Source organism: Thunnus maccoyii, chromosome 12 (assembly GCF_910596095.1).
Source record: "Thunnus maccoyii chromosome 12, fThuMac1.1, whole genome shotgun sequence".
Taxonomy (NCBI): Eukaryota; Metazoa; Chordata; class Actinopteri; order Scombriformes; family Scombridae; genus Thunnus; species Thunnus maccoyii.
The window spans coordinates 22,579,007-22,832,881 of NC_056544.1; the positions used below are offsets into that span (position 1 = coordinate 22,579,007).

General features: G+C 39.7%; 7 protein-coding genes and 1 long non-coding RNA gene across 26 annotated transcripts; 4 read left to right on the forward strand and 4 right to left on the reverse strand.

Annotated features, from left to right (window-relative positions):
• Window positions 1-1,105: 1,105 nt before the first annotated feature.
• Window positions 1,106-14,217, reverse strand: LOC121909044 (activin receptor type-2B-like). Its single transcript, XM_042429408.1, has 11 exons — window positions 13,648-14,217; window positions 11,277-11,484; window positions 8,634-8,749; window positions 7,610-7,761; window positions 7,191-7,334; window positions 6,933-7,076; window positions 6,007-6,155; window positions 5,703-5,817; window positions 5,130-5,268; window positions 4,728-4,858; window positions 1,106-4,453 (listed from the first exon to the last, which is right to left on the reverse strand). The coding sequence occupies exons 1-11, from the start codon at window positions 13,697-13,699 to the stop codon at window positions 4,259-4,261; spliced, it is 1,545 nt and encodes a 514-aa protein (XP_042285342.1). The 5' UTR covers window positions 13,700-14,217; the 3' UTR covers window positions 1,106-4,258.
• Window positions 13,939-22,548, forward strand: ly97.3 (lymphocyte antigen 97, tandem duplicate 3). 3 transcript variants are annotated; one of them, XM_042429411.1, is made up of 4 exons: window positions 13,939-14,018; window positions 21,435-21,504; window positions 21,914-22,036; window positions 22,319-22,548. In XM_042429411.1, the coding sequence occupies exons 2-4, from the start codon at window positions 21,456-21,458 to the stop codon at window positions 22,423-22,425; spliced, it is 279 nt and encodes a 92-aa protein (XP_042285345.1). In that variant the 5' UTR covers window positions 13,939-14,018; window positions 21,435-21,455; the 3' UTR covers window positions 22,426-22,548. The 3 variants fall into 3 exon arrangements, with proteins under 3 accessions (XP_042285345.1, XP_042285344.1, XP_042285346.1); XM_042429410.1 differs by having other exon boundaries at window positions 13,971-14,055; XM_042429412.1 differs by lacking the exon at window positions 13,939-14,018 and adding an exon at window positions 21,006-21,093.
• On the reverse strand, window positions 16,728-19,485 carry LOC121909045 (gamma-crystallin N-A-like). Its single transcript, XM_042429409.1, has 4 exons — window positions 19,349-19,485; window positions 18,827-19,075; window positions 18,237-18,382; window positions 16,728-16,995 (listed from the first exon to the last, which is right to left on the reverse strand). Exons 1-4 carry the CDS (start codon window positions 19,367-19,369, stop codon window positions 16,860-16,862), a joined length of 552 nt encoding a protein of 183 aa, XP_042285343.1. The 5' UTR covers window positions 19,370-19,485; the 3' UTR covers window positions 16,728-16,859.
• Window positions 22,549-23,241: 693 nt separating the features above from the next.
• rheb (Ras homolog, mTORC1 binding) lies at window positions 23,242-29,977 on the reverse strand. The gene is made up of 8 exons (XM_042429942.1): window positions 29,677-29,977; window positions 28,673-28,744; window positions 27,103-27,170; window positions 26,839-26,921; window positions 26,690-26,746; window positions 26,539-26,586; window positions 26,003-26,084; window positions 23,242-24,155 (listed from the first exon to the last, which is right to left on the reverse strand). The coding sequence occupies exons 1-8, from the start codon at window positions 29,726-29,728 to the stop codon at window positions 24,063-24,065; spliced, it is 555 nt and encodes a 184-aa protein (XP_042285876.1). The 5' UTR covers window positions 29,729-29,977; the 3' UTR covers window positions 23,242-24,062.
• Window positions 29,978-41,128: 11,151 nt separating this feature from the next.
• On the forward strand, window positions 41,129-42,028 carry LOC121909322 (leucine-rich repeat-containing protein 30-like). Its single transcript, XM_042429825.1, has one exon. It carries the CDS (start codon window positions 41,129-41,131, stop codon window positions 42,026-42,028), a length of 900 nt encoding a protein of 299 aa, XP_042285759.1.
• A 5,293-nt stretch (window positions 42,029-47,321) lies between these two features.
• On the forward strand, window positions 47,322-217,787 carry LOC121908234 (receptor-type tyrosine-protein phosphatase mu-like). 16 transcript variants are annotated; one of them, XR_006099195.1, is made up of 39 exons: window positions 47,323-47,779; window positions 89,434-89,556; window positions 103,093-103,367; window positions 106,944-107,022; window positions 108,891-109,006; window positions 110,509-110,683; window positions 118,356-118,649; window positions 133,140-133,448; window positions 135,036-135,145; window positions 139,403-139,604; window positions 140,432-140,534; window positions 151,859-152,132; window positions 155,479-155,515; window positions 156,616-156,690; window positions 158,233-158,368; window positions 159,770-159,799; window positions 168,300-168,517; window positions 171,255-171,335; window positions 172,010-172,036; window positions 174,931-175,124; window positions 179,382-179,469; window positions 180,485-180,561; window positions 184,943-184,979; window positions 192,797-192,894; window positions 195,259-195,375; window positions 197,209-197,363; window positions 198,106-198,241; window positions 200,240-200,389; window positions 200,787-200,960; window positions 202,230-202,361; window positions 204,357-204,482; window positions 206,170-206,333; window positions 206,628-206,763; window positions 207,648-207,813; window positions 208,617-208,659; window positions 210,218-210,309; window positions 213,306-213,411; window positions 215,739-216,252; window positions 216,688-217,787. XR_006099195.1 is itself a non-coding variant. In XM_042428095.1 (34 exons), the coding sequence occupies exons 1-34, from the start codon at window positions 47,707-47,709 to the stop codon at window positions 207,699-207,701; spliced, it is 4,569 nt and encodes a 1,522-aa protein (XP_042284029.1). In that variant the 5' UTR covers window positions 47,322-47,706; the 3' UTR covers window positions 207,702-208,586. The 16 variants fall into 16 exon arrangements, 9 of the variants coding, with proteins under 9 accessions (XP_042284029.1, XP_042284028.1, XP_042284030.1 ...); XR_006099196.1 differs by lacking the exon at window positions 215,739-216,252 and having other exon boundaries at window positions 208,612-208,659; XR_006099194.1 differs by lacking the exon at window positions 215,739-216,252.
• Window positions 200,862-206,217, reverse strand: LOC121908236. Its single transcript, XR_006099201.1, has 3 exons — window positions 206,139-206,217; window positions 201,275-201,357; window positions 200,862-200,951 (listed from the first exon to the last, which is right to left on the reverse strand). It is a non-coding gene; the product is annotated as an uncharacterized LOC121908236 (long non-coding RNA).
• Window positions 217,788-237,555: 19,768 nt separating the features above from the next.
• Window positions 237,556-242,531, forward strand: LOC121908485 (transmembrane protein 200C). 2 transcript variants are annotated; one of them, XM_042428534.1, is made up of 2 exons: window positions 237,556-237,673; window positions 240,190-242,531. In XM_042428534.1, exon 2 carries the CDS (start codon window positions 240,223-240,225, stop codon window positions 241,774-241,776), a length of 1,554 nt encoding a protein of 517 aa, XP_042284468.1. In that variant the 5' UTR covers window positions 237,556-237,673; window positions 240,190-240,222; the 3' UTR covers window positions 241,777-242,531. The 2 variants fall into 2 exon arrangements, with proteins under 2 accessions (XP_042284468.1, XP_042284469.1); XM_042428535.1 differs by lacking the exon at window positions 237,556-237,673 and adding an exon at window positions 237,778-237,829.
• The last annotated feature ends 11,344 nt before the right edge of the window (window positions 242,532-253,875 follow it).

The window sequence follows — 253,875 nt, forward strand, 5'->3', positions numbered from 1 at the left end:
AAAGACCAAGTAACTGCTCCAATCGAACCAATTTTGTTTTAAATGAAACCGATTAGACGATGATGAAACTGATGAAACTGGATTGCTCAAATGACCCCTGAAAGTGCTAGATAATTTACAGTATACCATAACAATATACCGGTACCTTTCCTTTGGGGATTTCTTTGAGAACTCTGGATATGAGTCGGTTTGTTTTTTGATAGAAACCAGTATGGTAAAGAAAACAAGGTTACACCTCACCCCATTTGCAACACTTCCCATGGTTTTAAAATATATAGTAGTGCCCATGTTGCTATGTTGTGATGTTTTTGGAGCAAAGGGTATGAGGTACTCAGTCATATCAAATAATTGCTAGACCAACTGATTTGCTTGTTCATATCTGGCCAAATGATGGTTATCCTCTCAAGTCTGGCTCATTTAGTTTTGGGCATTGTCCCAGACAAATAAAATGATCAACTGAACCAAACTGGTGGTACCACTGCTGCCATCTAGTGTACAAACGTAACCAAGCAACACTCATACTCCAAACCCTAGCAGAGGTTAGGTTGAGGATGTTGCACATCTGTGGTGTTAAGTATTCAGATCCCTTACTTAAGTAAAACTACTCCATTACAGGTAAGTAATGCATTCAAGATCTCACATGTGTAAAAGAATAAGGTATTATCAGTACTTGCAGTATCAAAAGTAAAAGCTTCTCAGTATATTATAATTTTTTACTGACGCATTCACATACATACTGCTTTTTATTCAGTAGTTATTGGAGATTACACTACTTGAGATCATATGTATTGTATGTAAAGTCTGAATCAGAAAAATAACTCTTAACTATAGTAAATAAATGTAGTAAAGTATAAATGACAATATTTACCTCTCAAATGTTATGAAGTACAAGTAACATGAACTGGAAATACTCACAAAACACAAGTGCTTTTTCAGAAATTACAAATTATAAATAGTACAGTCTATATTTTGCATTTCTAATGTAATCATGTAGTTTCCCACATCAAATTTTGTGTTTTCATCTAATTAATGCCTCATCTAACTATGAAGTGTGTGTGCAAACCCTGTAAAGTAAATGTGAATAAAAAACAAATAATTCAATGTACATGGTTAATCAGTGTTTGTCTTTATTTTAATATACAAAAAGATGGATGTATTCTCATCTAGTTTATATTTCTAAGCATTTCAACGCACAGATAAAGTTACCATTCGTACTGTTTAGTGAAACCAATCAACACAGACCGCACATTCACACACATACACACAGTTCACATAAACAGGGAAGGTCACACGATTCAGTCAAACATCCATTCACACTATGAGAAATGAACAATATGTTGACTGTAAAATTTAAAAAAAAAAAAAAAAAAAAAAGGATTTTGCTTTCACAGGATTCACACATGAAAAGGAAGAAACCCTTTACATTTGTCAAGTAAATATATACACGATAATTGATACGTTGTTTTTTTTTGCTTTTTTTCCTTTTTTTTTTTTTGAAGATGAGACTGACTCCATGTTAGTGTTACTAACGAGGTACTGCATGAGGTAACTGGTTTTTCTGTTCAGAAGAGCTGGGTGTAAGACAGCATTTGGAGGTAACAAGCAATCACCGTAGATTTTCTTGTGATCGTTGTTTTCTGGCACAATACGTGAAAGCACCTGGGTCACGTTCAGCTCCCACATAATAATTCAACCCACAGCTTTTTTTTTTGTGTTTTTTTCCTATCAGGAGGCTTTAACATGTGTCCTCATCAGAACATGATCCAGGTGTGATGAGATGTACTTTTATTGATACGCAGAAGAAAACTGCTAAGTCACAGCTGAGTTTAATGAGTTGACTTGAACTATGATATTCAAATGACTATTGCTGTATAATAAATATTGCTGGACCCTTGGACCACGCACATGCCACTGTTTACATAACTCCTAATAGGGCTGCATTATCAATCATGTGGTTATAAACACATCAATGATTTCCAAACACTAAAAACATTGTTCTGTATTGATTGATGGGTTTTTTTCTTTTTTTTTTTTTTTTATATACGTCCTTCACCAAAACTGCACAGACGCAAGCGTTACAGACCACTGTTAAAAGCACCATCTTTTCCACAGCACTAATCAAAGCACAACAGATGAGCCTGTGTGTTGTCCGACGTGGCTAAACTATCACTGAACAGGTCTGAACATCACATCAGCGGGTTAATATTGAGGTAATACTGTTCAAACTGGCATTTTGAGCGAGTGGCCGGTCACAGAAGCCACCCGCCAACAAACCATTAGGGATATTTTTTTTTTTTGTTGGTTTTTTTTTTGTTGTTTTTCTTTTTGTTTGCTTGCTTTTGATGGTATACACACTAAGCTTTCTAATGCAAGTGCTACCTACACAACTTCTGATCCAGAGGAACTGATACCATTATTCACAGAAATCAGTAACACAACCCTCCTATGTTGAAAACTCTGAAAATATATATATAATCACAGGGCTAGTTGTCAAAATGACTTTTAAATATGTAGAGGTGGAATTGGAAATCCTTTTCTGTTTCTGTGAAATGAGAACAGTAATGCCCTGCTTTCTTATTAAAAAAAAAAAAGAAAACAAAAAAAAACAGATCAGTGTTCGGCAACTGTGTGTACAGGTCTATTTACAAGAATCTGCCTCTCTTCTTTTAGATTTGTACAGCATTAACACTGTGGTCAGGCTCTATTTAAAAAAAAAAAAAAATCTCCACAGACAAGAGACCCAACCAGCAATAAAATATCTCAACTACTAAAACACAATAAAATACATAACACAACTTGATATACATGTAGAAAAAGCCTGAGGTACTTGTCAGAATATCTGAGGTCAGTCTGGAGGAGTAAGCAGCTGAGGGCTTACCCAGTCAAAGAAAAAGACAAAAAAAAAAAACAGAATATTAGCCTCACATAATATCATGGATAGTTATCACATGTTAGCGTTATATTAACAAAGAATACATGTACATCTACAAATCCTTGAGTATCCTGGAATAGTCACAGCAGCATAACGGACATTCAATGTATGGTATTCATGTTATGATACACTATGGCATTGCATTTGAGACAAAGGCAACCATTTGAGCTCTCCTTGCATGACGTACAGTGACTGAGGTATCTGGGGACTGGTGTCCGACTGAGTCTATTGAACAAACACCCATGAAAATTAAAAACAGACATGTTGCTTACTCAAGTATGGCCCACGCAAGGATAAACCCCGACTACCTGTCCATGGTTCTTACTTATAACACGCTCTCTATCCATCTCATATCATTTAGTCTTCAAACTCTCTCTCACACACACACACACACACGAACACACATACGCTCGCACAACACACAGTTTAAAATCAAGAATGTGTAACATTGCAACTCCAGACAGCATCCGTCAATGCCCCTGGCACTGGCAAAGGAGTAACTCTGAATTTCTACAATTAAAAAAAGAATCCAGGAATATGTCCATGATAGCGAGCTGGATAGCTTGGCTCTCAACTTAGAGAAAATGTTCCAAAGAAGCCTACTGGATACCTGAGAGGTAGTTCCCCAGGGACAAGACGCTTGTCCCAAATCTTCAAGAAGTCCAAATGTCTAATACAACTGCTCAGCTCCCATTTAGCTCCCTCCCTTACGATAAAACAGCTGTGCTCCGATCGGGTTTTGATCTTTTTTTTTTTTTTTTTTTTTCATTCTGAGGCATTCACAGGTTTAAAATAAGGGAGCGCACTCGAGTTTAAAAATTCCGAGAAGCTTCGACCCCTGAGGAAGATGAATATATTTCGTCTAACAGTCTCAAAACGGTTCCTCCTAGGTGTGCAGCACGTCGTCCGAGGTTTGGAGCAAAGGTTCATTTCATTTGGCCGCAGACGATCATGACCAGACAGGAAAAACAACAAAGAGAACAACTCATGAGGTAATAAAAAATAGACTAACACAAAAGAAATACATGAGGTAATGACGACATTTAAGATTTGACACATGGGTGTTATCAGACGTGCCCATCGCACAGCTTATTACTACTTCAAAACTACAGCAGATGGATGTGTTAGTAAGATCCGACTTAACACCGAAAACATTAAAACAGGAAAAAAAAAAAATACCAGTATTGGGATAAAATAGCAGCTGCATTCAATTTGCTAGTGTTTTTTTTTTTTTTTTTATGTTTTTAAATATTCACGGAGATCCGCTGAGTTTGGATTTGAAAAAATAAAAAGTCAGGAGCCTGGGTGAAGGATGGTGTCACCCGTTCAGGTACTGGACTCTTTGGGAGGTAGGTCCTCGTTGGTGAGAGACGTCACAATGGAGACGGGGCTGTCTGAGGTAGTGCTGCTGATCGTCCTGGCTATCTGGCCGATGCGCTCCTCGACGCAGCCGGCGGACAGGCGCGCCTCTGCGTCGTGGTCCCAGCATTCCTCAATGGTCTCGCACATCTGGCTCAAACCCTGCAGCCACAAACGCGACATTAGAGGAGTTAATAGATGAATATTTTTAAATGAACAGGCGTGATTACTGAACCCAAACAGTTAAGAAAAAGTTCTTTCATAAAGACATAAATCTCTCAGTGAACGCTAATCAAGTTTCAGAAAGAGGAAAAACATAACTGATTCAGAGAACCATGACCTCAGATAATCGAGCTTTATTGCCTGGAAAAAAGGATGTATGACATCCTGGCTTTGCAGCTGAAAATGCGGGAGCAATTCTTCCACTCTTACTCACAGGATGTTTGAGCCAGCAGTCCTTGATGACGGGACGCATCTTCTTGTGCACGACCACATCCTGCAGATCCTCCAGGGAGGGATGCTGGCCTATTTCATCCTCAAACGGCAGCATATACTCGCCAACTGTACCTGAAGAGAGGCAATAAGGCCACAGGATGAAAAGCACATTACACACACACAGACCGGGGGAAAAATAGCACAGTATTGAAAAGTCAGCAAAATGAAAACCGGTTTTCTTTTTTTTGAAAGAGTAACTTTAACCACATTACACCTTTAACCTTCATCAGATAGCTTTCCCAGGCAAAACGAAAACTAATCCTTTGTTTACTGGATCAGCCTGAAGCAGGGTGACCTTTCACCTGTGGGCGAAGAAGCAGCATTCCTGCACTGTTTGACTCACCGTCGTTCTCTGAGCAGCGAGACACCAGCTCCCACAGCACCAAGCCCATGGCGTACATGTCTATCCTCAGGAAGGAGTCTCTCTGGAAGTTGATGGCTCCCTCCAGCACCTCTGGAGCCATGTAACGCCTCGTACCCACCTGGCAGGACAAGGGAAATGAGTCTTTATGAGCGTGTGCAAGGATGTGGTTTTTGAGGGCTACTGATGCTATCGAGCTAATATGATGTACAGATGGTAAAATTATTAGCTGAGCCAAATAAAGCAAAGCAAAATAATGCTTTTGTATTTAACAGGATCCTGATTGGCTGCCGGTTTTGCTTAAAGCAGCAGTGTCCAAACCTTTTTTAAACCACTCTGCTGCCTGAATTAACAGTTTTGAGTTCTTTTCAATCTCTCAATAGGAAATTCACAGCATTAATATTCTCTTTTTTCCAAGTTAATATTTACTAGAGAACCTGCATATTGTATATTAAGCTTATGTGAATGTTTCATCAAAACCCAGGTGACAGTAGGACTTGTATCATAGAGCGAATGAAGAAACTGTAGAAACACAAAAATGAAGGGATTGTATACCTGGCCATGAGTATCTCCTGGAGGTTTTCCTGGTTCAAACCGTACAGCGAGTCCAAAGTCTCCAATGACTGCAGCCAGATCATCTCGTAGCATAACATTCTTACTCTTGAAGTCCCTGGGAATTTAATTTCGGGACAATAATCGCAATGTTGTAATTATGTTGTATGTACTTCAAGGGCAAATTTTTCCTAAATCAAGCATAACCAGGAGAAGGCAGTACTAATCAAAGGCTTGAGCTAAAAAATCAGGTGCAATTATGTTTTCAGCGTTTGGAGCCAGGAGCCATGTATGCTTTTCCCCCTACCTGTGCGCTATGGTGGGTTTGGGCCCCTCTCCCTTGTAGCTCGGAATGTCCTCATGGAGGTAAGCCAAGCCGCGGGACATGGTCTCTGCTATGTGACACAGCTCGCTCCAGGTCACAGTGTTACCCTTCAGGTGGTCTGTCAATGATCCCTGCACACATGCGAAACACACGGAAGAGTCAGGATCGAGGGTTAAAGATGGAACTCTAATTAATGTCACTTGGTGTGGAAGAAGATGTGTGTAGATTATTTCACTTTATCTGCTACTCCAGATATTAAACTATTACAATAAAGCTTAAAATATCATTTAAAAGTACCAACACAAATTAAAACATTGAAACTAAAAGAGATGCTGTATACACTCATGGCAACTGTTAGCATCATGTCTATGGATAAAGGTGATACCAGTCATTATACAAACATAATGCTACGTTGTGGTTAAGGCAGTTACTGTTTAATCCTGTGTTGATATAATAATACCACTGTTGACAAGACCAATGAACAGGATGTTCTGGTAGCCTAAAGGTCAGAAAAAAGGTATCATTTTACTTCATTATTGCTGATATTTTTGATACTAGCGGTATTTGACATCAAATGCCTGTAATAATTTTACACTACACAATTTGTGTAAATCTAAGCAGCTCTAAGATCACCCTTACATATACTTGGAGCTGCAGTCCTGCCATAAGTAATAAAGCTCTGCCTTTAATAAAAACAGTAATGCTCTTTTGTTGAGGTAAATAAAGGCCCCTGCCAATATTGGAAAATATCCAGCAGTGCTGGTCAACATAGAAGCCCTATATCCAACATGAATGTGCTATATGTGGGTATATATATATATATATATATATATATATATATATCTTTGTGTGTGTATGTGTGGGTGGGTGTGTGTATATATAATATATATGGGAAGATGTGTGCTCACCCTTTCGTGAAACTCTGTGATAAGCCACAGCTCTGTCTCCAGGTTGGTTCCGTGCTTCTCTGCTCCGATGTAACGCAAAATGTTCTCATGTCGCATCCCGGGAGTCAGGAATATGTCCCGCTCATTTTGCCATGACTGCTTATCCTGTAAACACAAAATCCACATAGTTAAGTTTAGGTTATGATGATTTATACAAGAACTTTTAAACAGCAAAAGGACAAGATAAAAAAATTGTGCCTTGAATAGATGATGACACACCTGAACAGGGAAGATCTTTACAGCAACATATTCACTCATCAACTGAGCTTTCCAAACACAACCAAAGCGCCCCCTGGCTTTGATTTCCAGCAGCTGCAGAGGTTTCTGACCCACCAAGGGAGATGGAGGAGCTGGTCCGGGATCCTGAATAACAAAACAAGTAAAACCAGTTACTCCTGTTCTGCTGCTGAATTTATATCAAAAGATTTTCCCGCCTCTTCTACAAAACATTACAAGAACAGAAGACCTGTATAATGAGCATTAGCGGCAACAGCCAGCATGAGTGACAAACAGTCTGGAAACTCAAACTTTGTCGGCAGAAAAAAAAAACAAATGGAGGAAAAAAAAATGTTTGCAGTGCCTCAGCTGTCATAGACTACCACTTTAAGTGTGTCAGACTGAAGTATGGCCTGTCTCACCTCGCTCAGATCTACATGGCCGTAGGGAGGTTTGCGGTGGCGGTACATCCACAAGGCCAGGACAAGGGCCAGGGACAGCACGCAGAGAGGCAGCAGGGAGTACACCAGCACATTGAGCAGGGACGGCACTCGGGGTGGAGGCCGGATTTTCACTGTCAAGGAGGAACAGAGTAATTACGGCATGTCAGCTTTATGACATGTAGGTTATTATCAGCATCCCTCACGGACTGTGAGACCTGTTTTTAAAAGAGCAGGGTAACATTTTATCTAGACTGTCCAATCTTCTTCCTCAACTGGCAAATTAGTCTCTGCACGGTCTGTAGAAATGCAACAAATAGGTTGTTGGAAATCTACTAGTTAGCTGGGATGCAGCACTGGACAAATAAGGATACTGAATTCTGCAATTCTATTAGTTTTTTGCTGTAAATGTTTCTTTGTCTATTTGATGTTATATTGTTTTATGACTCAGTATGTTTCCTGATTTGTTGAGATGAAGGGGAGGACTTTGTATAAGGCCTTTGGGCTTCCTTCCTCTCCTGCACAATTTAATATAACTTTTTACTGTGTAATATTTTTATTGTATCCTTTGTGCAAATAAAATCTAATCTGATCCAAAAAGCAAATGAACATGGTGTACTTTTACATTCAGCAAACAGGGAATTGCAAAATTCAATATCAGCTTTGTCTCAATTCACTGTATTTAAGAATGTGTTCATGCTATTAATTTCAGTCTCACGTGTTGATCGCACTTTCAGGAAAACTACAATGTCAATTAGCTAAATATTTTAAAAATTTTTGACGGTGGTTCTAATCCACACAGATATAGAAGACATCATTTAGCAATATTCATGAAAAACTGCCATGTATGTATAAAATACATGTGTTTTGAACATAACAGGATACACATGGGGTTTTTTTTTTTTACTACTAGATGCATAGCTAAGCTTCAATCCCACTAATCTGAGGGGAAAAGCAAAGACCTATTTTCTGCTTGTGCTATATGTAGGATGCATTTGCCACTCACCTCGGCTGCCATTGCCAATCATGTCAGGAAGGTGGGTGAATCGTTCATTGCAGTAGTTGCCCTCGCAGCAGCAGAAGAAGACCTGAGGGTTTTCCTCCATGGAGACACACTCTTGCCTAAAGCGACAGACGACACACCTACATTATTGCTCAGAAAACCAAACGCTGAAACCAGATACATGTCGAAACTATTTTAACAACCGTTAATGCAATGTTTTGAGATACAGACTTCAATTTGAGTGTCTGGGTCCTGTTTTTTTGTGCTGTACATAAACTCTCTACGGACAAAGTTACATTTGTTCTGTTTATTGCCTGGAATCTGGCTTTAACCTGTGCGCTCCTCCGTGTTGGTTACTACTAACGGCGCCACTGTATGAGCAGACAAAGTTTACATTGTTAACTTGAGTGAGCAAAATCTTGTTTTACCGAGAACATATCTTATTAATCTTAATTATCAACCTAAGGGACGCTAAAAACGCTTATCCCAAACTCATAGGAATCACAAGGTTTCTAACCCTGTATGCACATAACTGCAGATATCTGCTCTTTAACAGCACTTTTAATCTTTGTCGTCTTTCACTTTTCACTCACATGAAACTGATCAGAATATTTTTTTTTTTCCCAGGTCCCGCTGCACTGTCTCTACAGTTATAATTACAGCCAACAGCACTTCAGTTCAAAGCAATTTCCCTTGAAACTGTCAACAAATTTGTAGCTGCATCAAAACCTGCAATTTGCGTGCATCCCATTCCAGCAACGCCTTTCAAAAAAAAAAAAAAAAACTGCTTTTGGTTTAAGATATTCAGTTGCTGATTATCATTAATGTGCTAATTTGTCACTCAAAATAGCAGTTATTAATTACTCTTCAAGAAACACAAACTTGTTCCCGAAATTCTCAAAAATCTGCTCAGAAATACCTTGAAGTCTAACACATGAAAAGGCCACAAATCAATGCAGAAATGAACTACTTTAATGGCAGCTAATGGTAAACCCTTTATACACAAAGAACGTGTCATGTAGGAGCAATTATTACAGTTCTCTTTTCTGTGCCTTGCCTTGGTGAGCCACCAGAGATCTCCGGCTCTTGTTTGAAATGCTGCGGCAGGAATATTAAAAAACTAGAAAAGTTTCATCACGCCACACAACTCTGCGCTGGCTCCTGATAAAAGGCTTGTTTAAAATTCTCCCCGTGACTTACAAAATCCTGAGTGGCCCGGTGCCACCGTATCTCTCTGCCATCGTCGGTGCTGTGGACACTGAGCTGTACTCTGCACCGTCGGGGCGGGCTATCTGGTTATTTCTACAGAGAGAATACACGGGAGAGCTGCTGGTTGTGGAGCGTTCGCCCGACATAAATCCCTACTTTTAGAAAGAAGTTCTCAATAGAGAAGCCTGGTCCCGGTATTCTCAAAACAAGATCATGAACTTCATTTTCACATTACTTCACTCTACCTCAGCCTGTACACCTGGCCTTACAGTCTGAATTATGTAACACATTCAATAATTTAGACTTGATATGCAGTGTGTGTGTATAGGTGGTTGCATGTGTGCTCACAGTAAGCTACATACCTTCAGGTATACATTTGATTTTGTATATTTTAATCCATATCCTTGTATATTAAGCTTCATATGCAGTGTTTGCCATCTGTATGTACTTTATTTTTACATGTGTTTGCTTTAGAGCTGCAACAATCAGTCGATCAACAGTAAATTTATCTGCGACAATTCTGATAATTATCTTTTTTTAAAGAAATAATCTGATTCCAGCTTCTCAACTGTGATTTTTTTTAATGTTTCTTTAGTCTTTCATGACAGTAAACTTAATGTCTTTGGGTTGTGGACTGTAGGTTCAGCTTTGAGAAACGCTGATCGACATTTTTCACCATTTTCTGACATTTTACAGACCAAATGACTGATCAATTAATCTAGAAAACAATAGGTGGCTTAACCAATAAGGAAAATAATCATTAGTTGCAGAGCTAGTTTGCTTGTGGTGTGAATGTCGGTCTGCTTTTCGTCACTCACCCTTTATGTTACTTGTTTGAACTGTGTTGAGATTTACTGATAAAAGGTACTGTAAATGAACAAAAATCAATCAATAATGAAGAGAGACCACAGCTAATCTGGTGATATACAGCCTCCTGAATCTCTTTATTTGACGTCATGTTTGCCAGGTTTAGACCTTTTCGGGGCCGCGACTATCAATTTTCAGTGGTGATTAATCTGTTGCTTCGACTGTAAAATGTTCCCAGAGCACAAGATGAAATCTTTTAATTGCATGTTTTCTCCAACCAACAGGTCAAAACCCAAAAGATACTTAATTTAGAATAATATTTAAAAAAAATTGAAAAGGGGCAAATCCTCATATTTGTGATGCTGGAGCTTGCAAACTTTTGCCATGATTTCAGCAATGTATTAATTATTGTGTGTCAAATAATTGATTAATCGTCTCATCTTTTCAACACCTTTTATTTCTGTCCCTGAGAACGCCCCGGGTCAGATAAATGAAGATATATTGAACCACGTGTGGGTAACAGAGGCAGATTTCTCTGTTCTCTCGCTGCCACTCACTCTGGGCATGAGCCAGATACCTAAATTATAAATGTCAACGCACGGTGGCGATGACCTCGCTCCGTGACCTGACCTGTCATAGCAGTTGAAGTCGTCCAGCCAGCAGCCTTTCTTCACCAGCTTGATAGTCCCTGAGGAGTTGAGCCAGGAGGCATAACAGTGCAGTCGCTTGTCCTTCTCCCCCTCACAGCGCTCGAAGCCGCTCTGGTTGGTCCTCTCCGTTCGCCAGTTATCATTGTAGTACACACACTCCCGGGTCTCTGCTTCGCCCAGACTGTACCCTGAGATGGACAGAAGGCCTCAGTCAGCTCACATTGTAATGAATCGAAACTCAACAGTGGAAGCGCAAGACATATGGTGCAGGAGCCGTTCGTTGCCACTAAGAAACCTCTCAGAGAAGAGCCTCTATCAGCACTTTGGCATACAGCCAAATTTGGGATCCCTCTGTAGTAAAAAAAAAAAAAAAAAAAGGGAGTTCCTCTGGGCTGAGAAATTGTTGCTGAATAGTAGTTCAGCATAATCCCGTTCACTAAAAGATCTTTTCAGACAGTAACAACTAAAAAAAAAAAGGAGGAAAAATGACAGGATTTAATTAGCTTTAGAGAAACAATGATATGCCCCTGCTGTTGTATAGAAACACACCAGCATGCTACTTCTACAGATAAGGACTCCTGGATCCTTCTGAAGTATGACACATCTGGAAAGACAGATAAGACCTTCTTCTTTAAAAGGGTTTTTACTGTCATTTAGGAGGAAGAATTTTCCCCTAACCCAGCCGAAACGTAACAATGGCTGTCAATCTCCCCCCAATGTTGCTGAATTTGCGTTTATTCTTCCTCTTTAATGATTTAATGTTGGGACTCAACGCACGCAACATGTAGAAGACGTGTTTTTGATGAAACAATGAAGCAGATAACAGGCCAGTAAATGTCATTCACGTTACGGCTCGGACATTCATGCTTAATCTTTGTTCACAGAAAAAAATAGTGCCTGTCTCTTTAAATCCCTGCCTATAGGAGGCTGCCCATCCCCCCAGTGTTACCCCCACCAAGCCATTAGACACACACACACACACACACACACACACACAGGGGGAGAGAGAGAGAGAGAGAGAGAGAGAGAGAGAGGCACACATACATACATTTAGCTGTCCAGCAGCATACAATGGACTTCATTATAGCATACAGGGATGCATGCAATGACCAAACATCATGCTCATTATTAAGTATGAAGGGAAGGAAGGTAGTAAGGAAAAACACACACATACATACATACACACACACACACACACACACACACACAGCGGTGATGCTCAATGCTCCATTGAGCAGAGATGGCATTTCTGATATCTGTGGTCACATGATCCGGGAGGACTTTTACTACAAGATCATTCCCCAACCCCCCTCCCTCTGTCACTTACTGAGGCTTACACCACAACAACATGAATTCTGGAGAAGCAGCTTACTATACACTCCCAAGCTCTAATCTATAAAGCATAAAGGCATTAGCCCATTGCTATTTGGCACACAAGAGTCAGCTGTGCTTCAATGAAATTTTTATTACAAATCGAGGAATAACTTAAAAAAAAAAAAATTTGGTGATGGGGAGAAGTGGGTGTCATTGTTGTCATAATAACTCTTTGTAGAATACCTAGCTAGGGAGAGAAGGATATCCATGTGTGGGACATACAATAAATCTCCCATATGAGTTGCATTATAAAAAAAAAAAAACACTAAACAAAAGAAAAACAACCCTCATGCTCAATTTCACGTGGTAGCAAGTCACAGTGTGTAACAGTAACCTCAATTCAGGGTAAAGACCTGGCTTCAGACGAGCAGACAGCTGCTGTCTGTTCAAATCAAACACCATTGATTTATGAAAATCAGTACAGAGGAGTGTTTTTTTCTCTCTCTCTCTGTCTCTCTTTTCTTTTCTTCCAAAGGCTCTTGTTGAGGCTGTAACCACAAACAAGAGTCCAGACCTGAGATGTAGCCTATAAGGTTTCAGGATGTTGATGCAGCTGCTGCCTTCTATTCCTGCCTCTGTGAAGAAAGGCGAGGGGAACGCAACAGTTTTACATTTGGATATTAATCATTTTTTTTCGGCATGAAATACTACATGGTTAATAAAAGTGTTTAAAATATTTGAATTTTTTAAATAAGTCAAAGCTGTTGCTGTGCTAATTATCGAGTGTTTAAAACAGGTACAAACAGAGAAAAGGCGATTTATAGGTATAAAATCTCCACAGTAGCACTCACTGCCAAAAAAAAAAAAAAAAAAGTTGAAACAACTAACAAACATAAACTCGTTCGCGAGTCCAAATTTCAAACGCAGAAAATTAACACCTAAAATATATACATATATATATATGTGTGTGTGTCTGCTTCGGGATGAACGATTCGCTATAACTGTTGCAATTTCAGAGAGCAACAATAGCAGCTTACCTGCGCATAAAGTTCCCAGAAGAAGTGAACAAGTCAGCCATGAAAAAGACATGTTCCGTTTGAAATACAGGACAGAGATTCCCCCCTCTTTCCGTCGCGAACATTAAAACTCAGGTTGTCCAAAAATATCAGTCCAGGATCAAAACGACCACAGGCCTCCCGGTCCCTCCAGCAGCCTAACCACCACCACCACAACGCGTGTCAATAGCCGCGACGCTGCAACAATGTTGCAAGAGAAGATAGGAGCGATTAATTAACTGCCGGGCTGTTAGTCCGTTAATAGGTGCAGCATTTCGCATCGGAAGCGGATCCAAAAAGCGAATGGGAAGCTGTTAAACCATCCGAGACGAAAGCCCAGCGCTCTTTTTAAGGTTATTCACTTGGATAGTAGCACCGCTGCGTCGGGAGGTCGGTTGGGGTTTACATGCATGTTACTGATCTGTGTCCAAAATGGCTTCTAAATGGGGAATGGGCTGCAAACAGGGAAACCCGGATGTGTAAACACAAAGAGGGGAATTCAGGCAGCCAGCGAGTGACCTTAACGCGACACCGTAGATACACGCCTGAAACGACTTTATTTTTGCTCGTCGTCGACAATTATTACGTTATTTTACTCGTTTAAACCCCAACAGGGGGGATATGTGGTGTTGGCGAAAGATGTGTGATTCCCACGTTGATAATTATCCCGGTTGCAGCTGATAGTACAACACTTGCACTTTCTGTGATCAGAGTTGCTGTTTTACAGTCTACTTTTCGGTTCTTATCCGTTTTCCCTGGGTTTAAATGACAGTTTAACGTAATTCTTTTTCATTTTATTTGATATTGCAGTGCAGTATTTTTACCTCTTTTTAAAAAATAACGCGCATCGGTATCGAAATCTTGCAGTATGTCACTGCAAAATCTTACCCCATACGAAGTATAAGCTGACATACAGCCTATATTTTAATGTGATTTACTGTATTGGTATAAATATTTATTACAGCTCTGTAATAAATGCCTTGATACAGTACGGCGTAGTCTGTCAGTGTGATACATATATATCCCTGATAGCCGCACAAGCAGTAAGAAAAAATCAGTTTTTTTCTTTCTCTATCCGAATGATCTTTTATGCATAAGTGGCCGTGCTAAAAATAGCTGACCTAATTTGAAGTAACAGGATTCGATAAATGCTATTTAAAATTTATTCGTTCTAATTACTCATTTCACCACCGCACAGTGTTAAATATAAAATATAACTCACACAGCAAAAACCAAAATAGAGCCAAACCACATGCCACATAATGCATTTTATTCTTATCACAAAACAGGAACTACAAGTGTATGACAATAATCTTTCCCAAATTTCCAAACATCCTTTTAGAAGCTGGTGGTATTTCTGTGGATAATTGCCAAATCATCTGAGACGTTATATAAATAATTGGGTGCTTTGTGTCAAAAATATAAAGGCTGATCAGGCTGACTACTCATCAAGTCTCCGAGCCAACAGACAATTACTTTTAGAAGTATTTCCCTCAAAAGAGTTAAGGTTCAAGTTCTTTTCCACTGACTAATTGGGTATGCTTCTCTTTTGTAATCTCCCCAGTTAAGAAGAAATGTTCACCTCCATTAGAGCAACCAATCTAGGAGTATGTGATAGAATAATACAGAATACAGAACATCACTACACATAGTTTTCTACATAGCATTTAAGACACACTCTTTCAAAACGGACATCCTTTGTGTAAAATAATCAATCCCATCATCTCAAAAAAAAAAAAAAAAATCAGCAATGACATTGTTAAAAAACCATTAAGCCTTGCTGGCAGGTTCCTCTCCCTTTCTCTTCTTTGACATCCAGACTAATGACATGTTGGTGACACTGAGCCAATTCGTGCTGCAAATGGCTTAGGAATAAGGTTAGCTATAGGTAATCGCCCTTAAACTAGTGCCGTCGAGTGTAACTCAAGACAAAGCATTTCCTCATTAAGCTATCCTATATTGACCCTGTAACTCAATAGAGGCCACGAGTGAAACCTTGTAAAGCTAGATGTTCTGTTGTCATGACAGTTGGAAGAGAAAGCACATGAGTGCTCATTAAAGGTTCACCAGCCACAACCACGGTGTGACATAGAGAAATGGGAACATGAGGGGGGATGATGCAGTGGTACATAAAAAACATGAAACTATGAGCTAATAGTGTATTTGTAAAAAGGATTTCACCACTTATTCATTGGTCATAGCATGAATAGGTAATGCATATGTTGCATTTATAATATAATGAAAAGCTAGATATAAGCTTGTTGGACAAACTTTAGGTGGATAAAAACTAAATGGAGAATTTTGGAGAAACATTAATGTGGATTATTTAAAATGTGATTTCCTGTTTTGGTGTTTTTCTTTGTTTTTATGTACGTATATCAAAATCCAAAACATCCTGATCCAGATATTTTGTATGTGCGCGTTTGTGTCACTGCTGTTGCAAAAGCCCAAGTCAATTTGAAAACCCTGAGGTGAGCGTCTCGACTTCACAGTAAAATAGATAAATGACACTAGGTGGTAGCAGAGCTCCCCGGGGCAGGTGCAGATACTGCTTCTACCTGTGCAATATCTCTCTTTCACTTTTGATTTATGCACTGTATGTGTGGGGAAGACACAGAGTCTCTATTGTTCACTGCTGACTGCCACTTGTAAGAGGGAAGTGTGTGTTGAAAGGTAGTATTTTGATTACTGGGCTGCGAGTTTGTTCATGTAAAACTATTTAATTTCCCTCCTGGATAAATAAAATGGCCATCATCATCTATCAATCTGTGTTCAGTGGTATCCAGAATATTTCATGTTACTTGGTAATGGACCCATTAGTATGAGGAAAAGCACGGCACTTAAAGGTTTTGTAGTTATGGTGTATAATAGAAAGCAATTACCTGAATCATAGCCTCTGGCCATTTCTACAATGGAATGTGATGGTTAAGTTGGATGTTTCACACTGAGTGAGCATAAAAGGAGGGAAAAAAAAAATGGAAATAAGATTGAAGATAGTGTCGGATCACTACTTTATTTCAGGCTTTGAATGAATCAGTACAAAAATAAAACAACAAGCAATGTCAAACATTTTCTTCAGCTTTTATTATTTTACAGCCCCACAAAGTCAGCATGAGATTACTAGACAGAGTGGTGGCGCGTTTTTCCTCAGCAGATGATCTCATTCCTTCAGTCACATTGCCAACCGACATGGTTTAGAAGTAGTTTGCCACCCTGCGAACAGACTGGATGTTGGGGTTCTCCGCCTGCCACTCCATGTGGGTGCTGTAGTTTCCTCTCTCCACGACGTACATGCGGCCACGGTAGTTAGGCTCCTCATACAACACCCAGCTGTGTATTCAAAAAAAAATTGAAAAATACATGAAATAAGAATATAAATATGCAATATCTGGTATTTACCATACAGATAGTTTTGGTTTTATTTGCCCAATTTTGTTTATGATGCTTAAAGCTTTGATTTTTAATAGCCAAGAATTAAAGTCTACTTTAAGTCCCCCCATATAGCCTTTATAGCAGTATATAAACAGTTAATAAATGGTTTATAACACATTATAATGTAGTTGTTCTGTAAGCAGATATAAGCTTTTATGAATATATTTGCCAAAAACTATTACTCCTCATGTGGGCAATTATTAGTGGTGGTTGGTGTTAAAACAGATAATGAATGAAAATATAGATGTAGATGTAATGATATAAAATATGTCTTCATAGGAGAAGTTATATTTGCTGATAAGTACTGCTGATTAATAAGCATTTATACATTTACTTACCGTATCTGCTTATAAGAGCATAATAATTTTATATCATGTTATACTACATTTATTAAATGTTTGTATTCTGCTTATAAATGCTAAATAGTGGGACTTAAAGCACTTAAAGTATAACTGAATTCATCATAAATAATGTCAAGGTTATCCTGGATAATACACAGGTCCCACTGGCAACAGTTTTCATTGGAACTATTTATTGCTGAAGAAATAGTTCCTATCAAAACTGTTGTTTAAAACTCTGAGATCTGTGAATCATCCAGAGTAACAAGAACACTGTTTCTGGAAAGGGATGCTAGTGTTAAAGCCTTTTTAACTTAGTTTTTCAGTGGAGGAGGTTTAACATGCTTGGTTCGAGTCCAATTGGGGACCTTTTTTTTTTTTTTTTTTTTTTTTTTTTTGGCATGTCATCCCCATCCTCTCGCCCTCCATTTGCTGCCAGCTTGTGACTTTCCTATCTAATAATGACAAAAGTTAATAATGGAAAACAAAATTCCATTCATCTCTTTTGTATTGGGATGGTGGCCAAAATGTCACAAGATGGATATGTCAGCTACTTGCCAAATAAAACCAAAACTATCCCTTATGGTTAAATACCACAAGAGGCAAATGAGAAAATGTGCTTTTTTGTAATTGGGCTGAACTAACCCTTTAACAATTTAGATAGGGTCACACAAGTGATCAATTATACATAAATACAGTCTATCAATGAAGTACAATAAACTATAATAGTCTTAAAGTCTTATGTTCTCTACACTGGTTAAATCAAATGTTAACTATCCCTTGCAGAGATGTTGTGCGTACCCTCCGTCTCCATAAACCTTGATGGAGTTAACAACATTCTTGGTCAGGCCTCGTGCCTGCAGGAATGGACAGTCGTCGCACAGCTCCACACACTGTCCGGAAAAGTTGTCTCCCTCGAACAGCTCCATCCTGTAGTGCTCTCCATGCTGGGGAGGATAATGACATGCCGGCTCGATGAGTCATAGCAACAATGTTCGCCTTCACCTCGCTGCAAAGCACACCAAAGCCTTCTCCTATATGTGACAAGGACTTTATGTGCGCTCAAACACTTGTACCTATAGAATTCTAAAGGTTAAATGTATATGTAGGGGACGACATGTATAGCCCACAGTCTACGTCTGAAGTGCAATGAATGTGTGGTTTTTCTTTCAGCTGTCAGTGTCAATGATGTGAAAACCTGCAAGCTGCTAACATGCGTCTGTGCTACAAGTGCTCCTTTATTAGAAACCTCAGTAGTCCAAATGATTCTCACTTTGATTAGTCTGAAAAACAGATGAGGCCGCACATATGCCAGTCCTGTCTGGCTTTGTTTTTTTTACCAATCAAATATTTGTCTGTCCCTGGGGTCTCACACACACACACACACTTACCATCCTGATTGGCCTGCAGGAGCCCATGTGATCATTATGGGCATTCCAGCGCTGGAATTCAGGGTACTCTCCATGCTCCAGAATGTACTGTTGGCCCTTGAAGTCTGGGTGGTCAAAGCAGACGAAGGCCCCGCTCTCCACACGGATAGAGTTGACCCTGTTCATGAAGCCACGGTCCTGGAAGTTGTCACAGTCGCTGCAGATCTCCAGTTTCCTCCCGGTGAAACATTTCCCCTCATAGAACACAATCTATTTTGCCAAAACAGTGAAGATTACATTTTTTTTTTTCTCCTAACAGATACTTGTACAGAAAGCGCACTTTCGTGGGGGGATAACAGATAGTTAGAAAGATATCATGCAAAAAGTGCCGTTCAACACTGTTAAAAGTAATATCTGAGGTTTGCACCAGTCAGCTACATTGATGTCTTTGTGATGCCTTTGCATTGACATGTTGTTGGTGAACAACTGCGTAGGTTTGGGAGGGCTGTACTGCTGCATCGCACTCCTTGCTGTGGTACTCACCTTTCCTGAGTACTGAGACATTTTCCACTGTTAGCTGTTCCAAACTAGTCACACAGTATAAGAGTGGAAAAATTTGGCCACCCAGATATATATGGCGGACAGAGAGCGTGGTGGTATCGCGAGGCCGAGGCAACAAAAGCACAACAATGGGGGGTTTAGACATTTTGCCACATGGACAGTTTCCCTTACATGTGCCAGTGCTGATATTGGAGTTTGGCTCTGGAGGGCGGAACAATAGAGTGAGAGAGATTTTGCTTTGATTGGGCTTTGAGAGTGATGTCGCACTGGGTCGCGGTTGCAGAGTAATATTTGGGTTGCGTCCAGGCGAGGAGGAAAACAAACAGAGGGAAGGTTAAAGCAGAGGTGAAAGGACATGAATGAGCAAGTGAGAACAAGATGTCTGGTTGGATGAGTAACTGGGAAAATGTAGAAATAATGAGGTGTGGTCCCGTGTCTGAGTTCTGATGGCATCGGGGTGAGCGGAGCAGCTCAGATTCCTCACTCCAAACAGATTTCCCTCCAGCTTTTATGTTAGGAACCTCTCTGTTGTTGTTTCTCTGCTGTTGATCCAGAGAGGATCCCTGGATCAGTTTAGACCTTGACCCATGAAAATCCGGGTGGAGACTCTCAGCCACGACATCAAAGACCACCAGTTTTTAAGGTTAAGCAGGCGGGGCAGGATACAAAACAGATAAAACCTGTTTTCCATGACAGCAGATCCCTCTCTCTCCATTTACAGTAGAGATAAAACACAAAATGTGGAATGATTTATTGCACTTGAGTGGAATTTTAGAGATTAGTGAGTAGATTTGGACTAAAGCAAACATTAATAGCCATGAGTAGTGTAAAACATTTGTCTGAGGTGTGTAGATTCAAAAATCACGTGGACTTTTATGTAAGCTTATGTCAGTCCATTTGTTCACCAGTTGGCCTGTTTGAGGTTTCTGGTTTCATCACTGTTTTTTTTTTTCTTTCTGACAGACTAGTTGCAGCTAATACACCAAAAAAAACACACCAAAAGTAATCTATGCGTGTGTAGGAGACAGATGGATTCTTAACATTTTTATTGTACAGCATTTACTGCTGTTTTTAGGAAACTATTCTTGTATTGGAGCAGTGCTCTCAATGTATTCTGAATATCTGTGATATTTCTGCTGCACTAAAGAAAATCTTTTGTGGAGCATCTCTTTGTACGACAGTTGGCTGCAGTGTTTCATTCTCTTCCATTAGATTTATGTCAAGTGCTGGTTCAAGTCAATTCAGACTTTATGCTTTATACTGAGTCCATTGAGCTCTAGTGCTGATGCTTGATAAAGAGCACTGAGCCAAAGGTATTACACATCATATGGGTCAGACTCATGCACCTAAAGCAAACATACTGTACCTTTGACTAATATCCTCTTGTCCTCTTAAGGTATAAATCCCACTAATACAAATCTTTATCTATGAGTCCGTGACAAATGCATACATTTATATTTGCAAAAGTCTCATATATTATATACAGTAGTTGACAAAGGGTGGGCACCTCTTGCATAATTCAGGAATCTGAGCATTGGGAAACTGTTAACTCCTGAACACAGTGTACCCAGGGCAAGTAGAGGTGCTAAGCATATAGACTTAACAGCGATAGACCATTTAAATGGATGTTACCATGACAGGACAAAGTATGAACGGGTATAAAAAGAGGGAGAGTCGATGAATACATCTCAGTTATTGACCAAATTCGAGACAGACAAACCAGCAAGGTATGTACACATAAAAAGAGCTTTTCTGGGGGGGATGAATATATTCTCTTATTTGCATTCTCCTTTTTTGTGTATTTAACTTTTTCAATGCTTTTTTGAAACATGTTTAATAAAAATCAATGTTAGCTGTAAATTTTTGCCATTGAATGTCAATATCACCGTGCATGCAGCCTGATACACATGTTTTGTTTATCCAGAATGTCTATAACACTATAGATAGATCAGATAATCACCTCTACAAAAAAAGACTGTAGAAAGAGTTATGTCTCACACTGATTCACACTGAATGCTGATAGTACTGCACATATTGTATCATCAAATCTGTGCTTTATCTCTCGTAGGCTGCTGCACTGAACAGAACAATGAAGTTGTTGGTCTTGGCTTTAAGCGTCGCCCTGCTGTTTACAGCTGGTGAGTCTGTCACTGATTCTCCACTGAATAAACACTACCTCTGCTGCTGTGCAACAGGGAGGTCTGCTTTCACCTTTATTAGTCTTCACTGCACAGGAGCACAGTCTCTGTAGACCTGTCAAAATCTCAAAGGCATTTTTTTTTTCACTTTGCAACAGATAGTAGGAGTCATAAAGATGAAAGTAATTATGCAAAAAAAACAAATGACTTACTTGTGAAGGAAAAACATTATCCTACGTGGCTCCATGCACATCTTTAACATCCAAGTAGACTGAATTAATCCTTATGAATAACTTGCAAATACTAATTACCCCACATTAGATTCTTACAGAGAACAAATCAACCATATTAGGAAAGAATTACAGACACAATGACTGAATGAATGTTATCTTGCTCTCTCTGTTCTCAGGTGAAGCTCTGAACTGTCACCGATGTGTCTCCAAAAAGGCTGGAGGAACCTGTGAGCTCAGTGTGGAGACTTGTCAACCAGAGAAGGACGGCTGTGCTGCTGCCAAGTTCCTCAGAGCACCACGTGAGTTTCTCACCATACTCAAGTATTCAACTATTCTTTCATTACAACAGGGATGTAAGAATAGGTTTGCATTTTTTTTTAAAAATGACTGAATGTCTACAATCCAATACAACACAATTAAGTATATCATCCTTGCTAATCATAGTAAAGTTGATTCAAGTAAAGTATTATAACATTTTACATGGAAAGTCAACTGCTTTGTGAATTGTGTGACTTACTTACTGCACATAATAAAAGCAAGTTTTTGTTAAAAGCCGACTTTTTCCTTTTTTACTTTCCTAGATGGCCAATACCAGAAATGCATGGCTCTGTCAGACTGTGAGATGTTGAAGATGAATGCATACATTGACATCAAGTGCTGTAGTGATGACATGTGCAACACCTTTTAAAATTCAAAAAAGAATATTATGTGTAAAAGGAAAAAAAAGTGTGCTAGGGTACCTTTGAGCAAGGCACTTAAACCAAATGACTGTGATTGCATGTATTAATTTGAAGCAGCTACTTTTCACTCTGTAACCCCAAATAAAAAAGTTTGAACAAGAGCGTGTCCCTGTTCATATTTTTATGTCTGGAAATCTTTGGAGTTTGTTTCTTTCAAGTGTAACAGCCACATCAAATCAATAACAGTCTGCCACTGTCATACTAAAGAAAGCAGGAATCACAGGATTCATGTTTAGATGTAGAAAAAGAGACTTATCCACACTTTCATTCCCAGCAGGTTGTTTTATTGTAACAGTACTTTCTCAAAGTCACCTTAAAAAGTCTCTCAGGTTGTTTCAGCTCATTTACAACACTGCTGCTCCCAGCAAAGATGGAAGAAAACTGGGCATACTGAATCACACCAATTCTTAGGTGTCTCCACTGGCTTTCAGTGGTTTTAAATAGCTTGCCCACAAATCTCTTGTTAGTACAGCACGGGAGCAAAACACAGCTCTGGTTGTCTTTCGCAATATGAACCCTGTTCACTCGGGTATTCGTTTGCAGTCTGCTAACTGTTCCAAAGTCAAAAGAAAACACAGAGAAGCAGTATTTAGTTATTATGCAACAAAAAGCTGGAACACACAAGATTCGAGTTAAACTTTTATGCTCTGTATTGCTTTCCACTGTAATCATTAAATCATTATCCTCCCTGCACATGAATCTTGAACCCTCTTCAGTTTATTGTTTCCTCTTAAACTTGAGCTTCTGCTGTATTTATTACTATCTTTTTATCACTTCAAAAAAAAAAAAACAACAAAACAAAACACATTATCAGCGTAATAATCCACACTCAAGCCTGCTTTACATAACCACTTTTTGCTTTAATGATTACAATCAAAAACATTTGTACAACATTTTCAACATTAGAAAATGGATGCAGATTTTTGGCTGACAGTAACTGCTATGAAAACAAACTGAGGGACAGAGATGTGGGTACTGCGTGTGGAGACGAAGTAGAAAAAGAGTTATATATTGGAGGGACCAAACAGCTGGTGATGTATCAGAAGAAACGTCGGTGTTTACTTATCCATTTTCGGAGCATACGCATGGCAGACATGACATTTCTCTTATCTCGTGTTATTTAAACAGAGAATTGCTCATTGCCTATATGGGAGCTGCATAATGGGAAGCGAAGATGCATCAAGCCACTACTATCTCTGGGCCTTAGTCACGGTTGTCGTCATTACCGAGCACAGGAAAAAAAAAACATTTTTTCTGATACACCTAAATGATGTTCTGTGTTTTGCATCAGTGCTGTGGACAGAGATGGAAGAGGGGTGGATTGTGGGAAATATAAGACGAGGAAACCACCACTCATCCTTTTTTTTTTTTTTTTAAATCAAACACACAAAGAAAAACAAGGATGACAAAAGGGAATTGGAAATACTGATAAATAACAGTGGAATCAGAGCCATAAATAGACAGTATTGGATATTTAGGACCCGGGGGGGGGGGGTGGAGTCAGCTGAGGTGGAGGAGAACTGGCAGCTAGCCTTCAAGTAACGGGATATCCCAGTGCAGTGTCCTGTGTGTTGATTGGGCGGCTCTACATCATGGAGCAGGACGTTTTTCCTGGCTGCACGCCGCCGTCCATCTTCTCTGCCTCCAGGATCATCCTCCGGAAAACCTCCACGGCTGTCTGAGAGTGAGAGAGCGAGACACACACGAACACACACACACACACACACACACGCAGGACGCTGTCACATGCTTCACTCACACACATTTGATCCGGTGGAGCCTCACTCGCTTTAAGCGCCGCACAGAGATGGCGTTGTTTTTATAGGCATTTAAACACTGTCAAGCAATATTGTTTGCTAACTCGATTTGAAGCAGATAAATAGACTTCCTGAATATAAAACTTAAGATACGGCGCAAAATACATCCAACAGAAAACAGTTTGTTGTTTACTTTGAGCTTATGTTGGATGAAAATGATGAAAATCAAAAGAATAGTAAATTAAACATGCTGTATCTTTGATGCTGTGCTGGATACATTTTCTGAACTTAACTTTTCAGCCACTTGGGGGCAGCGAAACGAGCTGTAAACACAACATTGACATACTGTACTATCCGGTTATAAAATTGATAGGGATTATTTGTTAGCAAACAGTAGCTTATTTACACATCAAGCAGGAAGAGAGTAACATTAGCATGTTTGTGTCCACCTGATGAAGTTTATTTTTCACTCTCCTTTTAGTTGGTTTGTGTTAGTTTTGTTCTCCACCAAATCTCTTTAGTTGCTAAATATTCTACTATGTTCACCAGCTAGTCGCTAACTTTGTCTTTGTACTGTTTGGTGCTGGGCAGCTAGCTGTTTTTTGAGCTTTTTTTTTTTTTTTTTTTTTTTTTGCTGAAAACAGCTGTCTGCTGAGGCTAGAGACAATGCTTGTGAGTGGTGAGAGTGAACCAAACAGTACAGTTGCGGGCTGTAAAGCAAAACAATGAGTTACAAAAAAATGCTAAAATGCTTTGTATTGCTGAAGGGAAACACAGAGTCGGGTAATAATTCTCTATGGGTTCATCACCATGAGCAACACCTTTCACATTACACAGTCATTTGACCCATTGTTAAGATAAAAAACATTCAGTACAGCAGCTTTAAATTTATAGCCCTAAATATTTCAGTCTGGTTGTAGCTCCAGATACATTTTAATAGCACAAGTTCTATAATGTCACTTGAAATTACGTGCTTATCAACCTCTGGGGACAGCAAAATTGCCTTGAGCAGCTATAGTATATTGTCAGATACTTACAGGAGGGAGAGAAACTTGTGTCTGTTTACTACACATCCATCAAACTGTTTTCTTTAATATATGTGTGTGCGCACTTTCAATCAAGGCAGTAATGGAATGCAAATTGATGGAACGGATAATGCTTATAAGAGGCTGTTGATAAGGCGGGTTTGATGTGATAAAAAGCATAAGAGAGCACTCTAGCACTTAAGTGCAACATTTCCATAGAGTTGGTGGACTTGAAAGAGACAGATGTTTAAAAAAAATGGTCAAAATGTACTCAGCAGAGGCTGTGATATCCTGAACTTTAGTCACTTGTATAGGTAAAGCTCCAAAAACACTAGATCCTACACTTCCCATAATGCAACTTGACAGTCTCTTTGTCAGACCCTCCTGCCTGGTAAACAAGTTATTACAAGTTTGTAGTCTTAAATCTCAAGCCAAGATAACCCTGATAGTATCGCCAAAGTTATTTATCTCAGACTCTGGAGGAAGACTGAAACTGTTTTCACAGGCTGACAACTCCCTGTGACGAGTAAACTAATCTGAATGTGTAAAATTGCCTTAGATCCCCTTTAAGGATTAAAACTTTAAATGAGACTGAGCCCTTTCAGTTATCTATTGTAGCATTCATTAAATATATAAAGATTAAAATGATATTTGATTGGGTATTCTTTGGAAACAGAGGTATAAATAGGTCTTGACAACAACCAAATCTAAAACCAAGTACTACCTGGTAAATATGATCTTACCTGGTTCTCTTTAGCTGAGGACTCCATGAAGGCAGCATTCCAGGATTCAGCTAATGCTTTTCCCTCTTCGCAACTGATTACTCTGAAAACAACAACAAAAACAGGAATAGCAGGCAAAGCCAGTCAGCGAGGATAAAACAATATTTCAGAGTACGGCTGCAGTGTCGATTCTAACCAACCCACATTGTTCAATTCCTAAGAAATTTGCTCTTATAAACGTTTCCATTGACTTGGTGCAAAGTAATGTGTAATCGCAGGGCTACACAAACACACAGAGTCATGTTTAAACAGACTAGTTTGGTGCAAACAGCTTCTGTCTTTATTTGGGACACCTGTTTAACAAATATTAACATCTGTTTTGTATTTGTGTTTGTGTTTGATATGTAGTGGAGTTTTACATTTCTGCCAACAGGAGCCTGCAAAATGATGATGAATTACACAGAAATGATGATTAAAACTGCTAAGTGCCTTGACCCATGTATACCTACAGCATATATTAAACCTAATGTACAATTTGAGTGTGCTTTCAGACATACCGCTCCATATGTAGGTCGTTCTTGTTACCGACGAGCATAATTGGTACTCTGCATTGGAGGGAAAGAAAACGGCACATTGTCATTCATGCATGATATATTTCATACTTCTTGGAATGCCTTGGACAGCAAAATAAGAAGGAGCAGTACTCACTGAACTTTCCCCACCATGTCCAACAGTTTTTCATGGATAACTTGTACAACTTCAAAGCTGAGGAAGAAATGAGGGGAAAGTTTCTTCTTTAGCATTCATGAACTGTAAGCAGTCCAACTCATTACACAGGACAGAAAAGGGAGGTATACCTTTTATTAGATGTAACTGAATAGACCAGAATGTAACCGTTGATATCTATGGAGTAAGTCTGTGGGAAGATAGAGTACTCATCCTGGAAAGACGGAGATTTGGAGGAAATTGGTATGAAATGTTACATGTTTGAAGCAGAATAAATATCAAACTATGAAATAACATTATCATATAACATATAACAGCACATATTTACATAAAAATACATAACCTGCTGACAGGCTGATAAAAAGTGCTATCATTCAGTTGGCACTGAGTCATACCTGTCCTGCTGTGTCTACCAGCTGAAGATGGTACTCTTGTCCATTTATTGTGATCATTTTAGTAAACGCTGCAGTTAAAAGAAAGGACAAATTGGAAATTAACTGCTGGAAATGACGAATTAAACACTTTAACAGACGGAGCGAGAAGTTTCTTTTTTAGATCAACATAAAAAATACACATAAATAATTGAGTACTATACAGCCTCCATCACTCAGTGTTCAGTCTGCAGATCTCAAGACATACAGCACAAGACACAACCCAGTTATGGATCCATTTCTGGTTGCACAGGACCACCGAGTTCATTCAGTACATGGATGTCAATATCTGCCTGGAGATGGGTCATATTATCTACAACGGTTGCTGAGGGATTGCGCTGCCTGCAGCATCTCGCTGATAACGCTGACACTTTGCTTTATGTTAACCATCCAGAGATTATTTATAGATACAGACCACACATTCGAGAAATGCAGGATGGTATATGAGCAAACATGTCGGGGAAAAGAGAAACAGCCTACAGGCAAAGTTTAAATCTCTGGAGTGTCTGGGAATATGTGTGTTTAGAATGTTCTCTTGTTCTGCAAAATGTACAGTCAAAGTGCATTCAAGCGAGGCAACGAAATAAGCCGGTGATGTCCAGGCTTACAGAAATGAAGGGTCAGTAGGGTTTCATTCCAACCAAAACAGTACACCAGCTAATTTCTGAAACATTCCTTAAAAAGAAAGTTTCTCCCTTTCTGGTGGAAAGTGCTGAAATCAGTTGGTGTAGTGTTTGGACATGTTGGCTTGGAAGAAACACTGCACCCTGCTGGGTAACAATTTAGTCTGATCATCGATTGTCTTTCAGCAAAATCATAGATACAGTATATCTGACATAATAACATAAGGACGAGGAAGAGTAACACTTTCGATCCATCAAGTTTGACTGTGATGGACAGGTTTGAATGAGTAAAATGTGAAACATAAGCCATATAATGATATAAACTGATATCAAACATATTGATAATGATAAATCCTTATGATTATCATAATATATAACCACCTCTGATTGAAATTCCATACTTAGGTGGGTCATGTGATAAATACTACACTATCTACATGACAACTGAGCTACTAAAACAGCCGATGAAGGCATAAAGCTTTGGAAACACCAAGTAAGTGAACCTTGTGATGGCAAATAACAATCAGAACATTGATTTCAAAGATCTTAATAAAGGATTGGGCATGTACCTTTTTCTACTTTTGAAGTGTTACGGGTGTTTCTCATAATCTTAACTGAAGGTCTTTGTTGTATGTTCAGATTGTGAAGCTAAGTCAAATGTGCAATTTTGAGCAATAGGAATCAAGTTAACCTTACTTATTTATCGGTTTCCTGCATTTTTGAGCAGAGGTGCGTCACCTTGCTTGAAACAACCACCTCCGCAAACATCATAAAAAATACATACACTTTTACAAAACCTTGGAGGAGAAAAGAGCAAAGGTGCTCCGGGATCCGCACCTCAGATGAAGTTTCCTGGGGGGAAACCCTGTTTGTTTATCAAGGTATAACAGTCGATAAAATCCCCCACTTACTGTTTTCTATTGTGGGGTCATAGGAGTCAACGAACTGGCCTTCCACAAACTGAATTGTCAAAGAGGACTTTCCTGCAAAATACAAATGATTATTATGAACAGTGATTCTTCAGAGATTAGAAAAATATTAGAAATGTGGAAAGAAAATGTCAAAAGCTTCAAAAGTTTTTAATGCAGTTATCCATAACAGCTGTTCATCAATCATGTCCTGTGGCTCAGGTGTATATATTCAGTATAAAGATGACAACAAATTAAAAGGGAGCAGTGACTGATAAACATATGCACATTATAAACATCCAAAAAATTAATAATTTACAACACCTGCAACGCACAAGGCTACCAAATACACCATAAACCTCCTGAGAATATGGGAGAATAACAACAATAGTAGGTAGTAGGCTGCCATAAACACAATACAAATCTCTATGGTAATATTTGAGGAGTTTTTCGTGCTGGTATGCTGGCTGGGCCTCTACTCGTGCTATCTGTGTGTGCCATCTTGCCATCCTCAACATCCTTTTTTACCGCATACAGATTGCGCTTCTTTGGTTTGGTTAAGATCAAATAAAAACTGCCCAGTAATAATGCGCCAAATCCTTGTGGTCCTTCAGGCCTTCCCACAGCAGGAACTAGCCTAACGCCAGCGGGGTTGGGGTCAATGATGGAAACGTATCAATAAGTGCGCCAAAGATCAGACGCGTAAAAATATGGATCTTGAACATTCTATGGGAGGCCTCATGTGCTAAAAAAAAAAAAAAAAACCCTCACAAGGCCACGTCTCACCTGGTGGCGCTCATTCGCCCTCTCCGGGATGCTGCGTGACAGATCCCACTCCCTTATAAATTAAGTCTATTATAGGAGGAGTAAACCGCTCTTACAATGGATTTAAATTGATCTGAAAGGCCGCTGAAATCTAGTCCCTGCGTCGCATCCAAGGCCCTTAAGGTGTCATTCCCTCCCCCCCCATCACCACCCCCCCTGCGCGTCGTCTGATCGGAACTCACCTACGGATCTGTACCCGAGGATGGCGATTTTTCGTGATTTCGGCTGCGGCATATCTCGTTCTGGTTATCGCATCTAGTCCTCGGGGTGTACCGCAACCTCCAACCGGAATGGCATCCAAATTCAAGGAGCGCAAAGATTCGACATACAGCCTAAAGATGACAGCAGAGGTCCCTGTTCTTTGCTGAGTTTACGAGAAAATTTTACGTCCACGGCTTGAAAATAATGTTATTTCAGGTCATATGAAAAAGCATGGAGTATAGATCTACAATAACTGCGTCACTCCCCTTTGCAATGTAATGAATTAGTAATTACTGCTCCGCTCTGATTGGATAGACGCGGAGTGAAGGAGGGCGTTGATGCCTGTTGTAAAACTTTGATTGGGTGAAACAGCTGTCCGTCAAATAGCAATGACCGGGTTTTAAAATATGATTGGTTGATACACGCAATATGACGCGCTGGGTGGCCGGGTGCAATGTCATTCACATCTTTAGGGTCAGAGAGCAGGGAAGACGTCATCTTTTTTTTTTTTTCTTTTTTCTTTTTTCTCGGACACACTATAGTAATTTCTGTAATGACCTATGGAGAGAAGCAAAATAGTATAAGTCGTTGTTAAGATATTATAGGATTATCATACAGATCCCATTGTGGTCACAATAGCCATGAAAAAGCTAATGTTAGATCACCATAAACTCATTATTCAGTGCCAGTGATACCCCATTAATGCCCATAGAAACGTTATAGGCGGGACAGATGATGGGGTCAGTGAGCTATAAGCTTACTATACGTACAGCCAACATCTCTATAGACATATCAATTATAGGAGAAGTAGATTATAGTGTGTAACAGATAAAAAGCTACAATACAATGTGGTGATAGGTAAATAAGTACATACTGTACCACTGTAAGGTACATGTGTTGTAATGTTTCTTTCTACTTCTACTTTATAATATTGCAAAGTGATTTTTGTACCTTCTACGGTTACTCATCTACATTTATTTTACATCTATTGTTCATTTACAAATAAAGATTTTACATTCAAGCTGACAAAATATGAGACATGTTATCCTCAAACTCCATCTGCTGATGAGCATCATGTAATCTGGTGAAAAGCTCCAGGATACCTTTCATTCATTCATTCATTCATTCTTTCACTCAACCTTTATTTAGACTCGGAAATATATTGAGGTAGAGACTTCATTTACAATACAGCAAAGCAAATTCACAAATAACACATCCTAGGCACCAAGAAACACAGATAAGATACTTATATAACAATGATGATAAAGAAAAAAAGAAAAAGTAATGAAAACCCAAATTAGTAAAAATACTAACATATTAAAAGCTTATGAATAAATAAAGGAATTAAAATTTACAGTGAATGAGTCAGCTTAAAACAAGAGCAGTTGGAAGTGAAATAAGAGGAAATTAAAAATTTAAATTGCCCTATTAGGATAAAAATGAGATAAGCTTAAGAATGTCCTGCATGTTATTCCAGGTTGCAGGTGCACAGTGTACGGGCCTGCATTAAAAGATAACAATGAAATAATGGAAGGGGGTAAAAAACCAGTAAGAGCCTTATAAATAAATAAAACCCAGTTTTTATCACGCCTTACAGAGAGAGAGAGAGAGAGAGAGAGAGAGAGACCCAACGTTAGCACACAGCTCACAATGATGAGCATTATAATTATTGCTGGTAATAAATCTTAATGCAGAGTGATAAATCTACTAATGCTCCTTGAGCTTTATTTGTTTTCTCAAGATCTGTTTGGTCAACAACAGTTAAGTTAAAATCAGATCCAATTCAACCAGCTAGAACATCAAAATGCTGCTCGTGGAGGCCATTATGGGTAGGCTTTCTTTTACTTTTGCTGGTAAACATCTGTATTTTACCTCCAGATATGTTTTAGGAAACACTCTGCTTCGAATAATAATGTGTGTCTGATGTGGTTTTTCTATGACAAAAGTGAAATTACCTGGTTAAAAAGTCTTAAAGTAACAACTACTCCTTCACTCATGCAAAAATCTAGACTCTATGAAAATGGAAAGTGGAATAGAGTTTAACTGCTGGACACATAATGTCTCCTACTTCATTGTAAACTCCATTTTCAGTGTATGTGCACTGCAGGTTTCAAGTTTCCACATCAGTCTTGTGTAGATTGCATACTGGACGACGGTTGGCTTCCAAACTGGTTTTGATGTCGAAAGTCATGCTTGTAAGTACTTGCCCTTAAACTCTGATTTAAGGTGAGAGCAGAGAAACTGTTACCCCTTCAGCAGATGAATGTGAAAACAGTCTTCTTGCTTCAAACTCTGCACAGTGAAGCTCAAACATCCAACTGAAAAAATAAGAACACATTTTTGTTTTTAAGTACAATGTAAAAGGCAAGACTTTTACTTATAATAGACATTGGCCAGTAGATGTCCCCATAACACCATTTATATCTCACACAGACCCCACTTAGAGTACCAGATACCTATCTGTAAATGCAGAAATAACCATTATATATTCCCATATTCCCATAGAAACATCACCTTCTAATAACTGTTTATTTCCATCTCTTGTTTGACTCAAGAACTCACGAAGCCCCGTTTCTCAAGCTGCACCATACAATCAGACATACACACCCAAACCTCCCTAAACAGCGAGACACTGTACCTCAGTGACCTCACACATAAATCAGACACACTACAACCATCACACACATCCCTGCTTATCTCAGCTAATAGTGTATTCCATTATGTTAAAATACCCATGTCTTAATATAACTGTGGCCTAAAACCAAACCGCAGGCATGCAATAATACCATAGGAAGTCAGGCCACAATTAGCGGGTTAAGCCCATAGGCAGACACTGGAATTCAAGGCAGGCGTGGTGAAGGTGGTGAGATGATGAGGCTCCTCTTTGCTCTACAAACAGCCAGAAAGCTAAAGGGTTAATATTACTTATGTGTATCAATCATTGCTTAATTTCACACAAATGATGGAGTCTGTAAAACTGCATTTTCTAGAAAGAGACATTGGGAGATATTTAAAGATTTCCACAGTTTAAATGCTACTCTAGAATATCTTGGAGCAAAACTCTTAAAAATAATTATATACTCTCTCAAAAATACCCCACGGGCCCCCAAGGGTGTGCATTTTTCCCTGCCCTGCGACCAATGAAATCCCCTGTTTCCCTGTCACGTCCTGGACCATTACTACTTAATCACAGACATGTCCAAGTCCCCGTCAGTAAGACCCAACTGTTTTGCCTCCACACACACTTCTCGGCGCTGGAGACAAGAAATCACTGTGTCAGCAATAGGCGATTTGTTCTGCATGACATTGGGTGTCAAAAAAAAAAAAAAAAAAAAAAAGCTTTTCTGGAATGGCTGAAGGGTGCTGCCTGCAATCACTGGACACACACACACAAATACACACATAAGCACATTCAAACCCATACACATGAACGCTGTCACTTTCTCTACCTATTTCAACCTCTCGCTCTCTCTCTCTCTCACACACATGCTCGCAAGAAATTATGATGACCAAGAATAGGTCACACTGGTAATACAGCCATGTTCTAGCCAGGGATTACAGTGTGCTGACATAGGCCAACAATAAATACCCCTTGCAGGAACAACAGGTGTCTGACAAGATTGTTTCACTTTAATAAAAGGCTTACACAAGCCTCAGAGAAATAATACATTAAGCTCTTTTAGACATGTTGGCCTTTTATTCCTTCATCCCTAGTGATTGGAAAATTTCTTCTTTTTTCACCCCAACAATTAATCCCACAGAATCTCGTGTGCAGCGAGACACAGATGTGATTAAGGTGACGGCGTTGTGTGTGTGACTGCTAATGTCATGAGATCGATATTCCTGTCACGGAGCATGTTGCAGGTTGAAAACTCACTTTAGATTTCCAGTCTCTAATTTCTTTAGCTATGCGAGCTAGTGGACATGCAGCTGGAGCTCGTGTTTCTGAACCCTGGGTGTGTGGCACCAGCGCCAGCCTCTTTCAACTCACTGTGAAAGCACCCCTGGCTCTGTTAGTATGCCAGCCTGTGCGCCAGTGGAGCGAGTCAGCTACATCCTCCAGCTGGGTTTGTGCCACTAACGGGCACCTGGACCCACTCGCAAAACCTCATGAAACAGAATGCATATTTAACTCAGAGGAATGCATTTGTGTGACATCTCTCACCAGCAAAGTGTGTATAGCTGCATAATGACTGGGGGGACAACCGTTGCACCTTTATTTTGCTTATCTTTGAGACTTTTATCACCCTACTGGATGCAATGTGGCCCTTTTTTAACGTGCAGATTCACACTTCAGGCTGTGCCTCAGCTGTTGGACTGTGTCCAGAGTCACACAGGCCTGAAAGACAGCCATCGTTATCCAACTCTCACAAGGTGTCATTGTAGGGATCCAATGATTACCATATCAGCACCACATGAAACATTTATGGCTTGCTGGCAGCGATGGTCTGGCAAGCATCCTAATTTCTAGAACAGAGCTTGTCAGATCCTATTGTTTCAAGTTCTGGTGGCATGCACAGAAAAATCATCATCATTGAAACTTCTGTGCTGTCACTCACCATCAAAACTTTGCGATATGAGTTTCTCCACCACACCTGACACACCCTGAAGGCCTCGCTCAAGCAGACAACTTACTACACTGACACGCACATACTCCACTTCACTGCAACATATATCCAACACATGCTTAGCAACAAGGCAGCGTATTCAAACTGGCAGTGATCCTTCCTCTCTTTTGTGCTGCTTTCCTGCTGCTGCACTGCTTATTTATAACTCTTTTAATGCAAACACTTGCTGCTCCTGCTATATAGCATTTCATAAGTAAGCTCAACTGTCATCGGGGCCTGATCATGTTGCTTCAGGATTTGCTTGTTTAGACTAAATTGCTACTTAATTTTAACTTTATTACTTTTTGAATCGCTAGGATGAGGGCAGTGATTCAGAGGTATAGAGCCAGGCTACGTTAGGATGGCTTTGCGGAGGATTAATCATGTTTGAGCCGCATCACTCTGAGAGTCCAGTTGCTGGATGTTCATCATTTCAGCTGCCAGCTTGTGTGTCGCAAATCAAGCCACGAACTGAATGTCCTGTCAGTAGTCTGGACAATGTGGTACTGTACCGACCCTCTACAAAGCCATGTCTGGGTTTACTCTCCACAGAGTGGTGATCAGGCCTTCACTTCACTAAGCTAACATTAAGTGTTTGCTACATGTGTATAGGGCCTTCACTTTGTGTTTGTTTATTTGTTTGGAGATCAGTCAGTTATCAATATCATGCTGTAACCGCTACTGGCTGTTTTATTGCTCTTCCACCGAGCTGCATGTGGGCGATGTCTTGGCGTCCTCTGGCTGCCAATTTCTGCTTTGATACTGCAACCATGTATCTATATGCAGTGTTTGCACTGTTACTAATTGTAAATTACTTTGTTGTAATAGGCTTATGTGCTTAATTTTCTGTTAGTTGTTTGGCATGTGCATTATGATGCTTTCTTGCTTTCTTGTTTTAAGCAGTGTGTTATTCTGAGCCGAGTTTGCAGCATATTTTCCCCTAGGTTGTTGCCTTAAATCTAAGGTTAAGTCTGAAACCAGTTTTTATGGTCCTAGCGGCTGCAAACCCTGCAAGATTACATCAGATGTGCTTGTCAATACAGTAATAATAGATATTTTTGGCCACTTGGGGGCAGTGGAATGCCCAATTTTATTTTATTCCATTGTTTATTTAACAGAAACAACACACCATACATTTATTTCACCAAATATAGTCAAAAGCAAATTTTCATCTTTAGTCCCTGGGCTAAATGGTGCTCGGCAGGTAGCATTTATCCGAGCAATGAAGAAAACCAAAACAAGAGCTGAAAGACAGTAAAACACACTGTAGCGTTGAGGGGAACTGCAGAGTCTGGTGATAATTCTCTCAATTTTGTTACTATGAGCTGTGTCTTTCACATAGTCATTTGAAATAGTAGCCAGTAGTGCAACTTCATTGTTATTTAAAAGTTCTATTTCTCCTGCATGTTTAATTAGTTTAGTTTTTGTGGTGGATGTGTTTTATTTCATTTAATTTGGAGTTTAGACTTATCCATTTAAATTCTCCAGATATTATATTTCTGGTGATGGTTGGAGGTGCTTTGTTGTGAAATGGCCACAAGGCGGCTGCTGTCAGGCCCTCACATAAAGATTTCTCTGTATTTTCTTTGTGGTCCAAGGTGGCTAGTAGGAATAGTAGCCACATGGTGGCTGTTGTCCGGCCTACACACAGTAGATGCCAAACACATTAGCTTGGATCAGGCTTTAATGCAACTTTGGACAACTTTATTATTGTTACTTCAGAGTCTCTGCAGAGCTTTCAGCTAGTGACAAGGTCAGAGCTTGGACTCAAAATCAATCTAATTTACATCCCAAAGCATTGACAGCATATCTCATCATGATTACTCTACAGCTGTGCTATAACTACCGGTACGCACACTGTACAACTGTTTTTGTTTAGCACTCAGTTGCCTGTAGCAGTGGCAATGCAGGCAGGTGAGACCCAGATAGGCTGCTCAGTGGTACTTCATCACCCTGCTTGTTGTTGTCACAGCCACAATTGGTTTGTACTCCCATCTGCTGTATCAGCAAAGTCAGAACTGATTTGGTCACTTTGGAGCCCAGTTAGCTTTGCTCACTGCACTTCCCTGTTGATTCCGACCATCATTACAAATGGTATCTTTATACGGTGGAGTTAACCCGGATAGTGCTTTCCCCTGGGTGTCTTTATTATCTATTCATCATGTTGTCCCAGTTTATCTCAAGATGAATCTGGCTGCTTCTGTACAGATCTAACTACAGATACCTGGCGTGTGGCCTGGGGAGAGAGATTAGGAGATTACAAGATACTCAGGAGAGGTGTTTCACTTAGAGTTGATAAGGAGGTGGAAAAAATGTTCTAAGAAGATGTAGAATGGTTATGAATTTGTGTTTGTGCTCTTTTAGGACAGATTTGTCATCAAAGTAGACTTGAATATGCTAAAGCCGCCTTGATATAATTTCCATGGTGACAATTTGCACAACCACCCGCAGGCGACCTCACTGTGTCCAATCTGGTAAATAAATGAACATTCGAAACATTGAAATGAAATGTTCTTGGCCTGGTTTTCAGCCTCCAAGCAGACTTGTTGGACACTCCCTCAAATTTCCTCCCCGCTAATTTGCATTGCTGAGTAGATCCTTTGTGTCACCTGGAGGTTTGGGCAGAGCAGCGTTGCAGCCAATTTCCAGATGGCAATTCAAATGTGTGACATATCCCCAATTTTTGACAAAAATGTGCAGCCACTTCCACAGACTCCATTAACTGGGGGAGATGCGGACGCATGCACAAATGGAAAGTGGAAAGTGTCCAGTGGTGTGAATATTCACATCTGCACCTGCTGAATAATACACGATTATCAGCTCAGGTGGCTCGCCATCCACCCCTGTTCACATGCTCTCCCCCATTTCATGGTGCTAATTTTGTCTGGAATACTCAAAAGGCTTGCAAAATGCATATTTCTTGTCTTTCAGACCCGATCTTGTCTTGTATTCTGTCTAAAGAGGGAAGGTATTTTTCAGTAGAAGTGTTGGCTTCAGGGGCTAATGTGTCTGCACTATAGACTCTAAAGAGCCTCAGGTCTTGGCAGGTACTCCTTACATTTCAAGACAGAGACATCTACGGTAGATTCTGTGGCAGCAAGGCCATATATCATCTGTCATCGCCAGGAGCCTCCACAGTAATGAACAAGTAATAATGGTATATATCTTGAATTTGAGTCTCTAAAGGTAGCTCATCCAGAGTCATTATTGCGCCACATAACCAGATGAGCTGTCTCAAATGAGATCATTTTTGTCACCCTGAGGACTGGAGGGTGTAACTGTTCTCAGAGTGAATAACTCATCCTCATTTGGTGCTAATGGGACTCTGTATTAAGGTGTTGTGCGAATGCAAGAGGAATGGTGAATCCCATTTTCTTGTCATTTAAATCTCAAGCTGTTTTCACTCATCTGTTCCTCTGATATAAAGGAAGATTTGTTTAGAAAAAAACACACATGGGATAAAAAAAGGAGCATTTAATGAAGATTCATGCCTCGCAAGAGTATGACGAAGTGTTAGGCAATGGTGTGTTATGGAGAGGTATGTCATGATGACATCTCTCACAGAGTGAACATTATTCTCTCTGTACATTCATCCACCTACCTATCTAGCTTCTATCCCACCCCCTCCCTCCATCTGTCCCTCCACCTGAGCTTTTACCAGGTATTTCAGTGCTACAGTTAACCCATAATGAGGGATATGCATATGAAGCCAAGGTTTTTCTGCATATTTGACAGCATGTGTTCCGAGCCTCGTGTTGCCACTCCGGGGATGTGTTTGCACATAGGGGGGAGAACGCTCTGACGGTTACAGCTGAGGTGTCATTTTTCATGTAAATAGAGGATGGCAGGATATAGCAATCCTGCTGTTTGTGAAATTAACCGTGGCACACATATACACAGACCAGCAGCACAGATCCCCTCCTAAAAACTGAAGGCTGTATAAAGACTTTGTGATGAAGTGTTTCCTACAAGCACACACAAGAAACGTACCAGTCAGCCAGAAACCAGTTTCTATACCAAGTTATATGATATGAAGGTATTAACATTTACTAAAAAATTGTCTGGATGATACATGCTGCACAAGCAGCTGCCTGAATGGGCATGTACCCCAACAGCCTGATCTCCAGTGTCCAATTCAGCAAACACATGATTCAACTTGTCATTCATAAGTGCTGATCTAGCCATGCTCAGAGCAGAGCCGAGTCCCCAGAGTTGGAAATCACTGCTAACTGTCATCCAAGTACTTTGATTACTGGACTGGGAGAAGAATGATGACTAAGGCCTCTCTAAGTCCTGGTCAGACTCTGTAAGGCTGTCTAGGAATGTGGATCAAGTCCAAGGTCCCATTTACACCCCTAACAGTTTTATAAAGTGTTCACGGCTCATGATTGTAGACTTCTCATGTTGCAAATATCATGTTAATCACCTGAATGACAACACTGAGAAAGTCAATTAAATATGAATGAAAGTAGCATTTATTTTGAAACATAAAGAGCATTTTCTGACTTTATTTGACAAAGTGACAATGTTACTAATATGTTGTTTGACACATATCAGAGGGCATTATTTGGATGAATTAAAAATATCTCTGACAGAGTAGCTCAGTGTACATGCTGTACTGTACATGCTGTACATTGAGCACTTATCGCATGTCTGTCTGTCCTGGAAGAGGAATCCCTTGACTGCAGCTCTTCCTGTGGTTTCAAAGTATTTTTTGCACAGTTTTTCTCATCCTGTTTGATGATCTAAGGATAGAAGATGTTGAAAGCTACAGTATATACACTGTAAAACCCTTTGGGACAACATTGTGATTTGGAGCTTGAAGGATAGGTTCACAATTTTTCAAGTCGGTCTTAAAACAACAGTCAGGTGCCCATATGAACATTGAAACAGGTTTTTCTCACTGCAATCATTCCACCTGTTCATACTGACTATTAGAGCGTCCCCTCCAAATGTGCTTACAATGTAAGTGATGGGGGCAAAATTCCGCCTTCGTTTTGATCAATAATTTAACTAAAAGTTTATCTGAGGATAATATGAGGCTTCATCCTTCTGAGTTACTCAAATAAGGTGGATATCTTCCACAGTTACAGCCTTTTTAGTAAAAAAAATCCCTCCCCGTGTCTTGACAGACAGTGTTTTCATGTTCAGCTACAGTGGGAGAATTGTAACAGAGGGGATCTGGCACTAAAAAGACAGTAACTTTGAAAGATATCTACTTGAATTGACTAATTTGGACAGGTGAAGAACTTCAAATACATTTTTGAATACATTTTTATACAGAAGGAGGACTGTGGATTTTGTTCCCTATCACTTACATTGGGCACCTGAATATCGTTTTAGGACAGACTTGAAAAATTGTGAACCCATCGTTTAAAAGACTTGATGTGACTTGGCTGTGTTTAGCACTGTTGCCTCACAGCAAGAGGAAGGTGAGTCTGAACCAGACCTAACCAACATGGAGAGAACAAGTAAACTCCACCTTTCTATGTAGAGTTTGTATGTTCTCTCCATGTCTGCGTGGCTTTCCCCTGGGTGCTCCAGTTTCATACAAGCAGGTTAAGTGAAACTGAATCTCTAAATTGCCTGTAGGTGCAAATGTGTTTATAACCAAGGCTTAGCAATCCAAAACAGGAAAAGCAAATATGTAGAGTGGATTGATGGATTACAGACATGCTCAAAAATAAATTTTAGTTCAAGGTTGTTTTTTCCTCTAAGTCATTATCACAAGAATCACACTTAAAAGTGAAAAAATATTGTTGAAAGTAAGCGGAACAAAAGCTTTCAGTGAAGAACTCTAGAAAGACACTTAAAGAACTCTTTAGGGAAAAAGCATAAGAACTTTTTTACCTCAGTGTGTAAGTTGCTGGGGGGAAAGACAAAATGTTAAATGTAAATGCACTTCAGTATATTCTCTTACATAAAGAGAGTTTCACCCCTTGAGGCCAGATGAGTAAGATTTTGAACAACTGTAGAGTTTTCTAGGAACATACTGGAATGTTCCATGTCCTTTTGCACTTGAGATTAAACCAGCACATGCCTGTGCATAAGGTTTCGCTAATGCCTCTAAGATCTGTTACTTTTTTGAGAGATGATTCAGTGTTTTCACGGCTGCCAGCTTTGGTGCCATATTTAAGTTGAGACAAAAGAACACGCACAAAGGCACAGGGGCTAGTGTGAGAAAGAAAAAAAAAGCGTGAAGAGATTATGGTCAGCGAGAGGTATTATGTTAAATATCTAAATGATTTTAAATGCAAAATATAATACATATACAAAAGATAGCAGGTGAACATATCAACAAAATAAACATGGTTACGTGTCAAGTGGTACAGCATGTGTGTGCAGCAGTGCATTTCTGTGTGTTAAGCTATGAGATCATGGCAGTGACCTAAACTGATTGAGCTCAAACAGCATCCTAGCCCCACTCCTGCCCCCCTTATAGTGGGTGGGGAGCAGGGTGCTATCTGTGGACTTGAAAAGTGACAGGACCAGCTGGGGAATGAAATCCAGTAAGACAGGCAGTTGGTCTGGGAGACGCGGATCACGAGCCCCCCATATTGCTCTGTTACAGCACCCTGCAACTCAGCTTGGTGAGAAAGACCAGCCAGGATTCAGTGCTACTGCTGCCAAACATCAGGAGTTCTACAACAACCAGACATCACAGAGCCACTGGAACATGTTCTGTATGGCTCGTTCAAGAACCCTGGAGATCAATCAGCAGCCATTATCTTTAGCAATCCCCTCAATGCTCTAAGTGTTGGTGATTCAGATAATCACATGCTGACATCGTGTTATAGGCAATAGAAACAACAGTACTGTGAGGACAATGGGTGGGAAGCAATCTCACAGTTTCTCTAACAAGGAGCTGAATGAGGTGAGTGTGAGTCAAAGGAGGAGGAGTGCTGTTAGAGACGACCAGCCCAGCCTGTCATCGGCTGCTGAGAGGATCCGCAGACACGCCACGGTGCACTTTGGCTACAGCACGCTGAGCCTCGCCATGCGGGGGCTGGGTGAGACCCCCGCAGAGCTGTGGGAGCTCCGAGAGGTGCAGAAGCTAAACTTGTCCATGAATTGCCTGTGCTCCCTGCCCCCTACCCTGAGTGCTCTGGACAATCTGGTGATCCTGAACCTGTGGGGCAACAACCTGTCTAGCCTCCCGCCTGAGATCGGCCTCCTGAAGAAGCTACGTGTGCTCTTTGCCTGTCGCAACCGCCTGAGCGAGGTCCCTGAGGAGCTGGGCTCCTGCACCTGCTTGGAGGTGCTCAGTCTGGCCAACAACCAGATCACAGGCCTCCCTGGTAGCTTGGCAGCCATGCACAATCTGACCAAACTCAACCTTAGTCACAACCGCATCTCTCACATCCCCACCTGTGTTTACAGCATGAAGGGCCTGGTGTTCCTCCACCTTGCTTGCAACCGTCTGGAGACCATTGCGGACCAGATCCAGGACTTAGTTAACTTGAAGATCCTCATCGTGGAGGGAAACAGTATCCACACACTGCCTAAGACTCTATGCTTTTTGGAGTCTTTAGAACTCCTCAATGTTGACTTCAATGACCTGCAAAATGTGCCGATGGAACTGTATCTGCTGAGCAGGCTCGGGAGGTTGGCCTGCCATCCCCTGGATAAAGGACTTCATATTATCAATAACCCCCTCCTCAAGCCTATTCAGGAGGTGCTGCAAGGGGGGCTCAGTGCCCTCTACAACTACCTCAAACCCACGTGAGGGACTACTATTGTGTGTGTGTCTGCGTGTGTCTAAAAGTGTGTCGTAATGTGATGTTGGCACAAAATCTGACCCCTGGCACATGGTAGTCATGCTCCTCTCTTACAACACACTGCCTGACTATAGATACTATCACTCAAGACAAATGACCATTACTCACTAATATTATGGGAAATCTTCTGGCAGACAAATAGATTTTTTCTGCTTTTTGATTTTTGAAACATTTGGTTACAAATAAACAACTAGAAACTGCTGTGTCACGTGTAAACATTTGTTAAAGGGTCACGACAAGTTGCTCGGCTAATGCAAAAATTCACAGGTCCACATTTGGAGGCTGATTACTGGCCAGTTGAACTTGTTTGGCCTGTGGTAGTGAGAGGGGCACGGGGTAAGTTCAGGCTGCAGATCACCGCTCTCTTTGTTGTACACAGGTCATGAGGATCGGGTGTGTAAAGTCAGTGGAAAGAACAGTAGAGGGGGGGGCTTAAGTTCTGCAAAATAAACAAAACAAAACACAACAGGGACTTAGTCTCTGATTAAATGTTGTTCCACTCCATCAGATGGGAGTGGTGCTGCTGGATGGCAGCTCCTCTGAGGTTGTTGGAAAGCAGACATTGACAGCAGTGACAGAAAAAAACTTAGATGATATAAAAAATGTCTTGTCATGTGTGGAAAAGTATGGGACACATTATTCAATTCAAACTACTGTATTACTTTAATGAAATAGTTGTAAGAGCCTTATAACTATTGTTATCTGTCTAATGTTTTGCAGTTGTAGCAAATGTACAAAACTGTGAAGGTGTTGCAGTATGAATATCTTTGCTAAAGACAAGTTTATAAAATGCCATAACAAAACTGTGCTGTATGATCCAGCATCATGTAGCATAGAAAATATGTTTACACAGTGGCCAGTCTTGCTCTGATATCCTCTAGCACATATAAAACCAGTCTAAGAATAAACATGTAATAACTCAATATTATCGTTTTTTATCATATTGGACTGAGATGAGTGAGATGTTATAACTGTATAAAATTATATTCTTGAATTGCTGGAAATTCTACTCAAAAACTAAAAAAAAGTGTGATTTAATTGGTGATTTTTCTTAATGCAAAAAAGTAATACTTTATAGATATTAAGATTATTGTTTTATGTGAGTTTTTGAATCCATTTACCATATTGTAATATACTGCATAAAGCTATCAGAAATGTTATTTTGTTAATATGTGATATTGCTTTCAATCATATCACACAGCCCTATTGTCAAGTGACCACTGTGGTCTTGTGACCATTTGAATCTGGTTTTCTTTCTGAATCTGGTTCTCAGTTAATGATCAAGATTCAACAACTGTAAGGCCAACGCATTATGTTAGTATATTAACCCGCTCATCAGCACTTCTCTGTAGTCATTTCTATACATAAGAGGATTTATTCTGAATGATTAGTGATCCCTATTGTTCTGTTTTTCCACTATAAGACTTGATTAGTCACATCACTGGACAGTGGCTATGTGGACACACAAATACTTCTCTAACTACCCCGACAACTACTAAGGCTTTGTTATGTGATGGGTGAATGTGTGCTTGATAGTGTAAATGTATGTGTACAGCTAATTTCTGTTGATATGCCGCCAGGTTCCTCCTGTAAATAAAACTGAATTTGTGTCAACTTGGCTGCTCAGATATTAATGAGGTATACATGTATGTCACCACCTTTAAGAAGGTCATACACATTATTTACCAGTCACAGTGACAATAAGTGGAGCTACAGAAAAGAGAGAAAAGTGACCTCTGTTGGTATGAACTTGTTATTACATCACTCAGTGTATACTGAGCTACTTCACTCACCATCTCTGTGTATGTGTGTGTGTGTCTCTTGCTCACACACATACACACAACCCATGCATTCATGATAAATGAACCCCTCCTGAATAAGTCTTTGTCCTAGATAGATCATGGGACATGTTGTCAAATAAAGCACCTATAAAGATATTGCATCAGTTTGAGTCAGATGACCTGAATTCAGGTATGTATTGTGTGGTGATGTTACTACACCAGAGACAATACAATGACTTTGTCTACTTGTGTCACTTGTTCAACATAAAATGGACATTATATACATAGAAATAGACGTTTTCCATCTGTTATTTATGTTAAAACTTGGTTGTAACTCAATAACTAGAGTGATGAAATAGTCTCTTGTGTACAGTTCAGAAAAACACACATTAACCAATGTAGCATTTAACTGAACTGATCATATGCTGCCTGAAAATCAAGCTCATTGCAGTGAAAGGCATTCACTCACTCCGAGGTCAGCTGTACACTGGGGATCACACATGACTGCAGTTAGCAGGCTTTGTGGGATTTGCGTACCCTATTTAATTGCTGTGCGCTCAGATAACTTTTCTTTATAATGACACACTGCGCGAGATATAACAACTGGGTGAGCACAGATTGGCACCCGTGTTCTTCATTCAAAAGGTATTTTGCCTTCATAAGTCGAAGCTTAGAAAACAGTTTAGCATCACTAGCAGCCAGTGACTTCCCATAATGAAGGACAGCTAATCAATCTCGTATTGAGCGTTTGACAATCAAGGCACGGGATAATCACAATGGAATTAAATGACAAAATCACTGTTGTCTGGCAGCCACATGAGGGGAGGCTTAATAAGTCTTTCTTTGGAGTGCAGCTTAAGTTTGGTGATTTATTCACTCACACTGAGTCTCCTCACATAGGGTGAGGTGATTGGCATTTATTGACAAACAGCATTATACTGCCACTTATGACAATTACTATGTGCCATCATTCATATTTGTAACTGATTTGAAATGTCCCTGCAGGGAGAAATATGAAGGAGAATAGATTTGCTGCAGGCCAACAGGTTCTTCCATGGCTGGTGGCAGCTCTCCATGATCAAATTACCTATTCAATAGCTCAGAGTGTTGTTCAGAAATCTGCAACAGTGAGTCACTGTCATAACCTTTGAGGCCTAAATATGAAATCTTTTGATCCTGGTCTGGCATCAATTTTGGAGGCACTTCCTCCCATCCAATTGGTGTAATGTCAGCTTTTCTGTGTCTTGCTTTGAGAATGTGATGAAAGTGAGCTTTTGAAAGGTTACTGGGTAAAAAAAAGTGGCAGCCTAATATACATCATTTTTAATGATGTAATTGATACATGGGCTTGTTTTTACCATCACTGCTCAGTAAGAGTAGAATATCATTATGATATATTTGTCGAACATGACTGAGCACTGTGTTTATGCAGAGCCACTGAAACACACCCCTCAATCACACTCTCGCAAACACACTCTCTGTCTCTGAGCATTTGTGAGTGCAAACAATGATGTTATCCATCTGTCAGTCCATCCAATCGGAGGAGTTTACACTCTAACCAATTCCCATGACAGCTTTGCTCAGACTTGTATTCACACATTCCTGGCAACATAACTGCTGCAGCCGAGACAATACCTAAAGACCACAAAGAGGCGTGTGGTGTTTCTATGAAATGCCTCAGCCATTGTTTGGTGTGCTTCTGTGGAAAAAACAACAAATGGAGCCATATATCCTTGGCAACACAAGGTCATTTTGAGACTAAATGTGGACTCATGTCAATCTGCCTGCATTTTAATTAGCTATGAAAACTGCTGTTACAAGTGAAATGTGTGTTTATGCATGCAAAAACAATAAGGGAATGACATTGGCTGACTTTGTCATTAGTTGCTTCTCCATCCCTCTGTTTGATATTGCTGTGAGGATATCCTGCCGTTGTTTGCACTTACCGTCTAAGATAGGACTAATTTTGAACAAATATTTGCATATATAAGAGCAGGACATCATTATTGATTCATCAAAGCTGGAAAAAAAAAAAAGTGTGATGATGCAGATCTGTTTTGCCAGGTCAACCGATGAGGCTCTCTTGAATGTCAGCCCGGGTTTTCCTTATAGGATCAATGATCAGAAAGGACACACAAGGTGAACTATGATTAAGAAGCCAGCTGGCAGATTTTAAGTTAGTAAGTTATATTAAGTTCATAAATTAAGGTGTCAAGTTGAGCATGAAAAAGGCTTATTTACTTAATTAAGTGTAGTTATTAACAAAATCACCACCTTGGCATAACCAAAACTTTAACAGGGGTCAATAAGCTACATTATTTCATTACATTGTGGGGACTGGTACACCAAGCCGACTTGTGTTAAGGTTTTCCCAAAGGATGATATTAAACACAATTCAGTAGGATACATAATATATTAGAAGGCATCATCTTCTTATGAGGTGTATGAGGATGAGGGCTAAAAAGTTTTGATTTATGTTGAGAAAAATATCCATTTAGCCAGCCCCTCTGGAGCTTTTGAGCATATCACATGATCTTCATCAGCAGATGATGAGTTTGCCCGGTTGTTATAAGGTATTGTCAAATTTCAAGAGGAAGACTTCTCGTTCATGTTGGCTAAAAAAAAAGCTGAAGTTCAAAGTTCATACCTTGGAAACAGCAGTAGAGAAAGCAATCTCAGCAGAAGGTTAATTTAGTAGCTGTTTGGGAGCTTTTGATCATAACACATGATCTTCATCAAAAGACTGAGATCCTGTGCAGTCTTAAATATGATGGCAGCTGTGAGCCTTTTCAAAAAAACATACTGTTTTATCACCTTTATCATGACCTTTCCTAATTTTATTCATATCGATTATAAACACAATTTTGGAGTGATGACATGTTTTAGAAGTCTGCTACACAAAATTATGCATTACTGCTTGGGGTCTCATTTAACATGGTTAAATACTATTGATTTTAATATATCATACAGTACTTTAAGCAGCATTTCCCTCCCAAACCCCAAATTATCCATTTGATTTTCTGTTATTTGGGTTTTATAACAGTTTATTCATAAGAGGTCTATCAGGGAGTTGGACTTCAAACATAAGTAACATCATCATAAAATAGCTACTGTATATTTTTATGTTTGTGAACGACTTTTTGGCAAACTGAAGGAATTTATATTGCTTAAGCACATCTAAGCATGAAATATGATGAGGATAATGAATAAATAAAACCGAAGCTTAAAAAAACACAACATTAAAGAGCAAATTGCGTTAATATTAGAGATCACACGCTGGTGGTCATAGGATTTATCACAAGATCAGTGACTATTGATTGATGCTTATTTACAACCTTAAATTAATGACGACTGACTGTGTTGACAGCTCACAGGTTCTTGTATAATCCAAGTTAACTGTACTACTTTACCTCAACTGCCTTCAGTCTGCACAGCTGGACCAAATAAACGCCAATAGAGTCACGGTCGGAGTCAGGAGGAGGGGACACCTCCGAGCTGTCTCCTCATTCACACAGGCGGGGCTCACACGTGCCCTCTACCGGCCAGACAGTGCGCACACAGCCGCTGCTCTCCTGGAGCTGCCGGACCACTCAATCCATGCGTAATTCAGCAATCAGGACTCACTCACATTCCTCCTCCAAGTGTGGAGCAAGCCGGCAAGGAGCAGCCGTGTCGGCGATCGTGTCCTCTCACCCTCGACAGCACGCCAAAGGGACAGAGGGCAGGTCGAAGACTTTAGATACAACACACCTAAAAGTATAGGTAGGATTCAAGTTGCAATAAAGAAAGAAGAGTTGCCAGTTAACCCCGCAGCTGGGGGTTAACGCTACGACGGCGCTGTCGACATGGATAAAGTTATCAATTGCTTGTTTGCTGCAATAACCCTGCTGTTGTCCGTCCGAGGGGAAGTTTTTAAAGGTAAGGAGGATTACCTGGAGATGTTTGCACGTACAGAACATGTATTGTTTTATGCCACAGCCGGTGGACGAAGTGCAGGGTCAAAGGCACTTAAACTCAGTTTGACCGCTATTTTTTCTGATACTTAAGCAGCAGTTTTCGCTTGTAAGCCTTTAAATTATATTTATGGTGTAATATCGAGCATATGTAACGGTGGTAAAGTATGTAAGTTATTAGAGGATGGATTTTTAAAGACAAAATAAGCTTAAAAACATACAGCATGCATTCAGGAAAAATGAATTTTGCTCACACTTCATCAGCAGTCAAATGAATGTCACAGTTTATCTCACCTTTTGGAGCTGCTGCGCGTAACGAGCAGGTGCGCTACGGGCACCGGAGCAACTCCCCTGCTGTCAATGGCACGATTCACATGACCACAAGTTTAGTGTTCAGTGTTTGTGTCTAACTTTATCTTGATAAGTTGCTGTCTAATGTGATTAACCTCAAGGGATTCACGCACCAAAGAGTCACCGTGCGCTGCTGTTTGCGCGGCGACTCCATAAGACCTAACGGTCATTAGGCTATTTCACCGCGAGCTCGGCGTGAACTTTATTTATAATGTCCCAGTGACCATGTGGACATCGGCTACAGTCACCTTAAAGTGTTGTTCCTCACCTAAAACTCCCAATGTGAATTATATTGGGTGCGCGGAGTGCTTCTCATTTCAGGTTTTAGTGTTTTTCAGTCCAAGCGCAAAAACAAACTCCACATGTCTACAAGCCTACACCTCTACAACAGCTTGTGTATAACGGGTATTCTGTAATTTCTATTTTCCTCTTAACTTCAATTTCACTGCAGCAAAAGAACGAATAGTTGATAAAACATATTTCTGTAGAACTGTTTATGTGTAGTCGGTATCCGCGTTCAAAAAGACATTTGAATGAAACCAGCTATTAAAAAGTCAATCTGTTTTACAACCTGTCATTGTTTTGGCAAATAACGGTTTCACCTGCACGCGCTCTGTCTCAAGATGTTTCTGAAAAGTGTTTGCTTTGTCATTTTAATCTTTAATCTTTTGGAGTTTTACTTCAATTTTGATGGGTTTGCTGTTGTACTGGTTGACTGATGCAAACTTTCCCATCCAGCACTTCTGTTCAAATTAATGATATTCATACATAGACAGCTTTCATTTGCAGAAGGTCTATTCAAAGCTGTGTGAGAGAAAAAGTTCTGGGATTAGCACCATATAGTGAATTGACTTATTAGAATTACTGAAATAATAGTGCAGACTTTCACTTCCAGTGTAATGGTCGTAGACTGCCCAGGGGGACTTAATATTCAGTCTAATTTAGCCCCTAAAGGGGTCATTTCTGCTGGCATTATCTTTGTGGAAAAAGGCACATTAGCCTATATTCATGCCAATCAATGTATAGATAATGGATGTCCAGTCTAAGGGTGGTCCATGCTGTCAATACAACTGGAGTTGCTTTGAAAAAGCTCATAAATATGTGGAATAGGCTGGTTTTATCTTTGAATGTTGTTGATTTGATATCCTGCATAGACGCTGAGGGAGCGGTGTGTGAGGCGAAGTTGTGGTGTTATGTGTGGTTTCAGTTATAGTTGGATGCTGTGGGGCTCAGTAGACGACTACTGATGCATTTTTCAGAGAGCCTGTTGGGGGCAGCATGGTACACATATAATATGATACCCAGATGATGAAGTTAAACTGCACAGAGTGGAGGTCTGCGGAGTCAGACACATAGATCAGAATTCAGATGCACTTTGGAAACTATTTGAGTCTGTGCTGTGATGAAATTTCAGTTTGATCACAACCTTGATTTAACTAAACAACTCTGCTGCTAAATAAATTACATTTTTATTTTATTTATGCATCCCTACTTTCTCCAAACTGCTCCTTCTCACTTCAGGGATGTTTTTACAGAGGACAGCTTGCTAAGAGCATAGTCAGAGACCTACAGAAGATGTATTAAAACATTTTTATTATAAATAAATAGTTTTTTATCTCCCAATATAAACCCCATGGGTCAATTCTAGTGACTGAGAACTCTCTTACCCTGAAGCTCAAAGTATTCCCAGTCCATTTTTGTGTGAGGTTTATCAATCTTGCCCGCTGGCAACCGTAGGACTGGGAGATTTATTGGAGTGGGCTGCACTGCAGGGCTCCCAGCGGTGCCGAAACCATCGATAAATGTGCTCCTAATTGCATGAGTGTGTGTGTAAATATGTAAACCAGGAAGAAATCAATTGGATGTGTTTTACTCTCTCTGGCTAGGTGACGGATTAGCCACACACGGATGGAGAGGTAGAGGCTAAATATGAGCAGCTCCAGACATTTGTTATGGAGAGTATGTGATATCAGCTCGTGTGATAATTAGATCACTGAGGTAACCAGAGTACCGGTCTACTTCAGTGCACTGTGACTGTGTAGCCACAATTTGATCCCAGGGAGTCAGTCTTTTGGAAGTCTTTTAATTTACGCATTAAAAAAAACAAACCGATACCACAATCAGAATCACACAGTATCAGTTTCATCTTTTCCTGTTTGAACTTGTTTATGCACCTGCATATCTTCTCCCAGTGGCATGGTGGAGATGAGCTGCACTTTTGTTTTTTGTTTTTTTTCCGTCCCTGTTGCATTCACAATGGCCCCTGGATGCTCTAGGTTAAGAGAGAAAGCAAAAAAAAAAACACTATAAATCACTTGTTGTGTATGGCCAGTGCCTCTGTTTTCTACATTATGAGGACAGCTTTTTTTTTTTCTACAAGGCCTGGCCTTTGATATCTATACTCTGTCTTTTGACCGAACACATTAAATTCCAGGGAGCTGTGCGCTTTGTTATGTTTACCACCTTTTCTAGCAGCCATAAAACCTGCCTTGTTTTCTGATAGGGGCGAGCCGTGTGTTGAGAATAATGCCCATGCTTGGAGTGTAGAGCTGTAGTTTGTCATTGCGGAGTGACTGCTGCTGATAGCGTCCTGGTTGACCGATCCTGATTGCCATCCAAGCTGTGACTAAGGAGTAAAACAACACATTGGCTGCTCGGGAAGATAAACAGCACTTCATTTGAAGTCTGGCAATAATTTAGATAGTTTTTCACTCATGAAATGTTTTTTTTTTTTTTTACCTCTCCCAGCTGACTCAGATTTAATAGAGACTTTTCCGAAAGGTGTCCTGAAGGGTGGCAGTTTCCTTTGTGTAAGCCAGTGGAGAATGAAATTAAATATGCATGTGATTTTTTTTATTTTTTTATTTTACGATGGCTTCAACCATGTTGTAGGAGAAAAAAAAAAGCTCCACAGTGATTGATGATAGTACAAAGCAGAAAGTGAGGTGTCTACATTCTTCTGTAACTTTGCTTTTCAGACACTTTTATTATGATGATAATGAAGGTGGGGGAAACACATGGACTACTGAAGCTGTTCAAACACTGTGGTACATGTGTGCCTTCCAAGAGAAGGGTCTGCTGAGTTTGTTAGCAGAGCTGTCTTAAGACTGTTCATGGCTGGTAGATAAGGCTGGGCAATAGATCAATACAATATTGATATTGTGACATGAGACTAGATATTGTCTTAGATTTTGGATATTGTAACATCGTGATATGGCAGGAGTGTTGCCTTTTCCTGGATTTAAAGGCTGCATTACAATAAAGTGATGTAATTTTCTGAACTTACCAGACTGTTCTAGCTCTTCTAGTATTTGCCCACTTTATATCCACATTACAAAACAAAAATCTCATTGTGTAAATATTTTGTGAAAGCACCAATAGTCATCCCTATAGTACTGTTGCAATATTGATATCGAGGTATATGGTCAAAAATATTGTGATATTTGATTTTGTCCATATTGCCCAGCCCTAGCCCAGTCTACATGGCTGCAGCTTTAAAAGCTAAACTTTAAGAACTTGCACATATTAAGTGCTGATATATAGACTTAGAGTATTCATCTGAAGTGACTAGACTGACAGGAATATTATCCATTTTTCACTAGGAGAGATGTCTAACATATGTCTGTGTGGAAAGATGAGATCACTGCTGGTAATACTCCTGCAAAACAGCCATCCACAGTGTTTCTTGCAAATATCCATTTTGTTTTTGGAGTTACACATTCCTTCTTTGCACAGATTACTGGCCAAACATTGACAACCTGATATCATATTATCATATATCCGGGCCATCCACATTACAAAATTAAAATGAAAAAAAAAAAGAGAAGCTATATGAAGTATCAGCAGCAAATGTCAGGATCTGGTGTCATGTCTGCGAGTGATATCAGGAAAAAATCATAATATAAGAAGAAGATATTGATATTTTCCCATTCTCATTAGACTTATTATAACAGAATAACAAAACATGTTGCATTTTGTGTAAAGGGCACACAGCTTGACACATTATTCAGCTTTGCTCCAATGGGGGAAAAATCAGCATCTGTTCTCTGGAAGCTGCCACAAGGGATTGTAGGAAATGTAGGAAATCACGAACTGAAGTAGAAGATAAGGGAGGTTGAGGCAAAGTCGACACACCAAAAAAGTAAACAACACTTCATCACAAAATAACTCCTGAGACGCCTTGAAAATCGCAGATTGATGATACATAGCAGTGCATGAGTAACCAAGCGTGGACTTTTTCATTAATTTAAGCAGCAAGTATCATAATCAAGATATAATGCACAAAAGTTTTTTTTATTTATTTATTTTTTTCAAGGATTAGTTTGATTTATTCAAATATGGTGTTACAGGTTGTTTTGTTCTCATCTTTCTAAACCTTGTTACAGTGTTTTTTTGCCACTTACTATACTTTATACTGTAAATAATACTTAACCACAGTGAAAACAAAAATCTAAAATCTAATTGAAGTGGTATTATAGGCTTAGGAAGGTGGCACATAGTGCAGCCTGTATTTGCACAGTGATATGATGTGTTGGCTCTATCCTCCAGCACACTGGATCTAAAATCAAACAATGATTATGGGGATAAAGTCCTGACTCCCAGCTTTAATATGAGGGTGTTCACATCCTCCTAAGTCAAACAGTGTGTGGGACTGGGGCCCTTTTAAAGGACCAGTGTATAAGATTTGGTGGCATCTAGCAGTGAGGTTGTAGATTGCAACCAAATATATAGACTTCCCCCCACCCTCCCCTTCCAAGCTCGTAGGAGAGCCAACATGGCCGTGAAACACGCAAAAAATGCAAAAGGTCATCTCTAGAGCCAGTGTTTGGTTTGTCTGTTCTGGGCTACTGTAGAAACATGGCAGTGCAACATGGCAGTCTCCGTGGAAGAGAGCCCGCTCCATGGATGTATTATAAGAGCTGGATACTGGACCAAAAATAATGCCCATTCAGTCCAATAAGAATTGCTCGGCTCATGCATACACCAAAAGAAGTTTCTAGCTTCCGGGATTGCTTCCACATTGTGTGGCCCATTGAATATGTGCAGTGGTGTTTCCTCCACTGGCCCCGCCTGTGAGTTCCCATTCGACCCATAGACTTTACATTGTGATGACGTCACGGATTTTAAAATCACTTTTCTCCACTTGAGGAAAGTTTTACAAATATAAACCTCCATGGATCAAAATACATAATAGAAAAAATCAACTGACCTTGTTTGCAGTTGGAGGTGTCCTGTCAACAGTTTTACAGACATCTCTTTTACAATGGTGGTCTATGGGGAAATGCTTTTTGGGCTGCAATACCACAAGTGGCCACTGGGAAAAATTGGCTGTAAGGCTGAGCAGCAGAGCCTTGTCCAGCTCTTACAATACATCCATGGCCCACTCCCTATGTAGATAATAAGGCATGCATTTTAAGGTAACGAAAACACAATTCTTATTTTCATGGGACTTCATACTAATTAAAACATACTCATGAATATTAACCCATTTCTGCCAAGTCCGTTCCGCTAGATGCCACTAAATCTTACACACTGGTCCTTTAATACATATGACTTCAATTTTAGGGCACAGAAAGTAATTGGAAAACTTAACATAAACTTAAAATTAAGTCATTATATTTAATCCTCCAAATACAAAATAAATGCAGAGGCCAAGTACTTAATTAGTTTTGCATGTAGTCATCCAGGGAACCCAAGAGTGCTCTTAAATATATGTGTATTTATCAGTAAATTATGTGAGGGGAATAATGTCTATGTCTACTGTCAGTACCAGGTGTAATCAATCAGTTTTTACTATGCCCACCCTGATGAAGACCCTGTGAGGTCGAAACCAGAATTTCAAACCAGTATGCAAGACTAAATGAAGAGTTTTGATATAATTCGCCTGAAGAGCTTATCTTTCTTTTTATTGTCATCATATTTAATATCTATTTAATTAGGTGTCAAATCTTTTCTAATCAGTGACCCCCAAACATCAGCAGACACTGGAAATCTTCACCGGTGATGCTCTGGCAGGCCTTTACTGTGGCAATCTTCATTTTTTGCTTGTATCGGAGGCTTTTTTTTTTTTTTCTTCTCTCAGATTGTTCTTCAGGAGGAGTCCACATGATCAGCTGGACTCAGTCAGATGACTGACCTTACTGTCTGGTCAAAAACATTCCACAATTGACCATAAAAGGGTTCTTGTTTACTTTGACTGTATGTTTAGGATCATTGTCCTGCTGCATCTACCTAAAATTTGGAGACTATGTATAAAAAAAACTATGATTTCTACACCGTTCACCTAAAATTGACGTGAAATTAAAGCTCAAATTAAAGCTTAAAGTTCAAATTAAGCTGAGAGCACTTTGAAGCGAAACAATGACTAACTGTGAGGTCAAAGTGCTGGAGTTCAACAAAACATGTGACCATCCAAATACTCATGGTCCACACTTTGAGTATGGAAATTGGTTAACTGTCGCCTGTCACGAGCACTTCCAAGCCATAAGAAAAGTGAGTAAACTCTTCGAACGCAAAGTCTACCAATATGGTTCATCATCTTCATATCCCTGGAGTGCCACTCCACATTCAATCATTAGCTGTTGATTTGCAAGTGATTTTATTTACATTCTTGAGAGGCAGTAATAGTTTGAAGTTCATTCTCGAGGCGGTTGATGTGGCTATGTTATCTGGGAGCTCTGCAACAGAATGATAATTGGCCTTGAGATGTGACTGTGTGAAGGATGCTGGACAAACAGAGATGCTCTAATTATACACAGCTCCTTCTTCAAATGAAGAGGATAAAAGCTAATGAATTGCACACAGGCCAGCACAGGGGCTGCCTAATGAAGAGAGTGAGAGACAGAGACGGGAGTGTTTGTAAGAGAGAAAGAGTTGAGGGGAGAGAGAAACAGAGTGTGTGTATGTGTTAGGCATGCTCGAACAATTCTGTGATCTCATCACCATGTCTAAAAAAGAAAAAAAAAATCCATGGTTGAAAAACAACAACTTACTATGCAGCGGATCATGTTTACAGAAGTCTGCATTCATTGTAGGTGGCTCAGAGAGTCCAGGCGCTCAGGAAAATTTCACTAATTAATGCTCCAAGGGTCTCAATTGTTATTAATGGTGACGAGAAGGAGGAGGGGAATGAGGGAGGAGTAGGAGAAGCAGTTTAAATCAGGACATTACGGCGTGTCCGCTCACTTTTGCACAAAATTATTAAAAAGGACTTTTAATTTTTTATTTAGCAAATGTTCACTTCTGCTATCCTGAATTAAATCTTTATCTGTGACCAATGACTGGCAGCTGCACCAACGCTTTTACCCTCAGACTGCATTGACCCCGACCCTCGCACATCTTGGAAACCTGCTGTTCAATCACCTGGTTTCTATTCAGCATTATCGCCTATAACCCAGGGGTTATTATGTGAATCGAAATTGATTCTGATAGAGCGCACTTTGATATTTGGTTCAGGTGAGCATATAGACTTGACCTGAAAGTGTGAAGCTTAATTTCAAGTCTGTCAAATAAAGCTCTCGCCTCTACTTTGACACCAGAGTCACGTAGTTGAAATTTTGAGCCACGCACAGGGCAAACTTTTTTTTCTGTAGTTTCAAGTTGCCTCCTTCATGGGACAAGTGCACCCGCTAACTTGGAGGAGACTCTGCTTCGTGCCAAAAAGCTGTCTGCGTAGGATGCCTCTGCTCACACGACTGGTGGTAGTGGTGGCAGTGGGAGGAGGGGGTGTGCTGCTACTGCTGTTTCACCTTGTCTCCTGTTATTTATTAGGATTCTGTCAAGGCTCGCACAGTAGGCAGGTGTACATCCCTCCTCCTCTCCCCATTCGGGCCTTATGAGTATAACCAGGGGCAAAATTCTCCATTACTGTCAGTCTGAATCTGTTGCCGTCACATTAGCGCACGCCATGTAGTCATTAATGCATTAGGCCTTGTTTGAGTGCCAGTTATTTGCATTGGCTTTTACACTGTCTATTGGCCCTTGTGCTAAAAGCTGCCTTGGCTGAACCTATTGACCATTTAACTGTTCAATAATGAAGCGATCCCTGAGGATGAATTAGGCCTTGGTGGTGCAGTTGAATAATGGTTATTAGGATGTGAAAAAAACAACATTAGTATCATATACATTTTTATGGCCTTTTGAGAGGCACATGTAGCAAAACTCAGCTATAATTTACCAACACTACTGTATATTTTTAATGCAGAGGTATCCCTCTAGCATACAATCTCACCACTAACAGTCGAGCACACTATTATCCACCCTTATCCTCCACTTCTTCCTCCCACAGCAGAATGTACCTGATTATACTCCTATCGGTCACACTCTGGCGCCTATTTGGAGGCTGTTATCTGTTTGCGGTGGAGACTCCTCAGGGAAGCATACAGCCGATAAGAGACTGTTGTTCTGTAAACAGCCCTCTGACCTCCTCAGGCTGGGCTTGGCTCTTTTTCAAATGGGTCTCTTTTGTATTGGCCCGAAGCTCAAACCTCCGCGTGACTGACTCCCCAGGGAGAGGTTTAATGGCATTACTGTACGCTCCGCACCACGCAGGGTGGTCACTCTGGAGCTGTCGGAGCCTGAGGGGGGGGATGTTCGTGCCTTCAGAATTAGAGGGAAGGAGGGAGAATACGATGGTGGGAACGATGTTGTAGAAAGGATGTACTGTTGTCTCTTGCTCAACATTCGGAACATGAGGATAATGATGTGAATGACCCCTTTATGCCCCTAAACTGGAAGTTGCCTATGTGAATGAAATTATGTGGTGATAAAGTGGTCAATCACCATTTTAGTTTTTAAACTATGTGGCAATCCCCCTATCAAAACATGAATTATATTCTCATTTGTGCTTGTCCCTATGAAAGTCTTTTAACTCTGAAGAGTGAAATCTGACATGAGTCAAATCCATTAATATCTCTTCTGCTGACAACTTGACTTCTTGCTTGACCGTCCACTATCAGGGACCATTGGTCAGCATCACTGATGTCAACTTGGTTTCAACTTTCCTTGTTTAATTTGCGTGCCTGAGCAAACAATGCATTGAAAATCAGTAGCTATGGGCGGTACTGCAGCGGACTGTTCACTAAATCACTTTGGTGTTAAACACTACTTCATTGAAATGGCTAGTGAGACACACAGCTGCAGGAGCTGCGTTAAAGACAGAGCAAACACAAAACAATAACTGGAAAAGATGATGCTTGGCTTGAAGCTTGACTCCCACCCTGTAATCAGAGTTTGCCACGCTAAAGAAATTACAGGGCACAGGAGTCATTAGGAGTGTGGGTGCAGCTCTGCATTGCAAACGGAAACAAAGTTGAAAACACATGTTTTTGGAATAATGCACATCTGAATAAACAAACCGGTGAAAATCTGACAAGTTGATTGTAATGATAGGATGCTGCCGGCCGGGAGGATAAATTCAGTTTGATGTGATGTCTCAGGGACTTATTGGTATCAGGGCAAAAGGAAGAGTAATTAATGTGGAAAGCCTCCAGGAGCAGTTGGTTATTCTACAGTGTTATCATCAGTCCCCCTGCCTCATTGGCATTAGACTTAAACAAGTTAGAACAGAATTAACTAGACATGTTTGTTTTATTTCGAAGGAACCATCATATTAAAGTGAAACAATCTTGCTTTGTTGGATTTTTTTTACTTTCAAAGCAGTTTGTCCATTTGTCTTTTGTGCGCTATAGCCTCAAGAGCTACAACTAAAATGTTTTGAACACAGTGTTAATATGTTTCTGTCATGTGAATATTATAACCCACTGCTGAAGCTATGGTTTGGATAAAATGCAAACATATCTTTTCCCTGTCCTACTAAGTCTTTGAGCAAGTCCCAAGGCTAACTGAGGATTTCCCTATTGCCATTCCCAGAACTAAATGGGGCATTATTCATAATAGGATCTCAGCTGAATGTAGGTAGAAGGGAGATTCATACAAAATGGCAGGGACATGAAAAAATCCAGAGAAGCTGGATTCACACCACAAACCATGTGTTTTCCTGTTAAATACTGTACACACATACATTTGTTTAACGAAACCAAAACATTTCTTTGTCTGTTTTATTTTCTGTTGGTTGTCATGGTGTTGGCAGCTGTACTACTAGTTTTAATTTGCAATTCACATCCTACAAACAGTGTAAATGGTTAAAATTAGTAACGCATCTGTTATGCATTCAGGTTGGAAGCCTGCTGGCTCCCTGTTAGCGTGTTGCTAGCTAACATACATCAAATGAAACTGAAGGGAAGCAAGAGAGCTTTTGGCTACATACCATAACTCTAAGCAAGGAATATAATAAAATGACATTTGCTGTGAATTGATATACAGTAAGTTTGGCTTGTGTTCCTGGCAATGGTAATTACCAGAGCTAATGTCATTGTTTTTGACTGGTCCATGGTTTTCAACAGTCAGTTCCTAACCGCATGAAAAGTAGTCATTGTGTGGTTGTTGCAGGAAATAGCTTTGGACATATGATTCCAACAGTATACCTAGCCATTTTGAGTCAGGCATGTCATAACTGAGGAGTTATGACTGTAGTTCACCGTCTGATCTGATGAACATGAGCTCTCCAAGATTAGTTTCAGATTTTTCATGTTTACCGCACGTTAAGACATGTTGATATTTTAAGAGCAACTAAAAGTGAGTATGTCTGACATTTCACATTTCTTTTGTCACTTGGGTATACAAATTGCTTTCCAAGGTAGCTAAAATGGTTTGGCCCCATAATGGCCCAAATCCGGCAGGCCAGAAGAAATAACTCGGCCTAAGTACAGTTGCCAGACTCTTGTCAAACCCTGTTTGAATGACGCCCCAGAATCGGCCCAAGTACACTGATCCAGGTCTGGCTGCTGAAAATGAATCAGCATTGCAAGCATAGGGCCGCAATTGCCCCAACAAAAATGGCAGACCTAGCCTATACTGGTTCGAGTCTGGGTGCCAAAACCTAACCGACACTGCCAGCATTGGGCTGCAATCACCCCAACAAAACTGCCAGAACTGGCCCATACAAATTGGCCCAACGCCGGAGGCCAGTTTTGCCAGAACTGGCCCATGTGTAAGCCAGTTGACAGCTTGTAAAAAGTAATGGCTGACCCAGTATTCTGTCAGAGCTACCCCAATATCTGCCTATGACTGACCATGTCTATTGCCAGAACTAGGAGATGTTTGATTAGTAATACAAAACCACATATATTTAATAAAAACAAGAAGGGCCTTTCCCTTTCCCAATGCAGAATTTAAGACATTTTTTTGTGTTCAGCATAACACTGAAACTCTAGTTGTAATGATTTGCTTTTGATATTTGGAGTGGACACAAATGAATCATTTTGTTGAACATTAAATTCAAAACTACCCAAATTATTGTCAGATGCACAATGTATGCTTTATTCATTAAATATCCCCTGCAGACATGATTTAGGATCTATAAAAATACTCTGTTTTGAATACTTTGTGTAATGTGTTTAATTACTCACATATTTCTTAAAATTACATTAAACAATACATTAAAATAACAGCCTTCTAGTGTCAAACTCTGCAAATACTGTGCTTCATTCTGCACAGTGAAGCTCAAACATCCAAGTGAAGTAAAAATAAGTGGGTTTTTTTCATGGCATTTCCTCCCCAACCCTGCATTACCCCATGCCTACCTCCATAATACTCATACATGCGCTACTTTTTCAGTTAAAAATGACACCATGAATATCTGCTATAAGAATTTACAAACAAGTAAACAAGTAACATAAGATAGATACACGGACAGATACAGTTGTATGCAAAAGTTTGGCCACCCCTTGACAAATTTTAGTGATTTTTTTAATTGAAAAGATGTAAGCACAGTCTCTCTAGGATATGGAAAAGACACAATATTACCAGCAAACTTTTTTCTTCAATTTATGGCATAAAAAGTAACTACTTCTTATGCTATAAATTGAAGAAAAATAAAAAATAAAAACATTGTGGCATGTGCAAAAGTTCAGGCACCCTAAGAGTTCTGAAGCCTCAGATTCTTTTTCAAGGTCTCAGACCTTAATCAGCTCGTCAGGCCTGAGGCATGTCAACAATTGTCATTAAGAAATGTCAGCTGGTGCCAATTTCAAAGCTTTACAAATATTCTTACTCTTCAAACCTTGTGCAAACACTCAGCAACCATGGATTCCTTTAAGCAGCTGTGTAAGTCTTATTGATACCCACAATGCAGGGGAAGGCTACAAGAAGAAAGCAAAGCGTTGTCAGCGTGCAGTTTCCACAGTGCCAAATGTAATTAAGAGATGGCAGTTTAGGGGAACTGTGGAGGTCAAGATGAGATCTGAAAGGCCAAGAAAACTCTGAGAGAACTGTTCATATGCTGGTCAGAAAGGCAAATCAAAACCCTCATTTGACTACAAAAAACCTGCAGGAAGACTTAGCAGACTCAGGAGTGGTAGTGCACTGTTCCACCGTGCAGCAATGCTTGCACAAACAAGATCTTCATGGAAGAGTCAGTAGAGGAAAACCTTATCTACGTCCTCATCTTAAAATCCAATCCCCCCAGACAGATGATAAATACACAGATAGACAGATAGATAAATACAGAGATAGACAAATAGATAAATACACAGACAGATAAATACACAGATAGACAGATAGATAAATATACAAAGAAAGAAAGAAATCCCCTCCTGATGTTGGGACAAATCCAAAGTCCTCATTCTGTGCAGGAATTACTTTCAAAGTTCAGCTGAAGACAACATGATAATTTATCAGTATGTGTTAGTATAAAATTCCTTCTTTGTGTGACAGTCCCTCTGCCACAGCTCAGCAAGGCAACACTTTCTGTGGAAACGCATGGAGGGAATTATGCACTAAAAGTATTAATTCTGAATATATCCACTTGTTTTGTTTAAGTCATAATGCTGAAGGAATTCCTTTAGAATCTCTTCTTCCAGTGTGGACAGAGGGAACAATCACAACAACCAATAGCTTTTTCAAGATACATAAGAACATGTCAGTATTTTTTATGACAGACTTAAAAAATGTAGGCCTATCCTTTAAAGGTAGAGTCAGTCATTCTGGAAAAAGATTGTTGATATTTGAACTAAACACCCAAACAAAAACACCCCTTCCTTCATGCTCCTTCAGAAGCTCTGCCCCCCAAATTCATGGAGGCTCATTGCCAAGGCAACGACCAAAAGAGAAATATGGTGGAATCCAGAGCGATGCGTCAGCAGTAGAGTTACTTCTGTTCCTCTCACACATTATCATGAGCGGAAAATAATTTTGTCTTATGTGAGCACAACAGTCCATCCATATGCTCCTGAGCGTCAGTAACATCACCGTGCTGGTTGGGGACTAACAGCTGCCTGCTGTTGCTCGCTGGCTGTTTGGGGCGAATAAACACAAATGATCCCGCAGTTAAAGTCGCGCGAGTAACGTGAATAAACACAGATGATCCCAGGGGCAAACTCAGTTTGGTGTAACCTCAAATTGCCGAAAACATTTAACTGTGGGATTTTCCACAACAAAGAATAGGAATTTTTACAGAAATATCTTCCACAGAAAAACTTTCACTTTCACTTAATGAGGCAGCACACTCTGCAGAAGGAGCTTTGGACAAGCGCTAGAAAGCTGAATCTCTGCCTCTATTCTAAGTCATCACACAGTTTTTCCTTTGGTTGATAAAAACATTATCACGTCAACATTAAATTTTCTGCTTACTTTAAACCAGTGGTCTTCAGTTTCCATGGTTTACAGCACTGCAGTAACACTGTGAGGGAGACAGCGGAGAGAATGCCGTTAGCATTGACAAATGCTAAGAGATGATGTTCAAAATGTTCAAAATGAGCCTCCAAAAACTATCTGACCAGCTAGCTAATGTTTCCAAGGTACTACAAGACATAATAAAGTTAGGTTAACATTGCAGATAACATTAGTCATGAGCCTGTTTAAAAGTGAGCAAGCTCAAACTAACTGGTTGGAACAGTTAGCTTAGCTACCGTATCTCTGTGTGCTAATGTTAACTCTTTACTCCGGCTTAAAACACACGTATGACAAACAGCCAATGCTAGTTAAGTTACAAGGTTAAATAATATACATTATCAGATTGAAAATCCTGTTGATTTCATTAATCACCAACTGACAATGTCAATGCTGTGCGATTAAGTTAAAATTCAAATTTCCAAGTAATTTCCTATGTAATGCATGGATGTATAAACAAATCATTTTGTGGGGGTTGTAACGCTCAAATAATTGATTGGCTGATTTACAGACGTCTCTTTCACAAAGTAAATCTATTGGAAAAAGTCTTTTGGGGCCAGTGTGCATCACATGACGGATGCAGAGGTTGTAATTACACATTTTGGCCACTATGTCAAATTGGCTTCAAAGCCTGGCACTTTTCCTGGGGGCTTGATGTGACATTGTGAAATATCACTTAAAGCCTGTAAAGTGAAAATAGTGGCCACAGTCAGTAACATTACCTCTGCATTTGTCAAACAAAAGTTCCTGCACATAAACTATGGAGGTTGGAATATGCCACCTGAATTATTTTAGACTGTTAAATTGTTTGATTATATGAATTCATTAATTAATTGCTAAATCTGGCTAATTTGAATAGATGTCTTACATTTTAAATTGATTAATTACATTTTGCTCAAAGTAAAATAAATTAAATTAAAAAAAATGTATCTTTCCATTTTTTAAAATTGAACGAACAGAACAAACCAGGTCCATGGGTCATTATGAAATCACTCAATTATAGGTTTAAAGGGAAAAAACCCTGACAAAAAATAAATTAATAAGAAGTAGAATGAGAAGAAGAAAATAGATACATAATTAACATAAAATTGACAAGAAAAAAGGTTTAAAAATATTCTCTCTTCTCAAAATAGGTTTTAAAAAGATCATTAAATTTGCCAAGTATTAATGTTTACTTTTTATGTCTTGAAAATATTAAGAATATACTAATTTAAATAAATGTTATTTTAATTTTGTTATTTTTATAATTTTTTATTTTAAATTTAAATTACAATGATTTAAATTAAAAATTAAAATCAAATTCCAGGCTTCATAATGAAATTATATTAAACGTTTCATGATTTATTATGTATCTTTGTTAGTAATCATTAATAAATGTGCCAATTCTCGGCACATTCTCGGAAATCGGCCCAAGTCCACACACCCAAAAACCTAGCCAAATCTGGCAACCATTACTGGGCCAGAGACGGCTCACCTTAGATGAGCCGCTGCCAGAACATAGCTGAGTGTGCCCACACTTAACTGGAATCGGCCCAATTCGGCTGGCTACCTGTTTGCTTTGGTAGCAGACACTGTTCTATGAATATGCATTACACACTATTCTTGCATCACATTTGTTGATGCCAAAATGAAAACAAAGATTAATCATCTCAGTGACAGATCTTATATCACCTGCTCATGTCCTTGTCACTCTCAACTTAATTAAATCATTCAATAATTAAATTATTTCTTGTATACAGTCAGAATTGGTACTGAAGCTATTTTTCTTTTAAATTAGCCTCTTAGTATGGTCACTTTACTGAACATGATATGGACGATAGTGGACTGGATGTTGCTGCATAGTTTCTTTAGAGCAAAAAGAAGGGAAAATTGAATATATAAATATATAAATGTGAGCAAAATTTGTGATTGATATATGTATGTTGATATAGGTTGTAAGAGCATCACAAAGTGCAGATCAGGATTGCAGTGGCCTGGTGAGGCAGAAGCGCACAGGCTTGGTTCAGAGGATGAATAATTCACTCCCATGAGCCCAGACTTCTTGCCGTGAGACTAATATTCAACAGCACCTATGTGTCTGAAAATCTTCTCCCCCTTCAACCCACGAAGGTTCCTTTCCCTGGAGAAAACCTCACCCTGCCATCACCCCAGCTGTGCTTTCTCCAAGCTGGGATGACAGGAATGTACAGAAGAAACGTAGTCCAGTGTACAGCAGGCTGCTGTGTGACTGGACTCAGAAATACTGAGAAAAGTTTGAACATAATTAATGGCTGGGTATCAAACCTGAATACTATATTAGTTTTGACAGAAATGCATTTGTAGCACTGCATGTTGAAAACAGCCAAGTAACAAAAGCTGGCATTTAATTTCTGGTCAGATTTGTTATCTTGTTTGCGTGTGTTTGGATCAGATAGTCCCTGATTTAAATCAACATTTTGACAATTTTACATTTTTTATTTTGGCAGCGTTCTTGTGCAGCTGCTTGTGCACACTGTTGTTGTTGGTATTGTCACAAAAAATCATGCATCAGAGTAGTATTAATACATACCCAGCCCTAAACATAATGCACATACTTCTGCTGATCAACTCCAGGTTGAGTTTTCAGATATCCCTTTTCCATTGGATTTACACTTTGCAGGCATTATATTGTTATGTTATCGTTATACGCAACAATGACATAGCTTCCATGACTTTGGTTTGAGATCAACATGCTGAATTTTCTTCTTCTTCTCTCCTCTTCTTATGATTCTACATTTCATCATTCAGCCTTCATTTCTATAATTATCTGAACAAAAGACGCTCAAGCATTGACAGATAGTCTGTGTCCAAGCATGCATGTGCGTAGGAGTTTGTGCTCATAAACAGTGTGCACGCTTGTGTTCATAGACTGTGTTTATACTGTGTGTGTGTGTGTGTGTCTCTGACGGTGGCCACTTTCCATGAGTGTGCACTTGAATGTGTGTTCTTGCGCATAGCCAGCCTTAGTTTCTTATGTCTGTGTGCCGTGTATGTGTGTGTGTGTGTGTGCTGTGTTTTACTCCCCGTCCTTGTGTGTCAGGTAGTGGACCCATCTCAGGCTTATTATCAGGGATGTGACAGAAGGCGGCAGGCAGCATCGTCGATGCCTTAATGAAACCCAGGCCCTGGCTAATTGGTGACACCGTGGCGCGAGGGAATGAGAAGCAGTAACCAGACTGGGAAGAAGGAAAGGAGAGGACAGCAGGTCCAGCCCTCACACCAGTGAATTAAGCCCGTCATGTTCATTTGTAGAACACACAGAAGGAGGGAACACCTACACTCTTCTCATCAAAATCCTGCAAATACAAAACTCCCCGCTGGTTGACCAAAGATAGCCCTGGTGACCACATTCTCCACTCAGTGAAGTTTTCCTTTTCAATCTTCTCCTTTTCATTATACTGTGTAAAGTCTTTCTCTTTTACTCTTGCTTTCAGAGAGCCAGGTTTTTCTGGGGTGAACCGTAGCCCTTTTGCTTCATACTGCATGGTTTGTGGCATCATGGATTATCATGTATTTAAAGGTCCCCTCCAGACATGATTTAAGACATCTAAAAATACTCTGCATTGACTAATAATTTGTGTGTGATATGGTTTTTCCACACAAAATATTAACTTAAAATTACAAATTGCTCATTCTCCCTTGTTGAAAAATCCAGAATCTATGATTATACAGTTATTGTTCATTTCAAAACTTTACTTGCTGAATGCAAGATGTCTCTTATATCAATGAAAAGTCCATTCTTAGTGTATGTGCAATGGAGGTTTCAAGTTTTCACATCACACTTTTGTAAATTGCATACTGGACCACAATTATCTCCAAACTAGTTGTGATGTCACAAATCATGGTTGTAGGTACACGCCTTACTCAGATTCAAGGTGAAAACTGAGAAACTTTCTACTTTCAGCTTTCTAGTGTCAAACTTTGCAGTACAAAGTTTGCACATACATATCTCTGCACAGTGAAGCTCAAACATCCAAATTAATTATAAGAAAAACAGATTTTTGAGTGGACGGTGACTACCTTTTTAGTAAATGGGACATAGGCTTGCTTTGAAGAATTGGTTCACAAAATTGGATTTATTTTCTCTGATTTTTTATTTCATGCCGGTCTCTGAGATTTCTGCTGCCAGCCCAAAACAACTGGTTGCTCAGTTTTGAAAATTTACATTAAAACAGTCAACACTAACATGGCTTTAGAGACACAATGTGTGGATCATCCCCAGGTCCTTCATAATTTATTATTCATAATTAATCTGGAATGATGTGGACAAAGCAGAAATTTCAGAGAAAGATATAACCGGGCAAATAAAACCAGTATTATCTGCACAGTTAGACACCACTGTTGGTAAGTGGGTAAATGTGTTTCTTTTCTTATTTATGTTAACTAACCCTTTAAGCATGGAGTGGATGGAAGTGCCTGAGGTTGTCGGTAGTTCTTCCTGCCTTGCCCTGGGCTGCCTATCTGACCCCTTCTGCCTCACAGAAAGCCAGTTTGGCTCCCTAATGTCCACCGGAGCTCGAGGGTTCCTTCCAGGGTGTCAGAGCTGACCTTTCTCTGTTGGTAGGAGGAGTAACGTGCAGCTGGCCTCTATCTGTCATGCCCCCAGCTGTGTTTATGCCTCAGAAATGACCACAGGGGCCTACTCCAATGTTGTATTTGAGTAATACAAATGAGGTACAGTATGAGTTGTGTGGCTCATCTGGTCTCATACTGATACTGATGGCCGCAACTTGCCGCATTTATTTCTAACACTGATCATTATCTGTTGTTGATACTTAGAATTATATAAGCCATTAAAACTTAATTTTGACGAATGACCCACTCTAACATATAGCCAGCATTTCATTAAGTTAAAGAACTGTGTAAAAAAAGTGATTGTGTTGCAGCTTAAGAAAGATTAATCCTGAGACTAAAAGGTGTTCAAATCCCTGTCTATCCTCTATCTTCACTGGTTCACATCTGAGGCTAAGCTTGTTTGTCCCAGAAGATCAGGATGAAAGATCTAGATGGGTTGACCATGTTGTTTTAGACCCTACATGACCTGATCAAACATCCTCTGTGCTCATGGGCTTACAAACATCACAACCAATCAGATTTCCTTCCACTTCACTTCTCTCCTTCTAACTCAAGTGACAGATCTAGCCCAAGTCTGTGATCTGGCTGTCCTCGACTACATGGGGAGATCAAAGAAGGCAAAAACATTTACATAAAAGATTATGTATGAGTTGTAATTAGTGCCTGCCTCGACAGTGACAACAGAAAAATATGTGATTTTGGCTGGAAGATGAAACGAAGGTGGGGTGAGATTTATAATAACCAGGTCTGAGCCAAAGTGTCACATTTTTAATTGAAGAAATCCCCAAAAGATTGTCCTTCTTTTCCAGGAGCACCTGACTCTAAAGAGATAGATTAGGATTAGTCTTATTAATTTTTGTTAATGCATTCATGCACATTCATTTTCTCCAAGATAATTACGTGTTTTACTTTGATGGCTGGCCTCCTAATTTCATATGCCCAAGTGTACCACTGCAACCCCGGCAGTGCATATCTCTTAAACACACTCCCCCACCAACTCCATCTTGTAAAAATTAGGTTATTTTCATCCTCCAAATTCTATTCAAAATCATGTGTAGTTGTCATATTACATCAAGGTCCTACATTATGATTTAGACTGAGTGATGCAAGATTATTGCTGTAGGCAAAAATGGATTTTTGCTACTCTCTGGTACAGTGGGTAACCATGTTTATTGCATGTGTAGAATTTTTCTGAAGATCTGTCAATTGGCAAAGCTGTAAGAGAAATCTTTTTAATATGTCTGTGCTACAGCATGTCATTAGAGACAATTTCCCTGCCACAAAGAGGGTCAGCAGAGGGGGTCACATTGTTTTGTGTGCTCATTGGACTATTATCTAGAATTGTGGAAGAAGCCAATTTTTGAAATTTCTTTCTAATCGTTATAAGTAGCTTGGCGAGGTGGAAGTTCATCTTGCACACTTGTAAAAGGGTACTATTTTCAGAAATTAAATAGGACGCCCACGGATGTGCGCACCTTATCTCATACTAATACACTAGCACACACACTATGGAGCAGTCACAGTGGCGAGGCATAGAGGCTTATCCTCCTGTGGGAGGAGCTGACATTTACTCTGAAAATTCACCTTTGGTTTCTGCCTCTGGATTTATGATATCACTCTTATCTAGATTCCATCACAATTTTTCATTACTGTTGTACTCTACGAGTGTGTGACTTTCTGTCATGGCTTGTAAGATTTGCCCTCGAAGAGTAAAGATTGAGTTGTCTGAATAGTTTGGTCTTGCATCGCTAATGTCTCTTAAAATATACGCAATATGTAATCATAGAGATACGCATTGACATTTTAGATGTGTGCATTAGCCCTGTGTCATGGCCTCTTGCGATGATGTTGGACTGGATGCCAGACAATCTGCTGGCTACAGTGGTGGAACATTCAAACCCTGCGCTTAATTAATGTTTCGCCCGAGTTGCTCCAATTCTGTCAATCCCTAATTCCAGGAGGGATATTATCCTTTGCCCGTTAATAAGTTTTTAAACATCTTTTCAATTTACTTGGGAATATGTAGAGATTTGCTTAACATGTTTAATATATCTACACTATTGCTCTCCCAGGAAAAAGTCAACAGCAGCTGTCTTTGCAGGCAGGATTTTCCAGGAAGATTTTCTTGAGCTGTGAAATCACATCCTCCCTCATTTGTGTTCTTGAATCAAAATACTTAAGAGCGATGTCCTTGGATGTAAGTCGTCCCTAGTTTCAGAAGATAAAGTTACAAGTTACTAGAGATTGAAAAGCAGCACATCACCTGACCTAGCTTTGGGTTCTCTTACTTCTCGGAATGAATGTCATGTAAAACAGCTCCCAGTTTGGGTCAAAAGACAGGCTGAATTCCACCCCAGTGGGCATGCATGATGTTAATGCTCCCTAATATCTGGCATCACACAGTCTGATACTCAGTATAATGAGGAAAACACTTGAAATACAGATAATTCCTCCAAACACACACGCTCTATTAGACAGGTCACATTTTATTGTTGCTCGGTGTGAGGTCCGTGCTGGCCGCACAAGTGATTTTTGGCGCCAATCAACACATAACCACACAGTCACTGGAAAAAAAAACAATGACAAATTGACCAATAAGGTTCCATAAATGATACCAGGCATAGCAAAAAGGCAGAAATAATCACATATTTTTTGTCCTCTGTATTGCTTTCACTGGTGGAGGGAATTGTGCAGTAGTAGCAAATTGCTATTCAGTCAGTAAGAGTTCTTTTAACCTCTTAAAACCCCCCAAAAATCTAAAAATCAAACTGATTTGCATACCCCAAAATCAAAGGTTTTTCTTCATCCTCTCTCCTTAGACCCTTGAGACCCTGCAGAAACTTTAGTTTGAGAAAACAATCTTTACTCAAGGTTCACTTGTTGCTTCTTAAAAAGCTTTGCAGGCTCTGATTGGTTTAAAAGTGAATGTACATACACGCCAAGGTTCAATATGATTTCAGCAGCATGTAAGTTATTTTATTTCAAGGTATAATATGTTCCAACTTTTAACCTACAATTCCAGATATATTTTGATCTGCAAATTTTCAAATCACTACCTACTGTGAGGCTTCTAGTCCTGCCTGTGATTCCAACATGCCAGAGGAAACCAGCTGTAGCCCACCTGTGTTCCTTGCATGTTTTCCTCACGCTGATGTTGCCATAGCCTGAGGACATGGTGTGGGCCTCCGGAGGCAAGGTGTCTCCGGTGCAGAGACAGATCTGCGGAGACAGGGAACACTTGGAAAGACGGATACTTCACGCTGAGCCGGCTGCCATTTAACAGCCTCACCCTACTCTGAACTGACATTTCTGTTTTACCATCCCTCGCCCAACTCATTGCCCCCACTCTGCCACTGTCATGGTAAACTTGTGTACAAGAAAAACATGGGGGATTTAGATGTGATAGTGGGAAAGGGAAGCTTATTCCCAAGCACAAACACAACCTGTAGTCTCACAGTATATATGTCTTTGAATCGTCCTTCTTTTGCAGTCAGCCAGACTTGGGATGCTGCAGAAAGTGCGATGCAGCTTTGCTCCCAAGGGAGAACGGTGAGCCTGATGAGCTCCCCGTGGCCAGGCCAGGTGCTTCTTTTGGAGTTACAGGGACAGTGCAGATCTGCGGTACCACGGGAGGGAGGATTGACATGATAACATAGCCAACCAACTCCCCGCGCCACCCGGCAGCACGACCACACAGCTTAATCCTCTCTCCACGAGGGCAGAGCTGCAACACTTGTTCCCCTCCTCTCTCAAAACAAGGGGGTTTTGTCAGTCATGTGGGGTGTTGCATCCCTCTCAGTCCCTGCCAACGGAAGCGCTATTACTGACTGCCAATGCCCCGGGGGAAAAAAAAGAATACCCAATATGCATATTATTCTAATACCAGCCGTCAGTGCCTGGAATTACTCGGCATGATAGCATAATGAATGCGGTGCCTTGTAGGTTTCTACATAAAGCTGTTTTGCCACTTGGATGAATAATTCATACTAGCCCAGAGGCAATGAATCAACCAGGCAAGAACTAAGAAAATTAGCTACCAATTAGTGTTTATTTATGGGGATAGTGTGTTTTACTCTCTATCTTAATGCCAAAAAAATATATATGCTAAGTAAAGTTTTGGCGACCCCTCTGACCTTGGGAATACAAATGAGCAGAAGGGAGGAGAGGAAAAGAGGGCTTGACTGTTGGATGAATCAGACGACCCCCATGTCTCTGCTGCCCCCCCCCCCAACCCCCTCCCACCCCCCCCACAACTCCCTCCCGTCTCAGCCGGCCTCCAGACATACAGTATCAGACTCAGCCTCTCAAAGCAGATTGATTTCATCTCTCGGCACATGATGTGTAAGGGACTTTGTTGACTGAAGGGATGTGATGTGAGGTTTTGATGCTGCCACTGGTGAGCTAAACCTCTGTCTCCTTGGAGCGTGCAGCCCCCACCTCCACCATCTCCTCCACCCCCCCGGCTGTTCCTACCCCAGCGCACTGGCAGCCAGCCCAGATACATTGGTAGTCGTTAGTTGTCACTGGAACGATGTGACACGTCTCTCTGATTCGCGGGGACTGTTGTTGAAAGTGATCGTTCCTGCCAAGGAGAAGCCCTCACCACGGATAAATGGACACTGAACAGCATGTGAACAGAGAGATAAAAATGGCAGAGAGAAAATAAACTAGTCACCCTTGAAGTCTAGCCTGGCGTCTCGACACCAGAATCTTTGGGGCTGGTGAGATTTGCAGAGGAGTTTTTCTGAGAAAGACAGATGGAGAGTTTGTACATCTTTCTTGATTTCCGTTTTTCTCTTTATTTCTTCATTCATATTAAGAAAATAAAGAAATGCCTAAAGTTGACTGCTTCACTCTCGAAGAAGTGAAAACTCTTAGCTTGTTTCTCAAGGTCAATGAGTGGAGAAGATATCTCCAGCCAATTCAATGAAAGACAAACAGACATGAGTGAAGGATGGGTTTTATAAGAATCAGACAAGCTGTTGACAGGAGGATAAAGGAGAGAAAAAAAAAACCTGCCAGAGATTCATGAGGATAACTCTCCAGCGTCTGCGCTCTCCTTTTCTTCCTTTGTAAAGCTTTGTGAAGAAATATGCTGCTGTGTATGTCTCGTCCAAAGCGCTTTTCATGAGCTCCAAATGTGGAGTTTCAGAGCTGCAATGAGTCAGACATTGTGTTGGGCAGAAGATAAGGGAGGCCAGGTGACAGACAATGTCTCAGCTTCCTCTGACTTGTGGGATGAGCGCTGTTCATGTGAGGCCAATTACTTTAGTTTTTACATGAATTACCTTAAAGGAACTGAGTTTAATGGAAAGACTCAAAAGCACTGTTTAGATGGAATGCAATTGGAAGAAGTAGGGTTTTTTATGATATGCCCTTAAATAGATAGATAGATAAATACTTTATTTATCCCCAAGGGAATATATATCATTGTATACTGGTATGTTGCACAATGCCTTACTGAATTCCAAAGCTGTTAAACATCGATTATGAATGTGTATGGAAAGATTAAGGCTACTGGCCACTGAATGTTTTCCATTCTTCCTTTGTGCTGTATTTAGGGCTGTGTTGTCTATTTAACAGGTGTGTCACTATGCTCCATAATACTCTGTAAGCTCTCAGAGACTAGCTTTGCATAGAGAGAGTCCAGTTACACGAGTAATCTGGTTTTGGTTCAACACCATTTAGCTTTATAACTTTGTTAGAATAACTTGTTTGTGCTCTATTTATAAGAGTTAAAAGTGGTTGCAACTGGCATCATTAGAGGCAGTATCATGGACGTGGTAGCTGACGTTGGCAGCTAGATACTACTACATATTTGATATTTTTATTATTAGCCACGCTGGAGGTGTGGCTCTATGAATGGCAATGTTGGTCTGACAGTCGTTCACCACGTTGGTCAAGACTCAAATATCTCAAACTCTACTAGATAGATTGCCGTGACATTTGTACAGACATTCATGATCCCTAGAGGATGAATCCTACTGACCATGGTGAGCCCCTGGCTTCTCTCTAGCTCCACCATGACGTTTAGATTTGCTTTTTTTAGTGAAATATTTTGATAACTTATGGATAATTATTAAATTATGGATTTTTTTAATAAACATGATAAATAACCCCTGACTCAGGATGTGGGGAACATTTATGTTTTGGTGTCTTGCAAAATTAATCACCTTCTCATCAGCCTCAGTCTCTACTCTGTGTTTAGCGCTAATTAGTTAGTAAATGTTAGCATGACAAGATCCTAAACTAATGTGGTGGCAATGGTAAATATTATACCTGCTTAACATTAGCACCATGTTAGCAAGCTGATATTAGCATTTAGGTCAAAGCACTGCTGGGACTAAGTACAGTCTCACAGAGCCACCAAAGTGACTGTAGTAGACTGTAGTGACACTATACTACTATACTGTATTCAACCAGCTCTTGGCAGCACCTGGATGTTTCTTGATGTCTTCACTCTAACTGATAACACTTGATGTTTATGTAGATTTATACTTTATGTACTCCATGTTATACCTTATTTTCTATTCATGTTTTATTGTAATACTGTCATTTCATATACCGTCACCTCTGCTAGATCTGTCTGCTCTTGTTCTTTCCTTCAGTTTTTCCTTTTTAAGGTTTTTTTTTCCTGAATCTGAATCAAGGATGTCGTATGCCATTTGAAAGCACAAACTTGTGATTTTAGATTATATAAATAAATCTGGCTTGATTATACTTTTGTTGTTGGTAAACTGCATTATTTGTGGACAGGACATGACAGGTTTATGGGAAAATTGTGGCAACAAGGAGACAAGGAGTTGCAGTGTATAAAAGGCTCACGTATATGGCCTAACTCAAATAAGACCTTAACGGCTCCAAGGCCCACAGCCAGGTTACTCTGTGCATGTAAGAGTAACCACTATGTTGCAGCAACCGCATCACCATGATAAATTGCTGTGGATTTCTTGAACGTGGTGATTTAAAAATGATTTTAAATTTTGACCTCTTGCAAAACGTTCCCCCTGTTTTAGCTGTTTGCTGTCAGATCTGGTCTTCCAGTTTAGCCGTAGTAAAGTTGTCAAATTATTTCAGTGTCCCTGTGTCATCTTCCATGCTATGGATGTGATTCTGTTATGAGTCACGAATTACTCTGCTATCATGTCTTCTACTGAAACTCCTGGGAGGACAGCTTTTGTCACAAGTCATTGTGGTTTGTTCCATCAGACTGATGTCTAAGTGCCTATGTTGTATTCTCAGCCAGTAATTAGCCACAGCCCTGCAACCCCAATAACGCAATTATATCTGTGTGGCTGCTACTTTCCTCCACACCCACAGCAATAATGAATGAACTACAGGTTAATGAAATGTGTGTGTGAAATGGAAGATGCCTCCTTGAAAAGTTTCACACATCTAATTCATTACGAGCCAAAGCCGGTGGCACAATCCACAAAAATGATCTAGTACTAAATTTACCGCTTACTTTGCAACTTCACACCTTAATCATTAGAAAATGAAAGTTTGTGAATGTCAAAATGAGGCACAGCTTGTTAATTTTATGCACAAGATGGAGAATACATTTATGTGCGCATCTTTTGGAAATACAGCTGAATGTTCACATTTTCCTTTTAAGGAGGAAATGCTTTGCGGGCGCCACTTATCATCATATTCAGATTTGTCGAGGAGAAGCTTTGGGAAGTTTGCCAACTCTCAATCTGTTGGATAAGTTTGTGTTTTTGTGCATTGTTTGTTTGTGTATGCATATGGTTTATCCTGAGCGCCAGAGTGTTAGTTAAAAGTTTCCAATGTTTATGCTTCACAGCATCCATGTTTGTATTCGGAATAAGTGCAGTTTTAATTGCTGGAGATGCAGATTCAGACACTTTCAAAGCCAGCAGCTCTCCTGTAGTGTGGGGTCAGCACTACAGATGGTCATAGTGTAAAATTTCTTGTCAGTTTTTCATTTAAACATCTGGATGTTGGAGGTATATCAACTGCGATGCTATCTGGCCATATTTTCTGTAATCACGCCATGTTCTCTCTCAGATTCATCTTAACATATGGTAGTGGGCTGCACGAGGTTAACTAAAAAAAGCATCTTGTTAAGTTTCAGTAGGCACGAGCGGGAAACGCTCACTTGGCTTTCCTCCAGTCTCCATCTGAGGAGTCAAAATCATTGTTAAAATAACACTACTGTGCACAGCTATGTATACAGAAATATGTGAAACCAAATATGCAAAACCATCTCTCTCTTTACTCAGGCCATCTGATGATTACCATCATTTCTATATACCTATGAAAGGTACACAGCACCATCTGTACCTTGTGTACCTTTTCACTGCTGCACACTTTGCTTTTCCTGTGTGCAACTTGCAGTATCAGAGGAATGCAAACTGACGTGGGCAACATCTAACAAATTGCATGAAATCGAATAAAAGCAAGGGACGGCTGATTTCCAGAAGAGTGACAAGTTAAAGGAAAAACTATAAATCGTCTTATTAAGCACCAGGATGCCTTCAGTCCTCCTAGGCATAGATTTTCCAAATGTCTGGAACTCTAGTGTACGAATGAACATTAAGATATTCCCACATTTTGTGTTTTCATGTTGGTAGTGGAGAGCATTATCTAACATGTCGCTCCAAAATGTGCCATAGGAGTTCTGATGACTACAGAGGTCATAGCATAGGGTGAATGCAGCTATATTGGGACACTTTTAAAAAAAAAAAAGCTATCTTGTGATCGCATTCTTGTCATCAATTTAAAAAAAAAAAAATACAACATATGATACATTTCTGAATTCCTTAAGGTGTCAACTTTCTTTATGTGAAGAAATTCCGTGTTTATGATATTTTTTACAAAGCATGGCTCACCATTTTGTTGTAGTTGACAGCAAAACTATTTTTCAGTGACATGTTTGGGAATTGGGGACATGCTTGCTTTCAACCCTAATGACATATTTCAAAGAATATTCTAAACTGATTTTCTAAACCTAAAATATATCTCCAAGGTTACTTGATATTATGTATTAGACTATCATGATGTGTTATGTTAGATTAATGGATTATTACGTCAACGGATAGGTTTAGGCCCTATAGACTAGGCTATTGATTAAGGTGTTTACATGATTAAAGAATCCAACATGTTTTCAAAAATATTTAATGTATTAAAAATATCATTTTGTAGAATTAAAACATCTTTTCATGCGCATGCATTCGCTTCCACAGCAAGGTCTCAGCACCAATTGCTTTCACTTACACTTTTCAGGGCAGGAGTACAAAGCTGTTTTCTTATGCTGTCCCACTTTACCTGAATATACCTGAATTCACCTCATTTTTAAACTCATCAAACCATTCAGTGACCATGTTCTTTGTATGGAAGGATCTGCCTTTGTTATATTTCTCCACTCATGTATTCAAGTTTTTATTTTTTTATTTAGGCTATTTTTGTCTATCTGTCTTTATGCCTATCTGTCTTTATGGCTATCTGTCTAGTAATCTAGTGTTTTCATGTTCATCTAGAAATGAAAAAAGTGCTTTGGTTAAGGCCTGTTTTGTTCTCCTTCGCATTAGCATTGAAGACGATGCCCTGTGGTCTTGGTCGATTCTTCAGTAGACCTGAAGCTAGCAGCTTTTCTGTTCCCGCTCATTCTCTCTCTCTTTCTCCCGCTCTCTCACTAATCTCACATTGCCCGGAGGTGCTTTTGTGTGTTTTGAGGTTTAGTTCAATTTGTTGATCTGTGCTGCAGTGAAATGACATCAAAGGGATCATTTCTTTCACTATTCTGGATTAGCAGCATTTGATGTAAACCTGACTGAACCTGGTGTTAGAAGATGAAGAAGGTGGCAATAGGATCTAGCTGATATAACATGAAACCTCTCTGGTTGTTAGTGCTTTTGTCATAAATGAGGCATTAAGGCATTTTAATACTTCCCTCGGTCCAAGTGTTGTTAAATATTTTATCATCTCTTATCTTTTACCTCTTTTGTCTCTATCTTTTCTGATCTTATCATGCTTAAATTCATGACAGCCACGAGCCCCGCAGCATTTGCATGCTGTCCCCTTTGATGTCCATGACATTTCTGAGACCATGTCAAAATAGCTTAAACATGGCAGTGAGTGCTGCATGTTGGGGTGTGAAAGAATGCTTTGGCAGCTCTCCTTGTTTTATGATTGATTTATCTCTTCTGGCCAAACCAATATAGGCCGAAAGGCCTGTGGGATGGTCAAGCAGATCAGACAGCTCAAAGTGATGTTTGACTGGATGAGACATTTTCCTAAAATATAAGAGTATTATGAGTATCATGACCTTTGTGGTCAATCAGATGATAACTCTTTTTAGAAAGACCTGAGGGATCAGATAGACAGATTGACAGATGTCACTGTTTTTATGAATGACTAGCCTCCAAGTACTGCAAATAAAAGTTGATAACTTTTTATTAAAACTATTCCAGCATATCACACAATGCTCAAGTTTGTTGTGAGATTCGCTTACTATTTTGGAAAATTACAGTGCACTCACTAAATTACACAAGTGACATTTCAAGCTGAGACAATATGAAGTGACTGATGACTAACATTTTATTCTACTGCTTCTTGAGCCTGAGAGTGTTCATGACGTGTTGACCAGGAGCACAGTTAGCTAGACCACATTACTGTAAATTCAGTGAATGTCATGGTCACAGAAACATGTCTATTGACTTACACTGACAAGCCAGATTGCCAGACTGCTTTTATCACTTACAGGCTTGCTGAAGTTCTTTTTAGCTTTAGATAAACGGCAGATGATTCAAAATGCAGCAGCACATGTGCTGACCAAGCCCAGAAGGAGAAAGCACTCAATATATCTATTTTTAAGTCTGATTTTAGTACTCAAGGCAACACACTTTTAAGACATTTGACACTTTAAAATAAAAACCTTAACATATGCCTTTTTAGTGTACTGTTCTTTTAGTGAATCAGACTTATTCGGCCTTTTTAACATATGTCTTTGACAAATTATTTTTGCTGATTTTGTTTGTTCTGATGAGTCATGAGTAGACATGCAAAGCGATTGAATTGGATGTGTGGGCACATATTTGAAGAGGTGTTGTTGCATTTATATATGACCTTTTTGAGAGAGCTTAGGTGTACTTGTTGATAAAGATTACTGTCTTTGAGTGGACACAGAAGATTTTACAGATATAGATGTGTATAGTCCTAGATGTGTCGGTCTATAAAATATAAGAAAAGAGTAAAAATTGTCCATCACTATTCTCAAAGCCTGAGGTAATGTCTTAAAATGTTTTGGTTTTTTGTGACCAAGACCCTGAACTAGAGATCCTCAGAATTAGAAATCTTCATACATGAGAAGCTGTAACAGCAGGATATTTTAGTTTTTCTTGAAAATTAACATTTACATAATAATAGTAATAACTTAGTAATGATTTTCTGATGATAGATTAATCAATTAATGGACTTAACTTTGACTCTGATTCTAAATATAATGGAAAAGATAAAGAATATCCATATCAATATTTTTTAAAATTTATTACTGACATTTTTTCATTATCTCTTATACAATTCAAGCCATAAAAAATAATTTAATTTGATTTTAACTTATTTATATAGAGTCACTTGTCGTAGTTAGTAAATTCTCACTTGACCTTAGATAAGCCATAAAGTAATAGTTTGTAGCTGTCCAGGATATCTAGCTAGCTAGCTGACTTTCCAAGATCATGAATGCATTGTGATGAATGAGTGAATGAAGTCACTGCCATTTTCTTCATTTGTGCCATTCACATTTGCCACTTCAAAAAACAGGTTCATTCATTTACACTGAGTCCATCAGTTTATTTTGCAACAATCTCTACATTTACATTTACTCTACTCACTGGGCCTGACTTCTGTTCATATTGGCCATTCTCCATTGTAAATCCCCTCCTCCGTCTAATCTAGAATGTGCTTGCTCTGTGACTTTATACGGAGGTTTGTCACACTGTTAATGAAAAAACCTGCAGTGTAACGAGAGATCAGAGAGGCACTAATACCTGTGATCACTCACCTGGATGGTACAGTAGCTAGACCGTAATATTCTCCAGCATGGGACACCGCAGAAGGCGGCCAAGAGTGGAGGGCCAAAATCTCCCAAAGGAGTGTCCTGCAGGAGACAGAGAACCGTCTAACACCTTAAAGGTTTCTCTACACTCTACACACTGTGATGGGTAAGGTTTTGATAGGACACTTAAATCAGAAAATAGGTCACAAGCGTCATACAATAATTGGATTTAAAAATTAATAATATTAATGAGACTCTGGGAATTCCTTTGTTTCTGTGACTTATTCATACCCCCTGACTGTCTGAATTGATAACAATCCAGCTAAAAAGTCTAATTTGTCTTACAGTATTCTGTCACTTACTGCATAGAGGTGACCTATACATGCCTTATTATTATATTAAAAGTGGGTTACCTTCAGCAAGTCATATAGAATAGATTCTTAGATTTTGATTTCACTAACTGAGAGGTGTGATGTGTTTTTCTGTTCTGTACTGTTGTGAGTAAATTGATTCTTCTTTTTTTTTTAAATAGACATTAACAGGAAAATCAGTGTGAACTAGCAGCAAAATGCCATTATTATCATATCTCCAGACCCTATTGTACTTTAAAAATTCATAATGAGGTGGTTAGATGAGAGGATCAATACCACTCTCATAACTGAACAGAAAATATGAAGCAGCAACTAGCTGGTTAGCTTAGCTTAGCATAAAGACTGGGAAGTGGGGGGAATAGCTTGCCTGGCTCTGTCTGACAGTAATAAAATCAGCCTACAGCACTTCTAAAGCTCACTATTTAACAGGATATATCTCATTTGCTTAATCCATAGAAAAACCAAAGTGTAAAAACAAGACATTGTGACTTTACAGGGGTTATGTGTTGGACTACTTCTTGGCTGGAAGCAGTGACTTCCTGGGGACTTGTCATCACATTGAGGTTGCTAGGTAACCAGTAGAGACTCCAGGAAATCACTGCACCTGGCCAAGGTGCTGGTAGGCAAATTTTGTTGCCTGCGGACAGAGCCAGGCAAGCCATTTAACTTTGATTGTAGTGCTAAGCCAAGCTAACTGGCTGCTGGCTGTAGCTTCATATTTACCATACAGATATGAGAGTGGTATCAAACTTCTTATCTAACTCTCAGCATGAAAGCAAATATCGTATTTTATTTAAAAAAATTAAACTATTACTTTAAGTGAATTGGGCATAGGCTAGGACATGATTGATCCACATTAGATACAGTTTCTTTGTCAATGTTATTATATGAATGGCACACAGTGCCACAGCTGTCCCTGTCCTCATGTTACCTTAACCACAAATGATTTCAATGTGTTCCACACAATATGTTATGCAGAGTTTAAATTTGGAAATAAGAGAGTTGGACTTGTGTCAGCAGATACCCTGAGCTGAGGTATTAGAAATGGTATTGGGAGAGAAGAAGTCAGATTTAGATTTTATTGACTCAAAACCATGCTTGCATTGTATGGAGTACAAACAACAAAGACAAAGACAAAATATACAATACCATAGTGATAATGCAATGGCACCTGGAATGAATAAAGAGCAACATAAATTACTTAAACAATGAGAATGGTACCTAATTTACCTATAACCTTTGGCTTATCCAGCTGTAATAACAGTCAGATTGGTGCATCATTAATTAGAAACAGACTGGCTGCCAATCAACTGTGATACTTGCCAGCATTTTGACACTGTGGAAATGGACTGTAATGTCAGTTGCAGAAATGGCTCTAGGCTACAGAGAAAAAATCATGTTGATAATATTGTTAGCTGCTTTATAGAGGAGAGAAATGTCATCGTAAATGCTGTTGGTGATCTGTATTGGTATAATTATCTAACGTTTGCTGTGTTCCAAATTGGACACATTTTCCTGATAGTATATACTGCAGCTGCCCTTATAAAGTATGCCAGAAGAGCATGCTGGCTTGCATACTGCAAAATGCAACTGGATGCAGTAGGACATCCTTGTATTTTTGGCATACTGCATTCGACATACTATGTATTGGGACATACTACATCTTTTTCTGGCATACTAAATTGTATGGTAGAATGGGTATTGCAACACACCCATTGTCTTAAAATGCCATGGCTGTAAGATCTGAGCTTGTAAGCACAATAAGACAAGAGCCCTACCACTTGTTTTGAGATTCACACTGACCAGTCTGCAGACTTTCCTGTTGCCAAGCACAACAAGAGCTCGGCACATGCTGTAAATTTGAAAGGGGGGCTCATATGCCTCATGCCTTCCACATTGGCTCCCCCTGACCCAGGAGGATTAAGCCTGGCCACAGGGTTTTCTTTCAGGTAGTTGATTTATGGGGCTTCGGCAGAGAAACAAGGGATCCGAATGTGTTTGAAGTGTGCAGGTGAAGACCCTAAGACGGCACTTTGAAAAAGCTCCCACTGGAATTGAAATCTCTTCAGCCACGCCTGTCAAGGCAACACTCAGATCCACACGGTAACCTTTCACCTGGGCTCGAATCCACCTTCCACCTGTGCTCTGCCCATCCACGTGTTGGTCCACTTGCCAAGTTCGAAACGACTGTGTGTGGTGAGAGATTTAATGCACTATGTGATTGACGATATGTCATGACACAAAAGCAAAGTAATGATATTTCATCAAGCTGATAATTCTGCCTGAATGCACAAGCTTTGCCTTGTGGCCTAGATTTTCTCTCCTTCTCAAGAGGGATTGATTCAACCTTTCTTCTATTCTTCTACATTTTCTAATTAGCTTTAGTGATTTCCTAATTCTTTGACATTCAACCTTGAATTATTCCCTCCTCCACACATAAAAACAAGCATTTGTTCCAGTTTTCGAAAACCAACAAAGCATGTTAATGTTCTTGTTTATTCCATGATCAAACATAATCATTCTCTCCTCTGGAGGAAATCTCCCTTTGGGCTAATTTCTGGCATTGTTACTTGCATGTTTGACAAATTAGACTCTGGGAAATTCACAGAGAACAGGGGGGAAAGCTACTGATACTGACATTAGCATTTCATCCCTCCGTTGTAACACTTTTCAGGCAGAATTCAAAGGTTTGTTGACTTAGCAGGTTTTGGGAGGATTGAAGGGGCTCAGTCTGAAGGGTCATTCGCTGTGGGATGGGGATGCTGTTTTCTATCGGAGTGAGGGTTTTAGCATTGAGCATGGCCTGGGCTCTTACTCCTTTTTCTTTTCCAGAGAGCTCCCCATCCAGGTGTGGATCTATTTTCCACCGGAAACCGGGTAGTGCTTGCTTACTGTCTTTCATTGATTGAAGCTCAGGCCAGTGGCCCATCAGACCTGGATCAAACGTGAAACCAAGCTGGAGGAAGTTTTAATTTCCATCCTTATAGTATTGGGATACAACCATGTTGTGAATCAATGGTGAGAGCTAATTCCACTGTAAACCATGAGTTGATCCTGCAGCAGTGGATATTCATCAAGCAATAGCTGGGCATTCAGACATAGTAGAATGTTTCTTTGTTTTTATTTAGGATATTTGACAAGTAAAGTCTTTACATTTTTCACAGCTTTTCCTCACCTCAGTAATCAAAAGGCATCTTCTCCTTGGTGCAGTTTTAACTTGTGTTACAAATAAACAGTGGTTTTAATGGAGCGCCTTTTATGCTCAGTCACCATATCATTTCTAGGGGCATGTTGAACACAGAAAAATGGACAGCCAAACAAGCCTATTTCACTCTGCCATTCAGTGTATCAACAGGCATTAGGCTGAATAGAAAACAGCCTTATTTTCTCTCTCTCTCTCTGGAGGGCAGAGTCACTGAGACAGACAGACTGTAGCTCACACTGTGGATAGAGACAAGAATGAGAATGCTGGGAACAATAGGAGGAGAAGCCATTGTTAACCAGCCTTGTTGCTGTCAAGTCGGAGTCAGGATGTGCCTAAGCCACATCTCTGCAAACTAAACATCCAGCACAGCAGGTTGTTGTCCTCAGTCTCCCAAAATTGATTAAATCTGATCTTAAACATTTGGGGGCTCTCTTGCTTTTGAGTGTAAATGAGCCTGTTCTCTGTGCTACATAATTTAACTTCCCTGAAAAGTTCTGGCAAGCTGTGATTCAAAGTGGACCTCCACTAAGAGAAAATTAGCATAATGTTTGGTGTTATCACTACAGGATACTTCTATGTAGACAGACCTGAAGTCCTCATTTTTATGAAAAATGACAATAAGGATCTTCCATGTCTCTGAGTTAGATGCTGTATTCATCTTAATTGGTGCCTGGCAGGTTATACAGAATGGAGATGGATTTGAAGTCATTTACTGGAAGTTCTTGACAGGCGCAGCGGAAGAGAACGTCAAGCCCTGTGCTGGCATACATAGCTTGAAAATCATCTGTCAAAATTTAGCATATCTAAGGAGAAGGCTGCCTGTCATCTTCGATGTACATCTAACCATGCACAAGGGTGGATTTGATCAGAAACTATGTTGTACTCCTGATGTAAAGCACATTCATCAAGTTGATATTTGGTTGACAAGACAAAAAAAATGCCCTGCAAAGGCAAAGAGGTTTTATAATGAGATGGTTTTGAGCTAAACATAGTGCCAAAGGGTTTCTTTAAATAATGAATTTGTGCACAGTATTTTAAAACCAAAATATTCACAGGTTCACACTTCATCAGACATAATCTTATTATAACTTAAAAATGCGATGTTCTCTTTCTGTCCCGGTTTTGTTCCGCCACACCAGATGCATTTGTCGGTTTTGTTCTGCAAAACATTGCTGACAAGTGCATGGCTCAGCCAGGCAGATTATCAGTGGAAATCTTCAGTCCAACTTCTTTATTTCCCCTCGAATCAATGTGGTGAACAGCAAGACGTGATTGATAATGATATTGAGATTGATTGTCTAAATCCCTTCCCACAGTTCAAAGTCCCCAAACAGATAGTATATATACATGCAATTCAGTGCAGAGATAGGACTTGGCAGGAGCTGCCAATAGATAAGTGAAATAGGGCCAGAGTGAAAAGGCCTATCAGTCCCTAAGGGGCTTAGCTGCAGGATTCTGAAGCTCTAAACTGGCCGTGGTAGAGGGAGATAGTCGACATTGGTTTTAAATTACCCAAGATTGCCTTGTGGTTTCAGTCTACGGGGACGCCAGCAGACAAGATGTTTGTTAAAACAAGTGCAGACATTGAGGCAGATTGGGGCGAAGAGCAGACCTGCGATTTCCTAGCCAGACAGAACAGGTTGGAAGGCTGGTAATTGCAGAATTGGCAGGGAGGCTAAGGAGGTCTTGCAGCAATGATATCTGCCACAGGGACTGAAGCAGTGGTAATGGTGGAAAAGGGCTCAGTATCCTCCCTGGGAGGACATTCTATCTGATGCCATGTAAGCTACAGTACACCACAATAACAGTACTCATTTGCTTGCATTGTAACATGGTATATGTAACTTTCTCAAAATTACTGGGTAGAAAATTACCAATAATTATGTTGTAGCTGGTAATTATCGTATAGGTGCCCTTGTGTGCAAGGTGCCATCCATGTTCAGTACCGCAAACTTCTGAGTTCATGCTCATGACTTAAAACCTGAGTGATAAAGACAGCAAACTTAGATTAGCAGCAATCATCTACAAAAATAAACCAGTTTAACAAATGCAGTCTCTCAAGCAATCAAACCCCCCCCCCCCCCCCCCCCCCCCCCCCCCCCCCCCTCCACAAAACAGGATGGAGCAACGTCAATTACAAGCTCACCAAGAAGCTGTATTTTGAACATGTTCAAAAGCACCTTACTTTTCATCTAATGCCTTGCCACAGATCTGCTTTTTCAATATTCCATTTTCACCCTCACTATCCTTCCCACACTCATTCACTGGTATTCAGAGCACCGCGTGTATAGCACTCCACTACAGTACCAAACTTTCACACACACAGCTTTTAATGCTGAAAGTTTACTTTTGTTACAGGTGCAATAACAAAAGGCCTTTTAAGTCTGACTTGAAAATCTTTAGGAGAAATTGGCTCCAGCATTGAGGGGTTGAGGTATTGATTCTGGCCTCTGGCTCAGTCCAGGAAAAGATGGATAGATTTCTTTGAAATGCACTCTGCGTGAGAATATAAAGACTATTGTGTGTTCTCACTCAGGAATAAATTGTTTCATGACATATCTAGGGCCACCTTTTTAGCTTCAAGCTGCCTGCTTCTCTTGAAAGGAGAATGTTGACAGGGTGGAGCACATTCATCTGTACTCCCAGACTAGAGAGAGGCTTTTATTGAAAGTTAAATCTCCTTCAGAGAGTTGGCAGCCTCTCGTTGGGATATCTATTTCAGCAGCTGTCGAGGCTGATTATATGGGGGTTGTGCCACACACTGGCAGCGATATAAACCACCTACAGAGAGAAGGACTATTATGATGCTATTGATTGATGCATTCATCTGCATGCATGTATACAATCGCTTGACTCAGAAACAACCCCTTTTTATTGATGGCATGCAACATGTGATTGGAATTGTTTTTGATTCACAATGGTGGAGTCACACACAAGAAAGCTTGTGATGCTGTATAATCTCTGTAGAACAAGAGGCTTTAATGTTTACCTCAGGACAGAACAGTTTCACACCAGATCAATAACAAGCTGCGGGTGTTATTGGAGAATTTCCCAATACTGAAGTCTGATACCAAGGGTCATGCAAATTGATTTATTGCTTGTTCACACCCTGTTATCCCATCTAAATGGTCAAAATAGTGCAGCTAAACCAATGAATGTGGATGATACTTACAATTCAATATTGACAATGGAAAAGCAGTATTGGTGCATGTCTTTTTGCAATTACGCCCTTCTGTTCTGTTTAGCCAGAAGCAAGAGCTTGTTCCTCCCACTGTTTTCTGATATCAGGTCCATAGCGAATCAATAGTCTAAAAGTAGTATACAAGTATAATTTATTTAAGTGTCATTATACATTGTCATTTTGGACTGTATTTGTAATCACTCTGCTAAAAGTAAAGTTTTTGTGCCAACTTTTGGCATTACATACTGCTGAAAAGTGAAATTAGTCTTCTTGGGACTGAACTGTAGGTAACCAGTGGAATAACATATTTATGATATAAGCAGTATATCTTGTTAATCTCCTATGTCTCATCTATCTGAAAATGTACTCAATTGAAACTGAATAGTGTTTTTAGTCTAATGTATTTTGTATTCAAATTAACTGAGCAACAAGAGAATCATTAATAGAACAGAACTGTTAATGATGTCTTTTGAAGGGGATGAACCCTCTCATTTTTTCTGATTTATTATTTAACACAGAGTTGACATTAAAAAAATGTAAACCTCTCAAAATTAAACAAGGAATGGGCTCTACTTAATGCGTATTCTTTTTGATGGCTTTTTTTTTTCCTCAGCATTCGAAATTCTCCATCCTCTCTCATCACCCACTGATTCAGAATACATTTCGCTCCTTGCCAATGCCATCGATTTGAATATCAAACACCAATAAAAGTCACCTCTTTGGGTTTGTTTGAGCTCCACCATGCTGTGAGAGGAAGGTGGGCGGCGAGGGGCAAAGGATCTTGGAACTATTGAGTCAAAATGGAATGAAGCCAGCCGCCGTGACGCTGCAGCCAAAGACTCGTGTAAATGTTCTCCAAGTTAAATTTTGGCAACACAGACATTTTTATTTATGTACAGAAAAAAAGTTGACTGAGCATGAAGTACATGCTCTTTTTCAGCGACGCCTTCATACTCCTAGTTTCATACAGTCAGTCCAGTGAGGTGGAGGAAAACCACAGCTTCCTACTGGTGGCCACTGAACAGCTCTAACTTAGCTGTTGGGGGTTACTGCAAGAGCTTTGCTTAAGGGCATGTTGGTGGTGATTCATTAGGGCTTCTAATTCAAGTTTGCTCACCCAGCTTCTTGGCCAGTCTTGGAAATAAGTCACCTGTTAATGCTAATCTACATTTAATCAACAGTTAACAATGCAGGTTGTACAGACTGTGTGTCTGCTATAGATGGATTTATTATAGAGTTGCCTCCAAAGAATGATGAACTAACTCTCACTCTATTTATCAAAGGCAGTTAACAGCAGTTATGTGTTGATGAGATGAACGGTGTAGGAATAATGGAAAAATTATTGTACCTTACATATATGGAGGTAAACATTTTGTTAGATGAATATAGACATTTTAGCAGGTTTTAAGACATACCAATAATTTTTCAATATTAACAGACGTTGACAAGTACAGATTCCGCATAGGTCCATGGTTATGAAAATCATGGTAGAATTTGAAATAGTAATCCTAATAGCCTCAGATAACACCTTTCAAAATACATTGCAAAAGGTTTAACAGGGCAAGATAAAAGACAAGATAAAACAACCAGTAAAGAATGTCAACACCTGATTCATCATTGGGCATAATAGTAAAAGTTGAATTAAAATGTGAAGAAAATTAAGACAAGAAAAGTAAGAAAATATGAGATCTAAAACTTGTAAATGGAAATTAAGATTCCATTACAGTTTTGGTTTTTATGGTAGTTTTACAGCAACAAATGCATGTGACATTTTGACTCGTCAAGCACAGAAAAGCACAGGTGTTACTAAAACTTTAATGAAGCATCTCAGTAGGCAAACACAGTGTGACAGTGAGCCAGTATTCACAATACCAGGATGCATAAACTGAAGCAGCTAAATGGAATTCGGCCATCATCAATTTCATTATTAACACCTGTAAATTTCCTATTGTGACTTGTCAAAATGTGTTCCCTTTACCTTGGAAGTTGGAGCTGGGAATGACTTCAGACCCGAATTGACCACATTCCAGTACAACAAGTTGGAAAACCAGTTCTAGCCAGGTTAGCCATTGTTAGCAATATCAGTTGATAACAACGCATTATGCAGTATTTTGCGTATACAAACACTGTAGCAACATGTCCACAGATGGAAGTTGGACAGTACTGTGTGTATGACTGATTTAATGAGACACAAATAAGACAGAAGTGCTAATAAACCATATATTACTACAGCTTTCACACTGTTGATGCATGGAGCAGCCATCTTGGATTTTTAGGCCAGGGTTGGTGAAGTTCTTCCAACTTTCCAAGTCGGAAATACGATTTTGGGGGCGTTCTAGTCGAAATTTCCGTCTAGGAACTTGGAAATTCCAACTTCCCAGTTCAAATGGAACGTGCCATTTTTATAAGTTGTAGCAAGCTAGCTGAAAACGACTTCAACACAGCTAGCTTGTTAGCTTCTAATTTATATGGATAAGTTAGTAAATTATAATGACTTAAGGGAGTTGAAAGGAAAATTCACTGTTGAGGTGAGAAGATTCAGTTAAAACTGGCATTACATTAGGCAATGTTTGACCACTAGTAGATAGACATAATCAAAAAACAAACTCATTATAGTGAGCTTTTAGCATATCAGTTTGTTCTGGCTAACATATTAGCAAACAGCTACATATCATGTCTAGCATAAGCTGAAACAGAGCAAGATGGACACACCTTAAGAGTCTGAACTTTTTGTGTTTCAAGTAAGTCCAATATTTTGGAATGTTTTAGACACACTTTGATGTGCTAACTCATGAGAAAAAAAACCCATCTGTCTCTCTTTGGCGTGCTACCTATTTGACTTTCTTCACTTGTTTATTCTCTCTGATGTTTTTTGCTGAGCAGGTAGCTAACATTCAGGAAGTTTAGGTAAGCTTATATATCTCATCCTAATAGGTCAGACTGGTTGCTTTGATGATTTGTTAGCCACTAGGCATTACATTTCTGGACAAGCTCTCAACCATTCCTCAGCCTTTTTACCTGTGATACTTTGGCAATCCCTCCCTTGGCTATGTCCACCCCCTCAAAAAAACAGACAAAGCAGCAAATATATCATTAGCAGCTGCCCTATGGAGGTGGATATTAATTATCCTGTGTTCTCCTCGTTTGGCCACTCATTTGCACATGTACTGTAAATGTCACCAGAGAGATAAATGGGAAAACAAAAACCCCAGCTCGTAGCCTTTATGCAGCAGAATGTCAGAGGGAGCTTGTAAGATGAGATATTGGTTTTGGCCTGGCATGGATTCTGGCTCAAAGGCCATTCCCAGCGGCAATAAAAATGTGTATGTCATCTGTGTTTAGAAACTTATTAGCAATGTGCGAGTAAACGTTTTCAGATTTACAATTTTGATTCATTTCTTGCAAGGAGAAGGGTCATATGCTGTACATCTGTTATCAAGAAAGAACCAGTGTAATTGTGTATCTGAAACAGCATAACATCATTTTATGTAGTTCTTCTCTAAGTCATCTTGGAAAACGACCTCCCACAGTGTAAAAGCCACCTTTATGTTTCACATTTTTTTACTCAGTATGAATTCTTTTTCTGCCACATATTTTTCTGACATGCCTTTTTTGTAGATTTATGAGTGGATTGAAAAGCACTTTGGGGGGAAAAAAGCTCAACTCTCACATTCTCTGCGTGGCCTTTAAGGTGCGAGGAATAAAGGAGTATTTGTATTAATCGATCACACGCCAAGCCTGGTTGAAGCCTGGCCCTAATGGTTGCTTGCTGTCATTTTGCAAGCAGCTTGTAAAAAGGATTAGAGTGACTCTGAGGAGTAAGGGCGCATGAACAGCAAAGTTCTGTGGCCGGCAAGGAAAATAAATCAATTTATCCCTGATGGTGGTGCAGTTTGGGAACATAATGCCTAACGATGATGGAGTTTGGACACTTCATACTTGTCATTGTGAAATTGGACTGCCGTGTTGCTAATGATGGTAATGTATGTTGTGCCTCGCCTACTACAGTAATCCTTCACTCGGTCTCACTTAAATGCATCTCATTGTCTGGCATATTGCATTATGAATACCGCTGGGAAAAAAGAGGGCGAATTTAATTTATATATTCATTCATTTGAGCACCAAGTTAATGGAAAAACTGTATAACCATATAAATTTCTTCCTTTTGTCACAGGCGATTGTAACTTTGAGAAGCCGCTGGCAGCATGTGGATACAGCCAAGGCAGAGACGATGACCTTGACTGGGAGCAGGCCAATACTAGAGAGAAGTCTTCATCAGATCCATGGATGCCCTCAGGTAAGGATGGCGACACTGGCTCGGTGAAGAAGAGAAATGATGATCCCATCACCATACAGAGAATACCTCATTGCAATAGCCTGGCCATTTGAATGTCTGTCTTCCATAAGAAGTGGTATTCTGCACTTAAAGATTAATTTCACATATAGGAATATTATTTTCTAAATAGGAAGAACTCATTTGTTAAAAAGGTACTCAAGCCAGTGAATGAAAACATATTAGATTAAATCATTACAAAAACACACAAACACAGTGGCTGCATTTACATGAGCTAATTACTTACAGTTCAAATGAAGCTGTCTAAAAATAAAGATTGTATTAAGTTTATTTTTTTCATGCTTCAAAAAGGGAAATTAGAAAAAAACCAAAACAGAATACAATACACCTTACTTACTTTGTAGAAGATGATTAAGAGTGTCCTTGAAAATAGTAAATATTAACAAGCTCAAAAGGGTGATCTGTATATGAAATATTCTGATTATCTTAAACATGCAATTAATTTGACAGAACATATGAATGACATGTTTTGAAATGCAGGGAAATTTATCTCAGAATGGCCAGTTCAAATGATAATTAAGGTGTTTACAAGACATTTTTCTGATTAGGCTGTGAGTCTGATTATAACTGGAATATACTATAAGATTTAATACTACTACTATAGAATATTATAATAAAGCATAAAATATAATAAAAATAATATTTACACAATCGTCTCCAAGAATTCCAACACTATTTACTTCTCTTTTATTACAAATGCGGGGTGTTCATACAACCTCTTCATTCCTCCACATGAGTATCTATCACACAGGATCTTTGGGACAATCGCATGAACTGAGACTATAGCGACATTTGATATTCAAATACATTTTAATTAAAGAAGTCTTTCTGGCAGCCGCATATTGAAATTCATTAAAATGCTTTCTCTGCATTTTAAGTCTGTCGCACACAATTTGTCTCTTTAACGTTCCATTGATTGCATATATTTGATTTGAAATGCAGAGATATCACCAACACTGAGCAGAAGGCACCTAAGGAGTTAGACTAATGGAATGACATTTTTTCATGTTATAACAAAGGTAGCGTTGCAAGCTAATGGATATTGTTTTCCTCTCCTATCTGACGACTAATCTCACAAAGGCTGCATCACGGATAGATTGCACTGGGCCCCGTCAGTGACAGAGGGGGAATTAATTAGCAGGCCCTCACTAATTTTAAGCAGCCAGTGCCCACACCTGTTTGTGTGTACATCAGGATGATGTGTGTTGAACCACCCCGGAGAAATAACCTTCTATGGAGGGGGGAAGCATCTACTTTCTCCATCGCAATTGATTAATGTCGGGACACATGGAGGCTGAGCAAAGGTTACAGCGAAATCTGGAAAAGCCTTGACCTACAAATTAACACCTCGCGCATGGTCTAAATTTAACATATCTGATTAAAATCCCATGTCTGGTTAAGAGGCGTCCCTGATTGTGCTTCCTAGTCTGAGTACACTTCAGATAGGCTTGTTTTCTACCCGTGTGTCTTGAATTGTGCGTAATTAACAGGTTGCAGCTCTTTCTCCATTTCTCAGTGTGAGCACTCAACCTGCCGCGCGAAATTGTAATCTCTCCTCTTTGACCGCATTGAAAGGGATGTGAAATGTAGTGTACTTGACGGTTGAAATTGTTTTAGGGCTACTGGAGAGGGGGTTGATGGGTAGAAATGCATTTAGGTGAAAGCCACACTAGTGGAAAAGCTATCTCACCTCTGATTGCTGTCTCACTCTCAACCTGTACTTATGAATCTTCGCAAAATGACCTTATCATACTCACAGAACAGATTGTTATCCTACCTGGTGTGCAGGGATGGAAATGGAATTGAAGTAGGGTCCAAACAGAAGGCATTACTACCTGTAACACTGTTAATATTAGTTATAGACGGATTCTGTACAACTATGGGTATTCTTAATATAATTGTGAATATATGCAATTACAACCTTTATTTATGTCCAATGCCAACAATCAGTGTCAGTGCAGGAAGTTGTGTCCTCTGTGTAGCCGGGCAGAAAGTAAAGGGTGTGAGGGTTGGGGTGGTAGATGAGTCTGTAGCACATCTGACATTTTCTAGAGTTCACATTCCGTCACAGACCTGCAGAAAACGTTCAACTTTTATTAACCGTGAACACGATTTTCCCCTAAGCTTAAGCAAGTGTTTTAGTTGCCTTACCCTATCCACAACCAAACCATAGGTCATCTGCCATGACCATAGTCCTTTCCAGCTTTAACCATACTGTAATTGTCATGCATGGATATTGTATAAAGAGACAATTGTTTAAATGTTAACACTGGACATAAGAAAACATAATCCATGATTTCGCAGAATCTGAAAAAGAGTCTAGAAGAACTTGTCAACATTAAAAGCTGGACAAGACATCAGTTCTTCAAACAGCAAAGCAAACCAAAGACCAAACTGGCCTGATTCCATCCCAGCATGTTAATAAAATAAAGCAAAATGGAAGAGGAAAATGAAATGCAACAAGGAAAACAAGCCCTCTGATCACATGAAGATGAGACGAATAGTGCCTGAAACTCTTGGTTGTTTACAACGATCCACTCCCTACCTAATTGCTACGTCTGGACAGAGAGTAGCCTTGTTTATCCCTCCCCACAGCTCTGATTGCATGCTTTGGCTTCTTTAGGGTGGCTCAGCCCAGTTTTGAGGCACTGCATGTCTGCACGTCTGCTTGGGCGCTCCATAGTGTGTTCCCTCTCCTGAGCCAACTGGAGAAACCCCCGGCAGAACTGTCACTGTCACTCGTGTAATAACCAACAATCCTCATCTATCCTGGACAATGATAATAAAACCATCTCAGCCAAGACAATACTCATTCAACCTTGGAGAATGGAGCTGGATGCACTTCTGTCAGAAGCAGACGTTGACTTGGACTATTTGAAGAGAAAATGACCATATTTGAATCAAAGACATTGTATCATGTCTTAAAAAATGATCCCTCTAGTTTCCACCCTACGCTCTGTTGCTTTAGGTTACTGTGGTGCGTTAGTCTCAGAGAAGAATGGATGAAGCTGACTTGCTGTGGAAGTTTGCAGGGTGGTGCTATGGGGGAGAGGGGGGTTGTCCAGATGCCATTAAGAAGGAAGCTGTTTTTAGTGAGCCCCAGCTGGTGCAGAGACTGCCTCCTCTCTGATGGTGTCATGGATGTTGCCAGCAGTAGGCTGCTACTCCCTGGCTCTCCCCTGAGACTCGTTCTGGGGAATAATGGCAAGAGGAGGAGGAGAAAGAAGGTCCTCTAACTGAGATTAATTAGGGTTTTTGTATTATGCTAGGCACAATAGCAAATGCAGCTCCAACTAAATGACTTATTGTTTTATTCTTAATGTCTGCTCTAAATATGTTGCAAGAGAAGAATTGAATGTTTTTGTCTCACTCTTGCACAGGGTCTTTGTTTTGATAGCACGCCCTTGGTCGATAATGACACGTAGACAATAGTGAAGGATTGGCAGAATACAGTTCTTCATAGGGCAAAAGGTGATCTTCTCTCATTCTTGTTCTTTCTTGTCAGGTTTATGATGGGTTAATGCAAATGCAGCTCGCTCTTGAACCCAGAAGGATGCCTTTCTTAGTGCGTGGCTGCTGCATATGGATAAGGCGGAACATTTTAAAAGGCAAACTGTTTACCTTTTTGACCATTTCAATCAGGAGGTAATGAATTGACACAGCCCCTCCACCTCACCTGGATAACCAGTGTTGTTTACGATGCTGCATGTGCTGTTCAAATGAAAGAGGAGAAGGATAGCCACTTAAAATATGAGAGGAGAGAACACCCACTGACTGAAGGACGTCAGAAATTTAATCAGAATTTAAATCACATCAGCAAAAGATGGGATTTGCTGTTGAGGAAGGAGGGGCGCCATGTTGTCAAAATAAGCTAATTGCTTTTGAGCCATTCACAACATTGTGTAAAAAATCACACCTTGCACAGCGTTGGCAAGGTTGTGAGGTTAAGGAGAAACCCCATTATATGATTAGGGGACGAACCAGAACAGCAAATTACGACGTCTGATCAATTCGTGAATTAATTCCTGAGGATGACAGACTGCAATTTCCAATTTTGCATGTTTGTGGGGTTAAGAAGTGTACCATGGTCTGACCAAACAGGATTTCACCCATTACTATAAACAGGATTATGACAGCACACTGCACTGTTGTGATGGAGGACATATTTGCATACTGTATCTTTTCCCATTAGTGTCCATGGTATGTACAATTATGGCTAATGATGCAGCTAGGTGGCTCACGTGAACACTCTCTGTTGTGTAATGGGTTTGTATCAGACAAATGGGCCATTATATGACCCATTTATTGCAGTGGAGCATCAATAGTGTGTGCTGCATATTAAAATGACATATTAAGCCATTAAGAATTGCTGTTGATTGACATGCAGCAACAAAGGATGCTGCCACGGAACATAATAAGGGTCAGTTGTTCCACCTGACTAAAATGACAAGACTGAAACGTGTTTTGCATAATGGATGGTTTTGGGTGAATCTGTTTGACACTGTCAAAGAGGCCTGCCAGGTCTGTCATATGGAGAGCCCAAACTTATTCAGCGTTATTTTATCAGGCCCCTTTCATGTTTCAAAGGACACAGGGAAAAGTTCTGGAAAATTGAGTGGAGGCCACGGCTGTTCACATTAACAGCCTAACCCTCACAGCGAGAGCATTTTTGATTGGTGGCAGCCAGTGAGAATAGCCCTGTCTTCATTGACATTTCCGAAGCGGCAGCCGTGCTTTTCTGCGGTAGTGACCTCTGTGAATTTTATTAGCAAATGAGACCTGGAGGGTTTGGGTTTAAAGAGCGCCCCTTCATTCTGATTTCCCCCACATAATGATTTTCACAGAGTTCAGGACCTGAATGGAGGAGAAATAATGAGCGCTAGTCATTATTGCAAATTATATCCTCTGCTCAGACCATCACTCAACTCATAATTAATCTAAATACCTTCAACCTATAGACTTTGATGATTAGGATTAGACAGTACCCTATTTCTGTGAACTAAATTATATCAGACTATATTCACATTAAGAAGACTTTCCTACCTTTTTTAAGAATAGAAAACTGAGTGAAAAAAAAGAAAATGTACAAATGTAGCCACTTAACCAGCTCAGGGTATTTTGCTACATCATGTTCACTGTCCCCACTGTGAAATGCTTTTTATTTAGCTATTTGGCTATTATGTGAGAGTGTTTTTTGAACATTCATATGTCTTTAAGGAAAATTGTAGTTACATATGACTGGTTAGTCTTTTCGCAGTAGTGTCTTCCGTAGTAGTTTTTCCTTCCTATAGTCAAACAAGAACGCAAGAGAGCAATAGAAAAGGGTTAATAGGATTCATCTGACATTTGTCTCAAGTCACCGTTCTCTGTCTACTTCTCCACCAACACTGAATCTCCACTTCATGGCAAAGACAGACAGACTTTAAATACATGAAGCTAAAATTAGGATTTGTTGTAATCCTAAAAAGCTATCATTTCTAAATTGAGTTTGATTGCTTCATGAAAACAGAAATTCATAGTGTATATCACTATGTTAGTCTTTCAACGGATTATAGTCATTACACTTTTTGCCTGTTTCCTCTGGATAATGTCAGAGGAGTTATGCTCAGAAGAATAGACTTTAATGAGCAGGACCCATTGCTTCGATAGAAATGGCCACCAAAAACATTTTATTGAAAGACATTTGGTGCTAGAAACCATCAAATGAGAATGTGTTTTATGTTGCTACATAAGTAATTCAGTTATTTAGTGATTACCAGCTTTCTATCAGCTTCTTCCCTTAGCCAAAGGAACTTTTTTTCCCCATATGGACTGACACAAGCTGTGACCAACTTCCAACTGGCTTGCCAGTGTGAGTGAGCTGACAGGGCGAAGGATTAACCTAATGGAAGCCTTCCACTGGAGTATGTCCATGGTTCTCTCTGTATGGCTCATAATACCATTAAACCACTAAGGCTGTTATTTTGGATCACTTAATGTCCAGTTGAACCTGAACATTTGTGGGTTTACACTTGGAAAGACTTTATCCTAGTAGAGGGCACTTGGTAGATCTTGTAAAACCTCACCAACACCTACCAGTTATCCAACTTACAAATCTGCAGCCATAATGGCTTTGGTTTGTTTATTGACTATTATACTTCTCAGTTTGACTTTCAATGAAAATACCACATAAATTTAATGCTTTGTAGCAGCCAATCAGAAAGTTCTGGCTGTTCTTTCATAGTCTCAAAAAGATAACTAATGACAGAAATCCACTGAAATTGTCCAATATATAATTTTGGCTGCAACCATATCTAACCATATTTTTTGACACCTTCTCATTTATGGCTTCTGACAATTAATTGTCTGATAATCAGTGGATGGTTAATGTTTTTTTGTGTAGCAGCCTTCGTTCATGGACAGGGTCCTTGTTAATAACGTCTAAAAGATTATAATTTAATGAAAGTCACAGATTTTTATTTCAGCAGTGTGCCCTTCATTTCTGAAGAACAGCAACATGAATGTATGTAGCATCTGCAGGAGGAACACTTCATCTTCTACTAATTCATTTTTCATACCAGTCTCCATGTTCTCCATGTTCAGCCATCATTGTAATGGAAGGTGAAGGTGGCCTACATTGGAATAATAATAAATCTGTTCCTCTGAATACCTTAGACAATAGCAGAGCCCTGGCCTTTACGGAGTTGCAGAGACAGGCCTTGAGTGTGCAGAGAGCTCTCTATTTTTAATTGGTCTTGAACATGCCATTGTTAAGGCACAAGAGATATAGAAAGAGGAAGAGAGCAGGAGAGAAAACACCCTTGTGCATCACTAGCACATTAGCACAGCACTAACACAGTGTCATTATAATTTGCTCTTAGTCTTGCTGGCTAATTAGCTTGTCATGGTGCAGCAGGTCCTGCAGAGTATGTGGTCATTAGGCCCAAAGAGCATAGAAACTGAATGACAATCAGTGTTCTCCTGTTATCTTCTTCACTCCTGTTAGACAGTGACAATGACAGCATTATGAGGCAGTACACTGTCACTTGAGATACTTTTACTTATGTTTATGGTGGTCAATAATGAGGGAGGGAAAGACTTTTTCCCCTTGTTGTATTTGGGTTCATTGACCTAAATCAAGACAATTGGTGGGTCTCAAATTTGGTGACAGAAATATCACAGTCTCATTGCTAGAGTTCTGTGATCTTCCTGATAATATTAGAGCACAATTACCTAGATAGAAATACAAATGTGAATATTACAGAATGTCTTCCTCTCTAACGACCACTGCATTCAACTTTATTAAATAAGAAGTTACTTCTTACACAGTGTACCTTTTGTTTTATACATTTTTCATTAACATGGTAGTAAAAATGTACAAATGCTGCTTGAGGGATCAGATATTTTCATCTCTAATTACCAACAAAGAGCACTGCTGTGCATAAATCTCCTGTGCAACACTGTCTCAATATGGCTGTTTGAAATGAATAGTAAACAGCCTGTTTTAATCATAGAGGAAAGCAGTGGTGCCAGCATCTTTGTCTTTGTAACATGAGCTACAACTGAACAATTCATCAACTGATTATTAGTGCTGGTTCGTATCACACCAAGGGTTGCTGATGCTTCAAAGGGAAAAAACAAAAATGTCCTGGGCACCTGAGCAGATGGCTGAATGTTATTAAAGAGACCTCAGAGCCCTCATACAGAGCCACCTGACTGAGGTTGGACAAACAAGTGTCTGAAAGTCGATCCTCCTCCTGCCCTTCTACATGTACCTTACACAACTTCCTGCATAGCCTCAGAAATAATTAGCTTCAACACTTGAATCAGAGACAAACTGAAAGTGAATAATACATTAAAAAAGCTCCAGGAGAACAACAGTATGTTGTTCACAGTAGTGAATCATACCAGAGTGATCATGCTGTGCTGGAAAATCCATAACATAGAAAAGCCACAATCATAAATAACTAATCACAACTTGGAAAAAGTGCCTTTTATTACAGTAAACACGGCAAGATATGATGAAGAGCCCTGTAGAGCACATTTAAACTTTAACACTTCACACCTCATACACTTCAGTGAAACCACAAAAACATACAAGTGACACCACACAAGTGCACCAGTGAAAGCCATGTACACACATGCGGTTAAAATAACTATTAATACTTAATTAATTAATTATTGACACTTGATTGGGATTTTTGGCTGATTACACTTATCTACTTATTTAAATTCTTTATTTATTTGACAAAAATATCCTAACTCAAGGTCCACTTGGGAGCTGTTTACAGCACTTTCAACAGCATCCTCCTCAGCAGATGTAGTTTTCTCAGTTGTCATGGAGATAGTTCCATAGTCCTGAAGTTCCATTCTTAGGTCACAAGGTGACAACTGAGCTATCTCCATGACAACTGAGCAAACTACATCCCTTGACCAAGACCTCGAGATGATGATGATGATGATGATGATGATAACAACAACAACAACAACAATAATAATAATGCTAAACAATAAAACACAGTTACAAAGTGCTTTACATTAAAAACGGAACACATTTAAAACACAAAGAGATTAAAACAAACAAAAAAGCCATAAAATATGAATGAATTCACTGAAAATCAATTTTAAAAAAGTGGGTTTTTAAGAGGGATTTAAAAGACAAAACAGAGTTTACAGCCCAGATCTCCTTAGGCAGATGTAGTTGAAAGCTCTGGTAAAATGTAACAAGTGGAACTTGAGTGATTTAAGATTTTTTGTTGAAATATGATTCCCAAGATAAATAATGATATTTCATGCTCAACTATGTTTTTTTTAAAATTTGCATTTCATAATTACTATAATATATTATTGAATAACATAGCCCAAATTACTATAAACAAAATCAGTCAAGTTCTCTTATATTGAACAATGACAATTGATCACAACCAAATTTAAACCTCAGTTATTATTGATATTTAGCACACTTTCTGGCCCAGTCCACATATTCTGTATTCCAGTTGTAGTCCACATGATGAACACTCAACATGCATAGGTTCACCAGCAGTATAGCATGGTTTCAGTGGTTTGTGATCATGGCTTCACTTATGTGGCAGAGTTACTACGAGTTGTTATTATTATTATTATTATACAGCCCCTCATAAGAGATGATCCTTACATGACCCAAAACATGTTAAGATCCTTTAAAACAACAACTTGCTTGTACCTGACAAACAAAGCCGGGTAGGCTGACTCTGTGTCATCACAACTCACTGCTTCTCCTCCTCCTCCTCTGCTCCCTCTCCTCCTGTTTCATTGTGTAAACATGACAGAACCCCCACTCGTTATCTGAAGCTGGAGACAGATGGAATTGGTGAGCGTTACAAGTGCAGCACAACAAGACAAGTGGGCAAGCTCGAGTCGTTGATGGAACAAATAGGGTTTTGTGAGAGGCTGCTTGGCTGACACACTCGGGGACCAAGCCTGCTGATTTGGTTGACGTTATTCACCCTTTTTAACACCATATCTGAGTGAATCACCAGATGTTAAATTTAATGACAAAGATGCACATCCACTGTGGTTCAGCTTTGCCTCACTTCTTGCCTACATGTCTCACCTCTAAGCAAAATGTTTTTTTCAATCATTAACACACTTCCAAAAAATGTATTTCAACATTAAACTGAATGTTTTTGGCTGTGTCTCAAATGCTGTTACGATTTGTGCCATCTCATTACCAAGCCAAGCTAAATAGGATGGTGACAAATAGAATGTGTTCTGCATCTCCTTGAAAGTTTGCCAATATAATAATTCTCATTGTGTTTTATTGGCAAGAGGGGAGAGAATTAGATAAACCTTTAATATTGAACTGAAGCGATAAAATCTAAATGGGGCTTGCTTGGCAAATAGATTTTTTTTTAACAATCTTTTTATTGATTCTCAAAAAGAAAAAAAACAAAAACAACTCAGTACCATACACAGAGCATTTGCATATTTGGTCCAGGAAACGATGCACAGCATTCATCAAGTCACCAGAGCACCGAAGCACTAACAATGGTGTTGTACATGAACAAAATAATCCCTCAGCTCAGTCAATTATCTGCATGCCAAACTGCACGTAATTCCTATAAGATTCAGTGGCTTCTCTCATTTTCTTTTTACGAAAAGATGATACAGTATCTCACCTTCTCTAAAGAGACAGCATCAGATATCAGATTTCCATAACTGAAGAGAAAGAGAATCATCCCCAACCAATTTCGTCATTGTAGTCTTTCCATCCAACATTAAGAGAAATTGAGCTGTTTCTTTGTGTACCTTCAGAGAATCTGGTATACTTCCTAGTAGGCGTAAAAGTGGGCTGGGGAGCAGCTGTTGTCCTATCGCTAATTTATTTACATATTGCCTTCCAGAATAATTGAATTTTTCGCTCTCCCAAAGACAAGGTAATGTAGTTCCAATAGTTTTTTTCATTTGGGACCAATTGGAGAAGCTCCTGTTGTATACTTACTGTTGAGTTAATAGGACTTGGTGTACAATCCTGTATTGTAATCGGCAATCATTCTTTGAGTGGTGGTAGGGGTAAACGCTTCACTGGGGTCATCAGCTGGACCGTTTCGCTGCTAGGTCTTTAGTATTAGCGTTATATTAGCCATATACATTGATTCTGGGAGTTTTGAATCCTCAATGGATTTATTCAGAACTCTTTATTAATGTTGCCTTTCAATACTTTAAAAATCTCAACTGGAAATCTGTCTGACCCTGGAGATTTCCCTGATTGGAGAAAGGATATACTAGCTGTATCTATCTCTAATAGAGAAATGGAGCTTTCTAATAGATTAGCTTTGTAATCCTGATATCTGTGGAATAGTTAAATTGTTTAAGAAGAGTCCTTCCTTGAGTTTATGGTCAATTTCTGAGCTATATAATTTCTCACAGAACCTTTTAAATCTAACATTAATCTGATGGTTATTCATTTAGTGTTGATTATTCTCACCCTCTATAATAATTGAAACATAAGATTTTACAGGGGTATTCCTTGTCAAGTGTGCCAACAGGTGGTTTGGTTTGTTGCCAAATCCAAACAGTCTTTGTTTAGAAAATAGAATATCCTTTTCTGCTTTTCTCAATGTCAGATTATTCAACTCTATTCTGGTTGCCTTTAGCTCAGTTAAAACATCATCTGATTTTGTTATATAATAATTTTCTTCTGTGTTATTTTCTTTTCAATGTCAATTTGTTCAGCTCTTTTTTTTTGGCTTGTATATGAAATAATCACTCCTCTCATATAAGCTTTATATGCATCCCACACAATTCTTGGGTCAATCTCATCTTTGTCATTAAATTTTAAAAATAGGTCTGTTTGTTCTTTCAAGAGTTTATAAAGTTGTTATCTAAGAATAATCGTGTATTCATCTTCCAAGAGAATGAGCGTTCAATAGGTCTAAGAGGTTGTATTAACACAGTAACAGGAGCATGGTCTGAAAGAGCAACATGGCCTGTATATCTGAACGCTCTATTAAACGGGTTAAACATCTTGATACAAATATATAGTCGATGCGTGATGCTGATAAATGAGGCTGAGACTGCAATGTGTAGCTTTTTGACATAGGATTTAAATACCTCCAAACATCCAGAAGATCAAATTCCTCAGTAATGTTTGCGACTGTGCTTGCATTTTTGGATTGGATATTTTGGGGGTAGAAATCTACTCAATATGGGACACAAACTACAATTAAAATCACTTCCTGTTATAATATTGGAGCAGTCTGTTGCAGCAAGTTGACTAAATAGTATAACAAAAAAATCCTCATTTTGGACATCAGGAGTATAAATATTTCCGAACAAAACATTTTCACCATATAACACCCCTTTAATTTAAACAACTTGGCAAATAAATTTTAACTTACTAGTGCAGAGCCCATTCAAAATGTGCCTGTTTTGAACGGGCCGGCTGCTTGGCTCCAGGTATTGCTGCTGCAATGCATAGAAAAATTAATAGCCTACAGTTGATGTGAATGAGCATATAAGCCAACAACATGAAAGAAACTAACATTCTGTTATACACAGATGTTATAAATAATAAGTCATCTAATGGTAAATAATGTATGTATTTTCTGTACCTTCAGGTCAGATTTGAGTGGATATGTTTACTCCAAAGATTTGTGCTCTGTCTGTAGTGGCGCTTCACAATCGCCACAGTCTCAGAGCATATGAGACAAGCTGGTTTTGAACTGCCCGTGGAAAGTCTTTCCTTTGTTTTATGCACGTAACTACAGTCATTGTGTATTGGGCTCTGACCGCTTCCAAAACGCGGGTGCCCTACGCTCAACCATGTACCTGAACACCTCCTGTGTCGACACAACAGTTCACTTGCTGCTGCTGATCTGCTAAATGTGCTGATCATGCTATGTTTTCTCAGAAGATTTGTGCTTTGTCTGTAGTGTGGGTAATATTATACGCTCAGTTGGTGTGGTCTGGTTAGGTGCTAATGTGAAAGGTCTCATCTACCTGCTTTCTGCAGACCCTTTTCACAACAGATATTTTGAGTTTCCAAAGCAGCACAGATGTAAGTAATAATGCTAATGATGGCTCCATTCCATTAGATGTACCAGTAAGCCATGTCAATCACTGATTATGCACAATACCAGCAACTGGAACTGGCTCGTCTAAATGGAGTGCAGCCATGGTTAATATTATTAATTCCACCTGCACTTTTCCTGTTTTGACAAGTAAAAATGTCTACAGTGAAAAGGGTCTATTAAACCTATATATATAAACCTCAGGACCTTGCCAGTAATAATCTGTAATTATAAATAAATAAGTAAAGAATCTCTCATAATTGTCTATGAGATCTCTCTGTTCTGTCAACCACCTGCCTCTAAAAACCAACAGATCAAAGTTAGTTAAGTTTCCAGAGACAAAACAGGGTGAAATACATACATAAAAATAAATACATAATATTGCAGGTCTTATTCAAGTTCTCAAGGTATTTTAGTACTCACTGAATACCACATTAGCTTTTGGCATCTTACTTTAAAGATACATCATGTGATTTTCTTATTCCCACGATACCACGTTTGGTTGGGTTAGTTTGGAGAAATTTTGTTATTTGGAGTATTATTGAAGAATAAGCTGGTGAAACAGGGCAGTTGTGTATCCTTACATCGACAGATAGCAAATTGTAATGATGCAGTGTCTGGGATTACATGGAAAACAATACCTGCTGGTGTTTTCGCATACATCATATGGCAATGATGAGAAAAAAAATGGAAAAAAACCCCCCAAAAAACTCAAATAGGTTTTCTAGTTTATTTCAACACACCTATAGTGTAGGACAATACACTGAATGATTATGGCAGGATGTTTTACTACAAATACGTACTGCTTAAACTGATGATAGGAATAAAACCTGCAGTGCCTCTATTACTCCTAGCAGGTTAAAACAAAATGCAGCAATAATTTGTTTTACCCAGAGCCTGATAAATAATCATATCAACTAACGACATAAAAATGTCCTCCATGTTGCAGGTTCAGCCTTCCTGATGGTGAACACATCGGGACGCTTTGCAGGGCAGAAGGCCTTACTGCTGACACCCCAGCTGAAGGAGAATGACACCCACTGTGTTATTTTCCACTACTATATCGGAGGCAGAGACAACAGCCACCCAGGCCACCTAAATGTCTATATCAAAGAAAACAACAGCCCCATGGGGATGCCTGTTTGGAACGTGTCAGGTCCAGCCTCTCGTTCCTGGGGACAGGTAGAGCTGGCCATCAGCACCTACTGGCCCAACTTCTACCAGGTGAGGAAATGTAGTCTGATCCTAGCTCTCTTTTGCATAATGTTTCAACAGAAAACTAGGTTGCTCATTGTAAGCAGCCTTTATTGTTCAGCCAAAGTCATTAAAGCCTGTTCACTGGGTGGAGCAAGACAAATTTATTATTTGAGAAGGCCCAAACAATCGCACAATAGCCCATTCAAAACACCTAAGATTATTGATTTCTCGTGCTACCTCAGTATCCATGGTAATCTGTTCTCTCTCCTTCCATCTGAGCCAGTTCTCTTTTTCCATTTCTGAAAACTCATTTTCACTTACCAGTGCACATGACTGCTGGCCAGGGCAAGGTGATTTCACACTTGCCTGGCTATTAGTCTTCGCTGGGCTTGTTCCACGAGTCCACCAAATGTTAATTGATGCAGAGAGACCCCTTAACCTCCCAATGGGAGACGGTCCCTTGGTGAATTATTTCATTATGGCCTAGCAGGGCTGGTCCACAGTGGAGCAGAGGGGAGTCATCCTGCCTGCTCATCATATCCACCCTGATAACTTAGTTAACAAGGGACACCGCTGAGTTTCTCACTGCTGAATGCAAGATAGGAGCTTTAATGAGAGGCACATGAAGAGGTGGAAGGCAACAGTTGAAAAAGACAGAATGTGCTGCAGCTACACTTATAGTTGCTGCTCACTGACGAAAGGATGATGACCTTTGTGTGACATAACAATGCCAAGTCAGTCTGGGCAGGTGTTTTCAGGATGGCCACTCAAGATTGAAGGAGTCTGACTGTAACAGGCGTAAGCATCAACTGTCTTTGACTCTCTTTTGAAATTAAAAAAGAAAACTTGACACTCAGCTTTGCCCCATGAATTTGAACCGCTTCGACTTGCATTACTGCTTCAATGCAATAAGGCAGTGTACGCCCTAAGCTGCATGTTGCTTTTGAATTCTATGTGAAATTCAGTGGCGGTTTAACATCCTGGTATGTTGTTTGCTGTTTGTTTCAAGAAATTTCTGCATGTACAGTAGTCTGAGCATAAGACCCAAAATATGACGCATGTGCTTTCCAATGTGTTCAGGGAAATTCCCAGCATCTGTTGCCTTTCAAACCCCAGTGGAAGGTCTGTCTCTGTTTGTAACTGTTCCAGGCCCAAACTGACAATATGGATAAATGCAAGGATGCTAATGATCTCAGCACCAGTCTCAGTGAAGAAAAGAGACCAATGCTTGAAATTGTCACTAATTAACAACATAGCGCTAATTATAGGTATCTTTAATTGCATAGTAACCTACGCAATTGTCAAAGGGAAGCCACCTGATACTTGGAAATTATTTTTTAATTACCGGTAAGGCTTTTAGTCATCATGAGCCTTTCAGCCTTTGATAATTACTCTTGTGGCAGGTCATCCCTAAAACTTTTAATTGAGATTGTCACACATTTACAAAACTGCTGAAGCTTGTACAAAACACTATAATTGTCAGTAAATGAAAAGCATAATCTATATATGCCCTGCAAATACTGTTCAAAATACTGTATATACCCTGTGCATAAGATGAAAACCCATTACGTATCCTGATATGCAGTAGTGCACCAATGAGAGAGAAAAACCCAAATGTCCTCATCTATCTTGATTTCAATACAGTAGAGCCTATGGCAGAGCTAATCAATCCTGTTGTAATGTAGTACTTAGCCATGTCCCATAGGGATAGCCAGTGTGGTGATGTAGACGTTGAATGTTGGGTTCACTGTCTGTCTCTCTGACAAATGAAAATGGTGAACTTTCTCGTGACATCAACTGCTTTAGTCCCATGTGAATATTTTCACTCTGTGGGTCAGGCCCAATTATGCACTGCACTATCATTGATGTTGGAATCAATTATATCAGAGCTATTAGGCAGGCTGACTGATGTCTGTTGCACAAACAAAGGATTTCAATTAGAGAGTGGGGGCCAGTTCATTTGTCTGGTGGCGATATATGGAGTGGTTGGCCTTTTAATTTCCTTTAAATTAGCCTGTAATGAGGCCATAATTGGCACCCAAGACATTCACTTTCATATTTCATGAGACAAAAAAAGAAATTTATAATTAGACAGCCTTATCTGAAGGCATCCTGCCTCCCAGATGACAATGGTAACTATCTCCGCCTCCACATTCCTAGGCTACAAAAGGAATCTCAGAGATGTATGTGTGTGTAGCCTAGCTACAGCTTGCAGGACACAAGTTTCTGGTTGACACCATATGTGGAACATATCCATTAATGTACACCTTTCACTGGAAGATATACGTTTATATTTAGGGAGTAATGGCATGCAAAACATGTGTAGTGGAAGTGTGTGGTGTAATAGGTCTCTGCACCACACCCTGGGTTTTGGGAAGGGACTGGCATTCTGTTTCCCTTTTTATCACACTGCAGACCAGTGAGTACATAACTCTGACATTCTGCTGGGACACGCCCTCTGTCAGGGCTTAGGGCCATTTGTTTTGCAGGAGAATTTGACCCTTAAAATAGGGTCATGTTAGTCCTACACAGCACATTTGTGCTTGATTTTTGGAATTTTTTGTTGTCAGATATAGTTACAAGCATGCCAACCAAGTAACACTAGACACAGAGCAACTGTGAAATGCAGCAGCAGTACATTCTCATAAAAGAAGTGTCCTTAAAAGCCTTATTAAAAGGTTGTTTCACCAGAAGTACAGGGGAAAAAAATGTATTTTCACTCTTACCTTTTATTTTCTATAGCAATGCAAATACTTTTGATGGATTTTTTTCAGGATTTGAGATTTATGCATCACTGTTACTAAATATTTACATCTGCTAACTGCCAGGTGTAACTGTTATGTCGCTTACTGAACTAAATAAAAAAAGGTAACATTAACTTGCTAATGAGTAGAAAAGTGAATAAAAGATGTGATGGAATATCCTGAACAGATCTTATATTAAATTTCACAAAAATGCACAATGTACCTCACATTGCAAAACATAATGTCAGTAAATGGCCAAATAATGCTTGCCAGGTTAGCGCAGACATTTCACCCTCATTCTACATGAATACTACTAACTATGAAACAGCACACATTTCTCCATGTTTCATATATAAATAACGTCACCAGATGAGACATTTCTTAAGTTTTAATGGTGCAAAAAAAAAAAAACCCTTCACCAACATTGTATTGAGGTGAAAGCAAAAATATCAGTGAGGCAACTTTCAAAACCTGGACCAATAGAATAAGATGACTAGATAACTAGAGATAAGTGAGAAATATGCTTTTGGGGAATTTGGGTGAATTGACCCTTTAAACATTTATCAGATGTTAGGTGTCTCACCCCCCGTACACAATATGCTTGTCACAGACTGTGCTAATCATCTGAAGGTTCAAACTTAATTTAACACTTGCATGTCATAACACCTATCAACTGTGACATATTGTGGAAATAATGTCAGTGGCCTGCAGCTGCGTGACCAGCTGCAGCCCGGCTAAGAGCAGATCGCATTAGCAAGAGCTAGACTTCACTGTGCACACAGGCAGTCCCATTCAGGTGCTATTTGAAGACATGTGCCCATTTATCATTGGTGTTATGAGTCTTCTCTCTCCTCCTCAGATTGTGTTTGAAGCCGTAACCTCAGGGCAGCGTGGTTTGCTGGCCATCAAAGATGTCATGGTCCAGGGCCACCAGTGCAGTAAGTCCTTTTTCTCTTCACCATAAAAGAATATCATCAACAGTCATTGTCCTTTCAATGACACCCTTCCAAATACCTTTGTTGTTGTTGTGTTCAAGGCCTCCTAGTGAAACAAAGGGCATTCAAAGACTATGCTACAGTCAGTCCAAAGTGTAAACCTCCTTCCTCCTAGCTCCCTTAAGATATATGAGTATACAGTTGACACACTGAAGTGTGCTTAGGATATAATGTTGGAGTGGCTGTGTTAAATCTATCCTTTGAGAGATGGGAGAAATACTGCAAAAAAAAAAGGGAGATGAAAAACAAATACCACCATACAGCATGGTGCTGCTTGTGTTTGGATTCCACTATTTTTCTCCTCCCTTAAGGATATTCAGTAAAGCATCTCATCTTTCAGATGTGCAGAGTTCTGCTACCCTTACTGAATATAAGTACAAGCACTTCAGAGTGCAGTGCAGAGCTAATGAACATGTAATCACTGGCATATTTAGAATTTTTCTGCTTCAGCTTTTGGGAAAGGCTGCTGCTGCTGTGAGTACAAGGATGAGGGCTCTTCATGATTCTACATGTCTATGCTTTTGAGTACTGAGAGTCATGTTAGTCCATATGGCACTCCTTAAGTTTATACTAAGAGGTTTTCACACTCTGCAGTCTAAGTCTAAATCAATACCCCACAGGTTTTCATCAATTGATTTATACCTTACTCTACCCCTCATAACTGAAGTATCAAGCTCTGATTGTTAGGCGCTAATGACCTGGTAACCATTTGAAAGCGGCCGAATTCCTACAAATGTTATGTCAATAAGATGGATTTATATAGCAATAGGTGTTGCATATAAATGCATTTGAGTAAATCAATGAGGCCTTGCGACGTGATGAATGTTTAAATGCGTAAAAGTGTGAGCGGATCAATAACCCACTCAGTGGCAATTGGGTTTCTTTGAGTGATAAGCAAAGTGATCAGAGCGACTCCTCAGTGAAGCACAGCCAATTCATTTTCTATTTATACAACCGTGTGGTATATCTAGCACAAAGGTGTGATTATGCCACTGGGTGGTCTGCTTCTCCTTCTATCATTAAAGAAGACATTAGCGATAAGAAAAATAGATTTGTCGTTTTTGGTACTGGATGGATTGACAGGACAAAGTTATAAAAGAGGTGTAGTTCAAAGACGAGGTTATATAATATTAAATAGAAGTGAAAGTCTTGATGATGAAAGTGATAGAATTAGCTTTTGCCAAGTCTTTAGAGATTTGGTTATGTTTCGAATCAAGGTCGCTCCACTGAATTGCCCTATTTTTATATGCAGAATAGCGGTACTAATCAAAAATGTTCTACATAAGTTACTTTCTGTGGACTATCCCAGGCAGTGAGCATACTGATAATGAGCACGCTTGGAAAAGAGAATAATGCTTTTGGAAAAATCCCCTCGATAAATGAAAGGATGCAGTAAAGAGACAGCAGAAACAGGCATTTCTGGTAGATGCAAGAATGGCATCTGGTGTCTCATTTTAAGGATTTAGGTGGAATGTTCCTCACAAAATGATGTTGGCCTCAAGCATAGAGGACAAGCACATTAGACAACATAGAAATAAAGAACAGTGTCCATTCAAGGCTACTTCTTCAATCAGATCTCCAATTTTACATACAAATCTTGGCACAGGAGTTACGAGGTGGGTAGCACAATTTGTGGATGAATTGGCACAGTAGTGATGCAGGCGTTGAGTGGCTACTCTAGCAGCCAGTTCTGGCAATTCACTCTCATAAAGTACAAACCCATTTTCGGCAAGCTGAATTCTGAATCTCAGAATGTAATCTTATGTAACTTCTATGCCCCTGCCTGATAAATATTTACCTTTTTATCTTAGTGAACACACCACACTTCCTGACTATAAAGGGGGTAGAGGTCAATGCTGGACAGACTGCATCTTTTCACTGCACCGTCAATGGACGCAAGAGAGATAATTTCCGCCTCTGGCTTCAGGTGAGAATCGTTTTTACCTTTTTCCTTACATTCTAAATCAGAAGCTAGATCTTCTGATCTGGAGTCAGCAATGCTGCTGTTATGCCACCAGGTATAAGAAGGCTGCAGGTCTATGTAATCTTTAAATGGGAAAACAGAAACGCAGCATTTAATGTAGCAGTTTCTCCAATGCTACATACATAAGATCAATCTCTGGTTTTAGGGCGATGTAATGGGACAGAGTGCACAGTAAACTCGGCAGCCACACATTTCTCTGTTCTGTTTGTGTCTTCGGGTTAGGCTAACCCATTGTTGCTAACTTTGGAGCTAACACTGTAGTCTGTACTGTACATCTACTGCCAGACTGACAACTCACTACTAACCTTTTCCTCTGCCCCGCTCGCATCCACCGTCACTTCTCTGCCACTCGCTCTTTCAATAAGAACCAATGAGAATTCAGTCGGACGAGAGCATATCGACCAACTAATCGACCAGTCGACCAGCAGACTACAGCCCTATGTTAAAACTGCCTTTCTATTAGTGTATAATGCACATTGCCTGATATTAGAAAACAACAGACAAGGTAGAAGAGAACATGTGCAATGGGGGGTTAAATCATATTCATTTATTTTAAATCTCTTTATATTGTGGGAACTTGTCTTGCATTATTGCTTGCTTAAAATTCTTAAGGAGCCAAAAGCTAATGCCTGTCTGCTAGCCTCACAACCACTTTTAACAGTATTTTTTCAGGAAATACAAGTAGTTTCTGTAATTCACTGTATAAATCATTTGACAAATTCAACAACATTCGACAACATTCACACATGCTTTATTGTGCCTTTGTGTTTGAGATTTCACCTGCTCACCAGATTTCCAGAGGCCTCTTTGTCTGGGAGGCAGGGGATTATAGTTGTTTCAGATCACCGCAGTATGGTCTTAACCTATATAGATGTCGGCTCTGTGGATACTGTGTACTATATCCGGCACAACTGGGCTGCACAGCAGTCTTGAATTGACCTTGTTCTGAGCAGCAAAGGTAGTGCATCTGGCAGACATAACCCTGCCGGCTCTGCTGCTAAGCACACTGTCACATATGTGATCAGTGGGAGCATGACGCTGGGTAAAGGTCCTCTGCCAGGTACTCCATCATTTTAACAAACATGTCCTCATTAGCACAGGAGCTGGAAAACAAACATTAAGTGAAGTCCCCCGATGACAGTAATGAAGAAATATTTCTAATGAACAAATGTCCCCCATCTGCCTGCTGTGAGGGGTGACAGCTGGGGAGAGCCCACTGTGTTTTTGTGTGTGTACATGTGTGTGTGTGTGCGCGTTCCTGTGTGATAAATGTATTCCTACTATCAGCCACCAATGGGAATGATAGGACACAAACAAACATGCACAAGAACAGACAACAAGTACACGCAACCACAGTTTCTGAAACACACAAGGTCAGGCCACTTTGCTTATTAAACCCTTCCATTTTGGAGGCTCACTTGTGTGTTTGTCTCGGTTCCAAACAGGGAATCGGTGGACGGGAGGCCCCAATGAAAGCCACTAAACCTTGGAACAACCGGCGCTTCATTGGCACTTTTGATGTGGAGAACACAACCAAGGGCGACTCGGGCCGCTACCGTTGTATCGTCCACTCAGACAAAGGGGTTGGAGTGTCCAATTACGGGGAACTAACCATAAAACGTAAGTATTGGTCCCAAAGCGGAGAGAAGCACAAACAATGCCTATCTGAATGAGCACAGCACAGACAACGGGAATGTTTTCCATCCAGATGACCTCCATGCATACAGCAAAGTCAACAGGAGATAAACAGGAAATGCTGCTGCTCATAGATGAAAATGTCCTCTAAGGCGATACTAAAAATACTAGCTTTTTATGTTGATTTGTTAGTCAGAGGACTTTAATACTTCCTCTGTAAAGGCTGTCCTTGACTGAGCACAATTCCACCTAAAAGATCACAAAGGCAAGAGGCACCAGGGTTTACAGTAACCTCACTGATATTTCACTCCTGTAGTCATTTGATATGAATTTATGGAGTCGTCTGAAACTAAATCCTGCAAGGCCTCACTTTCCTACAGCCCTATAGCCCGGTAATGGCCTTCTATATTTCTTCACCTCAATTTTCTCCCTGTGCTCTCAATTGAATTTACTGCCCTGATTTTTTTCTTTCTTTTTTTTTGTCTCCAAGCTTTATGTGATTGATAGGTTTAATCCTGGCTGTCCAGATCGAGGTCTGTCAATCATGTGAGAATGGCCGGGCCCAGACACAGCAGAGTGAAGAGGGAGATAAAGTCTCTCTGCCCAAGTGTATCAGTGGGTTTCAGCGGTGTACTTTAAGAAAATTTACTGACACTGGAGGCACTCAAAACCACACTCGTGCATAAATTCAGCAACACAATCACCTGCGCATCCTTGCACTTACACATACTCGCTAGACAGCAATATTTTTGGCGCTTGATGCTTTTGATGTGTTACTAGATACATTTTTACTCAAGACAAACCAGTTAAGTGTAAAGTGCCTTTGTCATAAATATTTAAAATACAGTAATTTTCTAGATTTAAGCATTTATCAAATCTTGTAATGAATCCCACTTTAAATTCTACAGAGATTTCACACCTCGATGACTGCAACATAAGCCAACTCGTCAGAGGAAGAAAAGAGGCGTTTTCACGGTTATAAGTGTCACACATAAAAAAGCTGATATCTCCTCTTATCGTACCAGTCATAAAACACGTGCTTAACCCTTCTAGCAATGTGTCTGCAGTTGTAAATCCTCCTTAAATGTGTATTCACCATGTCCGTGACTCGTTTTTGGAGGAGTGACCACGGAGTGATTCTGTGGATTATGAGCCTGTTACAGTCACACACCGGCTCTCTCAACCACCACCCCTCATTTCCATACACTGCCTTTTTCTTCAACATGAGGGAAGTGAATGCTTGATTATCCCAGATAATCACTTCTGCCTTTCATGCCAGTATTCACTCAGATTTATGTGGAAGTGCACTGCATGTATTTCCAGAGCGCCATACGGATTGGCCCGCTGCAGCCCCTTTCCCATGCCTCCTATGTGATGGGCTCTCTTGTAGTGCAGCCAGTGGTTCTGAAAGGGGGATAATTACTCCCTGTCCAAGTGCTGGCTCTTTTCTTGGCCTGGTAAGAATCACCTGGACCATGCAAAGTGTTCGCTGAGCTCCAACATAGTATTCTAGGCCATGTTACCAACTCAAGGCTGCCGAGGCGTGGCCTTGTCAGCACTAATGAGAATAGCCACCAAAAATCGAAGGCTAACCAGTCACGCTCGTCATTTTCCTCTGTCTACCTTTTCTCATATCAGGGGCAGATCAATTCTGTACTCACAGCAGCCCAATTAGGAGAGCGGACAACGTAATGAGGACCTCTTGCATCTTAACAAGAGAGGCTCAGTGGATGTAACGGGCAAATGAAAGAAGGATTTATAAACAGTCAGGTATAACTAATCTAACAACAGAGCAGAATGGCAGCTCTTATTATTGCTCTGTGTGGTGAATGGCAAATGGGTGGCGTGTGCGTCTGCAATTGTATAAGTATGCGTTATTTATTTATGTGTTGTAGTGCTTTAATGATTGGTCGATTAATCTATAACTCAATAGAAAGAAAATTAATTGAAAATTTTGAGAAGCGATTAATCATTTAAGTCAGTTATTAAGTAAAAATGCCAGACGTTTGCTGGTTACAGTTTGTCAAATGAGAGGGTTTGCTGTTTTCCTCTGTTTTATGTTATTGTAAATTATATATTAATATACAGTAATATATTTAGGTTTTAGACTGTTGTCAGGACAAAAAAAGCAGTTTGAAGACTGGGAAATTGGGAATTTACATTGTTACTGTTTTATGACATTTTATAGACTAAATGACATCTACAGATTTATTAGTAGTGAAAATAATCCTTAGTTGCAGCCCTAGTATGTTGGTTGTCAGTGTGTCTTTGCCTTTGGGTGTCGGGTCCATGTGTTGCGTATGTATGAGTGTGCATGTGTGTGATTGCGTTCTGGCAGACAGGCAGGTGCTGCAGTAGAGGAGGACACAGCTGTCGCCAGGCCGTTTGCCTGTCTGGTCAACATCATGACAACAGATGCTCACTGACCCTCACGTATGGCTGCTACTGTCATCTGCGCTGTCACCCATCTCCAGCCAGCACGCAGTTCAGTTCGGTGCCCAGGGTCCCACTTCTACGAAGCTGCCTCGTGAGGCTTAAACAGTGGGAAATGAGTTGTTAATATCCTAAAGTGTTCCAGCACTTGAGTGTATTTCACACCGGTAATCCGTTTTTTTCAGTGCGTCTGCTATGGCTGTTGAACAGAGGATTACTGCACCTACAGTACCTACTATTTCATCAGTGTAAGCTGCTGTTGCTTTCGTGAAGCAGCAACTTTTCGAAGTTAAATGAAATGCTTATTGCTATACATAACAATACATCATGCTGCTTAGTTGTACTGCTACAGGAGTGGTCTCAAGTGATATCAACAGAAATAAAATTGAATGGCAGCAGTGGCATTCATGTCTTACACTGCTTGAAAAAAGCATGTTCTTAATATAAAATTGATTGATTGGATAACTGAAGGGCTGTTGCTTGATACCTTGTACCACTTGTATCTGACAGTATGACAGTCTCACAGGTAATTATGTAAGATAATCACAGATTTAGATCAATCCAGATAATCAAAATATATAATAACTGTAGTGGATATTACTCTGTTGGATTTTGTATTATGTTGCCAAGTTTCACACACTGTGAACCAGTCATACCTGAATCACAAGTGCAGAACTTCGTCAAATTCGTAGGGCCATTTGGTCCTGTGTATCACAAGGTGTCATGGTAACAACTACATACACTTGCCTCCTCTGAGGTAGGATTGATTTTTTGTTTTTTTTTTGTTGTTTTTTTTAAAAATTAAAATATGCTTAAATGAAATTCCTCAGAGTACTTTTTGTAAATGTACACTGTAACAAAGCATTTTACTATTTTTTTTACAGTGTCACTACCGTAATTAACTTTAACAGTTCATTGCTAAAAATGATTACAGTATTCTGCTGTAGTATGTGAGGTTTACAGTTTGATACTGTAGCTAGGCCTGCAGTAATATACAGTATTATTACAGTGTTGCTATTGTAATCTACATGCATGTTTCTTACTATAAATGTTACAACAACTGAAAAGTTTTCTTCTTATTCATATTAATAAAAACAACTATAAATTGCAGACATATACTATAAATAACAATATGTCTTCAATCTTAATGTTCCAGTAATGAGATCAGATCAGTTTTACATTTAAAAACTCATAACCCTTAACATCTATCACAAAAGAGGATGAGACAAGTGACAGCTTAATGCAACCGAACATTTATTCAAAGGCTTTCAGATATGTCAAGTATATTCAAGTATGCATGTTTGAAAAAAATAATTCTCAAGTTTCATGCCCTTTCAAAGGGGTCAATGTAAATCTGTTAATTATAATATCCTGAGCTGTCAGCAAAACTTAATCTTGAGTCTAAACAGCAACTGCTTTACAATCTACTGTTTAAAAATATAAAAGCACACATAACAGGATACATAATTTTTAACGCCTTCAAATGTCCTCTGTTTTAATTGGCAGAAGGTCAGCATACATGCTACAAGGTCACAGCTCACTGAATGAGAAAGAAACTAGAATAAAAATCATGCACAGAGTAAGAGAAAGAGAGATGAAATGATTGAATGGCAGAGAGAGAAACATTTTAACAAGAGGGAAAACTAAGCTTTATGAAGTTACATCAAGTTCTTCAGAAGAGTGGTGACTTCTTGGCATTACTTTCACCGTTGGCCTCTGTTCCTCTCTCAGGGTTAATCACAATGAAGTACCTGAAAACATCATGTAATAAATCACCTTATATGTCCCAGGTTTTAGTACAGCTTGGCAACAAACTAAAGTATGTTTGCAGCAGCCTAGCTATAGCTCAGAAACACACTTGGGTTGAGCTAAGATACCCAATATAACTACTGGGGGTTCAGCAGTAAACATATCTTAGTCAACTTGCCTTCATATCTGAATAAACTACAGCTGTTAACTTAGATAGAAGGCTATTATTAATTATGAAATGCAAGTGGGATAAACAAGTTGAAGGTATAGACCAGGCCGGACTAACGTTAGCATTAATTGACATATAGTTCAAGAGAATCCAAAATCCAATCCCATCCAAATATAATTTTTAAACTACACTTGCAAACTTCCAACTGCTGAAGAACACTACCTGAAAATGCTCCCTTGTGCCTGCCAGGCACTTGCTAGGATTATATCAGTTAAATGTTAGCAAAAATTAAATGTAGTCACTAATTGGGTAACCAGTTGCACAAATGTAATTCTATTTTCTGAATAAGATGTTACTGACCTTTCTATTTGGTTTGATTCTACAAAAGAGGATGAATGATGATTATTATATGATGTTGATGGTTGCATGTGGCTTCTGTCCCTCCATTACTGCGGTGGTAAAAAATGAAAATATTGTATTTTATCGTCAAATCTTACAGTAACCTGCTGCTATTGTCTTTTCATGGTTTTGGCTCCAAAAAGCATCAACATTTATAGTATTTTACCATATTTAGAAAAAACAGTACCTTACTGTTAGAATTTGCTGTATTTTATGCATATTATATATGTATAAAGGCTTTATTTATTATATTGTAGTAGATTAGTTTAAAATTTGTTGTTTAATGAATAAAGTTGCCTATTATGCAATGAAATAAATGACATGGTCTCATAATAGTATATGCCAACTGCTGATGTTTTTAGAATATTAAGAATACCAAACACCACTGCAATACTAGATTTTTTTTAATACAACACCACACTATGAGGGATAGTATTACAGAGTGAGCCTGTTTTCTGTTGTTTAAATGAAACTGAGCATATTGCCACTTAACTCAGTTAAACCCCTTTTAAGACAGACCATAAAAGTCCATCAAAACAAGCCAGTGGGTGAACCCAGATTTTGGATCAACTCATTCTCCTGTCTGGCTCCAACACACAGACTGGTGCACTGCGTGTAAGTCCAGAAGAACTGCTGGATTAGCTGGTTCGCTTTAGGTGATGTTTGACAGCAACACTGGAAGCTTGGATTAGAGGGACTTTAGGGACCTGCAACAGAGGTCACTGTGGGGTAACCATCTGCTTAGAGAGAGCCTCCAATTCTCTGTAGGACACCTTAGCCTGCTCCTAATGTGCCTGGAGACCTCTCTCCCTCCATGACAACTCCATGAGAAGCAGCCAGGCGACTAATGGCATTATTTTGTTACATGTGTGTGCTCATTAAAGTTACTCACCGTGGCCTCTGGGATGTGTAACTATTGTAGTACGTGACAAGAGTAGATTCCTAAGCAGTGGGTCAAAGCTAGCTTTGTTGACAATGGCAGGTTTTTGGTTGCACCAGGAGACCATGTTCAAAACATGAAAAACATCACAATGAGATAGTGGAGAAGGACTTGCTGTTGTTGACACTATAGTTAAATGGTAACTGGAAGAAATGGAACATGGAATTAATAAAAGAATAATAATGATTTATGTTATTAAAATACCATTGGCAACTATGCATGATTAAAAAATCATTATATGACCATTTATTTTGCTAAAGGTGACTTAAAAAAGTAAAAATGAAAGTGCAGAACTAGACATCTAGACTTGATAAGTTTCCATTTACAGCCCCCTCAAATGTTACTGCAACATCTCCTTACATGCTTATATAAAAATGCAATCCAGAAAATATCCGAGTTGAAGTAACTTGTCTGACATTTCAAGAAGCCCCATTAAACCACAAGGTTAAGCAAGATTAGACAAATATTGGTGACATAACAGAGAAAAAGTCATCCTCAAGGTTCTCATTGAACACTGCATTTGTCTGAATGAGATTTATTTGTATTGAAACTAAAGAGCTGAAGATTTTTTTCCTACAAATCCAAATGAAAAAAATCGAAGGTTCAAAAGGGCCCATAAAGAGATTTATTTCTAATTGTTATACTATTCATGTTGGAGTTCTCACCTGTAGGTCATCATTAAATATCTGCACAATAGAGTAATTGAAAATGTTGTTAACTAACCAAAGATTTTAGTTCCCTATTATTTAAAAATAACATGATTTGTTTTAATTGTGTACTTTCAATCATCTCACATCAAGGTCTTGGCACTTGCACAGTGAGTCTCATTGAAACAAAGTCTGCTTTACAGATGAAGCTCCTCACAATGTTGGCCCTATTGAGTGTGCAAGTATTAATAGTTTAATATTGAAATACAATTTTACCATGACAGGTACTCCTTTTGACAATATTGTAGAGGGTAACGCTTTTTGACAGAGTTTGATTTGAACAATTACAATAATTGATTGATTGAATGACTTCTTCAGATCAGTGAAGCTATTGCTTCATTGCTTATTCTTTTAGGGATTAGTGCACATAGAATTACTTGCGCATCTAAAACCAGAAAAAGGTACAGTCCCTACACACCCAAACTATATCTCCTACAAATCTCATTTGTATGCAGCTATTTTGTATTAGAAATTATGTTTTGGTGGAAAAGCAACGCTGATTGGAAAGCATTTTTCTTCAACTTGTCAGACAGAATATTCATATTGGGCATATTTGTAAGACATTCACTACCAAAATGTTTTTAATTGGTTTCTACTGTACAATACATGCACATGGTAACTCAATTGTTGGAATAACTAATTTGTAGGAGAATGATTATGTTGTAAAAATAAGAATAGGTATCACAGTGTGGTGTTATGTTTAAGGGTTTCTAATCAATGCTGTATAGCTTTTTTGATAGAATTACAAAATTCCACAAAAGTCATGAGTTGAGAGATTAAACCAGCTCCTGAATCAGACGAGAAAGATAACAACTGCAGTAGTTGTCAATTACCAGAGGCTTTTCCATAGAAGTGATTAAAATCAATATGTTGTTCAAGGGCCAGCATTTCCCAAGGTCTGGGTCACTTCATTTAGTCCTCTGTTAGAAGTTGCAGTCACTTTCAAAATGTGCATGATTACAAAACTCACTCAGTGTACTCCCGATAATGAGATATTTCATTCATTGCACTGGAACTATTGATTGTTATGTGGCTCTTCTTAAAGACCTTGATTATTGGAAAACATGAAGATATTCTTCATGTGCTTGAAGAGGATTTTGATGTGATTTATTGTTTAAAAAGAACAAATCGATTTGGAGCATCTTGTTTGCTTGGTATAAGCATGTATCTACATTTTTTGTGGTAATGTCAGTGCTTTGTACACAAATTAAAAATACATTACTTTCCTGTATTGTGAGGACTTTCTTTTTGTTTCCATAGAGCCCCCAGTTCCTATTGCACCCCCCCAGCTCACTGCTGTCGGTGCCACCTACCTATGGATCCAGCTGAACGCAAACTCCATCAATGGGGATGGCCCAATCATCGACAGGGAGGTGGAGTACCGCACTGTGTCGGGCACCATGTATGACCTGCAGCCTGTAGACAAGACCACACACAAGATCGGCCACCTGGACCCTGACACAGAGTATGAGATCAGTGTTCTGCTGACCAGACCTCTGGAGGGAGGCACTGGAGCACCTGGACCCCCTCTGAGGGCCAGGACCAAATGTGCAGGTGAGGTAAAAAAAAATATAAATACTTAAGGAGATGATACACTGTGCTGTTTTACAGTGTCACATGAATAGACTTAAAAAAACAAATTCATGTCGGAGGTATATGAATTAGTTGTGTACAGTATGTTGTATAACTTGAATACATTTCTAAACCAGTATCACACACAAAGAGAGTGAACTATAACCAGATAGAAGCACCTGTATCATTTATTCATGCATTCATTTTTAAATGAAAAATGTGCTGCAAAGGGCAAATTGTATCTTTTTGAGTTGAATTTACACTTCTCTTAATGTCCAAACCTTGGTCACCATGTACACTGAAAAGCATCTAAAGTTATAAAGCATCAAATAAGACTTAAATGATTTGGCTGGGAATTTTTTCTATATATTTCTTGTTGTCAACAAATCTCATGTGCAGAAATATGCAAACACACAAATTGATCATACTTACAAGTATTGTATGTGCACCCAAAGCCTGATATAATCAATCCTATAGATTATTCATTCTATAGGTCAATCAATCTTTTAAACACTATCATCAGTACTAGATACCAGACTAGCAAAAATTGTACCACAACTAACAAATCCAGATCAAACTACATTTATAAGTCAAAGACAGCTTGTTGATAATGTGAGATGAACATTAAACATTATAGAGACAGCAGACAGAATGTCCCTGTGGGAATGGTTACCCTAGATGCTGAGAAGGCCTTTGATAATGTCCTGTGGCCTTATCTATTTGAAATCTTAAGGAACTTTGGTTTACACACCACCTTTATAAATTGGTTGAAAGCTAAGTATAAACAGCCAAATGCCAGAGTCAGAGTTAATGGGGTAATGTCTAACATCTTTAAGATATTGAAAGGTATCAGACAGGGGGGTCCTTTATCTAATTGATTTCTGTTTTATGTGTCGAACCACTGGCAGTACATATAAAGTTAGAACAGAAAATAAAAGGCATATATACAGCAGGAGAAAATCATAAATTGTCAATGTATGCAGATGATATATTAATTTATTTATCTAAGCCTGAACAGTATATATATATATACGATGACAGTGAGGAAAGTTCCAATTGAGTTTGCCTCCAAAGCCTTAATTTCTAAATGCCCTAATCGGGATCAGCTCATCTAGCTGCAAATCTGTCTGCAAGTGGTTCCAGGCTGCAAGGGCAGAGAACATAAAGGCCTGTTTGCCAAATTCAGTGCAAACCTTAGGGACAGTCAGATGCACTGATTACGTTAAAGAACAAAAATGTCTGCACCAAAATACTGCCATAAAAATATTATTTATTAATATCATTTCCCACTTTCACTAAGTTAAATCTTCTAACCAACTTCAGTTCTGATCATCACTACCAAATATTCATTAATTTTCAGAATTTTAACCCTTTAAATGCCAGTTTGTTGGTATAATGCCACTGTTAATTTCTCCATACACACACACAAACACCACACTCCGACATCCATATCAACATACACACTCATCATTTTAGTTGCATACATTTACTTCATTGGCCTGCAGTGCTCCATAATACAGCCGCAGTGCCCCTAGTGGAAACCAGGAAAATAGCATGTATTTTCCCCATAAAACAAGCTCAATCTGTTCAAAAAATTTGAAGTCAGGGCTCTAGATTGAAAGCCTGATATAATAGAATGCATGATTTTATGCTGTAATGGCCGTGAGATTAAACATTACCTTTTTAACGGGTTTAAATGGGGACATTTTTGTCCATAAGGATCTGAGTGTCTTTATTTTGGCTACGCAATTTATTATAGACTTATTATAAGAGCTGAGTTTGAACTTCTAAAATTAAAAAAAAAAAAAAAATCCACACCTTTGTCAAACTTTATGCCGTATGCATTAACATAGCCAAAGTGATCGAAAAATCACAAATGAAAAAGCCAAAAATATTCCTAGGGAGGCACAAGGGTTAAGATTATTTTATTATTATTGCCTTTAGGCTTGTTGTGTTTGAGGTTGTACTGTTTGTAATTTACCTTTACAAACAAATCATTTCAAAAAAGATCCCTATTTTTACAAATTACCACCTGCATTTGGAGCAGAGGTTGACTGCAGCTCACAAAAGCTCAATATATATCGTGGTCATTTTACTAACAGGTAATTGTTATTGTAGACAAAGCCCTCAGTGTTTTCATGGTTTTTTGCTTATAGGTCTTAATTAAGATTTGTGGCATAAATTGTCTCTTTTCTAAGTAATGTATTTACATTGAGCCACTGGAACGAGTTTAAGTAAGTTAAGTAAGTTCTTTTAACTTCCTTCGCTATTTGGAACAGCTGTGTGTCACAATAATTGATATGATTTATAGTTAGCTCCAGACTGCCACATGGTTAACTTTGTAACTACTTGTTTATTCAACTTAATTCTCATTACAAAGGCCCTGAAAGATTCTTAATTCCTCACCAACACAGATTGATATCATGTGTGAAGCAAAATGGCACCTTAAATTTGGATCATTATATTGCTGCTTTACTGTAGGCATTCAAACTCAAACATGTACTGTACATAAACACTTTGAGAATACCAGATGATATTGTACAAATTGCCCTTCTCACAACATTAACCAGCTAAATTCCCATGCTGTTCTAGGATGCCAACTAGGGGAACAAAACAAACCTAGCCTCAGCATTTTCCTGGACTAATGCTGTTTGGTGTCCAGAGAAATGCTGATGAAAATGAGATTTTTCTCCCTTCTCTACCCAGGGTGTAACCCTCTCTCCCCACTGTGAAGGTCATGAGCTTATTCATTTTTAGTCTGGCTGATAGGGATGAATGGCCCTACCTGTGCAGCCTTCTGAGCCAGGCCCTGCTTCTGCAGGGGTCCTGCCCCTTGGCCACCCCGCCGGTCACAGTCGAGGAGATTGATGGCCCCGGCTCCTGAAGTGTGTTTGAGGAAGCTGCTCTTGATCTTGTCCGGCTCTCTGCTGGTCTTTCCCACTGACAGGCTGGGCCTCAGCAGAGCTCCTAATAGAACGGTTAAGACTCACAGGGCTGTGTGATACATCACTGTTGATACAGACAGACCCAGAGACTTACTCCCCCTCTCCCTGTACTGCTATCTAGAGGCGCTAATGAAAATCTGTGGCCACTTTAGAGCACTGTCTCTCACATAATTATTCATAGCCATGCCTTGGTCACTTTACAAACTGAGCAATGTTTCTGATGACAAAGGATGTTTTAATTCAATCTTCTGTAAAATGGGGAATGTATAATGCAAGGACGCCACCAATTCAATTCAGAAGCAGGAGGAAAAAAGGAGTAGCCTTGAAAGGTTTTCTTTCCCATGAAGCACTTCCATTACTTTCCTAGTGAACATCAAAAGAATGTCTTATCCAAGGCTCTGTGATTGCTTTAGGGGGTTATTTGTGAGTTTCAAGGGTTTGCAGAATGATTAAAACAACATTTTGCTTTTGCATATCCTGAATGTAGAATTTCATCTTGGTAACATTTGTCATTTTCCACGTTCCCTGCTGACTAAAATTACTCAGCATACATTTTTTGAGCTAAAAGAGAAACATATTTGGTAACTGCATTTCTCTTTCATGTCAAATGTTGGTCTGTGTAAAGTTGTTTACCACTTTGGAGTCCTCCACGCTTGGTAAGGGTTACTTGAAGGAAGACATTGTATTATCAGGTGGTGCCCTAGGATCACAGCAGGGTGCCCTGCATTTCAGCAACACTATTGAGAGACCATCTCACACAGAGAAACCATTTCCAGCCCACATGAGGAAGGCAGATAAGCAAGCCTTAAACAACCACTCCTCTGCAGTCTGAGTTGTACTTCAGATCTGTGTGGGAAAATATTTGCCACAGCTTTTCAATCTTCACATCATAATCTGCTTTGGGTTAAGACATTCGAAGACACATTCGATACTTAAAATTTTGATAGTTCACATTATTTAAATGCTTTGTTGCTCCACTAAAACAAACTCTCAAATTTTCTCTTCTTGAATTTCTCTTCAAAAACCATTTGAAGTTTATTGAGCAAGAGTAGGGTGGGCACATAGCATGTTGTTCCACACTTGTTTCTGATGCAGCAGAGATAATACTAGTTTCCATGGTAGAAGAACAGTCTGTCCTGTGTGCCTCTTCTCCACCCTGTGGCCTTCGCTGTCCCGCTGGCTCCCGGGTGCTTTATAAATGGCAGTACATGTTGTCCATGCTGGGTCCAAACACCTGCTCAGACTCCAGCCTCTGCCAACTCCACATCTCCATCTATAAGTTCTCTCCATCTGCGCTCCGGTACCACGTGGGACTAGTCTCATCTGTTTGTTTTTACTTTGCCATTCTATTACACTGAGTGCTATTAAACACAGGGGAATCAGCATTAATCAGGGATCAGCCCTCGTTTAAACACTCGTTTATAACAGTGGAGAGTAGGGAGGAGCTGTGCAATTATGTTAACCCACACCAAGGTTGGTTATTTGCATTTAGCCTCCCCACTTTCATTTGTGAGAGACCAGGTCTGTTATGATGCAAATAAGAATGGCGCCAGTGTCTGGCAACATGAAAAAGGTAGTAGTGGTTGAATCACTTTTTCTGCAGTAAAATGAATGTTTTTCCTATTGTAGAAATTCCTGAAAACCAAAACCATCATATACAGTGGGGAAAGGGGGGTTTCCAAACATGCTTAGGACATGTTTTGGAGAAAAAGAAAAATGAAAAATTGAATTCTCCTTGAATGCAAAACATTAAAATAAATAATTATTTATTTAAGCTTTTGACGCACAACACAGACTCTAGAGGAGCTGCAGTAAAACTTGCAGATTAATAGTTAATGTATTTATATCCATGTCGCAAACACAGCAACAAGTCTGTTGCTCTGTGTGTATGTGTATCAGAGGCTTTAATAGAAAAATCACTTTTTTCCAAACAAAGCTCCAGTTGATATTGTTGTAATAAAAAATAAATATTCTTTTACAAATGCTAAAATTTTTCCAATCAAAATTAGTTCCTATAAAAGAATTTAGATTAATGTGCTAAAAGGTAGTGTTGCTCTTCAACATGTAGCTACACCTATCACATGGATCAAGTGTAAACAGAAATGATTTTATTATCTGCAATGAGACACTTATAACTAAAATTATTAAACAGGTAATGTAAATGTAAAATGTTGACAGAATCCCTCTTGCTAAGTAGACAAAGGATATAGATTATCTTTGGAAAGGGGAGTTATGATATTCAATATGGCTAGAATTAATATTTAAAGCATTCCTTTGTACATACTGTCACTGAGTCTAACACATATGGATGCAACGGCAAAAGGAATGAACATTACATTCTTGGTGCAGTGTACCATGAAGACTTACCATGAAGTTATCCTGAATAGAACAGAATGTGAAGGTCTGTATTATCCACAGAAATCTTATCTGAAAAATACCAATATCGCCAGACCTTGAAACCTTTATGATTCACACACAGACTGTGGAAAAAATGTCATGCCCATAATGTTACATGAGCATTATGGGTATGATGTGAATCATATAAGCTGTACAGTTCGTTAGTTAATGCCATTCCTCTCTTTATGCCATTGTTCAACTGTCAAAGAGGACTTTGAAAGGTGCAATCTGCAGTATAAAAGGACCTCTTTCCAGTGTGTTCTTAATTTGTCAAGGAACCATTTACTTTCATAGACGAAAAGACTTGACTTGAGGACAGTTAGAGCTTGGTACCACTTGTGAATATTCACTCTGACTCTTTTTCGCTTTCATGAATTTGTGTCCAGTTTTGGTGCAAGCTGTGGCAAATACACATGTCAAAGTTCATTTTTGTTGAAATTGCAATGTCAAAACATTATGAAAATGAGGTTAGGATTGACCTTTCTTCCAGGAAGAATTGATTGTTCATGGCCTCTTTTATTTACTGTTACTGCGTAGTTAAAGAAGAAAGGAACCAGCGTAGAAAGGTTTATGCATCACTGGCAGTAAATCCAAAGACATGGATAGAGGCTAAATACAATAAAATGTTTGCTAAGAAGGTGTATAGTTTTCAGCTAGTGGGATGCTATTGTCAGCCTGCCAACCAGACAGCCTACATTATTTCCAGTCGCACTTAAGTGTGTCAGTATATTTCACCTTGGAAATTCTTGTCTAACAAAGCTTTAACATTTTATAACAAAAGGAGAATGATGATCTGTCAGCTATAACTGCTATTTTTTCCCTTTATAGCTTCATGCATGTCTACAGGGCAAATTTCCTCAGCAAGGTCTAACCCTTTATGATGGTTGCTTCTTTTTTTCAAAGGCTGAGATTGAGCACATCTGTCTCTCTGGGTTTAAAAGGAAAGGAAATTGTTTGCTAGGTTTGATGTGTCTAATTAATGCTTTTGTTGTCTTGAGGCATGAATAGAAAGCCACTTCACCTCACCATCTGAGATAACATTGGTCTGGTTTGTCACCCACAATAGCTGGCGGTCATGTGACCTATAGGGTTTATATATTGTCTGTGGCAAGGCGAATGAAACGCCTTGCTTTGAGACCCATTGAATTTGTGCTCTTTTGTCAGTCAGAGAAAACGGGGTAGATTGAGTCTGTAGTGTGCAGGAAGGTTATAGGAGGACCACAATAAAAGTCTTTTTATCACAGGCAGTTGGAAGTAGAATGGCAAATTGTGTTCTATGATATTGGCTCTGCAAAAGGCAAATTGTGTTCATCTCAAGGACACGTCTTCAAACAACTGCTGTTGGAAAGGGGAGAGACTTTGCATTTATAGCTGTTTCATTATTATTATTTCCTGCATCTCCATCACACCAGCTATCTATTCCCCAAACACTAAGGAGTTGAGACTCTCAGAACAGATGTGCACAAACAATACTCTGGCGACATCCACATAAACTCAGTCTCTTCTTACTCTAGAGCTGCCTCTTCAGCTCCTCACAAACAATTATCATTGAGGTTGTTTGTCACCTCAACTCTTAAGCCTCAAGAGAATGATAAATAGCAGTAGTTTAGTCATGCTTGGCAAGATCCTTTTTCTGCTGTATTTAAATTTGAACTGAAATGCTTCTCAAGGTCTTTAAATGTTTCTATTCTCCATGTTTAATTATTCATGGTCTATCTGCTGTAATTTTTGTCACAGATTTTCTCCATCCTTTTGCTGAATTATAGATGTCCCGTTCCCCTTGCTAGGCGTCCAGGAAGCACTCATTCAGTCTGGTTGTATAACTCTAACTCAAGAACATTTCTGTGTATCCTCCTCAACTAAAGGACAGGAATGTCAGGAAGGCTGCGATTTATTCCCTGTATTCGCCCACCTAGATGGCTAGATCTTAGATCTCATATATCTCGTAAGTAGGTGGCTCAGAAAATGCAGCAACCATTTCACAAAGTCAAGCGCTTCACTTTGATTTACACTCAGGGTAACACCCTGAGTTGAGTGCAACACATGCAGGTTTTTGGCGACAAATGACAATGCCACACAAGCCATCTGGGGAGTGTTGAAGTTGAAGAATCACCTTGGTAACCTCCCACTGCTCCTGTGGAGATTGCGTCCCTGTCGGTAAATGAGGGCTTGTGTTCTTCTTTTTTGTAAATTCCTAACCACAGGCGTTTTCCCCAGGAACCTAAACACAAAATACAAAGCCTGGTCTGACAGTGAAGATGGGTGTGTGGGCATGTGTATGTGTTTAGACAGGTGGGGGAGGAGGAGGTCATTCTACCTGTCACTCTGACCCCAATCACCACACAGCATATTGGTGGAAACAAAATGAAAGATTGATTAAACCAGTTCCACCTCCGCTGCCTCTGCTGTTCCCATCAGCTGGCTGTCCATTTGTTTTCATCCTGTCAATGGACTTGCGCTTCCCTTCACCTTTTGCCCCTGAGACACACTTGCTAGGTTTGTTCTTTTAATCCCTCTAAATAGTCAGGGATAGAAAGGACTGTGCACTGACATTCTATACCCTGTTATTTATTGAGTTATTTATTCCATTCCCACTTGGTTAATCACATTGTTAGACACTGCAATCAACAAGTGCAACTCTTTATGACTTGCAGGTACCTAATATTTTAGCGAATTGGAAAGAGGCTATTTGGTTCTTGTAGAAAAGTCTAGGAGTAATGGAAATATCACCTCAAGTACTTCACAATTATACTCTGCAGCGCAGCACTTACTTTCTTTCGACCCCACTAAATGCTACTGTCATGATGAGTAAACTGTAGAAGCCCTTTTAGCTGTAGTGGGCTCTAAACTACTGCACTGTCCAGTATGTGGCAAAACATGAGGAGAGGGAGTAACCATCATTAGTTCTTGAAAATGACTGATTCCATGCAAATATACAGTATATGTTGGATATCAGGGTAGTAAATGCATATATCATCATCAGGGGTGGGTTTCCATGCTTCCCTACAATAGCAAAAAGCTGTGCTTCCTACTTGTATGTTTAAAACCCTGTACCTAATCAGAAAGTTGCACCTCTCCCTCTCAATGTCATAAATCAGTCAAACAGGAACACACCTGCATCATACACATAACGCTGAAATGTGAATAGATTACTCCAGAAATTCCAGTCATAAACTTTTCTCTGATGCCTTTTAAAGATAATGCGTCTATAAACCCAGTCAGAGATCAAGGCCCTCTTTTTTTTTATCTAGATCTTGTCTCACAATCATCAAATTTAAGTGCTTTTTTCAGAATCAAAAGTAATCTACTTGATTATTGCCTATACTGTGCAAACAGGAAATGCTAGTAGTTGTAACTGTCCTATGAAAACCATGCATCTAGGAGTAGGTGAAAATTCACAGCCCATAAAGAAACACTTAATCCTTGAGTTCATCTGAAAAAATAAAAATCACTGAAATTGGAGATATTTGGTTTTCTTCAGTGACACAAGGCAACATGGTGCATCTTTCTAGTCACATAAATATTAGCCAATAAATTATAAACACTTCCAAATTTTTCTCAGTTTCTTTACTCGCACAGTTGTTGCTCGTTGGCTTTGTAGGGCAGCACAGGGTGGTCGATCATGAACAAAGACAAACACTGACTTGGTATGACTTGACAGTCTGGAGTCCTGTCGTACATCATCCTCCTGTGCTGGTAGAGTGTGTCTTACTTTCCCTCTCCCTTTCTATTCAGTGCTGTGAGAAGGAAGGCATTCACCCATTCATCTCCACCCCTACAGCTTCAGGGGGTTCATCAGACAAGGTGGCAGCCCAGCCCGGTCCAGCGCCGGGGCTCATTCTGTGGTTTCAATTCGATCCAGTGCGTTATAGGCCCCTCCGCCCCTCATCCTCACCCATCATGGCAGTCTCATTTATCATGAGGCCTATAAAGAAGGACTTGATAGAGTGAGGAGCGACCACCACCATTCAATAAATCCTTGTGATTATCCACGCCTCCAAGGTGTATGGGCAAGTGTCTGTGTATATGTGTGTGTCCTGAGCATGTGGGCATTTGTCTCTGACTTTGTAATGGGTGTAGAGGGTGATGTTGGAACACAAGAGGTCCATGTACAGTGCCTTTAAAGTGCTATCAATTATAACATGTGTACACGTGTCATCCTCAAGGCCTGGTTTGACTTGTTGCATTTGATGGCAACAAAAACCTTGGCACTTCTACCCTCCCCTATCCTCTGTCTTAGCTTTCTTTCTCCGACCCCCCACCCCACACCCTCCCACCCCACACCTATCCAACCACCCACTGACTCCCTCCATCTCTCCCTCTTAACCCCCCCCCCCCCCCCCCTTCTCTTTCTCTTCCTTTCTCTTGCATAGAGGAGCACTCTAGGAGGGTGATGGAGCTTTGATTGTCGGTTATCAAAAGCTATCATTATGGCTCGCTTCTGCGGGATATGAAAATGATTTCCTAAGTGTAAAACCCATGTCATTACCTCAATGGCCTCAGTGCTATCACTGAAATGTAATAGAAAGAGGCAAACAAATGTGCTTGCCTCCCCAGCCCGCCCAGCTCAAACAGAACAGAGTGAATAACACACAGCAATGGAGAGATAAGTGACGGCAGTACCAGGCCTCACTGCCTAGAATGGAACACTTTACATGAAAACAGCCCTCCGACCAGGATTTAATCTTCGCCGTTGTCATGTTGTTTTGGTACTGTCTACAACGAAGGCGCCTGCATGTGACAAGCCCTGGCTGACATTCGCCAGCAAGAAATCCGACAGTCTACATGCCATCCTGTGAAAGTCGAGGCATTTCTCTTTTTTCATCTCCAAACAACGAGCGCTCCCTCCTCCTCCTCCTCAACCTTAGCGCTGTTTCATCCTGATGAGATAGCGACCAGGCTCAGGAGCCACATTGACTTGACAGTGGTTTCTAATCATTGGGGAATTAGTCTTTTTACCCCCCCCCTCCTGGTTCTGTTTGCTGAGCAGGGAGATGGAAGTCTATGCCAGCACCAGGCTTTTCTGCTCTTAATCGATGTGGATCTGATAAAGATCCCGGCTTTCGGAAAGACTCGTACGCTGCGACGCCTGAGGAAGATCTGATAAGTAAATCGTTCTTCTGTACATATAGCCAGTGAGATGCTGAGGAACCAGGCATGTGCTACTGTGCACGTGTATGGAAACTTCTTTACTCGCATAAAACCATATAAACGCTAGAAAACACACATTGTACCCCCTACACCACACACACACACACAGACACACCACACACTTGTCTCACAGTAAAGTGGCTGTGCTCTGGACATGCCCAATTTGTTTCCTTTCATCCAGGACTAATGTCTCCCTCTACCCAGGGGCTAAGTGCACCATTTGAAGCCCCCTCTAGGACAGACGGCTATAACATGCGGTTATTTCTTGTTGTTGTTGTTTCATGTTTTGGGAAATCATGTTATCACTTCAGCTGCAGCAGTGTGTATGCAGGGAACATTCGAATTAACAAGAGGCAATAATGTGCTGATAATTTCTAAAAACATTATTTAAATGTCACACCGTAATGACAAAAATCACTAATAGTTCTATGTAAATGTCAAATTCAAATTATTCAATTACATCGGCGAGTGTGGGGCAGGTGATAATTTGTCCACCGCTTGGAATACCAATCTGGCTCTCACTGGAGCTCATTCTGTGTGCCCTGGCATAAGATAGACCTCAGTAATTTCCTGCTCCAAGGGATGCTTTCATAGCCATTATTATAACTCTATTCCACTAGAAATATCTGCCATACTGGGGAGATATTAGAGTCATATTTTCAGTACTTTCACCCCAATGTCGCCCTCAGTGTGTGATAGCTTGTGAGAATTGTAAAAAAAAAAAATGGTATGGATTTCAAAAGATAGCCTTGTTATTCCTTGTTGTGATTTGTGCTTGTGCTTTTGATATTGAGCTTCTTACTGCTCGGTCAATAAAACTAAACTAGCAGTCACAGTAGACTGGGGTAATAGGCTCATCCCATCAGCTGTCATTCATGGGCCTATGGGCCCATTTGAAAATGGCTGCATAGCCTCCATCTATGCACGGAAGGATTTATAAAGGATATCAGCCGTTCAGTGCGACCCGTTCATTTCAGATTAAGTGGGGGAGGAGGGTACAGGGTGTTTTTCTTTTTCTCTTTCCTTCTCTTCAAAGTCAACCATGACCAGGCTCTGCAATGGATAAGGCACCTTGTTGTTCATGCAAACAGATGATGTCATTCTGAGTCATGGGGTACAAGTTGTGATTGGGCGTCCGCCACATATCCTCACATTTTACTGCCTCCCTCAGACAGCTGGCATTTGCACTACAGGGAGCCAATAGGGCAACAAACAATTAGCCTTTTCTCAACAAAACTCCAGGGAGAGGCTATAGAATAGTCATAAGAGCTGTTTACTAAATGGCCAATATTCCTTTATGTACTCTCACTATTACTATTGGCTTCCCAGTAATAAAAAAATCTGTCAGATCTTCTTACCATGTGCCAAAAAGACCATTTTAAATTTATGTATGAATGAATAGTTGCTTTTTCCTATTTCATTTATTTCATTTCTCATTTGGCATGTGCTATTCCCCTGCACAATTATATCTCTCACAAGTCATTCCCATGTATGTTGGCATCTCTCCAGTGGCCAGAATTAAGGTGCAGTGGACATTATCTATGATGTTCCATAAAGATGGGAGTGTGACATTCTACTTGAATGCTCCAGAAATGAGACGACTTCCCAGCCGCTCGTGCACGTCTGCTTGAGATTCACACTTTGGTGCATTTGTCACTTTGAGAGCATCTGGTTTAATTTGATTTCTGTGCCTGGCCACCCTGCAATTCTCTGTGCTTTTAGTGTAACCGTTGCCTACTGAGTGCGGCCAACAGATAGTTCCGCAAATAAAGGGGTTTAAACTTCTATTTTCTGGATGGCTCTCCCAACATTGCAACTGACTTGAAGAGGCCTGTTTTTCCTCTGTCTGTTCCTCCTGTTTCTGTGTTTAGGATCTCTTTTTTTTTGTCTGGTTACATTTGTTTAAATTGGCAGACCACTTTGTGAATAATTGCATCTATCCACACAGTTTGCCAGTAGAATGGCATTGGCTTTCCTATTGTCTCTTAGCGCTTATGCTGAATATTTTCTAATCCCTTTGAAGGTAGATGCCTTGCATACCAGTCTCCACCAAAGATTAACACGTCTTTCAAATTCTAACAATCATTGGAGGTCAGTAGAAGAACCTTTATAAAAAATGACAAATTCAGAGAGGCTACTCCTACAAAGCATTGCAGAAAGGTTTCTCAAAGAATATCAAACACTTAATTGCAAGCTACAAAGCACAACACCTCTCAGTCAGTCAGAAATTAATATTTTCTGCAGCTATTGTTTAAATTGTTTTATCGATTAAAAGCTGACAGACAACCAACTGCTCTTTGAAAGATTTTGGTGCACTCTGTTTAGACCTATAGTGACAAATCCTTCTTAAGAGGGAGCAAATTACCATTTTTTTTTTCCTTTTTAGAAAGATGTTTTTCCAATTTAAACATACTTTATTATTTGTAGCCCTCTGTGTATGCTTCATGTACTGTATGCTGCACATTGATATCCCTCCCCCCATCTGTCTTCAACAGCTTTGCCTCTTTCTCCTTCGGGCCCTTCTAATGCTATTTCATCTGCTCTATGAAAGCGCAGGAGAGATCACATCCGTTGTTTCTCCTTGTGAAATCTAAAAGTGTTCCATCTTTCATTCAACTGGCAAGCGCCTTCCTTTTCTCACTGTTTCTCTTCTTGCATTATCCTTTTTCACTCGTACAAGCTTCTGTCATGTCACATGTCATGACCTAATTTTTCTGAATATATTTCTGTCTTGTAGCTTTTCTCTAGTGCTACACAAAACTTCTCATCGTTAATTGTAGCCACATTTTTTAAAGGATTCATAATAAAACTTGATCAGATGTCCACTGGATCTAGGAGCAATAACTACATGTATATACTGTATTGTAAATGTAAGTGGGCATCACATTAAAAGGTTGCCAACAGTGCTATTTGTAGATTCTTGCTTGTTTATCATGTCCATTGCACAGTCTGTAGAAATGAACAGCTTGCTGGGGCTCGAGTCCAGTCTCCCCCCCATGCACCTCCAGAATGTTAAACATGGCTGCCGTGGCTGCCTCTGAATTGCTGGACTGTGTCTCCTGGGGAACGGGGAAATTGAGCCCTGGCTCTTCCTAATAGGTGGTAAAGTGTTAAGTTCCAGAGAAATGGACTGCGAATTTAACCTGGAATGGAAATTGATCCCATTACCTTGTGCTTGGGCTGCTTTCCTCCCGTAGGAAAGGAAAAGGAGAGAGAGAGAGAGAAAGCAGGAGGGGGAAATAGAAGGGTAAAGCAGAGAGAGGAGATGAGGAGAAAGAGTAAAATAGAAATGGGGGAGCCACAGAAAAAGAGATGGACAGAGAGAGGAAATAAAAAGGAGGAATGGAGAGAAGGAGAGGAGATAGAAGGAAGGCGAGAGAGAGAGAAAATAGAGAAAGTAGAAGAGAAAAGGCAAGGAGACACAGTGTATGTGGTTAGAGGTGATAGGATGGCAGTGGGGGTTGTGTCCTGCCTGGATTGACAGGCTGGCTGACTCTCTATCAGTGTGGTGCTAATAGCTGACCGCCACTGGGCGAGATGGAAAAGGCAGAGGACAAGGTAGAAGGAGCAGAGGATCGGCACGCTCTGAAGGGATGATACACCTCCTGCTGAGGGTTTCCACCAGCAGACCTGTGGTGTCTTGGTGTGTATAGTTGCTGTGAGACCAAGTTAGCAACGGTGATGAGATGTGGCAATGCTCAGTATCAGGCTGTGGCTTTGAAATTTAAAAATATTTTCTGGAAATATGAACTCCAAACAGAAAAAAAAAAAGTATTCAACGGGTCTCAAGTGTTATGAAAAATCTAGTTTGAGATTTTCTTTGACCCAAAAGAACACCGCCTTTTCTGTGCCCTGGCAGAGACCTCCATAAATTTCCTTGATTTTATTGAAACTATCTCGCACTACCTGTCATTTTGTTTGGCCTAATTGATTATCTTGATGTATGCTCACACTCCTCTCACTCTGTCCATCTTGTCAGAGCCCATGCACGGACCACGGAAGCTGGAAGTGGTGGACATCCAATCCAAACAGGTGACAGTGCGTTGGGAGCCTCTGGGCTACAACGTGACCCGCTGCCACAGCTACAACTTAACCGTCCAGTACCGCTCCAGGGTGGGCGGCAAAGAAGAGACCCGGGAGGAAGTTTGTTATGACACCCAGAGCCGCGATCCTCAGCACACCATCCACAACTTGACGCCTTTCACCAACCTCAGTGTCAAGCTGGTGCTGCGTAACCTGGAGGGTGTCAAGGAGAGCACTGAGCTGGAAGTTCAGACTGATGAGGATGGTAAGTGTTATGCAGTTTTGTTCCCAGGCCTGAAAAGGTGTTACACATTGTTTTGATAAAGTGCCTTTAGATCAGATATCTTTAGGAGCAAAAAGAGCAAATAGATTAACAAAATGTAACACAACCACCCAACCAAACATACATACATATATACTCAAAAAGTAAATAAAATCAGCAAATAAACAAGAAAAGTTGTGAGGATTTTCAAAAAAATGGAAATGGGATAGAAGCAAGCACCACAAGTGCTATGTCAAAAATAATCAATATTGGAAAAGCATGCAATCTGATAAAATTCACTTAGGAGACATCAAGGTCATGAAAATATATACTGTCTTAATGGTCTGTAATGACAGCAGTAGCGAACACCAATCCATCAAAGATGTCAAAAATGAGAGTTTAATGTAAAACCTTCACAAAATCTCACTTTTCATCTTGCAGTAACAGCTGTAAGTGCTTTCCTTTGAGCATTTTACCTTATTTTACCAATTTAAAAGAGAAAATAGCATGGTTGCTCAGACACAGAAGGAAAGTTAGTCTTTATTATTAAACTGATGACGTTTGGATCTTCAGGGTTATTCTTACCTGATCATAAACTTGCACTTAAGGACAAGTTTGGGATTTTCCAAATATTTTTCACAAGAGCACAGGAGTCAGACAGCAAACCTTTGTTTGGTATAGTTGTTTCACCTCCTTCAAAGATGAAAGATCTATTGTGTTGTTTCATCAGACACAGGAAATGAACTCTATAGAAGTCTCAAGGAACCCCGGCCGCTAGATAACAAACAGGCTTAGGCTGACGAAAAGAGAGTCTTGTCATGTCTGGCTCAGATATCTCTGGTTGGAAACTTGAAAGTGGCAACTGTTTCTCACTATCTGACTGCTATGTGTACGTGTCTGTGGATCTGTGTGTTTAGGGTCCCATGGGAACAAGTATACAGACAGGGTGTAGCTGTAGCTGCATTCTTGAAGATAAATCCGCAAAAAAAAGACATCTCTGCATCATTCTGTTTCGCTTACAAAATGAAAGCAATTCACATGAGGGGTTAAAGGACCAGATCTCTTTGGCAGTATATCAGCACAAGTAAATATTGCAGAAAGATTAAGATTCCCACTATTCCCATGGGGTTGCTAGTTCATCTTTGTTTGCAACACATTTTTATCTATACAAAAAGTGTTCAGTTCTGCTGTAAAACATGTATCAGGGTGTGTGTTTTGAGTGACAATGACTTCAAACACTCACACATATTTCTATTAAGGTGTGTATGACTTTGGCTCAGGGCCATTTGTGTACTGCAAGACCTCGAAAAACTCTTTTATTGATTTTGTTTTATGCACATCAGCATGAGGTGCTGGGCTGGGTAGATTGTCACAGAAAAAGAATAAAGTTGCTATATAGGAACTGCATTCATCCAACTTTTATTTACAACATTTGACTTGACAAACATGTACAGCCCAAGGGAAAAAAAATGTCACTAAATAAGTATAAATGGAAATCCGAATATGTTTTAGTCTACCTCAAAAATGACTCCTTTTCCACCTGTTTTGACAAACATATGTGTCTGCTGTGTTTGTGGTCATTTCCCACAGTGCCAGGGGCTGTTCCTCTGGAGTCCATTCAGGGCAGTGCCTATGAGGAGAAGATCATCCTGAAGTGGAGAGAACCTGCTCAGACCTATGGGATTATCATTCAGTATGAGGTACACAAGCATCAGGGTTAGCAAATTGTAACAGATATTGATCACCCTTCAGAGCAGAAAACAGACTTACTTCCAATATTACACTGTTTTTTCTCCTCCTCCTCCTCTCTATGAATTGTGTGCATTTCTTCTCAAGTTTCTTGCTTGCTCTTTTTTTTTTTACACAACTGTGGGGGCAATAGTCCACAGAGTTGCCAAAAAATGATCAGATAGATTTTGATTATGTGACTCACAGTTTTCTTGAGCTAGGGCTTAGAAATGAGGGGCATCTGTTAGTTTGTTGACAGTCCGACCACCACCAGAGGGGTAGCTCATAAAGTGAGATTACCACTTAAACCAGGCTTATTTCACTAGATCAGGCTCTTTTTTTCCAGGAAACTGTGTTCCACAAAGTGTGGGTTTAGAATGAAGATTGAATTGACCATGTTACCATGGAAACTCATCAATCCAGACTGACCTGGATCTGGTTAGTTTTCAGGTTTAGGTTAACCTCAGGCTTAACATAACAATCTTCCAACCAGAAATTTGAATTTCAAAATTGTTTATTGTCATGTTTAATCTTGTGAGCTCACTTTTAGGACTTACAATAAAAATTAAAAACAGAAAACTGATCTTCTTGGTGGACCAAGTTGACATGATCAGAAGGCCGTTGCTTCAGCAAACTGAGCTCACAACAGGTCTCTTTCCCTTTTTCTGTTAATGTTTTTTGCTCTTTATAATGAATGTGTGGCTCTGTGGCCGTAATAATCATATCATCTTTCAGTAAAAAGGTACTGAAAAATGATCTATCAAGATGATCCATTAATTCACATTAAAAAATGTGAATTGATGGATCTATAGTTAATGTCTCAGGCCTGTGTTTTAAAGTCATAAATGTGCCGTTATCTTTCCTGTTTAATTTTAATTAAGACATTATTAGACACTTGGAACAGCTTACACTTGGATCATTTTGTTAGGCTCACTCAAGTCAGGCAAGTTCTTTTTAGCCTCTTTTATGAAGTATCATCGTTATTCATAATTTTGCTACGAGTGAATCAACTGCAAGCTGCTTTCATCTTCTGTCCTCCGACACATGGACAACTTCTAAAGAAAATACAATCTCTGAAGCGCACCTCAAACACACATCACGATTCAGCAGCAAGCAAATGTTGACATAAGGCTCCACACCCGCCACTGCCAACGTTGTCCAAGAGCTGCATTGAGTCCTCAATAAAAGAAACAGTCTCCACACACACACACACACACACAATATATATACACACATTGATCTTAACCAGCTTAAGGTGGAAGTAATCCTCCAGCCTTTTCCACAGATTGATTCTGCTCTGTTGATTCTCCCTCTTGTCACCGTTTGCTCACGCTTGGTATTTTGACTAGGTTAGCAATCATTGACAGGGCTGTTTCTCATATGAGGAGAGCAGATTGAATTGTAAAAGCAATGCAATCAGGGTCGCTGTATAGGTTGCTCCATCCGCTGCCATGCCATCAGGTGACTGAGGTGAATGAAATATGAAATAGATATTCTCTCAGCGGCACAGAGACATTTCAATCATAGCAGGAAAGTCCTGAAGTCAGAATAATAACAGGGTCCTGTTTATTCAAGTGTGTGTAGTGCAATGCTGTGTCCTGTCACAGATGTACAGCACTTAGAGGTGCTGGCAGAGTGCAGGAAAACAATATCCACAAAAACGGCAGGTTTACTGCGCGCTTAATCACTTTTAGAAAAATATGTTTCAGTTGTTTATCTTTTTAAAATTTCATGGTACAAGTAAAAGCATTCAGAGCAAATGGCATGGTTTACATTGCCGCATTGTCAAGTTCACTTATATTTATGCTGAGACAAATGTGTTTCACTTTATAAAACACACACTCCAGACTATTATATTCATACACCACAGCAATTACTTCGCCCTATCTCTGGGAAGCCTTAACAGTATAGTAATGTGTCTAGGTAAAGTAAGAAATAAGTCACTGATAATCCTGGTATTTCCTTATTTTAATATACAGTAAAGCATCATTTAAAGATTTCTCACATTACATAGAATCATCGCTCTTATTACAGAGTAAGATAGAGTATTAGTATTCACATCAGTCCGTCTTAAACAGGGTGACGGACGAGAAAAATCTACCAAGCCAGCAGCTTGCTCCAGGTGTCTCTCCCTCACACCGCTACAGTCTGACTCTTCAGGTTTAAGAAAGTAACCCACAATGTATTCTGCCGGTATTCCCTAGAAGTTGCTTCTTATAAGTCAGGACCTTGCTTTGATTTGACATTATCAAAGGACTCGAAGTGAAATATGTCTGACAAGCATTGATATCAAAGAGATTTCTTTTTGACCAAGCTCCGTGAATGCCATTTTATTGTCAACTTTTCGGACAGACATGAGCCAGCATCTCTTTAAAGGTACACAGTAGCAATTCAATCTCATTGAGAATTTTGGAATACTAAGGAAAATAGCCACAATTACAACAAATAAATTGTATTTACCAAAAACCATAAGTACAATTGGTTAATGCTTATTTTCCTTAAAAGGCACACTCTTTATATTATCTGCAGCCATTAAAAATTATTATTTATATTATTAGGACTGTAAGACAGTAAAAGCTCTTCTGCAAATAAAAATGTTAAGCTAAGTTTAGGTGGGTTTTCGCTGTACGTCCTCACCGGTTTATAGGATACAAGGTCATTTTCATAAGATTTTATAACAGGAAAGAGTATACAGCACATTTATTTGTCTTTCCTCATTATTTCATGTGTAAAGGTATCAGAGATTTTACAGATATGTATATTTTATGCTTCAACATGTATCTCCCTCATATAGAAAAATGTAAACCAATGCAAATTTAAAATGCTTTATGTATCAAGTAAGAGTAACTTGCAAGCCCATATTCATTTGCTCAAATGTTTTCCATTATTTTTTCTGTCAGTTCTATTATAATTGTAAAAACCTGTCCATGTGCCCAGTGTTGACAAGCAATTTCAAATTCCTCTCCCTGAAATGTTATGATATAGGATTTGGCATCACGGACTTATTTCACAGACAAAGACTAAATGAGAAGGCTTCGAAGCATTTCAAAACTTGATGGACACAAATTATGCGGCACTCCAAACTCCCTTTGTGTTCTTTAATTGGAATTATAATGGAGGTTTTCCTTTACGAGCAGAAGCATTTTCTTAAAGTGGGACTTTACAGTTATTCAAAATGGATATTAGTAAAAACACTCACCTTAATGCTTCCCTCCAGAGCTCCCTGTGTTTATTAATGGAGAAGGAATATATTAAGTGTGTTTCCTCTCTCCTTGAAGCCACAAGCTTGTGTTGGTTGAAAAATATGTACTACTGCTCTTATAGTCAAATCTAACCCCTGTTATGAGACAGCACCTCTCCATAGACTTTTTGTACCTCACTAATTTTAGAAATGCCAGCATAAAGCCTTGTTGACATAAAGTCAGAAGCTCATACATGAAGTGAGAGCTTCAGGATGAGTGACATTTGGCTTTACTGAGTAGTACAGTGGGGATAGAGATACCAATATAAAGCCTTGGTGGTGTTTCTAATATTTTCTCCGATAATTCAATGTCATATTGTAATATGATCATATTATGTTATTGTTGTACAAAAATCTGTTGTCCAAGCAAATGATGATTGAGAATCTACAGCTACTGTAGTGGCTCTGTGAGGTTGTACTTTGAGCTAAATAGTAACACTAACATGCTAACAATTTACATGCTAACAACTTACATGTTAGCATGTAAGTTTACTGAATTTACAATGGGCTGAAGACTAAACATTAATTTAAGCCTGTTATATGCAATCTTACATATATTTGCCATCTCATGATTTATACTGATATTACTAAAATATTCGTCATAATATTGTTTTATAGAATTCGGCCATATTGTCCAGCGCTAATTGCTCAAGAACTATTGCATTGGATTACGTTTGTGTGTATCCTTATACAAGCTAGTCATTCAAGAGCAGACACACAAACATCTTCGACATAAGACTTTTAAAATTTGCTTGTGGCATTTTGACTTAGTAGTAGTAAAGTGGGGGAAGAAACAGGACAATGGGATAAAATGGGATATAAAACCTCAACACAGTGAGTACAGTAAATGCTTTAGCTTGCTGAGCCACTTGGATGACTCCAACATGAAACGTTTTCATTGCATGAATACAAATCCTCCTCGGCTAAAGAGAGCTGCAAGTGGAGTACCAGAGGCTGCTATCAGAATATTAATTTCCTTCCTTCCTAGATCTCCTACAAGGCGGTGAGCTCCTTTGACCCTGAGCTGGACCTCTCCAACCAGAGTGGGAAGGTAGTGAAGCTAGGAAACGAGACCACTCACATGTTCACAGGGCTCTACCCGGGCTCTACATACTCCTTCACTCTGCGCGCCAGCACAGCCAAGGGCTACGGCCCCCCTGTCATCACCCAGTTCACCACCAAGATCTCAGGTCAGCAGGGTCAACAGCATGGCCAGTTAAGTGTGGGGATGATGTTGAATAAATGGTGTAGCACTTACCCTCTCTAGAGTTCTTTATGTCCAAATATGTGAATGGAAAATGTAACTTACTTATAACTCAACCCAAGCTATAAACTGCTTGTTTTTGAAATTCTCTCTTGTAATTTTCCTGAACTCAGTTCTTTTGTCTCAAAGGGTAAATCCTATTCATCCGCTATGCAAGACATAAAACGAACCAATAAAAATGTATGCATATACCACCTCCTCTACTGATATATGAACTCAAATATATGCTATTCTTTATCACTGAACCAGCTAGGTGTTTTGGTAAATGAACTTCAATTATATATGGTCTGGCAGTTACATTAGATTTTGCAGAGTTGCCTGATTGGTCAAAGACAAATTGTGCTTTTAGTTTCCATAAACCAAGGCTGGCTCTGCTTAATGAAAACTGGGATTGCTTTAGACTATGACCAGGAGGCTAGTTGACAATTTTTCTTACTTTCTACAGTTACTTACTCCAATGTATGTGCACCACTTTGAAGATTTTCTTTAAGCCAGATATTGTGACAGCAGCAAATGTTTCACTGCAGTATTATTGCCACACTTAATGATTAAATTATGTTGCTATAATGGCAAAAAGGCGATAAGTGCTCAGTGTAAAAATGAGAAAGCTGGCTTTACTTTTTCTCTTTAATGTCGAGCTGAATGACTCGTAAGACAAGAAAAATGATCAAATCTTGATGTTGACCTAAACTGAACTGTGTTAGCTTTGCTGTGAAGTGTAGTAAACCCCTTTCTGTTTGGTTTTCTCCTTAGCTCCTTCCATGCCTGCGTATGACCAGGAGACCTCTCTGAACCAAACAGACAGCACAGTCACTGTACTGCTTAAACCTGCCCAAAGCAGGGGTGCACCTGTGAGGTAGGCTTTCACATTCAACATACACACACACGGCACAGAGTAAAAACAACAAAACAGCATATTAAAACACCAGGAATCACCATCAGCAACAAAAAAGTATCAAAGAGCTTGTGTTTATCAATATCCCACAGTGAGGGAAAGTTGCCAGGGTACCTTACTGTACGTATCTCATTTTCTGGGCTTTATTTGTTTGTGGATTTTGATGCTGTGAAAAGGAAGCATAGCCTTTGAAGATGAGAACAAAGCCCGGTGCAGCCAATGCTAGCTTCAGGATCTCTTGCCTTTACATGTCTTTAATGTACCAGGCTGCTCACCCTTAGCCACCACAGGCTTCTAGGGAACGAAGGAATCCTGCCTGCTTGTTGGTGCATTTATTAGTCTTTATTAGGGGAACAGCACAGCTGTTCTGTTTAAATGCCAAGTTGTTGGGCAAAAATCATCATTTTGGTTTACTCAAGGCCACTGTGGGCTTCTGGCGGGAATTCTGTTTGCTTGATCATGTTTGTTGTTAGGAGTAGAAGCTAGTTAAAATACAAAAATAAGTGCAAAGTAACAACTAAGAGTGCGACATGCTACATGATAGTCTGTGGTGTGAAGTGGGGATGATAAAAAACAAAATCAAAAACAAAAGATAAAAACATTAACCAACGGATACCCAGCTGTGGTGCTTTTTGCTCAGCTGAGGTACCCCTATTAAATGCAATGGGCTTCATTAAGTGGGAAGCCAGTGAGGGATCATGTTGTTGATCATATAGCATCCCTATTGTGGAGGCAGAGTGGGATCTTGGTGGAAAAGTGTACATCCACCCATCCATAGCTCCTTGCTTTCTAGTAAAAAGAAAAACATGTCTACTTCAATGGAGACACATGCCTTTCTACATCCTCAAAGGTCAAAAGTGGGAGTTAGAAATGCACAGTGAATAGACCATTTCAAATGAAAGGAAAAAAAAAAGGTCTGTTGTTTGAGTTCTATTAATGCCAGGGTTAACTTCTTCACTTGTGCTTGCTGCAAAACTCAATTTTACACTATCAACTCATCGGAGTCCTTAAAAGATTACAGTCTGGAGATCTTTAGTCAGGCTTGTCAACTCATGTTTGCCGTATGTGCAGCTGCCCATATTAATGCCCCAGTGCCAAACGGAGAGGCCTGAGCAAGAAAGACAGAGTGATCGTTTTTTAATCTTCTCACAGGTACAATTCAGAAGGCCTTACTCAGGCTGCCATTCTTTCACTGGGCTAATTACAAACCCCTAATTATAATTAAGAGTGTCGTGAATTGGAGCCTCCATTAATTATCATGCTGGGCTCCTCTTTTGTTTACCGTTGGAAGACGTGCTCACTCCACAGCCGGATGAAAGACTGAGATTTGTCTTTGGAGATATAAACCTTAGTTTGAGACCCACTTCATTCTGTTTTACTGAGCTGAGACATAACTGAGCACGCATAACTGAGCATGCTTTACAATATAAACCTAAATATGGCTATTGCCAACTAATCAGTTTTAGAGTGAGATACACTCTGTTTGTCAAAGCGGCTATAATCAATGTTTTCTATAATAACAATGTATCAAATGACAGTGTGTAATTTAAGAGGTGCCGCTTGTAGTGGTGAACCCACAGAGAATTACCACTGATTCTGAAGCTCCCCTCGGCTTTGTAGTAAGTAATGAGTTTTAGCTTATTCTTTAGCTACCGGCCTTCAAGTTTACTGTTTTGGTTCACTCTAGTCACTCTTAAAGTGTCATTTTCGGCCTCAGCAGGCAACTGTTTTCAGCAAAAAAGCTCTAAGAACCCACTGTACATTACCTGCTCAGTGAACATAGTGGAGCATTTAGCAGCTAAAGATACAGATATTACCCTCAGGAGTTGGTAGAGACCAAAAATAGAGATAAAAGAAAGTAAATATTGTACTTACATTCAGGTGGCCAGAAACACAATTTGCAACTGTTTGCTAACCAGTTTGCCAGAACAACTTAAAAAGTTATGACATGAGAGCGCTATGTTCAAAACTGGTTTCCACTGTCCCCAAGTGGCCAAAAAAATCAGTTATTGCAGGTTTAATTATTACATAAATAAAGAGTAATTAATTAGTGTTTATAGAGACATTAAGTTTTAAGGATCATATATCTTCAATGTGTCTCTCAACATAATCCATTAAAAAAATTCATCACCATTCATCAGTGGAGTTCAGTACATGGCACAACTACACCTCAAAACTAACTGAGGCATCCTTTGATCACAGCAGAGCCTCTCCACATCTAAACTTTGGGGGGTTTTCAGGTACACATTTCTTTCCCCACCTCTTCACTCATCTTAAATCTCACAGGACATAAAGGCCAACGTACTGCCTTCATGTGTGCACCCGATGTCTCGAAAAATATGAATTGCAAAAGAAAGGAGGTGGCGGAGGGCAGCAAACAGGAGAGATTATGATGCAGGCCCAAGACGACATACTGGCAGGCTTTTGAAGGTGTTTTCTTCCTCCACCTCAAGTGACATACGATGCCTTTGAAAATTTAAGGTGACTATAAAGTAGCTTCCATTCAGAGGAGTTGAGCAAGGCGGTCTGTTGGGATCTGCTGTCTGGCCAATAATGATAAATTCAGGCATCTGAATTTTTCAAGCTTCAAAAATAACAGCATCTCTAATCTGTTTTAGGTAAATGCATGACTAAGTGAACTTTACAGTTAAAGTACATATAAAGTGATGTTTTAGAGTACTGGAGTCCTGAAGTCAAAAACTTAGCTGATCCAGTCAATCTATTGAAGAGTTTGCATTTTGTCAACCAAGGACTTAAATTTCACACCATAGTTAGATTTGATTTTATACTACTGCTCATGTTGCAAGAGTGGCCGTCACTTTTCTAGAGTGGTGGGTAGCTCATTTTGAAATTGAACACTTTATGAAATCAGTTTTAAAGCCCCTATGAAATAGGGATTTGACAAGGGAGAACACTGATCCTCAGCACCACAGAGTAGCAGAGCAGCATGAAGCTTGATTTGATAACGCAATCTTGCACGCTGATTGGGTTTGGGAGGTAATAGAGCTCCAGACATTTGAGTTTCAAACAGCAGATGTTTTGCCGTAATACAGGAAGGAGAGCACACTAGAAGATCACACGATAGCGCTGGTTCATAAAAAAAGCAAGACATAACAGATGACAAACGTCCGTTTCACTTCAGCATCCTGCAGTCATGCTGAAGTCAAATCATATTTCAGATAGATCTAGGCAGACGTTGTCACTGCTAAGGGAGGCAGTCAATTTTTCATATTTGTTTAATTGCTAATCAGTATAACATTTCCAACTTGGATTTGGCTTCTAATCTCTGGGGACGACACGCATAGCCGGGAACAATTTTTACCTGAGGGGACACTGTTCCTTTAAGAGGATTAGTGAACTGTCTATCAGTCATGTCGTGTTAAACTAATGTTTGCAATGGCCCCTCGTCAGGGCCAGAATCCGCCTCCTCACTCCGTAGCATCAAAAAAAATGTTTACATGCTTCTGCGGAAATAAATGATTTGAGATGCTTCCTTTATCATTCACACCAGTACATCAGCCCTTCTCCCTTTCCTGCCATAACCTTTGCCTTGAGCAAGCTCACACACATGCATACAAACAGAAAAAGCTATAAAATATACCAGTTTCCAGTATTGTAAGTTGCATATATTGAGGAAAGTGAGTTCCAGTGTAGTTCCTTCCCTGTAGCATCAGATTATCTGTACTCAACCGTGGCCTGAAATCAGTTAAGTGATTTTCTACAGTCCTAAAATAAGCACCAACTTTCTTTGATCACAGCATAGCAAACGCTAATAGCTGTGCCTAAACGTGACACAACTCAATGCTTTTTACGATTTAATGGCAAATGTAATCTATGGCACCTTCTAATTTGTTTGCTTTATAGCTTTATGGACACCAGGGAAATATAAAGAGTAAGAAGACAGAGGCATGGAGGAAGGATGCTGGGTCAGGAGAAGTGTGTTACTTACAACCGCTCTTAAATCAGACTTATAGGCATATAGAGCCAACCGTTAGCATTAGAGAGAGAGAGAGACAGTGATTGAAATGCTCCCCATACCCCTTCCCTCATCTGCTCAAACAGCCCGGAGTTCTCCCCTATCAGCCCACATGAAAAATAAATCTGAGTTTCAGGTCACAATCCAGTCGATTCCAAGTCAATCCGCCATAATTGGTTGGCGTCACATGGCGGCAGAGCTGAAATCTATCGGGCAGCAAGGCTGGAGGAGGCCTAATTGGTGTCAGCTCAGGTTGCAGCGCTACTGCAGGAATACAGGTCTGCCCTGCCAGCCCCTCTGGCAGACCACTTTTAACAGCTTATACTATTCTTCTCATATAGCTTCTCCCTTCATTCCTCTTTTTCGCCTTGTCTTTCCATCTTCTGCTCAAGGAAAGAAGTTGGGGATTTCAGCAGTTTTAGAATAAAGTACAATTACGCACCTTTCACTGAGGTGTGCGGTGTGAACTGTGGGTTTCCTCTTCTGAGGTGTCCTTCTGATCTGGTATCTGTATGTTCATGAAGGTTCATTTGGCTATTACAAGGACTGGTAGCTGACATTCAGCTGAGCCTGTTCATCTTTTGTCTAGCAGCAACATGAATTGGCTTGAGAGCATTCTTATTTGCTAATATTTATTGAAACATACAGATACATTTTCATCATCAGCATGAATGCAAGTAGCCATTCTCTGGTTTGTATCAGATCAAATGAAACATCAGCTATAAAGGATTTTTGTTCTTGCTATCAAGTCATTATTGTTCATCTGTTGTTTGTTGTTTTTTTCGGTGCTCATTCATGCCATACTAAATCAAGAATATGACTAAATGACTCTGGTCTGTCAAAATGACTCATAATGTAAATTGTGAACTCAGCATGAGGTGACAAGGTGTCATCTGCTCAAAGGCACATTAACATGACAGCAGTAATTAGAGGAAAAAAGAAATCTTCGTATTTTCAAATCACCAAACTCATGAGTTAGTTTTGCATTTTATGAGGTGAAAATAGTTATTCCTCAAACACCAAGGAAGAGTGTGTCTTAAATATTTAATAGGCATTGCAGCAATTTACTGCTGAAAAATGCTAGAGACCAGTAAAGTGTGTATTATTGTCTCTATCAACTATAAAGATGAACAAAACATTTTTATTAAATTGCAAATTTATTGTGAGCTAAATTTTAGTTTCTTGCTGCAGTGAATATTCTGCGGAAGAGATACAGTGGTTTAGATTTCCACATTACAAGAGTTCTTACCCTTGGAGCCCCATAGCCTTTGGCACTTGGTATTTTGCCTGAGGAAAGGAAACCGGTCCTATTCATACTGTGTCTATCATTAAGTCATGGCACAGCCACATCATCATATCATAAGGAGCCACCCGGGGGGAGCTAGCTTTTGTTTTTTTTTTTTGTTCACTATCTGCAGATTGATTTGGAATATAAAGTACCCATATGGGCTAGATATGAGTAAATGTACATTGCTACAGCAAAGCAAAAAAATGGTTGTTTATTGCGGCCATAATTCATAAAAGAAGTTACATATTTTCAACTCTAAAATAAAAATATAGCTATTGGCAGTCTTCCTTGGGTTATATCCTAGAATAATAGTTGTTGTTTATCCATCAAACCTGATGGGTAATATGACTGACAGCAGATATCCCTTTTAATACTGCATTGTCCCACCTTAGCTCACATCAGATCTACTGTGTTTTGACTGAGGCCTTCAAGCAGCCGCATCACTCATTTTTCTGCTGCTGTGCAGCTACTTAAGTGGCTCCCATGTACCGTCTCTATCTGCCCTTTGACCTCTACTCTCAATAGGGGACAGTAATTAAAGGCTGATTTCTCCTGCAGACTCTCAGCAGGATTAAATATTTCATCACCTCCCAACCCAGCATTAAATAGGAGAGCTCTGAGGAATTGGGACACACCCACTGAGAGCAAAGGGGGATTTTCTAATGACACTGCAAGCACCTTATGATAAACTATAGGGTTAAAGAGCACATGCTGTACACACAAGGGGACACTTAATCATCCAGTACCAACCGCGGGCAACAATTGATCATCTCCAGGGCTGTTGTACTGTAACTATACAGTTTAATTTATTTATTTTATTTTTGTTTATTTTTGCAGGGAGAACGAACAATTAAAAGTAATTGCTCCTGAGTAAGCTAGCAGCTAATTTACATCTGTTGTCCCTGGGAAGGTAGACAAAAAACATCCACAACAGCAAATATACTACATAAAACAGCACAATACATAAAAGGCAGTCATTGGTGGTGACACTTTTGTGCTGACTTTAGCCAAAGCTTGAGGCTGGTTTTGAACACTGCAAAGCTTCCTGAGTCTGAGAATATTTGTGGGTATGGAATTCTACTTCCTCACTCCTTTAACCAAGAAAGCAGATTGACGAAAGGCTGTCTCTCTGAACTACGGTACCCAATCACCCCTAGTAGATGCCCTAGTCCTACTGGCACTGCTGGGATAGGCCAGGCATCCTCGAACAGGAGGGGGTGAGATCAGAGCAAAATAAGAAGTTATCAAAATTGAGGAAATTATATGTTTTTAGGATATATCAGTGATGACGATCCCTTGGCTTTTATCTAGTACTTTTAGGATTTCTTTATAGAGTAAGTACACAGGCTTGACTGTAGTCACACCTGCCTGTGACCAGGTTGTTATGCGATGAGACAGATGGGGAAAAATCATGATGATCCTTCTAACTTATTTTTTGAAAGACAGGTGTCGGTCAGTAATAATACCTAGATATCTAACATGTGTCACAGACTTGATGACTTCACCATTAGTTAAAATATCGGGATTAACTGAATTATTGATCCTCGCTGTGAAATACATACAAACTGTTTTGCTTAAATTAAGGGTCAAGCATGAATTAGCTAGCCAATCCAACACCTTGCTCATTGCAGCTGTCAATTTGCCTGCAACATGTTCTTTAGATCATACATAGGTAAAAATCACAGTATCATCAGCATACATTTGGATATTAATATCTGGACATACTTGAGGAAGATCATTAATATCTACTAAATACAATTTGTCCTAAAATACTCTTGATGGAACCCTTCTATACAACTAGCAAAGGAGGAACACTTATCACCCACTCTTGTACATTGTTTCTTCTTATTTAAGTAGGATTCTATCCAGGTCAGGACATTGACAGATAACTTAAATCTGGAGAGTTTTGAAAGTATTATGATTAACTATGTCAAATGCCTTCTTAAAATCTAAAAACACGGCTCCAACAACACCAACTTTATCAAGATATCTTTTGATTTGTTCAACAAAAAGCAATTTGCCGTTTCTGTTGAATGATGCTTTCAGAAATCAAATTGCATTGGATGTGGAGTAAATTCACCTTCATTTAAATGAGAGATCATGAACTACCTTTTCTGCAATTTTAGAAGCTATTGGGAGGATACTAATGGGTTTACAATTTAATGGGACAGTTCTTTCACCTGATTTAAAGAGGGTCACTACTGCAGCCTTCTAGGAAGAAGGAAAATAGGAGTTTATTATTGATAGATTTATCAGATGAGATAAAGGCTTACATAGTATCGATTTATATTATATTGCATCAATATCATAGACATCCTAAGACTTAGACTTAGAGTCTGAGACATTTTCTATTGCAAAAACAGGGAATTCATTATTTGCAGGTTCAAGAACTCTTAATCTTAAAACTAAATTCTTGGCCAAACACTGTACTGAATCCACAAAGAACGAATTATAGATTGTAGCTATTTGTTCTTTATCTTCTGTCACTTTTGATTGTTCCTTTATTACCCAATTTTGAACTGATTTACCCTCTGTCTTTGTAATTTTATTATTATTTTCCCAAACTAATTTACTACGTCCCTTAGACTCATTGATTAGTTTAATAAAATAATCAGCTGTGATCTGTGTCAGTTGTGCCTGCCTTCAATGCTAAGTCTCTCTGCTTCATTAATCTCCAAAGATGCTCATTTAACCATGGTAGATTATGGTCTTTACGCAAGTCTGAGACCTTTTTGAAAAATTCATTTTTAGTCTCACTGACTCTGGCCATCATAATACTGAATGCCTTTTCTATGTCATCAGACTGCAGAACATCATTCCAGTCCAACTGCTTTAACTTAACCTCAAATGGACTGACTAAGTTTTTGACATTAAAAAAAAAACTTTTACCCTCTTGTCTGTATATAAATCGTTGTTTAGTCTTACGATTAAGGTCAGTTTATGATGTGACATACCTGTTTTGTGGTGATTTTGTGATGCCTTCAGGTTTGTCTATTTGCATTTGTGATGATTGAATAACCCTGGTTGGGCCTTGAATTTTTTGAGTGAAATTATACTGATCTGACATACTTTTGAATTTTTTTCCTGTTTGCTTTATCAGACCAGTTTATATTAAAATCACCTAATACAATTAATTCAGTCTTGGTACCAATTTCCTTTAGTAAGGATTTCAGTTTGTCATAAAAAATGTCATTACAATTAGGAGGTTGGTATATGCCAACAACAGTAAAAGACATACAAGGGCACAATACAATAGAGACAGCAATGCTGATGTACTTATACACATTAAAAATGATCTCAAACATACAAGAGAACCCCTCCTCTTCTGCCTAATTTTCTATATTTCCTAAAAACATGATACCCAGGTATAACAAAAGCAGTCCTTGATGAAGACTTAGAGTAGTTAACCGAGATTCTGAAAGGAAAGAACGTCCGAAGTTCAAATCAATCAGCAACTCAGCCTTTGACACAATGCTTCTGATATTCAAACGTCCACCAAGCAGTTCTTTTGGTTTTATTTGTTTGTCCCACAAGACTTTAGCCTACTTTACTGGTTGAAAGAATTAAAATTTATTATTATATTTATTATTGAAATGTTCTTTGTGTGTACTATCACTCAGGTTAAAGATAACATTTTTGCAGGGTTGCGTTAGAGATTACAAACCGATTTCACTTCCTTCGTGTAATTCAGTAGCATTTACAATCTCATGTGTATCTGACAACGGCAGCTTTCATTCACCATTGCAATCTGGCCCCAAATTAGATTGAACGTCACCTGCCAGTAGAATCAAAATCATCAGGTAGCTGGTTAGCCTGTAGTATGGACGGGAAGATTTCATTGTAGATTGCGCCTGGGCAAGAGTTGGTATATTGGCTTTTTGATTACTCAGGATTACTGAATATGAGGTTTGATGACTCGATTGAGTGAAGGTAACACAGTCAGTTTACACAGTACCATCACATCAGCTGGCCCAGCAACAAAGCAACAAAAGCAGTAAGAGAGTAAAGATGTAGGTACTGCCTTTGTATGCCATATCTCCAATAGACTGCCTTAGTTTGGCACTGAGTTTGGGGTTTTTTTTGTAACAAAAAACATTTTTATTGAGTTTAGTCTCGAATTTGACTTGGCAGTGCAAACTCTTGCAGCCTTGCTGCCAGTCTGCGTCACCATCTTTAATCTCCTCAAGATCTACTTTAAGAGTACAGCCACTTCAGTACAGATTTGTTTGCCAATGCATTTATTTGTACTTGTTATTTTAAAAATGCAGGCAAATGGAAAATGTTGAGGGTCATCCAAGCTCTAGATTCTTGCAATGCTTCACCTGTTGTTACTTTTGTATGGCATGGTACAATTATATGATTATATGAATACTTCATAATGATTGAAATGAATGCTTAGAAAACAATCTTTTAGACTGGTAAACAATTTTGAGAAAGCATTTTTTATTTTCTTCTTTTTACAAGGGAAAAGTATGGAAACATTATTGATGAATATTACACAAATACATTATTATTTGTAAAGGTGAAGGATGGACCACAAATGACATTTGAAGGTTCCCTGGAGAGTTTTCTTGTAAACAAACAAAAGCTATTTTCGTTCATACATTCAGTGTTTCTTATCAAAATGCATTCTGTGCATAATTGAGGTCTAACAAACCTGTTCAAGCTTGCTCATTCAACGTTTGCAGAGACGTTTTTTGGAACATTGTAAATAGTGCAGTTTAGTCTTTTCAGGCACATTGCCACGGCAGCAGAACAGTGGCAGGAATATGTGCAGTATCATATCGGCCACGCTTGCATGTGCCTCCTTGCATATGTGCATTACAAATAAAATGGGGTCAAAACAGTGGTCAAAAACTCACAAGGTACCCTCCTTTAGAAATTCAGTTCAACAATGTGCAAATTATTGATTAATTGTTTAATTAATGAACGTGAAAACCAGTGCTGAAATCAGAAGTCAGTTTTCCAAAACTGGAGAATCAGAGAGCATGTCAGGCAGTATTCATTCATTCATGTATTCATTGATTGAACAGTGTAACTTTGCTCCCTTTTCTGTAATAATAACTTGTTGTTTGCATGACTCTTTTGGAAATGGAACACTCGTCCCCAATCATGGCTGGTTATTCTCCATGGCAGCTGTAAACAGACTCTTTGTCACTCAGCGACTCAATAGATTTAACAGGTGGATGCGAGATGCATACTAACATGAATGTCTATGAGACAGTCTGTCTGCCCCTCAAGCTAAGTGGCCGGCTCGGAGACAATGTCATCTCTGTCAGAGGCACAGAGGGCTGCAGTTTGATCTAGCTAAACACTAGGCTCGGATAGAGAGGAAATGGAAAGTACCGTTAACCTTTTCATTTCGTGAATAATGAAAAAGCAAATAACGTCAAGCTCTGTCCTGTGTCACTGCTCATTTCTCTTGAACTGTATTTTTGAGTCATTCCTGTTCACTTAGCCTGCAGTTTGTTTGCTAACTTATACACCAAAAGAAATCACAGAAAAGTATCAAAATGTGCTTTTCAGTAAAAGTTCATCTCAGTTTCAATTGACTGTAGATGCAAAGAGGTTGAGTGGAAAGGAAAAATAATAACAACAATAATAATAATAATAACATGTATTTACATCCATAGATTAGCAGATATACATTCTATGCAGTTACTTTGTAATATGAAGAAATACATATTGCAAGCATACAGTAGATACAAAATATAACACTGTAGACTCTAGTACTACATTTTCAACTTCTGATGAACAAACCTGAAAAGGCTGGGTGGAAAATGTGTTATCCTTTCCACAAATCTCTTCCATCTCATGTCTAAATAAAGAATAATTTCTTGGGACTTGATGTACTCTGAGATTTAGAGCGTTGAAACATGCATTTCTGTGCCATTCATAAAGAGGCAATTTTCACACATTAAAATGCTAACAGGCAAAATAAAGAATTGCCAGCAGTATTCTTACAAGTGCCTTGTTGGCCCGTTTGAGTCTGTTAATACTGTTTGTGTCCTGTGTTCGCAGTGCCTACCAGGTGGTGGTGGAGGAGGAACGTCCACGCAGAGCACGAGGCACAGCAGAAATCCTGCGCTGCTACCCAGTTCCCATTCACTTCCAGAACGCCACGCTCCTAAACTCCCAATACTACTTCACTGCTCAGTTCCCCGCCGCTGGTATCCACTCACCCCAACCCTTCACTGTCGGGGACAACAAGACCTATAATGGCTACTGGAATGCCCCTCTGCTGCCCCAGAAGAGCTACAGCATCTATTACCAGGCTGTCAGCACAGCCAACGGGGTGGGTGTTTTGGAGGTTTTTATTTTATTCATGCAACTTCAGTTAAAGTTACACTAAAGCTATGACATGACTCCAAATGAGAATTTTTTCATAACTCTGGCCAGTCTGTTTTCATTCATAACCATTGGTGGGAAGTAAAATTTTGAGGTACTCACTAGCAAGTATTGGCATTATTTCCTTTAAACATCTACTCAAAAACATTTCAGAGGGGAATATTGTACTTTTTACTTGACTACATGCAGTATATTTAACAGTCACTAGTTACTTTTCAGATTAAGATTCTATATACAAATCATATGATCAGTTTATGAAATATAATATATTGTTATAGATTAAACCACCCAACAGTCTATAACATAGTTATAGGAAATATGTTTTATTTCAACCAGTTACAATGTTGAAATGCTACTTACACGTCAATGCATCAGTAATGATAATATACTGATATAATTTGTCACAATAAAACACTCTGAAATGGTTCATTCTTCCTAATGACCACATAAACTTTTGTTATTTAAAGTGCATTTTACTGATAATCATTCTGTACTTTTCACTTAAGTAACATGTTGAAGACACGACTTGTGATGAAGTTATTTTATATTCAGTATTATAACTTACATAAAGACAGGCAAACGATAACACAGGTAAGTTTGACGTCCTCTGAATTACATATCATGTGCTGTGTGCAAGGTTGACATTTTATTGTTTGACAGCATATCTTACAGTGCTATGCTAATAAGTACATAAAGTACAGTGTCTCAACTCAGCAACTAGATAATTACATTTGTATAGTCTGTACAGACGCTAATTTGTGTATTTGATTTAATTAACTACAAGCATGAAGATCAGAAAATATCTCACTTAAATGCACAATATGTCATTTCTGCTGCTAGGAGTTTCTCATTCAAAACAATGATAAAAGACAGAGTTTGATGGCATTGTGAGGTAGCGCAGGATCATTGGAGTTGTTGTCTTCATTGTTACACAATCAGCTTCTCCCAGTTCAGTGTTCAGGAGGTTTTTACTGGGAGCCAAGTTATCCACAGAGGCAACCATAGGACGTAAGGAGGGGCTGTTCGCCAAGCAGCTGCTAACATTTGCTCAGCTTGTTTCTCTGACAACTTAAGATCCAGATATCCGATGACTAAAATCCTTCATCCTGTTAAAAAATATAGTTAAAAAAACTTTATTGGAAAAATGTGGCTTAAAATTGAATAAAAGTCAATTTATGTTTCTGGCGAGCAACCACAACGCCAACATATTATCTTGTATGCATATACTCTTTGGTAGACGCCTGTGTGGCGGACAACCACAACGCTGACACGTGCGTCTTGTACACGTATACTCTTTGTTAGAGGGGTTATGACACCATTGACGGGCAAGCAAATGAAACAGACCATTACCTTGATTAAAAATACAGATTTCTCTGGGTTTGAAAATTGTTGGAAACATTTGGGAAAATGTAAGTAGTTTTATGTCTCTAATTTTGTTTTTTGTTTGTTTGTTTGTTTTTTTTAAGAAACCATAGTAACCATACCATATCATATAGTCAAAGCACACCTCTAAAAATGCTAAATGTTATGTAGTGTTTAATGACAATGAAAGACTGACGGAGACTGAGGTGGCAGAGCGTAGACCTTCTAGACACTGCATAGTAACTACGCACACAAACAGACACATGCACATAACTGCACAATTGCATGTGGTCTCCGATAGATGAGGCAGTACTCTGGTGGAGTGTAACAGCAGCACTGTCTGCACTCTCAATAGGCTACAACAGGGTCAGGCTTGGAATGCAGCGCTCCATACCGTGACATGCTCCTTCCCTCCATTACCGTGGCCCTGTTCTCCTGCCTATTCCAATGGAGCTTTATGCCAAATGCCAGACAAGTCTTTGATCAACAGCATTTAAAAGAGGCAGTCGTCCCAGCAGCAGTTAAGTGTGGGAGGCAGGCAACAACAACAGGGTTACCGATCGTACAGGTCACAGCCTCTGTCATCAAGTGGCACTTGGCAGGGCCCTCCCTCCACGGAGCTGCAGCAGACAGCTCAATGGCAATTTCAAGAGCCTCACCGATTGTGGTCCTGAATGAGAATCACCATAAACAGCCTCCTTGAGAAACTGCAGCACGTCTTTAAGGAGGCAATAGAAATAACACGTGAGGCAGAGCTGAATCCAATTAGCGAGTTTGCTCTTGAGAGTAAAGCATTGGCAATCTGAAACTTTCCAGGGTGAATTGATGAGAGGTATGAATTGGCTGATAGTACTTTTCCTTGAACAAACAAAATGAAAGAACACACTATAGAGTCCCTTGTTGAGACAACATAAAGCTCTGTCTATGTGATGGAGGCAGTTCTGAAATTATTTTTATATTCAGTGTTTTGATTTACAGTGGCCAAATGTACTCTCTTTTATTAAGCCATCACTGTCAATGGAAGCTTTAATTAATATCTAATGTTGTTGGCCCGAATTGTTTGGTCCTTTTAAACAAAATTAACACTTAGAGAAGGTGAGTGCCATCCATACCTAGATTTTTTCAGCCTTCTATTCAAAGAAAAATCTAATATGACTTCTCGTGATGGTGCCTTTAACAAAAGGCTCGTCTGACAGTTTGAAAGCTGTAATGTGAATGCACATGCACCTAGGATCACATGAATGTTAATGTTTTTCTCCTTCTCTCTTCTCTTCATTATGCCTCTCGTGGCCTCTAACTGCTGCCTCTCCCATGTGTGCTCATTGCACATTGGACAGCTTGGCTGGGTCAAACACAGGGACACAGCACTCATGTCTTTTGTGTTGTATTACTCATTGCCTCCCTGTTCCAGTCTGTGTCCTTTTTCCTTTTCACCAGACCACTGTTGACAACAAATTTCTCTCCCAACAGCAAAAACAGTGTTTTTATGTTGTTGAAGGCTGTTGTCAGACCTGAAACTCTATTACATATTCAGAAAGGCTCCCTGACGTGTCATTTTGGAGCCCTGCATGCTGGGTTGGTTTCGTCTGTCACAGGGCTCTGGTTTCTCCACAGTGACTGACCACCTTGAGCCTCAGGCCGCCGACAGATCGCTGTTGGCTGACAAATCAGCAGCTCAGCACCGCTAATCTGTGCTGTGGGCCCTCTCCCCTAACTGCGTTTTGTGTCACAGTCATTGAGCTCAACAGATGATAGGGGACAGCGTGGAACTGGCCGAGCTGTTTTGTTGTAGCCATGGGTTCTTAGATAGGTGTTGCTGCCGTCGTAAGTGTGTGTCTTATGTCTGTGCATGTGTGTCATAATAATCTCTGATTCTCTTCCTTTTCTTCCTTTCTCTACCCCTTCCTCTTGTTATTTATCTGTTTGTACAGGAGACCAAAATCGACTGTGTTCGAGTAGCCACCAAAGGTAGGACTAGATCACTTAAGTCAGATTGTGTGTGTGTGTGTGTGTGTGTGTGTGTATTTATGTGTGTGCCACATGTTATTCCTAACATCACTTGCATATGATTTCTGAAAACTAACAAAATTAACAAGTTTTTAAACAAGATACACTGAATTTGATATAGGTACATATCACATGTCAGCGTCACTCTTCACTAAATAACTCAATGGAAATAGTTTATTAGCTTTAATGTGTTACCTTTATGTAGCTGTCTTAAATGGACTGCATTTATATGGCGCTTTTCTACCTTAACAGACAAAATGCTTTACAACGTGCCTGTCATTCACCCATTTACACACACACTCACTCTCTGATGGTGGTTGAGCTGCCATGCAAGGCGCTGGCCTGCCCATCAGGAGCAACTTGGGAGTTTAGTGTCTTGCTCCACATTGCAATTAATGGATTACCTGCTCTAGAGCAGGTTTTGTTTTTAAAAGACAAATATGTGTGATTTGGTTTTCACATGAATTCGGTCAATAGATTGATTAAGAACATGTGTTTTTCCATGACAGCCTCTGTGCCTACTGAGGGCTGCGGGTACTTAGCTATGCTGCCTGTACGTCCTGCTCCACACATTAAGGGTGATGGAGTCTAAGCGCCATTGATCCAGGAGCAGAATTGATAAGGCCAGAGGGAGCCCTAGTCACACTCCGTTCTGGGCCGTGGGAGGTCCTGTCACATGCCCCGACAATCTCATATATTGTGGATTCGCAGGCAGTTCCACTATGGATTTCTTGTGGAGATATCTATATCTACATGGCTCAATAGGCTGAAGTCAAATACCACATACTAGAAGAATCATATGAGTAATTTATAACCTATAGGGATACATTATAATGCACTACATTAAGGTTATAGAGATATGAACTTGTGTGTAATTGTTGCTCCAGCTAACTGGGCTAAACAAATTTGAAGTGCTCTCTAATACTGTAATGGGTGTCTTTCTCTGTCTCAATGTTGCATGATTATGGGAACTGTTGGTATGGCTGTTTTCAGCTTCAGTGTGGCCTGTCTTTCTGTCTCTTTCTACTGCATGCCAACCTGGATCCACTGACTATACTCAGCCGCCATACTCGTGACTCAGCTCACAACCCCCTACATCCGCATCGCCCCAGCGGCTGGTGACAACCAACTAACAGGTCAGACACGTAGCTTTCTGCACTTTCTCTGACCAGTTATTATCGCCACAATTTAGTTTTACCCACTATGTGTTTAATGTGGTGGACATACTGACAATTACCTCAACAGGAAAACAAACAAGTGGAATATTGCATGTCTGTGGTTTTGATTGTCTTGCTATTTGCATAGGATCAGTGTGATTAAATCAAAGACTTGCAGACATTGTCTCCTACCTTCATCTTCTCAGCATTCCTGGACATGAAAGACCTGTTTGAGGTGTGATTGTCATTTGATGTGTCAATGTTGGAGATTTCTGACAGGAGTTAATCCCCTTTCATGAATATTTCTCATTATTTCTGGGAGATTAAGTTTTAGGTGGTGTTGGTTGCTGCAGTTGTGACAACTGTAAACTGAAGTGCTCGCCGTGCAGATCTGGAGAATTTTCAAGAGTATAGCATCAATTAAAATTCAGCTCAGTTTCTACTTGTTGTGTAGTTGCTGCGAGAATCTCAAATTCTCTCAGACTGGAATTGAAGAATATTGACTTGTGGCAGTGAACATACAGCCCTCACAGCTCAAATAGGGATTTGTCACTGACAGCATTTCTGTTAAGATTAGCCTGTAACAGTATATTTGGACAAAATCAGCTCCATCAGTCCAGACGTGATTGTTAATATGTCGCCAGTCTTGAAATCCTCCACCGCTCTGCCTTACAAAAAACTTATATCTAAATAAAGGCCCGGCTGTTGATAACGGCACACCAGAGCAAGAACTATATGTCACAACAACCAACCCGGGATGGATATTTACCTTTTTTGATAGGGAAAGAAAATGGCAACGCCGAGAAGAGAAGGAAGCCCGCTCTAACAGATTTGTCTGACATAACAATTTATCATTCTAAATTTACCCCTGGTGACAGGGAATAATGGTGTTGTTCAGGTGGACAGTTGTGATTCCAGCAACGTTGCCTTCCTCAGAGTGCTTCTTATCACTTCCCAGGGAGCAGATGCTGTTAAAACAAGCTGCTTTTTTTCCCGTCTCCCTCTCTATTTGTGTCTCTTGTTGTTGGCTATCTCTTCCCGAGCTGATATTTAATGTTTTGGTTATTTCAGGCTTTTTTATCTTCTGGGGTATTATCTTTCCCGCCCCACATTCTACATTTTTCTGCAGCCCAGAAACCGTTTGCCCCAAACATGATTAACCAAGGGTAAAGACGGTGTATACTTATCTCTCCCGGTATAGCTTGATCCACGCAGCACTGATGTCCACTAAGGATGGAGCTAAAGGTGGAGTCTTCAAAACAATGAGTCACTTACTTTCAGAATAAACATTGCTTTGAGCTGATACATGTGTATTGATATTTATGGTCCACAAAATGCCATAAAATATCAGCATATTGATTAATCAACCTCAGTCCTCCACACAGTCAAATCAATGAGAGGAAATACTGGAAGTATAGATGTTGTTTGGTTGAACAATAGAAAATGGTTCTTACATCTGATTCAGTCAACCTTATTATTTACACTTTTTGTTTGATCTTTATGCATTGTGATGTTATTCAGGAGCTGCCACTCACAAACCTGATGCTGTGGAGCCGGAGAAACAAACGGATCATACGGTGAAAATCGCCGGGGTCATCGCTGGCATCCTCCTGTTTGTCATCATCTTCTTAGGAGTGGTACTCCTGATGAAAAAAAGGTAAGCATTGTTTTTGTTTTTTTTACTTGTTGAAATAATACTTCAGATTTGTGGAAGGGGTTGAAGTTACTTGCCGACTGCTCGCAGATAAGTAGTTTCTGTTTTATCATTTTGTGTATTTCTCTCTCAAACGGAAGTATTGTCAGCGTTGTAGTAAATAATTAATTTGATTATGTTGTTACGCCCCATTAAGGCTGTTTACAGCCATGAGATACAGTGTGCCATGAAAAATTAATCCGTTTCCACGGCACCCTCAAACAAATGCGCAACGCTTCAGTGACATTGGAATGGGAATAGGAAAAATGTTTTTGAGGCCTGTGGTATGGAGAGAGGCGGGAAAGGAGATAAGAAAGAAAATATGATGAAAGGCTCAAAAGGAAAGAGGGTGGCTGCGTAGCTAAAGGCAAAGTTTACATTAGCCCTGGACACCATACTGGAGAGCGGTCCTTTGTACATATCCCCAGTAATCAGGAGAGCTAAAACTCAGGAGATATCAACCCCCTTTTGTCCACAACACGGCTTGAAATAACACAATGTCATTTTCTGTGCCTTTATTGAGGATTTCTTTGGTGGACACAAGTTGGCTTCCTTCAATATCTTGATTGTGAAGTACAAGAACAAAAAAAACAACATTTCCCAGTAAAACTCAGTATGTATTAGCTGTACTTTACTGTACTATCTCCTTTAATGTTATATTGCTTGTCGTGAATTAAAGAGTAAAGGTCAGTGCAGTAGACTGAGCAAATGAAGATGAGTTGCAAGGCATAGTTGTGTTATAATACAATCACTATGCTCCATGTATATTTTTGACAGTAATATAAGATTTTTCATTTTCCGCAGCAGGCACTGTCTGTGTAGCACAGTTAGCAGTGGGTGGGTGTGAAAATCAGCACACAGTAATGGAATTGTTTTCAATTAGCCTTAATCAAACCAGAGATGGAGATGACTTCATTGGTTGAATTTTGTGTAATTTACTGTTACCAACAGGGAATCGGAGTTGTGTTTGGACATTCAAACCACTCATTAAGTTTCGACATTGGAGGTCAGATATGGTAATTTTTATAGGTGTATAAATTGTGTGTTCATAAAAGGGGGGTTTTAGTGCCAGAATGGTTGCCTCTGAATTGCCATCACATGCTGTAAACCAGCTCAATATCAATTTAATTGGAGAGTTTCTACTGTACTCTAGTGAGGCCCCCCTTTTGCAAAGCATGACATGACTCCAAGCGATCACCTTTGCCCTCACGATCACTAGTTTACCTCCACGTATGCCACCATATCTGATTTTGTTCATTTCTTCTCTTTTTTCAAACATTAATATATTTTTACTTTTTCTTTCCTTTTCATTCCATCCCCTCCCCTCCTCCACTGCTTAAATCCTACCACCACCCCACTCGGCAGAAGAACCTATCACTCCTACACTTACTACCTGTAAGTAACCACTTTGTGTAATGTTAGTGCCATGCTTCTCACCCACACACTGTTTCCCATGCATGCAAAGAGCCATGTCATCCTCCTCCTGCCCAGAGCTATTACAGAGGCCCAACTGTAATCTCTGCTGGAGGAACGGAGGACGCCACTCCAATGCATCTCCACATGATGAGCACATCATACTGTATGTCACATTGGCACGACTTCTGACGAAAGCAGACAGACACAGCTACACCCCCACGAAAGAAAACCTGCCACTGAGTTGTTAGTGCAGACATAATTTCTACTACACTTTTAAGGAGTTTGTTTATCAAATGATTAACTAAACTGCCTTAATGATTGTACAGCTGCCAAAGTCATCTTGTGAAAGAAAAAAAATCAATGCAGCAGCTACTGCATTTTTACTGAGTGTGAATTTTTCATTCGCCTCCAATGATTCCATCTCTGTTGACTTGTCAAAGTTAGATTTTTTTGAAGTGCCTATCACAGTGCATCTATGCTTTAGTTGTGCCCAGAACCTCAATGAGCCAGATATTTCACATTTTTGTACACTTATGCATACATACTCTGCAAATGCCAAAATGCAACCAATAACTTCATATTTATTTGCTGTAATCTATACAAGATTAATCATATTTATATTGTTATTGGTATTAAATATTCTGAAAATTGAGCATGAGCTAACATGTTGACCTTACTAATTTGGCTCCATATGCATGTGATGATTTCTAGTCTTTCTCTCTCCATTTTCTCACTCTGCCATTAAACCATTTCAGCTTTCATGCTTTTTCTTCCCTTTTTTTCAAGCATGTTTTTTTTTTTTTTTAAATTTTTTTAGGTTATTGCACGCCCATCCGATTATTTCTATGGTGATGGTGGAGTTGTGTCTTTAGCTAACAAGACATTTGCATCTCTACTGAACAAGCTGATGTGTTCACAGCATAACCTCCGTTCTATTTAGATGTCTCCAACATCGTAAGACAATAGTCGCTGCTTTATTCACTCTTGATATAACAGATGATTCCAAATCACACCTCTGAATGGTAAAGAAGCTTATTCTGCAGCTCTGCCTTCCCTGCTGTAGCTCATAGGCTCCCTCTGTAAAGTCTTTGTGATGGATGCCGACTAATCTGTCTTGAGATGACTGTGATCAGAGGATAGAATGGTGGCTGCCTCACATCAAAGAACGTCTCAGAATACACCTGGAGATAATACTACTCTGAATACTCTGCGTGTCACTCATATTAGATCACAGCTGTCTTGAATGGAAAGCCCCAATGACTTAGTGGAGTGGTGTCATCAAAGCTGTGCATACACATTGGCCGAGCTAAGCAGGAGGAGATGAGCCTGTCAGTGAAACAATCAAAATATCAGTTAAGTGTTACATGCGCGTGTTGCTTTCTTGGTTTAATGCTAATATGCTGAAAGAGAAGAATGGTAGTCATGCTTGAACCGTGTGCATGCTGTAAATCAATGCTGAAATGCATTAAGATGCTTGTGAATGCTGCTGGAAGGTTGCTCCTATGTAGACAGTAGGAAAGAACCTAATCTAACCTAACCTAATAATTTTTTTCCCCTTAGAAGTTTGGGATTTAATGGCCAATTTTATATTTTTTGTTCTATTCTTTAATGAAAGGGACATAATCTTAATGAAGATTTAGCATGATTGCTTTGATTGACAAGGTTTCAGGTTGTATATTCCATTTCGAAACAATTGACAGGATGGATTTGAGCTGCAGATCCAAACCACAGGCCTCAGGAGGTCCCTTTAGAAACGTAATGGATATATGTGACATCAAACGGCTCCACGTCCACGTTTCTCTATGGTCTCATGTGTCAAGATGAATGGGAGGAGGGGAGGGGGGTTGTTGTTAGGATTAAAAAGAAGGAAAGGAGAGGGTTGATAAATGTTGCGACTCCTCTCTAAAGCTGATGAGATAACAACATAATATACAGTTAGATACGATGAAGGATTAATGAATCCCATGGGGAACTTGTGCCATTATAACAGAAAATACTAATAGACAATAAAATACACTTAGAGAATGCAAGAATATATAAAACCAGAGCAAATGGGGGTTGAATGAACATATGAAAAAATGAAATTTAACAGTTTAGAGATTGTGACTAGAAAATTCAATTTTAGCAACAAATTCAATAATGATTTGGTCCATTTTTATTCACCTAGTTATGTAGTGCAGATGTATTATAGATATATGGATGTACAGTATGTTTATGGTTTAATTCCGAGGGCAACTTGAAGAAAATGATCTTATTTTCATCTCTGTCATGTTGTAAATAAATAAAATGAAGAATATAGTAATAGCAATTTACAGCTAAATACATCAATAGGTTCAACAGGTGTTCTGTGTCACCAAGTAAAACCAACTTCTCAGACAACAAAACAATAAAGCAATTCTCTAAAAGCCCATTAACAGATGATACTGCTGTGCATCATGAGTAATTAATGTTCAAAGTTATTCTGGAGTGAGCAAGGATGTCCCATTCAATAATATGACTCCCCATCCTCCCATCTTCTCTATACATATATCTTTCTCCTGTGTCATACATGGGAGGAGCTTCTCTGTAAGCAAGCAAGCAAAACAGCATGTTAGCTAATTGGAAAGGACCCTGATTTGCAGCTTGACGTCTTACAGTGGAATCTGAAAATGTTGCATCTAACTATAGGGATGCTCTGTAGGAAAGTGTTAAGTGCTTGTCCCCCCTTCAGTTACTATTTTCAGGATGTACGAGCTCAGTTTTAAAAGCAATATTGTATATAGTCAAAGTTTAAATTGTCAAATCAATTATAGACTACAGATAGAGGCTCTCCTCTGAAGCGTTCTTTAAGGTGTTCATCTGCAGCTCTTGTCTGCAGGCTGATGACAGCCTTGTTGCCAGCCATGATATTACAACACCTGTATGATTGATGAACCCCATTAATGCTCTCATGCATTCATCAAAGTCTTTTAAAGGCATGAGAACATCCTGCAGTCGCCAAAATATGCACTTTAGGTATATTGCCAGAGGTGGTTGCGGGGGCTAGCACGCAGCACAACATCAGTCAGAGTGCTCATTAGGGATGCAGTTACATGTGTGATCAAATATATAACCATTCTTTAATCAGGTGGCCGTTCCGGCTGCTGTGCCTGCTGCTGCTGGGGACAAGGGAGAGATCAATTGGTATAGGGCAAGGGTTGCAATTGGGTCTTTATTCCCATGAGGGTTTGATTCATCCATCAAGCAGCAGGCATGCTAAGTAGAAACACACTTAGTGTAGCACTTTTCTGACTGATTTGTCAGGCTCATCTAGTGCTCCCCAAACCTCAGGTATGTGATCTGACTTAACCAAGACTTAACCAAAGTACTTTCTGTACTTTGTGTATTCTCTCATGTAACATAACATTACATTAACTTCTCAACATAAACCTGAAACATCAAAAATTTCCACACTACAGCTGGCTGAGTAGGCTTGAGTAGTAAGAGTAGGCTTGAAATTTAGCTAGCAAGACACAAAATTAAAATATTCGGATTATATCAGTTACACTACAAGATATAGAGACATGGTGATTTTACTTAATGCACTTAAGGGTTCAAGTGAAGTAAATCTATACACTGACATGTTTCCTATTTTACAGTATCAAAACAATGTTTTAGCGAAGGCCATCAGCTAACAGTAAGACCACCAACAGTTTGGATGCTGAAGGTTCCTTTCCAGCAACAGCTACATAAAAACTGCACCATTTGTGCAAACAATTTGTGTCTGATGTAGGTTATCCTCAAGACAGTCTACTTTAGCAATGTATTAAATTACTCTACTGTGAAACGGGTGACTGATAGTCACATGGAGAATTATCATCCAACTCTGCATTACTCCTCAGCTCTACCAAGCACTTTAGCATCTTTCAGTTCATTGTTTCAGTTTTCCGCTTGCAACTTAACTGTTCTAATATCCACTGTGCACCACCAATCAGCAGACACACAAAGTTAGTGACTAACTGGTGAATACAGTGGAATGTGTAGCTGACAAAGATACAAGTATTGTATCAGCTCATAAAAAAAAATTTTATTCAACACTATTCAGGAGTGACATGTTCCATTTCCATCTGGCAGATGGTCACTTATATCATAAATCCCTTAAGGTATGTGGCCACCCCCTTTTTATGGAGCAGCCCCAGTGGTAAACAAACTTGTATTCTTGTCATAATTTGCCATTAATCCTTGCAATGTGGTATCGGGAAGAGAAGCAGAGAAAAGTCTAAATAGAATCAGTCGCTGTTATCATTTCTAATTAACTTTTGATATCCAAGTAGCTCAATTTTTATTTGAAAAGAGAAAACACACATGTTCACACACATACGCAAACAGACTATAAATCATCCTCCCAATTCTTTGTAAATCTTACTTTTCATAATCACCTCCATTGCACTCAGTGTCAGAATGGGAGGCCTACTAAACGTACCATGTATAACACAATGTGCTCAGGGCAAACACCTTCATTAAACCTTACAAGGCGAACATGCAGCAAGAATCACATTAATTGGTACAAGCCTTGCGAGCCTACGAGCTCTGCATGTTGATGAGCAATTGGAAAGAAGAAGAGCAGCTCAAGCAGGGCGAAGGGATGTCATGCATGTAATTTTGAAGTTTAAATGGACATATTTTCAAATGATTTGTCATTTTCAACACACATCTTTTGGCACAACACACATTTGCACACACATATGACTACTTATAACACATTGGTATGTTTGATGGAAATAAATACTTTAATGAGAATATTATTTATATTTGATAGGTATGTGGTGTTACAAATATAATGTTATAATACATGTTAATTTTTAACTTCAACCAGGATTATAGATATTTAGTGATCAGTAAATAAAATTCATATACTTTTTACCCTTTAAACCATAATGTTGGAACAAAGTGATCAGAGAACAAAAATATATTAATGCAAGTTCTTCTAACACTGTCAAAATAACACTTTTAGATGCATAATACACAACTTATGGTACTTTAACAGATTCTGTTGAGAATGTAATCACTGTTACTTAAAATCCCAAATAAATTAAACTCACTATAGTGTGATACCCTATATATTTTATAACTCACAGTTTAAAAAGTGCAGATGTATAATATACGGTAAAATTTATGTTTGATTTCTGAACTGAACTAATAAGGACGCTCTTCATTTTGTTCGTTTAAAAGACACTTTTACATAATTGATGAAACACTCAAGTTAGCAGATAAACAGTATTGTACATCGCTGAATAGAGTCTGCATTCAGAAATATTTTTTATCTGTATTTCTGCTGGATGGATGAACAGACAACCTTATGGAAGAATGTTTTAGAGATGAATAGAAGTTTTTCAATGAAAGATGGTGCAAACAACTACTGAAATGCCCCCACTGGGTTAATCAAACATGATTCTGTGGCCCCTCCCAGCTGGGTGTCAGTCATCCAACAGACACACACACATACACACCCATGCGTGTGGACCGTCTAATGAAGCCTTCTTTGTCCCAGTGTCACAAGGTTTAGGCTGCTCCGGTGGTGAAATGAGGCCCACCATGCTGAGCTAGAGTTTTTGAAGCTCTTGTTTTAGAAGTTGCAGCAGCATCACCTCCCACATAACAGACATTCTGGCAAACACGCAGACATACAATCCGTGCAGCTTCCTTTTTGTTGTAGCTGAACTCATGGAGTTATGAGCTCTGCTCACTTAGATCCCAGATATGCCAGGCCTGTCATGTACTGAACTGCAGACAATCTCTCTAATGAGAGTTGCCTAATATAGTTACCTGGAGTGTTTGCTCAGTCTTCTACAAACACCTCTGCCATCTGTCTGTCTCATCCCCTTCATATGCACATTCAGAGCTGTTCAGAGGAATCTGCGATTTTGTTGTCGGTCATGCCTGCAAACAATCAGTTCTGTACATTTTTTGTTGGGATCTCACCATGTGCAGCATTGCGCTAACTATCAGGGGATGTGATAAATGGTCACATTCATGAACACACACAAACATTCTACTGTATACTTCCTTGTACTATCTCTCTTGGCACATCAGACCCTGTAATATAGTCATCTATCATTAAATTTTCGCTTCTTACAAATGAGGAGAGAATAGCATGCCAATTAATCTTCATCTAACACCCACAGTGCCTAACAAACATCCCAGTATTGCTGGTGCTTTCCTCATTTCGGCACTGGTGTCTGTGCAGCCTCGTTTATCTCCAGTGCTTGTGCTTCAACTGTTACACAGGCCAGAAAGGCGGAAATCCAAGTCTTAGCAGGCACAGAAATAAGAACAGTTGCACAGTATTAAAACCTGGATTATAGTGGTTGTAAAAAGTCTACTCCTTGAGTGCACACAGTGCCGACTCAGTCTTAATATTGCCTGGGGTACATACAGCTCCGCCTCTCACTCCTACCCAATACAATATGAAGCTATTACGCAAAAAAAAGAGACAAGATTGCCATTTTGTTCCCAGCTCTAATTGCAGATTAAAGACAAAAAGTGGGTCCAGCAGATGAAAATGTCACTACTTTGTCACTTTGCTTTCTGAAGAACGGATCCACTATTAGCCTCACGTCGCGGCCTTCAGAGCAAATGACTGTTTGAAGGCAGCGGGGGCCTGTTGCCATATGGCACGAGACAGCGACAAAATTGAATAAACAGAGGAGATTTGCGAAAACAAAGCAGCAGGAGTGCATCATTAGACAGCAGTTGTCCGTGAGAGAGACTGCAATTCAAATAGGCAGAGGGGTCACACAGAGAGTAACAAAGTGCGAGGATCAGTGTGAGGGCTGCCATAGTTAATTTTTAGACCGATCGCTCCCCTCCAGCTACAGAACAGCGGCAGTCAACAGATATAGCACATTCCATATCCATACAGTATGTTCCCTCTCAAGCTGTTTGCCATTTTTCTGTAGTGCAACTTTTGTGGAAATATAGGAGTGTTAACTCCTCAGAGTGATAATGTGATGTTTTATTAATCACCATAGGGACATTCTTTTATGTAAATGACTTATTCCTCTAAAAGGTCAGAGGCCAGGGTCAGCTTCAGCCCCTCAAGGATTCAGAGCCTTTCTTAGGACACTTCAGCAATATCAGTGGAGAGGAAAACTGGTTTTCACTAAAAAAAAATAAGAGTTTTCTAGTTTCTTAAGTTTTCAAATCTTTAAGAGGTCTCATTTAATGTCAGTTTCTTCATTTGGAATGGAGAGGTGACCTCCTTAGTTTGCAAGTTCAGTGATCATCACATCGTGACCTTTTTAAGCAAAAGGGTAAAATCAGATGGAAACAAATTAAAACAAATCAAATGCTGGCATAGAAATGGAGACCAAACCAAAAAATGTGGCTCTGTTTCAGCATTACAATAGAAATATTGAAAATCGGCATCACGTGTCAAAAAATAAAAAGCAAAAAGTGAAAAAAGTAAATAAAAGAAAAAAAAATGGAATAAAATGAGTTAAGTTAGAAGTGGTGGAACAGCACCACTTAGGACTGCATAGCTCCACTGATTGAAGGGTGAATTCTAAGTAAAGTAATTAATAGCTTAAGTATTAATATTGTACATTTCTAGGGCAAACGTCATGAAGTGCCTTACAAGTTAAAAAAAAATACCCACATATAACACACTATCTGACAACACACACAGCATCAATGAAAGGTTTCTCTGTACAAAAATGCTTTTAGACACTGTTTAAAACATAGCTTGCCAACCTAATGTCTGAAGGAAGGCTGTTTCAGAGCCCAAAGACAACAACAGTAAAAGCTCATGACCCTTAGTTCTGTGTTTTACTCGAGTAACAGACAACAAGCCCTGGTCACAAGAAGTCTAAACTAAAGTATAAAGGGTTAAGAGTTTGCATAAATACATCCAGGGGCTCGATTGCAGAGAGCTTTATAGGTCATTAGTAAAATCTTGAATCTTATCCAGTGATTCACTATCAATCACATGTGAAGTGAAGCCAGGATAGATGAGATGTGAGCTCTGCAGCTGCTTTTACATAAGAGGAATCACTCCCTCGGTGGTATATGTGTGTGCCTACATGCGGATTTGTGCACGTGTGTGTGTCTCCACGTGTTTACTCCGTACACAATATTTTAATGGTGTTCGATCTGGAACAGATTGCTTGTTGGCTCCAGCGCATCAACTCAAAATAGGTCAATAAAAGCAGGTTGACTGTTTCAGTTCACTGTTCACAACTTAAATTCTTCCGCCCCCAAATACTATTGCTAATTTTAAATCGTCAGGGCCACTGATGTATTTGGGTTAGGGTGTCACACCTTTCCACACTCTCAAGGATTTATATTTCATTGCTCGACAAAGCATTTCTAGCCTAATAAAGCCTAATGTGACCACAACCCAGGGCACATTAGCTCAGCCATCTCATTGCACCTATGAGTTATCGCTACCAGCATCATTTCAGATCATTCAAGTGGTTGTTGTTTTTATCTGACGGTTGTTTTTATTCATCCCCCTATGAAGGAAATTGGCCAAGAAGCGTAAAGAGACACTGAACAGCACCCGCCAGGAGATGACAGTGATGGTCAACTCCATGGACAAGAGCTACACGGAGCAAGGTACCAACTGTGACGAGGCGCTCTCCTTCATGGACACACACAACCACACGCTGAACACCCGCAGCGAGTGTGCACTCACACTCAACGGCCGCAGTGAGTGCACCCTCACTCTCAACGGCAGAGGTAAGATGGCCTTGCATCAGCCTACCTGCCTTTTACAGTCACACACGCCAGGCTTGGTGGAAGCAATTTATTTGGTTTGGTCAGGTGAGAAGGAAATCAAACTTGGCTGCACAGGAAATATTCACACCGGGACTTCCTGAAAACATGAGACTGGTCCTCTTCCAAGTGAACTGTGCTGTAGTTCATTTGGATTTTTGTTCAGGAAACAAACGCAATGTGAAAATATCTGTCATTGCTTCTGAGTTAGGACTGGAGTCGTATTTGTTTTGACTCCCCCTAATAAAAATCTCAAAATTTCAGGTGTCAAAAGTCAGCGTGAGACCATGACTTTTTCTTATCAGCATAAAGAAGTTGGGGTTTTTGTTCATTTATTGCAGGCAGTTCCATAAATTAGCACTGAAAATTAATTTTTAATGAAAAACTGTCTTAATGTCTCTTTATTTTTGCCTTGTTCAAACCAAGACTTTATTCAGTCCATGCAAATGATTTTGACAGTAATTTTGCAGCTTTTGAAAAACTACCCGTTGTTACCAGTGCTAGTGGCTGTCAACAGGGAACCGGCTTCTTCAAGACAGTTCAAAGGGAATTTACTTTCATTTGACAGAAGAGACTTTGATATGATTTTGTGAAAGATTGTTTAATATTTTCGTGTTCTTTAACGGGAGATGTATCCTTCTTCACAAGCCCTCAAAGGATTGTTCTTCCCTTTTTACACATTCCCTTTTTAAATGTCTTCATTTTCTCTGATTGATTATTGTTAAATTAACAAAAATGTAACTTAAATCAGGAATATTGATAATCTACTGCCAGGATTCTGTTGCTGATACCTGCACAATAGCTGTGTCAATAGTTGTGTAAACACTTGTTAATAGCCTGAAGGGAGTCTTGTATTTTGATCAATAATCGAGGCCTCTTGAAATCCCTAACCTGACCTAAGTCAGGTTTGGGATTACCTCAGTAAACATTAGCCTGCTGAGACGTCTGTCATGAGGTCCTAAACTCAGCTCTGTTCTGTTTTCAATTCATGGAGGAAACACACAACACATAAGATGCGCTGTGGTGCGATAACCTATTAATTTTCTCTGTCCCAGGTTAAACTTAATACTTTGTTGATGGACAGCTCAGCTAAGTCTGCACCCAGGGTTTGACCTGGTATAATCCCAGTCAAAACCATCAGATTAAAACTCCACAGCAGCTTCTGTCTCCACACCCCTGCAGGGGATGAGCCCCAAAGATGCTCTGACCTTGATTAACTGTCTGTTAGTGTGGATGTTCAAATCTGGCACTCTGTCTGCCAGTGCAAATGATTTAAATGCATTACTTCTTACTCTGCCTATCAGTGTAATGCCTTCAACACTGTACCCTAAGCTCTCTCACATGCTCCATGACCTTACATGACAGTCAATAGTGTCATTTTGGCTCAAAACATCATGGCTGGCAGATTATCGTCCTGAACAAACTACACTCATAACCTAAACCCTGTTAGCATGGCAGTTGGCTCAGATGGTGCACGAGAGGTCCTTATTGCGTTGTGGTACCAGGTGACAGACCAGGTTGCCATGGGGCAAAATGGACATTGACCTCATTGTCCGTATGAGCAATGCTCTGCTCTGGTACAGGAATAGTAACAGTTAAAAATAAACTAAGTACATTTACTCAAGTATTTAGTTTACTTAGGCACTTTCACCTTACTTGAGCACTTCCATTTTTTTCTACTTTGTACTTACACTCCACTGCATTTCAGAGTGAAATCCTGACCTTTCTAATCCACTGCATTCATTTGACAGCCATGGTAATGAGCTACTTTACAAATTAAGACTTTAAATAGTAGTTAAAATCAGTCAGTAATAATAATAAACCCTGTCAGAGACCATCCTTCTGCCTAATGAGTACTTTTTATACTTTAAAGTAAGACTGTGTAACTTTTGAAGAAATAAATAACACAAACTTTCTTTTTCAAATGAAAAGTTAAATTAGAGTTATACCATGAGCAATAAAATGCATCCCAGCTCAATTCAATATATAGGACTCAGGGGTTTTTGCAGAAACAGCCTCTCTTGGTGTTGTATGACCAGTAGCTTATAGTGGCTAATGATAGCTAATGTTAGCTAACTAGAATAGAGTTTTGTTGTAAAACTGACTTAACTAAATCTCTTTGCTTATTGTGTTTTTGCTTGTGGTCCCATTCCTCTCTGTCAGGTTGTCTAATGATGATATCTTTAAAGCAAATTATTTTCCATCGTTCTGTCATCAACACTTGTGACCACAGTGGCCACTGTTCAACAAAAGTTACATAATTGTACTTCTCTCAAATTTTACTAAAATACTTTTGTAATTTTATTTTAAAGGTTCAGTTCACCCAAATGACAAAGAAACACATTTACTTACCTACCTCTTGTGGTATTTAGTCATGTAGATTTAGTGCAGTTTTTGTTTAATTTGCTCAATGTCTCTCATTGTCCCCTATTTCTGCTTCCACTCCAGCATGGTGGTGAATAGAATTTTGTTTGTCCATTGAAAAATAACATTTAGCATAGAGCAAGTGAGAAAATTGTGATTGTAATTTGGGTAAAGTGATCGTTAAAGTGTAATTTTGAAAGCAGGACTTGTAATGATGTTTTTTTTTTACATGGTGGTCTTGCTGTTTTTACTTAACTTCTGAACAATTCTTCCATCACTAAGCAATACTAAACTGAACTATTGATGCCTTGTATTGTGTTCTTTTTTCCATCTGTAGCGGGATCCTCGCCTTCTTCCTTCACACTGCCTAAAGCCAACACTCTCAGCACTTCCATCCCCACCAACTCATACTACCCAGGTAAACATACACTGTAATCCTGTATGTCAACAGAGAAGTGCTTACTTTAGCCAGTGATGTTGAGCTAAATCGCAGGTTGTGAAAGTCAGTCATCTTGAATGTGCAAAAGTGTCAGATTAAATTAATAAGAGACAATATTTTCAAACAAGTATTAATTTGTTTTATGTTCTTGGTGATACCTCTTTTTATGTAAATTACAGACTAATGTACAAATGTGTGGTATAAATTTACCTAATAGTTTGTATCTGCTTTAAAAATTAGATTCCACTAATGAGAAGGTAGATAAATTGACTTTAAATGGGTTTACGCCCTGCTACATCCTTGGTTCTAACAGAAAGTAGTTTATTTCAGCTCACCAAGATGGAAATTAACTGTTCAATTATGACTGCAGTTTCTCCAAATTATATCCATAATTGTATGTCTTATGTAATCAGATCACAGCTCATTGATTAGATAGAGTAATGGGCAGCTATATTTATAATCAACTAAACTTGGTGTATAATTTGCCTTTTCCTGAAAATAAGATAAGTTTCTTGTTATGCTACTTGGCAAGAAACCAAAGTACTGTCCATAAGTTTTGTTATTATTTTTTTGTGGATTTATGTTGGCTTCTTTTATTTACTGCAACTCTCTTTCCTCCTTCAACTTCTGCACTTGTTATGGGGTATGAGCAGATCCCTTTGTGCCAACTGCCATCTTAGGTGAGACACATTTTCTTTTCCCATGGCTGTTGATTATTTATTCTTACTTCAACGTTTAAGAAAAATGACATCGTTGTTTGAAGACTTAACTGTGAGGACAGAAAAGCACAGATTTTTTTGTTTCTTCCCATTTTTGGTTTGGTTGGCTCTTTTACTAAAGATGGCTTCCTCACCTTCATACCTGCCTGCTGCTTTCTCCTCCCTCGTCCTACCCCCCTCCCACCCACCTCCCCCCCTTCTCCTCCTTCCTTCCCCTCTTCCTCTCCCTCCTGGTCAAACGAGGGGCTCTCCTGGGCTGAGGCTGGCTTCACTCCATCCCATCCGCATTGCGTGTCGTGCGTGTGATGTCACATACGTGTTTGACCTCTCATATGCATGGACAGACATGTGGACTGGATGTGGGGGAGTGTCTAGGGGGGCAACGGGGGGGCAGTTCGCCCCAGCGCCAAGGCTACAGCGTGCTGAAGCCATAGCAGCTGCACTGAGACACAAACAGAGATCGAATACAGGCAAACAGTGTGAGAGGGAGACAGAAATACGTTCTCTCTTAGTCCCCCACACCAAAAATTTTCAAAATACGGGAAGCGTTCGGTCTGAACATCTAAAGTCTAGCATTAGCTGTGCTGCCCTCCCCTCCCTCCCCTCTCTCCTCACTACTCATTTAACTCCCCTCCCTCCCTCCAAAACAACAACCTTTTCTATTATTCTTTTTAATGTCGCTCCCCCTGCCTTTGGCTAACTGCTAGTGACCTACTTGTTTTTGTTTTGGTTTTACCAGTGTTTATTCATCCTGTTCAGTGATAAAATAGAATTATAAAAAAGCATTTTGTTCTTCTGTTAATTATTACTGGCCTTTGTTGAATATGCAGCTTAAAATGCAGCATCTTATACCAGCAGATGCTTTTCTACCAGCAGAGCACATAATGTAGCGACTAAGTGGGGCACTAGAACTGTAATAATTTAATACTCAAGGCCAAGAAGATAGATGCAATAAGTAACTCTACTCCAGTTTCACCACAAGCACCATAACAGCATTTAGAAGTACACAACTTACAGTTAGGATGTATTTTTTTTCTCATTAGTGCAACTTAAGTCAGCATCTTTCATCATCGCTGTTATGACAGCTGCTTATGTTAGTTCCACATTTAATGAAGCGTGAAACAATTAACATGAAATTACAGCAGCCAGAAAAGGTTACATGCTTAGATCACTGAGGATTGGTAGTTTTTTTTGTTATTATTTCATTGCAGATTCCTTTTTTTTAAATTGGTGGTATGCATACAGGTGTCACCATTAACACATGCAAATATAATTATAGCAATTAGAGAAAGAAATTCAAAATGTCAGAATACTCAGAGAATAATTGGCATCATTACAGTATGCAAGTCACAGATCTGAAACAATTACAGTTTGTTCCAAAGACGACCAGTATTTCACCATTATTTTCTCCCTTGAAATCCATGACTTCCTTGTTTTGTTCTTTTACTTTTGTCATGCAATGTTGAAATTGCCCCATCCATCCACTCAACATCCCCCCTTGACTAGGCTTTCTACTTAGGCAGTTTGGGCTCAGAAGGCATGTGATCTTGCCCTATAGCGTAGCTCTAAAACACTCTACTGTAACGGGTTCTCATGCTGTATTGTTGCTTATCCCCTCTCTCCTCTCTCTTCTCCTCTCTTTCTCTTTACATACGTAACCTCTTATGTATCTGCTATCTAAAAAGTGCCCATTAATGGTAAGTTTTCCCAAGTGGGCCCTGGGTTGGGGGAAGGAGGTGGTGTTTACTCAGAAAGCAAGCCGACAGTGAGAGGCTGCTTCTGACATGGACATTACAACATTTATTGCATGACCAGTGGACATGTTAGCATCTCACCACCCTCCGTACCGTGCCACCAAGCCACCATTAGCCTAGCATGGTCAAAGTACGTACAGTGCCCCATGGCAGCATCACCCCATGGCATTCTCCTCCCATCTCTGCTTCCCTCCTGGGTTGTTGTTTTTCTTTATTTAGGTTTTTTTTTTTTTCATATTTCGGGAAAGAACGGGTGGCAGGGGTTGAATCCACGCTGTGTCTGTGTGATGCTTCTGACGGTGCCTGCTGCAACATGCTCACTGTGGCCCACCGCACCCCCTCACATCCTCCTCCTCCTCCATGTTTCTGGACACCCTCCATCGTCCGCTGGCTCCCCACAGCATCTGTGCCTCATGTCTGCCACTGACTGGATTACAGTATGAAAGAGCTGGAATGGACTCTGACTCTCAATATGAGCTGCAGCCCAAACCAGCATACTGTACTGCCAGTAAAAAAAAAGTAAACTTGTTGTTTTACAGCATCTTTTTGTGGATTGTTACGATCGCTTTCGATTTTATTCTGACAGTAGCCATATTAAGTGCTAATAATATAAGTGCTATACTTAAAATGCCTTGTATTTCAATGGCTATAGGCCAAACAGTACATTAGACCTATGATATTAAATATTTCCTAGCCACACACTGAGACAGATGGACCTGAACCTTCCCACCACATGACTCATCCTATTACTCAATGATGTTGTGTTGTTGTGACCATCCATAACAAACAGATTACTAGTTGAGAGTTGTTTGTCAATCTGGAGGGTGATGACATAATGCTTAACAGTAAATGAGATAGTGTGCCATGTGTTACTTGGAACAGTTGTAAGTGAGATATGAACTGGTAGATGAGTGGCAACGCCTAGGTAACTTTTCTCAAATTTATATGTCAATAAATTGTCATCAAATACCACTGACATTTACTGCTTCAAGCATTATGTCACCCATATTGAACTTATAACTATATACTGATGAATCACGTAAGGCTCCTTCCTCTTTATCCTGACCTGCTCTGGCCTGTCCCTGTGTTTGTGTCCCACAGATGAGAGCCAGAACATGGGCAGTGACACCAGCAGCCTGGTGCAGTCACACACTCACTCGCTGAGGAAGCGGGAGCCCGTTGACGTGCCGTATCAGACAGGTCAGCTGCACCCGGCAATCCGCGTGGCAGACCTCCTCCAGCACATCACCCAAATGAAGTGCGCAGAGGGCTACGGCTTCAAGGAGGAGTACGAGGTAGGACGCAACCCAGCTGTCATCCCCCACTGTAGAGGTTGCAAACACAAATAAAGCCTGCCGATAGACTTGTAACATCTCCGCTGAAATTCTTTAGAGGAAATGTTAAGTCTGATATGAGGCTTCATCTGTGTCATGGTGTAAAGCCCCATGTCTATTGCTCTGTAACTGTCTCTCTCTTTCTGTCTTTCTCTATTTTGCACCGCACAGCAGAACTGTTTTGTTTCTCCCCAGATGCACTTTTATGATAAATTGTTAATGTACCCCGTCTCAGTGTGTTTACGGTGTGATTCATTTTGTTGTTCATCTGTTCTTTGTTGTTTCCAACGATTGTGCATTTTGCGTGCTTGTGCGTGTGTGTTTGTGTCAAACGCTGCTGTCCCAGTAACCCGCGGAGACTCAGCTGTACACCAACGAGAAATACGAACCCCCCCCCCCCCAAAAGTGTGAGGAACAGCTATTGTAGCGGTGTGCTAGCTGTGACCCCTCCTTTATCTGAATCAGGTCCGATTAGGTCCCGGCAATCTCAGCCTGCTGCTCTCTTAAGACTGTTGATGCCTCTCGCTGACACCAAAACAAAAGATTTTTCCCCAGAAGAGCATCACTCTCATTTCCTCTCATTAGTGCGAGAGACTGGCAGGGCTTGGCGGCACTCCAGCCTCCTCGCCGTCCCTCAGCACCAAACCAGCCAGCCTCCTCTCACCCTGATGCCATGTTGTAACAGACTGGCTTCAAGCTATACATTTTAAATCCATCGTTTCAAATATCTAATCTGTATCACTTCACTCTCTCTATCTGATATCATACTGGTCTTTTTCACTAATACTATTGCCACTTTTTTTATACATACATCTTATATCCTTCTTTATCACTTTCCAACATTCTCATTTTCTCTTTTTTTAACTTGCCTCTCATGTCTTTCTTCAACCTCTAAACTCTTCTTTTAACCCTCCTTCTCGCTAATTCCTGTATCTTTTACATGTGTTCTTGTTTCTCTCTTGCTTCAATCTCCTTCTGAAATGTACTTATCTACACCTCCCTCCTTCTTTCCTTGCTTGAATTTCACTCTCTTCATCTCCCTCCCTACTTAATTTTACAATGTGTAGGCCAGATTTATCAGTAATTAACTCCCCACTTCCCCCCCATGACTGCAGAATTAAATAATGCAACCTCCCATTGCTACCTGCAGCATCAGATCATTGAGGGGCTGGAGAGCTTTGGGCTGCCCTCCGGGCCTAATCCATTATGGATAAAGGTGTTTTGGATTCACGCGGCCGGCATTGCATGGATGCATAACAGTCAATCAAAAGGAAGTGCGCCACAGCGAACGATTGGCCCCTGTCCCCTTACCCTGCTGTCACCTAGCTGTCCACAGCCTGCTGCATAAAAGGCCTGTGGGATGCTGTGCGTAACGGAGCTCATTCTCACTTGACTAGTGCGATTCATTTGTATGTTTTGTTCCGCTGCTGTCTTCTCTATATCAATCTGTCTTAAGGTCAATGCCCTTTTTAACCGTTTTATTTTTTTATGATGAGATTGGAGCCTAGTGCACCTCTAAACCTGTTGACTTACACTGTACTATATCTCTCTCCGACCCATGCTTCTTGTTATTCTGTACGTTAACTTTGGATCAGATAAACGAGGTAAGCCAATACTTTTGGTTATTTGTGAGTTTTCTAGACTTGTAGATGATATCACAAACTTGACAGATTGATGGTGCTTGTTGGCTATTTGTTAAGGCCCTGTGGGATTACAACATCTCCCATATATGATCTAGTCTGAAAAGGGCATTTACCAACAGAAGTTATGCAAAGTTACCAAAGCATTTGACAGTGTACAGATGAAATGTGTGAGGCAGTGACATTTTTCTTTTTAACCTGTGTCATGTCAAGTCTTGAAAATGTTGCCGTGAAATGTTTTATATAATCAGAAACTGTGTCTTAATACAGAGATGCTCCACATTTTAAGTCTGATTTTGGTTTATAAAGCTTTTCAAAAAATAGCATTAGATTTTATTTTTTACAAGAGCCAGAGTAACTCAAAAAATGTGGAAAAACACCATGCTAGTTAACTGCAAATTGTGACAAGTGGCTTAGCAAATGTTATGTGTATTATTATGACATACTCAGACCAACCAAGTACTAAATTTCATGTTAAATTTGGACTACCAAGCAGATGTGACTGATAATAATACAGTAGCTAGACCATGAAAAATGATACTGCATAACACTCCATTGCAAACCCATGTTGTATACTTTGGAAAAGCTTTAGGTCTGATGTAAGTTGTGACAAAGTATTTGCATGTACACATTTCTTCTGCACGTTGACACACAGTTTGATTGAGCAAATAGGAAGCAGAAAACAAGTTTAAATTGCTAACAAAAATGCTATGTTGTCATTATAACCCATAATGTTGTTTTCAGTTTTTTTTTTTATGTGAAGGAAAACATGTTGCATCTAGCCTACTATGAGAATCCTGAAATTCTACCACCGCAAATTAACACTAGTCAATCTGAATGAGTCTCCTCCTCACACAGTGAATGATTAATTAATTCAGAAGCAACTCACTTCTTTGTGTTACCATCCTTGTTTATTTATTTATTCTTTTTACTTTGTCATGGTATATGTTAAGTGCTCTGTTGTCGCGTTATGTAGGCTTTCCTATAGTGATTGTATGCAGAATAAGTACTGTGCTTTTCACTCATGTGGTTACGGACAAAGAAAGTGCTGAACAGAGAAACTGTGCTGGGACCAGCAGTACAGCAGGTAGCCTGTAATTAAAAACATGCTAAGTTGGATTTGAGCCAGGAGGAATAATTTTGTGGATGGTGAAAAACTAGCTGCAGATGCACTGAAGTAAAACATACCTTTGCTGCAAAACGGTGGAGCCAACCATTGTTTTTCCATGAATGTCTGATTAATTTCCGGTAGCCAATTATTCCCTGCATGGGTATATAGCCTTTAAATTGAAAGCCTTCAGATAATCTCTACCTTGTGGGACACTAACTAATTTATCACCATAATTTGTTATTCTGAATTAAGGATCCAAACAGCTTGAGGAATGAGACTAGAGCATCTCAGACAGGCAGGGTCACACAGCTTAAGGGAAAACTATCATGAAGTTGCCAGGTAACGCCTTTCGACTTGAAAATGATTTGTCTTCAGATGCTTGATATCAGACCTGTATCCTTCAGAGTGACAGAGAGAATGACATTGGCCTGTGCATTTATTCGAGATGTATTGCCAGAGGAGGAGAGACTTATATAATCCATCTCTGAGACATGCTTCCATCTTCACTGAACAGATAGGACATATTTTTTAGCATATTAATGCTGTTTCTCAGAGAAATCACTAATCCTTAGGACTTAATACAGGTATATGTCCTTGTGTGGTGTCTGAAAGGCCTTTATTTGCTAGACAAATGGCCTCCTGCCTGCTATAGTGCTGAGATGAATGAAACCATCAAGTTTTAAAACACTGATGATTGAAGACAATGCATCCGGCTCTCTCAGACTGGCTAGCCACACTAAAAGGAACTCTCCAAACAATCTGTTTAACCTCCAATAAATGCTCTTGAATCTTTATTTGCAAATGGTCTGAATTCTAATGTAATAGTTGACTTTTCAAATGTGCATTAGCTGACTATCAAAAAGCCAGAACAATAACATGTTTTTGTCCAGACTAGTCTGCTTGGAGCCAACCCCACCCACCCCTGCTGAACAGCGGTGGACTGGCAGTGGAGATGTATTTTCATAATTTGGCTTAATTGTGCCTGGTGTGCCATCAGAATGGAAATCTCCCCAGCGAGAGATGATAAATATTTCATGAGGGTAATCTGAGCGGAGCAGTTTTGATCTGCAGACGATGAGCTGGCTTTATTTTTCCCCGCGACAAGCTGATTGAGTCCCTCAGATGAGGCAGACGGACAGCCACTGCGGTGGCTCCGCCTGGCAGAGCTGCGCAGGGGGAGAGGTTTGAGCATGACACCCGCTGCCCCTGCCCTAATGGCACTCGCTGTTTGACACAGCTCCCCGGGATCCACCATCCTCCCTGTGTTTCATGTCTAATAATGATGTGAATATATCTCTCTGTGTGTCTTCCTTTCTATTGCCAATGTTCCCTTCCTTTTTTTTTTTTTTTTTTTGTGGAGCTGAAAGAGGAAGACTATGTTCTTTAGCCTGGTTATCATTTAAAGTGCTCACACATGACACCATATTTCATCCCCCCCTCTCTGTTCTCTGTTTTCTATCTTTTCAGAGCTTTTTTGAAGGACAGTCTGCGCCATGGGACTCTGCCAAGAAGGATGAGAACCGCATGAAGAACCGATATGGGAATATTATTGCATGTGTGTACAAAGCACCTCCTCACTGCTCATGAATTTTTGTGTGCTGTTCCCATTCTTCTGGCTGATTTATGGGCCAGGCTTGTGACTCTGGATAACTATAAGCTACTCAAACAGAGTTTTATTATCAGCCAACAAGAGCAGCTTTGACCTTTCCAATCTACTTTTATATTAATCTTCCTGCAGCGTCTTTTCAGTTATGAGAAATAAGCCGTGTGTCACATGGCACATAACATGTAGCATCAGCAATGTGTATAAAAATGTTGAATTTGATTTCACAATTAATTCATGTTACCTATCAAAACTCAAGAGGAGCTGTGATACGAATTTGTCAATTAATGCTGATTGGAGACCTTCTTCAGCTTAAATCACTGCTGTCACGGAAAAAAACCTTGATGATCCACTTTTGGTGTCTTAAAATTACTTTTTGAGACAATTATCACAACAATTTCTTAAGCTGTTAACATAATTTAGAGTTAAGTTTGCATGGTCCATTAAACAAATTTGTCTGACCATCAGTTTATGTCCTAATTCAAAATGATTGCATCGTGGTTTATTAGCTATATAGCATCTGTATTTTAATCCCACATACTGACCTTATTAACCATGAATTGAAGGTTTATAGGGTTTTCATCAGTCAAGCATATTTCACATTCTTAAGGTCAATGAGTTACAAAATAGGATGTTGATTATAACTTTTAAGGTCTTTCTGATGCTGTATGGTCAAGGTTTTAAACTGACAGCAGAATCACAGTGTTTGTCATACAAGGTCAGTCACATGACAGCGACCGTTCATCAGCCACGTTGCATTTCTTCAACTTCACTTTCATTTGTGCCACAGTATGATGCCAGTCTGATGCTTCCACTCCTCCATCTTCCCTTTCGTTCTCTTATCATGTCAATGTGTTCCTCTGTTTTACTGTCTGTCTCTCTGTCCCTCTCCCCCTTTTCTTCTCCTGATGCCCTCGTTAATATGATTAATTCAACGCTGGTTTCTTCCTCTCTGCCTCTCTTCCAGATGATCACTCCCGTGTCAGGCTGCAGGCCCTGGAGGGGGAACAGAGCTCCGATTACATTAATGCAAATTACGTTGATGTAAGTACACACACCAGCCAGCGCCACCAACGCAAAGGTCACTGCGCTTCCTCTCGAGGAGAGAGAGGGTGCCGCTGCCGCCGTCACAGGGGGCCTGAGGGACAAAGCAGCCCCTACTGTCTGCCCATCACATGCACACACACACACACACACACACACACACACACACAGAAAGAACAGTTACACACACATACTCAGTGCCTTTATATTCAACTTAAGACGGCTGCTGTATCACTCTATGCATTGGATATATTAAGAGGAATGAAGATCAGAGGCTGACAGCGCTGGGAGAGAGAAAAGGCAAACCAGCCCACAGGGGAAGCAGAGGTTATAGTTTTGGACTTTGCTTTGAACATATGCATGAACACATTTTGAGAGCCAAAACTTAGGAGAAAAAGGAGAGAAAGTTGCACAGATGATTAATTAGTGCAGTTAATATGACAGATAAAACTGAAACAAGACTAAAAAAAATAGAAAGTACAATACATTGCCTTGAACATCACAAATGGAAGCAAAGTAGATAAAAAGAAGAAAGCATAAAAAAGTCAAAATTATTACTATAACTCTTCTCTCACTTTATGTTATGTTGTCAGCCTTTATCCATCAAGTGAAAGATTCAAAAACTCCTCATACTGTACCTGAGCAACAAAATACGCTGTTTTTTTAACTCCCTCCTGAATTGACTTGTTTCACTGTTACAGAAATGAATGGTTTCTGTTTCCGATCTGCCAAATCTGAAGTTAAAGTTTGATTAGGTTCAGGCAACAAAGACTACTTGGTTAACGTTAAAAGAAACCAAGACTGACTGTTGGTCCTCAGTGTCAAGGTCAAACACATCATCCACCCTGTTCTCCTTCCTAAGTAGTTCTGTAGCACAATAACAAACTCAAACTACCGGCTGGGGTACATTTATTATTCGCACAATCTTAGGAAGTCGCTGGTTCGGAAAAATAAAACATAGATTGTTTGAGGCATTCAAACAAACAACCAATGATGTAGTTTTTCTGGTGAGGGCAGTCTCAAAAGATCGCAGAGCAGTTTTTCAGCCTCACTCCGCTTCATATCCACATTAGGCACCTACCTTCTCCTTTACTGTTAAACACTAGTGAGACTAGTGAGTGAAACTGGATACAGCAGTTATCTACAGCGGTTTAGTTACACTTCTTACCGCAGGAGAGTACTCGCAGTAGAGCACTTACATGCACTCGAGTGACTTAGCATACCTTTACAGTAAGTAAAAGTCATTAAGAAGTGGCGTGAGACATGCCTCCTGTTGAAAACAGATCCAACTCACTTTGCTCACACAATATACATACCTCCTGATCTGACCTGATTTGCTGTTAATAGCAGTGTTAGTAGCAGTATATGACCAATCACAGCAGTTCATTGGCTTCTTTGAGCAGATGCTTCCGCTCAGTGTGTAATGGCCTGGTGATGTACCTGACTCCCTAAGTGGTTTTCTGCTCAGGAGAGAACTCTCTCTCTGTCTCCCATCTTCTCTTCCCCCGCCCATCTAATGTGGTAATTTGTAATCTCTTGTTACGCCTTCAAACATAAATTCATAATACAAGGTGTGCCACGGCAAATGCAGGGGGCTTAAATTATTTACCTTTCCCACTATTCAGTTTATGGTCCATTATGCTGCGAAAAGAAGCACTGCAGAGAACGCTCTCACAATAGAGAGGGCCCCATTACAAGATAAGAATATACACATATTAAAGAGGGCCCTGATTGAAAAGGATTTCCACTGCTTTGCCAGCTTCATTGGAGAGGTACTTAGTAGAAATGCAGGCATATGGGTAATGATGTTTTTGCTCTTCAGAAAGCTTTTTAAACCATCTAAAAGCTTGTCCTGCCCAATAAACTCTTATACGTAGAACACTTCCCACAGTGTTTGTTATTGTACTCAGCAGATTCAGCGGGGTGTGTTTCTTTTCTCTGCAACTGATTGAGTATTTTCATAAGCATTTAGGAGGCAAGTAAATGTAGTGTAATGGCGTTTTGTCAGCAGCGTTGTGTTGGTGTGCACATGGGGTAGTTGTGCACTGCTTTGCTAGAGTTGCCAGCGAGAAATCAAGTCACTCAGGTGCCCAAAACCTGTCTGCTAAAAATAATATTCATTTGCAACTTGAATTATCAGATATGATTTGTAGGAAACATTAGTTAGTTAACATAATTCACTACCAATGCACAATGTTTACATTTAATGTATCTGTAAAACATTCACAGTCAATATATTTCATTTGTTTGCCCTGAAATATTTGCTCCTGACCACTAAAGCATGATTAACATTTTTATAGTTATGTTTGGTCAGCTCAAACAAAGAGCACAACCTTTTCCAAAACTTCAACCAAATGCTTTAATATTGATAAAGTCAATGCTGACTTGAAGCACAAGATGGGGCACATTGGCTTTTTCAATATTTAACCAAAACCAATCTGTCCCTAAACTAAACTCTTTTTGTAGCCTAAAATTAACAACAAATGGGATACAGGACAAGAACCAATTTCCTGCACAATGTACGCTACCACAACATCCTCCCCATGGCCGGATTAATCCAGCAGGGGTCCTGTGGGGGGGAAAGGGTCTGTGAGCCCCGATTGACCCGCTGTTTGTGGTAATTTGGTTGAGGAATGTGCACTGTGTACATTTTGACCAACAAGATATATCTAAAGACCCACCTTAAGTGCCTTACAATTTCACTTAATATTGTGCTTTAGTTGTGAATAATTACACAAATGCGCAATAAACTCATATTACCCCAACACAACCGACACACAATAAACCCGGGGCTTTCAGAGCCCCTCAGCGTCTGCGGCCTCAGGGCAGTTGCTCACTTTGCCCTGTTAGTAATCCTGTCTTGCTCTTCTTATGACATTTTTGTAGTATGAGTATGTTACACACATTTCTGGATTGGAAAAGAAACATTGCCAGTGAACATAACAAAGGTAGCAATTACTCTGTTTCCTCCAAAATATGTTTGGTGAAGCAAATTAGTAGTTTATAAATATATTTTCTAGGTGATAGGGTTGGTACCCCAGATTTGCAAAAGCTAATGATATTCAGACCAAAAATACCAATTCATGCCCACAGGCTAAAACATTTCATGCTGCATATTTTAAACATTCTACACCCCACTGCTACTGGAAAGAATTAATGTAAATGATCATAGTAATAAGCAATGTACCAAAATACAAAGAGCATAACACATATTTAATCCCCCTTTAGTAATTTAAACATCCCTGGAAACAAAGCCTGTTCAATTAATAATTTCAACATTGACATTTCTGTATTTATCTCTTTGTGTTGATCATGAAGAAACACTCTTATGTACCTAATGTAACTGCTTATTAAAAGCTGCGAGTCCATTTATAGTAAGCACTACTCACCTGACAGTCACTGTCAGGGCCCTGCTTTCTTTCTGTCTCTGCCTCTCTAATCCAACGGCGTACTGGGCCTCCACTTGACAGAACATACATGAAAGCACAAACAAATCTCCTCCTCAGTCCAGAGATAAAGAAGTCATTAAAAATGGAGGACAGTTGAATAGCTGAAGCAGGCCCTGTGGATGAGAGAGAGAGTGAGGAAAATATCCTTTGTGTCTTTCTCCCTTCATTGGAGGAGCGTTAATCACAGTCCAAGTTAAATTGAATATGAGTGAGATAAGCAGAGCAGCAGGGGGGGGGGGGGGGGGGGGGGGGGAAGACAATCAAGAGGAGGCAGGGCTGGGGAAGAGCCTTTAAGTCCTAATGTTTTGTTTCCTGCCTCATATCTCTGGAGAGAAGACAAGGAATTGGACAAATAAAACTTGAAGGGATTAGAGTAATCCGTGAGACTAGGGGCCTATTGTGAAGATCAGTGCTGTTAGTTGTATCTTGGGGATTATCAACACTTTGGCTGCTTACTCCAGAGGTGTGCTGCATATAGAGTGTCTGTGATGGAGAGTGTTTATGCATCTTGTATCCAGCAGCATCCATCAAGAGCTTTCAGTCACCCATTTTCCTCACAGATGTTGAAACAGAGAACTAAATGTGTGTACAGTTAAACTGCTGGCAGCCTGACTACGCACATCATTTCTTGTGCCAGAGAACAGAGTAGCACACAAATTTCTCAAATAGTCCCTTTTAAGGTGGAGCAACAGTGCAGTAAGAGTTTTTTTTTTTGCTGCAGAAACAGTTCTGTTAATATAAAGTGGATTTTTTGTTAGTGTGTGGCATAAATATAGTGAGTATGCATGCAAGGGTTAACCTGCATTGACAGAAACAGACTAAATATCAAAGACACTGTGTGGTTTCTGAGAGAAATGGCTTCACGACAGCTGGTCTTTTACGAGAAGGAGTGATCTTATATTCTTTTCTCCCACTTTTTTTTTTGTTTTCAGGGCTACCACAGGCCAAATCACTACATCGCCACTCAAGGTAAGAATAAAAACTTTGTTAAAAACTGCGAGGCAATCTGGGTTGGAGTGTGTGGGCGGTGAGAATTTATGACTGTCTGTTTGTTTGGGGGATGGATGTTGCAGGTGTTTGCAAATATCTCTCTGAACATTCCCATCTTTTTTTTTTTTACATACACTCTTGCAAACTACTCTTTGATGCTCAGTCAAGTGTGTGTTCAGGGAATCTGGTACCACTCAATGCACACACACACTATCACACGCACCGACACGCACTTACGCATCTCTGAGCAAGCAGAGCAGCACGCTTTCTCTCTCTGTCTCTCTCCTCTTTCCTTCCATCGGCGGTGTGGGAGCGATTAATCAGGCAGTCTGGGAGAAAGCTGAATAAATAAATGGATTAGCTGACATGTACAGGCACATTTTGTCACTGTGTTAATCTGGCCAGCAGATTCGTAGGGCGAGGAGCACTTACCGTGACCCTAGAGGTTAAGTCTGATTGATGGTTAATTGTTATGAATTTTGCGTCGAGAGCCTCGCTCCCACACAACGGGGCTGCGTGCATGGGGATTTTGCGTAGCACTTTAGAAAAAAAAAAAAAATCAGCAGAGGAAAAAAAAAAGGAAGAGCCGTTTTTGCGAAGAGGCCTTAATGGATTCACAATCTGCTTTGGCGGAGCTGGGAGTTGCATAATTACCTGTTTATTAGTGCATTGCCTCTCTTCCTCAGTGTCTCAATTAAAACAACCCTCAGTATGCTCTTACTTCAGAAAGAGACGGCATACCAATCAGGCAGCGGACGCTCAGTTTGTCTGTCAACCTGTATGCACGGCACCTGGCATATACCGCCTCGCGCTGACCACCGAGTCAAACACTCAAAACAAAGCCGTCTGTCAAGTGCTGACTCTCTCCTGCAGGGCTTCGGTTCACAAAAACAAGCCGCTTTAACAGACGTGTTCACCTCTGAAAGGATTTCAGCTGGATTATTATGACTTCTATAATTGTCCTATAGTCATTAAGAGTATTCTATATTTAATTTAAAAATATGCACATGGAGATCAGCAGTCAAAGAAATATTGCAAACAGAAGCCCTCTCTAAGATGAAAAGCTTTAAAAGCCAAACGTGTTTCCAAGTTAATTAGCCCCTGTTTTCTCATTGAGCTTGCATAATAAGTCCTCATTTCCATCGACTGTATCGCAAGCACGATAAGGCGTATCACTGTGTAGAGCCATCCAGTGCAAAAGAGTGGAGTGTACGTGTGCATATGTGTGTGTGTTGAAACATCTGTATTCTCCAGGAGAGCAGGCCCTTTTATAATTCATCATCAGCTCCGGCAGACTGACAGGAAGGAAGGCTCTGTCTGCTGACACTGAGGCAAAGAGCAGCCAGAGATGATAGGAAAGCCAGACACAGACCTGTCTCTCTCAGTCAGACAAACTGCATACTGTAGCACCTGAAAAGAGCACCTGGGCATTGGCACAGTTGCTGAAAATGCGGAAGTAGTCTCTTCTCTCCTCCAGAAAAGTTTTTCAGTGAGTGACACTTCCACTAAAGCCCACTGGGACCAGCAGTAGCTCAGAAAATGATGAGACTCACAGTAGTGCTGGATAAGCTAAAAAATCTTGTCTGTCATAAATTGGTTGTGAGGGTGGTTGAGGGTGTGCTTAATATGGCAGACGTGTGGGATAACGTTGTTCCCGTTCTCTTACGCTATAAACTACAATGACACTCATTAGTTTTGGGTTTATTGATGAGTCCCTTTGCTCTTTCAAGGTGACAACGGCAGGTAGAACAGCTGTCACTCCATAAAAGCCTCATCACCCAAGCTCTGCTCCTCATTATGTAGGTCATTCTCTCATCCAGGGCTTTTTTGCTGCAGCAATACAACAACTGACTCTCAGTAATTCACCAACGCCAACTGCAGCTCACCTACTTAGCAGATTGAGCGCGTGCATGCGGCTCAGCCCTCCCAGATCTCCACCTCGCCTCGGTCCATTTTTATGTCCCGCGGATCGTTTAAATACTCATCAGACATGAGCTTCTTCCTGGTGGAGACTGTGAATTACACTGAAGCAGGGGTACAAACAGCTCTGATAAGTCCCTGCATCCTCCTGGTGATGTGGAAAATATTCATGATGCAGGAAAGGGTTCAGTTTCATCAAGCTTCCCCCTCCGGTCTACTCTGCTCTTCCCTCCCCTTCTTCATGAGCAGCAAATGTCACCAACAGCGCAAAAGTTTTATTATTTACAGGTTAACATCCCAAAGCCCACGGGGGGGTGGAAGATAGAAAGAGAGAGAGAGAGAAAATCAATGATAAGTGAGTGTACATTATGCCAAAGTCTGCTGCATGTAATATTAATGGGCAAGAGGGGAACACAGCGTATGCGTTTGTCTGTGGGTGTGCATGTGCACACGTTGATCTGGAGTTTTGTGGCATACCTGGCTGGGGGATTTCTACAGCTGTCATACTCCTTGCTTCTGAGGGGGAACAGGCCTACTCCCAAAACGCAGCATCAGCTGCAGCAGTATTAGCTCTCTGACAGCTGAAAGTGAAGCTCCTACTGGTGTTCTTCTTCTGTGAAGTGCCTCCTCCAAACTTCTCCAACTAAGCTCCTCACATGCCCTACTAGAAACACGGCTCTCACCGTGTGGTTCCCCCAGTGAGCTCTAAAAGTAATTTCTCTCCACTAACCTGTGGCTTAAATCTTTGAGACTATAAATTGCCTCTAAGGGAAGGTTCTTTATCAAGATGATTGGTTTATTTGAAACAGATTTTAAATACATGCATGTGTAAATGTGTTTGGAGTCATCTTTTTGCAACTATCTAGAATTTATTATTTTCCTTGTGATTGCTTTTTTTTAAGTTCAGAAGTGTATTAATGTTTATTTTGATTACAATAAAAACTGATGAAAGTTAATAAAATCAGTAGTACAAAAATCCAGGTGAAAATTTGATTTTTCAGGATGAAATCTGTATTTTAAAGGGATTGTTCAACATCTTGTGAAACATACAACTCTGGATACTATATAACTATGGAGCTGGCACCAGCAGGTGATTAGCTTAGCTTAGCTTAGCATAAAGATGAGAAGTCAGGCTCACTCCAAAGTTCAAAATTATATCTATCATTAATGAACACCTTGTAACTTGTGTATTTAAAGGCTAGGTCCACATTTTTTCAAGTCTATCTTAAAACAACACTCACATGTCCATGTATACATTGCATCAGTTTTTTATTCTGCTGTAATTGTTCCTCATATTCATGGTCATCAAAAGATCCCTTTTTAATAGGAATCCGGTGTAAGAGAAGACAATTACAATTGTTAGAATGCAAACAGCAGTCTCCAACGTCAGAGTTACACACTTTTTTGATCCACGCCTCCTCCATAAGAGGTTTTGTGGTGCTATCAGAACGTTATGCTACTTCTGCCTTTGCTCCTGGCAGACAACAGTAATTATTCACATGGCGAGGTCACTTTTCAGGACAACATACAGTAGTCATAAGTCATTTATGACTTTTGCATTCTTCTGGTGATGACGGTCTTGTGGGGTTTTTATTTTGTGGTCATATTTGGTTTTTGTGGGTCATTTTCTCACAATTTTTTGTTACTCTGTTATCTGAAGTATTTTCTGAGCAGTCAACAGGACCGAACATTTCAAACTGCAATGATCAGGGTTAACTTGCAGCAGGAAACTTGGAAATTGGGGTGAAAATTAATGCTAAACTTATTTAAAATCAAGCTATTTTTCTGTGAAGATTGGTAAAAAAAAAAAAAAAAAAAAAAAAAACACTGAGCCAAGAACAAGTATCCAACTTGTTAATCCAAATTGTTTGTTTGAGATCCCTTTGTTCTCATACCTATTCATCAAGAGCCATACTCACTTCCTTATGAGTGTCATTAGTTCATTGCTGCCCAGCATCTCTTCCTCACCTATTCTCCATCTCTGCATGCATATGGAAATATAAATTTGCTGGCTGAAGGTTGGCAAGATTGGATGATTTACCATATAATGCCAAGTGTTATTGTGTTATTGAAGTCCTACACACCAGCTGTCCTGCTTCTCAGTCTCCCTCACCCAAACTTCCCAGCAGTGTGTATCCTCCCTCAGGGACGAGTGTAGGAGGTAGCGGAGTGGGTGGTTCAATCAGGTTGGGTAGTTATTGGAGAGACTGTAAGTGACTGGAATTGGATATTGAGGTCTTGCAGTTAAAAATCGACAAGCCACCACATGCAAAGCACAGGAAATGTGGGAATACAAATAGAAGATATTGAGGGGCTTTGGTCCAAATTTCTAGATTTCCAATTGGAATGAAAAACGTCAGGAGAAGTTAATCTCTCAATAATATAACTACAGTGTTATAGTCTGCAAAATGTTCTTGTTTTCCAAAGAAAGGCGCATGAACTGGCTGGCAGCGGAAACATGATAATGGAGGTGGTTGTTAATTTCAAATCATTTTTTATCTCTTCTCAGCAAAAACTCACTATTTAATTGCAGAGTTTGTGAAAAATGGAAGTTATTTAAACTATGTCACAAGAGGATGTACTGGAGTACAATTAGAGCCAATAAGTGTTTAGGCACCACATAACGCAGATCAAACATGGCTTGATCAGTCAAGTGACTAAAATGGTTATGACACTTTGTTGATGTCCTAAGGGAAATTAGGTTGTTGCAGAAGACATAAGCCAATAAGGAGCACAAACAGTAAAATAATGAAAAAGGATGCAAGGGCTGCTACGCCTGGTGTCTCCTAGCTGCTCCTATAAGTTACACAAATAAAGGCATACTGTAGAGTAGCCTACATATGAAATACCACTTCTATTTTATTTTTTAACCATTTTTAAAGGTTTTTTTTTTCATTTGTGCCTTTATTTGACAGATGAAAGTGCAGAGACGCAAGAAACATCAGGAGTTTTATGACATGCAACAAGGGTCCGCTGTCAGAATTGAACCACATACGTTAATGTGGCATGCGTCTTAACCAGTAGGCTACCAGTTGTCCAACCAGTATAAGCAATGATTCCAGCAATAACTTGACTGTAGTCACAGGTGTTTATCCAGAATAAAAAGTCTCATCCTGGACTGATCTTTGGGAAAATCTCTCTTTAAAATTTTATACATTTTAAATATATCTTTTTTTTCCAAACAAAGATTTCAAGGCACATATCTTCAGGCAGTTGTGGAGCAGGTTAGTGGGTCAATCTCCCTTTTCTCAAGGAGTCATTTAGCAAGACACTAAATCCTAAAATGCTCCCAGTGGCCCAGCCTAGCGTCTTGCATGGCTGCTGGTGTGTGAGCTTTGTCCTGCTCAGATATAAAAGTGCTATATGGAGTGCAGTTTACAATTCAGTAATATTTACCATTGGGCCATCCTGCTGTATTACCAAATACTGTGATGATCTCGTTTCTGGTTCAATTCCAGACAAGGACCTCTGTTACATATTCCTCTCCCTCTTTCTCTTCCTGTCACCTCTTGAAAAAGTATGTATTTAGTGTAAATATGTAAATCTTTCATGAAAGTGAGTGGCACATTTTTCAGATGATAGATGTCAGTGTTGAATTTCACATGAAAAAAAATCAGAAAAGATTAACCAAATGTAAAGAGAGTGGTTGCTAGGCAAAACAATGTACCCAGGAAAGGTGACTCAGTTGTTTTTGAAATTACATGGCCTGCTTCTTAACAGATTTCAATGGCCTAAAGGTTATTCAGTTTGCTTAGCACATAAATGACAAGGAGAACCATAATAGTTAAATTTGTGTCTGTGCCATGTTGTGTCTTGGCTTGTGTCTCTGTATATCTGCATAATTCATCATGTCTCCAGGTAATTTCAGCGACCGCAGGAGAATGCACAACTGCAGACATTTGCATTCACTAATTAATTTGTCATAATTCCACTCGGTACTTGATTAAAACTAATATTAATAATTTTAATTAACCAGAATAATAATTAAATTCCTATCAATCCGCAATTATTGCTCGGTGAAGTTTTAAATATTAGAGGCATTGAATGGCTCTCTGCTCATTTATTTTGATGTTCAACAGACGCGTTTGGGTCTGATTCGGTGGAAAGGTTGGTGTTGAACAGATGAGGTGGAGTGGTAATTACTTTAAGCTTTGCAACACACAAACACACACTTTCTCTTACACACACACACAAGCTTTAGTCTCATCTTTAAATTTGTGAGTTATTTGTACTGTCTTGTTTCCATCTGTATTTAAGCTCTCCGCTGTGGAGTAAGCAGTATGCAATGAATCTGTATTGTAGAAAGCACTTACATCTGACTTGACATGTTTTTCAATGCTTGATCCATTCGAAGAGTAAAAATGGAGGGGAACACTTATTGTTGCCGTGGGACTGTAATATTGCCAAATCCTGTGTTTATATTGTGTGTAAGATGATCTGACTTTCCGTCTGCCTCTGAAGACAGAGAGAGATGTTTTATTGGCACCTTTTGATCAAAAAACATGTTGCTACAGCGTATACATAAACAGAATAATGTGAGTAATACATACAATGACTACATTTCTTTTTTAAGTAGCGATAAATAGTACATAGAGTTAAACAAGGACTTAGTGTTAAAAATGATAAATATAGTGATACACAAATAAAAAAAAGACAGATGAAAAATTATGCGTATTACGGTATTTAAAATAACCTTTTAACACCCGCTGTTCTGCCCGTGGGACACTAGCAATATTAACATGTAATGTACACTGAAAAGTACATAAAAGTATGTGGATACCTCCGTCCATATCAATGAGCCACACCGTTGCACTGGGTGACATGTGACTTTGTACTACACTGTACATTGTAAATAACTTTAGTATAAAGTCAAGAGGTTGTGATATGCAGCACAACAAGGATGCAAAGCACTGTAAAAGAAACCGCATTTCCACACTTGCACAGTGGCATCTGCCTTACTACTCTCTGGACACTGAAAAAATCATCATTAGTAGTGTTTGGAGCTGTTCCTAAACAAACTGCAATGCCCAAAACTCAGGCTAATAGTTTTAGACAACAACAAAGGTTCCATGGCACAGAGGAATAAGATATATCAGGCTTTGGATGCACACACAAAACTTAGTAGGATTAATTCATTGTCGGTTTGTCTCTGCACACGAGCTTTCAATTCCCCAAAGCCAGGCCCAAGAAATTGTTGAGTTTAGTGTGAATAACTTGACTGACCTGCACAGAGCCGTGACCTCAACCCCATCCACCACCTTAAGGAAGAACACTGATTGCGAGCCAGGCCCTATCACCCAACATCAGTGCCCAGTATCATTGATGCTGTTGTGGCTGAATGGGAGCAAATCTCTGCAGCCTGGTTCCAAAATCTTGCAGAAACTCTTTCCAGAAGAGCGGATGCATAATAAAGCTCACATTTTTGAGATGAGATATTCAAAAATCCCATATGGGGATTACGTTTGGATGATCACATACTTTTGACCATATAGTGTTTTGTCAATAGTTTAGACTCTCATATTTTCGGTCGAGTGGTCACTTTCAAAATGTGAAATATGATGTGTCCCTGTCTTCAAAGCAGTGAGGCAATCCAACAATATGATAAATCCTTGAAAACTTTATCTTCAGATTCAAGGGTCTAACATTCAAAAACTGTTTCAATTTAGTTAGTGCTCAAGGGATAAAGAGGAAAGGAAAAAATGTCCTCCAAAAAACCATGTTTAGTTTTATTACATTTATATATTCTCCTGCCAGCGCTGCCATACAAACAGTTTCACAAAAGAGAGTTTGAATCAGCTCTTCTCTGGAGTTTCTTGTAAATTTAGTTAAAATGTAATTTCTTAAACATATCCCTCCTCTCTCTCTACTTCCCTAAGGCCCCATGCAGGAGACGGTCTTCGACTTCTGGAGGATGGTCTGGCAGGAGAACACGGCAGCTATCGTCATGGTGACCAACCTGGTGGAAGTGGGCAGGGTGGGTATTAATTACATGTTCACTCTAACCATAGATCTCCAATGAGATTACCTTACCCCCAGTTGACTGACAGCCTGATTGTATCCCAAGGCAAACGGAGCCATCTTTTTTTAGTGCCTGTGTGTCTTTGAACATCAGTACCAAGGTGTGTGTGTGTCTGTCTGTGTGTGCATGTGTGTGTGTGTGTGTGTGTGTGGCACACACATGCTGACTTAGTGAGGCATGTGTCTCGCGTGCCGCCAGCTCTTTTTCCATCTATCTGATCAGTGAGAAGTGAGAAGAAACTGATTGATAGCCTTCATTACCAGAGAGGCATCCAGGCGACTGACTACTGTTTCATCTGAGTGGCTCTATAACAGGAGATTATAACTGCTGCATAGCCGCCAGCTCCTACCAGGCTCCTCCGAGCAGAAACATCTCTTAATGTTGTCCTCAATGGACAAAGGGGGACTGTTATTGAGTGGCGAGGACGGTTCATAATGTTCAAAGTAATGGTAGAGTCTTGACTTTTTTATGTTCACTATAGCATGTGGCCTGACTTGGAAAAAAAAAAACAGAGCCCTACTTCAGTCCTAATTTGTTCCACTTAACTCGCACTGTAGTTCCTCCTGGTTAGGTTATAATCAAGAGAAAATGAAGGTCTTAACGTACAGTGTAATGCTTTGACTGCCAGGGGATTTTCTCTAAGAATTTTAAACACATTCACACTGAAAGGCCCTTAAACACAGGCACACCTTGATTTTGCTGATGTGCATTTTTTTTGGTGGGGCTTAAATGTAGCAGAGCTGATAATGATTCATGGGCCCATCTCTAGGTACCTCATTAGGCCGTTCTTCTACAGTGACTGAGCCCAGCCAGCCCCGCCCCACACCTTCTCCACACCTGCTTAGCTGCGGTGCCGTCCTCGGCGGGCCCGAGCCCCCAAACCGTCTGTTATATGATCCTTGTCCAATGGCGGGCGGTAGGCACAGTTGGTCACAGTGACGGTGGCTCCATAGAGGGCCCCATAAAATCACTCCGCCATATCACAGTGGGCCATCTGCTCGGCACAGTTGCTGATGAACTCTGGGAAATCCTGGCACACACACAGACGTGCACACACAGCCTCTGTCCCGCTGGTTTCACACACAGGGGCGGCGCTCGGCGTACTTTGATGTATGAGAGATTTGGTTTGGAAGGCAGTGTGCTGTGTGTGATGAGGTGATGCTAGGTGTGCTTCTTTTCCATACACTTTATCCATATGAGCGAATGAGTTCAAGTGCTGTATACGCACAGTCACACACTCATAAATGTGCCCACGCAAAAGAACATCTGTGTGTATGCAGGCATAATTTAGCCCAAAGGCTAATTCCCCCCAAACCAGGCGCCTGATTCAGTGTGATCTAATAAGGTAATGCCTTTTGCCTAATTCAATCTGGCTGGAAGCGGACGGTGGATTTGTGATTGTCATCAGGGATTAGTCATCAGGGGTGTCAGAGAGAGAGACCTGAAAGTCTCCCTCTGTCTGTGTCACTCCACAAACCAAAATCTCATTTCATTCCTAATCAGGGCATAAACTCCAGAAATGAAAATTGAATCTAGTTGTGGCTGATGTTGCATTTATCCCTCATCAAAAATTATCATTCTCTGATATACCTCCATGATCTCAATCCCTATTACCAGCCTTACTCCCTCAGTATCAACACTTTAATTGAACGGAGGGGGGGAAGAGGGGGTGGGGGTAATTTTGCACTCTTAATGATACCTAATACAAGTAATATTTCCAGGGGGGTGTTTTAGATTTCTGTTGGGAAATTTGTTTTAAACAGCTGAGGGTTTATTATTTCATGTCATTATTGGATTGTCATTATATCTCCCTCATCCAATTGTAGTACACTATTTTTTTAATATTTTGTCCTATTTCTCTGCACTGGTAGTCAAAAATTTAAGGTGGAGAAATCTGACACCCCCACAGTGCCTGATTCGCCGTGTCCCTGAGTTCTGTACGGTCTACCTTTAGACTCATTTTCACATTATCGATGAGCGAATGAGAAAGCAATAACGTGAGAATGAGCTCTCCATCGATACATAAGATTCCCATTTACAGCAGATCCTTGACCGGGGGCTGAAACTAATATGAAACGAATCTCATTTTGACTGAAAGAAATGCTTCAGAAATTGAAATATCAGGTGGCAAATGGGAGGTAATGTTATGTGACAATTATCTTTATTGGAAAAAATGATGGCCTAGCAACTACAGACATTCTAATAATTTGTATGAGTGTGTGCCATGAAATATAGGCTAGCACTGCATGTGCAAATGTAAATGAACTGCATTTCATATACATATACAGTACATTTGATACTTCCTCTTTACACTTTCAGGTGAAGTGCTGTAAATACTGGCCTGACGACACAGAGATCTACAGAGACATCAAGGTGACGCTGATAGAGACTGAGCTCCTGTCAGAGTATGTCATCAGGACCTTTGCTGTAGAGAAGGTACACTTTTTAACCTTTCTTTTCCACTGAGAGTTTTGAAACAACACTCCTTTTCAGCCTTCTTCACACTCACACAGCTGGGAGATTTTCAGTACTTGACCTCAAACTTTGGCCATTGAGCGACTCAGCTGAAGAAATTATGAGTTATGTGCTTTGCTTTGCTTGTGAGCAACACAAAGTGGTTTCTGAGTGGTCCTAGAGAGAGGCCCTGAAAACATTTTTCTCAGTCAGTTTTCATGAGTTATTAGGGCCAACATGAACACAAAAATATCTGCAAAAACTCTTGATATTTAACAGGAGAGATTTCTGTATTTGTATTTTTGTCTGTGCTCTTTTCGCTGGTTTAAAACGGGAGAGGCTCAGTTCAAGAAAGGTGACCACACACTGTGCACTAATCAGGATTTAGCAACATTGAAATCGTTGAAATCAAACCACAACGACAATCTTGATAAAGCTGATTTGGTTAGTTTTATGAGTGTTACGCTCTTAATACATAACTAGGATATGTTTTCTGAACTTTGATTGTTGCTTATTTAGTCATGAATATTTAATGTTATTGAGAAATACTTAAAATTTGAAACCATGTTTTCAAAACCAACTTAATGTCACCTCATGTCACCCTTTATTTTAAAAGAACTCCATTAAAGTCTTAATGGAAACGACTTGTGCTGCCAGGTGTGTTGTCAGTCGTATACATAAAATTATTTGAATTCCATTTATCTCAACTTTTTTCAACTAGCGACAATTAGTTCAGCCCTGCTGGACATGCTCCATAATTTTTGCACTTCTCTCTTTTTTTTTAAGAAAATATACTGCAAAAGAATAACAACTGAAACATTTTTTATGTAACATGTACATTTTAAAGCCTTTTTTTGTAGGACCTGAATTGCATTTGTATTGTAATTGATTGGTTGTGCTACAGATGCACCCTACACACCCCATGCATCCCACACCCCCCACCCCGAGGGTATGACATGGTGACACTGAGATTAAATGTCTGAAGACTTTTTACTGTTTGATTTTTCTACATTCATTATGCCATCAGAATAATTTGAAGGGTGCTATAAATAATACAATTCTACACATAGTATGTTTAAATAGTAACAACTCTCAATGACATAGAGCATATAAACAGAGACAAGTGTAATCATTACTAATGCATTTCACAGCAGCACATTAACCCCCAACACATTTGCTAAGGAAAGATAGCATGTGCTGTTCACTTTATCTAATGAAAGCTTTCCCAGTGGAACTCATTGAGACCCTCTCCAACCATTAAGTTCCTGCAACTACAAATATTACGTAATTAATACTGAAGAACAAGCAGTTCGTAATTTAGGTATTATTAGGTATTTATAGTCATATTTAAAGAGTTGTTGTGCTTTGGGTTATACTGTAACAAGTGACAGTATAACCCAAAGCAACGGTCAATGAGTCCACACATAGAATAAAGTAAAACTAAATATTCCAACGTGATATAACTGCAAAAATGAATGCTAATGTTAAATCCACAGTGCCCAGATAATGTAACATATACAGTAATCCTGTGTGCCTGAAAGGACCAGGCATTACTGAGAAGGGCTACAGAAAGAAATAAGGCCACAGCGGCCTTGGGCATCGTTTGCTGTTAGATAATGGAAGCTTTGCTCAACCCCTTCTCTACTTTGTCCATGAAGTGTCTGTGTCTGTGTCTGTTTGTATTCAATCCAACTCTGTATTTGCTTTCGAAGGACCTCTCACATTGTCTGTACACAGTATCTTCTGTCGTTGTACCACATCCCTGCCATCTTCTGCTGTGCTCTGTGTGTTTAACATGATGACTTTGTTCCCCAGAGAGGGGCTCATGAGATCCGAGAGATCCGACAGTTTCACTTCACGGGCTGGCCGGACCACGGTGTGCCCTATCACGCCACAGGCCTGCTGGGGTTTATTAGGAGAGTCAAGTCCAAGACCCTAACCAATGCTGGGCCCATGGTGATTCACTGCAGGTTGGTGTGCACTTGAACTGACCACTCTGTTTCATACTTGTGCTTCTACTCTGTCTACCCAGTCAGTGTATACTTGTTATACAGTGTATATTTGTCTTACCAAGTAGTTAATAGTATTCTCCACAGTTGTATTCAGTCTGTAGATTGTAAACCAGCAGCGCTCAGCATCCTGAAGAGTGGAGCTATGCAAGACTATACACCATAGCCAATATTTTGGAGGCAAATCAGAATGTAAAGTGATCAAACCACAGAATACAGAGGACAACATTATTTTTCCAGTATTAGACTGACATGTTTGTCTCATCGTCTGTATTAAAAAAATCCTTTGGTCATTCAAAGTGCATGTGTCCTTAAAGGTTCACCTAAATTACAAAAAGACTATGATCATTTTACCTTGTGTTGTATCTAGCCATGAGGTTTTAGATATCCTTGTCTGAGAAGAGTTTGTAACTACTGTTCGCCGATGAAATAGTCCCTATGAAAAGTGTTGCAAGTCTGTGGATTATCCAGAGCGACAGGGAAACCAATTCTGAAAGGGCATGTTGTTAAATATACATTTTTATTGCTGTTAACACCACAAATGACAGTTACATTCACCTTCATTGTATTTAGGCAGAAATATCAAACAAAGTTGCATTATTCTATACTTTAAATGTCAAACTTTAACTTTCTTACTCCTCTGAATAAAAGCAGCATTTTCTATTGTACCTCTGAGGTTTCTGATCTTTCCTTTTGTCTGCAGTGCCGGGGCCGGTCGCACAGGCTGCTTCATCGTCATCGACATCATGCTGGACATGGCAGAGCGAGAGGGTGTGGTGGACATTTACAACTGCGTGAGGGAGCTGCGCTCACGGAGGGTCAACATGGTCCAGACTGAGGTACGGTAAATCTGGTCTCACACTGGCTTCAGCAGAGCTGGGCATGCCAGCAGAGACTCATCAGTAAAATATGGAGGAGTGAGGATGCAGCTTGACAGGCTGTTGCTATCAAAAGTGGATTAACTAGAATCAGAAAGTAATTCTAAGCATAAGCCCCACTTCTCTGGTGCTCCATAACAAATGCTCACAATTAATACCAAGGAAGGAACTCTTTCACAAACATGTTATGTTGTGGGGAAGAATAAATCATTACCTGACATTTGTCAATAATTCTGCAGCATAAGTGAGTCAGTAAAGGTTTTTAACAATTTTGGCAGTGACTTATGATGCCTATTTTCCCTGAAAATGCAGCATAATTAGTTTTAATTTTTTGTGGCCTGTCACTTTCAAGTGCCATTTCAAGTGTCGGTAATTGACCTCTGTCTGATGAGTGTAAAGCGAGTGCTCTTCAGCGCTTGTTTTAACCTGCTTGAAATGTCAGATCAATGGTGTTTATAGTTACAGCAGACATATTTATGACTACAGCAGGAAGCAGTTTTTATTATACACGATGTGGTATCGTCATTCATCCCACCTCTACATTTGTGATAATCATTTCTCACAAAAAGGCATTTATTGGAGCACACACCCTAACTATTTCCCAGGGTGCTAAGCTCACGTGTTTGGCAATACTTACTATAATAAAAGGGTTTAGAGGCTTGTAACTGAGAGCATTTAGCTCATATTGATAGCTGAAAACATCCCTGGCTCATCCTCCAGCTTTATGCCAGTGTGGGCTATCGAAGGACTTTGCGCTTTCCTGAACACCGGCCATCTGGAGGTGTCCATAGTCTCGTTGAATGCATCATTTCACCGTAATTCCCTTTAAATCACAGGCATCATTGGACTTAATGGGCAAATGTTTCATCGTTGACGTTCGAATTGGGATTTGAGTAACTGGAGACCAAATGTTGTTCACCCCGCGTCACTCTCCTCAAGTTCAGTGACCTTCAGAGTGTGTGTATGTGTATGTTTTCCCTCGCAGGTGTTCATGTTCATTGGCACAGCTCCTTAGCCCCCAGCCAGACACTAACTCTGCAACGTGGTTTAATCTGTCTGTGGAAGTGAAAAGCTTTGTCGTTGTTTATACTTTATGAACTCAGATAAGATCTATCAATTTGTGGATTTTGGTTTGAGTGCCGAATTGCCAACAACCCTCCAATCCAGCCTGAGCTAGTCAAACTCTCAGGTCAACAGTTCACATTCTGCACAAGACTTAACAAATGGCAACACATGTTTCTCTGTAAATCTGTAAATCAGTGACCCCTGTGCATGTGTGCGGATTTTGGTCCGAAGTGACAAGGAAGTGTCAGCTGAAAATGTCACTTCAGAATAGATTTACATCAAGCCTCAAGCTGTGTCACCATGTCGACTGCTTGACTGACTGACATGAGGAGGAGGAAACGTGTGGCGATTTCCTGGTTCTCTCTGCATGACATTAAGGACAAGGGCGGTTGTTTTTGTTGACCTCAACCTTATACCATGCCGTAATCATGCCAATAATGATGATGAAATCTACACCTTACTCAGGCCACCCAGGTTGATAGGATCATGGACAATGTGAAAAGGTCAAAGCATTGAAGAAAATACCTTCTTCCAGGCCTCTAAACATTTTTAAGGTTGTTTAAAATGTCATTGAATTCAGAGTTTATTCTGGGAATAAAATCAGCTATTTACCAAAAAATGCAAAAATATGTAATGTAACCTTTAAACATAGACAATGACAAATATTAGTCATAGAAACAGCCTGAGGGGTAGAGAATAATCATGGTAAGGTCGTGAAAAGGTCATTGAATTCTTCTAGCAAAAACTCAGAGAACACTGGCTCATGCATTTCTGCTGCTGCTGGTAAAATTTAAAAAAAAAAATCTGTCTCATGGCTGTTTTCTGCAAATGTTGTCTGTTGTCATGAGTCTTAGGAGTTTGATAGATCCGCAATGAGGATGCTGTTTTTTGCAGGAGCAGTATGTCTTCATCCATGATGCCATTTTGGAGGCATGTCTGTGTGGCGACACCACCATTCCTGCCAGTCAGCTCCGCTCTGTCTACTATGATATGAACCGCCTGGACCCGCAGACCAACTCCAGCCCCATTAAGGAGGAGTTCAGAGTAAGGAGTTTTTAATATAATAAAACAAATAAAAAAAACAGTGTATGTAAATCATTAATAAAGCATTTACTCAAGTGCAGGGCAAGTTCAAAACAACAGTAAACATGTTGTATCTTGATGAATGGCACATTCCCCCTCCTGGGCCAATCAGTAGCAAATGTATCACCTTGCATTAATCTATAACAGCAGCACCCCTCCTCGGACCAATCAGTGTTATATGAGACGTATTGTCCCCCTAAGTTTCATCACAGTCGCAACAGGGGAGTCAGAGCTATCGCTAATGTAGCTGATTAGAGAATTGCATTGTTAATTACCATATTGGGAGATAATTAGCACACTCTAGTGCCTACCTTCCTGCATCAGTATTAAAGTGTGCAATTCTGCTTCAACCTTACAGACTTTGAATATGGTGACTCCCACGCTGCGGGTGGAGGACTGCAGCATCGCCCTGCTGCCCAGGAACCACGAGAAAAATCGCTGCATGGACGTCCTGCCTCCAGACCGTTGCCTCCCCTTCCTGATCACCATCGACGGGGAGAGCTCCAATTACATCAACGCTGCCCTCATGGATGTAAGAGTCAAACACAGACAAGAACATTTAAACTTGTAGGCGCATTTCCTGGGTTTCCAATACAGAGTGGCTTAAAGGAGCATTCCAGCATTATTGGAATTCTTGCTAAATGCATTACTGTAATTTTAAAGTGGTAAAGTAACACTGAGTCACAAGGCAGGAGACAACTGCTCCTTTCCCTGTGAAATGAAACACTCCAACATGTTGCTTTTCTTGTTAATAATGTTAAAGCAGGTATTTTGACGCTGGTCTGCACCATGTGCTCTGAAAGTTAAAAATAACATTGCTAATGTTAACTTTGAATTTTTAAATACCTGAAAATAGATCACTGCACTCAAAATCCATGGTTGCTCAGCTGGAAATATCTTAATGCAGTGCTGTAGAGTTGATACTTTGACTAGAGCGGGACGTAAAAAAAACAGCTGGTCAGATAATTGACTTGACTTAATACATTAACTGAAAGCAAGGAACATTGAGTCTCAGGTTTTTACCTCATAAAATCAGATAAACCAATTCAAAAAAATAGGCAGACCTTGAATAGCCACACACCTTAAATACTCCACTTGGTCTCAGCTATATTACAAACACATGAAAGCGAAATGTTCAAATGGCTTGTAAGTGAATGGTAAGCTGAAAGGCTTGCATCTTGACTTTGACTTGAACAAATCTGCTTTTGCAAACTTGTGACTTGACGTTGACCAGCTCTTAAGGACTTACGTAAGTGTTGAGTTGGATTTGTTCTGACTTGATTGGACTTGGACCCCAAAATACGTAAATACAGCTGTCTTAAGGTGACATCATATTATCTGTGGTCAATCAGATATCTGTCTGTCGATCTGCAATAACCAAAAGGCACCAAAACACAATGCAAAAGTGTTAAATTTATTCAGGGTGGACCTAACAAAGAACAGCTTGACAATAATGCACATGTCTTGTGATGGACTTTTTGGCTCTTGCCCGGATTGCACAGGTGACCTTTCAGGTGCAGCGTTGCCTCAGTGTCCACTGGCTACCTTTGGGAGCCAGAAACCACATTAAAAGTGCAGTGTCCTAATATAATCTCCCTAGACATGGAATCTCCATTAGAAAAACAACACTCAGTGAAAAGCAGGTTAAAGGATGGAGGTCATTTTTAAAATGGTCATAGGTTTATCCTTTACTTATTATTCATTATTCTGTGCTATACAATAAGAACGAGTTATATTCAGCGGCGGATTTTCATCTTGTTCTCTTGCTTCTTCTCCTTCTATTCTCCTCTTTCTCCTTCAGAGTTACAAGCAGCCTTCTGCATTCATAGTGACCCAGCACCCACTGCCAAACACAGTGAAGGACTTCTGGAGATTGGTGCTGGACTACCACTGCACGTCCATAGTAATGCTCAACGACGTAGACCCAGCCCAGGTAAACCCGACCTGATACGTGTGCACAAACACACATACTGTACAAACAGCACACAATATAATACACAAAGGATATCGCAAGAAGTGCACTCACAAATAGATGACAGATGAAGCAGCACCTTTCATCGGTGGGAACTGGATTTAGAAAAAGATTGTTTTTTTCTTGTTTTCTTCCAATATGAACCCAGGGATGTATCTGTGCTGGCAAACACATATATATGCGTACACGGAATATGTTTGAAATGAGGCAGATGCTGCAGAGTGGAAGAGGACTTGGCATGAAAGCGCAGGTAGATGGAGAGACAGGCCTGTGGAAGAGACTCTCCAGATTTCTCAGCCCGAGGCTCTGTCATAACACCCGGGGATCAAAGCCTGAAGCCAGGCTGCTCTCCCCATCCAAATCCCCTTTCCCTAGGTGACTGACTGACTGGCTGACTGGCTGGATAGAAAAGGCCTTTCATTCAATATTCTCACTGTAGCCAGCCAGTCAGCCAGCCAAGGAGGCAGCACAGGTGGGAAGGGAGGAAGGGGATGTGTGGATGGAAGCGAGGGAGATGGAGGTTCACCATGTTTCTCCATCAGCATCTTTATTTTTGCATCTGTTAAATTTGTCAAGTTTTGACAGGCTCTCAAAGGAAGCTAGAACATGGTGGTTTTCCTGCCACACAGACTGTATATGTGTTTGTGCTCTTTTGTGTGTAAGAGAAAGAAAGTGAGTCCATCTGTGTATGCAGTGCGTGAGTGTGCATACTCAGGCCCGTTTGTGTATTTACATTCTTCTCAGGTAGTCTTCTTTTTTTCTCGTTTGTTCATGTCTGTGTGTCTCTGCATGGAGGCATGTCTGCCTGTGTAGAATCTGTCCATCTGTGTGTTTGTGCGCTTCCACTAGTCTGATTTACCGCTGCGAGGACGGTGGTGTGCTCTGCAGGTGCATGTTCTTAACTAAGCTTTCTCTCCTGAGGAGCAGAAATAGGGGAGATTTTGAGGTTCTTACGAGGCTGTCCCAGGGGTTTATTTCTCCCTCTGTACTTTTGAACACTATTTCAAAGGAGTCAGTAACACTGTTTATCAATGACTGCTTATTAATACCTACAACTATTGCTATATTTTTATTTAAATGAATCTATATATACATTTTCAGTTAACTGACTAATTGTTTAATCTGTAAAATGTCACAAAATAGAGTGAAAAATTCCCATCACAAGTTACCGAAATCCCAAGGTCACATCTTCAAATAACTGCCCAACACTTTAAAATCCAAAAGTATTCAATTTACAGTACATTTGAAAATCTCAAAACAGCTCTTTTGGGAGCATTTTCGCTTGATAATTGAATCAAATGATTAATCAGTAGTAAAAAATAGTTGTCAATTAATTATGTATCCATCAACCAGTCTTTGAATCAACTCATCTTGTGATTACATTTTTCCTCACAAAGAGGAAGCCTAAAAAATAAGAGCCTGAAAAATAAGTCTGTGTGTGTGTTTTTTCTGAAGAGCTAAGAGCAATTAGCCGAAGTTTCTGAGGAATTTCTTTTTGATTTGCTGAACTACGGGTCAGTCGATGATGAGAAGGCTCTCTTACATCTTACATCTGTGTTTAGTGTTCTTTCTGTCAAAAATGTATTCTCGCTTTTGTGTGAATGTTCTCCACTGAAGGGGCAATTCACATTTTTTTCTAAAGAAAGCACTTAGAATTTATTCACCTTCTATGTCTCTGCCTTTCGTTCCTTATCATTCATGTTCTCAAACTGTTTAATCCTACATAAACCTCTCTTAACAGTACTCTACAGTATGTGTAAGAAGTTAAAAACCTTTTCACTGGCTTCAGTAAGCAGGGTTTTTATTCCAAAACTAATGAATCTTCTTCTTTTTCTTTGTTTTCTTTGTGTGTTTTTCTTTTTTTATGCCTGTGTGTGTGTGTGTGTGTGTGTTTGTGTACCTGCATTTCTCTGTGTGTGAATGTATGTGTGTGTGTCCGTGCATATTTTTTTTTAGTTGTGCCCACAGTACTGGCCAGAAAACGGAGTCCACCGCCACGGACCTATCCAAGTGGAGTTCGTCTCCGCGGACTTAGAGGAGGACATCATCAGCAGAATATTTCGGATCTACAATGCAGCGCGGGTACGGTGACACAGGAGGGTCATACAAACAGAAAATCTTTTTTTTTTTTAGGGGCAAAAGAACAAAAAATACATTTATGTGAGTAAGTTCACATGTAGTTTTTCTGCAGTGCAGTGTTCATTCTGTGACTGCACACCTCACACGTCCCACTCCTTCTCTGGCCTGTTCTGTCAAGCTGTGCAGAGGCAGAGTCATTCTTTAACTGCACAGCACCAGTGATTGGACCAAGGTGTGATTTCCTGAGTCACATGTCTTTCAGGCAGCTTGAGAAATGTTCACACATAGATAAAAAAGGTAGAAACCAAGTTGAAGTATCTGACTGTTCCTTCAATCAACACTTTTTTGGTAGAACATGTGTCTGTCTTAAAGGGTCAGTTCACCCAAATTACAAGGAAACACATTTTCTCATTTACAATAAGTCATATCTAGCTGTGTAAATAGGTTTGATTTTGAATTGTGTAGGTTTGGGGATCTATACCCCCTAAAATTAAGCAGTGACTACTTGTGACCCCAAACAACAGGTATGTCCATTCTGTTCTGATGGAGCAGTTCAACCAAAGGAGTAATTTTTCCCTCTCAGATTAAGTCTTTATTTTAATGACTTTTGGGGGCCAAAAGGTGATCAAAGTATCCAGTATTTCACAAGGAAAAAAAAACAAAAATTAGAAAAGAGTCAGAAAAAAATTCCACCTAAATTTTTATTTTCATTGCTGTGAGCAACACAAACAGAATTCTTTCACCTGAATTGTGTTGGAGAGGAGGAAGAAATCTTACAGAATAATATCTCAATTAACACTAAATCTGCATAAGTGGATACCATCACACGTAGGTTAGACAATATGGTAAAGGACTATACAAAAATTATTGGGGTATTGGGGTAAGGCCCTCCACAGTGTTATTAATATTTTCTTTGGAAGCTACACCTGACATAGAAAAAAAATGCAATACCTTCCCTCCTATATCTCAAAATAATATATTTGTGGCATAGCATAGCAAGAGCTGCTAAACAGTTAGGCCTATAAGAGCTTGTTGCTGATGGATTTGAGCATCACAATATTTTCTCCTGAGAATGCATGAAGATAAAATTCTGGGATGAGAAAACTCTCCTTTGGGCAAATTTTCAAACATACACCACCCTCCCCCCCTTTTCATACCCTTTTCCCCCACACTGATCATTTTCGTACGGTCTCTAATTTGAGTGAACTGACCCTTTTAAACTTTGAGCTACCACACATCTCTGTACAGACGCCGGCGTCACCTGCAGTCACCTGCGTAAGCTTCTTACCCCAACTGTCTGCCCGGGGTTGTCAATAATCGCGCCTCATATTAACGTGTTATAACAGCCTCTGGCCGACAGAGGCACCAAGTGGAATACAATCTAATCACACATGATCACTGACAAGTGTTATTGATCAATATGTCTGAGTGTGATTTAGAGTGTCTGTATCTTAGATTGCTTAACTATCTGTCTCCAGCAGTAACTGTGCTCATCTATCAACCCGTCTATCAGCACACTCATCTCGCCAATGACTCCTCTTGCCCTTATCCATCTCTTGTCCTACTTGCTGCCATTGAGGCTTAGCTTAGCCCTGCATCTTTACAGTCTGATTGCATCTTTGCACAGCAGCGATTAACTCCCCCCCCCCGCCTGTTAACCTGGGATAACTGGTGTGTCCTTCCCCTCCAGCCACAGGACGGCTACCGGATGGTGCAGCAGTTCCAGTTCCTGGGCTGGCCCATGTACAGAGACACGCCCATGTCCAAACGCTCCTTCCTCAAACTGATTCGACAGGTGGACAAGTGGCAGGAGGAGTACGACGGGGGCGAGGGACGCACTGTGGTCCACTGTCTGTAAGTTTCCTCAACACTCAGTGCAGAGAAGTTGATTCAGTGCTAGCATTAAAGATGAAACATCTCCATCTACTGACTGAAGAGCTTTACTGCATCAAAAAAAAAAAAAAACTAAACTGAAACTACTAAGCCCACTGGGAGCTTCATTATGAACCCTAAAGTTTCTCTATCAAAACTAAATTTTATTTAACATGCTTAAATTATACATATATATTATATTATATATATATATATACATATATATATATGTTATATTTCATGTTCTAACACTTGGCTGCTGTGTGACATCTATAGGAATGGAGGCGGTCGCAGTGGGACATTCTGTGCCATTAGCATTGTGTGTGAGATGCTTCAACACCAGCGATCTGTGGATGTTTTCCATGCTGTCAAAACACTGAGGAACAATAAACCCAATATGGTGGACTTACTGGTGAGGAGCCCTGAAGCAGCTGAACACTTTTATCAAACACTTTTACCAAATGATATTTAAACGTCACTTAATTCTACTTTCTTATGGTCAGTAAGTTACCTAATCATGATGTTGTTGCCCAAACCATCTGGTGATCAGTTTACATCAGTTCAAAGAAACATTAGCAATAGTATTTGACTATTTTACTTATTAAAATCTTATGTTTTATCAATATGGTATCCTATCTAACTTCAGCATTTGATTCCCTTCATAATATTTAATTTAATATTGATAAAGAAATCATTTTTGTTCCACCTCTTGAAGAAATTCAACCGAAATTATCATAAAAAAGTTATCTGTGGGGCATCCTGGTGGTCTGTGGGTTTAAAATGTTGACCATGTAATTTAAGTCTGTGTTGAATGCCATCCCCCCTACATTTCCTTTTTACTCTCTATTGTAAAATACTTTTATAAAAGGTATCTGAAAGTCTTCAAAAATCCTGTTATGCTAATAATCAGCCAAAGTCAGTTGATTCTTTATGATTTCTTATTAGTCTATGTATCTCCAAGCCTGGATTATCAAAGCTTTCACTGTCTGATAAATGTTTTGTGCTAACTTTGGTAATATGGAAATGTGCACTACTGAAGGTGGGTCTTGCTTCAATAGGGTCCTGTATTTAAAAAGGGTCTTTTGTCACCTTTATGATTTCAGTTTCCTTTATGTTTTCATGGTTCATATTTGTGTTGGGTCACATTACCCCCTGGGGCTGTATGATATTCCAGCATAGGAATACTGTATGCAATTAATAGGTTAATAGGGGCCCAGCTGCTCATTAGGGTCCCGACCAGGTTAATCCAATATGTACGTCTCTCTAATGTGTTGTCTGTTTCACCTTGTCTCCTAGGACCAGTACAAGTTTTGTTACGAAGTGGCGCTGGAGTACTTGAACTCTGGGTAACTCGGAGCTACTGTACCCACCAGAGACTTAAAGTTTGGGACATTACAGAAGACTACAGCTCACATGTGTGCATTGTGCTAAGTGTGTGTGTCACCGACCCGACAGGAACAAGGTACACACACAACCATACATGCAGCTCCTTTGACCAGCTCTCTTCTTCTTTTTCTTCTGGTCTTCAGTTGGTCTAAATGGGAAAGGTAGGCAGAGTTGTACAGTGTTCAATATCACAGCCTGTTTCTGTCAGTACCGGCTAAGGAAGCCAGCAGGAGCACAAAGAGCTTTTTTTTCTTTCCTCTGCAGTGAGTTGCCTCCTCTCTGGATCCCTCTTTCCCTCCGTCTCTATCTCTCTCTCAGCCGCCTGTAGTCCCGTGGTTGTTGCCTTGATCCTCATTGGACGACAAGCATTAAATACCGTCCAGTTTTCCGTGGAATACGATACACTGTACATAATGTAATGTGTTCATTTTATTCTCTCCGATTTCTGTTTTTTGCTCAGCTCATGATTAAAAGTCACTAAATGCAGGCGCTCAAAGCTAAATGTTACTAAATGTCCTGTAAATCTATGACTTCTAGATGATTATTGCTTCATACTGTATGCTGGGGGCAGCTGGCACAGTCTACATCTGCTTACCTTATTTCCTGTACAGGGATCCAAAGCTTTATTTGCACTTCCATTGAATTCTTGTTGTGCATATTGTACAGATTTCTGTAGATTATTTATTCACAGTATGTACTTTTTTTGTGACTCGCAGTAAGTGACAATCATATGTTATGTATAGGTTTGGTTTATTGACTGTATTGTGTGCTTTCTTTTGGTCATCCTGTATGACAGATCAGTTCCATTGTAAAGAAAAAAGATATTATATAAATGTATCTACAATATTGTATTATGTATCTCTTTCTTTTTGAGTGGAGCTGGGAAAGACGACATTAGGGGGACATCTGCTGGAGAGATGAGGTATAACACAGTCACTCCCTTACCGTACAGTATATGATCTAAGATGTTGAATGAAAGCATTGTTAGAATTTGGTTCTGTTTATGTTTCAACCTGTTAAATAATGATAATAAATAACATATTTTGGCATTATGCCAGTCACATTATCACAACGCATCACTCATTGGTCTCGCTAAAACTTGCAGTAGGAGAGATTTGCAGTATTTGAACTGCAAAGCCACCATGAGAGTTTACTTTAATTAAACTAGAGATGTTGTGAAATCATGGTCCGATATTGTGACTGTTCAGACTGGGAGAACTTTGATTTCAAATTCATTCAACAAATATTCTTTAAAACTAACTAAATCTATTTGTAAAATAATTTGTATACCATCTTTATTATTCTAACATACAGTATAACTGAAGACCACTGATGAATACAGTGGCAGTTTTGAAAGTTGTAAATGTGAGATCTACCTACAGATTCAGTTAGGCTTAAGTCAGGGGACTGTGAGGGCTGTTATAAAACCTTCATTTTGCGTCTCTTGAGGTATTCCAGGCTGGATTTCGAGGTATGTTTAGGATCATTATCCTGTTGTAGAAGCCTTCCTCTTTTCAGCTACAGCTTTTTTACAGACAGTGTGATGTTTGCTGGTATTTAGTGGAATCCTTTCTTCCCTCCACCCTTGCAATGTTTCCTGTGCCTCTGGCTGCAACACAACACCAAAGCATGATAGATCCACCCCCATGCTTACCAGTTGGCAAGGTGTTCTTTTCATGAAATGCTGCTCCTTTTTCTCTCCAAACATACCTTTACTGATTGTGGCCAAAGAGTTTTAACTTCATCAGTCCGCAGCAATTGATTCCAAAATGTATCAGGCTTCTGTAGATGTTCAATTGCAAACTTCTGCCGGTGGATTTTATGATCAGGACACAGGTAAGGTTTTCTTCTACTGACTCTTCCATGAAGGTCTTGTTTGTGCAAGCATCGCTGCCGAGTCTGTTAAATCTTCCTGCAGGTTTTTTGCAGTCAAATGGGGATTTTTATTTGTCTTTCTGACCAGCATACGAACAGTTCTCTCCATGGGTTTTCTTGGTCTTCCAGATCTCATCTTGACCTCCACAGTTCCCCACAGTTACCGTCTCTTAATTACATTTTGCACTGTGGAAACTGCAAGCTGACAACGCTTTGCTATCTTCTTGTAGCCTTCCCCTGCATTGTGGGTATCAATAAGAATTACACAGCTGCTTAAAGGAATCCATGGTTGCTGACTGTTCACACAAGGTTTGAAGAGTCTGAGTATTTGTAAAGCTTTGAAACTGGCACAAGCTTACATTTCCAAATAACAACTGTTGACATGCCTCAGGCCTGACAAGCAAAGCTCTTAGGGTGTCTGAACTTTTACACATGCCACAACCATGTTTTTATTTTTTTATTTTTGCTCAATTTGTGACATAAAAAGTAACTGCACATTAATATTTGCTGAAAATATTGTTTTTTTCCATATCCTAGAGAGAATGTGTTTACATCTTTTCAATTAAAGGTTTTATATGTAAGAATCAGAAATTCTCTCTCATTAGTGACACCGGTGGCCATTAAGTGATCTGCAGTCAGCAATTGTGTGCGTGTTCGCCCATCAACAAGAGCAAGTAGCAGTGCGACACTATTGCAGGTGATGTCTCTTTCCTCATTTACACTTCTCATAATAACATAAATGATCTCAAACGTTGTCTTGTGCACCGTGTTTCAGCAAAGCATCTTTCACTCACTAGTCAGACAAGTAAGCACAGTTTTTGTTGTGGTGGGTGCCGGTCGTTTGTTGATGTTAGTGGGGGAGAGTCAAGGCACTCGGGTGTGAGCAAAAATGTCACATCCTTTGGATTTTTGGGGAAAAACCGGTCCACATCCTTCACATAGATATCAGTCCACAGGCTGTTACAGATAAAAGAGAAAATCAGGTAACAACTCATTCACTCATTGGCAATAAAAAACAATTACTACATGTAAAATGCTTCACAATTCTAAAATATAGAACCTTTAAAAAAATCCCTAAAATATCTTATTTGTCAAGTGGTGCCCAAACTTTTGCATACAACTGTATATATATATATATATATAAAAGGAATATTTGAGATTTGGTGTGTTTTGGGATGCATTGTATTGTAATTTGGTGTGGTGTATTTCAAAATCCATAAACATTACAACCTTGAAGAAATATTTAGCTCCTTTATTTAAGACATTCAGCATACTCTTTTTCAAGTTTCAGCTTTACATAACTTTTCAATGATGCGCTGAACAAACCAGGGTGACTCCATGCTTTTAGTCTTTATACTGACTTATTAGCAGAAGTAAACCAGAGCTTGTTTTCCAGGTTAAAACAAAGATTGACCTCTAAAAAGCTTGTCAACTACTTGCAGCACACAACTTAAATGAAACGCAGATGGTTGATTAGCAAATTATCTCAGCAAGTTAACTGTTGAATGAAGAGGAGGTCAAACTGTTTGGTTTGTGGTGGATTAGTAAAATATTTGGTGTGGTCTCAGGAGAATGTGTATGTCATTTACACCTTTGGTCCCCCAGTTCAACAACAGCTCAGACACACACTGTCCCCTAGTTGCAGACTACGTAGTGTATAAAGCAGATTTTGAGTAAAGTTGTTAGTATGGATAAATGATATTCTTAAAAATGTCATTATTCACACTAAATTTGTTTGATTATTTCCATGGTTGTTAAAATGTTAATATATGATAGAAACACTAGAAACACTATTGTCCCACAATGCATTGCACAAAAGACATGAAGGAACTGCTCAAAGGAGGAAAAAATTAAAACAAATTATGAATAATAGTGAGGTAAGTCTTGGATAATTATCAAGTAAAAGCACAAAATGGTAGAGTGCAAACAGTATCATATGAAAAATGGTATATATCACATATTTTATACTGTATACTACATATACTATATATCACATACCAAAACCTCTGTATAAATCAGGGCTTTCTCATTTGTTTAGGTTTTTCTCCCCCTGGTGGTGTCCCTGAGTAAAGTTCCTGCATCTTTTCCTAGAATATCTAATGCATTATGTGTTTATAGGGAAGCAATTCACTGTGACGCATAACATTTAACATTAATAGGCTTTGTTCCACTGTTACATGTGACCATCTCCAAACCATTCAATAGTAGTACTGTAGTAAATGTATTTTTGGATCATAGCTACTTTTCCCTGCACTGTTGGAGAGGTCAGAAAGTCAAGATTAAATTCAGTTATATAAGAATCCCCAAGGGACAGATATGATCATGTCAGCATTAAAACCTGCAGTATTATCTGCTCCAAAAATAATGAAAAAGAAATCTCTAATAATGTCTTCATATTGCAGTTTCTAATAATAGGCCCCTCTGTCTTTATTTATCCACTTGCCAATAAAGAAAGGTTATTCCCTAAATGCATGTCAAATAAATACTGGCTAAATTACAGCTCTAAAATATTATTTCAGTCGTGGTTGTGTGAGACAGAATGAACAATTCTGTATCTATTCATTGCATTACTTTTTAATTGAAGAATTTGTACATCTTGTACACCAGCACATATAATTGTCACACATTATGTGTTTAGGTCCAATGGGACATTATATAAACTAATATAACAATATAAACAATCAGCTGACTGCAGTATGAAAAATTGTGTTGTTGTGGTAATATCACAATTCATGCAGAACTTAAGTGCCATGTGTCTTTGACAGTCCATGACATCAAACTGTTAAAACTCCAACCTGAGAACATAACAGCATAACATGATGATTTCCTGATGGTGAGCCGTCTTATGTGTTTGGGAGAACATTACAGTATCTAGACAAACAACTGGTACCTCACTAAAAGTTGAGCCTTCATATTATCTGACATTGTCGACTCACCTTCTCATATTATAAAGTCATATAAAACTTTACTTATCTAGGCTCAGTTTCTTGATAATCAATGGGGGTTTTTTCCCAGCAACCCTCTTCTTCTCACTCTGGCACACTGATTCACAGCTGGAAGCTCCCCAGTCTTACCGAAATCTGATCTTTTAGCCAATGAGCAGCTCCACTGGAGCTTTGTAGGTGGCGCTGTGTAGCCATTTTTGGCCGCATTTCGGGGGCGGAGCCCTCAACGGGTGCCCCGAGAGCCCGCGCTATGACTGTCACTAAATATGGGCCTGAAAATGTGTTCAGACCGGGACTCTTGACAAGCATATGAAATTTGGAAAAGATCAGACCATGTGGAGTGAAGTTATAAGGCTTTGAAATGTCATGGTGAGACATGGAAATTGGCGTCGTCGTCACGGCAACACATTTGGACGAAAAGTCACCAACTTCATAACATACGATCTCCAAGGTCTTGCGGCTATTCTGTGTAAATTTGAGGTGGATCCCATGACCATGCTACCCACAGAGCGTCAAAGTGTAAAACATGTAAGTTCCTGTTGCCAGTAGGTGGCGCTATGACTTAGATCCAATATTGACATATGGATGTGTTCAGGGCGGGACTGTTTATTTTTGCTCAATTTGTGACATGAAAAGTAACTACACATTAATGTTTGCTGAAAATATTGTTTTTTTTCCATATCATAGAGAGAATGTTTTTACATCTTTTCAATTAAAGGATCTACATGTAAGAATTTTTTCTCATTAGTGACACCGGTGGCCATTAAGTGAACTGCAGTCAGCATCCTGTTGCTCGCAATCGTGTGCGTGTTCGCCCATCAACAAGAGCAAGTAGCAACGCGACACTATTGCAGGTGATGTCTCTTTCCTCATTTACACTTCTCATAATAACATAAATGATCTCTAACGTTGTCTTGTGCACCGTGTTTCAGCAAAGCATCTTTCACTCACTAGTCAGACAAGTTAGCACAGTTTCTATTGTGGTGGGTGCCGGTCGTTTGTTGATGTTAGTGGGGGAGAGTCAAGGCACTCGGGTGTGCGCAAAATTGTCACATCCTTCGGATTTTTGGGGAAAAACCGGCCCACATCCTTCACATAGATATCAGTCCACAGGCTGTTACAGATAAAAGAGAAAATCAGGTAACAACCCATTCACTCATTGGCAATAAAAAACAATTACTACATGTAAAATGCTTCACAATTCTAAAATATAGAACCTTTTAAAAAATCCCTAAAATATCTTATTTGTCAAGTGGTGCCCAAACTTTTGCATACAACTGTATAAATATTAAAAAAAGGAATAGTCGAGATTCGGTGTGTATTGGGATGCATTGTATTGTAATTTGGTTTGGTGTATTTCAAAATCCATAAACATTACAACCTTGAAGAAATATTTAGCTCCTTTATTTAAGACGTTCAGCATACTCTTTTTCAAGTTTCAGCTTTACATAACTTTTCAATGATGTGCTGAACAAACCAGGGTGACTCCAAGCTTTTAGTCTTTATACTGACTTATTAGCAGAAGTAAACCAGAGCTTGTTTTCCAGGTTAAAACAAAGATTGACCTCTAAAAAGCTTGTCAAGGACTTGCAGCACACAACTTAAATGAAACATAGATGGTTGATTAGCAAATTATCTCAGCAAGTTAACTGTTGAATGAAGACGAGGTCAAACTGTTTGGTTTGTGGTGGATTAGTAAAATACATAATGGGTGATATTTGGTGTGGTCTCAGGAGAATGTGTATGTCATTTACACCTTTGGTCCCCCAGTTCAACAACAGCTCAGACACACACTGTCCCCTAGTTGCAGACTACGTAGTGTATAAAGCAGATTTTGAGTAAAGTTATTAGTATGGATAAATGATATTCTTAAAAATGTCATTATTCACACTAAATTTGTTTGATTATTTCCATGGTTGTAAAAATGTTAATATATGATAGAAACACTAGAAACACTATTGTCCCACAATGCATTGCACAAAAGACATGAAGGAACTGCTCAAAGGTGGAAAAAATTAAAACAAATTATGAATAATAATGAGGTAAGTCTTGGATAATTATCAAGTAAAAGCACAAAATGGTAGAGTGCAAACAGTATCATATGAAAAATGGTATATATCACATACTTTATACTGTATACTACATATACTATATATCACATACCAAAACCTCTGTCTAAATCTGGGCTTTCTCATTTGTTTAGGTTTTTCTCCCCCTGGTGGTGTCCCTGAGTAAAGTTCCTGCATCTTTTCCTAGAATATCTAATGCATTATGTGTTTATAGGGAAGCAATTCACTGTGACGCATAACATTTAACATTAATAGGCTTTGTTCCACTGTTACATTTGACCATCTCCAAACCATTCAACAGTAGTACTGTAGTAAATGTATTTTTGGATCATAGCTACTTTTCCCTGCACTGTTGGAGAGGTCAGAAAGTCAAGATTAAACTCAGTTATATAAGAATCCCCAAGGGACAGCAGATATGATCATGCCAGCATTAAAACCTGCAGTATTTTCTGCTCCAAAAATAATGAAAAAGAAATCTCTAATAATGTCTTCATATTGCAGTTTCTAATAATAGGCCCCTCTGTCTTTATTTATCCACTTGCCAATAAAGAAAGGTTATTCCCTATACGCATGTCAAATAAATACTGGCTAAATTACAGCTCTAAAATATTATTTCAGTCGTGGTTGTGTGAGACAGAATGAACAATTCTGTATCTATTCATTGCATTACTTTTTAATTGAAGAATCTGTACATCTTGTACACCAGCACATATAATTGTCACACATTATGTGTTTAGGTCCAGTGGGACATTATATAAACTAATATAACAATATGAACAATCAGCTGACTGCATTATGAAAAATTGTGTTATTGTGGTAATATCACAATTCATGCAGAACTTAAGTGCCATGTGTCTTTGACAGTCCATGACATCAAACTGTTAAAACTCCAACCTGAGAACATAACAGCATAACATGATGATTTCCTGATGGTGAGCCGTCTCATGTGTTTGGGAGAACATTACAGTATCTAGACAAACAACTGATACCTCACTAAAAGTTGAGCCTTCATATTATCTGACATCGTCGACTCACCTTCTCATATTATAAAGTCATATAAAACTTTACTTATCTAGGCTCAGTTTATTGATAATCAATGTTTTTTTTCTCAGCAACCCTCTTCTTCTCACTCTGACACACTGATTCACAGCTGGAAAGCTCCCCAGTCTTACTGAAATCTGATCTTTTGGCCAATGAGCAGCTCCACTGGAGCAGCTTGGGGGTTATGTCTTGCTCAAGGGCACATCAATGGAGGTAAATGAGGAAGGAACAGACACACACATCCTGCTCGGCTATGGATCGAACTCGGGGCTACCTGCTGTGATGTTTGAAACACTGACAACAATAGAACAATTCCTGCTCTTTCTGCTGTGCACATTCACATGTGGGAGCTGCCCAGTGTTAACAAAGATTTGTGTAGTTTCCCACTGAGCAGATACTCCAGAGCAGATGGGTTCAACCAGCTTCATTAAGAGCAGTTCAGTCGCACGCTTGATGAAAGAATCATTAACTTTCACAGCCGTAGACCAAGGATTAATACCAGCAAACTTCTAGTCACCCTCATGCTTATAAGCCTAACCCAAAACACTTGGAGACTGCCTGCAGCACTGTTGGACTTTTAAAAAAGTAAGGAGTTACCTGTGTTGTTTGGTACTCAATGCAAAGCAAATTCTAAAATTACAATGCAATAATAAAAACTCTTAATTTTGCCTTTTTTTAAACCACATGACAACTGACTTTCAACCACAAGAGGTCAGTGAAATGATGTTTGTCAGTTTGATGTAAAGCCACACTTTAAAAAATAATGAAATACAGTGTTCTAATTAAGCATATATTATGCAAACACTATGCATCTCTTGGCAGTTTGGTTGTTATTAGTCCAAGATATACAGCCTTGTACTTGGACAGCTAATTAGCAACACACTATGTTAAAAATCCAGCACAATTTCCAGGTTTCTCTGCGTTATATACAGTAGATTCAATGGGAGAAACAGCTAACATTCCTAAAACATGTGATGTTTGGTTTTTATTGGCTCTTAATTCTCCGCTCTGTCTCTGCAGACTGTTGCAGTACCTTAAAGTCTCTCTGGAAGGAAGGAATCTTTGGAACATCTTCATGGAAGATGAAGGTTACCATCTTTTCCCTTTTGCACAATGTTCCAGCTGGTCAGAGCTACAGGCGCTGTGGCACCAGGGATGGTTTCATATTTCACTGCAAGACTGGTGGTGAATTATTCCTCTGCTCACACACGGAGGCCAGGGGAGGATGAGTCGGAGTGAGGAAGGGAGGGAGATGGAGGAAGCTGGGAGGTGCTCCTACTGCTGGGAGAGTCCATACCAGATGTCCAGGAGCACAGGGACAACATATGGACACACAAACACACACGCACACACACACAGCCACACAGTCATTTGTAGCACTCACAGTGAAAAGAAAATGAAATTAAAATTAATGGGAAAAAAATTACAAATACTTGTCAGAGTCTATACCTGTCATTCATTTGAGCTCAAATAATTGATATAGAAAATATGTATAACTATATAAACAGTGATATATAAAGAAAAGACTGTCATATATCTAAATATAGGAATTAAAACAAATCATTCAATACTTATTATTTGCTCAGGTTTATACACATCATATAAATAAATATATAGGCCAAAAAAAGAATTTTAAAAAAGTTAATTGAAGTTCAAAACTTCATTCCACAGCTTCAATGACAATTTGACAGTGAGTTTAACCTACATCCCAAACATCATTTTACCAGAATCAAGTTTCCAAAATGGCAGTCATTACATTAGGGAATTAATTTTTTATGAGCTGCAACTGAGAGCAGTAAGGTTGCTGCAGAGGCATTAGCCTTGAGCACGGCTTTCATGGCATTATATGTCCAGGAGATGGCAGTGTAGAGCAGGAAACACACACACAATGCCAGTTAAAGGCAACAGCAGGTAGTGAAGACTGTTAAGACTCAATCTACCTTTAATCACTGCTTGAAAGCTCACATTCAAGTCATGAACATATTTCCCTGCAAAACTGAAGATTTCATGAAACTTATGAGTTATTGAATGTGTAATAGGACTTGATGATGATATGGGCAGATATGTCAAGTTTGTATTCATACAGCAAAGGTATGTATTAAAATGGCAATGATTCAGCACTTCTTGTGTCATAGTCACATAAATAGACAAGACAGACAGCATTGGTATATAATGTATGATTATATTTGTCTTTTTCTTCATCCTGAATACGCATATTAAATTCATGAACATAATATTTTCTCACACTCAGTCTCCTCGGTGCTGATGTAACAATGTAATGAATAAACCGATGAATAATTAATCACTCTGCAATTGCCGATGAAAGATTAAGTGGTGCATTTTCCTGTAATCGAGATGCTCGCTGAATTCCAAGCGAACAACTATCCGGTACTCTACATACATCACATCAGACTCTCACACACGTGCACACACACGTACAACACAGATCCACTAACAGGTCAAAGGGTAGCTGAAGCAACTGGAGCACAACAGTCTGTTTCCATCTCCAGGGACTGGATTATTCTCTTTCTCTCTCCCTGCCTTCATCTCTTTACCATCCTCTCTCCCCCCCTCCCTCACTATTCAATCACAAACAATTGCACAGACTGGACTGTAAGTAAATCTGTGTGTCATCTTCTACTTGCCCTCGTGTGGCTTTCCATTCTGCATTCTGCATATTGTTTTAAAAGACTACAACAGAGTGGGTTTCATGCGGTTGTCGATTCATCACCTTTAAATAGCCGCTGACGTGAGTTCGGTCAAACCTCTAAATATGTCAAGTTTTGCCTGTGATTTTTAACATTTAAAATCCTGTAATCATTCCTACGTCGTCCTTGAGAATGATGCAGCAGCTGCTTTGAGCTGACTTCCAATAATTCAGCGTATTTGCTTTCGCTTGCAGCCCTGCCATCGAGCGTTTGCCAAGGGAGAGCGAGAGATCAATCAATGGACCAGCTCAACATACAAAAAGCGCCCCTGTCGAGCTCTCACATCTGAGGCAAATCCATATTTCATATTTCCTCCTTTTTCATGCAGATGGAGGGGAGAGTAAGATGTCTCTGCTCTCCTGACATTGTTCCTATCCCCCTTGACAGCTTGATGTGATTGCATTGTCAGCCCTCTGAGTCTGCTGGTGCTCGAATGCTCTTGGTTAGAAGCTGGATGTGAGGAGGCAAGAGAAACAGTGTTCCTGGGCACAGACATGGCATACATATTTCAGTAGTTTCAGACTACATATTTTAGAAGTTGCAAGCTTAGTGTCAACCCACAAGTGGATAGCCTAGTTTGGTGTGTGACTGGCATATTGCATTGCTCTCTCCCTGTTTTTCCTGTTTGTCGAATGAGCACAAATGTATCTCTCTCTCACACACACACACACACACACACACACATACACACTGATGTCGGAACATCAATCTCCATCATGTCAAAAATCCGCGAGATGCAAACCGATATTGGGATCCCACCCAGGGTCAAGTCCTCATCAAAGTCAATCTAATTTCCTGCAACTCGAGGGGAAACTGACGACTTGGCCCCCATGTTGCCGTGGCAGCCAACAGCCCCTCTCTGCTTATGATCAGTCTGTTGCCATAGCAGCCCCGTGGAGCTTTCCTGCCAGTCAGTCTAGCAGAGAAGACGAGTGAACCAGGGGTGCCCCCATCCAGAGAGGCCTGCATGTCTTCATCTGTTGCCATGGCACCGTAATAGCGTTCTGGATAGATTTGGCATGGCAGGGAGTCAGTTCCTTTATCTTCCAACGCACTGTATTGAGCCGAGCTTGCCTGTGTTCAGTGCTCACAACATGGTGAGCAGACAAAGGGAGCCAAATGCGGGGAAGGTAGATATCAAGGTAGTGTATCTTTATTGAGATCTAGAGCAGTGTGCTCATCGGGTGCTAATTAGGAGGTACATAGAGATGGTGGATGTTAGGGAGACATGTAACCTGGAGTGGACTCTGCAGCTGACTCGCTTTGTATTAGAATGAGTAGATGTGTGCAGTCCTGCAGTGCATTCGTAGTAATGATGTACTGACTCAAATGTGTGCTTGAAAGTTAGAGAGCCAGGCATTTCAGTTCAAGTCCCACTTGATGAATTAAACTGAAGTAGACAATGAAATGAATGTATTTAAATGATCACTTTGCCCCAATTACAAATTTAAATTGCGAAAAAACTGTTGAGATGACATTGTTGAATATTTAAAATGTATTTTTTTTAATGGTTTCAGCACCACAAATGAAATTGTATTCACATTTGTTGAATTGGGAAGACAATTTTTTTTTTGCAATTTGAGACCTGATGGATTCATGTTTTAAACAGACGGTGTTGATTGAAAGTAACATTAAATGAAAGATAAGACACAACATGCAAGTCTTCCATTTTCATCACATTTTTTGTCGTGGTAGATGTTAGAATACACTTCAAGGTTTATAATATAACTTTTGACCAAGAGATAGAAAGTGTTGCAAGTTTCTCTTTCCGCCTTTTTCTTCCTACCTGATCACTCTTAAAGTATATACTCAACAAATACAGATGGGTGACAAATTAAAGGAAAAACCAACATAAAGGGTCTAAGTAAAGTGTTGGGCCCCCACATGCCACCAGAACAGCTTCAGTGCGCCTCGGCATTGATTCTACAAGTCTCTGGGACTCTGCTGGAGGGATGAACACCATTCTTCCAAAAGATATTCCCTCATTTGGTGTTTTGATGATGGTGATGGAGAGCGCTGTCTAACATGTCAGTAGAAAATCTTCCATAGGTGCTCATTTGGCCAAAACTGGGCCTGCTCAGCATTTTTATACATGCCACAGAGCAAGGTTGGATGTTAATTGTTTAATTGTATCATGCGGTGCACCTGCGTGGAAACATCTGCATTCATTATGTTTCTCCACTCATTTATTCAGGTTTTTCCTTTAACTTGTCACCGTCTGTATATAAAAAGGTAGTGATAACACCATCACATTGCTGACTTTTCTATGCATCCGAGGAACTGACCAGCATGTTAGTGTCTTTTCACTGCTCTGGTTTAAGTCCAGGCAAACTCCACGATAACTACAACAGTGCCAAGAACGACTTTATATCTGCCAGCGTTTCACATGCCAGAGTGCGGAGACTGCCAGGCTTTGCCTGTAGTGAGATGATGGCAGTGCTGGGACTACATCCATCACTCACACCATTTGGTAACCTCAGTGTGAGGACAGAGAGGTTGTGCTTGGTGACCCATGACTGACTCCTCTGCCCTTTGCCCAGACTGACTGCTGCTGCTGCTGATATTTGCCCTTTCAGAGCAGCAAGATGACTCCATGTTACTCAGCAGAACTGAGCAGCAGGGAGTTGTCTTATTTAACTGGCAGCATCTTTGTGTCCTTAAACGACGTCTCACTCACTTTGTTGGTGAGTTTCTTTCCCTCCGTCATATTTGCAAGCTGTGTCTTCTTAGCTGGCTTGCTAACATTACTCATTTAATGAGGCTACATTCAGGAATCACCTTGTTTAGTTTGGAGTTGGAGGGTCTGAGATCAAAGCATCTAACATTAGGTAATGAAGTAACATTAAGCTAGCTGTTAATGATTAGTAAATACCTCTTAACTGTAGGCTGACTGCTTGTTAAACCACAACATCTCGTTTTCTTCCTCTACAAGTGTTAAACACAGAAGATGTAACATGTGGATGTAGAGGGTTTAAAGTTGTTTAAAAGGCATCTTGTAAGTAAGAAAAGTAACAAGTAATGTAACTAATTAATTTTGCTGTTGAGTAATTAGTAAAGTAATGTGTAAGTGATTACATTTTTCAAGTAATTTGCCTGATACTGGTGGAGGTGTCATAGCAAAAACCTCTCTATAAGGCTCCTATCTGACTCTTCAAACTTAACTGAGGCAAAGTGGGAAGACCTAAGCTCAGCACTGAGGCGATCCAACAGTGGAGGCCTGTTTCCCTGCAGAACAAAGTTAAGAGGATGGGAAATATTTAAAGAAATGATTCCCTGTGGCAACTCCAATGCCTTGGCACTGCTGAGTTTCCATATAAAGATAGAAACTGTAGGACCCTGTCAACTGAAGAGTTTCTTGTTTCCTGCTTTGACACCTTACCTAGTAAGCAAAAGCTCAACTCAACTGTCTTCTACTTCTAGCTTACAGTATCCATCTTTCAGCCCCTAAAGAGAAAGCCCTCTCAGGCTGACCCTGGGGGTGGTTCTTTCCGTAGTCGAGAAAGCTGCTCTATGCTTTCCCTGCCTATTATGACTTGCAGGGCTAAAACTAACACATACAACCATCAAATTTACATGTCAGCAATCTATTCTTGTCATGTCAGGCTTTGGAGAGAGGTTGGTCCTTGGCCGCTCTGTCTTGAGGCATTTCTTTCCAGATGTCTGGAGGCAACATCTGGTGTAACATTCCTCTGTCCCTCAGTGGGAATTACCTTCAGGAACTCCTCCTTTGAAAGGAGCCATTTAAGCCCTTTAGGCAAAATCTGTCACCAGTGGATAATGTACAGCAACAGAGCTGTTTCTCTCCTTCAGCTAAGGAGAAGTATATGAAGCTACATTAAGCACACTTTATCACTAAGACTGGACAATTGAGTGGAAAATGTTCGCTGGTTTGATGAATTGCAATACAAGTCACATCCTGCTGATGTTAGGGTCAAAATTTGCTGCTAACAGCATGAACTGATGGATCTGTCCAGCCTTGTGTCAGCGGTACAGACTGGTGAGTGTAATATAATGATTCTAAGAGGCTTTTCTTGGCACACAGTACACCTCTTACTAACAACTGTGCACCATTTGAGTGTCACAGCTTTCATAAACTTTGCTGTTGACTGAGTGAATGGATCTAGGGACATGACAGTGACTTAATTTTAGTCACAGCTCAACCATGTGAACCACGACTAATGTCAAAGAAGATGCTGTACTAGAGCATCTATAAGATTAGTTGTGGTTCACTCACTATATCTGAAATGTGTCAAACTGTTCTGGATTAGCTGAACCAATTCCAGAGGAGAATAGAGAGAGTCACCTGTGTGATCTGGAAGATGTCAAAAATGAAATGCACTTTTTGTTCTATTGTTCATTATATTACAATCTTAGAGGTATGTTTTTCCTTAAAATGCCTGCAGAATGTCCTGATTTGTTTGTCTGATGAATGTAGACTTCAGTACCTGTTTACAGACAAAGTGTTTCACCTAGCTCAATTTGTGTTAAATGCTTACAAACAGCCTATGAGAGCACTTTATGTTTGATGTGTTGAAGACACAGTCTGTGCCTCAGATAAGTTATGTTTTATAGCTGTAATGTATAAGGAGCAGGATTGTGTTCATATTTGGTTTGACATTGATTTACATGTATGGAGGTGTATTATGTTTGTTCTTTCGCTCTCATTAAGTTATTGCTCTTATTTGTTATGTTTGTAGTGTCTTATAAGCCCCTGCAGGTTGGGCACCTTTTGGTGCATGACACTTTGAAATAAATGGCCTTACCTAGCTGAGCGTCCGAATTTCATATCTGATACTCTCAGTGCCATTGTGACAGAACAAATAATATATCAGTGACAGATTTAAACCCATTTTCATAGAGTTGTAGAGTGCAAAGAAACTGCACAACTGTGAAGTTAAAAGCTAATAAAAAAAGAGTTTAAGCTCACACCTGAGCAGAGACTATGGTTAATCTGTGAAAAATAACCAGAGCATATTTCTTAAAGATCCCCTCCAGACATGTAAAAATACTCTGCTTGGAACAATAATGTGTGTCTGATATGGTTTTTCCACAAAAATACTATAACTACCATGTTAAAATCCTTAAATTGGCATCTGCTCCCTCTCACTCATTCATCTGCTGACCTTCTAGTGTCAAACTCTGCACATACATTATTCTATACAGTGAAGCTCAAACATTCAACTGTAGGAACAAGAGGAAAAAGACATTTTTGAGTTGCTTTTCATTTATTCATTGGAAATACTTTTATTGTCTTTCTTATAGAGAGACAAAGATCGATACTACTCTCATGTCTGTGTGGTAAATATGAAGCTACAGCCAGCAGGCAATTAGCTTAGCTTAGCATAAAGGCTGGAAATGGGGGGGAGCAGCTAGCCTAGCCAAAGGTAAGAAAATCTGTTACCTTCGTATTGTTTAATCTGTAAAAAAATACAGTACCCCCTGTTTTTATGCTAAGCGAAGCTAACGGCTGCTAGCTTCATATTTACCGTACAGACATGAGAGTTATATTGATCTTCTCATCTAACTCAGTGAGAAAGTGAATAAGTGTTATTTCCCAAAATTATGAACTATTCCTTTAAATACAGAAGATGCATTTTTTTTTATGGTTAAGTAACATCAAGGACGTATCAAGGTATGTGCATTAAAATAAAGTCAAACCACATAAGCAACTGTTAAGCTCTGCTCTGCCTGCATTGATAATGTAGTTAAAACAAAAGAGGCGATCAGTCATCGTCCTGCCACATACCACTGCTCTAAGTGCATTTCACAGTCAGAAGAAAGTGACGAGTAAGCACTCTCACTGGACAGTTTGGTCTTAGGCCAATGTACACCCTCTCTTATTGTTGTGTGTCCCTTTGTTTTTCTATCTCACACTCGTGCTCTCCCCAGCAACAGAAGGTGATAATGGTAGAGCGTACAGTATGAGTCTGAGTGGTTTGACACAACATGTTCTGCTGTTGACACTCGTTATGTTATGAGGCTTTCTGACAGTTGGAAATGTTTACTATAATAGCCGGTACTGACTGGGGGGGCTTGACCTGTATAACAAGGTTTACCACACAGGTCAGAAATCAAAGTGCTTTTGCTAGCATAACTAAAAAAAACATGTTTGAAGTAAGAGGCCTCTTGTCACAGTTAGATGTAGAAAAACCTCATGTTACAGATAGAAGTCCAAATGCTGCTGCCAGAGTCCTACAAAGAAAAGAGCAAATTTGATCACATCACATCTTTCCTTAGATCTCTGCACTGGCTTCCAGTTTCAGAAGTGATTATAAAATTTTACTTTTTATCTACAAATTCCAATACTGCATTGCTCCACAGTATCTCTCTGATCTGTTTATCAAACATGAACCTGTAAGGCTGTCTAGTTTTTCCCAAGGGCCAAATCAAAAGTTGGTGAAATGGCTTTTTGTTTTTATGATTCTAGCTGCTGGAATACGTTTGCTAGACTGTATTAAATGTGCTTCAATGTTAACACTGCTGCAGACCAAAAACATTCCTCCTTGTTTTTAAATGTTCTTTCCTTTCTGTAAAATAGATTGTAGCTCCATAATATTCTATAAAAGTAAACATTTTGCTCTTCTCTCTGTCTTCTCTTCTTTGCTTTACTTTGTGTCTTTATCCATCTGTTTGCTTTCTTTTTTTGTCACATTTTAATGCAAGAGATCACTGATAGAACATGGTTGTGTATCAGTGAGATCTCTGACCCTTCTCTGAACCTCACAGATATGACAATAACACGTAATCAGTACTCATTAGATCTTCATATTGTGGCTAATGTGTTCAAATGAGGTCTCAGTCATAGTCTTAATGGTCTATTTGTTTTATTATATTACTCATTGGTGGTTTGTGGTTTAAAAAAAGGTCTGAATGTAGGTCAACAGTGCAATATCAGAGAATGATATCATCTACAGACTTGTAAATTAAACTGAATTGTTCATCAAAATACACTTCTGACATGTCGTTACTCATTTTATATCATTACATTTGGAGAGGCAAAATTACTGTCTTCTGAGTACACTTGGACAGCTCAGATGTTCAACTGTCCTTCCAGCAGTAAAGGTTAATTTGCCCGATAACGCAAATTAGTCTGAGCCCTGCAAAGTCTTAATTCATTGGGAAATGTTGATTAAAACATTAGCATATGAAAAGATTAATGACCTCAAAGATGCTCCAGATAAAAGCAGTCAAAAGTGGTCGTGTTAAGTCGACCACCAAGATGAATCCCCTTTGATTGAAAACACTTTTTCAGGCAGTTTCTACACAACTGCGCTGTAAAAAAAAAAAAAAAAAAAAGAAAGGTAAAAAGTCTGGCAGCAAAAGTTGCCAAACACTTACCATCAAATAACAGTAAAAAACCTTTAGTTATTGTACAAAGATTTATTTTAAAAATACGGATATTTACTTTGGACATTGTCTGCATTTTTACAGTCCAACCATTGTAAAATAAAAAGAAATTATAAAACATTGCTAGAATGTTAAACAAATGTATTAATCTGCACAAAAATGAAAAAGATTGCAGAACTACCTTAAAATTACGTAATTTAAATGAGGACTCTTGTTTTCATACAGTAATCTTTGGTAAATTCATAGGATTATCCAATCCATCCACAAGACCTCCCCATCGCAGTTCAGATTTCTGGGTGTAAAACACAGAAAAATTATGTAAAATTACATTCCGTCCTCGACGAGAGCCCTCGAGAGCCTGTAAGGTTTGAGAGGGCATGGCTGGGGACCCTGGACAGGGGCCTTGACAGGAGCCCTCAAGAACCTGTAAGGCTTGAGGGGGCATGGCTGGGGACCCTGGACAAGGGCCTCGATGGGAGCCCTCGAGAGCCTGTAAGGCTCGGGTCTGTTGTTGTTGTTTCTTCGGCCGTTTCTGCCAATAAACTGTCTTACATGCAAGTGATTTGACTTTAAAGGGTATTCAATAGCTGTTAATTGAAACTCACTGTAGTCCTCACTGTTAGTAGTCACTTACACAATAGTGTATTGAGAAGGTTACAATAAAAATCTGTAAATATGCCACTTGTGAAAATTCTGCCAAAAGGAGTGTAAATTAACAGTAATGTGTATTATTATTAATTTGCACTTTTCACAAGTGGCATACTTACAGATTTTTACCATAAAGAGCAAAATGTACAACATACTATTCAACATACAATTGTGTAACTGACTACTAACAGTGAGGACTACAGTGAGTTTCAATTAACAACAGCTACTGAATACTCTTGAATAAGTCAAATCCCTTGCATGTAAGTCTACAGTCTATTGGCAGAAACAAATACATAACTGTTCTTCATAAACTGTTCTGTTTCATCACATAATGTTTGTGTGGTACCTGTGTTAGTGAAGAGCTTGGTGGCCTCCGAGACCTTCTCTGTGTAGACTCCAGGTTTGTCATCATCCATCCAGTGACCACGTGGACAACCCTGGCAGCACGGCCTCGAATAGCCCCAGCACAGTGATCCAGACCGTCAACATCTTTCTCCTGCAGAGCGATGACACACTTATTCACATCCTCCAGCATGTGGTTCTCTGGGGACATAAAACAATGATGCAGTTGTTTATATGTTTTGTTAGTCAACCACCTTATTGCAAACATGGCACAAGCCTGCCTGGATACAACAGTTAGAAGTTAGTGTGGAAATGTGTTCATTTTTTTTTTAACCGGAGACATGCTTTAACCAAAGATGGAACATGTTTGTACCAGTATAACTGAGGAAATCCCCAGCCTTCATCCAGTCTTTGCATAGCCTTGAAATCAAGAGTGCCGCTGGGAGTCCGACTGGCAGTGAGATGTCACTGTTGGGTAGATTTGGTTCATCAAAGACACTAGCAGAGCAACACAGTACATAAAATAAGTGCAGCGGAAACATCAGGTCGGACTGCTGTGTTTAACCAACTGACTGCTAACAGTGAGTTTAAATTTTAAGTATTTTTTTCCACAAACCTTGTTACTTGACATAATTACTCAGACAATATTTACAACAGTGAATATACAGCTGTTTGAATTGTGACTTCAAATGTTAAGACAAATTATACAACGTCAAGGTGTTTCTTTCAAACCATGTCTCACTTTATTAACATTTTAAATGAATGATGCTAAACATTTGCACACAATTATAAAGTAACAGAACAAAGCATGGAGCTTATTCAGGTAATTAAACATTCAAAAGTCATTTAAAACGTAAATATTTAAACTAGTGTAGTCTGTCTGAACATTGTACACAAATAGACATAAAACAAAATATATCAACATGCTCTTCTAACTGTTGCATGTCAAAAAATGCTGGGAAGATTGAACTGGAAAAATGATATGGTTAAAGAACAATGTAGCCTAAGAATCTGATGGTTCGGTACAGTATATCCAATTGTTGCCATGTACTAATGCTCACCACATTTTTGTAACCAAATAACTGCATCTTATATCAGTCCCTGTTTGTTTGTTTTTTTAAATTGGTATTTTACATTTGAAAAAAAAAGTCCCTCTAATGCAAGTTGTAACCAGACTGTCCAAATGAGTGTTTATAAAAGTTTGTAATGAGCGAGTGAATGACAGAGAAAGTGACTGAAAGTGACAGTCACTACGAGTAACCAAGACTAACTCCATGAGTAACTGAAAAGTGTGGCTAAGAGACTGATTGTGTGGGTGGGTGAGAGGGTTTGCTGATTTATACCAAGTCCAACTCAAAAGTCCATTAGTTTCTTTAGGAGACTTCATACAAAAGGGTTGATGTTCTCCATCTTCGGTGACCAAACGGGGTGCCTTTCTCAGGGTTTATCCCTGTGAACCGCCTGAAAAACAAAACCAGTGTATATTACAAACATTATTATTATCATCATCATCATCATCATCATGGAAATGTAATGTATTTTGACAATGCTACCAAGCAAAGCAAAAAGGAACTCACTTACTGATTTGCTGGATGAAGATGGGAGAAAAAAAAGAAAAATCGTACGCCGCTTTCCAGGTGTACATGTGCCAACTCTACTGTTGTAGAGCGCTGCTGCCGGCTGCTGCTACTGCCGTTGCGAGCTGCTACAATAGTGTGATTGCATGCAGTAGTCACACTAACACACATGCTGACACTCCCACAGTTGGCAGACATGGAAATGAAAGGACTGTTTAGGACAACCCCAAAAGTTAAGAGGTATTACAGCACCATGATGTAAAGCTGCCTGTTCTTTTACTCAACAAATAGCTTGACGCAACCAGTGAATACTGAATTGTGTTACTATTGAACAGTTAGTTAACATCTTTTGTCATTTATCTTTCCTCTTAGGCTCAAGTTTAATTTTATTAGCCGTGTACCCGAGGGTTCCCCCAGCGCCACTGCTCCAGTAACTGGTTGCCTCATCTGAAGTGGATACTGGCCTTTAACTTGAAACGTTTTTATTGGTGAGGGATTTCAGTTCTTCAGTTGTTGTAGGCAAACATTTTCAGTTTCACATCTGTTTTGAAGACCAAATAAATAATATTGCTCATAACTTCAAACTAGGGCTTGACTAACAATTATTTCTTGACTCATCAATTAATTGTGTTGTCTATAAACTGTCAAAGTAGGAAAATACACAATTTTGGTGTCATTTGCAGAAGCCCAGGGGAACTTCTTCAAATGTCTTGTTTTGTCCAACCAACAGTCCCAAACCCCAAGATATTCAATTCACAGTGATGTAACATAAAGAAAAGAAGCAAATCCGTATTTTTTAGAAGCTGGGACCAACACATTCTTGTGAAACAATTATACAAAATTAAGATATAGTTGCTGATTTAATTTTCTGTTGATCAACTTTCTCAATTAAACGTTGTAGCTCTACTTCAAACCCTGCCCATATTACATTTTTGACATTATTACTTTTACACTTAATGTAGAAAAAACAAAAAAAAATGTAAAATAATACACTAAATTTCTGTAGAATAACTTGTTTTTTATACAGTGTGGGAATGTTGTGATGGAGATAAGTGATTAATGTGCTAAATATATGTATTGAAAAAGACAGGTGAATAAGCAAATCAGTTTTGGATAGGATCCATGTCTTCAAATTTACAGCATGTTTGATTCTTCAAAGGCAAAACAACACAATGAAGCCCCTCATCCCAGCAGTCAAACCCTTCTATCGCTTTCTGATGTTTTTGTGTCAGTCACTCAGATGACTCAGTGGAGCCTTTAAACATAATTAAAGAGCTTTTCTAAAGAAAAAACAATTTGAGGATAATGCTTGTGGTCTCATCACACCACTTAGTCTATAAAATCACCCGAGACAAAGTTGAGGTAACACCACATGTGTCACATAACTGAAAATATAAATAGCAGTGGAGCTGTGAAAAAGACAACCTGGTCACATTAGCCTTATCCACTTATAGGAATCCACTGAAATAATGAAGGACTTCTTTTGCCATAGCCTACATGTTTTTAAGATTCTGTGTTCTTGTCTTTTCTCTTTTTTCAAATCCAATGTTCTTGTTTTCTCCTAAGCTTGTTTTGGAGAAACAATGGAAGATGTTCAGTTTTTCATTCATCCATAAATCAAGCGAGTTTTAACTTTAAATGTTTGGAAAGATAACAAAAATGTCAACTTTTTTTCTGATGACAAATGATTTTTCTTGCAGCCACTCTGCAGCCTTTGACTGTTCTGAAAAGCGATGACGTAATTGAAGGTTATAAAGCCTTGTGCAGCCAAGGCCAAGACACCTCATTCTTTCCACTTGGTTTACCTGCTCAGGTAATATCATGTGACTGCTGCTGTATCCATGGCAATGAACCCCTGCAGATGCCCTCGACCCGGGTTCCTCTGACAGGCTGATTAGCATGCATGGATGAGGCCTGAGCTCTTCCCCGATTGGTCCTGTCAGCTCCTGGCATGGGCTCTGGCTCACCCCTGCAGAAAACCCAGCTGGCTATGTGCTCCCCCCGCCCCCCAATCATGCTCACGCCTGCTGTATTCCACATGACTGGACTGGTCCTCCAGGTCCCAGAGACCATGCTCCTGCACACTGAATATCAGTGTCACAATGTATCACTGAATCACGTGCAGTGATCTCTCTTTGTAGTCGCCACAATTTTTTTATTCAATATAAAAAAATATGCAGCTGGAGCAGCAGAATCCATAAGTCTGCAAACAAAAGAGGTTTTCCTTGACGTTTGGTCTTGCTACGGAAAACTGATATGTTCTTATGTCATCATATTTCCAAATTTGCTTTATTGGCATGAATGTCACAACAACAATATTGCCAAAGTAAAGTGTGTGTGTGTGTGTGTGTGTGTGTGTGTGTGTGTGTGTGTGTGTGTGTGTGTGTGTGTGTGTGTGTGTGTGTGTCTAGGTCATTCACTGTCCCTCAGGTTGTGGCGTGTTAATACATATTAGGCAGCAAGATATGCCCTGTCTCCTTCTCCTAGGAGTATTTTTAATTTTGAGAGGTCATTAAGCCCCTTGAAATCTGAAATGTAAGAGTTGAACTTGTTAAAGTGAATGTTCCTTATTTCATTGAATGTTTTACATTGTAGGAGGAAGTGCATCTCTGTCTCAACCTCACCTGTCAAACAGTGACCACATATTCTGTTTTCTGTTGGTTGCCATGATTTTTTGTGCTGCCCTTTTTCGATTGGCACTTCGATTGTCACTGATCCTGTACTTGTTTAGTATCTGTCTCTTCTTTCTATCTCTGACAGCAGAGAGATATTCTGCCAATTCATAATCTCTTTTTAGGGCCAGATAACATTCTAATCTGCTTTGGCTGATAGTTTCTTCCCAGTGTTCCAGATAGGTTTCTTTACATCGCATTATAATTTGATTTATTCTGATTGGTGTTTGGAAAGCAGTGTTAGTGTGAGACTGGTCAGAGTGTGTCTGAGAGGGGACAGTCAGTCTCTGCACCAACTGACATAGGGGACTCTTTTCTTGGCTCAGCTTTTGGGTTTGGAGGGCTTTGGAATGGATGATGTCTAGGGAGCTGGACTTACGGTGATTAAAAAATTTGAGTGCTGTCTTTTGAATGTTAATTATCAGTGGGTATCTGCCTAATTCTGCTCTGCATGCATTTGTTGGTGTTTTTCTGTATACATGTAAAATGTATCTGCAGAATTCTGCATGTAAAGTTTCTGTTGGATGTTTGTCCCAACGGCTATAGCTATGATGACTGAGTGGACCCCATACATGCCATACAGCGCAATGGACAGGATGACACTATCAAATATTTTAGATTTTAATTGAAATTATAAAATTTTCTCTTAATTGCATTTAAAGCTCTTTGAACCTTTTCTTTTAGTGCATTCGTTGCCATATTGAAACTCCCTGATGCTGTTATGTCTATACCAAGGTGGGTATAACTCCTACTATGTTCAATGATATGATTGTTCATGGTAAACCAGTATTTGTTCTCCTAACATCTGGGGCATTTTTGCAAAATCATGACATTATTTTTCTTCATATTTACTGCCAGGGCCCAGTATTGACAGTAATCTACTATGCCCAGCTGCTGCTGTTCAGTGGGAGACAGTAGAACAAGGTCATCAGCATGAAATAGAGACTTCACCTCTCTATCTAGGGGGGAGAGGCCAGTAGCAGCACATTGATCCAACTGAACAGCAAGTTCATTTATATACACATTAAATAAAATTGACTTAAATTGCAACCCTGCCAAACACCTCTTCTCTCTAAATACATTGATACACAGAATAATTTACCTAGACAACTGCTGACACAGATGTCATAGTAGTTAGTAGGATCTGATTTGTCCTCACTCAATGCATGGCAGAGATAAGCCCTTTGCACCAGATGTCAGGAAAACATCCTGACCGTAATACTACAGTAAAGTATATTATACTTTACTGTCTTTAATTGTAATTTAATTGTTTCTTCTAATGTCTAGAATTTTTTAGAATAAATTGATCTGAATTAATTTGATTTCTTGGTATTCTTTTCATTATTTTCCCTATCTGTTGCCTTTCTGCAAGTCACCATCTGAGGGGGCGATAAACAAAGACGTCAGCTGAAAAATATTCTTTGTACAACCCGTCAGCCGTCACTTTTGCCCACTCGTTTGATTCTCCGCTGCCTCTGTCCCAGCCCTCCAGCCCAGATAAAAAGGAACCTCTTCTAAGGTGTTTTGCGAGCATTATAAAACGGTTGCCATGGATACCCAGTCTGAACAGGCTCCACATACAGGCAGCAGAATAGGAAATGACAGATGCAATATTTCACATTTCAAAAATTCCTCTTTCTCTCGTCAGCGCAGGCTGATGGGCCGTTGTGTTAAAAATGCCAATGATCAAGACCCTAAGAATAGGTCTGTAAGGCTATTAGTTGTGGTCCGTAAAGCTCCATTTGAGGGGCTATTTGTTTCTTGCTCCACAGAGGTGGGTTGAATGGTATTTTCCGCCTCATTTGGTCTTTGTTGTTTCTCCCTGAAGAGATGACCTATATTATCTAGAATGAGAGATCAAAGAAGGCTTTCTCACTGTGATCCCATGAAGCTTGCATCTTACAAGCCCTGAGAATCATCCCTGATTGCACAACTGCCTCACTGCACAGCGAAAAATGGCCATGAAGCTAAACAGTAGAAAAACAGCTTCTTTGTAGCTGCTCAGCCTACAGGGTCCATGATCCTGCAATTTAGGAGAAACAGAGCTTTTGATGTTGAGGATTGTAATTACTGTCTATTCTTTAGATAATGCACCCCCTGCACGTTGCTTTTTATTATCCTCTTCATAAGCATGTTCAGAGAAATTGGTGGAGAAGACTTTTCTTCTGACAAACTTTTGGTACAGCTCCTGAAAATTTAATCTTAAAAGAGCTGAACTCTGTATCTAGGGCTGTCTTCCATTACAAGAATATTCAATATAACCTCCATATTTTGGCTATGAATTCCCATTAGTGCTGCTAGCAGATGATATGTGAGCTAATGCTGGCTCCTATTTGTGTCTATGGCCCTGGTTGCCTATTCATCAGCCATTTACACTGTAGAAATGAAACAAGGTCACCAGTGGGAACCAGCTACCTGCTGGGAGCAAGTGTTCACCTGCTGCTCTCCACCCCCACCCCTCCTCCCCCCGCCTGTGTTCTCATGTTCCTTTCTCCTCGGCAACCCAACAACTGGTTCCTCTACCGGGTGTCTTGTTCCATTTCCAGTGCTCCCAATGATGTCAGAGACACATGGATTCCAAACATAGAAGCGGATGGACCAGAAATGCCCATATGTCTCCATGACCTGTATCAGTCGCTACACTGTCATGCATCTCATTAGCCACAACCAGTAGCTGCAGATGGACCCTAATGGTCATTCATCAAAGGAAGGTCTTCTCCCTACAGTACCTGAGCAGACAATGGTACAGATGATGGTTACTGTGGGAAACTTTGGTGTGATTTATGAGGAGGTTCTTAACTCCACTGTTTGAATTACCATTGTGCAAGACAATGAAAATTGTAGCCTCAGTCCAAAAATGAAGGTCAACAGATTGATGTGTTTGCATTCAAGAAGAATTTGGCTTTCAAACCTATTATTTCTTCTTGGCCCTATTTTTGAACATCTGTTATGATTTAAGCATGAAGGTGTATTCTCGCAGTTCTAATGGATAATCCAGGTTATATGTTGGTCTTGATATTCTATATTTTTCTTATTACAAACAAATCCCATGAAAAGACCAAAACCAGCAATGAGTTGATCCCACTAACGAGTATTGCTTGTGTAGCCAAAGTTTTATGTAGCTTATTCCTCTGTGCTGTAGAGCTCCATTGTTGTCCAAACTATTAAAACAACATAGTTTAGCCCCACCGTTGTACTGGGAACCATTCTTTATTTTGAGTCAATTTCCACATACACCGTCCTGGTGCTGTGAATGCCCCAACAAATTCACTATTTTCACCTGCTTAAGTGACGTTTGCTAAAAACTACAGTGCCCAGTTGTTTTAGTAAATTACTTTGTCTTCATTAAAAACAAAACTACAATATTTAGGACCCTGTTTTTAAAGCTAATTTTTTACACAGACAGAGTAAGGAAATAATAATATAACATTATAATAATAATGCCAGCTTTATCCTTTCAAGAGGCACAAACTTCAGTCCTGCAACAACTCAAACCAGAGCAGCTGTTTTCTGTTTAATTGGTGACCGCATCATCTCCCTCTGATCTCTAAATGCTCTGAGCTACTATGAATTCATTTCTATGGCCTCAGAAGGGAGCATGGCTTTCATCCCTGCAACTGTGAAGCTCTCTGACTTCTGCAGCAACAAAGGCATTAATGATGACAACGTCTCCTGGAGGAAGTCGATTTCTCACTGAGCCCACATTCCAAGGTTCCACATTCCCAATTAGCTAGTAGAGCCCGAGCTTAAGAAATGAAATGAACCCCCTGCAGCTCCCGATGATGCTGCTGGAGATATCTCTTAGCTGCTAACCATCACATTACAGGCAGAAATAACATCCAGAGGAGTAAAGGGAGCTAGAGGACGAAGTGAAATGACATGACTGTCTCCTCTGTGCAGATAACAAAGCCGGTTAGATTTCAGAACGTGAAACGGAAATCCACTGGGACTGTTTTGACACCACAATGTATGTGAGCCCTACCGTGGTGCACCGTCTCCTGGGATGCCTGGATGGGTGAGGGATGATCTATTTTTTGATAAGCATCAGAAAATGGTATGAGAAGATCTGATACAGATGGGATAGAACTATGAATAGGAGACACATCATTCATGGCAGACAGGACAGGAGAGTGGTTTCTTAAATAACTGTGACAGACATGATATGATCTCTAAGGAATAAACTGAATTATTGAATTACTGCTACACTGTGGATGGGAATGTCCCTCCCAAAGACGAAATCCCCAGTATTAGATTTGGTTGGTATCTCTCTCCTCTCTTTTTCTTCTCTTTCATATCTCTCTTTTCTCTCTCCCTCATACTCTCCTTTGTCTTTCTTTGTGACAGTGAATACCCATTGAACCCCCTAATTCATCACCATGCTCTAGGTGAGTTTAATTACAGTACCTGGGGATGTCTTGATAATAAATGTTTAAATGTGTTAGAGTAAAGCCATTAGTGTGATTTGGGAGGTCTGCAGAAATAATGTAAATGGCATTGGAGTTTCTGCAGAGTCTGCAAATTGGTACGCTTTCATCTGTAGGTCACAGAAACTATGTTCCCCATAACAATGAGATGACAATAACCAGAATATTTCTCAAAAGCAGCATCGTAGCCAATAACCTAAGTAGTATAACCTAATAACCTAAAAGCCCTGTGTAAATGACTTGAAGTTTTTCCTCCACTTTAATATATTGAATTAATTAGGCAGATCAGGTGCTGGAACATCTTTGGCACAGAGCATATTAGCCACTGTCAACAAAGATGCATTTGGGGGTTCATCAGTGAATCCCAGACCTCATTTGGTGGGTAGCAAAGCTAAAAACAGAGGAAGCATGAAATATGTCCGTTTAAACTTCAAATGAAAATCTGAGACTCTGTTCTCAGGCTGATTGCTGATTGGAATCAAGGGTTGTTGAGTAATCTCTTGAATATGAGGTATTAACTGAGAGAGTGATGTGTTGCTGATGCTGATGATGTGAGTGAGGCTGTGGACTCATGGTGTGGTTTTGGTTGGATTCTGCAGTGGAAGTTATTTCCAAATGTATATCTAAAAAGTCAAAATGTACTACTTTATTTATGGCATTTTTGTGCTAAGCTGCTTATGCACAGCTGCTTAACAGATAAGGGCAATGGGACACTTTAACAGGCTGATGTGACTTCCACCTGAGCCCCTCCAGCAATTAGACCAACTCACCAACAAGAATCATCCAATGTGGATGTAACACCTAGTGTACTAATCTGTGTATTACGTCAAGTATTATCCAGAATTTCATATTATTTCTACAGACTTGTGACAAATTAAAGGACAAACCAACAGAAATGTTTTAGTAAATTGTTGGGTTACTATGAGCAGCAAGAATGGCATCTATGCCCCAACTGGAGGGAAGACTGTTCCAAAAGATTATTTGGTGATTTGATGGTGGTGGTGGAGAGTGCTGTTTAACACTCCATGATTTACATCGTTTTTACACTCATCAAACCATTCATTCTGTGACCCCTCATGCCTTGTATTGATCTGCATTAATTATGTGTCTCCACTCACTTGCTGTCAAAATGTACTTCTGCAGAATTACCTGTCTGTTAAAATGATTCATTTCAGTTGATGATTTTGTGATGATTTGTAATAAGACTGTCTGTCTTTCTCTCTTGGATACCTTGGAACAACATATTTTGGAACATTTGTTCACAGCAACAGTTTTAAGATGTTGTAAGCCTCTGACAGGCGCTCAGAAACATCTGTTGTGTGTCACTTCATCTTCCTATATTACACAAGCTTAAAGCTATACTGAAAGCTGCTGCAGACCTATAGACCTACGCAACACCACGGATTAAAGACAGCTCTTTAAACCCCCCCTGGATTATTTCCTATGTCCGTGTATGGCATGGCTTTGCCTCCAACTGCAGCATGCACACTGGGAAATTTTTTTCTGTTCCTTCCACTAATTTATGCCATAAACATATTTCTGGAGCATAAATTCACTCCCCTCTGCCCAGTATAGCTGCTGCTTCTGTCTCCAGTCTCACATCACTGAAACACATCTGGACTGTCATATTTCATTTTGTTAAACATGCGGACGCAGGATACAAGCAATTATAGCAATGTAACCCAAGGGGAAAGGTAGATAGGATGAGGCGCATGATGTAAAGGATGATAAATTTGGTGTATTTAAATTTGCCTTTCTCTGACCTCACCTGCACTGTGTGCAAATTGAAACCCATAACATAGTGGCTAATTTATTCATGCAATGTATTTTTTCACCTATTTATCAGAGGCATGTATATGTAAATAAGTTTGTGCTTGTCATTTGTCATTGCTAGCATAAAAACTCCCACTGTGCAAAAAAAACGTATATGGCACAAACGCAGCTGGCATCTGTATGACAGCCAATCAAGTTTAATTCCACAGGTTACTGCTTTTTCTGTCAAGACAGAAAAGAAAAGCTTGAAAAACAAAAACAATCTGTAGCTCTATAAGAGTTTGTTGTATAATATGCTGTATGATAAATGTCCTGATCAGCCCTCGTTTCTCACGTTGCCCAATAATCACCACCAATGGAAATGCGGTTGTCCCGCCCCTGCCGGTCTATTGTGAATGCGCGTTCAACTGGAAACCACTCTTCCAGCTTTGGCACCAAAGTGGCGCACCACGACATGCACAGCTGAATGAGGAGTGCGCCTTTGAAGATGCTTGACTGTCGAACCACAATTTCTGGTAAGACACGCGTTGTTTTATGATTTTTTTTTTTTTAGTTTTTCTATTAGCCTACCAGCAGTTTCTGAGCCTTTACCTTCGGCTGAATATCCGTGCTTCTTCTGTGTTTTACAGTCGCATCTGGTTCCACACTGACTTCCATTAGGCTGTATCGAGGTAGAACGGGGTTTGATTAGTCTTTTAATTTCATGGCAGATTGGTTTATTTGGGGGAGTATATTCGATCTTGAATAAATCGACGGACAAGAGTTTTGATGTCAGGAAGGCGTTGGACTTGGAGCAATGCGCACTTCAGTCGGTTCACTTTTATTCGAGAGATTAAGACGATGACTTTGTTGCAATTTGATAAGAGATATTTCGGTTTGTCTTACATATATGACGCCTCATCTGTCAAATATGCGTGAAACACGCGTAAAAAAAAGGTTATGGAGTAAGAAAAAAACAGTATTTTAAAGGTGGTGCTATTTAATCCAGTTAAACTTTTTTTTATGGCTGTAATATTTCCATTGAAAACCGATTCTAATAAGTTGGCAAGACAAAGCTGTCAAGACTGGCATCACTGGTTAATCCAGGGTATCATTATTACACAGCTCTGAGTTGTAGTGTTAGTTATGAAAGCATGGGCTTCGTCAGGCCGTGAAAGAGGTGTGGATATTTGTCATTCTGTCTGCACCTTGCGAGCCCAAATATACAATGTTTAGCTTTGTGTTGGAGCGAGATGTGTCGCTGTGGCTCTGGATATTATCAGGGCACCTCCAGCCTCATAGCAGCTCATATTTTCTTCACGGGCTTTCCAACAGAAGGGAAACAGATGCGCCGTAATGTCAACAGTCGATTACTCATGCAACATTGCGCGAAAATATGCGCCCCCGCAGCTCGGACCGAGCGTCAAAACCACCCTCATCTCCATCCTGCCAGACGAGCATCTTCTAGACAAACCGAGGAGTTGGCAGCTTCCGTTCAGCACCGCAGACAGAGACACAATCCGACTTGTCCACACCCACTTCTGGTCTACGTTACCGCTGCCCTTCTCTCCCCAAACATAGAGAGAGATCCGCCTACGTTTTATCAGTTTTAGTGCAGGTTGACTTGCTCTAGCCCAGGAGGCATTTGAGTGGATATTGGATGTGATATAGAGAGAAACTAGCTATAAACAGCAGCTGACTACCCGCGTGTTGTTTGCTGAAGCTCAGGTGCAGAGCTCTGTGTTCTACTTGCCGTGGGAACTGCCTGTAACAACTTGGATCATAGAGAGATTTAAAAGGCCTTCATTGTCATTATTTTTGGCTGTTAAGATTGAGAGATCATCACCCAAAGCAACCTTTTGATAACGTCTTATTAATGGTCTGAAAAGAATTTGTGGAATAAGTTATACATGAGCCTAAGCCCTAAATCATACACAATTACGCACGATTAATCAAATTAAATACCTAGCTACCAGCACAATCAAGGAGGGAATGCTAGAGTCTAATTAATCAGCCTTATCCTCCAATTATTATTCACCCCATGTGGCTTAAACTCTTCAGCAAATGTCTGTAATGGCTTTGTTGCACTTTGGACCAGGGCATCTGCTATTGTGCAGGATTATCCCAAAAAACCAAAAACAAATGTAAACATCCTGTGTGGCAGAGAATGTGTTGGTGTGTAAACAAACGGCTAATAGCTCATATTTGCCTTTGTGATGCCTAATCTGTGGAGGACGCTGTCATCTTGAAGCACAGTTGCGTTGGTTCATGTTGAAATGGATTTGGGTGGAAAGCATGAGGGAGAGCGTTGGTAGGAGAGATTGGTGGGAGAGAGGAAAGGCAGAAAGAGAGCAAGGAAGCGAGAGTGAGGTGGAGAGAACATGCCTGCTGGCCTCCTGTCTGGACACATTACCTTTCATTGGCTGATATCACACGGGCACTGCTGAATATAGACAAATAGCACTCCTTGTTCTCCGCTGTCAACTTAGGTACTTGTCTCTGTTTGGCTTACATCATCGTATTTATAGATTCAGCAGCAGCAGATGGATGTTATCTGTCGGTTTCGTGTCCATCTAATGACTAACATTCGATCTGCTTTTAACTGGATTTATGCAGAGAAGCAGTGCATATTCTACCTGTCGGATGATCTTGGGTACAAGGCTGGATTAACCTGCTACTTGACCCCAGGGCAAAAATGATCTGTGGGCCCCCATTAAATCCCCTCTCCCCTTTTCTTCTGACGTATTTCCGTCTTTCCAGTATTCTCAGTATTATATCACCAGACAAATTTCAATTTAATCACATTACAGCAAAGTAATTGCTACAGAGTGAACCTGGGGCCTTTCCCTGAACATCTGGGGTCCTGGTGTAGATGCCCGCTTCCCCCAGTTGGTAATCTAGCCCTGCAATGGGTGATAAATCTGGATTACATGTATAATCTCTTAGTGAAATGAACATATTTACTCCAGCTGTTGCTAAATGTCTAAACCTTCTGCTTATCATGTATATCATGAACCTAATGTTCTTCCTCTTCTCTTTTGCATCCTGCCAGGTTGAGTGACAAGCCTGCTGTCCAATCGCCACCATGATAGCCACAGGTGGCCTGCTGCGCATGAACAGGCGCCAGGATTCACTCCGCTCCAAAAACCGAGCGGAAAACAAACGGAAGCGGAAATCCAAGAAAAAGAAGAAGAACGATGTCGTGGTGGTGAAGGGGAAGCTCAATCTGTGCTCCCCGGCAGGTTTGGTGGCCGCTGTTGGAGTTATAGTTCTCATGGTTGGGATTTCCATGGCCGTGCTGGGCTACTGGCCCAGCCAGAACCAACATGAGTACCAGGAGCGCCGCAGAACTGGAGCATACCACCCCAACAGGATGAGTTACTCCAAAAGCCCACCTGTTTCCTCCAACGTCACCAATGATAAATCTCCTTCCGGCCAGAAAAATTTATTAAACCATAGCCATTCTAACAGCAGCGTCCCTGACCCCTCTCCTCACTGTGGCTTCCTCTGTGACTTTCTGAATAATTACCTGTACTCAGACAATCTGAAAGTCTTTGGACCGCTGGTAATGGGAATCGGCATTTTCCTCTTCATCTGCGCCAATGCAGTACTCCATGAAAACCGAGACAAGAAAACCAAAATCATCAACCTGAGGGATATCTATTCCACAGTTATCGATCTGCACAGCATACGGTCAAAGGAGTACTCTCCTCTCAACGGTTTGGTGAACTACACCCAGTCGAGGAGTGCCGAGGGCCCGTCGGGTTCATTCCCTGCAAGTGGGATGCTCGCTCGCAGTTCCTGGCCCTCCACTGGACTCAGTTTCCAGAGCGAGTTAGGTGGTGACGAGGTTTTCAGACGCCCGTCATTGGCCAGCAGGCCGCGCAGCTGGTCCAGAGATGTGCAGACATTCACAGACACTGTCTACAGCATCTACAAAGACTACAGCAATAGCAGCGAGCAGGCCCCACAGCCCCGACAGTGGGAGACCACCTCCATTGTCACCTCCTCTGTGAACGCTTTCACCCTTCCTGTCATCAAACTGAACAACTGTGAGGTGGAGGAGTCTGAGAGAGCAGAGGCAGAGGGGCGCTCAGAAGAAGGGGTCGTTATTGAGACATCTGCTGAAAACATTAGAGAGGAAGGACAGGCCATCAGCAGCCAGATTGACGAGACGGATGCCAAGGAGAAGGACGCCTCAATGACGGATCCCCCCCCTCCCCAGCAGAGCCATGAAGACACATCCACAGACGCAGCTGACCAACAGGGGGCGCAGCAGGCCCAGACTCAGCTCCAGTGGACCCCACTGTTTCCTCCATCACCTGTTGCCAGGGCGATGGGGTCACGGCTGTCGCTCAACTCCCTCACGGATCAACCTAGGTCTGCACGCCGCTGCAGCCTGTCTGTGTCTGTGTGTCGTCAAGGCGACAGAGCCAGGCGCTTCAGCTGCCCTCGTCTGGAGCGCTCCAACAGTAAGGGCTACATCAAACTGACTGACCTGGGGGGCGAGTCCTTCGAAGCCCCTGACACAGACACTTCTTTAGTGGCCGCTGAACAGAAAGTAGCAAAGGACGCAGCAGCAGCAGAAGCTCAGGGAGAGGAAGACCTGGTCATACCCAACACCTCTGCAGAATCCTAGACTCATTTTTGCTGACGAGCCTCTTAAAACTCTTTGATGTCTTGTTCTTTGCTTCATACCTTCTTCTCTGGTTGCTGTTGTGAGGCTTGCCATTACAGAAGAAAGGAAACGCGGAGAGTAAGCAGCTAAGGACTATTGAAACATAGCCATGAACACTCAAGGGCAAGGCTCTTTATAAATAAACCACATCCACAGCTCAATATTCAGATGTAATTTTTCTATTTTTTCAATGTAGCAAGAGCAATACTAAAGACTTGTAAGGAGTTTTAGTAATGATTTGTAAAAAAGAAAAATCCTAGACCAGATCTGATTTGAAAACAAAGATGAGGTTTAGCTTTTTTTTTGTATAACAGTAGGGCAAACATTGTAGCTTGTAGAATTGCCAAAAAAATGTCACTGAAAACTACTGTACCACCTGTCGTACTGTAGCATTAAAATATGCCACAGAAACCTAAATAGTCTAGATTTGTTTCTCTACATTGTTATGTGAATACCACGTGAATAGGTGAACTGAATTGAATCTCAGGTAGACGTTTGGTTTAGGATCGGGACCTTGAGGACGAGGTCATCCCTATGTGCACACTTGTTTATATGAAAATTCATGGTTGAATAAACTTGACTGTAACACCTCTGTCGGGTCTGATAGGTATCCTTGTGTGATATTAGATTAAATGCAGGGAATGCCAAGTAGATTGTTTGCTCCAAATAGTTTTACTTGCATTAAGAAAAATTAAAAAGATGAAGAATTAACACAAGTTGGCCTACGAGTGATTGAGTGTGTTGCAAACCGACAGACTGTATAGATTTTGTTTTATTGCACTTTTGCTGGACCTCTCATTACTGGGAAAGACTGCAGTGGTATTGATGTTACATTATCTGTGCTAACTGATCTGAGACCAGCAACCTATAACTGACCTTCACAACCTTCCCTTAAGTAACTGGCTTCATTTTTTAAAAGGGGGGATTAGCAGAGTAATCTGCTGATTAAAATTGATGCAAATTAAACAAAAAACAACATTAAGCATTTTAGTAAGGCGTTGGCTCACGACAAGCCTGCAGAACAACGTCAATACTTCTTGGATTTCACAAGTCTGCAACTGCAATACTATTCTTCTAAAAGATACTCCCTCATTTGGTGCTAATGATGGTCGTGGAGAGCGATGTGTCACACATCAGACCAAAATGTCCCATAGGTGTTCACTTGGGCTGAGATCTGGTGACTGCAAATGCCATCTATTCATATAATGCATGTGATTCACGTCATTTCATAGTCACTGAACTATTCGGTGATGCTTTGGTTCCTGTATGGAAGCCTCTGCCTTCATTGTTTCTTCACTCATTTACTCTGGTTCTCCTTTAATTTGTCAGCAGTTTATACTTGCTTCCACTACATATGACATAACTTGAGAGGCTTCAAGTGTGGCCGCAAGAATTGGAGTAGTTAAATTTTACAAGTGGTGGAAAGAAACTACATTTACTGTACTCAAGTACAATTCTGATTTATGTGAGTGTTTCCATTTTATGCTACGTTATGCATCTACTCCACTACATTTGAGGTGGGAGTGTTGCATTTTTTACTCCACTGCATTTATTTGACAGCCATATTTACTAGTTATTTTGCAGGTTAGGGTTTAACACACAAAATAATTTTAAAAATATGAGGGATTGTTATAGATTTGAACTATCCAACAGTATATAAAACAAATTAGCGCCACCTCAAGCAGCACAAGATTAAAATACTGCTGACATATTTATGTATTAGTAATGATATTCCAATATAAAATAATACAGCACTGACAGGAACCATTATGCTGCATAATGAGTACTTTTATCACAGTTTTATCACACACTTTTATTACAGACGGGGAACAAATTAAATGAAAATCTGAACAAATGAGGGAAGAAGTAAACCAAATGTGGATGCTTCCATACAGGGTACACGAGATGACAGAATGGTTTCATATGAGTATGGAAATAATGTGAGTCATACTATGGTCACAGTTCCCAGATCTCACCCAACTGACCCAATTGAATACTTATGAAAGAGTGCGGAACTAATGAAAGTGCCCTCCATCACCATCATCAAAACACCAAATGAGGGAATATCACTTGGAGGAATGAGGAGAGTTCAGAGTCTATGTCAGGGAACATTCAAGCTGTTCTCGGGGCCTTACTGTCCACTGTCCTTTCATTTGTCACCCATCTGTATATTTTATATACTTTTACTTAAGTAATCATGAATGACTTTTACTTGTAATGGTGTACTGTATATGCATATTGGGGTATTACTACTGCATACCTCCACTGAGTTTCACATGTTCACACTTTATGCACACTGAAGGCATCTTTCAAAAAAAAAAACCGTTCCTGGTTTGGAGTCTTATCATAAAAGCATCAAATTCAGCTCAGCCTAACGTGGCCATCTAGTGGTCATGTGATATGGCGATTATCATCACCACCACTACCAGCAGGTGGCACTGGAACTGTGCTGGTTGAGTCGTTTTCGTGGGCGTGCCCGTTTAAGAGTACTACGGGGGCCGTTTTAGAACCAGGAGGGGCGGGGTTAGCTCGGTCCGTCTCTGGGAAGGTTTGCCAAAACTGACGCTTACAGGTGTCTATTCCTTTCCACCCTGGCGAGCCCCACGTCGGGATTCCTTGTCCCCGGTTACACACACTGACCTCAGCTGGTGTTAAGGGAGCCGGTATACGAGTCAGGTAAAGTGCTCGGTTGTGTTTATTAAGTTTATTTCACTTGTTTGTGCGCTGTTAAAAGCCACAGAAGCGCTTTGCATACAGTATCTAAACTGTTGCTGGACAGCGAATCAAGTGCGTTTTGCGTGATCTGGGCAGCATTAACCAAACTGTTAACATCTGGAAGGGTCATTTCCAGACTCTGACTCAACGTGTATCCTGTCAGTAATGTTTTGTTTCATTTTTCATTTGTCTTTCTGTTTCAAACTTCGGGTTCTTCAACATACTGTGACCTGCTGCTCGTCTGCTGACTTGGAATGTGAAATGGTGAGTCCCAATTTATTCACATAAGCGGGAAGTTAAAAAAAAAAAAAAAGAAAAAGAAAAGGAAACAAGTAACATACAATAGTTTGTGACAGTTACTAGTCCTGTGTTTAAACTGAGTATAGCCACATAAAGTGAGATTCATTTCAGCTTTTCCAATTAAGGCTACAGGGTCAGACAAATTGCCAAAATGTCAATTTAAGTGTTAATAGTGTGATCACAACTGTTGCTTTGCCTCATGTTTAATCAAGAAGATCATACAAAAAGTTGTTGTAGCAGCTGTTTTAAAGCTTCCACGTCCTTGGCTTTCTAGTGTTAAAAATACCAAACTGTGACATTTGTTCCCATTGTGTGTGTGTCATGGCGGTCTACAAAGTCTGTATCAGCATTTTTCTCATGTTTTATTAACTTTGAGTGCTGCTATCCTCATAACTGCTGAGCAAACACTAGTTTTTCTTCATACTCACACATTCTTATTCAGACACACACACACACACACACACACACACACACCTGATCAGACGTTTGCTGGGCACAGGCACACTGTTCGGAAATGGGAAGTTCTCACAGCATGTGTTTCCGCTTATATCCTCCCCCAAAATAGAAATGTGAATGAATCAAAGAAGGAAGAGCTCTTTGTTTTAATACTCTCTTTCATAGACTCTCGGCTGCACATTTAAAGTCAGAGAGGTCCTGAAACACTTAACTGCCTGGTAATATTTCTAAACTTTGTGATGTCATAAAGGTACTCATGGCCTTCATTAAGACTTACTTAATATTTAATGATTAAAAAACATCAGGTTTTCGGATGGACCATTGATCTTTTGTAGTGCCCGTTATCACAGTTTAATAGTTTTAACAGGTTTATGAGGTTGAATGATGAAGGTTAATGTACAGGACCAGAGAGATAAGACTGGGCAAAGTCCATAAGACTTGTCATGTTGATTGGTTGATGGCGGTATGTACAGTCCTGCACGTTTCTCTGTAAGTGCCCCTGAATGGACAATTGGAAGGATTTGCTGAGCTAGGACTCCTGCAGTCACCATGACTGAGTCACTTACCTCAAAGAAATCCTAGTTTGGAAAAATGCACTTGCTGTACCTTATATGCAGGGGAGGTAGTAGTGTCATTTCCCTCTATATCTATTTTATAATATAATATTGTATATTTCCATATGTATTTTATTTAATTATAGTATTGAGACTTGAGATCAAAGGCTTAAAGATAGACAGATAAGAGACAGGAAGAAAAGTGCTTGATTGCTCCTCGAAAGAGTACTTTCAAACGCTGCATTCTAGAGATATCAGAAAATCGGAAATTTGTATTTTCTCTAACATTGCGGCTGACCATTTATGAACTCAGGCATTATTTCCAAAAAAGAGGTTTCCAAGATGCACTTTTAAAAGTCACAGTCACATGTCTGTAAATCTATTTTTACATCTGTGTGGTTTTATTTAGAAACAAGTGAATTCGAAATGGAAAGTTGCACTTCCACTTGACAAAACTCTACTAACTTGCTAGTAAGCATTCTCAGATATACAGTAAATTACGTGATACTAATTGTAACATGGGAAGGTGTATTTAAATTTTGCGGGTGACCATGTATCTTGCCTGGTTTTTCCAAGCCGGACTGCTGGAACACAGGAAGGTTGTAATTATGGGCAAGCAGCGGGGAATTTCCAAATTCTGACTCTGACTGGAATGCAGCATATGTATCGAAACTGTATTTTTTAGCAGGTATAAAGTCTGAAGATGTTGTTTAGACATTACGATTGAAAGGCCAATTTTTATGACCTACCTGAGAGAGCGTTTTGTGACCCCATTGACCTTGTCCTTTCATTCCTCACTATCTTTTGGGCACTTCATATACAATGACATATCAAGGTTATATCTCATTTCTACAGGTCAAGGAAAGAGTCATTCATGTTCTCATGTATTCCTTGTACTGCTGCAGATTATAAGGCTTTTAGAGGCTCTACAGGAGTGATTTCCTACGGTTGTTTTGATGCAATAGTCCAAGTGATGAACGCTATCTCTGACTATTCATCTTAAGAATTTAAATCAATACCACTGTCTGTTCAGTTCATGATCAATAGCACATGCATTGTACTAGAGGAGAGGACATTATTTTACCTGCTGCTCTTTGATGCTGTGACTCATTGTGCTGTGTCTGTATAAAATGAGGGATATGGAAGGGCCATGTATGACTCAGAAATAAGGGTCAAAGGTTAAAAGAAATAGTCTGCAAATCTCTGACACAATCATGATTTAGTGATAAGACATGCAAAGGTTGGAGTTAAGTAATGTCCGTAGACATTCATTGGATAAAAAAGGGCAAAGCTAAGTACTGAGTTATTACATTAAACCCACAATCTTCCCACAATGCACTTATGACCAAGACGGTGGGCTAACTATTAAACTCCCAGTGAAATGAGAAATTACATTTTTGATCTCCGTAGGTAATTGTTCATATAATACTGTCCTGGCTTTAAACAGTATATGTAGAAATATTCACAATTGTATAATTTTCTCAGAACTGAACTCTGGTTTTCAGAACTTTTACATTATTTTCACTTATTGGAAAGCAATATACCATTTGGCATACTGTTTTACTAGTAGGCAAACAGAAAAAAATAAAACAAATAGTACAATAATAGATAATTGTAACAACAATCTCTATCATTACAATCATGTGAAAACTCTGAAACTATGACCGTTTATAAGTGACATGAACACATGGAGATAATGTTTGAACTTAACTACTTTTGAGTAGTTGCTTATCTAAAATGGAATTACATTGTATTATGACAAAAGACAGCAATTTTTATTGTGACTTTAAACATGGGGAGAGGACATCACAGGTCAGGCCATCATGCATCTGTAAGTTCACTTGCCAAAGTGTCCATCAACACGTCTTCCTGAGCAAGACACTGAACCTGCTCACTTGTTATTTTTACTGGGACATTAAGAACTGAAAGTGTAAAATGCAAATTAAACCATAAGGACAGCTTTTTTGCCCCCAGGTGCACGGTTGTTTGTAGTCAGCTGAAGTGAGCTGAACTCGACACGTGACTGCATCACTGCTTACGATCACCAAAGCCTTCGGGGGCTGGGAGAGATAACACGTATGACTCAATCTTGTTGAGTGGAGAGATAAGCTTGTTGGGAGTCTTGTTATCTCCCACTGTTGCCTGATCACTTGAGAGCGGTATGGGGCTGTCTTTGCCTTATAAAGCTACAGCTCCTGGGATGGCACCCTGACAATTGCCGGGTATTTATAGTGGAAAGTAGGGGTTAGCCTCGAACTGTGCAGAGACCTTTTGTTTCCTGCCAAAAAATCAATTGCATTGCTACCAGAGTATTTCTATGAACTAGCATTGGGTTTCATTCTGCAATTAATCCAAACTACCGTGTGTCCCCTCATCTTTTGATTAGCTAAATATGGTAAAAAACAAAAAATCAGTTTGCATAAAGGAATATAGCAACAACACTTTGTTTTTAGCCATGCTAGCGGCATGGCTTTTACGAATGGCTACGTTCGTCTTGACGGTCAGATGGTCAGTCCATCATTTCGGTTCTGATTGAAATGTCTTAACAACTATCAGATGGATTGCCTTGAAATTTTGCAGAGACATTCATGGTTCTCAGAGGATTAATCCTAATGACTTTGGTGTTCCCTTGACTTTTCCTCTAGCAAACATTTGTAGTTATGAGTGAATTGTCTTGATAACTATCGGATGGATTGCCATGAAATTTGGTACAGACATTCATGTTCTCCTCAGGATGAGCTGTTATAACTTGCGATCCCTTAACTTTTTATCTAGCACCATAATCAGAGCAAAACTTCCACATTGCAAGACTAATTCTTTCCCAGCCTCGGCTATACTTTGTGTTATATGCTAATTAGCAAATGTTAGCCTGTTAATATGCTAAACTAATATTTAGAACACAATACCCGCTTAACATCAGCATGTCAGCATTGGCACTGTGAGCACGTTAGCATGCTGACGTTAGCATTTAACTCAAAGCATCACTGTGCCAAAGTACAGCCTCACAAAGCTGCTAGTGTGGCACAGTAATCAGCATCGTGTATGTTCCTTTGGGTTTACAAGATTAAATTGAAGTATAAAAGCAAAATAATTAAGCAAGTGTAGATGAAAACTGCCATATCAGTATCAAGAGTCAGGTTGACAACATTGTGTTCTTTTGGTTTTAACTATGTCTTTAAAATGAAACCAAATAAGCCTCACATGTAAATGCTGCTACTTGGACACCTTGCTATTTAAATCTTTCTCCTAAACTGAAATATACTCTATACTTTAGCAGTAAGCTGTGAAGGTAAGAGTGATTCCAGTTACTGCTGCAGTTTTTTTTTTTTTGTTCCAGCCACACACTGCACACGTGCTGCTCCTCCCTTTCTTTTAAAAAATGCCCCCTGTGTAATCACCTGAAGGGTGCAAAGCTTACCGCTTACCAAAGGTTAGAAATACGCACCACATTTATGATTCCTCAAGATAAGACATGCTTCCTACATGCTACTCCTCACCATTTTACTTACTTATTAACAGTACGATTTAAAAAGCCTGACTTAATGTTCGGTTTCTGTTTGGAGATGTAGTGTGATGAGGATGTGCTCAAGGTAGGGGGTTGATTCGGGAGCTTTGGCCCAGTTTGGCGTGTCAAAATCAGACTCTAATTTGGCATGTATGCTTGCTGACCTGCAGCCCTTTGGGAGTCGAGGCATTTACAGCTGAGTAGAGCTCGACAGCAGGGGACAGTAGCTTTGGCTGGTTAGAGGTGAAATACAAAGCAGAGCTGGAGCCAGTTCACTTTGAGTTCATTCAGTTCAAATGTAATTTCTAACTACAATTATCGAAATTACAATTAAGTCATCATTTTTAATAATGTATTCAAAGATTGGACACTGGAACCTTTTTTTAACATCAGTTGAAAGTTTTCAATTAGGATATGACTTAATTTTAGAGCAATATAGGTTGGCATAAATGCAGCATATATCATCTAGTGAAGAGAGTGTCTGGTAAATTCACTGATAACGGAGGCTCAATGTGTGCACGCCTGAAGACAAAATGGAAATGTGATTCTGTGTTTGGGCAAAGATCCTTTTAGTCTAGCAATTATTTTCCATCTGACCCCAGGGATGGCAGGGAATGCTGGCCTGGACTTGTTTTTTTTTAATTGAATCACATGGGTGATTTACCATGTATTGTAAGGGACATGTTTCAATATAATTATATACTGATGAAGTGCCAGCTTGCTTGTTCTGACCACGGCACTGGAAATTGGATTTCTGTAATGATGTTCATAAGGTGACTGATTTTTGGAGACCGAGCATATACACATATTCATACACACCTGATTAAGATTTGAGGCAAAACTTTTTTCCCCCAAAAACGTCAGCTTGCTGAATCACATGTAAATGAAATACTGATATAAAATTAATTCATTATATCTACTTAAGTTGAATTAAATATGAAACACTAAATACCAAATTGCTGTGTAAGCAGGAGAAAGTTTTAAGTATCATCAGTGTGATACAACTTTCCTCTAATGTAAAGTTTCAAATCAAGCTATTTAAAAGGGGCAGTAGCAGTATTACTAGTTAATGTTGTGCATGAAGGGAAACAAAGTTATGTTCTCCTATTATTATACGAATACTTGTCAAGATTGTAAGAAAAGACACTGGAGGAGTCATGTGGGTGCCGGGCAAGATGGCTGCACACCAGCTGAGCTCTGACAACCCACCTCAAAGTTTTGTTTATTAAAACATATTTATTCCACTTTCTCTGGTTATAGCTGCCCTTACAGTTAGAAAACTGTTTATTTAATTCACCAAGAGTGTCAACAACTTTGCAAGATGTTAAAGCCTTCTAAGGGCACTAAAGTGAACCTTGTGGCTACAAGACAGAGCCCGCAGCCTGAAAGTCACCTCACACCACTGAAAAAGAAGGACCAAGGTTCCAACATGGAGGATTTGCTAGTTTAGGTTGGTTGTATGAGTGTGACTCTTCTTGTAGTGGCCGCTGATGTATCAACGATAAAAGAAACGACAACGGAGCTATAAATGTTGTGAACTGGGTCGAGGACCTTGAGAACAAGAGCCAGCGCAATAATGTCAGACTGATTGGTTTATAGGAAGGGGCAGAAATGGGTGGTCTGATTAAGGGTGTCTAAAGCATTATGTCTGAGGGATTTGGCATCTAACTGGATGGGGAGTTTGAAATTGAGAGAGCACATCCAGCCCTGGCCCTTAAACCCGGCGAGGACCAGCCCCCCAGGTTGGTGCTGATATGATCCCTGTGCTCCTTGGTGAGAGAGAAAGTCCTACAAGCAGCCAGAGCAAAGAGAGGAGTGGCATGGAAAAGATGTGAAGTTTTCTTCTTCCCAGATATTCCCACTAAGGCCAGGAAGATGATGCAGGAAACAAAGGCGAGGTACATGCTCGCCTATCGAGCTGTACACTTTACATGGAAAAGAAAAAACAATTTCTTTACTAACAGTGCAGAGGCCGAAAAATTTATTGAGGAACAGTGTGGGGAATAAACAAGATGTGCTTGCAATAACAGTGGAAATAATTTTTCAGGTATGACAGGGTGGGGAGAGGGAGCAGGACAATGATTATTATACCAGAGGCAGGTCTATGAGCTGGCATAGCATGAACCTTACAATGTGCCCTCTCTTTATTTCGTTTTCTTTTGTGGGGTTTATCCTGCCTGTTTGTCTTTGTGTGTTGGTTAATCTTGCAGGAATATTTGATTTCTTCATAGTGGGTTGTATGATTTATTTGTTGTTTGTTTATTGCTTGAGCATGCAGCACTTGCAGTATTTATTAGTTATAACTGAACATGGAGATGGAGTATGGCAACTTGTCTTTCACGTAGGGAATTTTCATTTCAGATGCAGCCATTCTGGAAAATATATGTTTGCACATGAGTGCATGAAGTTTAGGACATTAAAATGGTTCATTTCATATCATGGAACATTAATGGATGTAGTAACCCAATTAAGAGGAAAAGGATCTTATCATACCTTAAAGATAAACAGATTGATGTTGCATTTGTGCAGGAAACACATTTTAAAGATGCTGAAGTACCGAAATTTAGAAGCGACTGGATGAGCCAAGTATTCTACTCGTCACTTAATGGCAAACAAAATGAGTAATGATTCTAATTTAAAAAACTTAGTTTTGTACTGCTTGCGGAATTTAAAGACAAAGACGGGAGGATAATTTGGATAGATGCCCTTATTAACGGGGTGAAAGTGGTACTTTGTAATACATATGCACCTAATAAGGAAGATCTTGACTTTATCAATGAGCTAAACAAAACTTTGGGCACCGAAGAAGGACAAATTATTTTGGCAGGAGATTTTAATCAAGTGATGGACCTTGTTACTGATAAAAGCAAATTTCAGACTTTACTGGTACTGAGGGATAGGGCTGCCTTACATATGCTCACAGATGATTTAGGTCTGGTGGATACATGGCGGTTTGGCTCTGTCTGTAATTGTGGATCAACACTGTGTATAAAAACTTAAGGCTGCTGTTATTAAAAATAGCATAATTTCCCCATTCTTCAACATCTCGCGAGGAACACACCGAGGTTGCCCCCTCTCTCTCTGTTGTTATTCACAGTTTTCTTGGAACTTTTGGTAATCATAATTAGAGTAGACATTAATATTAGAGGGGTGAAGGGAGCTGGAAAGGAGCATAAGCTGATGCTTTATGCTGATGATATCTGATTACTTATTAGCAACCCCTCCAACTCCTTACCACCATTAATGAACGCTATCCAGTTATATTCTGATTTGTCTTGTTTCAAAACCAACTGCAGTAAATCTGAGGCTATGGTACTGTCAAAATCTTGGGATTCAAATCCAGTGTTTCAATTCAGTTTTAAATGGGTGCCAGTTGGAACAAAGTATCTAGTGGTTAAACTCAGTCCGAATCTGGATGAAATAACTACTTTAAATTATGACCCACTACTGGGCAAAATAAAAAATAATCTGGATAAATAGGGAGTACTGAGACTGTCACTTTGGGGTAAAGTGAATGTAATCAAAATGGTTGTAGCTCTAAAACATGAAGCCCGGAATCAAAAAGAGTAAGATGTGTATGGGCAGGCAAAAAGGAGGACTTGGTTCACCAGATGTTAAGGCATATAATCTAACTTTCAACACAACCAAACTAGCCAAACATTGGGTTAGAGCTGATCCAGATTTAGATTGGGTAACTATAGAACGGAGCCTGGCTGCACCATATTGTCCCATTACCATTCTATCACAACAGGTGGAAAATAAGAATCTAAATCCCATACTGTCTTACTCAAGGAGTGTGTGCACTATGATCCATAAAGCTTGTAGACCAGTCATACTCCTCAGTCCTCACTCTGGAATAACCCTAAAATGTGCATTGGGAAAAGAACCATGTACTGGAAAGAAAAGTCTGAAAGAGTAAATATAATCAGTGATTAGTATGAGAAAGGGATACGTATGTCATATCTGGATCTGCAGAGGAAATGTAAACTTTTAAGTAAAGGGAATTTCTGGAATTATTTACAGATGAGACACTATATTGGTAGTAAATTCAAGAACGGTGAATCACTAAGTAACCCTTTAGCTGAATACTTAATGTTATCTCAGGAAGTTCATAAAGCTTCAGTGATTTATAGTGTTCAAACACTCCGTGGGTAATTCCTGTAATAATATCAAAGTAATATGGCAGAAGGACCTTACAACTGATATTGAAGATAATGAGCGGTCAGATATTATATCAAATGTGGGGAAAAAAACATCAGAGAAGCTAGAGGGAAATTAATTCAATATAAAATAGTACACAGATATTACTCGACACCAACTAAACTTCACAAAATGGGAATTGCTGATAACAATCGAGCGAGCCGAGCACATATTTGCACTGGTGTAAAATCTATATTGGGGAATTGGTTGGGTTCTGCTCTGCCCTTACACCCACGTTTTTGTCTCCTTGGTGACAAGACAGTGATACTTAATATATCGAATAATAAATTCAATATTTTAAAAGTTGGTCTTATCACAGCTGTAAGACTT

What these genes read in the sequence shown, in the direction of transcription:
- LOC121909045 (XM_042429409.1), bottom strand. Translation starts at nt 19,369, where the DNA reads ATGTCTCAGTACTCAGGAAAG. An exon ending in CCTGCAGGCCAATCAGGATG is followed by an intron (nt 18,383 to 18,826) that starts GTAAGTGTGTGT and finishes TATCCTCCCCAG; the next exon opens with CATGGAGAGCACTACAGGAT. An exon ending in AAGGTTTATGGAGACGGAGG is followed by an intron (nt 16,996 to 18,236) that starts GTACGCACAACA and finishes TTGAATACACAG; the next exon opens with CTGGGTGTTGTATGAGGAGC.
- LOC121909322 (XM_042429825.1), top strand. Translation starts at nt 41,129, where the DNA reads ATGGGTGGGAAGCAATCTCACAGTTTCTCTAACAAGGAGCTGAATGAG.
- LOC121908234 (XM_042428094.1), top strand. Translation starts at nt 47,707, where the DNA reads ATGGATAAAGTTATCAATTGCTTGTTTGCTGCAATAACCCTGCTGTTG. An exon ending in TCAACATGGTCCAGACTGAG is followed by an intron (nt 198,242 to 200,239) that starts GTACGGTAAATC and finishes TGTTTTTTGCAG; the next exon opens with GAGCAGTATGTCTTCATCCA. An exon ending in CGCACTGTGGTCCACTGTCT is followed by an intron (nt 206,334 to 206,627) that starts GTAAGTTTCCTC and finishes TGACATCTATAG; the next exon opens with GAATGGAGGCGGTCGCAGTG.
- ly97.3 (XM_042429411.1), top strand. Translation starts at nt 21,456, where the DNA reads ATGAAGTTGTTGGTCTTGGCTTTAAGCGTCGCCCTGCTGTTTACAGCT. An exon ending in CGCCCTGCTGTTTACAGCTG is followed by an intron (nt 21,505 to 21,913) that starts GTGAGTCTGTCA and finishes CTCTGTTCTCAG; the next exon opens with GTGAAGCTCTGAACTGTCAC. An exon ending in CAAGTTCCTCAGAGCACCAC is followed by an intron (nt 22,037 to 22,318) that starts GTGAGTTTCTCA and finishes TTACTTTCCTAG; the next exon opens with ATGGCCAATACCAGAAATGC.
- rheb (XM_042429942.1), bottom strand. Translation starts at nt 29,728, where the DNA reads ATGCCGCAGCCGAAATCACGAAAAATCGCCATCCTCGGGTACAGATCC. An exon ending in TGACCCCACAATAGAAAACA is followed by an intron (nt 27,171 to 28,672) that starts GTAAGTGGGGGA and finishes TTTTAACTGCAG; the next exon opens with CGTTTACTAAAATGATCACA. An exon ending in AACGACCTACATATGGAGCG is followed by an intron (nt 26,085 to 26,538) that starts GTATGTCTGAAA and finishes TGTTGTTTTCAG; the next exon opens with AGTAATCAGTTGCGAAGAGG.
- LOC121909044 (XM_042429408.1), bottom strand. Translation starts at nt 13,699, where the DNA reads ATGTCTTTTTCATGGCTGACTTGTTCACTTCTTCTGGGAACTTTATGC. An exon ending in GATTGGCAATGGCAGCCGAG is followed by an intron (nt 7,762 to 8,633) that starts GTGAGTGGCAAA and finishes CCTCCTTGACAG; the next exon opens with TGAAAATCCGGCCTCCACCC. An exon ending in TCGCTGCTCAGAGAACGACG is followed by an intron (nt 4,859 to 5,129) that starts GTGAGTCAAACA and finishes GCCTCTCTTCAG; the next exon opens with GTACAGTTGGCGAGTATATG.
- LOC121908485 (XM_042428534.1), top strand. Translation starts at nt 240,223, where the DNA reads ATGATAGCCACAGGTGGCCTGCTGCGCATGAACAGGCGCCAGGATTCA.